Genomic DNA, 288,358 nt, shown 5'->3' with positions numbered 1-288,358 from the left:
AGCAAGCAATAGGCTCAACAGAGCGAATGCGGAATTCGAGTATGGAGAAACTAGCAAATATCCAAAATAACCAAGCTCAAAATATTCAATTCATGTGTAAAGTCTACTCTGTTGTAGGGAAGTGAAACCTGGCCAATATCGACCAGAATCATGCAAATATTACAGGAATTCATCAATAAGTGCATCAGAATCACATGCAATATATTCTGGCCCAACATCATTAGCAACACGGATCTCTGGAACCAATACTGAAACAAATCAAATGCAGACAATTTAGGAGGATCTGGAAGATGCCCGATAGAGTGGAATCCTCGAGGCCCAAGAACACTTGGAAACGCACGACAGTCCAAGAACTGGGAAGACGCGAAAACAGCAGCAGCAAACCGAGTAAGATGAAGATGCATTGTGGAATCTATATGCTCATAGCAGGGGTAATGGGGACAAAAAATATGCCGATACTTAGTCGAAATAGTTATGTTATTGGATGTATGACTTAAAAATGCGTGATTTTTTCAAATTTTTAGCTTTTATTTTGAAATATTTGTACAATATAAATTTATTTAAAATATTGCCGATTGTTAGCTATGACCTTTTCCCATTTTTCCGACCCAAGAGAACTGCTCATCTTTTGAAATCTAGAAAGGTTCAGGTCAAATTCGGATACTTTGTTCCAAAGTGAAGCATACCACAGAGAGAGTGTTCTGCTTCGATCGAAACAAATAGTAGTCGGACTAGGCACGGTGTGGACTATAAAGCGGTGAGTTAAAACTTTCAAACCACTTAATTTTAAATAGTTTTTGCATAATGTGGCCGAGCATTGTCATAATGGAATATTGTCCGACCGCATACTCTGGGCATTTATCGGCCAATGCTTGCTTCAAATGAATCAGTTGCGTTCGGTACAGGTTTCCTGTGATGGTCTAGCCAGATTTCTGCAGCTCATAGGACCCTTTTGATCCCACCAAATACAGTGAATTACTTTCGCGTCATGGATATTTATTTTTGGTGTCGATTCGTGGGTTGGCCGGGCTTCACATACGATCTCTTACGCTTCGGGTTATTGTAATGGATCCATTTCTCATCGCAAGTAATGATTCAAAATCGTATTTCAAGGTTTCTCGGCTTCAATTCGTACAAAATTTCCTTACTTTTGTATGAATCCTGTTGCTCACAAACGTTTTGAAATTTCTGCTCCCAATGATTTTGCAAGCTCTTGCTGAGTTTGACAACAATCTTCATGGAGTAATGTCTCCAATTCTTGCTTGGTTTTCAAACTTTTTTGGCTGTTCTGGACGATCTTTGTCTTCCGTGTCAAAATCTCGCGTGTTGAAAGCGATGAAACAGATTCACCATAAGCTGTGGTGAGCTTCACTTAAAGAAGTAAAGCAAAAATTATGCTTTGTTGACACTTTTGAAGCAAAGAAGGTTTCGTTGTTTACACTATAATTTTCAATAACTAAGTGAGAATAAATGGCAGATATGTACCCTTCAAAATGACATATACATACGTTATTAAAAACAAAAACCGAGTTTAAGAGATACTCCATCTATTTTGTGTATAACAGTATTTTCTTTATACAGATTTGCTTTCATTCATTCCACTGTAAGTTATTTTGGGTGTTTATTATAAAATGTTAAATAAAATATTATCAAATTTTAAGACATTGTCATTTGGAACAACAAATACAATACAATACAATTGTGTAAATGTTTTTGTGCCGGTGTAGTATTGTTGAGGAAAATAATCAACAAATGAAAAATGTAAAAATTCATAATTTCTGAATTTCTGATTTTGAAATGTAACATTTTTCCCGCTCCATATGCACGCAAACTAACCAAAAAAGCAAACCAATCGAAATAGACAGCAAATAAAGAACGCCCACGTTTTTTAAACAAAACTTAAAAAATAATAATAAAATTTTACAAAAAAAAAAGTGAAAAATGGAGCAGTAGTGCATAAATGTACAAGTACTTAGAAATCAAATAAACCACCACAAAAATTTCAAATAATAAAAAATAAAGAAAACATTAACAAGTTTTATTTTTGGAAAATGTTTGAATTCTTTTTTTTTTCTACAATTGCAAAATGAATAATGAAATAAAAACTACAATAAAATGCAGTTTTGTTTTTTGCTCTCTCTTCTATTCCTAAAGCTGTCACTTGTGATTTGAACATACATACGTCGCACTCGTAGTATTCGTCGTTTACGGGTACTATTTGTATATTTTTGTATCATACAAAACTACAAAATTATTGTATAATAAAACAAATAATAAAAGTGAACATGGAAATTAAAAATGTGGAACACGTTCCTTTCATGCTGTAGCGCAAAAAAAACACAGACACAATTTATTTATTTTGCAGTCCTCATGCGTCTACACATTGGCAGCGCAACGGAACGAGCGGGCGAACACTTAAAATTTTATGAATCATCATATTAAATTCATCTGTTCACTAAGAAATAAAACATGATAAAGTGAAAAATAAAATGGGAAAGATAAACTAGGTTGGAAGAGATTTTGCCATACTAACTAAAATGTATTTCCTGCCTTCCCGAGATTACTGTGAGCTGTTGTGTTGGTTTTTTTTTAAATTTTGATTAAAATATAAGTCATGCACCCAGTAAAATGCATTTTATATGACTTAGAAAAGCGGGATTTAACTTATATGTCATTTTGAAGGGTACATATTCGTCATTTCTTCTCAATTTTAGTTATTGAATATCATAGTGTAAACAAAAAGATTTTTTTTGCTTCGAAATTGCCGAATTCTGAATGTGTTCTATCAGTTTCAAAGTTCGAGAGATGGTTTGGGCGGTTTAGAAGTGGTCATTTTGACACGGAAGACAATATTCGCCTAGGCCAGCAAAATAGTTTGAACATCACGAATTTGAGGCAATACTCCATGAAGATTGTTGTCAAACTCAACAAGAGCTTGCAAAATTATTGGGAGCTATTGAATCAAAAATTTCAAAACGTTTGCAAGCTGCAGAATTCATTCAAAACCAGGTAAATTGGTTACCGTACAAATTGAAGCTGAGAGACCTTGAAAGACGTTTTTGTATATCTGAAATGTAGCTTGAAAGTAAAATATTCATGGCGCTAAGGTGATGCCAAAACGGTACTATCTGTTATGAGCTGCAGCAATCTGGGCAGACCATCACATTGATCCTATAACGAACGTAACTGATTCGTTTGAAGCGAGTATTTGCCGAAAAACACCCCATTACGGCCAGGCATGAAACCATAATATTGCATCATGACGACGCTAGGCCACATGTTGCAATACCTATTAAAAACTATTTAGAATGAAGTGGTTTTGAAGTTTTGCCTTACCCGCCTTAACTTCCAGACCTTGCTCCGTCCGACTACTATTTGTTTCGATCATTCTCTCTGGGATACGCTTCACTTTGAAACACAGTATCCGAAATTGGCTTGATTCGCTGTTGGCCTCAAAAGATGAGTTCTTTTGGCGTGCAGTCCATATGTTGCTAGAAAGTTGATAGCTAACAATAGCCAATACTTTGTATAAGCTAATAATAAGTCATACACCCAATAAAATGTTTCATTTTAAGAGTTTTATTTTCAAAAATGTGTCTATTAAATGCTGTTAGTACAAATATTCTCGCATTATATTTATCAATTTAATAGTCTTTAAAATCTGTTAAAATCATTCAAAACAATCTGTCATATTTATTTAGTGCAAGTGACGCAGTCTCCTAAAATGCCTATAAAACATAATCTAATGGCTTCGTTACTGCTAGATCATTTGAAAACAAATTAGATCGCTTAGCTTTTTACAATAAAACTAAATTAATTTCTTGTGATTTAAAACCATTTGTTCTTTTAAAACAGTTGTATTTGTTAAATACAACTTTAATAAAAGGTCAAATCAAAACCAGGGAGTTTAACACTCAAATATGCAAATTTTTATTTACGATCTATCATTAACTGTTTCAAATATTGAACAAAAAAAAAACTGAAAACGTTTTAATAAGTCATCAAATTGACTGAATAAAAGAATTTATGTATTTGAATGATGCTAATGAAATTTAATTTCAAAACAACAAAATAGAACCGCATGTGTATTCTAAGTTCTTTTTGTTTGACTCCAGTGAACCGTTAATCTTTGAAAAGAATTTTGTTTTTTTTGCAAATAAAATAAATGTATGTATGTATGTTTTTATTATTATTATTTAAAAACTATTGACATGAGAGGTTTTTGTTTAAGAAACTTTAAAAATAAAAATTAAGCAAAAAAAAAAATGTATGAATTAAATTAAGCGTATGGAATGAGATTTTTAACGGTCATTTGTTTAAAGAGAATGTAAATTGCCCAAAAATAAACAAAAAAATAAAAAATCACAACTTCGTTGATGTTGGTGCTAAAGTTGGAAAAGATTGCAAAATTTGTTCAAAGTAAATATTATATTTAAATACAAACATATTTTAATATGCCAGTGTGTTTATAAACAGTGACGCACAAAACAAATGGAAACAATTTCAGAAATATTATTTTGTCATTCTGTTTGTTACACATCAATATATTGGTCGTATACCCACAAAAGTATATATAATCTGGATTTCAAATATGCTTAGAATAGCAGTATCATCAGAAAATGGTCATCAGTACGATTGTTAGTTGGCATATCACGAATATATCAAATATAAAATGTGCCCCAGGATGCTGTTTTGGGAGACTCCAGCTTCAATGGGTTGCGGAGGACTTAAATCTCCTTTCCTTTCTTAAGCTTAAATGTTCGACCAGTTAAATAACATTCCAATAGCTTATACACATAAGCTATTGGAATGTTATTGTTTGCGGATACATTTTGACTCAATTTGTATATTAAATCACCATGCTATAGTTTATCAAACGCTTGAGAAATCTCGATGAAGAGAGCAGAACAATACACTGGTGCATATTCCTATAAACGCACACTACTTTTTTTTAAAAAAGATTGTAAAAATTAAACATGAACATTAGAGTGTCCCAAAAATTTTTTTCGGAACGCATACCCTCTAATTTTTTTATATTTATAAAACTATAGTTAAATATGAAATTTTGCCTTTCAATCATGATTGTAACCCGTGCCGACTTGCGATTTAGTTTTGTGGTGCATTTACAAATGCAATTTTTTCAGTTTTTGTAAAAATGTTGCCATTAAATAATTACTTTTGCAATTTAATTTAAAAGAATCGATATGTGTACGTAATTGTCGTTCTAATAAGATATAAAACACAAAAATTGGTTAAAAAATGTTAAAGTTATTGAAAAATAGCCAGGCCATTAACGTGTCTCAGGCCACTAGAACAAGAAATGTTGAAACAAAATAAACATATTTTGAGAAATATTAAAATAAGAGCTTATTTTTACTTAAAATATATAAAAATTTACTTGTATAAGAGTTTTATTCTTTGTAGGATACCCTAAGCTATTCGCAGGTATGACCAAAAAAAATTATTTTTTTTAACGGCAGTTTCAAAACTCCAATTTCAAATTTTTAAAAATTTTGTTAAACAAATTTCAGAATTTTTTGATCATCACTTGGGAATTTATCGTCAACATAATAGGGAATAAAAATGTGAAAAAATTATGTCAATACCTCCTATAGTTTTTGGCCATATTTTGGCGAATGAGCCGAATTTCCTTACTGTTATGATTTTTAAGTAAAAGCTATTCAGAATATTATAGTCCATGTAATTTTAAATATATTCTGAAAGTTTTACTAAAATCGGAAAACGTCAACCCTTAAATCGAGAAGGTCAAAGGTAAAATTTTTCAATATTTAGAATTTCTCATGGAAAAATAGCGAAATGTTCGAAATGTTGTATATTTTTGGGCCGATTTTGATGAAATTTAACAAAAATATAACATAAACTCTAGGGTTTATAATAACAGCACAAAAATGGAAATTAACCATTAGCAGCACTTGGGGTCCAAATTACCCTCAACTTTTAAAACCATGAAAAACACAGCCATTTTGACCCCATGTCCTCTTAAAGGTTAAAATCCATTTTTGCACTGTTGTTGTAAATGTTAGACCCCAATATATATTTTCCTCAAGTTTCATTAAAATCGGCCCAAAAATATATAACATTTCGCTATCTTTTCAGTAGGAATTCCAAATATTGAAAAATTTGACATTTGACCTTCACCATTTAAAGGTTATCGTTTTCCGATGTTAGTAAAACGTTCAGACCATATTTAAAATTACAAGAACTGTAATATTATGAAAAGATTTTACTTAAAATTTATAACAGTAAGAAAATTGGGCTCATTCGCCTAAATATGGATAAAAAATTTGTTTTTCTTGAAAATCGCAAAATTTAAATAGCAGGTACGGAGAAACTGTAAGAGATATTGACGTAATTTTTTCATATTTTTATTCCCTATTTTAATCTCAATAAATCCCTGTGATGATCGAAAAATTCTGAATTTTGTTTAACAAAATTTTTAAAAATTTTAAAATGGACATACCTGCGAATAGGTTAACGGTATCCTACGAAGACAAAAACTCATACAGAAGTAAATACGGATATATTTTAAATAAAAATTAGCTTTTATTTTAATTTTTCTTGAAATATGTTAATTTTTGTTCCTACATTTCTTGTTCAAGTGGCCTGAGACACGTTAATGGTCTGGCGAATTTGTAATAACTTTAAAATTTTTTAACCAAATTTTGTCATTTCTATCTCATTACAACGATAATTACGTACATATTTCGATTATTTTGCATTCAATTGCAAAAGTATTTATTTAGTAGCAAAATTTTTTCAAAAACTGAAAAATTTGCATTTTTCTCTATTTTGTCGATAATACAGTTTTTGGATCATTTTGACCCAAAGGAGATACAGGGTTAATTTTCAACAATTTTTTTTAATGTAATGTTCCTTAATTCATTAATATAAATAAATCTAGATATTTCTAGAAAACAATGCAGAAAGTTAACGAGTTTCACCTATTTATTCTATATAAATAGTGAAATTTTGCATATATCTGAACTTTGACCTCGATGCGCGTCCAGAAATCGTTGCCCGCTTTGGCTCAAATTTTCAGCACTTAACATTTAGGCCTAGTGTCACAATATTCCACTCGGCACTCTTTGAAATCTAAAATCGGCTGTCACTCTAATGTATATATACATAAATATATCGGGAATTCTCTCGGCTCGGTTGCTATTTAAAATCGAGCAATTAGGTCCAGATATAGGAAAAAACTAGTACAACCTCGATTGTTGTCCTATTTTTGATCTACATATATCTGGATTACTAAGCCATTAATATAGACAATATGGATAATAATAGATATTTCAAAGACCTTTGCAACGGATAAAGGCTAAAGAAAGTCGGAACTAAAATGCGTCAAAATCAGGAAAAAAAATTGAATCCGATATTTTTTTCATTAAACACATTTTTTGTTGTAAAGTTTTTAAAAAAAAATTAAAAAATTACGAAAGAAATTTAAAAAAGAAAATTTTGCCAAAAAAAGAAATTTTTTTCTAATAAATTAAAAAAAAAAAAAATTTTACCTAAAAATATTAAAAAAAATTATTTTAAAGTATAATTTGGTGAATATAGCTCTCTTACTTATTCAAATTAAAGAAGTAAAGCTAAACTTCCGCATTTGACGTTTTTTTTTGGCACAATATCTACATTTTCTGATATGTACCTTTCAAAATGACATACATATGTATAAGTAATAAAAAAATTGTAATAGGAATTGTAAATCCCGCATTTTTAAGTCATACACCTAATACATAGCCTATAGTTTTAATTTCTTATTGTGCTCCGAGGACAGTACACTACATATTTTCCTCCCTTCTTTTTAGAAATTTTATTATTTTCATATTTTAGTATAGTGACCTTCATATTGACGTTGTCTTAATTGTTTTTTTTTATTTAAAAATAATCATAAATATTTAAGAAACCACCTTTATGAAAAACAACATAAACAGCAGCCTAAATACTTAATACGCCAATAAAAAACACTATATAACTATAATGTACATAAATAATTTTCTAAAGAAATCGCAATCTGTTTAGTGGAACACACAATGAACTAATATTTTTTTTTTTGGAGAAAAACGTAAAAGGGAAAAACAGGTACATGACCGAACACCGCAACGAAAGTTGTGTATAAAAACAATAATAAATAAATTTAGTATGTATGACTGACTGTAGAATGCAATATAATGTTGTACAGAGTGTGTGTTTGTTTTGTTGTTGGTGGTAAATGTGATGACCACCTTTGAACTCAATAAAAACAGATCAATTACTATTAGATGCAAAAACAAATGTACGAAATGAAAGGTACTAGTTCAAATATTTATATGTGAAAGGTATAATTTACAAAATTAATATAAATTAATCCTTAAATCAAACAGTTCAATCCAAAAAGTTTAATTTCTCTTTTCGTATTATTAGCACAATTCAAGGCGAATTTATACAAGGTAGAGTCAGTCAATCAGCTGATTACTCTTTTTTCACTTGTTTGGTTCTTACACCTGTCAAAGCTTGTGTTTATACTTCAATATCTACATATTCTAAGTTAATTAACAAAATATTTATATTTTGCATAAATAAGTAAAGCCCTCACTATTCAATTATCTACAATATATTTAGTTTTAATACATATTTGTTTAATTTTTAATTTCTGTTTTTTGACATTTGTTAAGACCATTTCTTGTTTTTGTAGAACTACCACCACCTTGTATGAATTCGCCTTGATTAGCACAATTGATACATTTTGTTCACTTTACTCCTGACAAGGGAAAATTAGTGGCAAAAAGGAAAAACCGTTAAAGAGAAAAACAAAAATCTCTTTGTTTAGAAAAGAGAGTGAGAGAAAATCCCCTAGCAACAGGTTGGCGCCGGTGAATACTAAAAAGTGCATTCGATTTAGACAACAACAAAAAAGTGAGCATAAAATGCATAATGCATTAAACACATTGAAGACAGCAGGCTTCCGACTTCAATCTGTCAAAAATAGAATACACACGTTTATATGAAGACGATTCTTTTGACGACAGCACAACTTCACGACGACACGACTTCGTTTGCTGCTGCTGCCCAATTAGGCTAATTTCTATTTTTGTCAACTTCAAAACAGAAATAGTGTTGCTAATATAATAAAAAATGTAAATCAAATTAGTGCTTAAAAAAATATATTTTTTTTTACTTAATTAAGAGAAGTTTCTGATAACCATATTGAAATGAATTAATAACAGGTACATAAATTATTACCACATATATATATTTACTCAAAATAATTGTTTAACGTTTAATTACTTTGGAATTTTGTACGGTTATTTTTTATTAAAGTAAAAAATTAAAGTGACATCACTGAATTATAAATCAGCTGTTTACTTTGAAGCTGTCGTCTTTAAAAGAATTCACCGGCTGCCGCACGGCTGCAACTTCAGCCAGCAGCATTTGTGTTCGTGAAGTCGTGAAGCCTGCTGTCTTCAATGTGTTTAATGCATAAGAATGCAGTAGATAAAAGCGAAGAGAATCATGCACAAAATGCACTAAATTATTAAGAGAAATTTGAGAGAGAAGAACTTGTTCTTTACGAATTTGCTGCTGGTAGAGTGTTTTTGTAGTGGAAATACCAGTTTTCCTTTCAAAAAATTTTCAAATTTCAGTTAAATTTTGTTGTTAATGTTTGTACATTTTGTATTGTACATCATGCCTTCTTCAGACTAACAAAACTAACTAACAATTCTGTTTTAATTTACACAATTATGACCACGACGATGATAATGATGATGACGATTAATAACGAAAATGAAAAGAAATAAAAGTAACCAACAAAAAAACCCTAAAAAAATTAAGCAAAACAAAATTAAATGACAAAGCAAAACAATGATCACAACAAATATAATAATAATAATAACAACAACAACAACAAAGCAATAATTATAACAATAACAAAAAAATATAAAAGAATAGTTTCTTCAGCATTATCAACTTCAACCTCTTTCAATCCGAATATCATCGCAAGAAGAAACAAAAAATCCATCCCCATTAAGGAGTAACCAATTGTATCTTAAAGATACAAAATAAACAAATAAATACACGCATTTTTAATAACAACAAGTAGCTTACATGAGTACTAGGGTGGTCATTACTTTGGACTTTTTAGATTTTTGAATGACCCGTTATCTAAAATTGTTCTGTGAATTAGAGGGGGTTAAAATATGACATTTTGGCAAAGCAGATGTTATTTCTCATCCATGTAACTTATTAGCTATTGTTCTTAGCGAAATGTATCCCAAATAGTTAGCTATTTCTTCAATCTTTTGAAAAAAAAATTTTAAAATATTTTTTTTGAATTTTTTTCCGAAATCAAAAAAAATTTTTACTTTTTTTCAAAATGGATTTTTCCTTGAAGACCTATTTGTCGCTTAGTGGGGTGCGAGTTGGATAGCTATCAAAATAAATGTTTTGTAACTCAAGACATACAATTTTAGTTTTGCAAAATCTAAAATTTTGAAACAAAAACATTGGTGCAAATTTCATCCCGATCGTTCACTTGACATGAAATCCCCCATATACATTAGAGTGACAATCAGTTGTATGGAAAAAAATATTTGTTAAAATTTAAAAGAGTGCCGGGTGGAATATTGTGACACTAGGCCTAAAAGTTAAGTGCTGAAAATTTGAGCCAAATCGGACAACGATTTCTGAACGCGCATCGAGTTCAAAGTTCAGATATATGCTGAATTTTACTATTTATATGGAATAAATAGGTGAAACTCGTTAACTTTCTGCATTATTTTCTAGAAATATGTAGATTTATTTATATTAATGAATATTACATTAAACATTTTTTTTTTGGAAATTAACCCTGTAATTCCTTTGGGTCAAAATTACCCAAAAACTGTATTATCGACCAAATTCGTGAAAAATGCAAATTTTTTCAGTTTTTGTAAAAATTTTGCCACTTAATAAATACTCTTGCAATTGAATCTAAAAGAATTGAAATGTGTACGTAATTATCGTTGTAATGAGATACAAATTATCAATTTGGGTTAAAAAATGTTAAAGTTATTACAAATTCGCCAGACCATTAACGTGTCTCAGGGCACTTGAAGAAGTAAAAATTTAAAAAATTAAAATAAAAGCTAATTTTTATTTAAAATATATCCGTATTAACTTGTGTATGAGTTTTTGTCTTCGTTGGATACTGTTAACCTATTCGCAGGTATGGCCAAAAAAATAAATGTTTTTCAACGGCAGTTTCAAAACTCCATTTTAAAATTTTTAAAAATTTTGTTAAATAAATTTCAGAATTTTTTGATCATCACATTGGGATTTATTGAGATCATAATAGGGAATAAAAATATGGAAAAATTATGTCAATACCTCTTACAGTTTTTCCGTACCTGCAATTTAAATTTGGCAATTTTCAAGAAAAACTAATTTTTTGACCATATTTTGGCGAATGAGCCCAATTTCCTTACTGTTATAAATTTTAAGTTAAACTTATGCATAGTATTATAATACTGGTTATTCTAAATATGGTCTGAAAGTTTTACTAAAATCGGAAAACGTTAACCTTTAAATCGTGAAAGTCAAAGGTCAAATTTTTCAATATTTGGAATTTCTTATGAAAAGATAGCGAAATGTTATATATTTTGGGCCGATTTTAATGAAACTTGAGAAAACTATACATTGGTGTCTAGAATTTACAACAACAGTGCAAACATGGATTTTAACCTTTAAGAGCACTTGGGGTCAAAATGGCTGTGTTTTTCGTGATTTTAAAAGTTGAGGGTCATTTGGACCCCAAGTGCGGCTAAGGGTTAATTTAAATTTTTGTGCTGTTATTTTAAATTCTGAACTTTATATTATATTTTCCTCAAGTTTCATTAAAATCTGCCCAAAATATATAACATTTTGCTATATTTTCATTAGAAATTCCAAATATTGAAAAATTTTACCTTTGACCTTCACGATTTAAAGGTTAACGTTTTCCGATTTTAATAAAACTTTCTGACCATATTTAGAATAACCAGTATTATAATACTATGCATAAGTTTTACTTAAAATTTATAACAGTAAGGAAATTGGGCTCATTCGCCAAAATATGGTCAAAAAATTAGTTTTTCTTGAAAATCGCAAAATTTAAATTGCAGGTACGGAAAAACTGTAAGAGGTATTGACATATTTTTATTCCCTATTTTGATCAAAAAATTCTGAAATTTATTTAACAAAATTATTAAAAATTTTAAAATGGAGTTTTGAAACTGCCGTTAAAAAACATTTATTTTTTTGGTCATACCTGCTAATAGGTTAACGGTATCCTACGAAGACAAAAACTCATATACAATTAAATATGGATATATTTTAAATAAAAATAAGTTTTTATTTTAATTTTTCTCGAAATATGTTAACTTTTTTCCCTAAATTTCTTGTTCAAGTGGCCTGAGGCACGTTAATGGTCTGGTGAATTTGTAATAACTTTAACATTTCTTAACCAAATTTTGTCATTTATATCTCATTACAACGATAATTACGTACGCATTTTGATTCGTTTGCATTCAATTGCATTTTTTCAAAAACTGAAAAATTTGCATTTTTCTCTAATTTTGTCGATAATACAGTTTTTGGGTCATTTTGACCCAAAGGAGATACAGGGTTAATTTTCAACAATTTTTTTTAATGTAATATTCATTAATATAAATAAATCTACATATTTCTAGAAAACAATGCAGAAAGTTAACGAGTTTCACCTATTTATTCCATATAAATAGTAAAATTTTGCACATATCTGAAATTTGACCTCGATGCGCGTCCTGAAATCGTTGCCCGATTTGGCTCAAATTTTCAGCACTTCACATTTAGGACTAGTGTCACAATATTTTACCCGGCACTCTTTGAAATCTAAAAAAAAAAACTGTCACTCTAATATACATATTGAGTGTATGACTTCCAAATTTTTAGGTTTTATTTTGAAACATTTGTACCAGAGCTGTAAATGAATCATTATTTTTTTAATTAATTCGCAAATCATTCACACAAAAAAAATGAATTGTGTGAAATTTGAGTCAATTCAAATGAATTTGTAGAATTCATTTCTAATTCAAATATTAATAGGCAAGTCGATTTCTTTAGACCCCTTTTAATCTCACATTATATATTCAATTTGGGCAAGAAATATACCATTTTAAAGGGATTTATTCACAGAAGTGCAGAATGTATGTTTTATTGAAATCCGTTCAGTTTTTTAGGAGTTATAGGCGTTTAAAGATGTTAGTAACACATATGCAAAAACGTGTACATGTGAACCTTAAGCTAAAAGGTAAACAAAGCAATGCGTGTTTGTCCAATTTGTTGTTGTAAATAAATAAGAGAAACAATTAAACAGTATTGATTTCGCTCTGTTTTAAGTGAGAGTTGTTATAGAAAACAAAGAAGAAGACTTTAGTAATTTAAATTCGCTTTAATAAATATATTTTGATAATTTGTTTTATAAACCTTTGACAAATTTAAAAAACTGTTTATGAATATGGGGGTAAATATGTAATTGTAGATAAGTAAATAGTTATTTTACAATATGTGCAGAACTATAATTGTGACGATTTTCAACGGTTTATCACTGCATGAAGTTTAATGAAAAATGGGACGGATCGGAAAAAACGGAAACTACAAAGTAAATAGTTATTTCTAAATATTTTGTGAACTATAATTGCAAAATTCTTCAAACTTAGTATAAATGGCTCTTTTATAAATTTGCATAGTTTCGCTCAAATTATTCGGGATTGGAATAGTGGGCGTAGCACACCCTATACAAAGTATATAATTAATTTCGAATATCTGTAGAACTATAATTGTAAAAGTGTTTAAACTTTTAGCGAATTAATTTCTTATTACTGTGCGGAGTTTAGCTGAATATATACGGAATTAGATTAGATGGCATAGCACTAAAAATGGGAGAGGTCGGAAAAGGATGTGAGTCACCTCCCATAGAAAGTAATAATTGCAAGGTTCTTCAAACTTACCATTTTACACACATTACATTACACACATTTTACTCTCTTACCATTTTACACAGATTGGCTGAAAATGGTCGGGATTGCATTAGTGGTTGTGGCACAAAGTAAATAATTAATTTTGAATATCTGGAGAACTATAATTCTAAAAGAATTTAAACTCGGTACTCGGTATTAATCAATTTATTACCATTATACGGAGGTTAGCTAAAAACGAATTTATTCCCTACCTTATAAAGGAAAGTTAAAGTAAAGCCTGATATTTACATAAAAGGTTTAAAAATAGGTGGGATTAGAGCACTGGAGTGGTATGTCCCATACAAAATTAGTTAGTTATTTTCGAATATCAAGTGAACTGTAATTGAGAGATTCTCAAATTTTGTATGTGTTATTTTCGTATTTCCATGCATATTTTTTTAATTTTCCTAGGGTAGGGGTAGCGAAGTGCACCGGGTTATGTTAGTTCAAATGAATTTGTCAAAGTGAATTGCAATTCATTTCCAATTCATTTGAATTGAATTGATTTTGAATTAATTCAAATGAATTAGAAAAATGAATTAGCAATGCATTTCCAACTCATTTGAATTGACGAAACAAATAGTTAACAATTTCTACTGTCAAAACAGCAATTATGGCATCTCTTCTTTGTCCACCAATTAAGTGTCTGTGGTTAAAAGCTTCGAAACCAAATTTTGATATTGGCACTGAAGCAGACATTATTCAAATGGCAAAGGATGCTGTGCAACAAATGTCACAAAATTTCAAAATTTATTAATTGATTCTTGAATATTAAATGTATTTTGTCGTTTAGCGTATTTAAAAATAAAAATTAGTTCTTCTTGAAGAAACAAACACCATGTTTCTTTGATCAGGCGCGAATCCAGGACAAGGCTTTTAAATTTTTGTATTGAATATTTTCATTTTGGTATGAGAAATTTCAATTTTTCATTCCCTCTAGAAATCTGCTCTTAAATTTGATTGATTGTAACTCATTTTTGATTTCATTCATTTGAATTGCAATTCATTGATCTAATTCAAAATCAATTCAATTCAAACACATTGGAAATGAATTGCAATTCACTTTGACAAATTCATTTGAATTGGAAACGAATTGCAACTCATTTTTCCAAATTCATTTGATTTTTTTTCACCAAAATAAATTGTAAAACATAATAAGTAGGAAATCAGGATTTTATTTGTATTTTTTGAACCAATATTTATTTAAAAATCTCTATAGTTAACAAATGATTGACACAATTAAATTTTTTGAAATTATTAAAAGAAATCTGCTTGATGTTTTTATTTTTTATTTCCGCCATTTTTTGGAGCATTACCATATGTTCGTGTTATCACAACAGTTTGGGTCTCTTTTATGCATGATTCCTGTTTAAGATTAGGTTTCGATCCATATGCAAGTGCTCCTGTAGTACATGTTTTCTGTACTGTGGTACAGGGTCTTGAAGCTCCTCCTAATAAATACAAATTAAGTTCATTTTTAATATTTTTATTAAAGAAATCACTATTGATTTGTATTTATTAAAAATCAATAAATCATATTTTTAAAACAAAACAAATTTATTAAGGAACTGGCTACTGAGAACTTCGTTCTTAAAATTCACCACTACTTTTAGAAATTCTTACCACATTTATTACCCTTGTTCATATTTTTTTAAGACTTTTCTCTAAACGAATATAACAAAAACACAAATTAAAATTTTAAGATTTTTGTACAATACAATTTCACACCAACTGATAATGGCTTATATGACATATTTAGAACATATTAGGATATATTTATAAAACAAAATGTTCGAAAGAATTATTGGACCGATCTTCACAATCCTTGGTAGATTGATTTAGGTTCATAGAAACTTGGCATCAATTGTTAGCGCCAACGTTATTGTAAACATTGAGTTTGTTACTTTGGATATTTGTTTTGAAATCAAAATCAAATAAAAACAAGTAAGAGAGCTACATTCGGCTGAGCTGAAACTTATATACCCTTCACTAAAATATACTTTAAAATAAAAATTTTAAATATTTTTAGGTAAACAAATTTTTTTTTTCCAGATTTGTTTTTTTAATTTTTTGTAAAACAAATTTTTTTGAATTGTTTTTTTAAATTATTTTTTTTGTTTTTTAAATTTTTTTAATATTTAGCGAAAAAAAACTTTTGGTGAAAAAAAACTTTTGGTGAAAAATTATATATGTACGTCGTTGCAAAGGTTTTTGAAATATTTATCATTAGATATCCATATTGTCTATATTAATGACTTAGTAATCCAGATATAGGTCAAAAATAGGTAAAAAATATAAATTAAGATGACGTTCTCGTAGCTTCAAACAAAATATGCCACTTCTAAATATTTTGTTTGAAGCTACGAGTTTTTGGTAAAAGTCATGATAATTTTCATTCATAATTTTCAAGTTTTTCAAAAAATAATATTTCGCTGATCTGATGACCTGAGTGATCTTTGTATTCCGTGTCAAATCCACCACTTCTGAACCGCTCAAATCATCTCTCGCACGTTGAAACCAATGGAACACATTCATAAGCTTTGTTGAGCAATCGGTGTGCTTCAGCGGCACTCTTTTGTTCAAATTAAAGAAGTAAAGCAAAACTTTCCACATATGACGCTTTGTTGGCAATTTGGAAGCAAAAACTCTTTGTTGTTTACACTATAACGTTCAATAAATAAGTGAGAATAAATGAGTTATATGTACCTTTCAAAATGACATAGAAGTTATTAAAAACAAAGACCGCTTTCAAAATAAACGCCATCTATATGTCAAAATTAAATTAAAAAAATAAAAATTTCGAATATTTAAGATATGGATTTGAAGTCGCCTTTCGAAGACCTTTCACATGATACTAATATATGTGAATGGCATTGGTTTCCTCTGATCCAGATCACCAAATAGGATAGAAGAGGGACTATACGCCACATTTTTTTGAGGCGTTCTCAAATTAAAACCACAATACATATTCTCAATTTTTTTTCTTATTTCGGATATTTAGATATGTTGGCTTTAAATTTAATCATTAAATTTCAATCTTGCCTATCTCATCTTAATATACATATCTTTTTAACATTTTAGACCGACCAAAAATCCGAAACCACCCCAGCCAAGGGGGGGGGGGTGGTTTCGTAATACACAAAACAAAGTATAATAAACTAGATATTTATTGTTTATTTCACATAACTTAGCAAAAAAAAAAAACTGACTGATTTTTTCTATATTTTATCAACATTTTGCTCTAAATCACAGGGATTCCTTGTATCTGGCGTATGTGCCCCAGGGGGAGTTTTGAGGTTAAATATAAATTATTTTCATACTTCAAATTAAATGACCGAAAAACTTATTTTCACTTATTGTTCACTACTATTGACAAATATTTTCACAGCTTGTTGAAAAACCATTAATCGCTTCTGGCTCACATCATATGTAAAATTAAACTTTCAAACTTTCAGGGATGATAAATAACACTATGCAACAAATGAAGACTTTTGGAAAAACACAAGATCATGACAGTATAGGTTCGACTCTACTACCAAAGGGTAGTAAAACCCTATACTCAGTTTGCCCATTTTGGTGACCAATTTTTTTTTATGGGCCCCCAAAGTTTCTGAAAATCAGTGGGACCTCTAAAAAAGGTGTCATCAGTTTTTGGTTAACAGCTAATTCAGACTTTGTGATACGGCTTAACTTTATATGACAATAATATAGCTAAGAGTCCGCCAAATAAATTTTGTTAAAATTTGTTTCCAAAAAATAGCTTTTTCGTGCACTTTTTTTGAAAAAATATAGGAAGAACAAAATTTTTTTTTACTTTTTTTAGAATAACTTCCAGGGATTCCTAATTTTTCAATAACAATATTTTGCAAAGTTGTAGCTACGGTAAATCTGAATAACTCTTGTGAACATATCTACGCATTCTAAATAGCTGTCAAAAATCACTTTGTAGCTTAAAAATTTTAGTTTTTTTTTACTATTTTTTGACTCTAAAACAAAATTTTTTTGTTAAAAATGTATGTTCGAGTGTATACTTCTCTATTGTGCTGGAATAACGAAGAATGGGCAAATCATTATCGGTATGATCCGGGCGCATCACTTTATCTAATCTTGATCACGCAAGACCGGCTTGATGCAAGATATGAAAAAACATCAAAATTTTTGAAAGTGGGCAGGGTTTGTGGAGCTTCTGAAGAGTAAATATAAGCTTTTTATATAAGTTTTTGATATCGGTGGAAACCTTATGACTTGTAGATTAACATTTTAGTGTAATGAATTAATTTTGTGTTTTTTCGGACGTATTTTACCTTAAAAACTAACTATATTATAAAATGGTGATTTTCCATCAAGAAAAATAAAAACTTTGAATTAATGTAAAATTTGAACAGTTACAGACATCACAATAAAATTTGGAAGTAATATAGATCTAAATGTTCTTAAGTCAATGGCATCACTAATGTTGCCATTCTTTGTTTTCAAACATCGAAATTCCTAAAACGGGAAAATGTGTTCCAAAAACTGAGTTTTTTTTAAGAAAATAGCCCACTTTGACGTTATTTACAGTATGATAGTAAAAACGTTTTGTACGTATATAAACAATATATAGGGCTATACAAATATGACGAGCTTTTGAGGTGCTTTGCTTTGCGTTTTTAGAATTTTTTACTCAAACCTAAAATTTTGTTTCAAAATTGCCCAAGTTTGGATAGGGCTGGGGGTATAATGTCCGCTTAAGTTAGTCAAATTTTACTTTATACGTTTTTGCATTAAGTTCCATTTGACTAGACACATGCAGAATGCATTGATATGTTCTCAAGAGTTGTTCAACTTTACCGTAGCTACAACTTTGCTAAATATTGTTAGTGAAAAATTAGGAGAACCTGGAAGTTATTCTAAAAAAATAAAAAAAAATTTGTCTTCCTATATTTTTTCAACAAAAGTGCACGAAAAAGCTATTTTTTGGAAAAAAAATTGTAACAAAATTTATTTGGCAGAATCTTAGCTATATTATTGCCATATAAAGTTAAACCGTATCACAAAGTCTGAATTAGCTGTTAACCAAAAACTGATGACACCTTTTTTAGAGGCCCAACTGATTTTCAGAAAATTTGGGGGCCCATAAAAAAAATCGGTCACCAAAATGGACAAACTGAGTATAGGGTTTTACTACCCTTTGGTAGTAGATTCGAACCTATATAGTCATGATCGTGTGTTTTTTTCACTGTTGCACTGTGTAATCGATAAAAGAATACTGAACTAGATAATGTAACAAAATCGATTACTCGGTTTTTAATTTATTCAGTGTTGGCAAATGTGCCCCTATGGCGAATGATCCCCCTTCTACCCTACCAGGAAAAACATTTGGTAGCAAACAAACTTTAATATTAGTTGGGAACATCGACACCTTATTTTGCTTTGTAACAAACGGGGGGCCAGCCTAATGTATAGGTATTCAAATCTACCATGACGATGACGAACTTTAGAAAAATGATGGTGGTGTGATTGGTTGGTTGGTTGGTGGTGAAGTCTTGAAGATCAATTTTGTTATTGTTTGCTTGATTTTGTTGTTGTTATTGTTGTTATTACGAGTGTGATTGTTATGTTTTCAATGTTGGGATTTAATTAAATTTAAGTTGCCTGCCTGCAACTTTGCCTGGTTGTTTGTTGTGCATACGAAATCAATATGTTTTACTATTTTTTTTTTTGCAATAATTACGAAAGAAATATAAAACAAAAACAAAATGTTAGTTAATTGATTGCACATTAAAAAAAAGTAACAAAAACAAAACAAAAGTATATATTTATGTAGATAATATTGTGTTTGTTTTGTTATCTTTTCGGTGGGTTTTTCAATGCACAATAAGTTTCAAAAGTGTTGCCAGGAGAGACTTATTTTCAGTTTCCTTATTACTAATGTCAGAAAGAGCAAAAAACTTTATATAATAAACCGAATTAATTACTTTATTCCTGACAACTTTAAAGATATGTATCAACACAAAGACATTTGTTAGTGCCGCACATGTCTAGTTAGTTGTAAAAGCAAGATACTTATTATATTTAATTTGTTTATTTTTAGCAGAATCCTATAACACCTAGATTATCCCTGAGATTTTCCTAACTTGGTAACACTACAGAACTATTGCTTACCTGTTACTCGTTTCCCATTCTAAGTCTGATAACAACCATAAACGGACACACGCACTACGTTTAACTAAATGAAGCTGAAGAAAAGAAACACAGAAACAACAAAACCAAGAGAATATTTGATTAATACAAACTCTTACAGGTAATATTAAGAGATACATATGTATAAAAAGAGCGAAATTACAGGTAAGAAAACAATTTAAAATTAAGCCAAAGCAAACAAAAATAAAATATATATAAACAAGTGTGACTGGCACTGGTTTTTTCAAAGAGACACTATGTGTTAGTACCTTTCCGGCATAATTGCCAGATCATATACATATAAATGCAATTGCGTTTAAATATTAGAAAAACAATTTCAAATAAAATAATATCGTTTTTAATTACTTAAAATCTAGTAAAGGATCTTTCATTAAGCGCACCTTATCTTTAAATTTAAGTAAAACAAAGTGTGTTTGATATATCTTCGTTTGAAAGACCTATCAATGTCATCGTGCAAATGTCCAATTTTCCATGACTCTGGGTTATTTTGGCTATCAGGGCCTCTGTGGTTTGTGGCTTAAGAAAACCCCACAAGAAAAAGTCTAACATTGTCAATTCGCACGATCTCGGTAGTCAGTTCACATCACCTCCACGTGAGATGAAGAACGCATACCCTCTAATTTTTTATATATATAAAACTATAAATATGAAATTTTGTCTTTCTATCATGATTGCAACCCGTGGCGACTTGCGATTTTAAATATAGTCTGAAAGTTTTACTAAAATCGGAAAATGTTAACCTTTAAATCGAGAAGGTCAAAGGTCAAATTTTTCAATATTTGGAATTTCTCATGGAAAAATAGCGAAATGTTATATATTTTTGGTCCGATTTTGATGAAATTGACTATTTTTTAATAGTTTTAGAAGTTTGGGGTAATTTTAACCCCAAGTGCTATTAAGGGTTAATTTTAATTTTTGTGCTGTTATTATAAATACTAGACTTCATGTTATATTTTTCTTAAGTTTCATCAAAATCGGCCCAAAAATATATAACATTTCGCTATTTTTCCATGAGAAATTCCATATATTGAAAAATTTTACTTTTCACCTTCACGATTTAAGGGTTGACGTTTTCCAATTTTAGTAAAACTTGCATGGAAAACATTGAACGATGTTGCTCCTCAGCTACTTGGGTAGCATTATAACAAAGACTGTTGGCTCTAAGGAGGATATTGAAAACCGCGTCACAAAAGCCAGACAAGCCTTTGCTATGCTGAAATCCGTTTAGAGCTTCGAACACTTTCAGCACAAACGTGAAGTCAATCCTACTCTATGGCTGTGAAACATGGAATACAGCTTCATATCCAACAGCTGCAAGTTTTATTCTGGCCAAATGTAATCACAAATTTCAGACCGTGGACCGAAACTAATCAACTGCCACTTGCAACCGAAATGAAGGAACATAAGTAGAACTGGATTTGTTGCATTCGACGTAGACCCACTAACGACATCACCAGAAATGCCATTGACTGAAATCCCCAGGATAACCGTAGAATTGGAAGACCAGCACACACATGGAGGTGACAAATTGACTTCGAAGCCATTTAGAATTCTGGTTGTCTTTGCATCCAACTTTGGCCAAATAACCCTGGACACCCTGTAGTGCGTCCTACTATACTAGGATTGGTTTGTAAAGTCCCGGAGTCTTTCGAAGATCAACTGTAGTAGTGACATAGAGGAGCTTTAACCTACCAGTCCCTTATTAATATAGTCCAGATCCGAACCCTATCTGGCCACATTTTCCTGTATGTTACAGTGCCCTGGTACCCAGCACAATCTGATTGTTTATAGTTCAATGAATGTTTTTAGAGCCCTCTTACAGTTCAACACTAAGCTCGAATGTACCATATGACAATTCAAAGCCCTCAGTGCTCCCTGACTATCTACATAAATTGTCACTACACCTCTGCGACGTGTGCCCTTATCGAATCCGTTGCTTTTCAGATCGCTAGGATCTATAACTGGAAGACACTGCATTCATCTGGGAGTCTGTATAACACTTTGATGTCCTAATCTACTATATAAACTCCGGCTCCACTGCCAGATTCCACCCTCTTCAAACAGCTGTCCACTCGTCCGTACTTATGAGTGAAATACCAAAGTCTAAAGTCGTTACCCCATGATCCGAAATCCCAGTAGGGTTATTAGCCTGACCTATTAGACCTACCTAAGTAGTCCCAAATATTTATGCGACCTACCCGTTTTGATCTTACCAGAGAAGACTCAAAGAGTCTAAGCAAGTTCCTAGCCGCCACACAGTCCTCAATTGGCAGTAAGTTAAGGATCATATCCTATCTTGCCTGAGGTGTGCTACAGTATTTTTCGAATGGATTCATGAGCGAATAATATTTTTGTATTTAACTCGTCAATCGATGGAATATTTTAAACATTTTTTGAAACCATTCTACACGAATTAGAAGTGTACCCTTACACAGCGTTTTGCTTGTCTGCAGATACACCGAGAGTCTCTGACGGGAATCGAACCCGCAACCCTCAGATTAATAGTCCAGCACACTATCGTATCCGGGGCGGTATATCTGACCATGTTGGAATATTTTTTTTGTCTCTTAGTTCTCAATAATTCTGATATATGGTTCCAGGAAGATGGAGCTACAGCTTATATGACGAGATACACAATGGCGATACAGTCAGTCGAAATTGTGAGGATATTGTCATTTGCCAAATTTCGTTATCATTATCTTCCAAATTTGAAACTAGTTTTATTACAAAGCCATCATGGACGAACGGAAATTAATATTCATCCAAAAATTGATTCAGAGTCGAGAAACATAGAAAGGAAACTAGAATGATACTGAAACAAAAAAATTACTCAATATAATTTGTTGTACGAGTGTTGTTTTTGTTTTCGCATAGTTTTTTCTGACAACTGAGTTAGGTCTTTGACAGGAGAGTTTCCGCTCTATGTATATTCTCTATGATTGGTATATTCTGGCTGGGTATTGGTGAAGTATTTTTGGACGTTATAAACATCAGTTCTATGGTGATGAAGGGTATAAAAATAATACTATCGGCTATGTCGAATATAGCTTGCTCTTGGCCAGGTATAGGAGTTTTAGTGGCAAACATGAGATCTTCGCTGAAACAAAGAAAGAGCAAAAGAGACAACTTTTATTCATATAATCTGGCAGCCTTGCTTACCATAGGTAGTGTGCTGATGTACTATCTGTGTATGTTAAGTATCTGTGTGTGTAGATGGTTAAAAGAAAAAAAGATTTGCAAAAGACTTTTATTGTATCTACTCGTACAATAATTATGAGTCAAAAAGATAGAAACACAAAAACACATGGTTTGTTGTATCTACAATAAAAGGTGAGCATAAGTAAGTTTATAACTTACCTTAAAAACAATTTTAAGAGTAAAGAGAGGAGACAGAGCACTTTTGAGATAGGCAGAAGAGAGCAACAAACAGACTTTACGAACACGTCAAGAAAGAAAAAGGTTTTTTCCTCAATGTCTGATATTTGTACGTTTAGTCTTAATAATGATCTTATGCAGTTTGGTTTGAAAAGCGTAAGAAAAGCGCGTTCTTAACGGATACAAAAAAATATAAAAAATAAAAACAACAACAAAAACAAACGTTGATTTTTTTTTGTTTTAAATACTAAGTGCGCGCGTGTGTATGTGTAAGAAATTCAGACAGTCGTCGTCAGTCTTATTATCATCTGCATTTTTTCATTATTATTCAATTTTCATTATTATTAAAACTTGACTTAACTGTTGGGTATTTTTTTATAATTAAATTATTCGGTATCTGCAAAAACACATGTGAAATTGCAATTTTTTAATAAAAAAAAAAACAAACAAATTCGGGTTTTTATTTTTGTTAACTTTCGTATCAAGCGCGGAAATTCGGTTGTAAATTGAATTAAGTTTTTTGAAAAACAAAAATCGCGTGTGTGGATCAACTTAAAAAAATAAGAAATATTTAATGCAAAAAATAAAGAAGCAACAAGAAATATACAAGAAAATTTCATATGCATGATAGATAAAGAATTGTGAAAGAAATTGTACAACAAAAAAATTGTTTTATAAAAAAAAAAAAACTTAAAACAAAACTGCAGCAGCAACAACAAAATGCATATGTATATAACAATTTTTTTATGAATAATCATTTATTATTAGAGTGAGTTTTTGTTGAAAAATAAAGAAAAAATTCAAAAATTTTAACAGCCATGATCATAATTAAGTATTACAATGATGATGTAAAAGATGAAAAAAATCTTTAAATAAAATTTCAAGATAATATTAATGGCATGTCATTACATATCAATAAAAAAAATTAAAAAAATTCAATAATTATTTTAAGTAAAAAAGTGTTTTTTAAAAAAGAATAAATAATACTCCTACAGGATTATAACCCTAAATTACATTACAAACGTAAAGTGTATTTAAACATATTTGAAAAAATTGAAGGTGGTTTTAAACTCAGTGTATTTCAAAACTGCATACAAATTGGATATTTCTTCTTAACTTCATATACAACAAGTAAGTACCTATTGTTTTTTTTATTATCTACTTATTCTTTTTTGGTGTACATATTTAAATTTATGTTTTCAAGTTGAAAAATTTAGCTAACGGGAAAAATGTCTTAATTAATGTTAATTATAAGGGCCGTTTTTAAACCTAACACTTCAGGTCATCATGCTTCACTTGGTATGAACTTGAAAAAATGTTCAGTAAAATGTAAATTTTTTAAAATGAATAATCTTAGTTTTTAATATATGTACATAGTTTTGAAGTTCATTGGAATTTAATTATGAAATATTCATCAAAACTTTATTAGAAAATGTTGCTGGCAACATGTTGTTAATAAAAAGTTTATAAAATTTCTATTACTGTTAACATAGATAGAATTTTGTCTATAAAATTTGTTAAAAACTTCGGAATAGGTTTCTGGGAATAATGTTGCTAGCAACATGTTGCTGATAAAAATTTTATAGCATTGAATTAATTTCTTATCTCTCTTTATTTAAAAGAAAAAAAAATATCTCTATAAAATTAGTTAAAAATTTCGGATTTTTAATAGGTTTTTAAGAATAATGTTGCTAGCAACATGTTGTCTTGTTAAGTCCATATAAATCCATATGAAAAAAACTATGAAAAAAATTGCTGTGAAAATTATTCATAAATTTTTAAGAATTGTTTTAAACCAACTGAAATTGTTTGTAAAATTTAAACATGTCTGAAAATAAATAAAAAAAAAATTTAAAATTTCAAAAATTAAAATATTTGTCTTGTTTTGGCTTTTTTTGTTGTTATTTATGTATATATTTTGAATTTTTCACACGTTGCTCTCAGAATTGAACTTTTTAGTTTTTAAACATTAACAAATATTTATGAAATATTGTCAGCATCATGTTGCAACAAAATTCAAATCCAAAAAAATAATTAGAAACTAAACTTATGCCAATGACAGCTTTAAATTTTGGGAATATCAATTAAATTTACAATTTTCGCTAAATTTAAATTGTTAGCAACATGTTGAATTTTCATTCAATGTTGCTAGCAACATGTTGTTTATAAACTTATTTGCTTAAACAAAAAAATATCCATAACATTTAATTATTGGCAACAATGTTGCTAAAAAATTTTAGGCGAAATGTTGCCTGCAACATGTTACTGAAAAATTTTAATTAAAAACAAAACATATGCTAAATATATATTTGAATTGCGAATCTCAATTAAATTTTAAATTTTCGCTAAATTAAAGTTGTTAGAAACATGTTGAGTTACTATTAAATATTGCTGGCAGCATATTGTTTGTAAACATTTACTCAAAAAATATCCATAAAATCTGGATATTAGCTACAATATTGTATTTAAAGTTTATTATCCATGATTTTAATGATTGTTTACAGCTAACGAATAGCCGTGAAATGTTGCCAGCAACATGTATCTGCAGAATTCTAATCCAAAATTAAACTAATGCCAATGATAGCTTTAAATTGAGAATCTCAATTAAATTTAAAATTTTCGCTAAATTTATATTGTTAGCAACATGTTGATTTACCATGAAATGATGCTGGCAACATGTTGTTTATAAACATTTGTTTTCTACTTTTATTAGCTTAAAAACAAACAAAAAATATCCATAAAATTTAGTTATTGGCAACAATGTTGCTAACAAAATGTTGCCAAAGCAAATATATCAGAACAAGTTTAGAAGTTGTATTCAAAGTATATTTGTCATTGTTTTAAATATTGTGAAATCGTGAAATGTTGACAGCATCATGTTGCTACAGAATTCTAATAAAAAATTAATCTTGTATCAAATAACAGCAATAAATTGAGAATCCCAATTAAATTTAAAATGTTCGTAAAATTTTAATTGATAACAACAGGTTGGTTGCTGGCAATAATGTTGCTAGCAACATTTTGACATTAAAACTGTTGACACATTAAACAACAAATTAAAAAAAATTGTGTTTTTAAAATTCTGTATATGAATGTTGCTAGAAAAGTCAAATCCGAAACATTAAATTTAAAATGTGACGTAATAAAAGTCTTAGCAACATGTTCTGTGAACTTTATTTTTATAAATTATTTTTATTTTCTTTTTAAATGTTTAGCAAATGTTGCTAGGAACATTTTGTCAACACAAAATTCAAATTCAACTTAGTTAACAAATTTCCTTAAATTTATCATATTCATTAAAATGTTTGCCAGCAACATGTTGTCAAATAAAACATATTGGACTAAATTTAAATCTAATATTACTAATTTGATTTTCAGTCCGTTTTAGTTGAAAGCACAAACAAATGTTTCATAAAATGTTGCTGGCAACATTTCAAATATTAAGTCAAAATAATTTGCCAAAACCTTTATTGCCTATATAAGATTTGTTGGCCTTTATTTCCTTCTCTATATGTCACATTTAAAATCTGTATTCAATATTGTCTAATCAAATGTTGATAGAAACATGTGGCCAAATTGAATATATTATTGCTTTTTGACGCCTTTTAAAAATAAAGAAAATTTAAGTAAAATGGTAAAATAATTCAAAATTATTGTAAATTAACATATATATATGTATCGCAACTTGTTGCTGACAATAAATGTGGATATAAATGTTATTGCTTAATGTTTAATTAAAATATGCAAGAAAAATTACAATAAATTTGTAAAAATAATTCCAAAATTATGTGAAATAATATATATATGTTTCGCAACATGTTGCCAACAATAAAGTTTTGTTTAAATTTGTAAAATAATTCCAAAATAATTTTGGAAAAAAAATTCCGTTCTAAAAGCAAAATTATAAAGTATTTTTAGGCAATAAAACATTTTAAAATTACTAGGATTATTTTTAAAAATAATTTAAAATAGTTAAAAAATTTGTATCCAGCAACATGTTGATAACCCTACTTATTTACGATTCAAATATTTACAATTTTTAATCAAAATACAATATCTCTAAAGCCATCTGTATTCTATTTTCATTATGATTTCACTTTCATAGACCGCATTGGCAAGACATGCATGCTGATTTAGTTGAAAGGCTAAAATCAAAATTTTTTGTTTGTTTTTGTAATAAAAAAAATCAACAAATTATTTCGTCAATCATCTCTAAAAATAAAATGTACAATTTGCATTGTTGCTGCAGTTAGTTTATTTATAAACATTTGCAAATCCACCATATGTGCAACAAACAGTAGCATGTACAGACATGATCACACGGGCAGATGGATCGGGGATATAGACATGTCAATAGTTAAAAAACGAAAATATTTATATGGTTTTTGTTAAATCTAAAAAAATTAATTGAGGCAGTGAGTGCTTGACTTTAAAGTCTTCTAGAGACGTAATAATTTTGGCAACTCTTACTAGGGCTAGGTTTATTTGGATTTAATTTCTGAATTTTAAAATTCACTTGACGCTTGTTAATTTGTTTTAATTTTCTGTTGTTTTATAGCTATTTTTTTATTTAAAATGAAAACCATTTGTGGCTTTATTTTGGTTAAACATTTCTCTTGTCACGTCTTTAGGTAATTGCAATATCATTTATTTATCAGCACACTGTCACTGATCTTTTTTTCATTTGCTAATTAGTTTCTTATAAGGTGTTTTGTGGCTTTTCTGGTTCATCTGGTCATTTGAATGAATGAATGAATGCATGACATTTGCAGCTATTTTCTGCTATTGTTGCCGGTTTGATATCTCTATCAAACCAAAAACGTTTTCAATTATATAACAACAGCATTAAAAACTGACGGACATTTGGGATAAACTATTTAAGATAAATGTTTTCCGTACAGATTTAATAAAGTAATATTTTAAAGATACGAGTGCTTGTTGTTTGGACAAAGAGTTGTAATTTGTTTTAATTAAAAAAACAAAAAACCAATTCAGGAAATAACAACAATTTGATTAGATTTTAAATAAACTAATTAATAATGAAAGAAAAAAAATCAATTCAATTTAATTGAAATTTTAAGCTTGATAACATCGTTAACATTTTTGCTTTAATAATTTCAGATAATTGCTAAAGCATTATAAACAATAGCAATGTGTAGGTGGGTTTAAAGTTTAAAAAAGAGTTTAAGATTAAGTGGTTTCTTGTTTAGAAATTGAAATAAATATTGAGAATAGAATTAAATACTTTTAAATAAACATATTTAGAAATATCGGCAACATGTTGCTAAGCTGAATATATAGTTGTAAAATAAAAGAAATGAATTCTTAGCAACATGTTGTAGAAGCACTTTTTTGATAATCACAATAATAAACCTTTTATAAAATTCAAAATTGATTATGATTTTTGTTAAATACTTTAAAAACAAAGACATTTTATCTAAAACAAAAAACTTTACAACATTTTAATGTCATTAAGTTATATAAAAACATCTTCAACATTTCCCCAATAATGATTACTAAACTCTGATGTTACAAATCCCCAGAATAACATTCCTGTAATTATATGCTAAGATAGAATAATTTTGGAACAAGGCCAAAAATATATTATTTAAAAAGTTAAAAGAAACATTCTCAAAACTCTTTAAATATTTGCCAGCAACATGTTGCTAAAAGTCTATATTGCTTAAACAATTAAGCAAATTCCAATTATTTAAATATTGTAAACAAATACACAAAATTATGGCTGGCAACATGTTGCTAAGACAGCCAAACCATTTATAATCTTGAAAATGATTTCCTGACTAAATTAAACCATTAAATGAACTTAATTATAGCTATCAACATGTTGCAGAGACTCTAAATTGTTGAAAATGTTTAACAAGTTCCACATTTCTATTATTATGTTACAATATTTTTAAAACTAACACTAAATTATTGCCAGCAACATGTTGCTAAGGCAGCATAAGTTTCGAAAATCCTTGAGAAAAGCTTTAAGTTGATTTCTTAATTAAATAAAACCATCAAGTATACTTAATTATTTCTAGCAACATATATATTGACTAAACAATTAAGCCAATTCCAAATTCCGTTAACTACATTCAAATATTGTAACAAAATACACAAAATTATGGTTGGCAACATGTTGCTAAGATAGCCAAACCATTTAGTATCTTGAAAATGATTTCCTGACTAAATGAAACCATTAAATGAACTTAATTATAGCTAGCAACATGTTGCAGAGACTCTAAATTGTTGAAAATATTTAACAAATTCCACATTTCTATTATTATGTTACAATATTTTTAAAACTAACACTAAATTATTGCCAGCAACATGTTGCTAAGTTAGCATAAGTTTCGAAAACCCTTGAGAAAAACTTTAAGTTGATTTCTTAATTAAATAAAGCCATTAAGTAGACTTAATTAGTGCTATCAACATGTTGCTAAGGCAGCATAATTTTCGAAAACCATTTAAAAACTTCATTAGCTAGCAACATGTTGCTGAAACACTAAGTTCTTGAAAATACTTAACAAATTCCAAATTTCGATTATTATGTTCAAATATTTTCAAAACTAACACACTATGATTGCCAGCAACATGTTGCTAAGACAGTAAAAATATATTTCGGTTGTTATATTTTAGTATTTTAAAAAGTAACACATAATTATTGTTGTCAACATGTTGCTATGAGAGCCAAACCATTTAAAATCTTGAAAATGATCTCTTGACTAAATGCAACCATTAAATGGACTTAACTATAGCTAGCAACATGTTGCAGAGACTAAAAATTGTTGAAAATATTTAACAAATTCCTTATTTCTATTATTATTTTAAAATACTATAAAAACCAGATAAAAATTATTTCCAGCAACATGTTGCTAAGACAGTATAAGTTGTTATATTTAAATATTTTAAAAACTAACACAAAATTATTGCCAGCAAGATTTTTGAACAGCATTGAAAAACTTGGAAATTAGTTTTTGTTTAAGTAGACTTAACTTAATTGCTAGCAACATATTGCTAAAATAGATCGTCTAAACTATTTATATTATTATGTTAAAATACTTAAACCAGACACTAAATTATTGCCAGCAACATGTTGCTAAGGTAGCTTAAGTTCTGAAAACTATTGAAAATAATTTATTTATTAAATGAAACCTTTAACTAGACTTTAATGATTTTTAAAAATAACAAAATCCAAATGGATTTTGAAACACCATTTAAAAACTAGGAAATTATTGGATGATTATTAAATCATTTCTATTCAACAAATTCTAAATTTCTGTTATCTTAAAACAATTAAAAAACTAACAGAAAGTTATTGCCAGCAACATGTTGTTAATACAGCTTAATTTTCAAACACCTTTTAAAAACATTAAAAATATTTAGTGACTAAATGAAATCATTCAGTAGACTTAATTATTGCCAGCAACATATTGCTAAGACAATATAATTTATATTATTATGTTAAAACACTTAAAACCAACACTAAATTATTGCCAGCAACATGTTACTAGACAGCTTAAGTTTCGAAAACAAAAATTATTAGATTAAATCATTGCTAGAAACATGTTGCCAAGTCAATGAACTGTTCTAAACACTTAAAAAAACTAATACAAACTTATTGCCTGCAACATGTTGCTAAGCCAGCTTAATATTCAAACATCATAGAAAAACTTGAAAAGCATTTCATGATTAAAAAATTTAAACCTTTAAGTAGATGAGTTGAGGTCCTGCTTTTTAAAAGTTCAATTTATGGCAAAATTATATGTCTTCCTCTGTTGTTTTTTCTTCTTCACTCTTAAGATTTATTGACTTGTCTTGGCAGATAAAATAATTCCTAAACCAGAATATTAAAATCTCACATATTTTTTTTTTCAATGAGTAGACATGAAATGCTAAGAAAACCTCCTTTAAATTCTTCTGGTTGGCAAAAATTATAAAAAAAAGAAAGATATATATAATAAAAATAGAAAAAATGCTGGAAAAATTAACATACGTAGTGGCTTTTTAGTAAAAATTCTTTAGCTCATTAGGGTTCAATGATTACAACTCTGTTTACATTTACATACTCGTACAGGCATGCAACATTGAGGTATGAATAGTATGGTATATATGCAACATTTTTTTTCTGCTGCAGCTCCTTCCATAGCCAGCTCTTGCTGCTGCCAAGTCATGATCATCATCATCATCGTTGTCCTCATCTTTTACTCCATTAACATCTGCTCTGTACATAGTTAAATATTGTTGTTGTTGTTGCTGGTATTGCTATTTTCTACTCCTCCAATTTCTCAAGACTTAAATTGTACAACTTTGTAGTTGTTTGTGTTGCTGCCTTTAGTATCTATTTTCAACTCTAACAATGAGATGATGTTGTAGCAAAAAAATTTATTTAAACAAAAAAAAATATAAAAAATTGTATCTTACCACCACAACACTGGCAACAACAAAAAGTCATGCGAATCTATCTTTTAAGGAAAGAAAACAGCAAAATAACAGCAGCAACAACAACAAACTTACATTGGGTTCTTTTTCTTTATAACGAATAAAAGAAAGACACAGACAACAACAACGCAACAACAATGACTAGATACATGTTTATAAACTTAAAAACCGGATTGTTTCTACCAATAGACAAAAAGACGGACAGACAGACAGACAGACAGACAGACGGACGGACGGACGAACTGAAAGACAGACACACTCTCGTATCTGAAAACAACTTCAACTTGACAATCCCTGGGTAAACAAGTTTGCCTCAAGCTGCTTTTTAAACATTTCTGTTTCATCATGGTAGTGGTTGGTGTTGGTGAAGTGTTGTGATGTTGCTGGTTGGTATTAGTGGAGCTCGTACCCATAATATATTGTGGCTGTTTGTTGCATTAATAGACCAGTCAGTCAGTCCAACAGTGCCAAGCTGCAACACATACTTACAAACCGACTTCTTCCATTTACAAACATGTACAAGTCCAAATGGAAAACCAAACTTTAAAATTGCATACACTCTGCTGTTAAACTGTTGAATTTCTACAAAAATGAAATGAACAAAAAGAACTTTTTTTCTTCACTTTTTTCTGTTTTTTTTGAGAAAAACTTAAGACACCCATTTCTAGTTTTCTTCTTGAAAATGTTTCTTGCCACTTTTTTTTTGTGAGTGTCTCTCTGTATGGGTTTATTTTTGCTGCATTGAGAACAGATTGTGCCAGTCTATTTTTATGTTTGGAAACTTCTATTTTTTCATTTATTTTTTGCCTAGATGAGGTTGTCTTTAAGGTTTGGGTTAGAGTACAATGACATATTCATGCTGGCCAAGTTGTATCTATCTACACTTACTGGTAAAAAGAGCATTTTACTTTATATTGTACCTACTATCTATATACTTATGTATGTATAGGGGATTTACGTGGGGAGTTTTGTAAACTGAATATTATTAACACTTTTTATGTATAAATGAAATAATTAAAATCTTAGTTAATATTCTAAAGTAGAAAAAAAGTAATTCAATAACCTGGGAATTTAATAAATTCTTCATGATAATTGCAAAAACTACAATTATGTTTAGAATGTATTTTTGAAAAAACAAAAGCTAGCAACATGTTGCTAGCTTAATCTTATTTAAAAGGAAATTTTCATAACATTAATGAAATTAATTGCTAATTAACTAATATGCCTTATAATGGCAACAAAGATCATTTAATTTTGATTTTTTGGTATAAAAAAAACTTAAAAGATTGCAAGATTACAGCAAAATGTTGCTAAGAAAAATTATTTAAAAAGTCTAAAGAAACACTGATTGATGTAACAACTAAAAAATGTTAAAGACAAAATTATTGCTAGATAAATGTTGCTAAGATACTTTATTATTTAAAATAAAAATTCCAAAAATTTCCATTATTATCTTAAAACATTTTAAAAATTAACATATTATTGCTAGCAACATGTTGCCAATTAATTATCATTATCAACATAAATTAAATTAAATGTCAAAACTAGTAAGAGAGCTATATTCGGCTATAACCTTCAACTAATTATACTTTAAAATAAAAATTTTAAATATTTTTAGGTAAAAAAATTTTATTAATTTTTTGGAAAAAAAATTATTTTTAAATTTTTTTTTTATTTTTTTTTGTAATATTTTTTTATAATTTATTTATGAAACAAATTTTATAGAAAAATTTTTTTTAGTGAAACAAAATTCGGGTTAAAAAATATTTTTCCCGATTTTGACCCATAGTGGGTCCGACTTTCTTTGGTCTTATATAAGCCCTTGCAAAGGTCTTTGAAATATCTATTATTGGATATCTATATTATCTATATCATCATTAGTAATCCAGATATAAATCAAAAATCGAGGTTGTCCAGTTTTTTTCCTTTAAATCATAGCCATTTGTAGGCCGATTGTCTCGATTTTTAATAGCATAGGAACCGGGAGAATTTGCCATATATTGATGTATGAATCGTGTATGTATGTTATTTGGGGCCTACCGAAACCTGATTTCAACATACAGACGGACAGACCGTAAGACGGACATGGCTATATCGACTTCGCTATCTATAACGATCCAGAATATATATACTTTTTGGAGTCGCAAATGCAAAAAGATGTAGAAATTACAAACGGAATGACAAAGTTTTATATACTCTTGTCACTCATGGTGAAGGCTATAAAAATGTCTGCATTATGTTGCCAACATAGCTAATTTAATTTAGATATTTTGGAATATAAAAAATCTTGAAAGATAAGTTTACAGCAACATGTTGCTAAGAAAAATTATTAAAAAGTCAAAAGTAACACAGTTGTGACAACTAAAAAATACTAAAAACATAATTATTGTCTAGCAACATGTTGGTAAATTGATTATTTAAAAATTAATTTTTTGGAATAAAAAATCTTGAAAGATAAATTCACAGCAAAATGTTGCTAAGACACTATAATATTTAAACTTGATTTTTTGGAACAAAAAATTTTGAAAGATGAACACATTATTGCTAGCAACATGTTTCCAGTTAATTATTATCAATGAAATAAAATGTTAAAAAATGTCTGCAATATGTTGCCAACATAGCTCATTTAATTAATATATTTTGGAAGAAAAAATCTTGACAGAAGTTTAGAGCAAAATGTTGCTAAGAAAAATTAGTAAGAAGTCTAAAGAAATACTGTTGTGACAACTAAACAATATAAAATACAAAAAATATTGTCTAGCAACATGTTGCTAAGACACTATTATTTTTAAACTAGATTTTTTTGAATAAAAAAACTTGAAAGATGAGCGCATTATTGCTAGCAACTTGTTGCCAATTAATTTTCACTAACAACATCAATAAAATTAAGTGTTAAAAAATGTCTGCAATATGTTGCCAACAATGATGATTTTATTTAGATATTTGGGAATAAAATATCTTGAAAGATTAGTTTACAGCAAAATGTTGCTAAGAAAAATTAGTAAAGAAATACTGTTGTGACAACTAAACAATATAAAAGACAAAAAATATTGTCTAGCAACATGTTGCTAATACACTATAACATTTAACCTCGATTTTTTTATTAAAAAAACTTGAATATGAACACATTATTTCAAGCAAGATGATGTTAATTAATTAACATTAACAACATCATTTAATTTAGATATTATCGAATAAAAAACATTGAAAGATTATTTTACAGCAAAATGTTGCTAAGAAAAATTATTAAAAAGTCAAAATTAATACAAAATTATTGTCTAGCAACATGTTGCTAAGACACTATATTAATTGACTTTTTTTGTTTAGCAACATTTTGCTGTAAACTTATATTTCAAGTTTTTTTATTCTAAAAAATCAAGTTTGAATAATATATTGTCTTAGCAACATGTTGCTAGCATAAATAACAAAACGATTGCTAGCAGCATCTTCTACAGAAACATTGGCCGACTTCATAAACGCAGTAATGCAAAGCAGTTACAAGGCAAAGCAATACTTTTTCACATTCATGAACGCATAAATGTTTTGTAAAGAATCATAAATAAAAACAGTTCACAAATTTGACAGATGATGCGCATGGACAAGCATTGCCATACAATAATGAACTTGCGACATTGCCAAAACAAAATCTATTGCGTTTATGAACACTTTATATTGCAGTATTGCTTTGCAAAATGCGTTTATGAAGTCAGCCATTATTATGACTTTAAAATGCGTGATTTTTTAAAATTTTTAGCTTTTATTTTGAAACATTTGTACAATATAAATTTATTCAAAGTATAGGCCATTATTAGCTATGACCTTTTTCCCATATTTCTGGCAACATATGAATTCCGCGGCAAAAGAACTGCTCATCTTTAGAGGCCAATAACAAATCAAACCAATTTCGGATACTCTGTTCCACATTGAAATGTATCCCAGAGAGGGCATTCTACTTTGATCGAAACAAATAATAGTCGGATGGGGCAAGTTCTGAATTATAAAGCAGGTGATGCAAAACTTCCCAACCACTTCATTCTAAATACCTTTTAAGAGGTATAGCTAGTAGCTACATGTGGTCGATAATTTTCATGATGGAATATTACGATTTCTTGTCTCACCGCATATTCTGCTCGTTTTTCGGCCAATGCTCGCTTCAAACCAATCAGTTGCATTCGGTACAGGTTCCCTGTGATGGTCTGATCAGATTTCAGTAGCTCATAATAGATACGACCCTTTTTCTACCACCAAATTCAGAGCATTCTTAGCGCCATGTATATTTGGCTGTGGTGTCGATTCTGCTGGTTGGTCGGGCTTCAGATACGATCTCTTACGCTTCGGATTATCGTAATGGATTAATTATACCCTTCACCATGAGTTGCAAGGGTATATATAAGTTTGTCATTCCATTTGTAATTTCTACATTTTTCATTTGCGACCCCACAAAGTATATATATTCTGAATCGTTATAGATAGCGGAGTCGATATAGCCATGTCCGTCTGTCCGTCTGTGTGTTGAAATCAACTTTCTGAAGCCCCCAAATAACTTACATACACGAATGATATGTACATCAAAATCTCCGAAATTCTTCCGGCTCGGTTGCTATTTAAAATCGAGAAAATCGGTCCACAAATGGCTGAGATATAAGAAAAAAACCAGGACAACCTCGATTTTTGACCTATTTTTGACCCATATCTGGATTACTAAATCATTAATATAGACAATATGGATATCTAATGATAGATATTTCAAAGACCTGTGCACCGACGTAAATAAGACCATAATAAGTTGGACCTACAATGGGTCAAAATCAGAAAAAATATTTTTTAACCCGAATTTTTTTTTTTATCAAAATTTTTTTTCACTAAATATTGACCCGAATTTTTTTTTTTTATCAAAATTTTTTTTCACTAAATATTGAAAAAAAATTAAAAATTAAAAAAAAAAATTTTTAAATTTAAAAAAAAAATTTAAAAAAAATTTTAAAAAACAACTGGAAAAAATTAAATTTTGTTGACCTAAAAATATTTAGGTCGACAGCCGAATGTAGCTCTCTTACTTGTTTTTCATTTCAAGTAATGATTCAGTGCAAAAATTATTTTCTTCTACGACGTTCAAGCATTATTTCGGACACGCAAAATCCTCTTTTAAGGTCTCTCGGCACCAATTCGTACCCAATTTCCCTGCTTTCTGATGAATCCTGCTACTTGCAAACGTTACGAAATTGCTGCTTGAGTAGCTCCCAATGATTTTGCAAGCTCTGGTTGAGTTTGACAACAATCTTCATGGAGTAATGCCTTCAATTCTTGCCAACCAAAAATCAATCATTTTCTAAATTTATAAATTTTGTGACAAAATGTATATTTCAAATTTAATGCTAGCAACATGTTGCTAGCAGGTTGCTAGCTAATTAGCAATTTATTGAAGCCTCAAGATAACGAATTGAAGACACAGCCTTGATCATTTACCAAATATATTCTAAGAATCCAATGTCAAAGTTGTTCTAACTGAAAAAGCCATTAAAATTTATGATTTGGAGTTATGACAATCGTAATACAATCTTACCAATTTTGCAGAAAAAAAATCTTATAATTGTTGAAAAAATGTCATAAAAATCTGTGAACATGTTCACCAACAGCGTAATTAAACAATTATTTGTAGTTGAAAAAGCTAAACTTAGCTGCCCCCTCCCCCTAAATTGGCTATAATTATAGTTTCAATTTCTAACAAATAAGGAAGTTAAACCATAAATTGAGTCATGGACAAATAATTGTCATTTATAATTCATATTTTAATACCATAACTCTAAATTTCTGAACTATTTTAAAACAATTATTCATATTTTTTAACAAATAATAATTCAATAAATCACTACTTTAAGGCAGTTAGTTGGGCAAATACTTTATATGACAAAATAAAATTAAATGAAAAAAATGTCAAGCAAACAAATTTTAAGCGGTTATAGATAAATTTTTATAAAAAAAAAATTTAGTTTATTTTTAATATTTCATATTATTAAAGCAAAAAAGTATGCGTCATTTACTACAACATGGTCGGTTGGTTGGTTAAATAATTTTTTTTCTTGCTATGAATTACGGTTCCAGTACAATTTCTTAACATGTTTTCTTCATTATGTTTTTAATTTGTTAACGATCAATATTTATTTTTTGTATCTTTTTTTTATTATTACATTTTTTTTTGTTCGTATTTTATTTTGGTTCCAATGGTATTGAACTAAATTAATGGATGGTTAGCAGGCCAGTCAGTCGTTAGACCGTCTTTCACACAAACAGTCAGTCAGTCATTCAAGTCAGTTTGTATGTTTTTTTAAAGCTCTTTAAAACTTACGTTACCAAAGTCCAAAAGCTGCTCGCAACAAAAACAAAAATAGTATTTAATGTATTGATCGAGTCATGTAACTATGAGTGACTGACGATTTATGATTTTTTTTTTTATTTTCGTCGTTGAATTTTTTTATTATAATTTTTTTGCATTTGTCGTCATTGGGCGACTTGAATCATACAGCAGAATTAACAAAATGTATGTTTAATAAGAGTGCAACAATAAAAATGTTTATAAAATACACAGTTGTAACCGAGTTAAAATACACAATACATAGATACCTTAGCTATGTAAATAGCAACATAGATACCAACTTGTACCATGTACATTAGGGTGGTACTTATTTTGCAATTTTTAGATTTTCGTTTTTTCCAACATCTAAATTATTTACCGTCAATATATATATTCTTCACCATTATAGATGAAGAATATATTTATTGAATTATTGGTAAATAATTGAAATCCGTCTGTGTAGTGAATTCAAATTTCAGAATCCCACAAATATCTTACATACGTGATTGATGCTTTCGTATGTTTGTTTCAAATTGTTTGTTAAATTATTCTGAGTATAAAATCTAATTGATTTTTGTTTCGGCTGAGAGAGTTTGAACATCTTTTCCAATTTATCCAGCCTTTTCCCTCTTCAACCGGCTTGCAGCTAAACAACTTTAATTTATAATCCTTATTTAAATTTTCACATTGATTGGATTCTAATCTATTTTATAGTGTCAATAACAAGATTGTCCGATTTGATATGGCTACTCCGATATAGAAACGAATAGAACCAAATTGAGGTTGTCGTGGGCTTTTCAGCCATTTATTAATGGCTTCGGAAATTGAAGTAATGGAGATAATAATCTAAAACAATATTTTGTAAAAAATCATTTTTATTTTGAAATTTACATTTGTCCCCTTTTAAACAACATCTATTATTCTTGTTATATTTATACCATGTTTGAAAGGATTTTCCAATCGAATTGTGTATTTTATATACTTGCCCAATTCACAATCTTTAGTTTTTTTAAAGCCTTTTGGGAAAAGGTTTCCTGATGATCTGGCCTAAGCAACCAGTGAAATGCGCATAGGAACTAGCTTATCCCCCAACAATAAATGTCAGTGAATTTATCAAATTAAAAATTGGGAATTTAGCATAAAAACAATTTTACTAAAATACTAATTATGTATTCCCGAATAACCTTTTAACGTAATTTTTTTTATTATACCCTTCACCTTCGTGAGAAGGGTATATATAAGTTTGTCATTCCGTTTGTAATTTCTACATTTTCTGAAGACCCCAGATATCTTCGGGATCCAAATCTTCAATAATTCTGTCTGACATGCTTTCGAGAAGTTTGCTATTTAAAATCAGCAAAATCGGTCCATAAATAACGGAGATATGAGCAAAAAACCGGGACAACCTCGATTTTTGACCTATTTTTGATCTATATCTGGATTACTAAGTCATTAATATAGACAATATGGATATCTAATGACAGATATTTCAAAGTCCATTGCAACGATGTAGATAAGGCTACAGTAAGTTGGACCTACAATGGGTCAAAATCGGGAAAAATATTTTTTAATCCGAATTTTTTTTCATCAAAAAATTTTTTTTGTCATACATTTTTTTCCAAAAAAAAAAAAAATTTTAAAAAAAATTTGGAAAAAACTTTTTTTAAAAAAAATTAAAAAACAATTTTGAAAAACAATTAAAAAAAAAATTAAATTTTGTTTACCTAAAAGTATTAAAAAAAAATTATTTTAAAGTATAATTTGGTGAAGGGTATATAAGATTCGGCACAGCCGAATATAGCTCTCTTACTTGTTAATGTTTTGTTTTTGTTTCGAAAAATATTTATGACATACAACGCTACGATAGCAATTGTGAATTGGGCAACTATTTTTAATAATTTTTTTTTAAAGTTCTAATTGAATTTTTTGTAATTTCGTTGAAAAAATTTTGAAAGTGAGAAGATCCATGTCAAAGCGGACAGCAGTCGGATTTACCATCTACGATTTTAAAGAAATTTATAACTTACATAATATATTCAATATGTTTATCATAATATCAGTGACTTTTTCAATGGAAACTCATTCCGATGTAAAAATATCGCGATTTGAAAATTGAAAATTTTTTTAAAACTGTCTAAAATTATACATATACACATAATTGCCAATAACGTTGAAGCTACTCATAGTTCAAAATAATTTTTGATTCCATTTTAAAGGCAAAGATATTGTCCTTATAATGGTGTGAATAAAATTGTTTACTTCCAAAAGGTTAAAGGTCAATTTTCAGAGTATATATTTCAAATTTGGTGGGGGAATTCGTCCTTATAGAAAATCCATAGAAAATCCAAAAGTTATACAATAAGGTCCTCCCTAATTGAATATATATTAGATATAACTATATTAAAAACTACATAGATTCCAACTTGCACATACGAATGCTATTTAGCAGAGCTTTGAAGCACTGGTAGGTGAAAAAAGTATATATACTATGAAAATAATAGCAGTAGTAAGTAATAGCAAGAAAAATAGTAAATAAAATCCATGAAATAAACAATAATAGTGATATAAAATAGAAACATTAGTAGTTATGACAGTATAGAGCCAAATTAGCAGCAGTGTTCGCTGCTTATAAAAGAGTTATAGGGGTTAGTAGTAAAATTAGCACTAAAAGCTCAGCAAGAACTTGCAATGAAGCAACGAATGCTGGATCTATTTAAATGATGTCGAAACTAAACAGCAGATGACTATAGGGATCATTTAAGATGAACTTAAACCAACAAAAGCAATAGCAGAAGTATTTTACTACATAGTATTAACTATATTAGGAGTAATGGTATTAGCTAATATATTAAAGCCTTATTTTTTATTAGTAATGATCTCATTCTTTTAATTACTGTCTCAGATATTGGTTGTTTGGTTTGTCTGTCTGTCTGTCTGTCTGTCTTCATATTAATGTGGGCATATTGGGCGTGCTTTTTGATTACTTGGCTCTGGTAGTTGTGGTTAGTCGTCGTTGCTTTTGCTGTAGTCGTTGTTGTTTTTGTATCTTATATTATCGCTTTTTTTAAATCTATGGAATGCAGAAAGGTGGTAATTAATGCAGAGTTGTTTGCAGTTCCAGCCAACTTACAGCAATGTTGGGGATACAAAAATAAAACAACAAAACAAAACTATATTGTGGTTTAATTTTTCAATTTTGTTGTTTTGTTTTTGATTTGTGGTATTTTGAGTTTTATTTATCTTTTTTTTATATTTCAAAGTCTGGTTTTGTTTATTAACAACAATACAACACATTTTTTTCAAATCAATTTATTAGAGTGCGTAATGTTAACAAACTGTCAAGAGTTGCTTTAATTTTATTTTATTTCATTTTGTATTTATTTTTATATTTTATAAACTTTGAAAACTCGCAGCGCAGCACATTCTTCAACACCTTGTTTAATGGCAACAGCTGAAAACTAAAAGCCAAAGTACCCATAAACTCCAGCGGGCAGGCAGGCAAACTGGCCTGCAAGTTTGCCAGCAAGTGTGCGTAGTAGCAGTATGTGAGTTGGCTGTTTGTTATTTAGCCAGTTTGGTTTCATTAAATTTTTTTTTTACAAAATAAATTACGTTATTTACATAACATTGACCCTTTACAGTGAACGCACATATGGAAGTAATTAACGTCCATAAAAATATTTTATTTTAAAGAAACAAAATAAAAAAAGACTACCAGCACGACTTAAACAGCAAGAAAATGTAACAGGTTTTTTGTTTGAAAAATGAATTATTTATTTGAAAATATTTTCAATTTAAGCAAATGTGTAAATAAAGTTCTATTCAGGTTTTAGGAATAAAAATTCTAATGAATGCTGCTGACAACTCTACCAAATACAGCATACACATTCCCCGACTACTAATAACTCATTTGCTTAGAGTATTTTTGCGTTGTTGGCAAAATATTCTAGTATGTACTAATAATGTTTGTAGTTAAATGTATCTGTGATTCATTTAAACTAATTTAAATAAATAGTATACACACACTTTTTAAGGTGGCTAATTGAATTTAAAGTCGTTTTTGCATTAGAAACACATATTTTGTCTTAGCTGAGATTTAACGAAATGAATAAAGATGATTAAGTCAGGGTAATAAAAATAATTAAAATGTCATAGTAGTAAAATTGATAGTTTATTGCTACAGTATCTCTTTGCGAATAACTTAAGTAGTAGAATAAACTAATTATAATAAAAATAGCATTTATCAGGCCTCTCACACATTTTATTCGGAATGGTTTCAATTCCCATCGATTACTTTCCAAAAATATTTAATAATTCTGTATTTTTGATAATAATTTGACAGCGTTTTTTAAGTTAAAACAAAAGTAAAATATTGGTACAGAAATTAAAAATTTAAGTGGTATGATAATATTATGCATTAAACGCATTCACGACCGCAGGCTACCGACTGCAAATGCCGCTAGCAACAATTGTCGCCGTGTAGTCAGCTACTTAATTGCTTTAAAAAACAACAGCAACATCGTAACCAGCTGACATTGTTGTTCAAATACATATTTGAATATTCCATTCTTATAAAAGTTCAAAATCTTATTTATATACCCTTCACCAAAGTATGTATACTAGGCCGGGTCGATTTGTATGTAGGATCAAAAAGTAAAAAATCGTATAGCAGATACGCAATCTACGGAAAATTCTAAGAAAGTTTCCTCAAGAAACCATAGGTCTAAAATCAAATCCTATCTTGCACATTTCGTATTTTTCGTGAAAAAAAATCGACCCACCCTAATGTAAACTCTAAGATAAAGATTGAGAACAATTTTAGTTGAAAAACATTTTTGGTGAAAAGAAATTATTAGCGGAAAAATATAGGAGTGAAAAAAGTCGGGTAAACAATTTTTTTTCAATTTTGACCTATTGTCGGTTATAGTCCCAATGTCTATCGTAAGACATGCATATTGTCCAAGTTAATGACTTAGTATTCAAGATATAGATCAAATTGGTCAAAAATTTCCCAAATTTAAATAGCTATCGAACCAGGACTAACTATAACGGATATACATATTGATGTATCAATCATATATGTATAATTGCAACAGACAGATCCAGATTATAAATATTTTATGGGGTCTCATGTGAATAATGTAGAAATTACAATGGTGAAGCGTATAATAAATGTTGACAAAAATATTAGGTGGATTTAAAAATCCGGGATTTATAAAAGATGTATCTTTTGAACGCGGTTTTTGTTTTTAATAACTTATACGTCATTTTGAAGGGTACAAATCTGTCATTTATTCTCACTTAGTTATTGAACATTGTAGTGTAAAAAACAAAGTTTTTTTTGTTTCGAAAATCTCGAGAGAAGTTTTGCTTTACTCTTTAATTTGAAAATGACACTGAAGCTAACCAATTGCTCACCGAAGCTTATGGTGAATGTGTTTCATCGGCCAGAGATGGTATGTGCTGTTCAGAAGTGGTGATTTTGACACGGAAGACAAAGATCGCCCAGGTCTGCCAAAAAAGTTTGAAGACAAAGAATTATCGGCATTACTCCATGATGATTGTTGACAAACTCAACGAGAGCTTGCAAAATCATTGAGAGCTAATCGAGCAGCAATTTCAAAACTTTTGTGAACAGCTGGATTCATCCAAAAGCAGGGAAATTTGGGTACCATACGTATTGAAGCCGAGAGACTTTGAAAGACGATTTTTCATGTCCGAATTGATGCTTGAACGCTATAATCATTTTTCTGCAATGAAAAATGGATCTATTGCAATAAATCGAAGCATAAGAGATCGTCACCCGGCAAAAATCCATTCTCTGTATTTGGTAGGAGCAAAAGGCTGCTGAAATCTGGCCAGATCATCACAGGGAACATGTAGCGAACGCAACTGATTCATTTTGGCCAAAAAATGCCTAGAATATGCGGACAGACATGAAACCGTAATATGACATCATGACAACGCTCGGCCACATGCTCCAATACCTGTTAAAAAGGATTTAGAATGAAGTGGTTGGGAAGTTTAGCCTCATCCGCTTTATAGTCCAGACCGTACCCTGTCCGACTACTATTTGTTTCGATCGATGCAAAACGCTCTCTCTGGGATACGCTTCACTTCAGAACAGAGTATCCGAAATTGGCTTAATTCGTTCTTGACCTCAAAAGACAAGCAGTTCCTTTGGTTCGGAATCAATATGTTTCCAGAAAGATGGGAAAAGTTTATAGCTAACAATGGCCAATACTACACAAAAAAAAAACTATTTCTTAAACCGTTTCAATTCAAATATTTGTCACATATTGAACTTGTTTCAATTATTTCGTAATTAAATCAAGTAAACAAAATTTCTTGATATTTTCTATTGAATTTTGAGTTTTGAATTTGATTATTTTGACAATTGAATATACAATTTTCGTTATTGGTTGAATTTCAAATACAAAAATTATTGAATAGATAATTTTCGTAATTGAAAACACATTTTTGTTATTTTTTGTGTTTCAATTACAAAAATTATCTATTCAATAATTTTTGTATTTAAAGTTCAACCAATAACGAAAATTTTATATTCAATTGTCAAAATTATCAAATTCAATAGAAAATATCAGAAAATTTTGTTTTTAAGCACATGAATACTTGATTCAATTATAAAATAATTGAAACCCGTTTAATATGTGATATATTGAATTGAAACGGTTTAAGAAATAGTTTTTCCTGTGTATGAATAAATTTATATTATACAAATGTTTCAAAATAAAAACTAAACATTTGAAAAAAATTCTTCATTTTTAAATCATGCACCCAATAATAAAACAATTTTTCTCTTTTTCAGAAAAACTTTTTTTTATGAAATGTTTTTCATAAGGTCACAAATGACAGTTGACAAACTTAAACATTTTAAATTAAAAAAGCGTATTAAAAATAACTTCATTAAATACTATAGTAAGTATTTTTTTTGTTCATTTTGCTAAAATGATAAAATTATTTGTTTTAGAGTATAAAATAAAATCAGGGAAATTGATAAGATACGAGTACGAACGACTAAAACACATTTTTATTACTCTTATAATCTTTCTTTTTTTGTTTAATAAGATTCTTTTTTTGTTTCATAGTTTTTGTTTTATTTAACTTGTATCTTATTAAGTATTTATTGTTTTTGCTTTTCAAAACTTTATTAAGGAATTTTTCTTATTTATTTGAGATGAAACACTACACATAGAAAATAGAAAAACAAAATATGATAGAAAAAAGTAAAGTAAAGCAAAATACAACACAACTGTTTAAATAATAAAATGACAAGGTCGTCGTCATATGAAACAGAAAAAATTAAATGAAATATAAAAAAAAATAATGGCACATTAGTTTGAAAATAAATAAATATGTATCGTAGTTAAGTAAAGCAGGGGTTCCCAATTTTGTTGACTGGGTGTTTCAAAGTTAATTTATTTTAATAAATTTTTTATAAAATGTAACTATCATGCCAATTGATTTAGTGACTAACTGTTATGATAATATTCAAGTCTATTGAGGCCTTGATTATAAATGCAATTTTAATGTTTAGAATATATTATTAGCATGACATGACAATATTTATGAGGCATATTTATGTTAACTTTGGTAGGTAGGTGTAACTTATATTATAGGAGTAGAAGATTTATGATGGCATGATTAGGATATAATGAATGCAATGCAGTATACGAGGGGTAATAATAATTTATTGTGCTGAAAGTTGTCATAGCCACAGCGAATTAATAAATTAATAGTTAAGCTTTTTCACTAAAAATATTTAAAATTATAAAGGAAATTTGTTGAGCCTTAAAGAAAACACAATTTGAAAATGATTATCAAAGTATTAACTCCAATACTAGAGCAATGGGGGGATCTTGCGCCACTCTATACGCTGGGCCACAATCCCAGAATGTACTACTATTTCCATGCGACTAAAAAGCGAAGTTGGCGTAACCAATATGGCGTCCAAAATTAAAAAAATATAATTCAATTACGTTTTTTTTTAATTCAGTTCACATTTGTAAAAATAATTGTGGCCTGGCTGTATATTTGTGTAATAAAAATATTAATTTTATTGTGATTTATGTTCATCAAACATAATTGTAATAAGTTTGTTTTAATAAATGTTTAAAAGGTGCACAAATTATAGTTGTTTGTGAATACTAGCACCTGAGGAACATTCGCCACACTTTGTGTTTATGTTATAATTACGGCATTAATTATAGCTTTGCTATTTATTTATTTAATGAATTATTAAATTGTTTAGTTTAGTTTATAAAATCTTAATGAATTTAATATTTTGTATCACAAGCGGACAATAAGGGCTCCATTTATAGTTTGAATGTTAAAACTATTTATTCAAAGTATTGGCCATTATGGATTCACAGCCAAAGAACTGCTTATCTTTTGAGGCCAAGAACTCTGTTCTAAGGTGAAGCGTATCCCAGAGAGAGAGTTCTGCATGAATCGAAACAAATAGTAGTCGGACGGCGCACAGTGGTATGACGAGGTTTTATGTAGAGCTCGACGAGAAGATTCCATATACGTAATTTTTTTGAAATCGGAACACAAACGAAGAAATAGGATCATTTTTAAAATTGAACATACCCGAAGTGTCCTACTTTGGGGACCCCTGGCCCAGCTCCTAGTGGGCCCATGAGGTGCAAATTCAAGTTAGAAGTTACAGATTTATTTCCCTCTTTTTTTTCTCATACCACTATGCGGCGCATGGTATGGTCTATAAAGCGGGTAAGGTAAAACTTCCCAAACACTTCATTCTAAATACTATTTAACAGGTATTAAGGAGTGAGATCGAAAAATTCTTAACATACATATATGTTTATAAAAAAGAAACCACTAAACTTACAGCTTTAATTTTTTTTTTATTTGATTGAAATTATTATTACAATTTACAAAAAAAATTATTTTTATAGTTTTAATCACTAGTGATGAAATTTTGAACCTTTTTCGGAAACCCTTCCATTAACGTTTTTATAGTGCTTTCTGTCACTTTGCTCGAACATGTAGTCCATCTCCGTTTAAAATCTACCACACTTTTGGACACCTTTTTTGTACTCTTCAATTCTCTTTTAACAAGAGCCCAATATCTCTCCACTGGCCTTAGCTCCGGGCAGTTTGGAGGATTTGCCTCTCTTGGTACAAATACCACATTATTGTTCTTGTACCACTCAAGGGCTTGTTTGCCATAGTGACAGGATGCCAAGTCAGGCCAAAAATAAGTGGACACATTATGAAGTCTTATGAATGGAAGCAGCCTTTTTTGTAAACATTCCTTGATGTAAATTTCGGTATTTATAGAGCCCGTTGTAACAAATGAGTGGCTTCTTTTGCCGCAACTGCATATTGCTTGCCATACCAAGAACTTTCTGGGAAATTTTGTCTGCTTTTGGGTCCTAAACTTTTCTTCAACATTCCCTCGAGCATCAGCAACATAAAATTTTTGACCTGGAAGTTGCGAAAAATCTGCCAGAACATACGTTTCGTCATCCATTATGCAGCAAGAATATTTTTTTATAAAACTTGACTTCAATTTCCGTGCTCTGTTTTTGGCCTCTAAATTTTTAGTAGCGTTCCTGTCAGGAACTTTTTGAGCCTTGTATGTTTTTAAACCTGCATTAGCTTTAACTTTTCGTACCAAATAGTCCGAGCACTGAGCTAACCGGGCTGCTTTCCTACCGGATGTGTTGGGAGCTCTTTTGAAAATGCGTTCTATTTTTTTGGCTTTAGAAACATCATGTGGACCATTCCTTCTACCTGAACCAGGTTTTCTATCAACTGACAAGTTCTCCCGGTACTGTTTAATAACATTGGAAACAGTTTGACGGCAGACCTTTGTATGCTTGGCCAACTTTTTGTAAGACCAAGTTGGGTTTTGTTGAAAATATTTAATAATTTCAGTACGCACTTTTTTCTGGTCACTCATTTTAATCAGATTAACAAAAAAATTAATATAATTGACATTACACATAATAACTGACATGTTTTTCAAAGGTAACTTGATCAAAAAAAAATTCAAATAATACTTGGGTTAAAAAATGTAATGAAAAACGTGTGTTAAGAATTTTTCGATCTCACTCCTTATAACATGTGGCCTAAAGTTGTCATGCTCGAATATTACGGTTTCATGTCTGGCCGCATATTCTAGCCGTTTTTCGGCAAATGCTCGCTTCAAACGAATCAGTTGCGTTCGGTGCAGGTTCTCTGTGATGGTCTGGCCAGATTTCAACACCTAATTATAGATTTTTTCTCCCACCAAATACAGAGAATTACCTTAACCCCATGAATATTTGGCTTTGGTGTCGATTCGGCTGTTTGGCCAAGCTCCACATACGATCTCTTACACTTCGGGTTATTGTAATGGATCCATTTTTCATCGCAAGCAATTAGTCGGTGCAAGAATGATTTTCTTTTATAGCGTTCTAGCATCATTTCGGACATGCAAAATCGTCGTTCAAGGTATCTCAGCTTCAATTCGTATGGTAACCAATTTCCCTGCACGCAGAGAAAAAACATGGTTGGACATGGTTACGACAACTATACTATGTTCTCTGTAACAATATATTGTTGTCGTAAACATATAATTATTGTTTTAATTTAATTTCAACAATATTATAGTTACTGTAAACGTTTATATTTTCATCGCAATTATAAATATGAATATGGTTTTCGAACAACTAAATAATGATAATTAGGTAAACATATTATTTTTATATACAACCATTAAATGTTAGGTTTATATACGCGTAGTCATAATATGTTTAAGATGCAAACAAAATATGTTTACAACAACTATATAATGATAAATAGGTAAACATATTATATTATGTAGTCATAATATGTTTATGATGCAAACAAAATATGTTTACTTTTAATAGTCTTTTTTCCAACCATTTATGAGTGCTGGTGTTTGTCTAAGCTGTGTTGTTTTTACAAGTAAATTTTGAGTGTCTGTAATTCCCATTCGCTCTATAGTTTTATTTATATATTATCTTTAACTTTCCTAGAGCGAATAACAATAAATTTGATTTTATCAATAATATTTTAATTGTGAATTTAGTACTTTAAAACTAAATCCTATTAAAATTTTGTATTTCCAAAAATAAATTTTAATAATAATATGATTATTTTGGATCATAATATGATTGTTTTGGATCATAATATGATTTAATTGGGTCAAAAATATGATGACTCTGGGTCATATTATGATTGTTTTTTATCATAATATGATTATTTCAAAACATATTATGATTGATTTTTATCATAATTTGATTATTTCAGAACATATTATGATATTTTATGATACCAATAATGATCATAATATGTTTTGGACTACAAGCAAAAATCTGATCATAATATGTTGCTCTTAGTTTATGGTTACCACAACCATGTTTTTTCTCTGCGTGTGCTATTAGATGAATCCTGCTGCTAGCAAACGTTTTGAAATTGCTGTTTGAATAGCTCCCAATGATTTAGCAAGCTCTTGTTAAATCTTCAGGGAGTAAGTCTTGGCCTTTAAACTTTTTTGGTTGGCCTGGGCGATTTTGTCTTCCGTGTCAAAAAACACCTATTCTGGACCGCTCAAACCATCTCTCGCACATTGAAACCGATGGAAAACATTCACCATAAGCTTTGGTGAGCAATCGGTGTGCTTCAGATGCACTTTTTTTAAATTAAAGATGTAAAGTAAAACTTCCCTCATATGACTCATTGTTGACGGGTTTGACTCCGGTCAGAGTAGCAAAGAGTGTTTGATATTTTAAAGAAATGTATATTATTGAAGAAAAGGGTTTCAATTCGAAAAAAACCGAAGACTAATTGTCACAAAAATTCAAACTTTGAAACTAAAACTAAGTTTCTATCATTTTATAAAGTATTTTTCAAAAATTATAAGCGAATTATAACAATCTTCAGGTTTGGAAACAAGAAATAGTCACTCGGGGCTACATCCGGAGAGGGAGCCTAATTCATGGATTTTTGTCATGGAAACTGCACATGTGTGTACCCTTATGTGCAACCGATTGTGAGGAAATGTAGCAGCCATCTTGCTGAAAACTTTCTCATACCCCAGCGATCATACAAAATTTAAACCACAGAGTCGTGTGAGATGCCTATGGCTTCCACAATCTCTCGCACGTTCAATCCCCTTTCAATTGTTTCGGGTGTAGAGACCAGAACGTTCGGCATCTTACGTGCTTGTACGACCACAACGAAATTCAGTAAACCACTATTTTACCATTGAAATGGATGGTGCAGAGTTCCCATAGTATTTATAAAGCTTAGCCTTTATTCGAGTGATGTTTTTTCCCCAAAAAAATTGCTTAATGAGCAGACGAAATCCATTTGTTTCCAATTTCTCCTCAAGTCACAAGGTAGTCTGCTATCAATGGCTGTCAAACACAAATTAAATGACGCAGCTTGTTCAAATTTTGACAGGAGTCAACTGATAGATGTCTGTTGACAAGAGCGGGACCCGGCCTCGTATAACCACCAGAGACCTGCGCCGAACGTATGTAAGCCGGCTGAGCCGAGCCGCCGATAAATTTTCAAAGCCGTCGTATTTTTTTCGGCTTAAGTCGGTTTGAAAATAGCCACCGTTTTTGATAAAAGTTCCTTAGTAATTTCATAAAATTTTCAGAATTTCACTTTTTTCAATTTTTTAATTATTTAGAATTTGAGTAGTTATTCTTTAGTCGGCTGACATGTCAGCTGGCTAGACGCAGCCGCCGTTTTGGAGTCAGCCGCTGCCGCCGTGAAATTTAGTCAGCGCAGGTCTCTGATAACCATTATTATATTATTCAAAATAGAACAAGTTCGCTTGGTTTAGTTTATAATTTTACCCTCTCCATGGGGACCAATACACTGTTCTCTTTCATATAAAGTACAGGGAACTAAACCCCTAAGGAACTTACCATGTAACCAGTACTGTGTCACTATTTATTTCAACAGATTTAAAATCGCTTAAATAATTTAATTTTCCAACATAATTAAATATCGACCTTACATTATTTCCACGGATAAACATTTTATAATTATTTCTTGAAAGTAACACTAAAATTGTTTATGGCTCAAGTGAATTCCAATAAAATTAAAAGTAAAACCAAACTAAGTACTACATAATTCAAATGAAAAACAAGACAGGTAGTCAAGACTCAAGAAAGAGAGACAGACAGACATATTAGGTGGTGGTCTGTAAAGTACAATAATTGAAGTTAACTTTTGTTACAAACACTCTAAACCACTCAATGACAGATTTATGACACTTAATAATTTTTGAAGAAAACAAAGACAGCAGTAACCATACCTAACATTGAAACGGAAAAGAAGAACCTGAAAAGACAAGCGGAAATTTACTTGATTTCTATATACTTACGTTTCATTACTCTACTGCTACTGAAAGGTCTTCAAAACCAACCAAGTTCAAGTATGTTTTTTATATTTTATCTTTTTCTTTTTTTCTCTTTTTTTGTTGTTAAATATTAATAAATGTTTGTAACTTCCCAACCACAACAACAATTGTTAGAAATTCATGATAAATTGTAAAAAAGAATGAAGAAAAAATATGAACAAAATGATAACATTTCCTTAGAACTAATTGTTTGTGCCGATTTCAACAAAAAAAAATTTAAAAAAAAGAGTAAAGTTTTCTAGCAAATGCGGATACAAACAAGTGTTTTTTTAAACCATTTATTTTTCTTATAGTTTATTGTCAAATGAATTCGCATAATTCTCACGTGACAGTCGAGTGAAGCATAAAAACTCAAAGTAAAGTAAAATAAATAATGAATCTTCTTATATTCATACTTATATATTAATACATACTTGTGCTCGTAACTCTTTTTACAATGTGGGCTGCGGAAATTTGAAAAATAAAAAAAAATATTGTTAAATTAAATATCAAATAACAATGTTGTTGAGTTTTTTTTTTTTTGCCAAACGACCTACCTACCTAGCAAAACCAAACCAAAGTCTAAGTGCAGAGGAAAAAAGCTGGTAACATGTTGCCATTCATTACATACAAAAATATTCATATGGCAACATGTTGATGAATGTTTGCATATTCACACCAAAACAAATCAAAATGAGCTGAATAATAAAATTAAACTAAATTATGTTGTTGTAACTTGAAAATGACAAAAACAATAATTCATTTAGTTGTTCAAAAAAAAAGAAAAAATATAACAGACAACAGAAAAACAAACCTACCGAATTATTTATTTACTTGGGCCTCAGTAATTTTGAGTACTTTGTTTTATTAATGAAAATAATAAGTACTTTGTTTTTGGTAGAGCCTAAACCAGGTTCGGATCCTGGGGGATGAAAAAAGGAAATCCTCCCAAAACCCAAAATTTTTGCGGATAACAATAAATAAATTCCTCCTCAAAACCGAAATTTGTATACCTTTCACCAAATTATACTTTAAAATAAAAATTTTAAATATTTTTAGATAAACAAAATTTAAAAAATGTTTTTTTTTTCAAAATTGTTTAAATTTGTTAGTAAAAACAAATTTATGACTAAAAAAAAAAATTTTGTAGAAAAAAATTCGAGTTAAAAAATATTTTTTCCGATTTTGAACCATTGTAGGTACAAATTACTATAGCCCTGTATACATCCGAAATATCTATCATTAGATTCCATATTATCTATATTAATGACTTAGTAATCCAGATATAGATCAAAAATAGGTCAATAATCGAGGTTGTCCTGGTCTTTTCCTTATATCTCAGCCATTTGTTGGCCGAGATACGGAAAGTTGATTTCAACAGACAGACGTACATGGTTATATCGACTACGCTATCTGTAACGATCCAGAAACGTTATAGACGGAATGACAAACTTATATTTAACCATGCCACTCATGGTGAAGGGTATAAAAAAAGATAAAATAAAAACAAGTAAGAGAGCTATATTCGGCTGTGCCGAATCTTATATACCCTTCACCAAATTATACTAAAAAATATATATTTTTTTAAATATTTTTATTTAAACAAAATTAAAATTTTTTTTTTAAAGTTTTAAAATTGTTTTAATGTTTTAAAATTTTTTAAAAAAAATTTTTTTTTTCCAAATTGTTTTTTAATTTTTTTAAACATTTTTTTTTTAAATTTCTTTAATTAATTTTTTTGAAAAAAAAATTTATGACAAAAAAAATGTTTGATGAAAAAAAAATTCGGGTTAAAAAATATTTTTTTCCGATTTTGACCCATTGTATGTCCAACTTATATACGTCTTATATACGTCGTTGCAAAGGTCTTTGAAATATCTATCATTAGATATCCATATTGTCTTGACTTAGTAATCCAGATATAGGTCAAAAATAGGTCAAAAATCGAGGTTGTCCTAGTTTTTCCTTATATCTCAGCTATTTGTGGACCGATTTTCTCGATTTTTTTCTCGACCGAGCAGGAATTGGGGGCTTCGGAAAGTTGATTTCAACACACAGACGGACAGACGGACATGGCTATATCGATTCCGCTATCTATAACGATCCAGAATATATATACTTTATGGGGTCGCAAATGAAAAATGTGGAAATTACAAACGGAATGACAAACTTATATATACCCTTGCCACTCATGGTGAAGGGTATAATAAATTGTAATATATTTCCCCCTTCCCCAAATGTTTGTGCTGGAAACCCTCGAAACCCCTCGCTAACACTGTAACAGTGCTTTTAAATCAATTCCATTATATTATTTCCTTGGCTATATTAACTTTATTTCGCAGTAAATTCGATTATGTTAGATTAAACCCGAAAGAATCCTTAGTACAGTCCTTTAGTTCACAATGACAAGATAAGTTCACGAATCAAGTCTAAAATCTAGTTCAGTGGGAGGTTAAAATTTCTAAGGACCTTTCGTTGCATTACCCAGAGAATATTGAAGGTATATACACGCAGGAAAAATGCATGGTTCGACATGGTTACGGCAACCATACTGTGTTCTTTGAAAAAATTTTATTTCAACAATATTTTAGTTACTGTAAACATTTCTATGATCATTGCAATTATAAATTAGCGGTATTTTTATTTTGAAACCATTGTTAGCTATGAACATGGATTCCTAGCCAAAAGAACTGCTCATCTTTTAAGGCCAAGAACGCATCAAGCCAATTCGGATACTCTGTTCTGAAGTGAAGCGTATCTCAGAGAGAGCGTTCTGCATTGATCGAAACCAATAGTAGTTGGACGAGGCAAACCACTTCTTTCTAAATACTTTTTAACAGGAATTGCAATATGTGGCCTAGCATTGTCATAATGGAATATTACGTTTTCATGTCTGGCCGCATATTCTGGAAGTTTTACATACGAATCAGTTCCCTGTGATGGTCTGGCCAGATTTCAACAGCTCATAATAGATAGAACCCTTTTCGTTTCACCAAATATAGAGCATTACCATAGCGCCATGGATATTTGGCTTTGGTATTGATTCGACTGGTTGGCCGAGCTTCACATACGATTTATTATGCTTCGGGTTTTTGTAATGGATCCATTTTTCATCAGAAGTAACTAATGATTAACTGAAAAATCATTTTCTTTTATAGAGTTCAAGCAGCATTTCAGACATACAAAATCGTCTTTCAAGGTCTCTCGGCTTCAATTCGTATGGTACCCAATTTCCCTGCTTTTGAATGAATCCTGCTGCTTGAAAATGTTTTGAAGTTGCTGATTGAGTAGCTGGCAATGATTTTGAAAGCTCTTGTTGAGTTTGACAACAATATTCATGGAGTAATGCCTTCAATTCTTGGTCTTCAGACTTGTTTGGCTGGCTTGGGGGATCTTTGTCATTTCCCGGGAAATCGGGATAATATATATTTTTTTTTAATTTTGAATTGCATTGTTTTGCTTATTAAACAAATAATTAAATAAATATGTTAATTAAAACTGGAAGAAAATCCAATAATATTAAACAAAATTTAATTCCACGGTTTGTGGTTTCATTCCAAAATTTTCGTTTTACTCTTTGTGAAATAGCAAAATACTAAAATAATTCCATTTTCAATCGGATAGAATTCTGTGACTGCCGTGAACATTCACGAGTTTTTGGAATATTTTGAATAATGAACTTGTTATTGGTCTATTTGGGTTTAATCTTTTTTCTTGTATGAATCTTCTACATTTGTTTTGGAGCTATAAGCATCTTTTAGAGAAAATCAAGTTCAAAAAAATCACATAAAACTAAGAAAAATAATTCCCGGGAATTCTCGAACAATTGCCCTGGTTTTCGGGATTGAAAATTTTGCGGGATTTCTCGTCCCGGGAATTCCAATGAAAAACTCTACTTCCGTGTCAAAATCTCCACTTCTGAACCTCCAAACCATCTCTCGCACGTTGAAACCAATGAAATACATTTACAATAAGCTTCGGTGTGCTTCAAATTAAAGAAGTAAAGCGAAACTTCCCGCATATGACGCTCTGTTGGTACAAAATTAAAAATTTTTGAAGCAAAAAAACTTGTTATTTACACTATTTATAATGTTCAATAACTAAGTAAGAATAAATCTCGCATTTTTAAGCCATACACCAATAAAATTATAAAGAGTTTTTTAGATATTTTCTAGTACATTCCATGTGTATTAAAATCATTCGTTTCCATTTTTCATTTAACCAAGGTATCCCACTTTTGGTCCTTTAGACTCGGCCCCCACTTGGTCTTTTAAATCCAAATATAAAACTTAAACTCAACTACACCGCTTCTATAGCCATGATATTATTTATTTAAATCGGATTATCCGATTTAAATGATCCCCTGATCCCCATTGATCAGTACTAATAATGACCATACAATATTGGAGCATTCTAATGATATATCAATATGTCGGGTACAATCCTGATATTGGATATCGTTCGATAAAATGTCTGAGTTATGAGAAAAAAACAGATCTGTTAGCTAAATCGGTCCATAATAATTTTCAAAATAAGAACTAGTATAATTGATCGTCATTTTCTTATTTCAGATTATGGCATTCGATATCGAGTCAGATATCTATAATACATTTTATTATAATTTCGAAATCGAACACTAACGATTTAATCCGGCCCCTAATTCTATGTTTAAGGTTCAATCAAAGTGTTATGAAAACTAGTTTAAATTCATTCGATAGTTAATACTATCGTTAAAATCAAAGTCTTTGAGTTTATTTATTATATTTTCTCCAAAAATAGTAGCCAGTGTATTTCCAAAATTGTTTCCTTCATAGTTTAAATATGTTCCGGAACTTTAAGGAAACAAAAATTATTTATTTTAAATGCAATAAAACCGAATTTTAAACCGAATACATTTTCAATTATTCACATGGCTCTTAATTTAAATCAGGTATTATATTTGCTGTTAATTCACATGCAAGTTTACGTTTTTTTTTTTGATATTATTTTTTTGAACTGCAGTTGTTGCTCATAACGATTTATTAGCAAATTTATGCGATATTTTTTTTTTTTGGTTCCCAAAAGGTGTGTACGAATACAATTTAGTTTTAATAATAATTTTTTTTGTCTGGCTGGCTGGCTGGCATGCATTTCATTGGCATTCGTCTTCTTGTCTTGAGAGTGGTATCAAATTGAAGTCTTCATTCATATTGCAAAAAAGCAAAAAGAGTATTTAGGCGTATTCAAACCCCAAAAAAAGCAGGTACTTTTTTGTGTACCAGAAGAAGAAAAAATAAACTAAAAACAGAAGTCAATGTAAAACCCTCATAGTTAGTTACAACAGCAAAGACTTTATTATTATTATTTTAATATATTGTACAATGTTGATATGAAAATTATGTGGAACTTGTTGCAACAAGTTGCTGCTTGCTTGCTACAAGCTCAGCGACACTCACACATAAAATTATTAAACAAAATTGTGACAGGTTTCTTAGTTTTTGGAGGCTATTTCCTGTATTTAATGGTTGTTAATTTTTTCTTAACAAAATTTCAATTGGCTGGGAATTTAGAATAGTGTGTCAGAGCAGACTGACTACAAGAAGAAAAAAATTGTTGAAGAGGAAATGTGTGCAAGTTTAAAAGTATTCGTAGTTGCCTGCGATATTTAACTACAACAGCAGTAAGTAAATATTATGAGACATGTAACCTGACCTTTGTCTATGGTTTGTTTTTTGTCATAAACTTTAAAGATACATAAATATTAAACATGACATAATAATACTACGGCTATTAAGAAAATGTGACTTTTATAAATTCTTGTTTAACTCAAACAAGGTCTATTTTATAATATTTTAAGGAATTTTCATAAGCTACCATTACAAAATCTGGGCTCTCATCTTAAAAGAGAAACTAAGACTGATTCAGGGCGTATAAATGTTCATGGGTTGGTGAATACAAAATTTCTTAGATGTTTAGTAAACATTAATCTGTCAAATTCAATTATTTCTTACATTTCAACTCATTGGGAACTTTTCTAATTTCAAATTCTTAATGGGCTCTCAAAATAATTCCCTTTTAAATAATTAACCGAAATCACATTTAAGAACCTCTGCTTGGGTTTTTTTCTTTCTTCTAAAGCCATTTATTGTTTTATTTGCTATCCAAACAAAAACGCAATCCCAACTACCCACCGCAATGTCGTCCACGAGTACCTGTCACATATACGAATTATTTAATTTCCTTTTCTTAATATTTCACAACAAAACAATTTCTCATTATCTCTAGAACAAAACAAAAAAAAGTACCTACAATATTTTTGTTCATAAATTTAAAGTATTTTTAGTATATTTCTTAAGTAAACAAAAGAAATCTATTACAGAAATAAGGAAAAATGAAAAGAACACAAATATGTTTCTATTGTTTTAGTCGTTATTTAACTTCTTTGTTGAACAAGAGGCCTAAACATTTTAGCTAAACATGGAAGAGACGTAAAATAAATATATAGACATGGTTTTAATTAGATAAAACCATTAGCAATTAAATAGTTTTGATTTAAGGAAATATTTGGGAGCGAAAATTGAAATTAACAAATATTTAGACAAAACTAACAAATTTTAATTTAAGAATAAAGGAAATTTAACATAAATTCTAAATTATTTCAGGAATATTTTTAAAACGATTCAAAAGAAATCATTTATTTATTTAATTAAGCAAATGTTTTTAATTAAATTTTAATAATAAATACGTGTTCTAAAATTAAAAACAAATATTTATCATTGCAAATTGCTATACTGCACAGTGCAGCAGAATCAATATATTTTGCAAATAAATTCGATATTTATAACTGTCTAATCCCATTGGCATAAAATCTCACATAGGCGTAGCACACGTTCTCAGGAGCGATACTTTGGGGTCTCAAAGTAAGGGACCCCTGGAGGTTTGTCTAAAATCAAGGATATTATCCTGAAATCCCGAAAATCCCGGGATTTTTCGGGATCGGGATTTCCCGAATCCCGGGATTTGTGAAAAAGAATCCCGGGATTTTTCGGGATTAACAAATCCCGAAATATTATGAGATTTTTGATATTTTAGGAAGATTTTTGAAGCATATTTATAATACTAATTTCGCTTCAAATCCAAACGCAGCCAGATTTTTTCATTTGAATCAGGGAGCAGCACGTCTCCCTTGCATTGACAGGCTTTTACACAATTTACAAGTTATTTTCTGAAGGGGACTAGGGGCAAATGTAGTCCGATTTCCGCAGTACTCTACAGTATAATTTCAGAGTACTTACAACTTATTTTGTGCAAAATTTTATAAGGATTGCCGTATTATAATCAAGATATTTATGACTGCTCAAACAGTACTCCGGGGGACAATTGTATGGAGCTAGGGGAAATCATGGACCATTTATTTTAATTTAATGCATTAGTTTTTGATTTGTTATATTTTTACTTAAATATATTAATGAAATCAATAGTTTTTATTGTTGAATTTAATGTTTTTGACGTTTAACTAAAATCCCGAAGTCCCGAAAAATCCCGAAATCCCGAAAAATCCCGGGATCCCGAAAAATCCCGGAATCCCGGGATTTACATTTCTAAAATCCCGAATCCCGGGATTTGTAAAACCCAGTCCCGTTTGGCATCCCTAATGACTTCACAATGTGGGATTTTTTAAAATTTTCAGATTTTACTTTGAAAAATTTGTATGGGGTATTCACACGGTAGTCATAAAGTCGTATGACATAAAATAAAAACACGAAAAATATGACTGATATGAGCATTTCAAATTTCAGCTGAAAAAAGAAAAGTTTTTTTTTTAATTTTCAAACTTATTAAAATTTTTTTAGTGAATTTTTTTTAAATTTTTTTAGTTTAAAAAATTTTATGCCAAATTTTTTTTTTAAATTTACATTTTTAAATTATGAATGTAAATTTATTCAAAGTATTGGCCATTGTTAGCTATGACCTTTTCCCATATTTCTGGCAGCATATGGATTCCGAACCAAAAGAACTACTTATATTTTGAGACATCGATCGAAACAATCAGTAGTCGGACGGGGCATGGTATTGACTATAAAGCGGGTGAGGCAAAACTTCCCAACCACTTCATTCTAATTACTTCTTAACAGGTATTGCAACTTGTAGCCGTGCGTATACATGATTGAATATTACGGTTTAATGTCTGGCCGCATATTCAGATAGGACACTTTTGGTCCCACCAAATACGGAGCATTACCTTAGCGCCATGGATATTTGGCTTTAGTGGCGATCGCAAGTAAAGATTCGATTCAAAAATTATTTTCTTTTATAGCGCTCAATCATCATTTCGGACATACAAACTCGTCTTTCATGATCTATTAGCTTCAATTCGTATGGTTAAATCCCGCTTTTGGATGAATCCTGCTGCTCGCAAACGTTTTGAAATTACTGCTTTAGTAGCTCCTATTATTTTTCAAGCTCTTGTTGAGTTTTACAACAATGTAATGCCTCCAATTCTTGGTCTTCAATCTTTTTTGGCTGGCCTGGGCGATCTTTGTAATCCGTGTTAAAATCGAATAAACCATTTCTTGGTTATTAAAACCGATGGAACACATTCACCATAAGCTTTGGTGAGCAATCGGTGCGATTCAGCGGCCTTTTTTTCAAATTAAAGTAGTAAAGCAATACTTCCCGCATATGATGCTTTGTTGGTACAAAATTCGACATTTTCGAAGCAAAAAAAACATTGTTAATTACACTTTAATGTTCAATAACAAAGTGAGAATAATGACATATAAGTACCCTTCAAAATGACATACAAGTTGTTAAAAACAAAAACCTCTTTGAAAAGATACACCATCTTTTCTAAATCCCAATTAAGTCATACACCCAATATTTTATGTTGAAATGTACCTGTGACTAATTTAATAGTATTAAACTAGAGAAAAATTTGTGTCTAACGGTTTTTTTATAGTTTAAAAGTTTTTTTTATAGAAAAATTTTGGTATAACAGTTTTTTCTTTACAAATATTTGTGTATAACAGTTTTTTCTATAGAAAAATTTAAGTATAACAGTTTTTTTTCCATAAAAAATGTGTGTATAGCTGATTTTTTTATAGAAAAATGTGTGTATAACAATTTTGTCTAAACATTTGTATATACAAACTGTAATATATATTACAGTTTTTTCCATAAAAAATTTGTGTAAAACAGTTTTATCTATGACATATTTTGTTTGTAACAGATTTTCTATAGAAAAATTTGTGTATTTCAGTTGTTTTCTATAGAAAATTTTGTGTATATTATTTTTTTTTATAAAAATATTTGTGTATAACAGTTTTTTCTGTAGAACAATTTGTGTATTACAGTTTTTTCTATATAAAAAATTATGTATAACAGTTGTTTTCTATAGAAAAGTTTCTGTATAACAGTTTATAACAGATTTTTCTCAATTAATTTAGTTTTTCTATACACAAATTTGTGTATAACAGATTTTCTATAGAAAAATTTGTGTACAACAGTTGTTTTCTATAGAAAATTTTGTGTATATTAGTTTTTCTCTATAAAAATATTTGTGTATAACAGTTTTTTCTATAGAACAATTTGTGTATTACCGTTTTTTTCTATAGAAAAAATATTTGTGTATAACAGTTTTTTCTGTAGACAAATTTTATAAAACGGTTTTTTTCTATAGAAAATCTTGAGTATAACTGTTTTTTCTATAGAAAATTTTGTATAACTGTTTTTTTATATACAAATTTGTTTATAACAGTTTTTTTTTTCGGTGGTATAACAGTTTTATCTATAGAAATATTTGTGTATAACAGTTTTTTTCCATAAAAAAATTTGTGTGTAACAGATTTGTCTATGAAAAATGTGTTAAGTTTCTGTATAACAGTTTTTTCGTTAAAAAATGATGTGTATAACAGATTTTTCGGAATTAATTTTATGTATAACAGTTTTTTCTGTAGAAAAATTTTATAAAATGGGTTTTTTCTATAGAAAATTTTGTATAACAGTTTTTTTATATACAAATTTGTGTATAACAGTTTTTTTCGATGGTATAACAGTTTTCTCTATAGAAATATTTGTGTATAACAGTTTTTTCCATAAAAAAAGTTAGTGTATAATAGATTTGTCTTTGAAAAAATGTGTATATAATTTTTTCTGTAGAAAAATGTGTGTATAACAGTTATTCTAAGCACAAATTTGTATACAGTTGTTCTTTCTATAGAACATTTTGTGTATGACAGTTTTTTCCACAGTATTTTTTCTATAGTAAAATTTGTGTATAACAGTTGTTTTCTATAGAAAAATATGTGTATAGCAGTTCTTTCTATAGAAAATTTTGTGTATAATATAACAATTTTGTATGTATAAAAAATTAAAACATTTCAGTTTAGTACTATTAATATTATACTATTTTGGTACTAAACAAATACTTTACTTTCCATCCCTGATGTTAACCCATTTTGGTTGTGATGTTCTGAATGCTTCTATTTATTCGATAAAACAGTTATTGAGCAAATAATGTAATTAGAAATAAAGAAACTCTATCTATCTATTTTGGTATTCTGGAAACTGTTAAAAGTATAACCACCAGCCAACTCTTCCTCTGATTTCAATTCAAACTGTAATTTTAAAGTCTCCCGTAAAGCTAGCTATTTATGTATGTGAGCTTTTGAAAGTTTTATTAACTAGATCTTCATTCATTATTTGTTAAATGAATAAATTGCTGTATATTAGAGCAAAACTGCTGATATTTTAAACGTGTTTTTTGCAATTATACTGAACAAAAAAACAAATTGTTAACTTACGCAAATAACCATCACATTTGATTAATTAATCTTTTAACCTTAAAACTTGCAAAAAAAAAAACGAAAAAAATACTACATTCTTGTAAACATTAATTCATTCATAAATTGAACTAATTTCAAAAACATTTTCTTCTTTCATTGCAGGTATTTTACTCCAGCACAATTAATCATACTGATGGCAAAAAAAATTATTTAGATCACGTACAAATTCTGGATAAAATGTAAAAAAAAACTCGACATTAAATTGTATTCAAAAAAGTTCGCAAAAGCATAAAAAAGAAAACAGAAATTTGGAAAAATAATTCACGTAATCTTGGGTTTTAAGAAGAATTATCAACCAACCAGTGTTAAGAAGAAACAAGGTAAATAAATGTTTAATAAAATTACTAAACAAAATTTACAAAAAATAAGAAAAAACCTTTAAAATGTCACTACATTTTATTAAACGAAACATAAAAAAAAGATTTTAACATAAAAATTTCATAAAATTTACGAAAAAAACGTGAAAATTTTAAATAAATGAGGCAAATGGGAAAGAAATAAATAAAAAAAAATTATATAAAAACAACTATAACAACAAACATGCGAAATCATCATCAGCATAAAGAAAATAATATTAACAACAACAACAATAACAACAATAACAACACCAACTCTACTAATCGTTATCAATATTGCCTGCATCCGGTCATGTCAGCCACTGTCACAGCCCAACACAGTGGTGCAACGCCAACAATTATGAACAATCATACCTCTACAACTACCACAACTACAGCTGCCACAACAACAACAGATATTAACGCTAATACTGGCAACAATAACAACAACAACTCGACTTTGTCGCCGTCTGCCAACAGCAACATAAATGACACTTTAAATTCACAACAAAAACAAATAACCACAACAAAAATATCAACAACTTTGTTTAACGCCACAAAAACAAATTTGTCACCATCATCAGCATCATCATCATCATCGTCGTCACCATCCACTACATCAGCAGCAACAACAACAACTGCAACATCATCATCTGGATCAACAACTGCAACCTCATCCTCATCGGTTTCAGTATCATTGTCGCCAGCATCAGCAAAGGCCGTCTCATCATCAGCATCATCATTAACATCATCCTCATTGGTAGCGATGCCCCAAACTGTTGCACAACAATTAACAAAACTAAACAATAACAATAATAATGATGATCATGATCAGCATCATCATAATCATCATATACATGATCAAATAATTAATAATACTACTAGTAGTAGCTGTTTAAGTGATTCGAGAAAATCTATAAATTCTACAACAAAATCATTTAAGGAAATCCATCATAACATGAACAACAATAACAATATTAATAACAACAACAACAGCAACAGCAGCAACAATAACAACAACAACAATTGTAACAATAATCATTTTACAGAATTAATGCAACGCAGCAACAATAAACGTTTGTCGCCAACCCAAGAATCCAGCAACATGAGTTTTTCCTCAGCCTCAGTGGCCGGTTCAATACAGGTAAGTTTTGGGAAAATGGCAACATTTACAAAAAGAAACTTTTTATTTATTTAAAAACTTAAAGAATAGTTTTAATACAAAATTGAGCTTAAGAAAATATAAAAGTATTTAGGTCAAATTTTTATTAGAATTTGAAATCTCACACCAGAACTTTTTTGTCACGAAATTTCGTAATTGAAACTGCGAAAGTAAAAGCTATATAGCCCAATTATAAAAAAACTCCCCGGAAGTTTTTTCCATTTCCATTTTTAACATAGAATTTGAATAATAAAAATGAGAAAAGGGAAAAAACTCCTGCAGAATTGTTTTTCATAATTGGGCTAATAGTAATTTGTTTAACCCAAGCATGATTTGATTGTCTTTCTTATTATATTTCTGTAAAAATAAGGATTCTAATTTTCAAAGCAGTGCTCGACACCCATTTCCACTAGGGGCCGAACGTAAATGATTAACAAGTAAGAGATCTATATTCGGATGTGCCGAATCTTATATACCCTTCACGAAATTATACTTTAAAATAAATTTTTTTAAATATTTTTAGGTAAACAAAAATAATTTTTTTTTTAATTGTTTTTCAAAATTGTTTTTTAATTTTTTTTTTTAGTTTTCAATTTTTTTTTTTTTAAATTTATGACAAAAAAAATTTTTTGATGAAAAAAAATTCGGATTAAAACATATTTTTCCCGATTTTGACCCATTGTAGGTCCAACTTACTAGCCTTATCTACATCGTTGCAATGGACTTTGAAATATTTATCATTAGATATCCATATTGTCTATATTAATAACTTAGTAATCCATATATAGATCAAAAATAGGTCAAAAATCGAGGTTGTCCCGGTTTTTTGCTCATATCTCCGTTATTTATGGACCGATTTTGCTGATTTTAAATAGCAAACTTCTCGAAAGCATGTCTGACAGAATTATTGAATTATTGGATCCCGAAGATATCTGGGGTCTTCAGAAAATTGATTTCAACAGACAGACAGACAGACGGACATGGCTTAATTGACTTCGCTATCTATAAGGATCCAGAATATATATACTTTATAGGGTCGGAAATGAAAAACGTAGAAATTACAAACGGAATGACAATCTTATATATACCCTTCTCACGAAGGTGAAGGGTATAATAACATGCACTCATCACGAATGTCAATGAAGCTGATAAAGTCAATCAAGAGGGAAAAATTCAAATTGAAATAAAAGGCTTATGAGCTAAGCAAGTTTAAATATGCACAAAAAAAATTAAAATAAGCAAGAAAAAATGGTAAAATATGCACACATATGCAGAAATGCATAAATATGCTCAGAGAAAATAACAGTTTAAATTAATATGATTGTATTGTATGTACGACTTAAAATACAGTATTTATTTTTAAAATTTTTAGATTTTATTTTGAAATATTTGTACAATATAAATTTATTCAAAGTATTGGCCATTGTTAGCTATGAACTTTTCCCATCTTTCTGGCAACATATAGATTCCGAGCAAAAAGAACTGCTCACCTTTTGAGGCCAATTACAAATCAAGCCAATATTGGATACTCTGTTCTGAAGTGATATGCTAGATAGAGCGTTCTGCAACAATCGAAACAAAAAATAGTCGGACGGAGCACGGTCTGGACTATAAAGCAAAACTTCCCAACCACTTTATTCTAAATACTTTTTAACAGGTATTGCAACATGTGGTCGAGCGTTGCCATAATGGAATATTACAGTTTCATGTCTGGCCGCATATTCTCGGCGTTTTTCGGTCAATGCTGGTTTTAAACAAATCAGTTGTGTTTGGTACAGGTTCCCTATAATCTTCTGGCCAGATTTCATAATAGATACGACTATTTTGCTCCCATGGATATTTGGCTTTGGTATCGATTTGGCTGGCCTTCACATATGATCTCTTACGCTTCGGGCTATTGTAATGTATCAATTTTTCATCTTAAGTAATTATTAGTTCTCAGCTTCAATTCTTATGGTACCCAATTTCCCTCCTTTTGGATGAATCCTGCTGCTTGCAGACGTTTTAAATTACTGATTGACTAGCTCCCAATAATTTAGCAAGATCTTGTTGAGTTTGACAACAATATTCACGGAGTAATACCTCCAATTGAATGATGGAATATTACGGTTTAATGTCTTGCCACATATTCTGGGCGTTTTTCGCTTCAAATGCTCACTTCAAACGAATCAGTTGCGTTCGATACAGGTTCCCTGTAATGGTCTGGTCAGATTTCAGAAGCTCATAATAGATAGGACCCTCTTGGTCCTAACAAATATAGATCATTGCTATAGCGTCATGGATATTTTGCTTTGGTGTCGATTCGGCTGGATGGCCGGGCCTCACATACGATTTCTTACGCATCGGGTTATGGTAATGGATCCATTTTTTATGCAAGCAATGATTCGGCGTAAAAATTATTTTCTTTTATAGCGTTCAAGACATGCAAATTTCGGACATGCAAAATCGTATTTCAATGTTTCTCGGCTTCAATTCGTATGGATGAATCCTGCTACTTGCAAACGTTTTGAAATTGCTGATTGAGTAGCTCCTAATGATTTTGCGAAATCTTGTTGAGTTTGACAACAATATTCATGGAGTAATGCCTCCTATTCTTGGTTTTCAAACTTTGTTGGCTGGACTGGGCGATCTTTGTCTTCCGTGTCAAAATCACCACTTCTGAACCTAACAAACCATTTCTCGCACATTGAAACCGATGGAACACATTCACCATAAGCTGGTGAGCATTCGGTATGCTTCAGTAGCACTTTTTTCAAATTAAAGAATTGAAAAATTCCCGCATTGATACAAAATTGGACATTTTCGAAGCAAAAAAACTTTGTTGTTTCCACTATAATGTTCAATAACTAAGTTTTTTAAAAAAAAAAACCAAACACAAACTGCGAAGCGCTTTGCTTGTCTGCAGATACACTCAAAGTCTCTGGCGAGAATCGAACCCGCAACCCTCAAATTAATAGTCCAGCACACTATCGACTAGTCTATCGGGGCACCCTAAGTGAAAATAAAGGACAGATATGTACCCTTGATAATGACATATATGTTATTAAAAACAAAAACCGAGTTCAAATGATACGCATGATATTGTAAATCCCCCATTTTTCAGTTATACACCCACTCTTTTTTCGAAATTTTCTATGACAATTTTGCATAAATGTCAGCAATTTTGGCAGAAAGAACTCTGTTATCACATTGCGATATCAAGGACATGTGGTCTTCATCAATGTCATCCAATTTTTGCAGAAAAAACCTCCCTTATCATGTCGCGATATCGGTTAACCATTAACGTTATATGCTTGACAAGCCTCATTTTCAAAGAAGTATGATCCAGCCCAAATCCGCAAAAAAATAGTGAAACGCTGCAGATTGGTTTGGCTTTCGTTACATGAAAATGAGAATGATCAAGATCGGCACTTAAACTTTCATTATTTTTTAAATATTGTTCAACAATGAAAACGCCTTGTTCTCTCGTGTAATGCTCAATTTTTACTAACCCTAAAATGTCAGCTATCAAACAGCTTTTTTGGTTGGCACGTGTTGGTTGAATTAGGTTTTTCGAAGCCCACCAAGATATACTACGCTAACCTATGTGGTATCAATATGGTATTAAAAATCAATAAAATCTCCATATAAATTGCTTAGATATAAGCAAAAACCTATGGCTTCCTCAATTTTTTTAACCAAAATTTATATATAAAAATAAACTTTGAAAATTAGTTTTCAATCTTTGCCTTTATACGTTAATGAAGGGAATATAAGATTCGGCACAGCCTTCTCTTGAAATGTACTGTTCTTTTCTTTTAAATTGAAGGCTGCATATGATTCGTTTATATCATTCTGACTTATTTTCAATTCTTATTTACTAAATTCTCATCGATTTGTGAGGTTTTTTATACAAATAATTTTCACTGCTACATGTTAATAAAAACTTAGACAGTTTGTTTTCGAATGTTAATTTGAGTCTATGTATTTTTATCATTGTAAATATATATTTTTTGGGTCAACATTGTAACATCATACTCTGTTGTTGGTTGTTTGCTGTAGAGCGAGTATACAAAACTGACAGCAGTTCACAGGGCAGGGACTAAGGGGAGACTCTAATTGTGGGTGAAATATATCTAATAAGAATTTGTTTAAGAGGCTTTAACTCGGCATAAAATATGCCAAACATAAAATTGTGATATAAAACCAACAAAAAAAAAATTTATATTTCACATAATATTAAAGGTCAAAGCTTCTTATTTATTAAAGGTCAAAGTTTGTAAAAAACTTTATAAATTTTCCATATTTAGGTTTTGGATAGGAAAAGTCTGAGGTCTTTAGTAGGAGTGATAAGCGGTCAGTGCTTCATTGGTAAATGGAATATGGGCGCATCGGACTTTTGTATGATGTGCGAGGATATTTAGGAACTAGAGACAGTGGCACATATTCTGTGTAACTATCCTAGATTACAGGATCTCAGGCCAAAATGGCTAGGAGAAAGATTCCATGAGGGTTATATCTATATATGATCTAGTTAATCTATTAGGATGTATCAAGGGAATAAGCTGGCTATTTTAGCTTTTTATTTTTTGTTTTAAATTTTTTCTTATCCTAAACTTTGAACGATTTTCTCTTTAAAGCTTTATAAGGCTACAGTGTCCTCAATATTCCCTTGTTTTCTTTATTTGTATTTTATACATATTTTCATTATTTTTACCATATATATGAATGAATTTGTTGCATTCTTAAAAACAACAACAAACAGCATACAACAAGTATCAATTCAGGTTTACAAACCAACATTTTAAATTGTAGTTTTTTTGGCCTTTGCCCTTTTATAACCAACAAAAAAAAAGAAACGAAATAAAAAGGAAATTAAAGATAAAATTAAAAATTACAAAAAATGGCATCTTTAAAAATGTTGTTTTTCTCTTTACACTCATCTATAATGAATTTGAAGGGCAGTCACACTTTTACTTTTGTTTTCTTATGCTTTTGGTTAGAAACTCTCATTATTTTATGGGATTCTAGTTTTTTAAATTTCTTTCAACAACACAGAATTATGTTTGATTTTTGTATTAGACCGTAAACGTTTGTTAAAAATAAATTTTACTTTTTTTTGTTGATTCAAAAAAGAAAATCAATATTAAAATTTCTTAATATTTTCATGGTATATCATGGTGTTTACACCCTACACCACCATAGTGGGGATGGTATTATGCATTTGTGCAGATGTGTGTAACGCCCAAAAATATTAGTCTAGCACCCACCTTAAAGTATACCGATCGACTTAGAATCACTTTCTGAGTCGATTAAGCGATGTCCGTCCGTCCGTCTGGTCGGCTGGCTGTCCATGTAAACCTTGTGCGCAGAGTACAGGTCGCAATTTTGAAGATATTGCGATAAAATTTGGTACATATAATTTTTTTGGCCCAAGGACGAAGCCTATTGAAACTGGCTGAAATCGGTCCATTATTTCACCTAGCCCCCATACAAATGTCCTCTCGAAATTGGACTTTATCGGTCATAATTGTTTAATTTATATATGTATCTACACAAATTTCGCTCCAAATAAGTTTTACATATACAAAATTCATGTCACCAAATTTTGTTACGATCGGTCCATAATTAGTCATAGCTCCCATATAGACCCACTTCCGAAAATCACTTTAACGTGCTTAAATCACTTAAAAATTTTGGTATATACACAAAATTCAACATAAATAACTTTCATATAGACATAAATAACATGACCTAATTTTATGGTGATCAGTCCATAATTGGTCATAGCTCCCATATAAGGCCCACTTCCGAAAATCACTCACGAATATAAATTGTTGATATTTTAAAAGAAAAAGATTTTTACTCATTTACTTGGTGTAGGGTATTATATGGTCGGGCTTGACCAACCATACTTTCTTACTTGTTTTTTGTTGTTGCTATCTTTTGAGGTTAAACATTATTGTAAATGTTGGTTAATGAATTTCAAAAATAACAAAGAAAATAACGAACATAATATGTTCTGTATTTTTAGTTTTCTTTTTCATTAAAATGCTGTGAAGTGTAAAATTAAGATGTTTCTTTAAGTGGACAGATCTGTGTCTCTAGAATTATATACCGATTTCGCTGATTTGTAATAGCAGTTGCTGAGTTTGAAGTAAAGTAACACTGTGTGTAATTTTTGGAAATATGCACATTTTGTATGGGCCCCCAAAAATAAAGAAAAAACAAATGAAATGAACGTGTTCTAGAAAGTTGTTTATTGCAATCTTAGGTACATTTTTGTTGTTGATTCATTCCTTAAATTTTGAATGGTTTGCTACCTATATTCCTGACAAAGTAAAAAAAATCGAATTTTTTAAAGTTTTTTGCGATTTTGATCTTGAAGATGAAGTGGTTTCACCTTCGTGAGAAGGGTATATATAAGTTTGTCATTCCGTTTTTAATTTCCACAATATAATTTTCCGACCCTATAAAGTATATATATTCTGGATCATTATAGATAGCGGAGTCGATTAAGCCATGTCTGTCTGTTGAAATCAATTTTCTGAAGACCCCAGATATCTTCGGGATACAAATCTTCAATAATTCTGTCAGACATGCTTTCGAGAAGTTTCCTATTTAAAATCAGCAAAATTGGTCCACAAATGGCTGAGATATGAGGAAAAAACCTTTACAACCTTGAATTTTGACGTATTTTGAACCTACACACAGTTACTAAATTATACGTACGATTGACTTTTTGGGCTTTTTTTTAAAAATCTATATATGTATATAAAAATACAAGGCCTGACTTATTCATTCACTCACTCATGAATGATGAGTCAGTGAATCAGTAAGTGAGTGAATGAATTAGTCAGGCCTTGTATTTTTAAATATATAGATTTTTTAAAAAAGGTCCAAAAAGTCGATCGTACGTATACTTAGTAACTGTGTGTATATCTGGATTAATTCATTAATATAGACAATATGGATATCTGATGATAGATATTTCAAAGACCTTTGCAACGACGTATATAAGACCATAGTAAGTTGGACCTACAATCGGAAAAAATATTTTTTAACCCGAATATTTTTTTTTAACCAAAAAAAAATTCAAAAACAGAATAAATTCGAAAAAAAAAAATTTCCAAAAAATTAAAAAAAAAATTTTGTTTAACTAAAAATATTTAAAATTTTTATTTTGAAGTATAATTTGGTGAAGGGTATATAAGATCTGGATAGGCTCTCTTACTTGTTGATTTTGATATGTTCACAATTTTTGTTCTTTATGACAAGAACTACAACTTTGCCTCAGAGAATAAATCAAAATTCCGAACGGTTTGCAAGATATGAGCCTGAGAAAATTATCACTTTTATGCAAAAATTACACCGAGGAGCCAAATCTTTGGGGGCCCATAAAAAAACTGCATGACTTTGGGCAAAACTGGGAGACGTGGATCTTTTTTTTTTTGGTTATTTATCAAGTAGCGGTGTCCGTATATGGTTATATTTTTTTCGTGTAGCACTGTGTAAGCAGTTAAGCAAGTAGTCAATATATCCCTTTCATACAGTAATTGTCACTAATGTGTGATCACTTGGTTGATTCCAATTTATATATTTTGGGTCATTTGACACGTATGTGCTCTTTGTAGTACAGAGAAAAGACAGTTGGTTACTTTATATATCCCAGGTAATCAAGCTTGAAGTTAATTGTCACTGAAGTGTCTCTAAGTAATCAAGAGTGTATTCACTTTAAACGTTTGTGAGTAATTTGTACAAACAAAGAGTCAATTGACTCCCTGCTTAGCACATACACGTACTAAAGTAACTAGCCACTTTATTAGTTGTCGCCCTAAATGATAGGTAAAATCACTAGTTCAGGATAGACTCCTAGAACTGCTGGGTGGTTCGATCCATTCATAGAGTTAGGTTTTTTATGACAGCGTTTCACTTCTTTGTTGGGTGACCTTTGACCTCCAATATCTTCAGTAGTAGGCACATGATTTATAATATAAGGAATAAGGAACCAGATTACATATTAACATTGAAGAAAACCAAAAACTTATTAGCCTGTAATATTTTGTAAAAATTATTGAATCATTTCATAAGTCTTTAATAACATCAACCTTTTGATTTCATGGATATTAAACCGTTAAATTTCAAATTATTACAGTTATCAGAACTTTTGTCTGCTTGCTGGTTGGTCTGTCATTTGCTTTTGAAAATCTATTTTAAATTCACCTTTCAAAAACTGTATATATAAAAATAATTTATTGGCTAATAATTCTTTTTAAACTGAATTTGAATTGTATGTTGCGTGTTCAGTGACCATCATTGTAATTCTTATTTTAATTTGTATTTTTCTTTGATTTTTTTTATGCAAAATATGTTTTATTTTTGCGGTACAAAAGTATTTATTGTTGGTCTCTTGCTGAGTTTTTTAATAGAAGTTTTTTTTTGTTTTAAAATTCATGTCAATTAACGGTATTTATTTTGGGACAATTTTGTGTTTTTAAGTTGGCAGCATAAATACTACAAACACAATGACACAGTCTCCAAAATATTTTATATTGTCGTGATTTTCTGTAGATATTTTGGTTAAACAAATATTTTCATCTTCTTTTATTTTTCTGGGGGTTTGACAAAAAAAAAAGAGTCCTATAGAGGCTCATCGATGACTAATGTTTAATGTATCTGCAAAATTATTTGAAGTTGTGTGTTGGCTTTTTATTTTTATTTTTGGCATCTCCAGCAGAATCATGACTAATAAAAAAAATCTTTTTTGGTAGCAGTTTAAATAATTGAAGGGCTTAGTGTAAATACATGATAAGTCACAAAATCAAAATATTGATTAAATCGATTTTAAAGTTATGCAAATTTTTAATTTTTTTTCTTTTATACTGCTGGGACAGAAATATGTCAGAAATTAATGATATAGGCCATAGATAAATACACATAGATCCGAAACTCTCCTTTCAAAGACCTAACTCAGTTGTCAAAATCCTAAGTGGTGAGAATGTATTAGTAAGAAAAACTATATAAAAACAAAAACAACTCTAGTGATCATCTATGACCTTGTGTAAAATCACGCTATTTACATCTGCCATCATTGATCCTTTTACTTTTAACCTCTGCAACCAACATGAGATAAAGTGCTCAAGTTACCATAGCAAATTGGCTTACGTCATTTTATTAAAGATTTACAATTCGTTTAAATCGCTATTTAATTCATATTTGATGTTTTAGTTTAAGGCTAATTTATCAAATGAAACTTGTACAATTTTTTAATAATTCATTTTTGGATTTTGAAGGCTTTTTATTTTATTTTTTGCTAGACGCCATTAGTAAAACGTTCTAACTTTATATCAAAAAAAAAATAAAAAAACAAAACAAATTTTTAAATCGATCTTTAATATTTGGCTGCTATCATTAATTGTAAATCATAGAAAAAGATAAAAATAACAAAAAATCTAAGAAAACGTGCTCTGTTGTTTATAAAAGCCTCGCAGCTAAAAACGAAAAATTGAAATATATTCCGAATCATTTTGAATATTAAACTATTTATTTTTTTGTATTTTTGGAAGATATTGCTGTTTTGCTTTTGTTGTTTAGATTGGGTTAATGAACTAAAAACTGTTATCGACTTTTGCTTTGTTTTTTTTTTTTTGTTTCTAAAAAGTTCGTGTTTCTTTTTATTTATTTTGTTTTAAAATTTTCTAAACAAATACTCAAACATATAATATTTGAATAATTTATTAGCCATTTATGTAAGTTTGTATGAATATGTGGTTTCTTTAACATTTTTTTTGCACAAAAACAATATTATTTATGATTTATTTCAAACCTTTCTTTGCTTCATTATCCAAGTAATTCATTCTTTTTAAAACTTTAAAAATATATTTAGTTTCAAGCAACCGTTTTCAAATTTTTAATAGAATTGGAATTAAAACCAGAAGAACGAAAAAGTTCTCTGGCAAAGTGTTAAAGCCTCAGTCAAAATGGAGTGTAAAGTTAAAACTATAATGGGTTTTTTCCGACTTTAATTATTATATTTTATGCGGGTTAAGGTTTTTTTATATTTTGTTAATAACATTGCTTGAGTGTTAAAAACAAAACCGAAAAAATGCTAAATTATTTAAAAGAAGAATATAAAAAAAATAAATTAAAATTCTATATACACCAAAACATGCAATTAAGTGTGAAATGTGAATTAATGAGTTTAATAGCAGAATTATGGTAAGAAAAAAACAGAGTTAAAAAAAACATGGAAAAGAACTTATAAATAGTTTAGAGTAATAATGTATATTTAGATCATGTGTTGAAAATTAATGAATTGGAAATTTTGCTCAACAAAACCACCGAGCATTACCTTCGAGAATGATTCGATGACATTAAACCTAACCTAACATGGTGACAAGTGTCACACCAAACATTGTCAAGTCATGCCCTGCTCTTCAAACTTACTCTGCTCAATATAAGGAAGCAACTACGAACAAACACAACTCAAGTAAATTGCATTTTTTTTGACAATTACATATCGCAGCATAACAATTTGCATTACATGACAATGTGAACATCAATCATACAAAATACGCTTTAAGAAATGCGTAATTTAAAATATTCCTTTTTATACCCTTCACCTTCGTGCACACAGAGAAAAAATATAATTGGGCATGGTTACTGTAACCATTTAAATAGTGTTACACGGTTTTTAACAATATTATAGTCACAGTAACCATTTACATGATTATGGTAACCACAATATGGTTAATTTACGATTCACATGATTGTATCAACCATATATATGGTTACAGTAAACAAATATATGTTTGTGGCAACCATATTTATGATGAATAATTTTATCATAATATGTTGTTCTCAGATTATGATAAGCCTTAAGCCGAGAGCAACATAATATGATAAGTCCTTCATCATATGAATGGTTGTCACAAACATATATTTGTTTACTGTAACCATATATATGGTTGATACAATCATGTGAATCGTAAATTAACCATATTGTGGTTACCAAAATCATGTAAATGGTTACTGTGACTATAATATTGTTAAAAAACTTGTAACAATATTTAAATGGTTACAGTAACCATGCCCAACTATATTTTATCTCTGCGTGTGAGAAGGGTATATAATAAGTTTGTCATTCTGTTTATAATTTCCACAATATAATTTTCCGACCCTATAAAGTATATATATTCTGGATCCTTATAGATAGCGGAGTCGATTAAGTCTGCCCGTCTGTCTGTTGAAATCAATTTTCTGAAGACCCCAGATATCTTCGGGATCCAAATATTAACTAATTCTGTCAGACATGCTTTCGACAAGTTTCCTATTTAAAATCAGCAAAATCGGTCCACAAATGGCTGAGATATGAGGAAAAAACCAGGACGACCTCGATTTTTTACATATTTTTGACCTATATCTGGATTACTAAGTCATTAATATAGACAATATGGATATCTAATAATAGATATTTCAAAGACCTTTGCAACGAAAAATATTTTTTAACCCGAAATTTTTTTTCATCAAAAAATTAAAAAAATTTTGTAAAAAAAAATTTTAAATAATTCGAAACAAGTAAGAAAGTATGGTCGGTCAAGCCCGACCATATAATACCCTACACCAAGCAAATGAGCAAAAACATTTTTCTTTTAAAATATCAATAATTTATATTCGTGAGTGATTTTCGGAAGTGGGCCTTTATGGGAGCTATGACCAATTATGGACCGATCACCATGGAATTAGGTCGAGTGATTTATGTCTATATTAAAGTTAACTATGTTGAATTTTGTATGTATACCAACATTTTTAAGCGATTTATGCACGTTATAGTGATTTTCGGAAGCGGGTCTATATGGGGACTATGACTAATTATGGACCGATCGTAACAAAATTTGGTGACATGAATTTTGTGTATATAAAACTTATTTGGAGCGGAATTTGTATAAGATTTGGCACAGCCGAATATAGCTCTATTACTTGTTTTTAATATAGAAAATACTTCATTCAAAATAATGCTAATGATCAATTCAATTCGATTAAACGATGTCCGTCCGTCCGTCTGATCGGCTGGCTGTCCATGTAAACCTTGTGCGCAGAGTACAGGTCGCAATTTTGAAGATATTTCGATGAAATTTCGTACATATTATTTTTTCGTCTCAAGGACCAAGCCTATTGAAACTGGCTAAAATCGGTCAATTATTTCACCTAGCCCCCATACAAATGTCCTCCCGAAATTGGACTTTATCGGTCATAAATGGTTAAATCATATAGGTATCTACACAAATTCCGCTCCAAATAAGTTTTATGTACACAGAATTCATGTCACCAAATTTTGTTACGATCGGTCCATAATTAGTCATAGCTCTCATATAGACCCGCTTCCGAAAATCACTTTAACGTGCATAAATTGCTTAAAAATGTTGGTATACACACAAAAATCAACATAGTTAACTTTAATATAAACATAAACCACACGACCTAATTTCATATTGATCGGTCCATAATTGGTCATAGCCTCCATATAAGGCCCACTTCCGAAAATCACTCAAAAATATAAATTATTGAAATTTTAAAAGAAAAATGTTTTTGCTCTTTTACTTATATGGTCGGGCTTGACCGATCATACTTTCTTACTTGTTTTCGTTTACAATTGTGTCTCCATAAACATGTGAAGAATCATAAGACAAATTTCAGATCCAGAACAGTATTTGGAAGTCTTTTGAGAAACATTACTGTTGGTATCTCTGTATATGTAGCTGGATATTGATTGCCAAACTTTAAGTAGAAAAGGAGCTTGAATCCATTTCCCGTAACATTTAACTACAAAAGGTGACAGTTTGATCCAATTTCGCCTACGAAAAATGGGGGACTTGGTCCTTTAATTAAATGTTAATGATTTCATAATCGACATTGTTGTCCATTTTGTCGTCATCGATTATATGGGCAACAATGTCGTCAACAATATCTTTCAGTTGAACGAACGATTTCAATGGCGACAATGTTGTTCATTTTATCGCCTACGATTATATGAGCGACAATGTTGTATACTTTTATATGGTTAACAATATACTTCAGATGAATGTCACCGATTTAATATGCCTTACATTTTATCGCCAATAATTATATGGGCGACATTAACATTCAGTTGGCTGTCAATGATTATATGGACGTTAAAGTCGTTTACTATTATGTAGGCGACAATATCTTTAATTCGAAAGTCATTCGATTTAATCACTGTCCATTACACAAACCCCTCATTTAATCTCAATTGAATTTATGCTAAAACTCCTGTCCTTTTATAATATTTATCGCCACCTGTCATCATTAATTAACTTTGGCGTTAAAATACAACTTTTAACTCTTCCTCTAAGAAATAGCTAATCAAATATTTTACTTTTTAATTAATTTCCTTCTCTCATTTTTAAATATTTTTAAACAAAATAACTTTAACTAATTAAATAAAATTACGCCAAGTATTTATATAAATGATATTTATAAAAAAACGGTGGTTTTTGCTAATTTGCTATAAATTTAATACCAGTTTACAAAACAACGATAACATAACCTCACTTGCCCCCAACCAAACATAACCTCCAAGAAATTTAAGCGTCATTAGAAATATAAAGATGCCACCTTTGTAATTCGCACCACTAGAGCTAAAATAATGAAAAAGCGGCTTTCAAAACTTTGATCCAAGGAAATAAAAGTAAAGAAGAAAAAAAAGTAATACTGATAAATTGAACAAAAAAAAAAACAAAATGTTAAAAAGAATTCCCATTTAAAAATAAAATATTTGCCAAAGAATTTTCTGTGAGTTTTTTAATCATTCTGAAATTGTTTTTTTGTTTGTGTTTCACAAAAATAAAAAAACAGAGAAACGGATATAAAAATTCTAGTTACTCTAAGTACGGGTAAGAGTTTGAGTATTGAGAAAGATTTAGAGTCATCATATAGTGAAGAAGAACAAAAACAAACAAACATCATTATGAAATTAAATGATGTGAAATAGAAACTAGATTGCATTTGCAATGCTGCACAGTGGAGTCATTAAATCTCGAAAACTAAATAAAAAAATCTGTGATATAATAGGAATTATTTACAAAATTCAATATTTTTAAAATTAAATGACTTATTAGAAACTGAATTCCATTAATGGTCCATGAACATATGGGCGATAATACTTTATTGCTCAACTTTTCGTTAACATAGTTTTACAAATGACAACATTTAAGATTTCGTCACTTGACGAGAAGACAATTTACATGACTAAACACCATTTACTCACTATCTGGTTATCGTTTTTCAAAACGATATACTTCCAATTAATATAAGTTTTGCATGAAAAACCAATATATCGTCACGATAAAGATATAACCAGAGATTGAGAAAATGGGACTTAATCGCTCACATTGTTCTAGAGTTTGAGAAAAGACCAACTTTAAAGTCATAAATAGTTCATCAATGGGTTTGGGATTAAGGGCGACAATGTTTTTAGTTTGTTGTCAAGCTACACCATTTTGAGGCCAACGATAATAGGGGCTATAATGTCCTTTACTAATATATAGGCGATAATATCTTTCATTTGGATGTTAACGATTTAATAGGCGAAAATGTTGTCCATTTTATCATCAACGATATAAGCGATAATATCGTCTGCTAATTTTTTTGGTCAATACCATTCATTTGCATGTCAACGAATTTATAATCCACAACCCAGTTGGAAAAATCGTCGTAAATGACGTTGTCTTTGACGATTTATGTAAGACATGTTTTGTATCAAACACAATTGATGACAATATGAGCGACAATGACTTTAATGTTGGCGACAAAATGAGTGACATTCTATTGAATGTGGTCTTCTTTAAACTTTTCATTGTTATTGTGTAAACGACAAACTGATCGACATTATCTCTCTTTTAGTCGTCCACGATTTTCGCGACATTTGTTCGAAAAAGGAGAATGACTTGAAGACGTGGCCCATTTTAATAATAAGAATGTTAGGGCAATTATGTCCTCTACTTTTACAATATCCCTTATTTGAATGTCAATGATTTTATAGACGGCAATTTCGTCCATTTTGTCGTCAACGATTATATGGGCGACAATATTGTTTATCATATGAATTTTGTTCGTCAACGATAATATGGGCGACAATTTCGTCTACATTATCCTTCATTTGAATGTCAACGATTACATGGCCGACGTTCATTTTGTCATCAATGATATAAGCGATAATGTCGTCTGCTATTTTTTGTTTTCAATATCCTTCATTTGGATGTCAAGGAAGGACGATTATGTCGTCTACTATTATATTGGCGACAATATACCTTATTTGAATGTCAATGATTTCATAGGCGGAAATGTAGTCCTTTTTGTCGTCAACGATTATATGGGCGACAATATCGTATATGGGAAACAATTTCGTCTACATTATCCTTCATTTGAATTTCAACTATTACATGGGCGACGTCCATTTTGTCGTCAACGATATGAGTGACAATGTCGTCTGCTATTTTTTTTTGTCAATGTCCATCATTTGGATGTCAACGAATTTATGATTATAAGGGCGATTATATCGTCTACTATTATATTGTTGACAGGAAATTCAAATAAGTTTGTATGTCAATGATTTCATAGGCGAAAATGTCGTTCATTTTGTCGTCAACGATTATTTGGTCGCCAATAACGTAAACTACTTATTATATTGGAGACAATAACTATTATTTGAATAACAACTATTGCATATATGACAACGTCGTGCATTTTTTCGTCAACAATTATATGGGCGATAATGTCTAAATAGCTTAAAAGTTTAAACATTTAGTTTTTCCATACAACCCCACTGTGTGGCGGCGGCATTAAGTCATGTTGTAGTTGAAATTATTGTAAAAGAAAAGTTCAAAGGAAATTTTTATTACAACTTAAGTCAGTAGTTGCAAGATGAGAACATTCCCGCCATTTAGATAAAGTTTTTAACGCAAGAATTTCTCAATTGTCTGTCCGTCTGTCTGGAATACATGCCGAGTTATTTCAAAACTACATAGAGGTGCTGATAATAGTTGTTTGAGGTTAGCTTGTTGCTGTTTATTATTATTGTATTATTTTTCTAAGTTTAAATTCTTCAACAATTTCTTGCAGAGTTTTCACGCTTTGTTGTTTTGCCAAGCGTAACGCTAACAGTTTTTAATTAATTACCAAGAATGAGTACGCGATCGGCTGCTTTACAGGCCGGTTCTCAAGTGATCTTTGAAGCTGCACTCACTGTAAAATCAGGCTTATGAATGCAGTTTGCTATGTAAGAGAGTCATGTTGAATGACCACTGTGCTGTTTGCACTATTACTTTATAGTTTTTATAAGTCATAGAACATAAAATAATTACTGGGATGTGTTAATAGTTGGTGGTGGAACAATTAACCCTTATTATGTTGCAATGCAGATGTTCAGGTGTTCCTGAGTGTTTTCTTTCCTAGTAAATTTATTATCTTGGGAGATTCCTTGCCATGGTTTTAACTGCCATTTATAAAAGCAGCTTATAATTACAATTTGAATAAGTAGTATTAAAGAAATTTAGCATATTAAGTCAGTTGTTTTGTAGGTCTTAGCATGCCATTCCATTTAGAAAAATTATGCAGATACAGGGGTACTAAGAAAAACAAAAATACCTTATCTAAGTTATTACTATGTATTATTTTTAGTATTTAGATTCCTAATAACAGGGATTTTAAGATTTCCCAGTATGCCCTGTCTTGTAAGACATCCTCAACGACAGATATAAGGCAAGAACAGGATAGAAAATATAAGTGATCAAATCGTTAAGGATATTCTGGAACACAAGCCTTCCAAAAGATATGTCAATATCTCTGTCGCCTATTAAGTCAACGATTACATAGGCGACAATATCGTCAATTTTTTCTCAAACGAAAAATGGGGGCTATATCCTTCAGTTAAATGTTTACGTTTTCATAAGCGACATTGTTGCCCATTTTGTCGTCAACGATTCTATGGACAACAAATTCGTCAACTTTTTAAGGGCGACAATATCTTTCAATTGAATGTCAACGATTTCAAAGGCGATAATGTTGACCACTTTGTCGCCTATGATTATATGAGAGACTATGTTGTATACTTTTATGTAGGTATGCCAACGATGTCAATATTTTGTCACCAACGAATATATAGGCGACATTATCAAAAAATTACAACTATGTATATTGAACATCAACATTTTGTCGTCAATTTGACAATAGTTTCCATTTTGTTGTTCAGCTACCATATTCTGCATTTGATATCAATGATTACATGAACGACAATATCAACTATTATACGGACGAAAAAGTTATTCATATATCTTTTATTTTGTCATCAAATAATTCCTTTGGCGAAATTTATTCCTTGGCGTCAATAATTTAAAACTTGGCTGAAGTCTTTGCCGATGTTTTTGTAAATAACTCTAAAATCTAGCAAGAATTAAAAAGCGATAATGTCGCTTATGTTTGCTCTGATACTTTAACAATTTATTATTCGTCGACAATATTGTCAAAGCATAATTCCACTATATAAAATTTCAATGGTTATATGAGCCATAAAATCATAAATGTTTCGCTCATGGATTTGGGATTATGGGCGACAATGGTTTTATATTATTGTCAGGCTACATTATTTTGATGTCAACGATTAAATGGCGCGGCAATTTAATTTCATCTCGTCGTCAACTATTATAAGGTCGAAACTGATTTTCATATTGTCGCCAATGATTATATGGTCGTCAATATCATACATTTTTGGTCAACGATTATATGGTTTAACAGGTCTTTCATTCCTTCAGATGTTTTGCTATTATGGATTTTCAAGAAAATCCTGGGATACTATCTGAATATTGACGACAAAGTTTTTAGTTGGCCACGTCTTCAATACATCCTCAATGATAGGTGCACGACAATGTATATTCGTCGATGACTTATAAGGGACAGCCAGAACAAATCGTCAAAGACTCTTTCGAACAAATGTCGCGAAAATCGTGGACATCTAAAAGAGAGACAATGTCGCTCAGTTTGTCGTTTACACAATAACAATGACAAGTTCAGCTATAAGTTTACAGAACACCACATTCAAGACAATTTCGCTCAACTTTTCGTCAATATTCAAGACATTGTCGCTCATCTTGTCATCAATTGTGTTTGATATAAGACATGTCTTACATAAATCATCAAAGACAATATCGTCTACAACGATTTTTCTAACTGAGAGTTTGAATAAAAAATCAGTCTAAATTGTAAATTTCTATTAGTCTCTCCGTACCTTAATTTACATTTTATGCTGCTCTAGAATTTCTGGAGTCACCGTTGTCTGCTTATATGTATTTATCCATGTGCTTTCCTGACATATGCATATTAGTTTTAACTATTTAAGTTCTGCTGTTGTTTGTTTTTTTATTCCAGCTAAAAATAGTTTAATAACATTTGCGTGTTATGCATTCTTTTTTTAATTTAATAGCAACTTTGTTAAAGAATTTTCATTAAAAAGAATTCCTGCAAGAAAAGAACTACTACACAATTTCCAATTGTATTTCAGAATTTTATAATTACATTCGAATTTTGTGAAATACAAATGCAAATTTCTAAAATCCAATTGGAAATGTCTGATATAAAAATGGAAGCTTTTGAAATATAATGGGAATATTCTGAAATACCTCCAATTAATTACATAAGCATGTATTGAATTATTATTGGCATGTGTCACATCTTCAATTAGAATGTCATACCTAAATAAGGAAACAATGCTGAAATTCGGTTTAACTGAATTAAATATTATGTCATTCATGTCAAGCATATTTGAGGAGCATGGCATGACATGACAATGTTTGGTGTGACAACGAACTTTCTCGCCTTTAAGACTATGGCGCCAATGAAACTATTTTAAGAATTTTAATTCCATTTTACAAATTGAGCTGTAAGTAGCGAAAACGGAATTGAATTAGTAATTAAATATTCATGTATTGAATTTTTTTCAACTTGTACTTGCAAGTGCAGCCTCTAGTTGGCCAAATTGTCGTTGACGAAATTGTCTTCTACAATTTTTGTAATATATTTGTTCATTTCACGCTTAAATTTAAATACAATTGGAAATGGTGTAGTTGTATTCTATGTGTTCACTTTTATGAATTCAATTCAGCTAAATATCGAATCTACTTAAAGTCACAATAATGTATGCAAAACAATAGGAAATTGTATATGAAATCAGAAACTAAAACTCAAAGAGAAGTCAGGGCGAGTAATAACTAGTAACATTTAAGCTGGGAATTTAAATAAAAGTCAAACTAAATAGCTGAACACATACAGTTTAGAAGATGTCCAGTAATATATAATTTAACATAATTTCTGTAATTGATTGTTTTGCATTTAATAAACAAAATGTTTAAATAATATTTAAAGTACATATTGACAGTAGCAGGCCATATAATTATTGCTATTTTCTTTTTATATGTTTGAAAGCACCAAGAAAGCAACAAGTACTTTTGCCAAAGCCAATTATACAAAAACAAAATAATCAACCGTGACATGTCATCTGCAAAAATCCAAAAACTACATACATTAAATTCACAGCAAAATATTACAAAAGATGGTAGGAAATACCCCAGAATTTTGTCAAAATATTTGGCAAACAGCTGTTTTTAGTAGTTAGAATTTCTAGCTAATGACACACAAATAATCATTAATTTTCTGGCCAATTAGTTTTGGTAAAAGTATTTAGAAAAGCGTGACCTCCTCAAAAAATAAAGTGAATTATTCACTTTCTTAAATTGCAAGTATTGTACTTTAGACGGAAGTTCCATACAATACAAGACTCATATTAAATCCAAACTAAGAAAAAAAAAATAAAAAATATCATTTTAATTTTAATTATATTCATTAAAGTTTTCTTAATTTGTTCTTTTCTTTATTGGTTTTTAACTTAATTTCAAGCATTTCTTTGTGGTCAAGAAAACAAAATACAGACAAGACAAACCTTTTAAACTGGGTCAAATTTTTCCAAGTGCCGGTTTGAAATTTCAAAAATATAAAGAAAAAATGGTTACATATTGGTAAGAGCGGTTACTTGTACTCATACTTGTATGCAGATGTATGTGTATTAGGGTGGCCCCTTTTGTATGGAGGAAAAAAAGCCAGCAGTTAAGCAAGTACTCATGTATCCCTTATAGACAGTAATTGTCACTAATGTTCTATCACTTGGCTGACTTCAATTTATATATTTTGGTGATTTTGGTAATTTGCCACGTACATATGTGAGAGAAGACAATAAGTTACTTTATACATTCCCGGTAATCTAGCGCGAAAAAATTAATGAAATAAATTTGTATGTTAGTTGGGAACATCCGCAGCCGTTTTTTTTGGGGCCAACCCAATGTGTTTTGTAAGCGTTTAAGTATTTTAAAATGCATAAAGAATTTTAAATGCATTCATGTTTACAGCTTTAGAGCGCTTCATCGATTAATGGTTCAGGTAAAATGTACATAAAACAGTTAGGCTTAGAATAATAGCGGTATATCTTTTATGGATAATGAAAAGTAGGAAGGTATAAAGAGCAAGACGTTTCACACCAACTATAAACATAATGAATAAAAATAGGGATTACACAGAGCCATCTTCAAATATTATGCTATTTCTTTAGCCCTCTCTGTACTTATAAAAATACACTCATTCAATCATTACCGTGTTTGCAGCAGTGTCGGTATGTTACACCACAATAATGACGATGATGATGATGAATATTATGCTGATGTTATAACTCTATTGGACTGTCTGTCTGTCCCACCTTCCGTCCGTCCGTCCTTCCATCACACATTGCATTCATTCATTTAAGTTTTCACAGTATAAATACAATCTTGCTGTCGCTGCAGCTACATACACCACGCTGTTTGAATCTTAAAAATTAAAACTTGCTGAGTGTTCAAATTTTAAATTTGTAGAGTTATTAACAAATGACAGATATAATCAAAATGATAACGGTTACATGACAACACACAAAACATTATAAATGCTACAAACATATTTTGAAAAAAGGAAAAATAACATTTGTTAACCTAAATTCTTTTTAATTACAAGAACAAAAGAACTACTTCAAAGTTCTAAATTGTGGAGGAGAGTTTAATTATGGAACTGTGTTAGAGGCACTTGATAAATTTTTAAATTTGACACACATTTTTAGGAATATATAATTCACACGCAGGTTTGATTTCAAATTGAGAATTATTTTAAAACAAACTTCTTCTCAAATGTCAAACGTTTGATAATGATTTGAAAAAAGTTTGTGAACAGTACCTTTCTCAAATATTAGGGGAATTTATTCTCAATCTTAACAAGTAAGGGTTATATGTAGGGTAAGTTCACTTATGGACCGATCCTCACAAAAGTAGTTTAAAAGATTTAGGTTCATATAAAACTTTGTTTTGTGCAGTTCAGAAGTGGTTATTTTTCTATAGAAAATTTTGTGTAAAAAAACACAATTTTCCATAGAAAATTTTGTGTAAAAAACACAATTTCCATAGACAATTTTGTGTAAAAAACACAATTTTCCATAGAAAATTTTCTCTATAGAAAATTTTGTGTAAAAAAATACACAATTTTTCTATAGAAAATTTTGTGTTAAAAATACACAATTTTTCTATAGAAAATTTTGTGTTAAAAATACACAATTTTTCTATAGAAAATTTTGTGTTAAAAATACACAATTTTTCTATAGAAAATTTTGTGTTAAAAATACACAATTTTTCTATAGAAAATTTTGTGTTAAAAATACACAATTTTTCTATAGAAAATTTTGTGTTAAAAATACACAATTTTTCTATAGAAAATTTTGTGTTAAAAATACACAATTTTTCTATAGAAAATTTTGTGTTAAAAATACACAATTTTTCTATAGAAAATTTTGTGTTAAAAATACACAATTTTTCTATAGAAAATTTTGTGTTAAAAATACACAATTTTTCTATAGAAAATTTTGTGTTAAAAATACACAATTTTTCTATAGAAAATTTTGTGTTAAAAATACACAATTTTTCTATAGAAAATTTTGTGTTAAAAATACACAATTTTTCTATAGAAAATTTTGTGTTAAAAATACACAATTTTTCTATAGAAAATTTTGTGTTAAAAATACACAATTTTTTCTATAGAAAATTTTGTGTTAAAAATACACAATTTTTTCTATAGAAAATTTTGTGTTAAAAATACACAATTTTTTCTATAGAAAATTTTGTGTTAAAAATACACAATTTTTTCTATAGAAAATTTTGTGTTAAAAATACACAATTTTTTCTATAGAAAATTTTGTGTTAAAAATACACAATTTTTTCTATAGAAAATTTTGTGTTAAAAATACACAATTTTTTCTATAGAAAATTTTGTGTTAAAAATACACAATTTTTTCTATAGAAAATTTTGTGTTAAAAATACACAATTTTTTCTATAGAAAATTTTGTGTTAAAAATACACAATTTTTTCTATAGAAAATTTTGTGTTAAAAATACACAATTTTTTCTATAGAAAATTTTGTGTTAAAAATACACAATTTTTTCTATAGAAAATTTTGTGTTAAAAATACACAATTTTTTCTATAGAAAATTTTGTGTTAAAAATACACAATTTTTTCTATAGAAAATTTTGTGTTAAAAATACACAATTTTTTCTATAGAAAATTTTGTGTTAAAAATACACAATTTTTTCTATAGAAAATTTTGTGTTAAAAATACACAATTTTTTCTATAGAAAATTTTGTGTTAAAAATTCACACTTTTTTCTATAGAAAATTTTGTGTTAAAAATACACAATTTTTCTATAGAAAATTTTGTGTTAAAAATACACAATTTTTCTATAGAAAATTTTGTGTTAAAAATACACAATTTTTCTATAGAAAATTTTGTGTTAAAAATACACAATTTTTCTATAGAAAATTTTGTGTTAAAAATACACAATTTTTCTACAGAAAATTTTGTGTAAAAAATACACAATTTTTCTACAGAAAATTTTGTGTAAAAAATACACAATTTTTCTACAGAAAATTTTGTGTAAAAAATACACAATTTTTCTACAGAAAATTTTGTGTAAAAAATACACAATTTTTCTACAGAAAATTTTGTGTAAAAAATACACAATTTTTCTACAGAAAATTTTGTGTAAAAAATACACAATTTTTCTACAGAAAATTTTGTGTAAAAAATACACAATTTTTCTACAGAAAATTTTGTGTAAAAAATACACAATTTTTCTACAGAAAATTTTGTGTAAAAAATACACAATTTTTCTACAGAAAATTTTGTGTAAAAAATACACAATTTTTCTACAGAAAATTTTGTGTAAAAAATACACAATTTTTCTACAGAAAATTTTGTGTAAAAAATACACAATTTTTCTACAGAAAATTTTGTGTAAAAAATACACAATTTTTCTACAGAAAATTTTGTGTAAAAAATACACAATTTTTCTACAGAAAATTTTGTGTAAAAAATACACAATTTTTCTACAGAAAATTTTGTGTAAAAAATACACAATTTTTCTACAGAAAATTTTGTGTAAAAAATACACAATTTTTCTACAGAAAATTTTGTGTAAAAAATACACAATTTTTCTACAGAAAATTTTGTGTAAAAAATACACAATTTTTCTATAGAAAATTATATGTAAAAAAAGACTATTTTTCTATAGATAATTATCTGTAAAAGAAAACTATTTTTCTATAGAAAATTATCTGTAAAAGAAAACTATTTTTCTATAGAAAATTATCTGTAAAAGAAAACAATTATTCTATAGAAAATTTTGTGTAAAAGAAAACAATTATTCTATAGAAAATTTTGTGTAAAAAAACACAATTTTTCTATAGAAAATTTTGTGTATAACTCTGTTTTTTTATAGAATATATGTATGTATTGTGTAAAACACAAACTCAAATAATGTAATGTAAAGGTAGCTTCAACATTTGTCTGTAAAAATCCCCACTCATTTGACCCTGATTGCTGTTTGGTATTCTTTTGTTACTGTTCAATTTATGTTTCATTCTTATTATTGTAAAACTTCATTAAGTTGCATGATCTTGTCGATTGCATCATTTTCGCCGAAGATTATTTATAACAAAAGAAGAATAAAAAAGATCTGATTTTTGTTAACTTTTAAACTAAAATCCCACTGTAATTTTAGTTTGTTTAAAGCGGCTTTAAAGACCTTGATTGCAGTTTGAAAAGGGTTTTTTGTTCTTCAAAATGCTGTTATGTTTTTCGTAATGAAGTGTTGAACTTTTCAAAATATTGTTTCGATTTTTTTTGTAATGAAAGTGAAAATATTTATTAATGTTTTATTTGGCATTCATTAACCATAAAATATCGATATTTATGGTTTGCTATGGTTTAAATTAAGTAAAATCAACAGAAGGCCATAAAATTATGATTTTATGGTAACGTCATTCGTTTTTTACTTTTTTTTAAATTTATTTGGGTGTAAGATTAAGCAGGAAATGTGTTAAAATGTTTACATGATCTCAACATAATTGGGTTAAATGTTGTAAATTTAAATTTATTGATGGCAAGAAAGTAAAGTTTGAAGTAAAGGCTAAATTATATTGTAAAATAAATTCCGTTAAATCTTTTTATAGTTGTAGAGTTGAACCATTAAAATCCAGCATCTTCTAAAATAACTAATGAACAAATTCATTGATAGAATGAAACTCAGTTTTTCATCTTTCATAAATTCTTATTATTAACCTCAAACACTTGTAGCATTTTAACAATTTCTAATAACGATCCTTATAATTTTCTTATTTATTTTCTTTGATTTATTTCTCTAGGATTTTGGCATAAAATTGTCATCATTAATAATAAAACCCAAAGTCCCATTACTATTACTAACACAGCATTAAAGAATAGGATTGTGAGCAAATAAATAAATAAAGATTTAAAAACAAATAACCACCATATTGGAGTGAAAGGTTTTGATTTTAATATTTGTTATAGTTTGCTTTAAGAAATAAACTTAAAAAATATGACTTTAACACCCTCACTTTAGATGTGTTTTTATTTTTTTGCTCTATAACGATCATAAATCACCTTGTTTTTAACTGCTATTTAAAGCAGCAAATATATTTGAACGAAAAATAAAAAAAAAATTAAAAGCTCTAGGATATTTTTTACATATTTAAATTTGAAAACTGTTTCTTTTTTTTGTAACTATGGGGACTTGAAGTTGTAACAGTTTGAAATATATTTTGTGGTGAACTGACATTTAAAACATGGCCGTTTAAAATAGAATCAAATCCAACTACTTGCCACATACTACTACATGCTGTTGTGTTCGGTAGTGGTCTGCAAATAAGGAAATTCTACAAGTACGAGTAGAAATAAATGTAAAGAGAGTGCACGAAAAAAATGGTAATTTTTAAAAAATTTTGTAAAAAATACGAAATTATATTTAAATATATTATTGAAAACTCTGAAAATATTTTGAAAATTGCGAACTACAGTCATTTTACAAAAAAGTACTTTTTTGGTACTTTTTAATTTTCATTAAAAATGAAGCTAAAAATAATAAAAAAGGCTTTATAAATGGAAAAAATATAATTTAGTAAAAGTACTTTTTTTGGTACTTTACATAAAAATCTTTTAATATTTAAATATTATTTAAAATGCTGAAAACATCTTGAAAATTGTAAACTAAAGTAATTTTAGAAAAAAGTACTATTTTGGTACTTTTCGAAAACAGTATTTTCTTTTAATTTTCATTAAAAATTAAGCTCAAAATAATAAAAACGCTTTATAAATGGAAACATATTTAAGTAGAAAAAGTACATTTCATAAAAATCGTTTAATCTTTAAATAATAAAAACGATAAAAATGCTTTAAAGTTGGAAGAAAAAGTAGTTTTTGTACTTTTAATAAAAATGTTTAAAAACTTTAAATATTATTCAAAATCTTGAAAATTCAAACTAAAGTCATTTTTAAAAAAGTACTTTTTTGCTACTTTTTTCAACATGTTATTTTCCTTTAATTTTCACTAAAAATAATAAAAAACAGTTTAAAAATTAATAAAACTTGAATTTAGAAAAAGTACTTCTTTGGTACTTTTCATTAAAATTTTTAAACCTTTAAATTTTAGTCAAATCTCTGAAAATATCTCGAAAATTGAGAACTAAAGTCATTTTAAAAAAAGTATTCTTTTGGTACTTTTCTGAAAACTGTATTTTCCTTTATATTTCATTAAAAATTGAGCTAAAAACAATAAAAAACACTTTAAAAATGAATAAATATTTAATTTAGAAAAAGTACTTTTTTTGGTACTTTTCATAAAAATGTTTGAATCTTTAAATATTCTTTAAATTGCTGAAAATATCTTGAAAAATATAATGTTATGTCGTTTTAGAAAAAGTACTTTTTGGTACTTTTTTGAAAACGATATATTTTTTTAAAATTTAGCTAAAAATAAAAAAAAAAATTAAAAATGGATAAAACTTGAATATAAAATTTGGAATAAATACTCTTTTGGTACTTTTCATACAAATTTTTAAATCTTTAAATATTATTTTTAAATCTTTAAATATTATTCAAGAACTGGAGTCATTTCATAAAAAAATTAAGCTAAAAAAGTACTTTCTTGCTACTTTTACCAAAATGGTATTTTCCTTTAATTTCCACTAAAAAATAATAAAAAACTATTTAAAAATGGATAAAACTTAAATTTAGAAAAAGTACTTTTTTGGTACTTTTCATAAAAATTTTTAAATCTTTAAAATTAGTCATATCTCTGAAAACATCTGGAAATTGTGATTTTAGAAAAAAGTACTTTTCCTTTAATTTTCATTAAAAATTAAGCTAAAAAACGCATTAAAAGTGGAAAAAACTTGAATTTAGAAAAAGTATCTTTTTGATAATTTTCAGCAAAATATTTAAATCATTAAAAATTATTCAAAACTCTGAAAATATGCCGAAAAATGAGAACAAAAGTCATTTTAAAAAAAGGTATTTTTTTGGTACATTTTTCTAAAACAGCACCTACTTTCACAAACATTTCAAATCATTATATATCATTGAAAACTCTCGAAAATTGAAAAATTAAAGTCATTTTAAAGAAGTACTTTTTTGGTCCTTTTTTGAAAACGGTTTTTTTTTTCTTTAATTTTCATTAAAACTTAAGCTAAAAATAATAAAAATGGAAACAACTTGAATTTAGAAAAAGTACTTTTTTGGTACTTTCCATAAAAGTACCTTTGTACTATCTTAAAAAGTTTAGTAATTTAATATTGGCAAAATCTTGACTTTGGTACTTCTGTGAACACATTCAATTGAAAATTTAAATGCTCAAACTGTTTGTTCTCTAATTTGAATTTATTTGGAAATATTTGAACCAATTCATTCTAAAAATTAAAAAAAAAAAATTTTTAAATAGTTCAAAACTCTGACAATTTCTAATTTTAAATACAAAATTAAAACAATTGAAAAAGTTTTTGTTTAATCAGTATTTCAAACTGTTCAGAAATGAATTTATTTGGAAATATTTGATCAGATTATATAGTCTGAATGATCAAATTGCTAAATTTTGATAATAAATGTCCCCTACAGTATCATCACTAACCTATTTAGAGTCATTGGTCTTGATCAGTTATTTCTGTAAGCAATTAAAATAAAAGCACAATCTAATGAATTTAGAGGCCAAATATTGAAAAATAATTTCAAAATTATTTTGATTCAGACTGGACTTCCTATATTAAAAGTATTGTAAAGTATTTCCAAAAAATATTGTGCTTAAATACAATCCGTATAAATTCTTACAAACACTTTAACTTTGAAAGTAACCCATAAAAACAAAACCTAAAAAAACAAAATAAATTGTTAAAGTTTTGGAGATTTTTAGTTTTTTTGTATTTCTTTCAAGATGAATCCCTAAGGCAACGAACGATAAATAATGATAATTTAGCACGATCAGAATTTTTAGCTTTTTGTTTTGATGACCGAATTACGTTAACACAAGTTAACACAAAGAGACAGAAAGACAGACCGACAGACAGATAAATAACCCAACAACACAATAACCACCTTCTTTACAACAACATTTTAACTATTGACTGACTGACTGGCTAAAATTATCAAGCAATTGACCCAGTCTCTGGCCAAAATTGTTTATAATAAGAAAAATATATTTAAAAAAAATACGAAAAATTAAATAAAACAAATCCTAAGGCGAAAGCTCAAGTTGTGGTTTTCATACTTAGTTTTAAGTTTAAGTAATTTATCTATAAATTATTTTGAGTTTTTTTATTGTTATAAAATTGTTCTAACTTGAAATCACCCAACAACTCAGAGATAATCGTTTTAGATTTATAGAAATCTAACTAGATCTATTTGTATCTATGTTATGCTTTTAAAAAGGGTTAAACAAAATAATTATCATGATTATTTTTTTTACGTTTTCCAATTGACATTTTGTTGTTATATAGATTGGTTTCCATCTATTTGGTTCATTTTATAGAGAACCCGTATCTAGTTTATTTTTGGTTTTTCTCTATCTTTCTGTTTTGACTTTTTAAACAAATTTATGTCTTGCCACAATTATCGCTGCGGGTCGGCTGGTAAATTGTTTTAAGTTGTCAGACCATTCACTTATTTAATATTTCTTTGGGTTGTTTATTGTTAGAATTTTGCTGCTAAATTTGTGATTGTTTGGCTACAATAAATATAGCAACATATTTTTGACAATAATATTTAGTTTTGACCAAAGTGATTTATTTCATTTCATTTGAAAATTCTTTACGGTCCATATTTTTGTCAAGTTGTTATACTGCACAGTGGGACAGTTTTCCTATAGAAAACTGACTTTGTAAGACAGTTATCTTATAGAAAACTTAATTTGTAAGACAGTTTTCCTATAGAAACAGTCCTTTAAAGACAGTTTTCCTATAGAAACAGTCTTTTAAAGACAGTTTTCCTATAGAAAACAGTCTATAAAAGACAGTTTTCCTATAGAAAACAGTCTATAAAAGACAGTTTTCCTATAGAAACAGTCTATAAAAGACAGTTTTCCTATAGAAACAGTCTATAAAAGACAGTTTTCCTATAGAAAACAGTCTATAAAAGACAGTTTTCCTATAGAAAATAGTCTGTAAAAGACAGTTTTCCTATAGAAAATAGTCTGTAAAAGACAGTTTTCCTATAGAAAATAGTCTGTAAAAGACAGTTTTCCTATAGAAAATAGTCTGTAAAAGACAGTTTTCCTATAGAAAATAGTCTGTAAAAGACAGTTTTCCTATAGAAAATAGTCTGTAAAAGACAGTTTTCCTATAGAAAATAGTCTGTAAAAGACAGTTTTCCTATAGAAAATAGTCTGTAAAAGACAGTTTTCCTATAGAAAATAGTCTGTAAAAGACAGTTTTCCTATAGAAAATAGTCTGTAAAAGACAGTTTTCCTATAGAAAATAGTCTGTAAAAGACAGTTTTCCTATAGAAAACTGTCTTTTATAGACTGTCTGTGGAAGACTGTTTTCCTTATAGAAAAAAGTCTGTTCAAGACAGTTTTCTTGTAGAAAACATTCAGTGGAAGACAGTTTTCTTATAGAAAACATTTTGTCGAAGACAGCTTCTTATAGAAAACATTCTGTGGAAGTCAGTTTTCTTATAGAAAACAGTCTGTGGAAGACAGTTTTCTTATAGACAACAGTCTGTGGAAGACAGTTTTCTTATAGACAACAGTCTGTGGAAGACAGTTTTCTTATAGACAACAGTCTGTGGAAGACAGTTTTCTTATAGACAACAGTCTGTGGAAGACAGTTTTCTTATAGACAACAGTCTGTGGAAGACAGTTTTCTTATAGACAACAGTCTGTGGAAGACAGTTTTCATATAGACAACAGTCTGTGGAAGACAGTTTTCATATAGACAACAGTCTGTGGAAGACAGTTTTCATATAGACAACAGTCTGTGGAAGACAGTTTTCATATAGACAACAGTCTGTGGAAGACAGTTTTCATATAGACAACAGTCTGTGGAAGACAGTTTTCTTATAGAAAACAGTCTGTGGAAGACAGTTTTCTTATAGAAAACAGTCTGTGGAAGACAGTTTTCTTATAGAAAACAGTCTGTGGAAGACAGTTTTCTTATAGAAAATCGTCTGTGGAAGACAGTTTTCTTATAGAAAACCGTCTGTGGAAGACAGTTTTCTTATAGAAAACCGTCTGTGGAAGACAGTTTTCTTATAGAAAACCGTCTGTGGAAGACAGTTTTCTTATAGAAAACAGTCTGTTTTCTTATAGAAACAAGATCGTTTTTATGGATATTTTTAACAAACCTTTTAAGGATGTTTAGTAGACTGAAAAACAGTATCTTTCCTTTAAAAAAAAACGAACAAAGAAACCTTATATCCTTTTAAATATTTTTAATAAAATAAAATGCATTCCTTTAAAAGCTTAAAAAAAGTCTTCGGTAAGCTTTATGCCAGCTTGCCAGTTAATTCTTAAGAATCGATTTAGTTTGATTGAAGCATTACAAGCCATACACTATATCAATTTCATGCTAATTTAAAGTTACACGAAATATAAAAGAAATAACATGAAAATATTGTACTTATGCTGGCTTCGAATGGTTGGTTGGTTGGCTGGCTGGCTGGCATCTTTCAAGAATAGTTGACATTCATATGTTTACAATAAATAAATAACAGAAAAGCGAAAAACTAAATAAATATAATTCCTTAAAATACTATCATGTAATCTGTCACTTGTATGTATTTCAATGAAAACAAAACAACACTACACGTACGTTTGCAATTCAAAAGATTTGAACAATAACCTTAAACTCGACTTATAATATTGGAAAAAAGAAACAAACAAAAAACATACAATATTTATATACTTGCCACATACCTTTAGTTGTTGCAGGCTTAAGATAGATGATGTTGCATTTAAATCACCTTGACTAGTTATCTGCAAATAAATAAGAACAACAAAAACAAAAAATCTACTAGGTATTATAGGTAAAATAAGGTATCTAGCAGGGCAATGTACAACACATCAAGTATTTATACATGAGTAGGGACGGACACACATTATCCTTGACCTCGTAATAACGCACGTTGAGCCAAAATGAATTTTTTCAACAAAAGTGTAAAAATTCCTACTTCTTTATCATGTTCTTTTAATGTTATTTCTTTTATGCTTTCAATTTAAACATAAAAGTAATTTGCGTAAACAAAGTGATTTGTCTCCTTTTAAACCACAACAAGAGCTATAAAACATTCCCCCCTCCCCTATATATAGGTTCCATAATACCCCATTGTACAATAGAGGCCACTTAAATTAATACAATTACTTGCTAGGGTTTAATTTAACAACAGATTTAAGTATCCACAGACAGGATTCATGTACTGTAGTTGTAGTTGACTTAAGTTAGAGCTAGTGTCAGCCGTGAAATGAGGGACATGTTCGTACATGCTAATAAAGTACAAAGCGTACAAACAAAAAAAAGAATCGTATGTACGTGTTTTTATGAAATTCAACATTTAAAATAAATAAGACCAACTTAAAGATTTAATGTCAGTGATAGGGCAAATAGTATGAGTTTAATAAGAAAAATAAAAATAAACTAAATAAAACGATTGACTCAGAATAAAACAAAAGGTGTTGGGGACAACAAAAAAAGTAAAATTTTGACTAAAATCCGCTAGTCATAGCAAGGCAGTACTAAACCAATTTCGCTTAAATTAAATAGCCAATATAAAATTATTATGCAGCTAATATTTCCAACAAATTATGTCAAAACTACGTTTTTGTATAAAATTAAGTTTTAGTGTAAAAACTGAGTTTTTGTGTAAAAACTTAGTTTTTGTGTAAAAACGTAGTTTTTGTGTAAAAACGTAGTTTTTGTGTAAAAACGTAGTTTTTGTGTAAAAACGTAGTTTTTGTGTAAAAACGTAGTTTTTGTGTAAAAACGTAGTTTTTGTGTAAAAACGTAGTTTTTGTGTAAAAACGTAGTTTTTGTGTAAAAACGTAGTTTTTGTGTAAAAACGTAGTTTTTGTGTAAAAACTGAGTTTTTGTGTAAAAACTGAGTTTTTGTGTAAAAACTGAGTTTTTGTGTAAAAACTTAGTTTTTGTGTAAAAACTGAGTTTTTGTGTAAAAACTTAGTTTTTGTGTAAAAACGTAGTTTTTGTGTAAAAACGTAGTTTTGGTGTAAAAACTGAGTTTTTGTGTAAAAACTGAGTTTTTGTGTAAAAACTGAGTTTTTGTGTAAAAACTGAGTTTTTGTGTAAAAACGTAGTTTTTGTGTAAAAACCGAGTTTTTGTGTAAAAACGTAGTTTTTGTGTAAAAACGTCGTTTTTGTGTAAAAACCGAGTTTTTGTGTAAAAACGTAGTTTTTGTGTAAAAACTGAGTTTTTGTGTAAAAACTGAGTTTTTGTGTAAAAACGTAGTTTTTGTGTAAAAACGTAGTTTTTGTGTAAAAACGTATTTTTTGTGTAAAAATGTAGTTTTTGTGTAAAAATGTAGTTTTCGTGTAAAAATGTAGTTTTTGTGTAAAAACGTAAGTTTTGTGTAAAAACGTAGATTTTGTGTAAAATCGTAGTTTTTGTGTAAAAACCGAGTTTTTGTGTAAAAACCGAGTTTTTGTGTAAAAACCGAGTTTTTGTGTAAAAACCGAGTTTTTGTGTAAAAACTGAGTTTAGTGTAAAAACTGAGTTTTTGTGTAAAACTAAAAATGCGAGATTTTTTTAAGTTTTTAGTATTGGCCATTGTTAGCTATGACCTTTTCCCATCTTTCTGTCAACAATGGATTCCGAGCCAAAAGAACTGCTCATATTTTGAGGCCAAGAACCAATCAAGCCAATTTCGGATGCTCTGTTCGAAAGTCGGACGGGCTACTATTTTAACTGAGGGTTCTCATGATAGAATATTACGGTTTCATGTCTGGCTTCATGTGTGCTTCAGCGGCACTTTTTTTCAAATTAAATAAGTAAAGCAAAACTTCCCGCTAATGACGCTTTGTTGGCACAAAATTCGACATTTGCGAAGCAAAAAAAAACTTTGTTGTTTACACTATAATGTTCAATAACTAAGTGAGAATGAATGAGGGATATGTACTCTTCAAAATTACATATAAGTTATTAAAAACAAAAACAGCGTTCAAAAAATACGCCATCTATTGTAAGTCCCGCATATATTTTGTAAAAAACTGTTTATATTTCAACCACAATCCAGGTCAACCAAATTTAAATTTGTTTTACATTTTTCTATTTACTTGTTCCTTTTTTTATATGAAAACTATTCGGTTTTGGTGGGAATTTCCTATTTCACCCCCTCTGGATCCGCTCCTGATCGAGTGTAAAGAGTTTTCAGTGTACACACAGCTTGAAAAGTGAGTAAACACCACAAATTATTTGATTTTGTTTTAAGATAAAGAAAATCCTAAAATCTATTCATCGATTAAAATTTCAAAGTTTCGGTTTGTGGGAGATTGGGCTGAATAATAGATTTAAGACGGACTATAGTGATTTGCATAATCTTTAAAAAAATCAAAAAATTCACTGGTGTTTACTCACTTTTAAGGCTGTGTGTATATTTAAATTTTAAAGCTGTACAAATGAAATAACAATTCTATATTTATCCTTCACTAACTTTAAACTTATTTAAACAGACTTAAAGAAAACCTTCAAGATAAACTTAAGTTAATCTTAAGTTTAGGAAAACTCAAATTGACATAAAACACAAAATAAAACTTAACTTAGGCATACATACAGTGAATGTCACTTAAAATCGTACACCATCGTAGTCAAATTTTATTCATTACCTAGCGTTTACACATGCAAGTAACAGTTCGAAAAACACAATACATTCACACTTTTGCACTAACACAAGCACACATGCAGCCACTTACAGCTCACTGCCTAGTGAATTTCGATGGACAGTGATTTTTTGACACTTACTGCAATAAAGTGTCAAAAACACAAACAGAGTTGCCTAACTAAAAAAATTTAAAAAAAATTACTGGATTGTGGTAAAATAATTATTATATTTTTAACTTTTTTATGTATATTTGTAAAAAAAATTGTTTTTTCTCTTCAAATATGAATAAAGAACGCTATTAAATTAATTTAAGAGCACTAATCTCATTAAAGTAATAATAATAATTATTTATAACAATTATTTCCCTACAAATATATGTATGTGGTATCCTAGGCAACTCTTAATAATAATGTGTTTACGTTTTGACGACATTTTTAAAATGAACTTTTACTTGCATGTATAAACGCTCAAGCAACTTGTAGACATTTCGATGTATTTTCGACATTTTCGATAATAATACGTATTCTCAACATTCCTCAATCTACTTGCATGTGTAAACGCACCGTTAGTTTTAGAAAGTTGATGTTTTGGAAATATTTTAAAATGCTATTATTATATTGTCTGTGTTATTACCTATCAGAAAATTGGGTATAATTTTAATTGCCCTTATCCACAAATAAAAAAATTGGGTAAGACTGTCAGTGCCCAGAATATCAACGCTTCATTTAAAATCGTAAAGGCACTAAAAATAGCAAATGATAGCCTACAAAGTATTAGGATTATTTTATATTAACATTTTTTTTTTAATTTTTAAAGTTTTAATTATAATTTAATATAATTGTACGAATTTAAGTGAAATATGAATTTTGTGATGTTCTTTAATTTTTATCAATATTTTTTTTAACGAAATGAGGTTTTGTTAACTTTTTTGTTGAAATACATATTTTTTGTTCCAATTAATAAAATGACTTTTAATTTTTTATATAATCACCTATTATTGCCTGTATAATTTCATAATATTTAAAAAAAAAATATGTTGTACGATTTTGAGTGACACTCACTGTACATCATCATCATGTAGGATTTATATTTGTACTTATTTCCAGGCAATGCAGCATGCAACATGCGGCAATAACCGTCTTAATACAATACAAATGCCAATATAAACTGTAAAATACTTAAGATCCACATTGAAACCGCAACAAATGTTTTAGTTGGGGTTTTATTCTAAAGCACATTTTTATCTTGTTTCTGTTCAGTTTTATTTATTTTTTTTTTTCATTCTTTTTCAATGACGATAAACTCTATCAAAGGCCGGTATAGTAGACAATTATAAACCACAAAATGCTGGTAACAGGCAGCTGAAAAGAAAAACGTCAAAAGAACAGAAAACGATTGGAAAGAAAACAAAAGATGCAAGGAATACCAGAATGATAACTAACTAACTAAAGCTAAAACTTAAAACTGAAAAATAAAAATAAAAGTATTTCAAGAATCAGCAGAAGAATTAAAATAACAAAACTTTAAAACAAATAAGAATGATCAAGCAGATGCTGTATGTGAGTGAGCAAAGGTTCTGAACAAGAGGGCAGTAAAAAAAAAAGAGAAACACAGAAAAGCCATGATGGAAAGCAAATGAAAGAATCAAAAATATTTAAGCATTATAGAAATTATTTACTTTATTGGTTGTACGGTCAGTCGGTCGGTCGGTTGGTCGATCAGTTGGTTGGTTTGTCTTGCTGCTGTCTTTTCGTTCAATTGTTTGTCTGATTGCACGTCAGTTTGGGTTTTCTTTTTATTGTGCGAGAGTGCAACCTAGTGTTTATAAACCGGTTAACCGGTTAACCGAAAAACCGGTTTTTCTTCGAAATCTCGGTTTTTTGCGAACCGGTTAATTTAAAATGTTGATTTTCGGTTAACCGGTTTATCCGGTTTTTATCACTCGGTTAACCGGTTTTTAAAATTTAGGACTAAAATTAATAAATCTCATGTTTTTGCGCATTTTTAATATTCATTGTATACACATTATTGGTCTGGTTTGAAACCTAAACTGCTGATTTACAATACAAACCTCTTTAGATTAATATTTTTAAGAATTACAATGATTCTAAATAGTATAGGACGATGATTTTTCTTAAAAACTTTTTTGCACTTAATATAACCATTAAAAATTAAAATAAAATTCCGCATAATTCTATAAGTTTATGCTAAATCTTACTACTGATTCATTAAAAACTTTGTGATGATTTTACCAAACGTTATTAAATTTGACTTTTTAGTGTGTTTTGTTCTTAAAATTTTAATTTATTATTCATTTCGGTAGCTTTTCAGAAATACTACAGGAGAGACAAAAAACGTTCTAAAATCCATTATTAGAAATATTTTTGAAATCTGATAATGGAGTTTTATTAATTATTTGGTATGATTTATAATGACAAATAATCATAGCTAAGAAGAAGTGCGTTTGCATCTTATAAGTCCTTTTTTGGGACTTGTAACATTTTCTGTTTCATATCATAAAGTCGAGGTGATAATAAATTTCAGAATGATCAACTATTTAATTAAAAAATTGATTTACATTTTTAATTTAGTGAATAAACCAATAATTAAAACAAGTATTATATATTTAGTATCATATTTAATAAATAAAGTCAAATGGAATTGAGTATAAATAATATTTATTTTCAATTTGACTGAGATAATAATTTTAAAATGTTTACAAAATAAAATGCACTTAGCACTTTTGCATATTTATAGTTATTTAATATTAACTAACCATTCCTGACTACTAAAAACTAAAAATATTAAAGCTGTGTATTATTTATTGGACATTTTATGTTTTCGACACATATATGACGGTTAACCGGTTTAACCGGTTTTTTCGATGTCGGTTAACCGAAAAACCGGTTTTTTTTAAAAGGCCAATTTTCGGTTAACCGACAAACCGGTTTTTTTAAAAGTCGGTTTTTTATAAACACTAGTGCAACCCCATGGTTCTTGGATTGCAACTAGTTCTTTTTGGCCACAAAGTTTTTTTATTATTATTATTGCTACTTACGAATACGAATGCTGGCATTTTAAACTTTCCAAGGAATACTTAAGATCTAGTGTGTGTCGGTGTGCTAAGTTTTTAGGTGATTGTTATGATGAACGCAATCATTTCTCATTTGCTGAGAGCAGTGATTCTGAAACTGTTTCTTAAGGCCTTGAAAAATTTACTGAAATTGTTACAAAATTTATAATATCAAAAGAAATTGTTAAACTTTAAAAAAATATAGAATTTTTACCGCTTAAGAACCTCTGCTTGTAACGCATTAAATGCCAAACAGGTCCATTCATTGTATTATTGTTTTTATGAAGCCGTATGGAACGGCAGCAACATCCACTTAAACCACTTCTTTTGTATGTTGTAGGCTGCTATAAAACTTTTGTTTCAGTTTCTTCTCAAACAACAGCAACATTTTGTTTTGGTTCTGTTTCTGTTTCTGAGTTGCTTCTTTTTTTTTGTGATTTCTGTGTTTCCAGATTAAACTCTAATCAAGTTGGCTTTTTGTGAAGGTCATTGCGAAGAAACAGAGCTACAGCTAAAAGACCATAAAAAATCAACCACAATTATTGGAATTCTTGTGCAACATTGTTTTTGTTTTGAACATTTTTTTTATTTCCACTGTAAAGACCGGGCTCCCTCCCCATTGTTTCTCTCTCCTAGTGACTCAACACTGTAGTCTGTTGATTTTGTGCTGTGCTGCTGTTGGTTGATAAAAATCTTGTTGGTTTTTGTTAGAATTCCTTTTGGGTTTTTGAATGCAAAAGCAAAAAAAAAGTCCTGGTTTATGGTTGCAATTTCTTTAAGTTAAATGTTGCAGAGAAATCACGAGGCTTCTTTATGTGTTGAGTTTTTTTTTATTGTTTTCGTATAAAATTAAACAATTACCGAGGGTTTCTTGAAGAAAGAACAAACAAAAAAAAACATAAGATAGAGTGCTATATCCGGCTGTAACGCGTTTTATTTACCCTTCATTTCAATAAATATTTATAATGAAATGTTTATGTTTTATCAAAATATTCCAACACAGAGAAAATCATTTCTAAGACACCAATCGAAACCGGTTATTTTCCGACCGAAATTAAACCGAATATTCGGGCAAAAAATCTAGACATAAACTTATTCCCGAAACAAACCAAAACTTTTGAAAAGTTCAGTTAATCTTTAAAATATTGGGTGAATGACTTAAAAATGTGGGAAGTTTTAAAATGTGTAGCTTTGATCTTTTCCCATCTTTCTGGCAAAATAAGGATTCCGAGCATGAAGGAGTGGATTCGTCTTAGATTCATCAAAACTAATCCCATTATGATACCCAAGGGGTAAACAGCAGGGTATTTATAATACGCACGTTGTCTCCGAGGTGAACCAACCAGATTCTCTGAAGAAGGAGTGGATAGGAATGAAATTCCGTTCCCTATCCTCGGAATCACATTCCTATCGAGTTTGGATGAATCTTCATCAGAGAATCTGGTTGTTTCACCTCGGAGACAACGGACGTATTATAAATTGTCTACTTGTTACCCCTTGGGTATCACAATGGGATCAGTTTTGATGAATCTAAGACGAATCCACTCCTTCATCAGAGAATCTGGTTGGTTCCACTCCATCATCAGAGAATCTGGTTGTTTCACCTCGGAGACAACGGACGTATTATAAATTCCCTGCTGTTTACGTCTTGGGTATCACAATGGGATCAGTTTTGATGAATCTAATGGGTCGATTATGAATGGCAACCGTCAGTTGCCTAAATGGTATTACAGATGTCAACTGTCAGCTATCATTTCTGTTGTCAAATTGGCAACCAGAAATTTGTGGTTGCCCTCTGGCAATGCAACTGAAGTTCGGTTGCCATTCATAATCGACCCATAAGACGAATCCACTCCTTCATCTGAGAATCTAGTTGGTTCACACTTAGGAGACAATGCCAAAATAGGTGAGACACAGTCTCCTGCTCTTCTTAGTTATGACAGCTTCAACATTAGTCGTTGTACCGTAGGCCCAGTCTTCTAGCATGTGTCCCAATTATACAGTGTCCTGTAATAAAGGAAACAATTAACCTTATTTGCTCACGACGGAATTTTACAAGGAGATTCGTCCTGCCTGCATTATATACGGGCCAAGTCGACCTCGTCATTGGTCCACCTGTTTTGTGCATTCTCATATAGTTTCTGCTGTACAACCATCTTGCAGTTAGCAAGGGAAATACCAGAAAAAGGATTGATCGCCTCCTCATCCGTCCCCTTTTGGCCAATTCATCTGCTATACAATTACCCTGATTTCCATCATGTTCAGGGACACATATAAGCGTTATCCTAGAATGTCTCGCTATCTCATTTTGGAATACCCGGAATTCCTCGGTTAACCTAGATGAACCTAGATTCCGTTAACGGCTGCTTTGCTATCAGTAAATATGCATATATCACCAGATATTCGATAATACTTCAGCCAATTCGATTCACGTTTAATGGCAGTAACTTCCGCCTGAAGAACAGTACAGAAGTTAGGTAGCCTAAAGTAGGATTTTGTCCCAAAGTAGGATATTCTATTCCAAAGTGAAGCATATCCCAGAGAGAGAGTTCTGCATCGATAGAAACAAACAGTAGACGAACGGGTCATGGTCTGGACTATAAAGAGGATGAGGCAAAACTTCCCAACCATTTCATTCTAAATACTTTTTAACATGTATAGCAACATGTGGTCGAGTGTTGTCATGATGGAATATTACGGTTTCATGTCTGGACGCATTTTAAGGGCGTTTTTCGGACAATGCTCTCTTCAATGCTCGAATCAGTTGCGTTCAGTACAGGTTCCCTGTGATGGTCTGGTTAGATTTCAGTCCCACCAAATGCAGAGCATTAGCTTAGCGCCTTGGATATTTGGCTTTGTTGTTGATTCGGCTGGTTGGTCGGATTTCACATATGACTTCTGGTTATCGTAATGGATTCATTTCTCATCGTATTTCTCTGATTCGGTGCAAATTAATTTTCTTTTATTGCATTCAAGCATAATTTCGGACATGCAAAATCGTTTTTCAAGGTTTCTCGGCTTCAATTCGAATGGTACTCAATTTCCCTGCTTTTGCATGAACCGCAACCGTTTTGAAATAGCTTGAGTAGCTCCAAATGATGATTTTTCAACCTCTTGTTGAGTTTACAACAATCTTCATGGAATAATGCCACCAATTCTTGGTCTTCAAACTTTTTTGGCTGACCAGGACGATCTTTGTATACCGTGTCACTTCTGAACCGCACAAACCTTTTCTCGCACGTTGAAACCGATGGAACACATTCACCCTAAGCTATGGTGAGCAATAGGTTTGCTTCAGCTGCACTTTTTTCAAATTAAAAAAGTAAAGCAAAACTTCCTGCATATGACGCTTTGTTGATAGAAAATTCGAAAAATACAACTTTTTTGTTCAATAACTAAGTGAGAATAACTAAGAGAGAATAAAGTTATTAAAGACAAAAACCTGTTTCAAAAAATACACCATCTTGTTTGTTTATTTATTTGTTAATCTGTGTCTTATGGGAGCTTATACCACCGAACCGATCGTATTGAAATGTTTACTATATGTTCCTTCATATCTGAAAGGAACAATTAGATACTTTTTATTTTAAAATTTCAAGTGGGCGTGTCACTTCCTATAATAAATAGTTATTACGGAATATCTGGTGATCTATAATTGTGAAAGCCGCAAAACTTCTCGGAATTTACTTCTGTACCATTGTGTGCTTCTTGTCTGAAAATGGGCGTGGCACCAGCATTCCAAGAAATAGGTATTTTCTAGTATTTGTAGAACTTTACAGTCTTAAAACTGTATGCAAATCCATTTCTTATCAGTGCATGAAGTTTAACTAAAAACGGGACGGATATAAACAGGGGGTATAGACCCTCCAAACAAAGTAAATAGTTATTTTCGAATATCTGGAGAACTATAGTTGTGGAAGTCTTAAAATTTCGACCGAAGGGAGATCCCTTATTATTGTATGTAGTTTCGCTGAAAACGGGTGATATTTTATTAGTGGGCGTGGACCTCCCATACAATGTTAATCCTTAATTTCGAAAATCTAATGAACTATAATTGTAAAAGAATTTAAACTTAATTTCTTATCACTATACGGAGTTTGGCTGAAAATGTGCGGGATTGTATTAGTGGGCGTGGCACCTATTATACAAAGTAAATAGTTATTTTCCCATATCTCAGGAACTATAATTGTGAAAGTCTTCAAACGTTATATGAATCAATTTCGTATCACTACATAAAGTTTCACAACAACAAAAAATGGGAGGGATCGGTACAGGAGGTGAGAAGTTCAAATTTATTACTTTTTCATAAATTTTAAAAATTTTTTGGAAAATTCTTTTTGAGTTTGTCTTGAAGGAAGAGTTTTTTTTTTTTAAATCTTATTTAAATGTCTGACATAGTTTTTAAACTACACTTTTCCTATAACAATTGTTTACTTATAATTTTGTATTTTTAATTTATAATAAACATGAACATGTAGCAACAGACAACATGATATTTATTGTAACATTATGATCGTGACATTCATTTGGCAACAACTCAGTTTTTCCTATAAGTAACGGTCAAATACAGTTCAAACATGAAAAAGAAACGAACAAATAAAATAAACAATATAAAATGCAAATAAAGAAAGAAATTCATGATAAATATTAATGCAAAATGTTGCAATAACTAAGAAACTGGGGGGAAACAATATAAAAACAAAACTTTAAAATTCAATGCAAATGGAAACTCGAGCAAACGTGTCAAAGTAAATTATAATAAAAAAAAAAGAAAATAAAATGAAATGAAACCATAACAGACAATTCAATGCCATTAGTGGTAAATGTATATAGTAGATATTTTGATATATAAATATGTATATTTTGCCTGCCTTTAAATTCAAAATTAAAAGCCAATGAGGCCTGATGATCCTTTCAAAACAGCAAATAAAAACAATGCATGACTCACGCCACATTTCGTTACGGCGAAATTTCAAATCAAATCAAACTGTATGTCAACATGTTTGAGCCAAAATCAAAATATACAACCTCATGGTTTAGCAGCAGAAGCAGCAGCAGCAGTACAATTCAACAAACCAGTCAACATTCAACATTTGCGTGCCATATTATACATTTTATTGTCAAATTAAGTCGTGTAAATGGAAATTTAAATTGACTTAAATCACACTCTAGCCTTTTTATGTATAAAAAGCTATCAAATGAAAAACTGTAAATGTGTTTTTAAGCCTGTCTGGTCTGTAATACTCAAACGTTTTTTACTTTGCTTTAGTTTTTCCAGTGAAACTTCTTGCTGGGGATCACATCTCCAAAAATGTTTAAGAAAAAAATATGTCGTGTTTTATACAAAAATTATTTTTTATTTTTGGCTTCTGGCTGACTGGTAAATCAAATTTGGTTGCATGAATATTTTACATTCAATATTTGTTCAGCCCTTTATATCGGGCAATAAGTTTATCAGGCCGTTTGTAACAAACCACAAGTAAGAGCGCTATAATCAGCAGTGCCAAATCTAATATTCATTTAATAATATATATCCAAGAGAGTAGAAAATAGAGTGCTAAAAGAGCCTATTAGAGAGCTTAGTATTCGAGATATATCCACAAATATTTCAACAAATCAAGGTTGTCCTGGTTTTTTTGCTAATATCTCAGCCATTTATAGACCATATTTGCTATTAATAACTTTTATAATCGAAAACTATTTAAGAATTTTAAAATTCATTCTAATTTCAACAAACTATAGCCTGCATCCAGATTCATCTTTGCTGCATAAAAAGCACTTTTACTCGATTTTATTCAAAGTAGAGTTTAAATTTAAGCTTTTGTCTTCCAGATTGTCAGAGCACAATCATCATCATCATGATCATCAACGTCAGCAACATCATGAATCGAGTTGCAAAACCACATCACGGCCGCCAGCAGCAGATGTTGCAACCACCACTGGCTATTGTGCGATATTTTTATTTCTTTATTTTTTTTTTTTATTTGTTAGTAATGTTGAGCTTCATCTTTAAATTTAGAACAAAAATAACAAAAGAAAATAAAATTAAGAAAAACTTTCTCCTCTATTGAACTGTTTTGTTGCCTCAAGATCGACATCTCGCTTAGAGACATGTCAGAGAGCTATCCAGTCGGAGTCAGTGAAAACAAAAACTAAAGAGGACTTGAGTAAACTATCAACAACAACAGCTACAACAATACAATCGTTTATTCTGGTCATGTTCAATGAACGTTTTGCTTTTTTTTTTCTTTGTTCCTCTTCTGCTCCGAGTTCCATATGAATTTGCAGTTTGTCAAAATTGAAATTTCTTTCAGCCTCAATATGTTATAATTTTTAAACAGTTCTGCTGTCTGCAGAAAATCGGTGAAAAAAAAATTAAAATGTTAATAAGAACCAGCTGATTAAATTTTAATTATGTGCTGTTGGGTTTTTTGGTGTGGAAAAGAAAGCACCTGCTTTAGTTTTTTGAATTAATAAGGGACATAATGACAGCAAGCTAAGAATATTCAATATTCTTCTGAGAAAAATTAATATGAATTTTGTCCTGAATTCCTGTTGAGTTGTTTATTTGCCTCTTAAAAGCAAGAAATTCGCCCTGAATTTTTTGATATTAGGAAATTTTACAATATTTGAACATTTTACAAAAATTCAACGATATTTGAATAATTTTTCAAATTTTGAATAATTTTTCAAATTTTGAAAATTTTAAGAATTTTTAAAACTTTACGATATTTAAAAAAGTTTGCATTATTTGAAAATTTTTCAATATTTTATAAATTTTTGAAAATTTTAACGATAGTCCAAAATTTTTGGAATTTTTACAGTATTTCAAACCATTAATTTATTTGAAAATAATTCAAAGAAATTTGAAAAATTTTGCCAAATTTTAGAATATTTAGATATTTGAAAAATTTTCAATATTTGAAATTTTCTGATATTGACAATTTTGAAAATTTGCACAATTTTTTTAACGATAAAAAATTTTGCATATTTGAACATTTTAAAATATTTTATAATTTTATGATTTTTTACGATAATTGAAAATTTTGCAATATTTTTACAATATTCAAAAAAAGTTTGAAATTTAAGAAAATTTTAAATTTTACGATATTTCAAATCTTAAGATATTCGAACATTTTTTACGATATTTGAAAATTTTAAAATAATTCAACAATATTTGAACAATTCTGTCAAATTTTATAATATTTGAAAACTTTTGAAAACTTTACAATACATATATAGTAGATATTTGTAAAATTTAAAGTATTTCAAAACTTTACGATGTATTTAGAATATTTGAAACATTTATGATATTTGTCAAATATTGAAATATTAGGAAAATTTTACGTTATTTGAAAATTTTGCAATATTTTAAAAGTTTGCAATATTGTAACAAACATTCAATAATGTTTGAACATTTCACGATCGTTATGATGTTTTTTTTTTTAAATTTTATTTTTATTTATTGTATCTTCATTACTTAATGAACTAACAACAAGTATTTCAAATCTTATATCTAATTAATAATTACTATTTAATTAGTCCAGCCAGTGCTGCATATTTGAAATTTTACCAACATTAAAATTTTAGGATATATAAATATTTTACGATATTTAAAAATCTAATAACAATTCAACGATATTTGAAAAATTTAGCAATATTTCAAAAATTTACCGTATTAAAATTGTTTACAATATTTAATAACCTTAAGATCATTTGAAAACTTTACGATATTACACAGAGAAACCAGATTCGTGATAGCAACCGAATTTGTTGCCAATCGAATGAATTTTACAGTTGTGGCTACAGAATTTTGGAAAGGGTAACAAAAGTTTGGTTGCTTCAACCGAAATTCTTCATTATCAACTGACTTTCTGCTGGTAGGACTGAAAAATTCGATGTGTGCAACCGACTCATTCAATTGGCAACAAATTCGGTTGCTATCACGAATCTGTTTTTTTTTCTGTGTAGAATTTTCACAATATTTCGGTATTTGAAAAATTTGCAATATTTGAAATTTTATGATATTTACAATTTTGAAATAACTGAAAATTTTGCATAACGATATTTGAAAAAATATTCAATATTGAAAATTTTACGATATTTAAAAAATATTGCATTATTTGAACTTTTAAAATATTTTATAATTTTTTGTTTTTTGAAACTTTTACGATAATTGAAATTTGTAAGTTATTGAAAATTTTCCAATATTTTTACGATATTCCAAAAAAAAGTTAAAATTTTACAAAAATATATTTCAAAATATTCGAAATTTTTTTACGATATTTGAAAATTTAAAAACAATTGAACGATATTTGAACAATTTTGTCAAATTAAAAATTTGTATAATATTTGAAAAATATTTGACAAATTTTAAATATTAGAAACATTTTACGATATTTGAAAATTTTGGAATATTTGAAAATTTTGCAATATTGTAACAAACATTCAAAAATGTTTAAACATTTCGATATTAACGTATTTCAAATTTTAAAAAAATTTAAAATTTTACAATACAGTAGTTTTGACTTACCTGCCTTTTACTTAAGAGCATTTAGCATATAAGTGCACAAAACTTGTGTTTTGTATATTTATTTACCAAACTCCATATAAATTCGTTAATTTAAGTGCATTGTTCATACCTGCACATTTAAGATAAGTGCATAATACTTTTAGAAGCTTTAACCTTCGCTTTACCAATACCCACCCACACCGTTTTTATTGGTTTAATATTTTTTTTTAATTTTGTTTCGATTTAAATGAAATTTATACTCACTGAACAAATTTTAAGGTTCTATAGAATTTAATAGAAACATTTTAAACTTTTTATAAGGTTTTTTAAATTTTTTAAAATTTCATTCGTCGCATATATTTATAAAAGTGTAGTGTCACCCGGGTGGGTATTGGTAAACCATGTACATAAAAAACCTTTGGTAATGCGAAGGTTAACTGGTTTTCATGAAAAAATTTAATTTAGCTGCCTAATACAAAATTAAATCAAAACAAATAAGAAAAATACGATTTTGAATGAAAAAATATGTTGTAAACTTCTTAATAATTTTAAAAGTAGCTAAAATATCAATTTGACGTTATTTTTAGACGGAAAAATCACAAAGCTTCATGTAAATTATTTGCCGTTAGCTGCTTTTTTTTTGGCAGTAAACTGTAAATGCACTTACCAGCATCAATGAGCAGGTAAGTGCATTGAGGTTAACTGCATTTTTAACTTACCTGCACAAAATATCGTGCGAAGTTGATTGTGCAGGTAAGTCAAAATTACTGTATATGAATTTTCTTACAATATTTAAAAATTTAAATATTTGAAGAATTTTGCAATATTTGATAACTTTAAGAAGTTTGAATTTGTACAATATTTTGATATTTGAAAAATTTCCTATATTTGAAATTTTATGATATTGACAATTTTGAAATATTTGAAAATTTTGCAATACTTCAATGATATTTGAAAAATTTGGAAATTTTACGATATTAATAAATTAATTTTATTTAGTTAGTTCAGCTTGAGCTCAACTTTAAACATTTTACGATACAATTTTTAATTTGAAAGTTTTACGAATTAGAAATATTTTTTTAAAATTTTAATGGTATTCAAAAAATTTTGCAACATAAAAATATTCAACGATATTTGAATTTTTTACAATATTTGAAAACTTAACGATAGTTTAAAAATTTACAATTTTTAAATTGAAAATTTTAAGATATTGCATAAATTTTTCAGTATTTTACAATATTCCAAAAATGTTGCCACATAAAAAATTCAACCATATGTATTTGAAAATTTTACAAAATTAGCATATTTGACGATATTTTAAAATTTTACAATATTTCAATGATTTTGCAAAACATACAATACATATTTCAAAAATTTACAATACTGAATAATTCTCTATAATTGTTGAAAATGTTTATAATCCGAATATTCATCAAAACTCGATCGATATTTCTTATGATTCTTAATTAATATTATTCTCGAATGAAGGTTTTGCTACCACAAACTGACTGACAGATGGTCAAATTGCGAATCGTCTGAAATGGTTGTTCTCAAAGGTGTGTATGAAAATTATTAGAATAAAGTTTGACAGTGATGGTCTGAAACTAAATAACCTGAAATTCAAAGCATATAAAGGTTCTCCAAAGTGAAGATAATTGAGTGCGAAATATTTGAAAATTTTTAAATATTAACATTCACATTATCGAGTGCAAAAATGCTCATTAACATTAAACAAAATTCAAACCCATCTTTCTCGAAATATAACAAATGGTTTTAACTGTTCACAATATATCCACATAATATTTTTCGATAGTGTTTAAGCTATCATATACGAACTCCTCAGTCACACCGTGAAAATATCTAGATCGAATTCCAAAAGAATTCTCAATTGAAATTGCTTAAGAATCGGTATTGATATCATCAGTAAATATTCGAAATCGAAAGATTTGCGAAAGTGAGCAACAGATGAACTCTAGGAACTCTTTCTTTAGTCGTTCTCGAATATTTTATCTATGAAATGTGGGAGAAATGTTTGATGTTGATTTCATTAGCGAAAGTTTGGGTCAAGCATCATACGTTTCCTGTCGTGTTCTATTACACATATTTCCGACATTTATGAACCGATATTGCTGATTTACAATACCAAAATTCTGAAACAAATATCTGATAAATTGTTGACATTTTTGGATGCGTAAGACATTTAGGGTTTGTGAAAACTTAATTATAACATGATTACCAACTATTATTAAGGATTTAATTCGAATATTTCATAATTGGAGATAATTTGTTAAAAAGAAGAACCCATACATTTAATATATAATTGCGTGATAATATTCTGCAAATTTTATATATAAATTCTTTAATAAAGAAAAAAGAGCTGCAGTGTATTATTTTCAAAATTTCAATTATTATTCAAAAAAAGTCTTACTTAATAATACTTTACAAAGATTCGTTTGTTTTTATTTCATATTTTGTGCTGCCATAATCAGATTAATAATAATTATATTCGTAAAAAAAAAACTTCTTAACTTGTACCAAACGACAAAACATGACATCAGTGAGTCAGTCATTCAGTCACTGAAGCATACTTCCCGAAAGTGTTTTGTGGCGCCAAGCATTTTAATCAAAAGCGTCAAAGTTGTGACTACATGTTCCTAAGGCAAATTCAAGAAAAAAAAACAAACAAGCTACAAGAAGTAAAAACAAATGAAATAAATTCCAAGCCAACAATCAAGCGACAACCAACGCATCTGGTTAAATTGCAAAACATTTGTTTAATTTTTTATTTATTTTTTTTTGCATTTAGCCAAGTCTAGTCTTTGCTGAAACAAAAATAAAAAAACGCCAGGCTGCCACACTTCATTTAAATACCAAAAGAAGCAACCATGTAAACAACAGAGTTGTATGTACTTAAATACATATATGTAAAATGTATAAATACATTTCGCCGTAAAGTATTTAACAATTTTAGCATTTAGTTTGGCTAGTTACTATACTAAGCCTTAACAGCTAAAAGCTGGGGTAACTTTTGCATTGGAGGGGGTTTAAAATTTAGCCGCCAACTTATTTATTTTTTTCCATTTATAATGTTATAATAATCATACATATGTATAAACTAAACAACAGTAACATTAAATCAACTTAAGAGTTGCTTTGTTTTTTTTTTTTGTTTTCTTTTGTTGTATTGAACTGCTGGCTGGCTATGGCTGGCTCTGGCTGGTATGCCCAAAGGGGGCTTGGTTTCTTCTTACCCATAAATCGCTTCGTCCATAACCATAGTTTGAAAAAAAATAATAATAATAATAAAAAAAACTACTTAAGATTTAGATTTGAAATCGTATTACAAATAAAAGACAACAACAATAATAGTAGCTAAACAAAAAATCAGATATTAAAATTATTGGCATACGAACCCAGCGGCGAAATTTTTGAGGCCTTCAGCTATAAGGCCTTCTGTAAGACCTTCCTGGACCTTTTTTTAGATCCAGTACTCATGCTCGCTTGCCTTCTCAGGAAGACCTTATGGAAGGCCTACCTGCTCCCTTCTTTTTGTTGCTACAAACGTAGTACAAGCAGAAAATACCGTTAAAAACTCACATTCCAAAGACAAAACTACAAATACAAAAAAATGCAAAAAGTGAAGAGAAAAAAATAAATAAACTTAAAATAGTTTTGCTTTAATTCTTGGTCAAAGCGGTTGTGAGAATTTTTTACTTGGTCATTATTGGATTTTATTATAAAACAATTAAAATAAATAAGATATCGTTTAGGCCGGGTAAGTTATTAAATTTTAAACATAGTTTAGGCTTAATCAAAGATACAATTTATTTAACAAAATTTATTTACAAAAGGCCTGAAAACAAGCCTGTGAAGAAGACCTGCTACCAGGCCTGTTGAAGAAGGCCTTCTATCAGGCCTGTTAAAGAAGGCCTTGGCTGGCTAGGACATCGTGTGTAAAAAATGTATGAGTATGGAATGGGTCAATAAGTCCTTGTGTCTGCTAAATAAGGCCTTCCAGAAGGCCTGCTTACTACTTCTTTTCGCCGCTGGGAATGTATATAGAAATAATAAATACATACATATAAACATAAACAAATACCTAAAATATAAAATGAAATAATCATAAGTTTTGTATTGACTACCAAAATACAGTCAATGACAAAAAATAGTTTCTTTAAAAAAAAAATTATTGAGAATTATGTTTGCAAATATCTCAGTAAGACAATAGCTTGGTAACTTTTCATAATCTTTAAAAAAATATAGAAATAAAATTTAAAGTAAAATTTACAAAAAAGTCAATCAGAAATTCGAACATTTTATGATATATTTTTTGTGGTACTTTTCCTATTGACATTTTTTTCCGATATAAATTTTTTTGGATATATGAATTTCTTACCATAAGCTTCTAATATGAAATAGTTATTTATTTAACATTTTAGTTATTTACTTCAAGGGGACCTGAAAAGGTACCAGCATAGGGAAAACGGGAATTCGAATTTTATTTTAAATTTATAAGGCAAACAAGTAAGAGGGCCATATTCGGCTGTGCCGAATCTTATATACCCTTCACCAAATTATATTTCAAAATAAAAATTTTAAAAATTTTTTCAAATTTTTTTTTTAATTTTTTTAAAAAATATTTTTTCCATATTGTCTAAATTAATGACTTCGTAATCCAGATATATGTATATAAAAAATCGAGGTTGTCATGGTCTTTTCCTTATAACAGCCTTTTGTTTGCCGATTTTCTCGATTTTAAATAGCAACCGAACCGGGTCTACAGTTGATATTGATGAATAAATCATGTTGGGGTCTACGGAAAGTTGATTTCAACATACAGTCGGCCAATGGCAATATCGACTCCGCTATCTATAACGATCAAAAATATATATAATTTGTGGGATCGCAAATGAAAAATGTAGAAATTACAAACAGAATGACAAACTTATTTAAACCCTTGCCGCTTATGGTGAATGGTATAAACATTTTTTAAAAAAATTTGGTTTGAGTCCCAAAAAATTTGATATTTTAAAAGTTCCAGCCTCAAGACCGTTCAAGGACCTAAAACCGAATCTGTAAATGTACTTTTTTTAATATTTAAGATTAATGACAAAGTGGAAAGCGGGACTTAATTGTACTTTTACTGGCAATTTTCTAAAATATTGCAGCTAGAATTAATGACTGAAGTAAGAATCCGGAAATGAGGCAATGTTTCGAAAAATTAATTCCTAATTCAATTTTAAAAATCAAATTAAATTTTATTTCTTTATCATTCCCTTAATACATTCAATACGAATTAATTCTTTGTTACTTCCTTAATACTTCGAATTCATTCTTTGTAGAATTAATTCCTTATTGAATCTTTCAGATTTTCTGTAATTATAAAATAGCCAAGGCGAATTTCTATACCAAGTGGTGGCAGTGGCGAATTCAGGCAAATACGAGCGAATTCATTAATTTTTTTTTATATGGAGTTTGACATTCTCAACAATGAGAGAGTTGTTTCGAATATCAAACTCCATATCAAGGCGAATTCATACAAGGTGGTGTCAGTTCTACAAAAACAACGTTTGGTCTTAACAAATGTCAAAAAACCAAAATGAAAAATTAAACAAATAAGTATTTAAACTTAATATAGTGTAGATAATTGAATAGTGAGGGCTTAACTTATTTATGTAAACAATAAATATTTTGTTAATAAGCTTAGAATATGTAGATATTTAAATATAAAAACAAGCTTTGACAGTTGTTAGAACCAAAAAGCGAAAAAAAAATGATCAGCTGTTTGACTGACTCCACCTTGTATAAATTCACCTTGCTCCATATCAAGGCGAATCAGACGACAGAAGAACAGCTGATTATCACTTGTGTTTGTTGTGGCGAAAAATACAACAAATCCAAAACCACAGGCAACTTTGACAGTTCACTTACCTTTTTACAAAAACAAGGTACCTGTTTGTTTTTGTATATGTTGTATTTGTTGTAGTTCTGTCCTTTTATAAATTCGCCTTGCTCCATATATAAAAAATTTATGAATTCGCTCATATTTTCCTGAATTCGCCACTGCCACCAACTGCTATATAAATTCGCCTTGAAAATAGCTTAATAAAATTGTTTCAATGATTAAATTTTTTGTTCAAAGGTGCCATCGGCAGCACAGCTGATTATAGAAATAGCACGCACAAATGTCAAACTACATATATAAAAAATATCCGCCCGTATGTCAAACTCTATATATAAAAAATAAGTGAATTCGCCTGTATTTATTTCAATTCGCCACTGCTGTCACCTTGTTAAATACGCCTTGAACAAAACTGAATGAAAGAAAATATTCAAATTCAATTTGGATTAGATTTAAATTAACAAAAATTCAAAGGATGATTGAATTCTGTTATGAATTAATTCCAATATGTATTGATTCAACAATAAATGAATTATATTAAAATAACAGACTTTGAATGAAGCTAAAGAATTTGTTTTTGTGGATTCTGAATTAAGCTCAAATTGAATTAATTCGAAAGTCTGAATTAATACCCAGAAAGAAGGAATTAGGCGCCCATGTTAACGGGTGCAGTATAAACCCATAAAGGGGGATTTTATGGTACTTTTTGTGCTTGATGGTACTTTTTTATGGTTTTAAACAGATCAACTTAGAAGCAGCAGTTTAGTTTTATATCTTTTTTTAATATTTATAGTTAAAAAAGAAAAATTTTTATTATCAAAATGTACATTTTTATTATTACTAATTTCATGAAACCAGAAATTCGTCACATATTCTCCAAATGGTACTTTTTGATTCTTTTTTTGACTCACATGAAATGGGCCACATATCTTCCTAAATGGGGCCAAAATTCGTAAAGGGGGACATAGTGGTAATTTTTATTTCATATTGTCGTTTTTTTTTAATATTTGTTTTGATTAAAGAACAGAAAAAAATGAAATTATGTTCCTGATTATATTAATAAGTCACATTAGAGGATATTTATGGTACTTTTTATGTCTTCTAATGGTAATTTTTAAATTTTCCTAGCAAAATAATTCTGCAGAATTAATTAATGATCTTTTCGAGCTAGTAACGTGACTGATTTTGTAATAGTTCTCTTCCCAGAAGAGATAATTTGGCATATATGTGAGTGAGGTATACATTAAGCAAAGACAATCTCTGTGGTACCTTTTTTTCAAAGAATGCTACTTTTTTGTTTTTTCTAAATAAATTAATGTAAGGAACCAGTAACGAAATTAGTTTTGTAAGAGTTATCTTCCCAGTAAGGAAATGTTATCATATATGAAGCTATCATTAGGCAAATAGAGTCTGTGTGGTACTTTTTCTTTATTTTAAAGGTACTTTTTGGAGTTTTCCTAAATAATTAAACCCAAGGCAGGATAAGACCTCAGTTTAAGCTAATAGAAATGCGTCACTAAAGCTAGTTAATTTATAATTCATAACACAAAAACAACTGCAATTTCTACTTCTTTTGTGCTTTTTGGGAAGTTGTTTTTTGTTGGTAGTAATTTAAATTTATTAAGTTTAACCACCTATTATCCAAAGTTTAGAAAACGCATTTTTATGGACATTTTGTTTTATTAACTTTTAAAAGCATACAAATTTCATTATGAATTAAAAAATTAAAATTTGTGTTAAACCAAACTTATCTTATCCCCTTTGTCGCTGGCTGTATTTACCATTTCAAATTATTAGATACTTATTTTCGAAAATATTTGCTCATTTAATTAAAGAAAACCACAAATATTTATTGTTATTCAATTGAAATGTTTAAAATGTTTCAATTGAAAACTAAAAAAAAAACTACATGTTATTACGCAAAACCTTTTTCTGTTTAAAGGTTTACTGATTTTGCTGCTGTTTCCACTCATTATATTACTTGGAAAGATAAGTTTGAAGTGGCTAAAGATTGTCTGCATCTTCAAACAAAATCCAGTAACCATGAAATGTTAACAACATTATTATGGAGGCAGCCAAACTGAATGAATTTGAAATTAAAAGTCCAAGTATATAGACTATGATTGACTTTCGCTGACAATTCCTTTAAATAAGAGCTATTTTTTTGTAAAAAAAAAATAAAGCTACTTTATTTGTTAGGGTATGGTAAATAGCTATTGGATTTTGTAACTGGTTTCTTATCTAGAAAGTCTGTAATAGGTGAGAAATTGGCTTAAATTTATTTACCAAGGTTGGCTACAGTTCTTACTATAAATGAGTTATTAAAGTCATTACTTGTAAGTAGTTTGGTAATATCAAAGTAATAACTTATTTGTAAGCGATTGTGATAAGTGGGAAGTGTCAGCATATTAGCATTTGATCACAGTACTTGCTAATGAAAGTTGTTGCCGGTTTGTTAGCACTTTCAGTTCGAATTTAATTTTCTATAAATATTTTTTTGTTTGTTTTTAATTTCAAACTTTAAAGTCTATAATTTGCCCTGTTGTGATTATGCATGATGATGACTCTATTGTTGTTTTTATTGTCTTTTGAAAATCTTCCATTTTTGTATTTTATTGTTGTGTTTTTTTTCTAAAGCTTTCTTTGCTAATTTTCGGTTAATGACCATTTGTAAGCTGCTCTAGCTCTAGTATTAACCATCAAGCGCATTACAAAGAGTACTTGGTTATTTTAGCTTAACTGGCCCCAAAAAATATTTGTTTTTTATTTACGTTAAAAAAGGCAAAACAAATTCAACAAAGAAAGGTTAATAAAAAAATTGGATGAAATGAATTGATAAATAAAAGTTTTTTTTTTGCGTTTCTTGTTGTCGTACATGATTTTTTGGCGGGCATGTTTTATATTTTTTTCAAGATGCTCTTGAATTGTTACATGATAAAAAAAACTAAATAAAACAATAATAATGTAAAAAAGTTTCTTTTGTTTAATTGAAAACCTATAGTTTGTAGAGTTTTTGTGTTAACTGGCAATTAAAAACATTGTAAGAGAAAATTATAGTGATTTAAAGGGGGAAGTTGTAAAAAATTCAAAAAAAATAATATAAATTTATGAACTGATTTTTTAATAACAACCCAATGTGAGCCACAAAAAAGACTCAAGATATTTGAAAAAAATATGCATAATTTTTCACGTTGAAAACAGTAAGGAGGCTCATAAATGTTATATAAATAAAATTGGATATATTTTGTTGAAACTGAAAGTAAGTGATCATTTTAAACTTACGGATTTGGGGAAGAAGTTTGATCTTTAGTTTAGTCTAGTCCCTAGTTTCGTCTCTAGTCTAGTGTCTAGTCTAGTCTCTAGTCTAGTCTCTAATCTAGTCTCTAGTCTAGTCTCTAATCTAGTCTCTAGTCTAGTCTCTAGTCTAGTCTCAAGTCTAGTCTAGTCTCCAGTCTAGTCTCTAGTCTAGTCTCTAGTCTAGTCTCTAGTCTAGTCTCTAGTCTAGTCTCTAGTCTAGTCTAGTCTAGTCTCTAGTCTAGTCTAGTCTAGTCTCTAGTCTAGTCTCTAGTCTAGTCTCTAGTCTAGTCTCTAGTCTAGTCTCTAGTCTAGTCTCTAGTCTAGTCTCTAGTCTAGTCTCTAGTCTAGTCTCTAGTCTAGTCTCTAGTCTAGTCTCTAGTCTAGTCTCTAGTCTAGTCTCTAGTCTAGTCTCTAGTCTAGTCTCTAGTCTAGTCTCTAGTCTAGTCTCTAGTCTAGTCTCTAGTCTAGTCTCTAGTCTAGTCTCTAGTCTAGTCTCTAGTCTAGTCTCTAGTCTAGTCTCTAGTCTAGTCTCTAGTTCTAGTCTCTAGTCTAGTCTCTAGTCTAGTCTCTAGTCTAGTCTCTAGTCTAGTCTGTACCAATCAGAAATCAGTTATATGACTGATTTTGTATTAATTCCTTTTCTTCTTGGTCTCAGTAGTACTTTTTCCTTCATGAAATGGTACTTTTTTTGTTAACAAACCATTATAAATATTGCTCTGACCTCAATAATAAAAACCACTACCACCCTGGGTCAAACAAACATAATGAAACCATTTGAAAATCCCATTTATTTTCCTATAAAAATCTGCCGTTAAAGAAATGTAATTAATTTAGTTTAAGTTAAGAATCTTTTTAGAGTTTTTGTGTCTCAATTATCATTAGATCTAATATGTGGCAGGTATTCGAGGTATACTGCCACAATATTTATACAATATAAAACAATATTTCAACAATGATATCATTGTCTCTTAATCTAACACACAAAAATTTCTCTAAATATTTATAAGACAGACTTTCCCATTTTAATCTGTGGCTGCAACATTTTACTACATGTTGTTTTGTTGCTTGCTACACTATAAAATTTATAGAAGACACTAAATATAACAAAAAAAAATAAACACAAGACAACACAACATAAAAAACATGACTCTATTTTATCAAATGTTCAAAATGTTATCGAAACAATGAGATCGTTAGAAAAAATACCACAAATAGAAAAAGAAAACAGAAAATTTACGCATTTTGTTGCAAAGAATCTGCAATAATTTATTTTCTAACGGCAGCATGCAACCAACAACTTTATGTTGCAGTATGTATTTCTTTTTCGCTTTTTATTTAATGTTGTTTGTTGCAACACACTCGCGCACCACAAACAGTTAATTGTTTTGCTGCAAAATGCCACAAAAATTAGAACACGCAGTTTTTTTACTTCACGTTCGAACGTGTAAGAGGCTATTTACCAACTTGCAACACTTTACTAAGAACATCAATAACAACAAAATAGAGATAGAGCAAAAGAGCAGCCAAAGCCATTAGAGTCAGTTGCACCTCAAATTCAGTTTAGTTTGTTGTTTTTTTTTTCAATGCGTAATTTATTTTTTTCTTATTTAAAACTGTTTATCTTACACAAACTTCCAAAGTTATGCGTACTTTCCTGTAGTTCTGGGAATTAAAAGTGGACTGGCGAATAGTGTTCAATATTGTTTATTTAACTGGTGATGTAACTAGTCCCTTTTAACATGTGGTTGTCCAAGGAGTAGAAAATTCATTCCTCCCTTAGTCCCAGTTAAGAGGTGAATTTTCTTTTATATTCCCAATTCTATTTCTCCAACGAACTCAGGCTTTCGCCAATAAAACACGCTTAGATATATTAGTTAGAGTCTTAGAAAGTTACAATTAACCCCAACATACATAACTCAGGCACAGAAATGCGCCAATTGACCTAACAATACATGACTCCTGCTTGGTCTCTTGTGTAATAGATAAAGTGCTACATTGCCACCACAAGAACTAGCGGATTATATATATATATTGTATGTAAATATTTATATTAAGTTTAAATGTTAATTTATCAATTTTGTTTGTTTTTCTTTACAGGATGATATTGGCGATCAATGCGGTTTAACTAAAGCTGGTTTAGAGGAATACACCATGAGATCAAATTCATTTTACGATAATCCCGTCTTGTATCATCATCAGAAACAATCATCGTATGCCCAATCGGAAGGCTATCACAGTTATGTCTCCAGTTCGGATTCAACATCAGCAACGCCAATGTTAGATCGGTAGGTTTTTATGTAATTTAATGTATAAAATGTATTAATTAACCAAAAGTTTAATTATTTAATAAAATTAGTTTAGTTTTAAACAGAGAGTCTAAAGTCTAGTCTCTAGTCTAGTTTCTAGTCTAGTTTCTAGTCTAGTTTCTAGTCTAGTCTGTAGTCTAGTTTTTTTTTCTTTTTATTGAAGATGGAAACCTTACATAGGTCCCAGATGGGTATGTCGGATTCATACCGACTAAAACCACCTCCATCGTCAACACCATAGTCCGCGGGACTGCCATCAAGTAATACTTTGCGGCGCGGTCAGCTATTTTTGGTGCTTTCATTTTCCAATTGCGATTGCACTGCTGCTGTCGAAGCTGTTTCTCTTTTCTTAGTGATTCCATTACGTTTCTTATAAACTCTTTTACACGATCCCAGTTTTCCTCTGAAGCCAACATAGTATCTATGATATTCTGCGGTGTTAAACTGCTAATAATCTGTCTTTCAAGCCTTCCTCTTTCCTCTCTAAATCGTTGGCATACGAATATGACATGATCCTCGTTTTCATCAGTCTCGATGCAGACTGGATAGCTTGGTGAGTCATCATGTTTAATACGGTATAGATAACTCCAGAATCCCCCATGTCCTGTTAAGAACTGTGTCAGGTGGTAGCTGATCTCTCCATGTCTGAGATTTACATATCTCTCGATATTTGGGATCAATTTTTATGTCCATCGGCCTGCGGTAGAATTATCCCACCTTCTCTGCCAGTTTTGCATAGACACTCTCCTTTCTGTTTGTCGAATATATCTGTACTGCGTCTCTGGATTCTTTGATTTCACGTAGTGTATTTTTAAAAATTATCGTCATGTCTATTGGGATTATGCCCGCCACTACACATGATGCATCGAGAGATATAGTGCGATATCCGCAGCAGACTTTAGGACAATTTCTGCGGAAAATTGACATCATGTCTTTCCTGGAAGTACACCTGAGAACTCTCTCCCATATGGGTGAACCATATAGGAGGATTGAGTTTACAACACGCGAAAGTAGTATTTTGCGACTTTGCCATGGGCCTCCTATATTTGGCACTATCCTGACCAATGTATTCTGTAGTCTAGTCTCGTCTTTAGTCTCGTCTGTAGTCTAGTAACTAGTATCAAGACTGTAGTCTAGTCTAGTCTCTAGTCTAGTCTCTAGTCTAGTATCTAGTCTAGTATCTAGTCTAGTCTCTAGTCTAGTCTCTAGTCTAGTCTCTAGTCTAGTCTCTAGTCTAGTCTCTAGTCTAGTCTCTAGTCTAGTCTCTAGTCTAGTCTCTAGTCTAGTCTCTAGTCTAGTCTCTAGTCTAGTCTCTAGTCTAGTCTCTAGTCTAGTCTCTAGTCTAGTCTCTAGTCTAGTCTCTAGTCTAGTCTCTAGTCTAGTCTCTAGTCTAGTCTCTAGTCTACTACCTTTTAAAAAGGTACTTTTTTGAAAATTGACTTTTGACCCAGCTGAAAAAAACCTCTTCATTACAACCCTTTTAAATGCAGATCCCAAAACTTCTTACACCTTTTAGCAATATGTTTTTATATCAACCGGTAATTAGTTTAATATTGTCTTCCATAAAGTCATCTCTAATTAGTTACATGCATACAAAAATACACAAATTCCTAATAACACATCTAGTCTTCTTTCTTCCCAACCAGAGCAGGCACTCACTCACTCACATTTCATACAATTTATTCAAACAATTCCAGTATTGTCACTTTAGGAAAACTTGTATCACGATCTATTTTAAGTTTCATCTTACAAAGCATCTTGCACAGCAAAGCTAATAGTAAATGAAATAAAATAGCAAAAAAACTCAATCATCTAAGATATTCGTTGTCTTGATATACAACACGTATTATAAATATAGAATAGACTATAAATATTAACACTAAAAATACCGCAGCATTTGGTTACTTAGTTCCAGAATCTGTAACTAGTTGAGGTACTAAATACTGCAAGCAATAGATGCAATTTTGTTGTTGTCATTCAGCTTAAATGGTATAAATTAAAATGTAAAACACATGCTATTTATGACATCAAAAAGAAGCAGAAGCAGAAGCAAAACAAAAACAAACAGAATAAAATTGTAGTAAAAATATGCAACCATGCAAGTACTAGTTGCATCTAAGTATCTATCTATCTCTCTACGTACATAGATATAGTAATAAATAGTTGTGGCAGTAGTAACATTAATGTTGTTTCGATGTTTGTTCGTTTGCTGTGGTTGGTGGTAAGTAGCTGGTGGTTTGCTATGCTGCTGGTGACATGGAATTGTACGAGTTCATATTTATGGCAAAACATGAAATCAGTTATGAATGTCACCGACATTGCCACTTTTATATTATTTTTACAATTTTAGCAATGCTACACACAAACACCTTAACTACAACGACAACAACAACAACAATACGAACGAGTACTAGAGTAAATATGTTGCCAAAGAATGCGCAGAACTAGTTTCGTTTTTCTTTTCTTTTAGTCGCTTCTATTAATTCCTAAAGCATTAAACACATTCTAGACAGCAGGCTACCAACTTCAATCTGTCAAAAATAAAATGCACACGTTTATATGGAGACGATTATTTTAACGACAGCACAGCTACACGGCCACAGGACTACTCATGCCGATGTAGCCGAATTAGGCTAATTTCTATTTTTGTCAGCTACAAAACAGAAATAGTGTTGCTAATATAATAAACAAATGTAAATCAAATTAGTGCTTAAAAAAAATATATTTTTTTACTTAATTAAGAGAAGTTTCTGATAACCATATTGAAATAAATTAATAACAGGTACATAATTAATTATAACCATATATATTTTTACTCAAAATAATTGTTTCAATCTTAATTATTTTGGAATTTTGTACGATCATTTTTTATTAAAGTGGCAACACTGAATTATAAATCAGCTGTTTACTTTGTAGCTGTCGTCTTTAAAATAATTCAGTAGCTGCCACACGACTACAACTGTAACCAGCAGAATTTGTGTTCGTGTAGTCGTGTAGCCTGCTGTCTTGAATGTGTTTAATGCATAATGCAACCAACGACTATCGACTATAGCACAAAACCTTATAACTAAACAAGTAGTTTAGCAGGATTGTAATACAACGTCTAATATGACTATAACGTCAGTAACAAGAAATGACTGGCATGTATTTGATAACATGTGATTACATGTGAAAATTTCTACAGGAAAATACAGAATTATTTCAATACTGAGAGAAGATCAAGAAAGTAATATGTTGGCCCTAAAAGAAAATGTTAATTAAAGCAGTTAATGCAAGAAAACAATTTAGATATTTTGACATATTTCTGGAATAAAGCATTGGCTTTAGACAAAACTGTAGCCTTGGCTATAGACAAGACTGCAGATTAGACTACAAGTTAGATTATAGACAAGACTATATACAAAACTTTAGATAAGACTGGAGACTAAACTAGACTAGAGACTAGACTAGAGTCTGGACTAGAGACTAGACTAGAGACTTGACTAGAGACTGGACTAGAGACGATACTAGATACTAGACTAGAGACTAGACTAGAGACTAGACTAGAGACTAGACTAGATACTAGACTAGAGACTAGACTAGAGACTAGACTAGAGACTAGACTAGAGACTAGACTGGAGACTAGACTAGAGACTAGACTAGAGACTAGACTAGAGACTAGACTAGAGACTAGACTAGAGACTAGACTAGAGACTAGACTAGAGACTAGACTAGACTAGAGACTAGACTAGAGACTAGACTAGAGACTAGACTAGAGACTAGACTAGAGACTAGACTAGACTAGACTAGACTAGACTAGACTAGACTAGAGACTAGACTAGACTAGAGACTAGACTAGACTAGAGACTAGACTAGACTAGAGACTAGACTAGAGACTAGACTAGAGACTAGACTAGAGACTAGACTAGAGACTAGACTAGAGACTAGACTAGAGACTAGACTAGAGACTAGACTAGAGACTAGACTAGAGACTAGACTAGAGACTAGACTAGAGACTAGACTAGAGACTAGACTAGAGACTAGACTAGAGACTAGACTAGAGACTAGACTAGAGACTAGACTAGAGACTAGACTAGAGACTAGACTAGAGACTAGACTAGAGACTAGACTAGAGACTAGACTAGAGACTAGACTAGAGACTAGACTAGAGACTAGACTAGAGACTAGACTAGAGACTAGACTAGAGACTAGACTAGAGACTAGACTAGAGACTAGACTAGAGACTAGACTAGAGACTAGACTAGAGACTAGACTAGAGACTAGACTAGAGACTAGACTAGAGACTAGACTAGAGACTAGACTAGAGACTAGACTAGAGACTAGACTAGAGACTAGACTAGAGACTAGACTAGAGACTAGACTAGAGACTAGACTAGAGACTAGACTAGAGACTAGACTAGAGACTAGACTAGAGACTAGACTAGAGACTAGACTAGAGACTAGACTAGAGACTAGACTAGAGACTTGACTAGAGACTTGACTAGAGACTCTAGAGAGTCTAGACTAGGCCCCACGTGTTCGTTAAAATCTTTACAAAATGTTTAAAAAATGGAACTTTCAACAGTAGATGGAAAATGAAGAAACTGATATTAATCCCAAATCCAGGAAAAACACTAGGCGAACCTCAATCCTACAGGCCAATGTCTCTCTTGGACACAATAGGAAATTCCTAGAGATTTAAAAAGATTTATGGATATTGTGAACTACTCGTTAAGGTTAACAGAAAGTAACCGATAAGCGGAAACAGATAGACTGCCCCGAATTTTGGATTAATACAATGAGATCACCATTTTTCTGAACCCCACGTCAAGTAATACCGAATGGCAGTTCGACGGGGATAAGGGTCTGAAGAATGGGGGTGTGGTTTAGTACGTAGGCGTTTGTGAATCATGCATGAGACTAGAGACTAGACTAGAGACAACACTAGTGACTAGATTAGAGACTAGACTAGAGACAAAACTGTAGACTAGGCTATAGGCAAGACTTATTGTAGGCAATCAGCTAAGTAGATTGCTGATCACATCTTCTTCACTATTTTATTTATAAATTCTTCACACAATTTCCATGCATTTGCAGAATGTAACATTTAGGTTATTTTGCAAAGTTTCTCTCTGCTTCAGCCAGACTAGACTAGAGACAAAACTATAGACAAGACTATAGACAAGTCTATAGACAATACTGTACACTAGGGTACAGACAAAACTAAAAGCAAGACTATAGAAAAAACTATGGACAAGACTATAGACTAACTGTAAACAAAACTGCAGGCAAGACAATATTCAAGACTATAGACAAGACTATAGACAAGACTATGGATAAGACTATGAACAAGACTATGGACAAGAGTGTAGACTAGGATATAGACAAGAATATACTGCACAAAACTATAATTAAGACTATAGACAGTACTATAGATAAGACTAAACACAATAATATATACAGGGCAATAGACAAGACTATAGTTAAGACCACTGACAAGGCTATGTAATCAAGACTTTAATCACGTATAGACAAAACTATAGTCAATACTACTGATAGGACTTTCCACAAGACTATTGTGAACACTATCGACTTTAAGCCAGACTAAAGACATAGTCAATTCTTGAATATTTATATCAACTCACTCCTTCCATGTCATAAACTAAATGTGTGATCACTTTTAGAACTACTCCAGCATACAACTACAATTAACTTAACCAGTTCCTTTGCTCCACAATCTAACCCTTATATACTGGCAATAATAATAACACATAAATCTCATTATAAATTCTTAATCGAATTCTATATGTACGAGTACGAGTAGATTAAGTATCCAACTTTTTTAATGATACAAATGCCCGCAAACTCCATCAAAACCGTAAATACTTGAACGAACACATTTGATAGAGTTGACCTTCAACGAAAAAGAAAAAGCACTTAAATTATTGTTCATATTCCAAGCAGTATACAAAGTAAAAAAAACAATAAAAACAAAATCAAACACTTTGGCATGGTGGAGTAGTTAGAAGTAGTGGTGGTGCCGCTGGCTACAATAAAAAAAACAACAATCAAAAACTTAAATTCAATTTGAAAAGAGTAACAACAACTAAATCTAGCTACAACAAACAAATCACAGTTTTTAGTTGTATGTTCGATTCAAGCGAGGAGTCAGTGTTTAAGTGCAGTTTAAACTTTAGTCTCCTTAACAATGGTTGTGTGAGATAGTCTGTCAGTCAGTTCATACAAATTTTAGCAACATTAGAAGAGTGGCAAAGAAAATTAAGAGTTCCGCTTTCATTTTTCAAAACATGTCATGTTAATCTTTATTTTTGTTTTGTTTCTTTAATAGATTACGTCAGGAAAGTGAATTGTTATCACGTCAGACATCATCGCATCACTGGTCACAAAATGATTTGTCTTCGTTGGCTTCAACATCAGTGGCGGCATCGCCTACATCCCTACTTTCAAGCGGCCGTGATTTAAGTGAGCTGGGCAGCTGTACACAACTGCAGCAACAACAACAGCAGCAGCAGCAACAGCAGCAAATACAACAACATAACAATAGCTCTGAAAGTACATCATCAACGGAAACTCTTAAGTGGCTGGGTTCTATGAGTGATGTATCCGAAGTCAGTCATGCTACCGGCTTCTCTGCCATTTCCGAATCAGGTGAGTTAAAAAAAAAAAAACAAATCTGTTAATGTTATAACCAAAATCTCTTTTTCAGTTTCTACTTCACAATTAATTGTACACAGTTCCCGGGTCATGACGCCCAAGCGTCATCAAAGTGAGAGTGTTTTATATACAACAGAAGAACAAGCTCCTCAGCAACAGCACACGCGTAGTAGCAACATCCAACACTCTCCCCAACATAGTCCTGCCAGTTTACAGCCTCATATGTCTGCTCCTGTCCACAACAACACTTTGACACCCAGTCACAGGCATAGTCCTAGTTATCCGCCCATACACCAAACATCTCACACTTTGTATCGTCATCAACACAATCATCACAACACTTCGCCCGAGCTATCGAAATCAATGACAGAGAAAACTTCCTCCGAGAGCACACTCTCCAACTGTGATGTATTAGCTCAAAAATCCAATATATCGGTTACAATTTCAAACAGTGAGGCTGTGGTAACCATTTCACCACATCCTCCACCGGTGCCAGCACCCAAACCCAACTCAAATCTAAATGGCTGTAATGATACTATAAAGAACATCAACAACCTCGCTGAGTCACAATCCCAAACTAATATTTCTGCCCGATCTCATGGGTTACCCCGACAAAGCAGTTCCTTGGGCATGGTAGGTCACAAATCGGTTTCGGCTTCTATGGATTCTTTGTCTGATATCAAACATCCATACCGTAACAATCATCGCCTGTTTCCGGTCAGCACTTATACCGAACCTGTACACAGCAATACCTCGCATTTTGTTCATCATCCAAAGCCTCAGTACAGTACGGGATTGCAAAAACCACAAAAATCTCAACAGCCACCAACATCATCCTCGGCTTCCTCTACTTCATCATCCTCGGCCTCCAGTCCTTCGATGAGCGGTAGCCACAGCAATTTGCATCAACCCAAATTGGGTTCGCCCAACTATCCCCAGCCCAGTTGGCAATCGGTGGCTGCCCTAATTAATGATTTTGAAAGATCGAATGATCAACAACAACCACAAAAGTATACCTACTTGGATCCCAACAAAACACATCGTGTGCCAAATCCAGCTTTAAAAGCCTTTCAAAAAAATGCGGTACAATCCTATTTTGAGAGACAGCAACATCAGCAGCAGCAGCAACAACAACAGCAGCACAATCAAAATCATGCCCATTCCTTGGACAATCTGTCGCCCAAGTCGTATCAACAGCAACAACAAGCTACCATGAGACCTAGTTCCTTGCAAAATCCCACCAATGAGGGAGTACAAACAGTTTTACTCAGGAATTCTCTGCCCAACAATTACAGTACGACAACAGGACAAAGACCTTTATCGGAGGATAAAAACACCTACAGTTCACGCAATATAAATAGTTTAAACAATAAACCGCCTTCTCCGGCACCACCACCGCCACCTCCCAGATCACGTTCCATGATGCCCACTCTCTTAAGAAGATCCTCATCGGCCTCCGATTATGCGGAATTAAGAGATCAGTTTATTTCGGCTCCTCAAGAGAAATTGCAATCACAATCCATTAAAAATATTTCCAATTCGGAGAAATTCTCTTTTAATGACTGTGGCATGCCACCACCACCTCCGCCACCCAGAGGCAGATCATCAATGCCGCCACGTAGAACTTCCTCGGCAGCTGAGTATGCTGCTATACGAGACAAGGTGTTGTTACAGCAGGCAGCTGCTCTAACACATCAACAATTGCATCCACATCAGCATCAAAATGTGCCACCAACACCACCACACCAACACTTGGGTATTATGAGCAGCAGCTATCATCATCCCACACATCACGGCCATCATCATCCTTATCAACAACAACAATCACCACAATCTTATCAAAGCGGCTTGCCACCCATGGTGCCACCACCCTTACAAGATGGCTGGGTACCAGAGCGACCTCCTAAAAATCCCAACTTGAGAGTGCCTTCACCAGACCTACCACCCCCTCCTCCTGGCCTAGAAACCGAAACCACAATACCCGATGAACCTTTGCCCCCACCACCACCAGAAATCTTGCAACGTCAACCCATGGTAGATACCACAACGGATATGGTGCCCAAACCTCCTTCACCCAATAGACGCAACAGCTTTGCGGGAGCTTCTTTAAGAAAAACCAACTTCTTTACTAGATCACCCTCAAATGACAGTGTTAATGTATCGCCCAAAGGTCCGCCACCACTGATACCTCGTAAGCCAGCCAGTATTGAATTATTACATGTCTCCAGACCTTCGGCAGCCTCTCTCAATCAGCTGAACAGCACAAAAATTCAACCAGAACTCACCAGAGCCACCATTATATCGTCATCCACCCGTAAAAGGCCTCACAATTTGGCCGCCTCGTCTGCATCGTCGATACCAGCCATACAGGAAAATGTCACCATGATCAGCAATCACAATGTCAGACATTCGCCAACTGGTCTCAGTTCTCCATTGCACACACAAAATTCCAAATCTTCACCTCCACCGCCACCACTAATGCCAAGAATGACAAATGTGCAGCAGACATTGCTGACGCAACAGCCAGGTATTGGCAACAACAACAACGTCAACTCCAATCTAACTAATCAGAAATCAAGGTAAGTGCTTAATTAAATTTTACATTTAATTAATTGTGGCTAATATTATTTATGTATTGCATAGTGTCTACGAATATTTTATAAGTTTCATGTAGGATATTTGCTACTTTTTTTTGTGTCCGTTGTAAGAATAATAGAGTCATTAGTTTGCTGAAATTTGTGGTAATCTAATACGCCAGTATTTCATCATGGCAGAAAGCAAACAACTTACAAGTCTTTTTTTTTTTTGTTTAAATAAGTAAATAATAAGTTGGTGGTTGTGGCTGATAAACCTGGCTGCAAGCTATTTTATTATTTTTTTGTTAGTTGAGAGTGAGTGAAATGAAATTGACTTTAAGGCTTGCTGTCGTTTTGTCATGTTGTCAATTGCTGTCAATGTTGATGTATAGCGACTAGTCCACTCCCACTTAATTGATCTTATTTATTTTATTTCCATTTATTTTTTCTCTCCAGTAGTTGTAAAAACCTATGTTCAACTTGAGTTGGCAATTAAAAGTAATGGCAAAATATTATAATCAAATAAATCTTGACGTGTTGCTTTAACTTTGGCGGAGAAGTTTTGCTCAGTGAAAGGATAATTTTTACTCTTGCCATTAGATAATTTTGTTACATCAGAATAAGTGAAAAGTTGTTTGGAAGAGAACCATTTTCTCCTCTACTCTATAATCCTTGTGATTTTCAAATTCCATTATTGATTTTAATTGAATACATCATTGTAAAATCTAGGAGCTTAAATAATTAAGGACCAATAAAAAAAGAACGCCAACCATTAATTTGATCAACTTAGTGAGATGCCAACCAAATCGCTATTGTTTTCAAGACAAACTTTAGTGAGTTAAGGCATTTGTTTTCAGTTTATTAAGGAGAAAATGGTCACAATTCATTAATCGTGATTGGTTTGGCCTGTGTTTGGAAGTATTAAGTTGTTATATTCCAGATTCTGTAAAAAAAACTGTAGCATCTAAAAGACCATACATCTTTGAACACAATTTGCTTTTAAGAATGAATTTTAATTTTAAGTAGGAATTCTGATATGTGAAGGCAATATAGATATTTTAAATTATAATTGAAATTGTCTAATGATTAATGTTGCCTTTGAAATGTGGAAGATTTTGGATTTTAACTCCAATCATCTCATATGAAATCATTTGAAACTAATCAAATCGTGATTGATCTCAACAGAGACTTCAGCTAATTTAGGATTCTGTTTTCAGTTTATTAGGGAGTTAGGAGAAAATTGTCAAATTTCATCGATCGAGACTAATGCTGACGAATAAATAAGTATATTCCAGATCGTCTAAATTGTAACACCAGATTTTGACTGATCGTAACGAATGTCTAATTTATAATGATGCCTTTAAAATGTGAAAGACTTTGGATTTTAAATCCAAACCAATCATCTCATATCATATACAGCTAATCAAATCAGGATTGATCTCAACAGAGGCTTCTGCGAATTAAAGATTCTAATTTCAGTTTATTAAGGAGATAGGAGGAAATTGTAAAATTTCATCGATCGAGACTCATGCTGACGACTTATGGTAGTTTTAAATAAATATATTCCGGATAGTTTAAATAAATTGTAACACCAGATTTTCACTAATCGTAAAGAATGTCTAATTTTTGAAGATACCTTTGAAATCTGAAAGATGTTGGAGTTACATCCCAGCATCAATCAATCCTGATCTCAACACAAGTTTCAGCGATTTAAAACTTCTGTTTTCAGTTTATTGAGGAGATATGAGGAAATTCATAGATCCAGACTGGATGCGAATTAAGACTTCCACGTTCATATTCATTGCTGAAGTAGGCCTATTGCCTACGATCACGACAGCATCGGGATTTTTTTTAATTTTTTAGCATTTGTACAATTTAAATTTATTCAAAGTATTGGCCATTGTTAGCTATGACATTTTCCCATGTTTCTGGCAACATATGAATTCCGAGACAAAATAACTGCTCAGCTTTTGAGACCAAGAACGAATCAAGCCAAATTTCGGATACTTTGTTCCAAAGACTGCGTTATGCTTTGATCGAAACAAATAGAAGTCGGCTGGGAAAAGGTATGGACTATAAGGCAGGTGAGGCAAAACATCACAACCTCTTCTTTCTCAATAGTTTTTAACAGGTATTGCAACATGTGGACGAGTGTTCATGTCTGGCAGCATATTATGGGCGTTTTTCGGCAAATGCTCGCTTCAAAGAAAGCAGTTGCGTTCGGTACAGGTTCCATGTGATGGTCAGCAGCTCATAATAGATAGGACTCTTTTTCTCCCACCTAATACAGAACATTACCTTAGCGCCTTGGATATTTGGCTTTAATGTCGATTCGGCTGGTTGGCCGGGCTTCACATACGAACTCTTACTCTTTGGGTTATCGCAATGGATCCATTTTTCATCGCAAGTAATGATTCGATGCAAAAATGATTTTCTTTCATAGCATTCAAGCATCATTTCGGCCTTGCTAAATTGTCTTTTAAGGTCTCTCGTCTCCAATTCGTATAGTAAACAATTTCCCTGCTTTTGGAAAAATCCTGCTACTCGTAAACGTTTAGAAATTGCTGCTTGAGTAGCTTTCAATGATTTTGCAACCTCTTGTTGTGTGACAACAATATTCATGGATTAATGCCTCCAATTCTTGTTCTTCAAACGTTTTTGGCTGGCCTGGGCGATCATTGTCTTCCGTGTCAAACTTACCACTTCTAAACCGAACAAACCATCTCTGTGATGTTGAAACCAATGGAACACATTCACCATAAACTTTGAATATTTAGTTAGGAAGTATTTAATGTTCATGGCTGGATTAATATTCCAAAGGCAAACGATGTTGGAAATTTTAATTAGACTTGACTCCAACCGAATTTTAATCGTAAAGGTTTTATAAATCTTAATGTTGCCTATTTTGCTATTTTGTTGTGGATCATTCCAATGTTGGACTTTATTTGGATCTATGTCAACAAATGATTTTATGTTTCTGTTTAGTGCCTCTAATATCCTTAACACTGTTTTTGGGATTCGTATCTGGCGGAAGTAGAGCTTTGAGTATGTCTCTCCTTACCTTAATTAATTAAGCTTTTATGAGATTTTCTTTTCTTAATCCCAAGACATTGGCCTTTAAATTTAATATTGAATCTTCTTTTTTGAATCCATTTGCCGATCAAACGAGACAAGTGAAAATTGTGTAACATCAAGCTCTTAGACGTTGAAAGATTTCACATCTAGTTAACAAGTCAAGTTGCAGCTAGATATTTGAAATGTTTAGATCAAGATGTTGATTAATATCATGGATATAAGATGGACCACTTGTGATTGACATTTTAGTTTTATATGGATTTTGGAGCCATCGGGCTAGGAGAAAGGAATGTTGTGAAGAGTGCGAAGAATGCTTACTTGCATCTTTGTTGGTCTCAAAGCAAGATTTTTCATATTTTAGAGAACTACATGCTTGCAATTTTTTATGCAATTCGCACAATTCCTTATCGTGCTATTCCTTCCTCATCTTCCAAAGAGATAATTTCCTAAAACTTTTTATATTCCCCAAAAGTTGGATATTGCTGCTTTGAATATCTCTATCCTTCTGTTGTTAGTGGATCCCTCTAATTTATAAGAGGTAATTTTGCAGAAGAATCTTTGGTGGATCCAAATCAAAGTGTTTCCCAATACGGATAGAGAGACAAAGCGTTTTTAAAGAACGAAAACGGCGATGGATACTTGATAAAAAGTTTAAAGGTTAACTTGCAGCTAGATATTAGGTTGTTATCTTAAGGATAGATAGAGGAATTCTAAAGAATTTCTAATTAAGATCCTTGCCAAGTAATAAAGTGACGGAATGAAATGACTGTTTCGAGAACGGTGACAGTTTAAGGGTTAACTTGCTGTTAGATATTTGATGGTTCGATATTTTTTGTAATGTTATGGATAGTTATAGCGATTTTAAAGAGCTGCTTATCTAATTTGGATTCTTGGCAATGGATTGGGGAATTTGTACTATAAATTATCTTAAAGGTTGCTTGTCATAAGATATCTTGACTTAAATTAATATTTGCAAATTGTGAATTTGTAACCTTACGACACGGAGAAGCTACTATTGAATATTGGAAGTTCTTTTCTGATACTAAACTTAACTCTCAATGATTTCCATTGAACTCTCCTTTCCAAAATCTAAAACTCCTAGAAGCCACCACACACATTCACAAACATTTGACCTCATTTACTAGGCAGACTTAATGAACGGAATTTCAATTTTTTTTTGCCAGCAGTAGTTATTTCGTTTTAATTTTGTCAAATGCATATTTGGAAACTTTCAAAATTAGTAATGGCCATAAACACTTAACAAAAGTAAAACGAAACACACTCAGTCTGTCTGTCTGTCAGCCAGACACGTTTTCTGCAACATTTTTTGCCTTTGATTTCAGAGCGTATCACAAACAAACAAAACAAAAAAGAGAAGTGACTGTTTTTCTAAAACTTAGCAAACATGATTTTTTCGGTTTTGTTTGCATGTAATATAAGAAAATTGCAAAAGTGACACCCGCAAACGACCTTTGTGGCACGATTTATGATGCAACTTCTACTCATACTCAAACTGCCAGCATTAAAAATTGCTTCTTAAATCAACAGCCTTAAAGACAGAAAACGGCAAAATAGCGTCACCAACTTTATTTTCAAATCTCAAATAAGCTTTAACCGAAAAAACACTATAATTTTGTTTTATGGTTTTCTTCCTATTTTTTTTTACATTGTATTGGGAAAATAAAGAAAAATTGTCAGAAAATTAAATTAAACACAAGACTTGTCGCATTAAAGACTCCACTTTTATAAACGAATTTGTGCCACCAAATGGTAAATCTGCCTGCTAGCCAGCCAACCAGCCTGCCTGCCAATAGACGACAGTTTCAATATACGAAACCACCAAAAATATTGGCAGACAAACTCAGGCGATTACTTTTATTTTTTTTTGGTTGTTGGTTTCAATTCAATGTATCAAATGGGTGAATTGGGTGAAATATTTAGAGCTGTATAGAGCTTTTAGAGACAAGATATATTGGCCAAGATTGTTTGTTGAGCGTGTTTAGGCAGGCCAAGTCAAAGCTAAATTGTACATAAGCTTAAGCGGCAACAGCAGGCAACAGGCTTCAAACCAAACAGCAGTAGTAACTTGCAACACATCAGGCGTGTGCCGTTTAAGTCTATATATTTTTTGTCGATATTTCATCGTTTATTTGACGCTGTATCTGTCTGTATGTCCGTCTTTCTTTCTGTCTATCTATCCCGGGATTGCTTCTACCTTAGTGTGTAAGTGTGTTTGTTGGCAACTCACATCCATTTATACCTGATCGCTGTGCTCATGCACGTGGGTCAAAGTGTTGCCACTTCTAATTGTTTACACTCGAATGCTTTTTTAAACATACAATAATTTTTATTTTGGTTTATCCTAAGAGGTTTCTATAACAAAGTCAAACTTCACAAAATAATAGCTTAACAAAATGGCCATAAATTATCGACAACTTTTAAGTAGTGAGTAAAAATATAGCACAATTATATTTCATAATATTTTAGTTAAGAGTGTTTAAAGGTTTTATAGTGAGCTTAATAAGTATTAATGGTACTTGTTATATTTATATTTGCAACTCTGAAAATTTGAGTCAAATTGAAAAATGTTAACCCATTCTACTTTGGTTCCGAAATGCTTCTGATTTCCTTAACACTATTTGTGAAATTTCTATCAGGCTGAATTGATGCTTTGAGTTGTCTCTCCATATCTTAATTAAGCTTCTTTTAGAAAATTTCCATTTCTTGATCCCAAGACATTGGCCTTTAAATTTAATGTTGAATCTTCATTTTCGAATTACATTTGCCCAACAAACGAGAGCAGTGGAGATTTTGTAATATCAAGCTCAAAAACATTGAATGATTTCAGATCTAGTAAAGAAGTCAAGTTGCAGCTAGATCTCCGACGTGTCCAGATCAAGATGTATCATGTATATAAGATGGATCACTTGTTATTTAGAGTTGATATTTTAGTTTTATATGTATTTTGGATCCATCGAGCAAGAGAAAGGAATGTTGTGGGAACACGATGAATGCTTACTAAAAAGTTTATATCTTAGTTGGTCTGAAATCAAGATTTTTCATATTTTAAAGAACTTAATCCCTGGCAATTGCTCATGCAATTTGAACAATTCCTTATCATTCCTCAAAAGTTGGATAGTGCTGCTTTGAATAGGTCTACCCTTCTGTTGTTATTGGGTCCATCTAATTTATAAGAGGTAATTTTGCAGTAGAATCTTTGGTGGATCCAAATCAAAAGTTTTCCTAATATCATGGATAGTGAAACAAAGAGTTTTTAAAGAACGAAATGATTTTGATTTTATAGTTAAAGATGTTGGGTCTTTCTGACAAGGAGTTACGAAAACGGCTATGGATATTAGATAAAAAGTTTAGAGGTTAAAGGTTACCTTGCAGCTAGATATTAGATTGTAATGTTATGGATAGATGGAGCGATTTTAAAGAATTTCTTATCTAATTTGGACATTTTCCAAGTGATAAAGTGATGAAATGAAATGACTGTTTCGTGAACGGTAACTGTTTAAGGGTTAGCTTGCAGTTAGATATTTGGAGCTTCAGTTCAATATTTTTTGGATCCTTATTGTTTGCAGAACCTACACAGAGAAAACAGATTCGTGATAGCAACCGAATTTGTTACCAATCGAATGATTCGGTTGCAGACATAGAATTTTTCGGTTCTATCAAGAGAAAGTCAGTTGATAAAGAAGATTTTCAGTTGAAGCAACCAAACTTTTGTTACCCCTTCTAAAATTTTGTAGTCACAACTGTAAAATTCGGTTGCCAAGGTAGAATCATTCGATTGACACAAATTCGGTTGCTATCACGAATATGTTTTCTTTGTGTATTATTGACTATTGGATAATGTTTTCTGAAACTAAATTTCACTACTTCCATTTAATTCTGAATGATTTCCATTGAACTCTCCTTTCCAAATGTGTTTCTTGTTATCTTACTTAAGCTGCTTTTTGGAAATTTCATTTTCTTGATCCCAAGACATTGTTCTTGGATTTTTGATCCCACGGGCAAGGAAAAATTAATGTTGTGAGAACAGCGACGTTGTTGGTCTCAAATCAATTTTTCACATTTTAGAGAATGCGATCCTTGGCCATTATTTATATACTTTGTACAATTGCTTATAATGAAAATGCTTGTGGTAACGTGATGTAATTGAGCGAACGTTGGGTTTACAATTTGTGAATTTGGATTATTCTTATATGAAGAATCTTTTCCAATGAGAAAACTTCCTAAAACTTTTTATATTCCTCAAAAGTTGGATGATGGTGCTTTGAATGAGTGTATCCTTCAGTTGATAGTGGATCGTTGACGAATCCAAATCCTAAGCGTTTTTAAATTACGCAGAACAGTTTGAGAATTTGGAAACTTATCGTTTGTATAATCTACTATTCAATATTGGATGATCTTTTCTGAACCTACATTTCACTACTTCCATTTAGTTCTGAATGATTTCCATTGAATTCTCCTTTCCAAAAGTATCTCTCCTTATCTTAATCAAGCTGCTTTTAGGAAATATCCTTTTTTTAATTACTGGGGCAAAGGAAAAGTAATGTTGTGGGAATAGCGACGATCAAAAAGTAAAAAATCGTATAATAGAAACGCAATCTACGGAAAATTCTAAGAAAGTTTCCTCAAGAAACCATAGGTCTTAAATCAAATCTTATCTTGAGCATTTCGTCTTTTATCCAATAAAAAAACTATTAAAAAAAATATGTATTGAAATATCATTGGATAAAAGACGAAATGCGCAAGATTTTGATTTGATATGGTTTCTTTGGGAAAATTTCTTAGAATTTTCCGTATAAAAAAATCTACCCGCCCTAGTTTAGAGGCTATTCTGCAGTTAAATCTTTGTTGAATTTTCACATTTTAGAGAACGCAATCCTTGGCAATTGTTTATCGTGTAATTCCTTGTGAATTTGGATTATTCTTGAATTAGAATTATTCTCTTTCAATGAGAAAATTTCCTACAACTTAATTATAATTCTTTAAAAGGTGGATAGTGGTGCTTTGAATGAATCTATCCATCTGTTGTAAGTAGGAATTCAACAAAAAATTGAGCTTTTTCCCGAAATGCTTTAAGTTCAAATCGTAGGTACGGCCAACTTATGAGAGATAATGAACTAATTCTTTTTGGGTTTTATTTTTGAATAAAATCTTAAAGAGAAATTCTTAAATACTTAGAATTTGTTTAGAAGAAGTTTAAAATTGGAGTTTTGAAAATGATGTGAAAATTTGAAAGTTGAGTTTTAAAAATTATGTACTTTTTGGCCGCAGAGGAGAAAGACACAAATTCTTTACAGAGCTTTTATGGAACTTAGGAAAATTGAAAATGTTAAATGAAAGTTCCAAAAACAATCACCCTTATCGTGGTTGGCGTAAACGTCATACGCCTACGACAGTTTCGTACTAGATTAAAGAAACAATTTGCATTTCATCTTTAATCTAGTACGAAACAGTCGTAGGCGTAAGACGTTTACGCCAACCACGATAAGGGTGAATAATTTTTTTTTAATTTTCCTTTACATTCAATTAGGAATCAATTCAAAAAAGAATGAACTCTTAAAGTAATGAATTCGATACTTTTGGATTATTAATGAATTAAGTGAACTAATTAATTCCTGTTGAATAGTTTGAATTTGATTCTGTTCTGAATTAAGAATAAATTCTTTCAAAACATTGTTTTCAACTAACTTTTTCTTCTCCACTGCATTTGTCTAATATTAATATTTATGTTCATAGAAACATTTTTCATTTTACAACCATTGAAATTTAAAAAAATAATATATATTATCAAACGACGTTTTAATTCCTAATTAGGTTAAGTTGAGATTTTTTTCAGTTGGCCCCATACTAGCAAACTCAAAACCTAAGCGAATGAAAATTGAAAAGAAAATCTTTTATATTGTAAAAACCAAGCCTAAATTGAAAATTGTCCTTTTTTTTCGTCTTAATTTTAAATTGAAATGACAAAAACACACCCACAAAGTGTTTAACCTCTTTTTGGCGGTTAACAAAATAAATCATTACGATATACAAAGCAGCAAGCAACAGTTAAATAAACTTAAAAACTTTAATTTCAATTGACCATTGTTTTCATCTTACACAGTCTAAAACAGTCAGTCAGTCTATTGTTTTTTTATATTTTTTGTATTAAAGTACGAGGAGAGTATTTCGTTTCATTTCATTTGCCTGCTGATGTAATTCATTCCATTCCTACATTTGGCATGTCTCGTAAATTACTTTATTTTTGTTTTTTGTTTAGAAAAAAAAGATCAAAAATTTAAACTCGATATTTTAACAAAAGGGGCAACAGTATAACAATAACAAAAGAATGCACAATTTTGAAAAATAAGCTCTATAAAAATAGTTGTGGAAATAATACAAACGTCAACATAATGTTTAAAACTGTCAGTTACACAAATTATACAAATTATCGGCGGTAATATTAGATGGTCTTTATTAAGATATACATAAGTACAACAACAGTTACAACAAGTCAGAGTGTGCCGAATCTCGTATACCCCCAATAAATATGTGACAAGAAAATATTTTTCTGATATAGGGGTTATATGGAGGCTAGGGTCAATTAAAGACCGATCCTCAGTTGGTAGAAAGAGTTAGGTTCATGTATATGTCCAATTATATCACGATATTAATTATTATAAGACAATTATGAATGTTCAAGTAATTTTGTGAAGGGGGACCTTGTGTGGGGACTAGGTACAAATGTTGCCCGATTTTCGCCATAATTTACAGTTTAATTTCAGAGTTCTTAGAACTAATTTGGGCAAAATTGTATCAGGATTACATCAGGACAACTGCTCAAACAGTATTCCGGGGGGACATTTGTATGGAGTCTAGGTGAAATAATGGGCACTATCGTATTTTCAACATACAGACAGACAGACAGACGGAAGGATATAGCTAGATCATCTTAGAATCTTACGAGAACTCAGAATAGATATACTAATGTGAGTCTGCAACAAATACTTTGATGTGTTACAAACGGAATGACAAAATCATTATACCCCCGTCTATTTTGGTGGAGGGTATAAAAACTCTAAAAGCAAAAAGTTTTAGCTGAAATACAAAATCCTCAATGTCACTTAAAGATCATTATTACAAACAAATTGTTACAGAATGTTTCAGAATGTTAAAAAAACACAAAATTACTACAACTAACTACAATTTTTAAACAATTTAAAGTTCTTATTTTGCAATCAACTCAATTTCAAAAAACTCTAGAAACATTATTTTAAGTTTAAGTCAGAGGTCATTCATTCATTCATTTATCTATATGCCACAAATCTAAGTGTTAGTTAGAAGCAGTTAATAACAAACAAAAAAAGTGTTATTTAGTTGTGGCCACAAATTCAGTCTATTATTCATTTGTATCATTTAAACCTTTTTTACTTGTCTACACAATAATGCCACTTAACACCATGCGTTCGTTCGGTTACATTTGTCTAAACTAAAGTTTAATTCTATTGCATTTCAAACAAACACACATTTAAACAGATAACTGAAATATAAAAAATAAAGATAAATAATGTTTTATTTTTCTATTCATTAAACTTTGTTGCAAATGCTGGTCTTGTTATCGACCATTTAACACCAAAAACGTATTGTGTATGGAAAAAAAAGGTGTGAAATATTTTGTTTAATATGAGGAGAGTATAACTACATATTTAAATAAATCCGTACAACTGTTTTAATGATCGCAAGAATTTTTCCCAATGCTTAGGTGCAACATGTGACCCGTTGGGAAATTAATGATTAGTTTAGTTAGTTAATATGTAGATACTTTAGAAACGGCCTATAATTGCTATTAACTCTACTACTAGTTCAATTAATTGATATGATACCCAGCAGTTCTAGAGATACTGTCCCGAACTAGTGATCATTCACTAGCTACGCGACATGTCATCAGCAGGGGATCAATTGATATTTTTTATATTACAATGAGACTGTCTGATAGCTGGTTCCAAGTAGTCAGCGCATTGGATTCACTTACCGGTTACATAGAGTCAGTTATCTTACTAGCTACCTAACTGGTTACTACATAACAGTCCAATAATCGATTGCTTGAAACAAACCTTTCCCCGACTCTTCAATAGAGAACTTTTGGTGGGTAAAATAACTTTAAACTAAACGTTTAAAGTTATTACTATAGGCTACTATAGGTTACTTAGAGTCACTAAAGTGACAATTCTGACACCGACCACATGTAAAGAAAAATGCTGGAAATAAGCTCTGATATGAATTTTTGTCTAACTAAAATAACGTTTACTCCATCTGATTTGTAGCCAAAATATATAAATTTAACCTATACCTGTCTAGGTTTTGAACTAATATTGAAGGTAAACAAGTAAGAGTGCCGAATCTTATATACCCTTCACCAAATTATACTTCAAAATTTTAAATATTTTTAGGTAAACAAAATTTAATTTTTTTTCCAGTTGTTTTTTTCATTTTTTAGAAAAAAAATTTTTCGATTGTTATTTTAAAATTTAAATTTTTTTTTTTTAAATTTTAAAAAAATTTTTTTTTTGTTTTTTAAATTTTTTTGTGAAAAAAAAAATTCGGGTTAAAATTTTTTTTTCCGATTTTGACCCATTGTAGGTCGAACTTACTATGGTCTTATATACGTCGTTGCAAATTTCTTTGAAATATCTATCATTAGATATCCATATTGTCTATATTAATGTCTTAGTAATCCAGATATAGGTCAAAAATCGAGGTTGTGTTGGTAATTTCCTCATATCTCAGCCATTTGTGGACCGATTTTGCTGATTTTAAATAGCAAAATTCTCGAAAGCATGTCTGACAGAATTATTGAAGATTTGGATCCCGAAGATATCTGGGGTCTTGAGAAAATTGATTTCAACAGACAGACAGATAGACAGACATGGCTTAATCGACTCCGTTATCTATAAGGATCCAGAATATATATACTTTATAGGGTCGGAAATGAAAAATGTAGAAATTAAAAACGGAAGGGTATAATTAAGAGGAAATTAACGTTATATGCCTTTGGGACGAAAATGATTCGAAAGAAATGGTGGTCAATTTGGATCCCATAAGATCTAATTATATTTTTAAAAATATCTGCTAAAATAATCTAATGTTCACTTTTTAAACATTTGCAATATGAGCTTATTTTGACCTCAAGGATCAATTTGAACTAAAATTTAATCCTTAGAGCTCATGATGATCAAAATCTGCTAATAAATACTAAATAATACGTAAACTTTTTTTGAAAAATTCCAAATATTAAAACATTTGCCCTTTGACCCCTGTTTCTAAACGGTTAACGTTAGCAGATTTCAGTAAACTCTTCATTATATATTTTCTATGGATTGAGCAATAATATTTTGCATTTGTTTTATGAAAACAAAGCAATAGTATAATAATAGTTTTCCCGAAATTCATAAAGCTCAAATGGCAGGTACGGCAAAATTATATTTTTGGATTTTATTCTTAATAAAATCTTAAAAATAAATTCTTTCATTTTTAGGATTTCTTTAACAAAAATTTGAAAAAGTTTGAAATTGAAGTTTCGAATGATGAAAATAGTCTTGCGTCTAGGCGAGACGTTATAGAAATATTCAGTATTGTTCATGTGGAACAAATACAATAAAAACAATTAAGAGAGCTACATTCATCTGTGCCGAATCTTATACCAAATTATACTTTAAAATAAAAAATTTAAAAAAAAAATATTTTAATCTTTATTTAAATTTTTTAGTGGAAAAATGTTATGCCAAAAAAGTTTTTTCTAAATTTATTTGCTTTAATTTTTAAAAAAAAATTTCAAACTTAAAAAAAATTATTTTTATTTAAATTTTTTTTTTAATTTTTTTGTGAAAAAAATGTTGTGCCAAAAAACTTTTTTTTTAATTTTATAAAAACTTTAAAAATTATATTATTTTGAAAAAAAAATTCGGGTTAAAAAATATTTTTCCCGATTTTGATCCAGTATATTTCCGACTTACTATCGTTACAAATGTCTTTGAAATATTTATCATTAGATTTCCATATTGTCTATATTATGACTTAGTAATCCAGATATACATAGATTAAAAATAGGTCAAAAGTCGTGGTTGTTCTGGTTTTTTCCATATATCTCACTCAGCCATTTGTGGGCAGATTTTCTCGATTTTAAAAGCAACCGAACCGGGTATATATCAGATATATTGATGTATGAATCATTTTTTTAAGTTATTTGGGGGCTATGGAAAGTTAATATCAACGTACAGACGGACAGATGGACATGGCTATATGGACTCCACTATCTATAACGATCCAGAATATATTACTTTGTGGGGTCACAAATAAAAAATATAGAAATTACAAATGACAAAAGGAATGACAAAAGGAATGACAAACTCATGGTCAAGGGTATAAAAACGCAAGAAAACTTCTTATCCGGCATTCCTTTTCGTATGACATCATTAATAATGAGAGTGATTAGCAGAGAGCAGCCATTTTGTATTGTTATCAGGGCTGGAAAAGATATGAAAACAGGAGAGTCATGCAAACACATGAACTCACTCATTACAGTGAAGCTGAACCCAATAGAGTGTTATCAAGATGCAATGGTGTGATAATTCCAATCATGTTCTTGTAGTAGAATTTTAAAAAAATCAATTTTTTTATTGAAAATTCTGTGTGTGTTTTGTATTTTTGTGGTTGGATTTTAAGAAAATTTAATATTTTTATAGAAAATTGTGTGTGTGTTTTTTGTATTGTGGTTTTCATAGAAAAGTTTGAACATTTTGTGTATAACAGTATTTCCTATAGAAAATTTGATTAGCAGAATTTTTCTATAAAAATGTTCATGTATAACAGTATGATCTGTAAAAAATTGTCTTGTATAACAGTTTTTTTTTCAAATTTCATCTATAACAGTTTTTTTTTAAAATAAATTAATGTTAATAATATTTTATGTATAACAGAATTTTCTATAATAATGCTTATGTATAACAGTATGATCTATAAATAATTTCATGTATAACAGTTTTTTTTATAAAAAATTTTATGTTGACAGTATTTTCTATAGAAAATTGTCTGCATAACAATTTTCTATAGAAAATTTAATTTATGAAAGTTTTTATTATAAAAAAAAGTTATGTATAACAGTTTTTTAAAGTTTTTTTTATAAAAATTTCATGCTTACAAAATTTCCATTTGCTCAACCTCTGGTTATTTTTTATCGTGACGATATACTGACAGTTCTCATACAAAAATTATATTAATTGCAAGTACAGTTTACTCTCTCTTAAGCGGACGCGTCACATAAAGGGACACTTTTTTCAGTCCCAAAAAATTCTTTGGGATTAGTACACTGTATATCGTTACAAAAAACCATTGAGAAAATTTGAATTAATTTTTCATAACGATCATAAATTTAATTTCATCCCAGATTTCAAACAAAAGATTATAACAATTTTAAAACAATTAACAGCTATATTAAAAAATAGTATAAAATACAATAGCATAACTTTAGGGTCTCAATAATAATACTCAGATAAATTACCTTTTATCTAAATTTTAAAAAAAAATATTAAATAATTTGAACATCTATTATTTGGCATTGCCAACCACTTAGCAAAGATTACAACCTTAATAAAGAAACAAGCCAAGACAATAACCCCATAACTAGAAATAAATTTGTATCTCAGGGATTTGTTTATACTTATAAAAGTATCTGCTAGTTTATAACAAAAATATCTATTAGTTCAATATAAGAGAAAGGAGAGAATACATGTATAGATACTCTCGCGCTCTTTTGCTCTCTTTGTATCTTCTTTAGGGTCATATTTACTTAATGTAAACAATAAATATACACAAAAACTACTGCTGCTACTGCTAACAGCCAGCAAACACAACAACAACAAGCATATGCCAAAGTCCCATAGCCAAACGGGGCATATGGATTTCTTTAACGAACAACTGGTTTTCATACGAGTAATAACTAACGAACGGTTAAGACGCTTGATGCAAATAGAAGCGCCGTGAAAACCAAAAACACAACAAAAAAATTCATTTTAAATACTTTGGCTTTGTGGAATTAATAAAAAAAATATTTATGCCTACTTACTACTACTATAATTAAACAAAAAGAAAATTTACAAAACAGAAAGTAAAAAAAGTAGTTTTTTAAATAAATAATATATTGTTTAACAAAAGTGTTAAAAAGCTAAAGAAAATTTTTGTTAACATTTATCAACTAACTTTCCTTTGTTAAATTAGAAAATGTAAACTTTATTTTGAGTTGAAACAATTGTGAAATTCGGGTTTTTTAAACAAAAATTGCATTGTTAAAAAAGTGTGTTAATTTTAAAACAGTCACAAATTGATGGTAACGATAGCAACAGCTACAACAAAAACACAAATTAAAATAAAACCTCTAACACGAGTGTTAAACAATTTTGCGTGTCAATTGATTATATTCAAATATATTTAAAAAAAGTTAACAAAGTGTGTAAAGAAACTGTGAAAAAACCAGACAAAAAATAATTGATAATAATTTGTCATTAAATGTTACAAATCTACAATTGTTTAACAATATTTAGGTCAAACCCCGGCTTGTTAGTTGCTTTTTATTAAAAAAAGTGATGAAAAATAAAGAAAAACCTAAATAAAAACAGCTTAAACTGAGAAAAAAAACGCGGAAATTTTTATTTTAATACGAAAAGAAAAGCCAAACGTCATAATAATAAACAACAATAATAAAAATAAGTTGACAACTTAAATTGCATTTAAAGCAGCGAAATCACAATACAAAAAATAATAAGAAGCAGCAGCATCTTTCTTTATAAAAACAAAAACCTAAACAACACCAACAACAAAAAGAGCAATGTTCGTTATGTTTTCTTTACGATTAAAGTGAAATTGTTGTTGATTTCTTTAAACGGTCGGTTCCAAACTTGTTTTTCTCTTTAAGTTTGTTGTTGGTCTCAAATTTTAACTACTGCAAAAACAACAATTGTTATTACTAAGTGAAAAATAATAAAAACAAAACAGAAACAAAAACAACATAATACCAGCAAAACATTAACAGCATTTATTGTTGTTGTTGTTTTGTGTGTGAGCAAGTGCAAAGTAGTAGTGCGAGTGTTTGTGCACTCTTGTGTCAAGTTGGATTACTCTATTGTGGATACCGTACATCAATTAAAAATGGTGTTCGGTGGGAAATTTCGTATCAGAAGGTAAATAAATACTTACATCCATACCTAGTTAATACAATAAATAACTAAATAAATAAGAAACATGATTAAACTACATATAATTTTCACATGTTATCATTTAATGGCAGTCACTAAAATCCTAATAATAATAATGGTTAACGAGTAAACACAATCAGTGAGAAAGAGCCAGTGTTTGAAAGGTATCAATCAATCCTTTTGTACTAGAATTTGAAATGTCACCAAATAGGGCTATGAATGATTAACAAGAATCCCATAGATTTAAAAACTATGTCATATAAAAAATCAGTTGTTGTCTAAAACTATTCTAACTAGAGGTAGGAAATTGTAGTCTTTCATCAACAATAGAGTATAATTTATTAATCTTTACATCTATAGATTATTAATTTAATATTTTTATTCATTATTAACAAACAAATTATTAAACATTTTCTGGTTTTTAATATATTTTATTAAATTATTCGTTTAATATTTTATATGTTGTCTTTTTCGGTCGATTAATTGAAACTTATGAACTTTTATTCGATTAAAATACAACTGTAATAATTAACAACCCTAGTACAAACCATTTTTCGATTAATTAAGTATAATAGAATAGTTTATTTCAAAAACCAGACAAGCAACAAATTATTGATTTTGTGTAAATCAAAGAAAACTTCCTAGCTCCCTAACAAAATACTTTTACAATATTGATTTTTTTCTTTATATAAAAACTTTTTTATATATAAGTATTGCACTTGACTGGTTTACGAAAAATTATAATTTTATTAGGAACTTCAAAAGTATTAAAATGGACAAATAAAGGTAAATGCATCGTTTAATGCAAAATTAAACACGCATTTACCTTTACAAAACAGTAATCGCCCAATAATTCAATTTTGAATTGTTTGTTGCTTGACTGGTTTTTGAAATAAACTATTCAATTGTAGTTTAGTACTATTTAAAATTTAACTATTACTAAATAAAGATAATAAATTTCCAATATCTCTGTTAATTAAAGATAAGTGTTTGTTCCTAATCGATAAACTGAAGAACTACTGCAAAAATTCACATATAAGTTCTATGTCAGATTAGACTAGTCAATTATCTTGACATATGTATGTATGTGTTCAGGAAATATAGCTTGATTTACAAAATATATCTTGACAAATTCAAAGTAGCAAATGTTTAAATTTATTTAAATGCTAAGAGCATGAATACTTTGCGGTAGATTCGTTCTACGTAATATTTTTTCGCTTATTAGGTTTATACCCAATTCTTACAAATAAATGCGTCGTTTATAGTTCTTATTCCCACTCCAGACAGGATTAATCTTTAGAAAAATTACGTAAGAGTATATAAGAGTATATACAAAAAAGTAAAATCTAGATCAGATAAATAGGGTATCTGATCTAGATTTTAATTTTTTGTATATACTCTTATTATAGGGTATGATCGGATACTCTCTTCCAAAGTGAAGCGTTTCCAAGAGAGAGTTTTCAGCACCGATCGAAACAAATAGTAGTCTGACGTTACATGGCCTGGAATATAAGGTTGGTAAGGCAAAACTTACCAACCACTTCATTCTAAATACTATTTAACAGGTATTGCAACATGTGGCCGAGCCTTTACAGATTTCAGCAGCTCATAATAAATAGGATACATACTTTTGCTTCCACCAAATACAGAGAATCACCTTAGCGCCATGGATATTTGGCTTTGATGTCGATTCGGCTAGTTGGCCGGGCTTCACATGCGATCTCTTACACTTCGGATTATTTTAATAATCCATTTTTCATCTCATGTAATGATTCGGTGCAAAATAATTTCCTTTCATAGCGTTCAAGCATCATTACGGACATGCTAAATTGTCCTCCAAGGTTTTTTGGCTTCAATTCGTATGGTTTCCAATTTCCCTGCCTGCAAACCTTTTTAAAATTGCTGCTTGAGTAGCTCTCAATGATTTTGCAAGCTCTTGTTGAGTTTTATAACAATCTTCTTGGAGTAATGCCTCCAATTCTTGGTCTTCAACAATTTTTGGCTGGCCTGGGCGATCTTAGTCTTCTGTGTCAAAATCACCACTTCTGAACCGCACAAATCATCATTCGCACCTCGATTCAGATGCAACACATTCCCCCTAAGCTTTGGTGAGCAATCGGAATTTCTACAACAAAAAAAAGAAGTATGTAAATCTTGCCGATTAAGAACCCTTCAGGAAGAAATGAAGAATACAGAAAATTATGGTAGACATAGCAAAATTAGAAATAGGAAATAGATAAATAGATAACAATCCCAGGAGATTCCATGAATGAACTGTTCTCCCAAAATCAAAACACGATTATCTACCATAGGGCCATCCCAATCCCTTAATTAAGCCGAAGATTTGGTTTTTGAAATCACTCGAATCACTCGGATTTTAAAAACAACAATACCTTACTCATATATAACTGATTTCTACCTAAATTTCCATAAGTTTAATGAGTGAACCAAACATGTAATGGAAGCAAGATTTTACTAAGTCTTACATTATCTAATTAGCTGATAGCTCCAGAGATTAATTTTAATCTAAGTAACTGAGAGAAACAGGTACAAATTATTGAAATCTAAAATGATTTAACTCCTTTAAATGCCCTGCATTGAAAAGATAACATGCATACATATTTATTTATGCTCAAAAACAGAACTTAATGTGTCATTTAATGGCAACAACTGCAACGTAAATAGATACAAAATTTACGAACAGTATTTAGGTTGACATAGGACTTTTGCTATAGGGGTAGTATGTTGTCATAAGGGTAGCAATATGTAGGGAAAATTAAAATAAATAAAGGTGGTATGTACTTACACTCACCTTTTAAGACCAAAGAAGAAAGTGAACATCCTGCTGTGTGTCAAAATTTACCTGAAAAAAAGCATAAGGAATGAAAAATAAATTTCATTTTCAAGGAGGTTTTCTATTAAGGTAAAAGTCTACTTAAAAACTATAGGCACCCTGCTGGGTGTTGACAAATGTTGCAAGATGCAAATAAGATTAAACTAGTAATGCGGGGATATTTTACTATATTTAGATTAGTATTTGGATAAACCAGGTGTTAAATTTAAAAATAAAATGATAAAAAATTAATTAACTTATCAAAGTTATATATTAAATAAAAATAAATTTTTTAAGATTAAAATGTTTTAATATTTTATGTGTTTTTAAGTTAATGTGCCATCAAGTACCAACACAAAGGTTATCAAATATCTCTAGCCAGTCTATTTACTGTTTTTTCAAGAATCAGGGATTTTTATTGAATTATGACTATGATAGAAGTACACACAACATACATATTATCAATTAATTGATAATTGTATTTTTCTTTGGAACGGCTTTGTTTTATTACATTTTCATTTTCAGTTTTTTGCTTTTTTTTTGCCACATTAAGGAAGTTAATAATTAATTAAATTGTTTAATTTATAACAATACCCTCAATATAACAAAAACCAACAACAGCAACAACAAACTAAGTACGTAGTAATAATTATGAATAAGGCAAAAAAAAATATATTTTTTTTTGTAAAAAAAAATAAATGATTAAAATATAAAACAAAAAGAAAAATAAACTGATAAAGACAGACTGAATACACAATATAACAAAAAAATGCATTGTGAAGGAAATTATATGATTTTTTTTTTGAAATAAATGCTTCAATATTACAATATATTATAAAATAATCTATTCTATAACATACTATATATGGCATAAAGACATACAGACTGCTGGGATTGTGATATGTACTCTTATTCATATTATTAATTAAATAAAATTTAAATAATATTATGGTTTAGTTTTTTAGATAATTAAATTAACAAACTGGTTGTATACATTTAAGGCTTAAAAGTGTAAGATTTAAGCATAATTGACAAGATTAAACATGTTTTGATTTTGTAATACAAACTTATATCCTTCAAAATGAATGACAGGTATTATAAGATGCAATGTTGAGAGCAATTAAAAGTCGCCTTTTAAGTTTGTTTAATTTTTTATGGAAAAAAGCTTTTATTAAAGCTTTATTTTTACTAAAACCCAGTTAATTATTGCTAGATTAATTGTTATATTTCATATTTTATCCCAAATTTAATAAGAAAACCAGTAATATATGCTAAATTAAACATTTCTCCCTTCTATCTTTCTAAACGCCTAAGTTTATGCAGCGAATATGCATCATTGTTTTGTTACGTTGCATTTTAACGGTTTATTGCTGTTTGCGTATAACGTAGCTTATCGAAAGCATCCTTTGCGTGCGTAGAGAAATGTAAACAAACCACAGTGATGTCAACAAATGTTGAGCGTTTTCTGGCGTCTTTTTCGCTAAAAGCTTACATTTCAAGTAATGGAAGTTGAACCTCGTTATATGAGGTATCAAATTAAAGGTATTTTCAAGATCTATCACAGTAAATACCGGATAACTCAATAAATAAAGAAAAATATGCTAAAATTTTAAAATTAATAGAAAATATTTCCATATTTCATAAAATATGGGTATATTTTCACAAATTTAGCATTCGACATTGGATAATTAATGATGAGACGATACATATACAGATAATTACCTTAGCGCTATGGATATTTGGCTTTAGTGTCGATTCGGCTGGTTGGCCGGGCTTCACATACGATCTCTTAGACTTCATGTTATCGTAATGGATCCAATTTCCCCGCTTTTGCATGAATCCTGCTGCTCGCTAACGTTTTGAAATTGCTGCTCTTGTTGAGTTTGAAAACAATCTTCATGGAGTAATGCCTCCAATTCTTGGGCTTCAAACTTTGTTGGCTGGCCTGGACGACCTTTGTCTTCCGTGTCGAAATTATCACTACTCAACAGCACAAACGACCTCTCGCACATTGAAACCGATGGCACACATTCATCATAAGCTTTGGTGAGCTATCAGTGTGCTTTAGCAGCACTTTTGTTTTTCAAATTAATGAAGTAAAGCAAAACTTCCAGCATATGACGCTTTGTTGGTACAAAATTCGACATTTTCGAAGCAAAAAAAACTTTGTTGTTTACATTATAATATTCAATAAATAATTGAGAATAAATGACAGACATGTACCCTTCAAAATGACATATAAGTTATTAAAAACAAAAACTGCGTTCAAAAGATATGTCATCTGTTGTAAATCCCGCATTTTCAAACAAATTAACTTAAAAATATTTAAATTTACTCGTTTAAATCCAATTAAAATATTAGGTTAAAATATATTTTGAGATGCGTTCCCTTAATAGTAATTTTAGCCTAATGTAGTACTTAGGCATAAATACTTGAAATTAATTTTGTAAATATGTATTTCTTTTAAAAAATTTTAACAAAATTGAACTTGACCTATCAGGGGTTATCAATTTAAAAAGTATTTCCCACAGTGAGAAAAATATGCTTAATAAAGTAATAAACACTTAATATAAATGTTTATTTACTTAAACATTTTGATGACTAATAATTAAATTTGTAATAAAATCAATTAATAAAAAAAATTCCCAACTATTAACACACATGTTACAGTTTTGAACAATTATCTACAAACTTTTACATGGCAAACATTTATACAGCTTTTGAATTAATTATAAAATAAGTCTCATTCTTAATATATGTATAGTTATTTTGATGTTCATCAAATTTATTTTTAAATACATGGATGGATTATGTTCTTTAACCATTAAATTTAAATGACCCACTTAAACACCTCTTCTATACAAAACTGGCATAAATAAAAGAAACTTTTTCTTTTTATTTTCAATTTGTTAAATAAATTTGTTCGTTATTTTTTTTTTGGGGGTTTTTTATCTTAATCTTGACACAAACATTAAACACAACATAATTATGTAGTTATTGGTGTTAAGCTGGGTACTGTTTTTAAAGGTACATTATTAAAAAAAATAAACTCATTTTTAGAGATTGTACATACAACAATAGAGTTTAATAACCCCCCTAGTTTAGTAATGTAAAGTACATATACGAAAAATCTCTAACCCCAAAGGTAAATTACTGTAAGACATGAATTACCGTTGCTACGAGTTTAAAATTACCAACTGACTTCTGTGAGCCCGGTTACTTAGCCACAAAGAATCTAAATGGTAACAATTGTGATAAGAAATTGTTAGAAACTGTTTCAATTTAAAACCAAATTATGCAGGCTGTGTTTAAGTTGTTTAATTTTATTTAAATTAAAACATTTTGCTTTAGCTTTTTATAAATTGAAAATTTCAAACACGTAAATACCCACTGTTTGTTTTGCTTTGTTTTAAAATTAAATTGTTTAGAACTTGTAACACGAATATAAGGGCTAACAACTCAATAATGAAAATATTTCTTCACTTTGTTGTGTATTGATTGCACATTCTTTCAGGTTTATAACAATTTAAAAGTTATAAATAAATAAAGTAAAATACAATAATAATAAAAATAAAATCAAACAAAATGTTTATAATTTAATTAAAATCAAGGTTAAATACAATAATTTTCAAATACTTTCTATAAGGAGGTCTAATTGTTGTAGTAAAAATAAAAAAAAAAGAAACAAACTTTATAGAGTGTTTAATGTTTAATAAATTTTCATTTAATTACATTTTTACAGTTTACAATTTATAACGTAATAAAAATAAAAAAATAAGAAATAAATTTAGCTAAATAAAAATACTTAGAGAAATTGTTAAAGAATTGTTAGAAAATTATGTAAAATTGGTTTAAATTTTGAAAAATTTTCAATATTTTAAACATGATTTCTGTAAAATTTACCTTTCAATTTAGCTGTTTACTTATAAACTAGCTTCCTTTACAGCCGTCTTGACAAGCCATCAATTTGTTTACTCAGCAAACAATTTCTTGTCCGCACATGAATTTGTCTCGTTTGGACACCTCTTGTTAACATAATATTCCTGTCCACACGAGACAAATTTATGTGTTGACAAGAAATTGTCAAATTTTTAAATACCTTAAGAAAATTATGGGCCTTTTCGGAAATGCATCACTGCACTGCATTTGATGCGCATCTGTGATTAGTTTGCGATGCTGATGCAAACCAGCTGATGCATGATGCGCAGACGATGCATCAGCCATTTTGGTGATGCTTGTTTGATGGGTTTTTGCGCATTATCTATTTCACTGTTGCTTTTTAGAACTCAAGATATTTGCAGTGTTGGCAACTTTTGCATTTTAGAATGTACTGCGCATCAGATGCAGCGCAGTGATGCATTTCCGAAAAGGCCCTATGTAAATATTGGTTTAAATTTTGAAAATTTTCAATATTTCTGCAAAATTTGCATTTCTTTTTAGCTGCTAGTTGCTATTTACTTATAAAGTAGCTTATGGGAAGTTTAATTTAGCCCCCATCCTGACAAGCCATACATTTTCTTACTCAGCTAACAATTTCTTGTCCGCATAAGAATTTGTCTCGTTTGGACACCTCTTGTTAATGTTAGGTTCCTGTCCACATGAGACAAATTCATGTCCGAACAAGAAATTTCCGTTCCTTAGCAAATTGTCGCACATTAAAGCATAAAAACTCTGAAATTGACTATATTTTAATATAAAACTTAGTAAATTTGAATTTATCTTAGAAATATATAATTGGTAAAAAGAATTGTTGTATTTGGAAACAATGAGTAAAACTATGGAAAATTCCAAATTATTTTATTTCTCTTAGTGTATTTAAAGAAACAATTTTTATTTTAATTTAACAACTAAAATTCTTGCAAAATCCAAACGAAAGAAAAGCACGAGCCAAACAAACAACCACTGGTAATAAAATTGCTCTAGAAAACCACTTAAAGTGTTAATTGATGCCAATATCATAATTTTCAATCAATGATCGTGATTTATAATTTATTTTTATAACCAACACAGAGCAGCATGGTGGTGGTGGTATTTGTTTATAGAAATGTTTATTTAAGAAAGGTCTTTGAGTTTTCAAAATATTGAAAACAAAACAAAGTAAATTAAAACTTAAATGTTATTGAAAAATTAATTATAAAAATTTCTTAAGGGAATCTAAAAATATTTTAAAGGTCACAAAAAATCAGGGCTAATAATTGTTTATTTACAAAAAAAATCAATTTCAAATAAAAATGTTGTTATCTTTGATTTGAAATTTATTAATTTCTAGTGCCAACAATTAAATTTATTGTTATTTTCTAATACATATCTTAAAATGCCAAACGCTTTAAAGTGACAATAATTTTTTTTATGGTTTTATTAATGTTGTTGTCTTAATATAAATTTCTTTGGAAAAAAACACATGTTATTTTTTTGTAGCTTAAAGCAATTAAGCTTTAAACCATTAATAAAATTTTTATTTAGAATGGCTAATTTAATTGAAGAAATATATATATTTTTCATTTATAACATAAGAGAAATTGTTGGCGGCTAAAAATTTAAAAACAATTAACAAAATTTCTTAAAAATCATCAATAAAATTTTAAATCCATTATTTACAAAACACAAATAAAAATAATTTAAAAACTTTTATTTATTCTATTCGAATTGTTGCAAAATGTTGTTTTCCTTGGTTTAAATTTGAAAGTTTTAAAACTTTACAGAATTCTATTAGATTTGTTTTTATTTGTATGTATTTCTTTTGTCATTTACTAGTTTTAATCACTTAACTCTGTCAGTACTAAACCAGATGGCTATTTTTAGTTTACAATAAGAATTATATAAATAAATATGGAGAAAAAAAGTTCTAACAAATATAAAAAACTAAAATTACTCATAAATGTGGTCAGCAGCGAAAAATAACAAACAAAAAAATATTACAGCAAGTTTTAACAGGCAATTTAAAAAAAAATACTTATTAAATAAATACAATACACAATCATGACAGCATATAGTCATAAAATTATTAAAAAAAATATAAAAACTTAACGGAACTCTGTTTAATTACAATATTAAATCATTTTGCAACAGAAAAAACCCCTGACAAAAGAATTTACAACTAATTAAATTTAAAATTAATGCTAAAGTGCCAGCTCTGTGCTTAAAAATACAGCCCTGTGTTATATCTACTCAGAATAATAACAACAACAACACACATGTATTTCCTTTAAGGCTTCTTCTTCTTACATATTAAGTACTTGCTCACGCACTCTTGTGGTGCTCTTCTTTAGGCTCTTGTCTTATATTGATGTTATTGCTTTTATTTATGTTTTGTTTACATATATTTTAAGGTTCTTCTTCTTCTTGTTTGGTTATTTTGGTAGTTGTTGTTGTTATTTGTTAATTTCATTGGAAAAGTATGTCACTTGTATCATTAACCGTTATATGCAGCAAAATACTACTTTTTTTCATGTACACTCATTTTCATAACCATACATACTTGGAAGAACAACAAAATTGATCATGTTTATGTTGTTATCGTTTAAAGAATATCAATTATTTCTGCTGGGCATTGACTATAAATTTCGTTTTTTTTTTCTTTTTGTATTTAAAAATTGAAACGTTGAAAAAAAAGCAGAACAAAAAGAACATTTCTCCAAGAAATTCCATAACACCCAAAAATTCCAAAAAAAGTGTTCGTGAAAGGAAAATAAACGAATGTTTTGTGATTTTAAAATGCAGATCACAAATTATTTATGAATTTTTTTTGTCAGTTTTTGGCCATACCACAATTTTTTTTGCAATTAATTTCCAGTTTATTGTGTTTAAAAAATATTTTAAGTCCACCATATGATTATATAAAAAAGTATATACCGTTACATTTTTTTACACTATAATTATTGTTATTTTTTTATTTAATTTCAAAATTACATTTATTACGTGAAATTGTTGTTTGGTTTTAATCACAAATAAATTCGAAATTATTCAAAATAGGTTGAAACTGTTTTTTTAGTCATCAATTCAATTGTTTTGAATTCTTTTATTTGTTTTTTTGAATATGGTTAAAAAAATGGTAGACAATCTACTGCTGTATAGACTATAATAAGAACGTTTTTTTTTTTAAATATTAGTGAAGCGTGGGAATTTGAAAAAAACTTAATTAGCATAAATGCAAATTTCCATAAAACACTGAATATGAATCAACAAATAATCAAGCACCACATGTGACACTGATGTTTATCAATAAAGAAGTAAAATAAATAAAGAATTTTATTATTTTTAACAGATTAAAGTAGAATTTTAATTGATTATATTTAAAGCCACACAAACCTGCAAAATTAAAACTTTAAATATCTTTAAGTAAATATGGTTTCAGTAGCGCCCTTTAAAATAATTGATTCTTAAACAATTTTGTCCAAAACGTTATAAATACTTAAAAATAAACTAACAACTATTTTTGTTTAATATTGTGACTAATCTTTAAAATAAGAAAATGAGATCATTCTTTAATAAAGAAAATGAAATTTTTTTAATAATACTTTTTTCAAATTAGTTGGTTTTTATAAATATAAATAATAAATTAATTTATTTTTAAACTTGGGTCATTTCAAATGTTTATTTATTTATAAATATTTTTAATTTTATCTATACAAAAGATTTATCTGGCTGTTCAAGAGTTTAAAATGATTAGCATCATTGGTTGCTTAACAACAGAGTTGTATTATGTAGGCACTTGAATGCTTAGTTGCATTTTTAGGGCAGAAAGCCTTGAATTTGTTTCGTGTGGACAGGAACTTAACATTGACAAAAGGTTTCCAAATAAGACAAATTTAAGTGCGATTTTTTAAATTTCAAACAATTCATGTGTCAACTAGGGACAACAGTAACCCCCTGACTATACTTGACAAATATGTATCATAACAATTATTGATGTTTGTTTTCAAGACAAAGTTGTCTGAGCAAAAACACTAACAATTTTGTCATAACAAAGCAATAAAACTAATAAATGGAGACTAATCTCATAATTTTTAAACTTGACAACCATTTTGATTTGTATTATGATAAAAATGTATCAGGTATAGACAGGGGCTAATGAAGAAAAGGAAGTTTTACTTTAAAAGAGTAGCCATATCTGTATGTACCTCAACATAATTAAAATTATGTTAATGTATTAAATTTAATTTCCTCACTTTTCTTTAAAGAAAATCTTTTGATTATTTCAAGTTTCTTAACATTTTCCCTGTTTTCTTTTTTCCTGTCATAAATTAATGTAAATTATTTGATTTAATACAAAATAATTTCAGTCAAAGTCATTATAAATAATCTTTTTTTTTAACTTAAATTTAAAACAAAAGCAAAACAGGTTACTAAAAACAAAAAAATAAAGATTTGTAATTTCGTTGTTATTAGATTCACATTTAAAAGAAAACAAAAGTTTAAAACAATAAAATTTTGTTTAAAACTAATTTTTTTAACACAAAACTGACTGATTTTCTGGGTCACAAAAAGTCATTCATTCGAAATAATTTGGTTTTAAACACAGAAAATAAAAGATAATGATCGCGTGAGCAAATTTAAACATACATACATACTTATACTCCAAATAAACTGAAATAAACTTAAACGCAAAACAAAAAGAAGTTTAAATTTAGAAAATGAAATACAAAAATAAATAAATAAAACAAAATATAGTGCGTTCCCATCAACCCACAATAATAAATGATCGTGCTACTAATTGTCTAGAGTTTAGAGAATATCTTAAGGTTTCTTAAACAAAAATTAGCTGTAGTTATTTTAAGGTGTTAATGTTTGTTATTGGGGGTTGGGAACTTCCGTAGTGTTATTATTAATAGATTAAAACAAATATATTTCATTCTATTTACTTATATAGCTGTTGAAAACCTTTAACAAATATAACACACATCCGCATATAATTTGGAACAAATTTATTTCATACCATTCAGAGACAATGGTGGTTTACACATATGTACGATTAGTTTTCGGCCTTAACAGAGACAAAACTAAACATGTTTGATTGTTTGAAAAATGATGCATACTGGTGTGTTTAAGGTTATGAGCATACGATTTTATATGTTTTACAAATTTCCTGTTTTGTAACCGTTAAGAGAGATGTTCACATATCTGCAATTATGACTATTTTTTTTTTTTTTAATTTTCCATAAGAAAATGACTTCCGAATTTTATTTACTTGCGGCATGGGAATCATTAGTCTATTTTGATACATACAGTGAGTGACAATACAATGTCATGAATAACACGAACAATATTGGCCTCCAAGGCGTAAATTATTGCTGGTTTATCTGCATAAACCATTGACTTCACTTGGCCCCACAGCAAATTATCGAGAGGTGTCAAATCGCACGATCTTGGAGAATCATTTCTCGAAATCAAGTTATCGCCAAATTTTGACACGTAGCGACACAACATCTCTCCCGGATCAATTTCATATATATTTTCAAACAAAAAATCAATGATCATGCGGCTGCAACGATCTCCATTGATAGCTCCGGTTTCTTTTTTGAAGAAATAAGGTCAAACTATGCATTTTCGAGGTAATTTAGTCAGTAGGATCTGCTGTAGATTTGTCTCCCTCCATATGCAGTAATTTTGTTTATTGACAAACCCTTTAGCCAAAAACGAGCCTTATCGCTGAACACAATTGCTCATCTTTTGAGTCTAATAACGAATCAAGCCAATTTCGGATACTGTATTTCAAAGTGAAGTGTATCCTAGAGAGAAAGTTCTACATCGATCGAAACTAAAAGTAGTCGGACGGGGCATGGTCTGAATTATAAAGCGGGTCAGGCAAAACATCCCAACCACTTTATTCTAAATAGTTTTTACCAGTTATTGCAACATGTGTCCGAGCGTTGCCATGATGGAATATTACGGTATCATGTCTGGCCGCATATTCTGGTCGTTTTTTGCCAATGCTCGCTTTAAACGAATCAGTTGCATTCGTTACAGTTTCCCTGTGATGGTCTGGTCAGATTTCAACAGCTCATAATAGAAAGGAACCTTTTGGTTCCATTAAATACAGAGAATTACCTTATCGCCATGGATATTTGGCTTTGGTGTCGATTCAGCTGGTTAGACGGACTTAACATACGAACTCTTATGCTTCGGATTATGGATCCATTTTTCATCGCAAACATGATTTTCTTTTATAGCGTTCAAGCATTTTTCGGACATGCAAAATTCCGAGCCAAAAGAACTGCTCATCTTTTGAGAACAAGAACGAATCAAGTCAGTTTCGGATACTCTGTTATGCAGTGAAGCATATCTCAGAAAGAGCGTTCTATATCGATCGAAACAAAATGTAGTCGGACGGGCGAAACTTCCCAACCACTTCATTCTAAATGTGGCAGAGAGTTGTCAGGATGGAATATTATGGTTTCATGTCTGGTTCGCTTGATGGTCTGGCCAGATTTCAACAGCTCATAATAGGTAGGACCCTTTTGGTCCTACCAAATACAGAGAATTTCCTTTGCGACTTTGGTTTCGATTCGGCTGGTTGGCCGGGCTTCTCATAAGATCTCTTATGTTTAGGATATCGCAATGGATGCATTTTTCATGCCAAGTAATGATTCGGTGCAAAAATGATTTTCTTTTATAGCGTTCAAGCATCATTTCAGACATGCAAAATCCTATTTTTAGGTCTCTCGACTCTAATTCGTATGGTACCCAATTTCCCGGCTTTTCGATGAATTCTGCTGCTTGCAAACATTTTGAAATTACTGCTTGAGTAGCTCCTAATAATTTTGAATGCTCTTTTTGAGTTTGACAACAATCTTCATGGAGTAATGCTTCCAATTCTCTGTCTTCAAACATCTTTGGCTAACCTGGCGATGTTTGTCTTCCATGTCAAAATCACAACTTCTCAAGCCCTGATCCCAAACACACCTATCATCTCATTAATATAGAAAACCTATGGGAAATTGTAGATCTCAAAGTATGGACTCCAAATTATACCTCGAAGGAAGCTTTATCAAATGCGGTTAGAAGAGAATTTAAAAATGCTTCAATGGAGGCGACTGATTCTTTAGTTTATTGTATTGCCAACCATTGTATGGATATATAAATTTCTAGTTGGTATCTCTTTTACTTAAGGTCAACAACCTTTTCCTTTTTTTGTATTCGCAAAAGGTGGGGAACTCTTTATACATAAAATAAGATAAAGAATAAAAGGGATTAGAATTTAATTTCTTCTATCAATTTTCTTGCAATAATGGCTGCAACAAATTATAGATCTTGGGCCCAAAAAAAACAAAACACAAACATAAGAAAAATGCACCAAAAATTACAATTTAGGTAGGAAACAAAAAGATAGAAAGAAGAAAAACAATTGTTTGCAATTCAAACTATTGTTCAGGCTGGGAACAAAGAGCAAAAACATTTAAATCGATTCCCGTAGGAAATGACGCATAAGTTTGGCTGGGCTACATGGTTGCAATGTATTTTATTGTGTTGGGTTTGGCAACAAAACTTTGTAGCTCTGGGTAGAGTGAAAGAAACAAGTAGAAGGAAAGCATTGTATTGTATTGTATTGTAGTAAAGTGTGTATCCAGGCATAAAATTATTTTTGTGTCTTTTATTTACAACTTCTTAGAGTATGTATGGAATGGGGTGTGCGTGCATAAGAGTCTTCACTTAAACCACTAATGATGACTTCCATGTTAGCAGAAAAAACACTGGCTGGCTTTCTGGCAGTCTGTCCATCAACCAACCATCCATTCATACACATTGTTGTTGATTTGTTTGCAAGGCAAAAACTGTGGCTCTGAAACCCTCCAAAGATGGTAATGACACCAGGCATTCAAGACACAAAGCCACAATGCAAGAAAATGCAGCTCAAAAGAAAACCCATGACGATCATCATGAGGATCTTTAGTTATAAGTATTCACCATCATCATCATTGTTATCATTATCATCAACACCATCCCAACAAACTCACTCTATCTAAGTTTTCGTCTTGATAATCATGATGTTGCTGATGTTGTTTATTGGTTTGTAAAAGCTGCCGCATTTTTTTTCATTTACCTTTGTTTCTTAACTTCGTTTGCCTTTGCCTACGTCTATGTTTTAGTGCAATGAATTTCCATTACATTTTGCTGGTACGAGAGTGTATTACCATGGCCAACAGTGGCTATAAATTGCAATAAATAAATTTTACATTCACAACACACAAACACACACACACACATCCCCAATTGGAACGATATTAAAATGACCTTGAATATATTGAAGAATGATTGAAAGCTAAAATACACACACGCAGCCAGCAACAAATATAAACGTCGTCCACTTTACAGTAGAAACATCTAAAGAACAGTCAGATCAATCAGCTAGGTACTAAAAATATTCCTTGATTTGGTACTTTTGTGCTGTTATGCCAAGGGAGAAGCAAAAAAGTACTTAATTTTAAAAGTTTTTTATATTAAAATGGTTATAAAATGTTACTTTAATTATAAAATTGTAGTACCAGTTTTCCAAAAAGTATTAAATATTTAAAAGTATTAAATTTATTGAAAAAGTACTTTCTTAATGTATATTTGAATACACAACCAATTGTAATTATTTCCTTAGCTTAAAACTATTTTAAAAAAAGTTTCACTTACAATTACATTTTATTTATAAAATTGCATGTTAAAAAAGTACCAATATGTTTAAAAAATATATTAAAATACTTCTTTAAAATACACAAGTAAGAGAGCTATATTCGGAATCTTATATACCCTTCACCAAAGTATATTGTTACGTTTTTACCTTTTAAAAATGGTGGTTTATTTCCTTTAAATAAGCCGTATTCTTTTGAATTGCAAATAAAAGCCATCAGCAGTTTAAAATTTGTAACAACTCTTTATTTATTTAAATGTACACAACAATTTAATACACACACTTTAAAAACACACTGGTAGATAATACAGTTGATATTAAGTCTAACAGCGCCTAAAATACACTGACTGGTCTGCAACTTGCTGTTACTATTTATATACACAGTGACATCTTCTAGTAGTTTTATGAATTATCTAACGGACAAAACTAGAATGTTCTATTTGTAGAGCTTTTAGTAGCTTCAATGTTGATGTTAGCAGCTTTAACAGTTTATAATATATTAACTGTTAAAGCTGCTCTGCTTGCGGCATGGGAATCATTAGTCTATTTTGATTTTGATACATACAATGAGTGACAACACAGTGTCATGAATAACACGAACAATATTGGCTTCCAAGGCGTCAATTGTTGCTGGTTTATCAGCATAAACCAGTGACTTCACTTGGCGCCACAGGAAATTATCACACGATTTTGGAAGTCCATTTCTCGAAATCAAGTTATCGCCAAATTTTATCACGTAGCGCCATCCTGTTGACACCACATCTAGCCCGGATCAATATCATCTATATTTTCAAACAAAAAATCAATGATCATGCGGCTGTAACGATCTCCATTGACCGTAACGCAAGCTCCGGCTTCTTTTTTTGATGAAATAAGGTCAAACGTTGTATTTTCGAGGTAATCGAGTCTGTAGGATCTGTTGTAGATTTGTCTTCCTCCATATGCAGCAATTTTGTTTATTGACAAATTCGTTAAGCCAAAAATTAGTCTCATCGCTGAACACAATTTTGCGATAAAACAGTCGGCCGGCCCATCGATGAATTGCTCATCATTTGAGTCCAATAACGAATCAAGCCAATTTCCAAAGTGAAGTGTATCCTAGAGAGAACGTTCTACATCGATCGAAACAAAAAGTAGTTGGACGGGGCATGGTCTGGATTATAAAGAGAGCCAGGCAAAACTTCACAACCATTTCGTTCTAAATACTTATTAAGCGGTTTTTCGGCAAATGCTAGCTTTAAATGAAACAGTTGCATTCGGTACAGGTGCCCTGTGATGATCTGGTCCTTTTGCTCCTACCAAATATAGAGAATTACCTTAGCGCCATGGATATTTGGCTTTGGTGTCGATTCGGCTGGTTTTCCGGGCATCACTTACGATCTCTTACGCTTCAGGTTATCGTAATGGGTCCATTTTTCATCGCAAGTAATGATTCAGTGCAAACTTTTTTTTTTATAGCGTTCAATCATTATCCCGAACATGCAAAATCGTATTTCAAGGTCTCTCGGCTTCAATTCGTATGGTACTCAATTTCCCTGCTTTTGGATGATTCCGGCTGCTTTCAAACGTTTTGAAATTGCTGCTTGAATAGCTCCCAATGATTTTGCAAGCTCTTGTTGAGTTTTACAACAATCTTCAGGAATAATGCCTTAAATTTTTGGTCTTCAAACTTTTTTGGCTGGCTTGGCGATCTTTGCCTTCCGTGTCACCACTTCTGAACCGAACAAACCATATCTCGCACTTTGAAACAGATGGAACACATTCAACATAAGCTTTGGTGAGAAATCGGTGTGCTTCAGTGACAGTTCAAAATTAAAGAAGTATAGCTAAACTCCCGCATATGACGATTCGTTGGTAATAAAGTCCACATTTTCGCAGCTAATGTCAATAACTAAGTGAGAATAAATGACAGATATTTACCCTTCAAAATGACATATAAGTTATTAAAAACAAAAACCGCGTTCAAAAGCTACGCGATCTATTGTAAATCCCGCATTTTGAAGTTATACAACTAATATAATTCTGAATTAAGCTAAAATTGAATTCATTAATTCAAAATGCTAACGAATGCGCATCAAACGGATTGTACGAAACTGTGACTCATTCATATCCCATAAAATGGGAGTAAAGTGAGTCGCAACTACGATTCAAAATAGTCTGGTACGTGAAAGAAGCAAGACTTTCCAGGATCTTGGTATGAATTCGATTAGATTTTTTTATAGGTATACATACTTACTGGGCTTTGTACGAGTGGACACACTCATGTTAGAATGGACTCATGTTTGTTTGGACGAAGCATTATCAGCATCGCGGACTAAGATATCTTGGTACAGGCATCTTTCAAGATCTGGATCTATCAAATTATTGCTATTAGAATATTTTTGTAAAAAGTACCACAAAAAAGTACATTTGTAATAATTTTATTTTCAATTTATATTTCTAACCCCCTGTCTATACTTGACAAATATTTATCATAACAATTAATGACGTTTGTTGTCTAAGCAAAAGCACTAACAATTTTGTCATAACGAAGCAATAATACTAATAAATGGAGACTATACCTGATAATTTTTTATCTTGACAAAGATTTTGACATTTATCATGATAAAAATTTATCAGGTATAGATAGGGGGTAAGTCTTAATAACAAAAAATACTGTACCTTTGGGAAAAAGGTACTAAAATATCAAAATAGTAGTACTATTTCAATATTATAACAGAGTTTTAAACACACAAATTGTTATTAAAAGTACTAAAATCTCAACATTTTAAACCATCTCTATATATATTCCACTGACAATAGAATCACGTTTCCTTTTATATGTAAAGTATGAAAAAAATGCAATTTCAGAATTCTACATTATGTACTATAAATGTATACTGACTGACTGTTGTTGCCTAGCTATGGTTTGGCCGGTGCTTTGCTCTTTTTGCGTTGTAGTTTTTAAAAGTTCTTTCTTATATCTGTGTTTTTTTCTTCTTTTGTGTTTAATAAATTTGCATTTTATACGCTTTTGCATTAAATATTGTAAATATGCAATTGTTTTTTGTTTTGTTTATTGTATTGTATGAGTGAGTGTCCAAAGAAGTCATTGATTGATGACCACAGAGAGAGAGAGACGAGTGTTGATTTGGTAAACATGGTGCTGCTGTCAGTCAGTCTGTTAGTTATTCAGTCACCCAACTAAAGTAACGCCTATTGAGAAGAGTCCCACCGAAACCGGTTTTTTTTTCAGGGCGACACCATATCTAACCTAATATTCGGCATAATCCGAAATAAACCGAAAATGTTCGAAAGTTGTTTGAAATTCCTAAAAAACTTAGAAACTTTTTTCCAGGCAACAGTTTTTTTCAGACTTCTTATATATTTTACAATAAAATATATGTAAGTTTTTGTATTCTATTAATTATATTCAAAACTTAACATTACAAAATCTATGGTTTTCCTTTATAAAAGTTTCGGTTTTGGAACGAATACCATGTTTGGCCGAATACTGGTATTATGCCGATTTCTAGCCTAATCTGAATATTCGTTCGGACTCTGCTATTGAGTGTTGCTGGCAAATTCAACATCACAATAATTGATATTACATTTTTTGATTTTTTTAATTTTTTTTTTTGTATGAAAACAAAACCATTTTTGTGTTTTAACCTTAGCTTGTCTAGACTAGCAACCAGATAAATAAAACTAAAAACAAAACAAAATTTTAAGTTTTTTTCCTTTAAGATTTCAAATACATACATATGTAGTTTGATATGAATATTTGTAAATGTACTCCACCCATTATTATAATTTTGTTTGAATTTTTCGTTGAAAAGTCCATTGACTTGTTTAAGAAGCTGCACAACAGCACACAATAAAAGGTGAAATTAAAGTCAAGGTACTTTTTTTCGTTCATTTTTGAAAAATATTTTCCTTTTATAGCATTTTAAAAGATTTTTCATATAAATTGTATTTTTTTTAGAGTATTTTAAACATGTATTTAAGTAGAGCATAAATCAAAATGATCTTGATGATTTTTGTCTCGTGTGGCTGGGGCCCACAACATGTTTTGCTGTTGCCATGTGTTGTTTATTACAAGTATGTCTGTCCTACAAGTTGTACAATATATTGACATTAAGAAAAATGATCTCTATTGCCACATATGAGCTGAATTCCACAACAGAATAAAAAAAAACTGCCAAAGCTGTGTTTGTGTTATGAAAACAATTAAATTCGAGGTGTTGTTAAATGATATTTAATATTTTGAAAGTTTAGTTAATAAAAAATGTTAAAAAAAAAATTACATCGCCCAACGTGGGGCTCGAACCCACGACCCTGAGATTAAGAGTCTCATGCTCTACCGACTGAGCTAGCCGGGCAGTTGTCCACTTTATACATAAACTATAATTTGTTTTAAATAGTGAAACTAATGCTATTTTAAACACATTTGTTTAAATTGTTTTAATTTATTTTTAAATTTTAAGGAAAAACTAAATTTAAAAAATAAATATATAATAAACAGTGTCTTTTTGTGCCCTACCAATTTATTTACTTGTCATAATGAAGTTCTAACTTAAAGTTTTGGAATTAACTCTGGTTCTTGGGATAAATCGTTATTATATTATTATAGATAACGTATCTTTGTACGCTGTATTAGTTTTTAATAAACTTATATGTAATTTTGAAGGTAACATATCTGTCATTTATTCTCACTTAGTTATTTAACATTAGAGTGTAAACAACAAAGTTTTTTTTGCTTCGAACATGTCGAATTTTGTGCGGGAAGTTTTGCTTTACTTCTTTAATTTGAAAAAAAGTACCAATGAAGCACAGCAATTGCTCACCGAAGATTATGATGAATGTATTTCATCGGCTTCAACGGGAGAGACATGGTTTGAGCGGTTCAGAAGTGGTGATTTTGACACGCAAGACAAAAAAAATTTAAGTCGAAAAATTGGAATCATTACTCCATGAAGATTGTTGTCAAACTCAACAAGAGCTTTCAAAATAATTGGGAGCTACTCAAGCAGTAATTTCAAAACGTTTGCGAGCAGCAGAATTCATTCAAAAGCTGGGAACTTGGTTACCATACGAATTGAAGCCGAGAGACCTTGAAAGACGAGTTTGCATATCCGAAATGATGCTTGAACGCTATAAAAGAAAATAATTTTTGCACCGAAACATTTCACTATATGAAGAATGGAAACATTAACAGATCGTATGTGAAGACTGGCCAACCAGCCCAATCGATACCAAAGCGAAATATGCATTGCTCTAAGGTAATTCTTTGTATTTGGTGGGAGCAAAAAGGCAATATCTATTATGAGGTGTTGAAATCTGGCAAGACCTTCGCAGGGAACCTGTACCGAATGCAACTGATTCGTTTGAAGCGAGCATTTGCAGAAAAACGCCCAGAATATGCGGCCAGACATGAAACCGTAATTAATATTCCATCATGACAATGCTCGGTAACATGTTGCAATACCTGTTAAAAAATATTTAGAATGAAGTGGTGGTGAAGTTTTGCCTCACCCGTTTTATCGTCTAGACCATGCCCCGTCCGACTACTATTTATTTCGATCGGTGCAGAACGCTCTCTCTGGGATACTCTTCTCATTGGAACAGAGTATCCGATATTGGCTTGATTCGTTCAAAAGATGAGCAGTTCTTTTGGTTCGGAATCCATATGTTGCCAGAAAGATTGAAAAAGGTCAGAGCTAACAATGGCCAATACTTTGAATACATTTTTGTTGTACAAATGATTCAAATTAAAAGTAAAAAATTTAAAAAAAATTCCACATATTTAAGTCACACAACCAATAGATCCAGAAGTTTCCTAAAAGTTATTTCTGCTTGGTAGCCTTTCATTTATGTATATCCGGTTACTAACTATCAATAACCAATTCAATTGCTTGCTTAAACTGTCAACTCAATTATTAAGTACATATTTCAATTAAGATTGATGTCATGACTCTTATTTATTCTTAAAACTATTTTAATAAAAACTATTCCTTAAGATTTAAATACAACAATTATTGAAAGTTTTAAAACACAAACAGTTTAATAAATTTATTATTTTATTTTGAGAAAGTGAAAATTAAGATTGATTACATTTTGGCGCCTTTAAATCAAATAATTTTTGAAGAATTTCTTTATTAACAAGTTTATATTTGCAACAAATTTTCCTTAATTAAAATGTTTATTTTATGTGTCTTTTCAATGAGTTTTGAGCAGAAACTGAAAAAAAACTAAATTTTGCGTGTTTGAGTTTTAATGGAATTGTGGTTTAAATAGCATAAACCACATAAATTATTAATATTTTTAAAGTTTAAAACTATTAAATTGATATAAATTGTTAGTAATAATAAAAAGTTTAATAACTTTTAAAATAAGAAAACTAAACTATTAAAATTATTTTACAAATTAAATAGAGAATAAATTAAGAGTTTAATAGTAAATGTTAAGAAAAATAAGAACTAATTTATTTTAAAGTAGCACTTGCATTAAGAATATTTTAATTTGCTTTAAATTCCAAAGAAAATTTTGTTAAATTTGTAAATTATTGCTTAAATACTTAAGCCGCCATTTTGTTTACATTGAGAACTCACAGAAACACACACACACTCTGGCATCATCATGCAAATTACTCACATTTTAAAATACCGTTAATAATTGTTATTTTATTACATGATGTTTGTTGTTGTCATTCATTGTAATGAGAGCAATTGTGTGGTGTTGCCAAATTTGTAGAACTAAATACGCTAAGAAATAAACGAAGATGCTAAGAAAGTCGCTAAATTTTAGTAAAACGATATAGAGCCGCTTTGATTATTATAAATAAGCTGTTAAAAAGGGAAAATTAGTTGCTAAAACTATTTCAAGTACATTTTTTAATAAGAAACTAAAGAAATTTAAAATTAATTTCAACAAATGTTTAAATTATTTTAAATATTAAGGGACAACGAAAGTTCTCATCATTTCTTTTTTATTTAAATATTTAGTATTATAAAATTGTATGTATTGTTGTTGAATTCTTAGTATAGAATTTCAACGCGGCACTTCAATTTATAAATATTTTCATAAAGCGTCAAAAAACAATAACATGTCTGCCTAATAAATCTTAAACGAAATAATAATTGTCATAAATAAATTAGCCATTAAAACTGTAAGCAAGAGTATTATTCATTTAATCTCTAATTTTCTTTAAATAATACATAAAATTGTCTAAAAAAAATAAAACAAAAACTCAACAACAAATATTAACATTGACCACCAACCACAGCAGCAGCGCCAAATAAATTTTAAACGAGACAAAACCAAAAAAAACAACACATCAATCGCATCACCCCCAGAGAGCAAAAGACGCAAAAATTTATAAAAATGATGAAAATAAAAGGCATGCCAAAAAAAATATATTCGATTTTCACGCAAATTATTTTAGTGCTTTTTTTTATTTAGATTTTATTTTGTTTTTTTTTCATAAATCTTCAACAGTTGTTTGCAATATCGTGTATTGGTGGTGGCGTTGATCGCGTGTAAATTATCAAAATTCGTTGATCAGTTCAAGCGGTGTTGTGTGTTTGCGTTATTAATAAACAACGTTTTTTGTATTGTATATAATTTCTATAAATATTGGGGGAAAAAAAAACTTTTATTGTAAACTAAACACAACAATCATAATAATTGATAATAATAATTATATTAAAAGAAAAATACAAAAAAAAAATAATAGAAAAAAAGCGCCAAGTGGCGTAGAAAATCTAAGGAAAAATATATAAATACTTATTATAAACACAATAAAATAATAACAATTAAAATTTTGCTATTAAAATAAAGAGAGTGGAGTGTTTTGTGTCTAATGATCTAAAAATGAAGACACGCTAAAATAATACAAACAGAAAATCGCCAAAATATATGAAACACATGTTGTTAATGCCATAGAAATTGGAATTATTTTCAAAATAACTAAAAACATGCCTAAAATTTTTGATTGTTTCAATCAATTAAGGTAATTTTGGGTTTTAATAAAAATTTCAAATAAATTAAAATTTAAAAATAAAACGGTTTTAACGAATTTTGTTTACACTAAAGTATATGCCATATTTAATGATTATTTATAAAATTTGTATTGTTAGGAAAATTTAATAAACAGTTTTATAGAATTGAAAAACAGATTAGTGCACCTATAAATATAGATATTAACAAATTAGTTTACATAACTAATTCATAAAAATATCGTAATAATTTTCGAAATTTAAACAGATTATTATGTCTTTAATGAATAATGGAAGAAATTGAATATAAGGAAAAAACCACAACAACCTCGATTTTTTACCTATTTTTAATATATATCTGGATTACTAAGTCAATATAGACAATGTGGATATCTAATGATAGATAATTCAAAGAACTTTACAACTATTTTTGAAGGACTTCGTTTTAAAGTGGCATATTTTTTTAATCTAATTGAGATATTGACTTGAAAATTTGTTTGTAAAACCAAAAATTAACATATCTCAACAAAAAAAATTAGTTCGGAATAAATGTGGATCAAATTTTTCCTTATATTTGCAATCCTATTAAAATTTTGATATAAATTTTAGAAACTGAAATTTTCAACGTTATTTCAATTAGTCATTCTAAAGGGAATCCCGATCAGAGGGAATCCCGCGAATTCCTAAAGATTTGAGCGAAAATCCCAAAAATGGAATTTTTTACAATTTTGCTCATAGGGTCCACATTTCCTCTGAGGCTGGGAAAATACTTTGGGGATAAATAGGCAACACATCAAGGTCTCTAAAGCAGCTTTCCGTTTTCTGATCCCAGCTTTGGGATTTTAGAACATGTGTCCTAAAGTTGAAATTTTGATAAAAAATAGGTCAAATTCCGAAAAGCGTAGGGGCGACATATTTGAAAAATAGGACATATTTTTTATACCAAAATGTTCTACATAAAGATGCCTTACAGAAAAACATAAAATTGTTATATGTTGTTAAAGAAGATTTTTTGTTATTAAAAAAAGAGTTAAGTCACCTTTTTGACCAAAAAACAGCAAAAATCTGTTATTTTTTGAATTTTTAAATTGAAAATCGTTTATTTTTGGATCCATAATTGATATAGCTCTGAAATCTTTTGTATATTATTAATAATTTAGTTGTCTAACTAACAGAAATGATTCGAGTCTATTCGTTGCAAAAGAACGACCTATATTTTTAGAAAAGCGGACTAAGGTATGGCAATATTTTAAAATGACTATAAGACCTAGCCGAGCGCTTTCTAATAATAAAAAATCTTTGAAAACGGATGGGAAACAAAAAAATGTTTAAAAATTTTACATGTACCCTGCTTTGAGCCTCCCCCTGTAGCCAGATTTGTTTCCAAAAAATGTTGATTCTGCCCCACTGTGCCATGTGAAATGACTATGGCTTCCACAATCTCTCGCAATTTCAATCTGAGATCGGCTAACACAAAATCGTTTCAATTGTTTCGGCTGTAGGAACCTCAACTGGGCGCAACAAAATTCAATAAACCACCTTTTTTACCATTGAAATTTGATGGTGCATATTCCACTGAAAAGAGAACACTATTACATTATTTCAGTTTTTTAAGAAATAAAAGGTTTGTCAACGGACAAATATCGCTTCAAAAGTTCGATTATAAGTTGACAGAACACCACATTCAAGACAATGTCGCTCATCTTGTAATCAATTGTGTTTGATATCAGAAATGTCATAAATTAATCATTAAAGACAATGTCGTCTGAAACAGTTCTTGCACTAATTTCCAATTCTGGATTATATTAAACTCTCTTGCTATTAAATTATCTTGTTTTGGAGTAGTAAAATAGTTTTTGGCTTCAATAAAGCTCTTAAATCATTTATTATTTCCGTATTCATATGTTCGCAATTCTTAAACATACCAGATATTATCGGCTGGTTTGTCTTTCCCAAAAAAGGTGTTTTTTCAAAAACTGAATATGATGTAAGTTACATACCACCTAACAAAAACAAAATCACCCTCTATTTATGCTGTAGGGTATAGCAAAAATAAATGCCATCATTTTTATAAATAGACAGACTGAACATTTTCCTCATTAGAATTAAAAATTCAGTAACAAGAACATCAACAAAATAAAATATTATTTATTTGTGAAAAACGTCATCTTTAAGATATATTGCGAAATATGTATTTCAGTTTATTCTGGCTACTTGATAAAAAGTTATTTTTTATTGTTTGTTTTGAAATACATCAAGACAATTTCTTATGCTTAACAGGTGTTAAGTTCCCCTCTTGATGGCAGTTTCAATTTCAGATATTCAATTTCCTTTGTTTCCCTTTCAAAATTATAAAGTATTTTTTTTCATATTTTATTTTATCTTTTTTGATGTCTTTCTTTTATGATAATGCATTTTTGCATTCCAAAGTGTAGTATGTACCTATGGATATGTTTTTCATTTTGAGTAACAACAATCAACCATCATCAGCAGCAGCAGCAACAAATGCAAAACCCCAAAGCCACGAAGTTCAAGTTTACGTAAAAATTCCAAAACGTTACACATGAGTGATTTCTGCATGGACCGCAACGAATGTTTTTTTTTATGGAAAAAAAATAAATTTAATAATATTATTTTGCATTTATATGAAGTAGCAAAAAACAATAACAACAAATTCTTTAACTGGCTGTCAGTTGAAATGTCATTGTTCTAACAGGTATTGAAAAGTAAAAGAAACCCACCAAAAATACTCAATCAATATTAATGTGTGACAGAATTTTACACATGATTTTTAGTTTGTTTAAATACAAATCAGGTCATTCATTAATTTTTCTTATTCTTTTTTATAGTTTTTTTTGTTTATTCCATGTCCCCATTTTGTTTCGTTTAATGTTTCAATGATGTCATCTCATTTCATGTTGTTTTGTTTAAAAAACAACCCCAGGACCAGAGCCAAAATAACAACAAACCTCTATTTAGTTTTAGCTAATTGAGGTTTCCATTTAATTTCAGCCAAACATTACCACATGTTTGCCTGTTCTCATTTTAGCACGAAATGTTTAAATATTTATAAGAGTATAATAAATATACTTGATACTTTTTTCTTTTTATTACTTTTTATCACATGTTATTTGTAAGTACATTCCTATGTAATACAAACTAACAACTTATTTGGGTCATTTAGAGTTGTGTGTCTAAGGGAATTTTAGCAAATGGCATTTAGTTAAATTAAAAATAAAACAAATGACCCACAAGAAATGTTATAAATTTGTGAAATAATTGTTTGAATTCTAATTTAATGTGAATGTCATACAATCTAGAAGAAGACTATCTTTCTTAGTGAATGACAGGAAATTGCTTTTAGAATGTCATTCTCAGTGAATGACAAAAGGTGTTGCCAAATATTATTTACAAAAAACCGTTGGGTTTTCTTTGTGGTTTTTTGTTAAAAGATTTTGTAAACGATAATTCAACAGGTGTTTAGTGTCATTGTTATGAATTTCACTTCAATATTTGTTTTATATATTACAGAATTTTACGAGGAAACATTGATTTCCAGACAGCCAAAAGGGACTTCTCATGCATAACATCTTTTTTATTTAATTTTCGGAACGCTGCATACAAATATGGAAACAATTTTAAAATCGTATGCTCAATTTTCGAGATATTTTTAAATTTTTACGAAAAAAAACAATTTTTTTACAATAGATGGCGTATCTTATAAATTATATGTCATTTTGAAGGGTGGTACATATCCGTAATTTATTCTCACTTAGTTTTTGAACATTAATGTGAAAATAACAAAGTTTTTTTGCTTCGAAAATGTCGAATTTTGTGCCAACACAGCGTCATATGCGGGATGTTTTGCTTTACTTTTTTAATTTGAAAAAAAAGTGTCGCTGAAGCACACCGATAGCTCACCAAAGCTTATGGTGAATGTGTTTCATCGATTTCAACGTGCGAGAGATGGATTGTGATGTGGAGATTTTGACACGAAAGACAAAGATCGTACAGGTCAGTCAAAAAAAGTTTGAAGACCAATAATTGGAAGTATTACTCCATGAAGATTGTTGTAAAACTCAACAAGAGCTTTCAAAATCATTGGGAGCTACTCAAGCAGCAAATTTCAAAACCTTTGCGAGCAGCACTATTCATCCAAAAGCAAGGAAAATGGGTACAATACGAATTGAAGTTGAGAGACCTTGATAGACGATTTTACATGTCTGAAATACTGCTTGAACGCCATTAAAGAAAATCATGGTTGCGCCGAATCATTACTTGCGATGAAAAATGGATCCATTACGATAACCCAAAGCGTAAGAGATCGTACATGAAGCCCAATCAACCAGCCGAATCGACACCAAAGCCAAATATCCATGGCGGTAAGGTAATGCCCTGTTTTTGGTGGTAGCAAAAGGGTCCTATCTATTATGAGCTGCTAAAATCTGTCCAGACCATCACAGGGAACCTGTACCGAACTCAACTGATTCATTTGGGACAGCGCTAGGCCATATGATGCAATACCTGTTAAAAAGTATTTAAAATGAAGTGGTTGGGAAGTTTTGACTCATCCGCTTTATAGTCCAGACTTTGCACTGTCCGACTACTATTTGTTTTAATCGATGCAGGACGCTCTCTCTGGGATTCGCTTCACTTTGGAACAGAGTATCCGATATTGGCTTTATTCGTTCTTGCCTTCTAAAAATGAGCAGTTCTTTTGATTCGGAATCCATATGTTGCCAGAAAGATGGGAAAAGTTCATAGCTAACAGTGGCCAAGACTTTGAATAAATTTATATTGCATAAATGTTTAAAAATAAAAGCTAAGAGTTTAAAAAATATCCCGCATTTTTAAAACATACGCCCAATAATAGAAACCCTAGTGAATTTTAATTCAATTGTTTTGTTTTGACGAAATATAGTTTTCAAAAAAGTTTCCATTGTATTGTTTACTGTATACTGATCTTACCACTCATGGTGAAGGATCTAAAAAGAGAATTTATCATGTAGATTAAAAAAATTGTTAAATATAATTTTTGATGTTTTTTATGTTTGATGTCCTCTTTTAGGGCCCGTTAAAATAACACTAACAAATTATATAATTTGAAAACAATATTCAATATTTTTAGCGCTTTCTACTTTTGGCCATAAATTATTGGCATCTCTGTTATCCGCCATCATTACTACAAAATCATACTCTCACATTTACTCTCACAAATAATCATTTCGTTTTTCTACAGTAGTCTCTTTTAGTACTCCTTAAACTTGATGATCTCTTAAATGTCACATTATTATTGCTGTGCTATCAAAAGGGTGTGTAAATTTTGACATTTAACTGTTATAATATAAACCATAATTTTATTTAGCTATTAAAAATGATGATTTGAAAGAAAGTTTTAAGTAAAATTTGTAAAATAAAAAAAAACACACATAAAACAATTGTTTTACATTAATTTTGAAAGTACAAACATACTTATAGACGACAACATAGACAGACGGACGGACAGTCAAACACACAGGAATCTGATATGAAAACATCAAATGATTTTTAAATGTTTTGATCGTGCTTTGGCTTTAAGTGATTTGATTTGAAATGAAAGTCTCGATGTTTTAAACCAAAAAAAAAACACAGAGAAAATATTAAAAAATAAAAATAAAAAACAGCATAAAATGTAATAGTAGTGAAATTTTTGTTAGTATTCATTCTGTTAAACTGTTTTAACAATGTTAAAGGCCTTTAAGCCATAATTTGCATTTAATTGCTGCTGGTCAGGTTGTTACAATTTCAGTTTACACTACATTGTATGTAGTTTTTTTTTGTTATCAGTTTTTTGTAAATCATATTATTTTGAAGGTAAAACACAAAATCAACACTATAATATTGTGTTTTTTAAAATAATTTCATAATACGGGTTTCATTAAAACATGTTAACAAGAACCTCAGTACAACCTAAACATGATGGCTTCCAAAAAAAACATCAGTTTTCATGTAAAATTATCATAGCATAACATTTTTCAAAAAAAAAAAAACGAGGGCTTTACTTTACAAAAATGTTAAGAAATCCTTTTAAAAATCATTAATTGCAATTTCTGGTTTCGTTTTAATTAATATTGAAGTAAAAAACGTGCCTTAATGGTAAAATGCATTTACCCCATTTACATTATCCGTGGTAATCAGTACAAAAGAGTGGAGTACTCGTACTCGTACTTACAGTTATAGTTGATGTTCCATCAAATCCCGCCATCTGTTTTGTTGTCTGCTTTTTAAGTGAAGTGAAGTAAAGTATTTAATGTATTCTATCTATACTCTTTTGTACTTTTGTTAGAAAATATTTATGAGATTTTGCTTTGTCTTTAAAGTTTAAACACACATACATCAGATTACGACAAGGCCTTTAGAAAGCGAATTAATAGATCAATTGTTTTGTGACCCACATAAAATTAATTACTGCTGCTTGCTGCATTCTTATTTTTCTCAAATAAATTTTAAAGCAAAATACTTTTCATTCAGGCACGTACGTCCATCATCATTTTTGGAAGGAAAATAATGTTGAAAAAACATCTGTCTTGGGTTCAGAACGATTATGAACGATAATTCTGTTTAAGTGGCAGATGGTATTCTAATATTACATTCTTAGCAGTGCATTCATATCTTCAAACATATGTTTTCAAAGACCTGCTGATGCACATGCCATTTCTTATATTTGTTTGATTTCTTTTATTGACATCTTACAGCAACAAATATAAACATAAAACCAAAGAAATGTTTTTTTTTTGTTAAATTTTTTATATTGTGATGTTTTTAAGCACTTTAAAAAAGTCGGGCCCCTGCTGTTTTGTATTGTTTTTAAATTTACAGGTTCGAAATGCTGCACTAAACTTCTTTAACAACCTCAAAATTTTATGAACAAAAGAGGGGAAATATGAGTTTTTCTGCAGTGTAGCCAACCCTTTTTTCAATGAAAACATAAACAGGCACAGTGGGGAAGTTAAATACTTAATAACGAAAAGTTAGCCACTGTGAGTTAGCAAAGAGTTTATTTATAACTAGATGACCGCCCCGGCTTCGCCCGGTCGCTATTTACTAATGTTAGTTCCTCAAGTTTCTCCAAAAAATGCAATTTATTAAAAATTAAAATTTCTGAATTTTTTTTCTTTACAAACCATCTCCTGAAAATTTCGAATTGAATAAAAAACAAGTAAGAGATCTATATTCGGCTGTGCCGAATCTTATATACCCTTAACCAAATTATACTTCAAAATACAAATTTTAAATATTTTTAGGTAAACAATTTTTTTTTTCTAGTCTTTTTTTTTAATTTTTTATTTTAATTTAAAAATTTTTTTTTTAAAATTTTTTTTGGTGAAAAAAAAAATTTTTCGAATTATTTTAATTTTGTTTGTTTTTTAAATTCGGGTTAAAAAATATTTTTTCCGATTTTGACCCATTGTAGGTCCAACTTACTTTGGTCTTATATACGTCGTAGCAAAGTTCTTTGAAATATCTATCATTAGATACCCGTATTGTCTATATTAATGACTTAGTAATCCAGATATAGGTCAAAAATCGAGGTTGTCCTGGTTTTTCCTCATATCTCAGCCATTTGTGACCGATTTTGCTGATTTAAAATAGCAAACTTCTCGAAAGTATGTCTGACAGCATTATTGAATATTTGGATCCCGAAGATATCTGGGGTCTTCAGAAAATTGATTTCAACAGACGGACATGGCTCAATCGACTCCGCTATCTACATATAAGGATCCAGAATATACATATATACTTTATAGGATCGGAAAATTATATTGCGGAAATTACAAACGGAATGACAAACTTATATATATCCTTCTCACGAAGGTGAAGACAGGTTCGAACCACTAACCTCCCGTTTTCCAGTCAAACACACTAGATAGCTGTGCTAAATGCAAAAGTTCATTACCAACCTGTATAAAAATAAGTACTTATTCTAGTAAATAAAATAATGTGCAGGGTAACCACCACTCATTACAAAATAATGCATGAAATAGCTAGTTGTCATTACAAAAAATCACACAATTTTTGCTGGGTATATAGAAGATGTACATATTTATTTATAAGCAAATAAAATATCTAAATTTGTACGGCATACCTTAAGGGGCTTTTTTATTACAGTTGACTGGACTCAAAAAAGCCGGTTTAGCCGGAATTTTAAAACTTTTTTTCTTTACAAACCATCTGCTGAAAATTTTGAATCGAATAGAAAAAAAACTGCCAAATCGCTCCAGCCGTTCTCACGTGATGCCATTACATACATGGACCATTTCATGTTTATATATGTATATAGATTCACTTTTGTCTGTCAATAAATTATATGAAAATCAACTCTGAAAAGTGTGATGCATTGCCAACTATTTAAAAAATAATCAACTCTGAAGTTGTCAAACGATTGCGTTTGTCGTCGATTGTGAGCAAACGCTGCACCCATCTTGCGGAAAGCTTTCTCATACTCAAGTGATCATTCAAAATTGAGACCATTGAGACATGTGCGATGCCTATGGCTTCGACAATCTCTCGCTCTTTCAATCTCCGATCGGCCAACACCATATCGTGAATTTTTTCAATTGTTTCGGGTGTAGAGACTTCAACTGGGCGTCCAGAACGTTCGGCATCTTCCATGATTGTAGGGCTACATTGAAATTCAGTTAACCACATCTTTACCATTGAAATTGATGGTGCAGAGTTCCCATAGCATAAACTTGTTTTGAGTGATGTTTTTTCCGCAAAAAAAAATGACTAATGAGCACACGAAATTCACTTTTTTCATTTATCCTCAAGTCCCGCGGTAGTCTCCGATCAATGGCTGTCAAACACTAACGAAATGACGCAGCTTATTCAAATTTTGACAGGAATCAACTGACAGATGTCTGTTGACAGGAGGAGTGTTACACTTTAAGTTACAAGGCGGAAAATTGAAAAAATCACGGACTTATTGAAAGATTTTAAACTGTTTTAAAATTAGCTTTATTCTGTATGAAACTTTAAAATTATGACTGGTTGAAGTTAAATTTACGAAATGCGAAAAATCTAAATACAGCTATTTAGATTGAATAAAACTGTTAGTAAACCAGTTTTGGACAGCTTGTCTATAGTTTATTAAAGCAACATAAAGCGGCCAATTCGGAATGATCATAACATCATTTAGTGGCCAGAATTCCTAGATTTTTTACGCTTCTGATTTATTAAAAATTCCTTAAAGATCATTTGAATATCCATTTCTAACTCACTAACAAATTTCTTCCAAGTTTTCTGAAAAAAAAACAACACTTGTTAAACAAGTTTTATTTTCTTTACAGTTTTTTATTTATATTTTATGTTAAAAAAAGTTTTATTTTATAATTTGTTTATGTTGGCTGGTGTTTTGAAATAATGATTTAAATACTTTTACTATCGTTTAGACGGTATTATTATAGTATTTTTTTTTTCAAATTTCGTAGCTGTCGCATCGGTTATGCATTCGGGGCTAAATGCGTGAATAAAGTAACAACAAAATAAATTTAAAAAACATCATGATCATTATAATGATCATCATAAAACTGGCATGGCCTATGAATTTAGCTGATTTTATTAACATTTGTTGGATATCAGGCGCATCAGCGTTGAAATCATCATTATGAAAAGAATGCAAGTGATTAGCTGCAGCCAGTTGAACAGCATGCCATTTGCTGGCTTAGCTGTTAGCTGCTGGCTGGCTGGTCAAACTGCTACTGTATAAACTATGGTAGCATACGAATATATTATTATATTTACAAAAATTTAATTTGTTATTTTTATGCATGCCTGTATGTACATATGTATGTATCTATGTTGTAGTTTTGTTTGGCGTCTTAATGGCGTTAGCGATTTGTTTGTAATTGAACAAACAACCATGCCAATGGCAAATTTTTTTTTATTACATTTTTTCAAATTTGTTTTATACAGTAAATTTTGCAATATTACTTGTATATGAACAACACAACACTAACTAATTCATACACACTTTTATAAAAATATGTAACATGCAAAATTCCATCATAATCAAATGCTAAAATGGGGGGTATAAACAAAAAAAAACTCGCATTTATTTAAAAAAAAACCTATTACGCACTGTTTCACCATTGTTTTGGGGTATTAAATCATATGAATATAATAATTTTTTTAGTTATTAACTTTACATTTTTTAATAAAAAATAAAATATATTTTTGACACTACACTGTTTTATGATAAATCAAGTTGAATTAAATGCTGGAGGGGGAATATAAAACTAGGGTTGGTTAAACTTTACAATTTAAACCATGGTTAAATTGTAATTATGTTGAGTCTTCTGTAACTCATGGTCTAAACCGGCAATAAATTCATTAACATATATTGCAGCAAATGTTAAAATTATGTTATCTCCAGTGAAGACGTATCTTTTTCGTAGCTGGCAATAATAGACAACAGTTTTTCATTGGCAATTATTGCCAACATAAAATGTAAAATTTGGTTGTCAATTTGTGTTTGACATTTCAAAGAACACACAACAAATACACGCCATTAAAAACATCAAAAGAAAATTATTTGCAGAAGTTTTACAAAAAGATAAAATAAAGTAAATCGTGTTTTACATCTTTTAACATATGTATATACGTTTTCCCTTAACCCCTGTCTATATTTGACAAATATTCATCATAACAATAAATGACATTTGTTGTCAAGACAAAGTTGTCTAAGCAAAGCACTAACAATTTTATCATAACGAAGCAATAATACTAATAAATGGAGACTATACCTGATATTTTTTACCTAGACAACCATTCTGAAGTTTATCATGATAAAAATTTATCAGGTATAACCAGGGGATAGCTTAATTGCCAACATATTTATTGCTAGTCTAGTCGGGTGGTAAATTCAAAATAATTCATTAAAAAAAATTTAATAAATCTGGATATTCTAAACTATTAGTCCGATTGCAAAATGATGTATAACATAATGATAGAGCAGGACATAGGCTTTAAGAAAATTAAATCTGTGAGCACCCTGCTAGAATACAAAGTGAGATACAGGGTGTCAAAATGAGCCCCCTCTGTTTAAGAAAACTTTGTACAGCTTGTAACTTGTACAAATATGGACGGATTTCAATGAATGGAACTTTGTTATAAAACAAGTAGGAAGGTAAAGAAATTCTGAATGATTTCAATAAGTTATCTCTTATAATTTAAAAGATATTTCACTTTAAAGTTTGAAACTTTCGTTTTTAACTAGGGTGGGCCGAAAGCGATATTTTTAATGTCCAGGCTCTTAACACCGCTCCTGTCAACAGACATCTGTCAGTTGACTTCTGTTAAAATTTGAACAGGCTGCGTCATTTAGTTTGTGTTTAATAGCAGACTACCTCGTGACCTGAGAAGAAATCGAATAAAGGCTAAGCTTGATAAATACTTTGCACCACCAATTTCAATGGTAAAAAAGTGATTTACTGAATTTCGTTGCGGTCGTACAAGCACGGAAGATACCGAAACTTCTGGAAGCCCAGTTGATGTCTCTACACCCGAAACAATTGAAAACAAATCTTGATATGGTGTTGGCCGATCGGATATTAAAAGTGCGAGAGATTGTGGGAGCCATAGGCATCTCACATGAATCAGTGTTTTCAATTTTGAATGATCCATTGGTTATGAGAAAGCTTTCCGCAAAATGGCTGGGGCGTTTGCTCACAATCGGGTACACAAAAGGCTGTACACATGTACCTTTAATTGTCCATGTTATGAGCACACATAAACAAGGACAGGGGAACAGATTTTGTACAAAATAGTCTAATTTTCATTGGCAATTTATTCAACTGCATTGATCTTACACAACTGCTTCTAAGAAGTGAAATTTTCGAAGTGATCGAAGATATGATTTTAAAGTTTGGTGTTATATTTTAGTAAAACAATATGTATTTAGTTAACTTTAAAGTTGAGCATATGTATTAAACTCGAGGCTTGATATTAAACCAAAAGTTTATAATTTTTAAAATAAAACATCTCAATCATATAAATATAATCCATATCTAACACAATTTCCATTAAAAAGTTTTTAAAGTGCGCCAAAACCATTAACGTAAGAACGATTGTTTGATTCTTCCTTAAATGGAATCCCACCTCATAAATTCTTTCAGTGTACACACATTTACAGCGGAAGTTACTATATGAGTACAATACCTGTATGTTAGTGTAAATGTAAAATTATATTGTTGATTTTTGTTAACAAAAATCACAAATTGTAAAAAAAAAAATTAAAAAGAAATGTGTATTTTTATACTTTTGTATAAATCTACCGGCTTTGTGCACCTTTATTTTTTATTTTTTTTTTTTGTAAACATCATCCGTTTCGGAAAACATAAATTAACTTCATTATCATCAGCATTGTTTACAAAGTACCCCTGCGACCATGTGGGCATTTTATTTCTAAATACTGGCAATAATCGTAATGATCATTAAATACATATTAATGTTTTTTTTGCTCCAAAAAAATATAAACACAACAGACTTATCTATACATCCATACATGATGTAATAATTATAATAGAGCAGCCAGTAAAAAAAAAATAAAATTATGTTAAATTGATTTTATGCAAATTATTTATCTTATAGTATTTTTTTATTTGGGTTTTGTTTTGTTTTGAGTCTATTGTTTATAAAATCATGATTATGTATTAATGATTTTGTTGAAATAATACCGTTATTCTTCTCTTCTCTAATTTATTCATATACATTTTTTACTACGTATTTCCTTTGATGTTTTTCGTCATAAAAACCAAAAAAAAAAAAATCAAGTTCAGAGTTTTAAATTGGTCATTATAATTTGTGTCATTTAATTTGTTTTTGTTGTTTTTGTTATAATGAGATGCTAACTAAAAATGCTCCTCTCTTTAAACTGGTTTACTATCAATCAGGGATGGACAAAGAACATCCTATTGATTTGCTGCACTTAACATTATTATATAAAACTAAGTTCGTTATAGTTAATATAAAGTGGTAACTAGGGTTGTCAATTATTCGATTTTTATTTTTATTAAATAAAAGTTTAAATATTTTAAATCGATTCATTTTTAAAATTTCCTCGATTATTCGAATGACTAACTGTAAAAAATATTGTTCGAATAATTTAATAAAATCTATTTAAAACCAGAAAATTTTCAATATTTGTACGTTAACACTGAATAAAAATACAAAATTAATAATATGTGTATCTATATATTTAAGGAAAAGACATAAGCTTTCATTTGAGAGGGAAAAAATAGCTCATTTTGAAAAAAGTCTAAAAGTTTTTTATTTTGCAAAAAAAATTAAAAAAAAAATTTTTTTCAAAAGATTGAACAAATAGCTATATATACTATTTGAGACAAATTTTGCTAAGAACAATAGGTAATAAGTTACATGGATGAGAACAAACACCTGTTTCGTAAAATTTTTACCTCAGAGAGTTCTTGACCGATCTTGTTAAACAATTGTATCTAAATTACTATCCGATCGGAAGACATCGGTTTCAATCCGATCGGAAGACATCGGTTCAAATTTCCTTTAAATAAACCGGATACTTTTTATTGCAAATAAAAGCCGTTTAGTAGTTTAAAAATTGTAACAACTCTTTATTTATTTATAATGTTCAACAACAACAGAATTAAATAGTCACTCAATGTTTTTTTTATACACGTTTATAAATTCTCAGAAATACAGACACTTTATAATGTATATGAATTCACTTGAAAAATACAACACACTTTAAGGCACGCAGATGATGTTTATTCAAATAGCGTCTCTGATAAACTCACTAACGACTGCAACCTCTGCCACTATTTATAACACTGCATTACCATCTAGAAAGCTCTATTTCTACAATGTTCCTTAACTGAATATTCGAATTCAAACAGCGTTGCCAACTTACGATCAATGGTCAACTGAAAGCTTTTATTTAATAATGCCCACAGATATGTTACAGTTTGCTATTACAGCACTGTTATTTGAAAGCATTATGCTACCCTTAAATCAGCCCCTAAAATCGTTATATTTGAATTCAAGTACAATTTCGTAACAATATGGTTTCATGTCTGGCCGCAAATTCTGGGCGTTTTTCGGTCTATGCTCGCTTCAAACGAATCAGTTGTGTTTGGTACAGTTTCCCTGTGATGGTCTGGTCAGATTTCAGCAGCTCATAATATATGGGACCCTTTTGCTCCCAGCAATTACCTTAGCACTTTTGATATTTGGCTTTGGTGTTGATTCGGTTAGTTGGCCGGGCTTCACATACGATCTCTCATGCTTATGTAATGGATCCATTTTACATCGCAAGTAATGATTCGGTGCTTAAATAATTTCGTTCAAGCAGCATTTCAGACATAAAAAATCGTCTTTCAAGGTCTCTCAGCATCAATTCGTATGGTAGCCTATTTTCCTGCTTCACAGCTGCTCGCAAACATTTTTAAATTCCTGCTTTAGTAGCTCCCAATGATTTTACAAGCTCTTGTTGAGTTTGACAACAATCTTCATGGAGTAATGCCTCCAATTCTTGGTCTTCAAACTGTTTGAATTCCGTGTAAAAATCACCACTTTTGAAACTCACAAACCATCTCTCTCACGTTGAAATCGGTGGGCAATCGGTGTGCTTCAGCGGCACTTTGGTTTAATTTAGTATTAAAAAATTCCCGGGAATGTTTTTTACTTTCCTCCCGGGAAGGGAGGAAAGTTAAGAGCTATTAATAGCCCAAAAAGTGTGGAATGCAGCAATACAATCCTTAGTTAACTTTAAAATTCTAAATATTAAATAAAATCGAGGTTTGTTAAGTGTTTTCATGCACAATATATCAAAAACTATTAACGAATTTAAAAAAAGAACACTTCAATCATATCCATTTGTATCAAAAATTTAAAAAAAATAATAAAATAAACTTAAAACCACGTTAGGTTACCAATTTTCCATCTCTGATGAATATAAATATTTATGTTATACAGATGTTGTTGTTAAATGTCAGATACGCCCTCAAATATAACGGTTAAGTGTTTTAAACTGTATGTATGCATATGTTGCTAAGAGCGTGAGTTGTTAATATATTAAGGAGAGATCAAGAATCCTTTGAAGAGAACCAAGTAAACAAAAATGGGTGTGTTTAGCAAAGGAAATGGCTGCTAAAGAAATAGTTAAAATCATAAGTTTTTGCATGTGTGTAGAATAAATATACAAATATAATAAATTTAACAAAAAAGCTAAATATTTTCTGAGAAAAATTGACAAATTTAAAGAAAGTAATTGCAATTTTTATTATTATTAAAAATTTAATTTTTTAAAAAAAAAAAAAATTAACAAAACTTTCTTTAAATCCTGCCATAAACAATAACTGAGTTTTAAAACTTAAAAAAACGGTTTAATTTTATTTACAAATACATAAATTTAATATTATTTAAACATTTTGTTTTTAATATGTTCGATCACACCTTAAACATGTCTACCGCATTAAATTTTTTTGCAATAATTTTATTTATTTAGCAAAGGCTTTTGTTTAACTTTGATTATGAGGGTTTTTTTGTGGGTAAAAGTTTACGGATTTTTTTTGATTGCATTATTATTATTTTTTATTAAGTATTGTATTTATTGTTAGTATTATTTAATGCGTATTACGTTAAATATTTAACAACAACTCGGTTACCATAATACAACAGTGATTAATTGTAGCATAATAATATTTATTTAAGAGCATAACAAAAGAGCCACTCTGTATGACGAACGTGAAATAAACAACAATAGTTAACAAACCAAGAAAATAATAACATGTGTAGTAAATATGTAGTAGTATGGTTAACTCATATTTTTTGTTGTGCTAAATAAATATTAACTATGGCTATATGTTTAATTTTAAATATTATGCATTATGCAAATATGTATGTTGTTTGAATATTTGGGGGAGTTTTGTTATGAATGGGGAATAAACCATAGTTGTGTTTATGTTTTCAAGTGGAATAAATGCTCAAAAAAATAAAAGAAATTGGAGAATTATTTACATAAGTATGTGGGGTACTGATATTTTTAAACGATGTTTTTATTTTTGAATTTCAATAGGTTTAAACTGCATTATGTTTCATTAAATGTAAACAGATTATGCAAATTTAAAAAAAATATTGTTTTATTTTATAAAACAATTTGAAATTTTAGCTAAATTTCTATTTATGCGAGTCTTACAAATTTGTATGCAAATCATTCGAAAATATTTTGTAATTTCCATACAAATATTTGCGTCTCTTAATAATTTCTCCATTTTGTTTTAAATCCTTACTAATGGTGCACAATAAATTGTGAATGCCTTTAATTTTGTTCTAATTTATGTTCATTGTACATTCTATTTGTAAATGAGACCGCATAACTTTTGATTTTAGCTCAAATGTGCCACCTAAATACATATGTCATGCAAAAATTATTACATATTTCATTATACATACCTACAAAAACATGAACATAAAACACAGGCATTTGCCTAATTCCTTAAAATAGACGACCAACATATAAAAAATACAGGGTATGTTCAAATGATTTTAAATTCCAATTTCATTTCAAACACGGTTATCCCCTATTTCATTCCTGAAGTTTGTTTTCTATTAAAAATATTTACTTCATAATTCGACTTAAGCATTCTCTTTATGTTTCTAATACATACTGCGTTCTATAAGTTTCCTTTATTTCACTCATTGTTCCATAATGTATCCATAATATCCTATCCAAGGATGTGCCTTATTCACCGAAACGTTCAGCTTTCCTCTCTGAATCTCGCTTTTAGATACAAGCTGTTTTTATTATGAGTTTACTTGGGATCATTAATTTTTAAGGGCTTGATTTTCCGACCTGTTTTTCAATTTGTCAGAGACTCTAGGTTTTAAATAATCCTACAGAAAATAGTTATTGATGTCAAAAACAAATGAAGTGACTGGAAAACAATTTACACACAAAGCTGCCATCTAGTCGGAACTCACCACACACAAGAGAGGGGTGCGGAAGAGAGAATCATCCCTTACAGAAGGCATGATACAAACAAAGTTTTAAATAAATGAAATCATTAAGCTGCATCATCCTATAAACAACTCCCTATAAACCCTGTAGCACCCTGTAATTCCTCTCATTAGTACGAGAGGGTTCAATAAGTCCCTGACTTTTGTAATATCCCGCACCTTAACGAAAAGCCAACACTGTTCGTGTCAACAGTCATCTGTCAGTCGACTCCTATCAAAATTTGAACAAGCTGCGTCATTTAGTTTGCAGTTGACAGCCATTGATAGCAGACTACCGCGAGGAGAAGATGGAATAAAGTGAATTTCGTTATTATTTTTTGCGGAAAAAAACTATCACTCACACCAAGGCTAAGCTTGATTAATACTAAGGGAAATCTCCACCATCTATTTCCATGGTAAATGGGTGAATTTCGTTGTGTCCGAACGTTGAGGTCAACGCCCAGTTGAGGTCTCTACATCCGCAAATTCTGGATATGGTGTTGGCCGATCGGAGATTTAAAATGTTAGAGATTGTGGAAGACTTAGACATCTCACATGCCTCTTGGGTATGAGGAAGATTTCCGGAAGATGGCTGCCGCGTTTGCAGTTTCCATGCAAAAAAATCCATGAATTAGGCTACGAATTGCGATGTCTCGGTGGAAAGATATTTGACTCCAACGATGAAATCATCTCACAAAAAATACCTATGACCTCGACAAATCTTATTTTTCGGAAGGGTTAAAAAAATTTAAGCAACATTGGACAAAGAGTATAGAGCTCAATGGAAAAATAAAATGATTTTTTATCCCAAAACTTCTGTTTTATTCAAAAAGACGTATTTCCTTGAACTTAGGATTGGTGTACCCGACTAGTCCCCCAAAAAAATGTTATTTCAGCATCAATCCGTCTATTGAAACCCAAAAGTTTCGCCTGTTCCTTGAACTTTGGTATGCTGAGAGATCTATATTTAGTGATCAGCTGTAGCATATGATCGCATCCCAAAACAAATGTATTTAAGATGTAATTATCCATATTATCAGGATTTACCTTATTCAGCATCTTTCAATCTAGTGAATGCCAGAATTTTTGCTGCTCCTTAATCTCTAATGTGCTGGTAGCTCGTACGAATTTCAGTTCAACGTCACCAAACTGAAATTTGTCTTATTATTGCGTATGTGATATATTGCTACCAGAAATTCTTCAGAAAGTTCCCAATAGATTTTCTAAATGAAAAATATAACAATTCGTTATTCATCTCTATTGCACATCCTGAATATAATGTTGAATCCAGCTTTTATTTTAATGATTGGCTTCAATTGGTGTCAATCTGTCACAATCTGGGTTTAATTTATTCAGCATCATTTCGTAGGCTTCTCCTTGGAATCTAATTCCATGGATCCATATTTAATCCTCAATTGCGGTTTTAAGGGTGCATTAAAAAAAAAAGGTATCTATGATCTAGTTATACGAAAGACACTTCAGGATTGGCAATATTCGTCGTAATTCCGCTAGGTGGCTGTTACTTGCTGGTGGATCTAAATTTTATACAGAGTCATAGTTTACTTCGAAATTGTCATATGATTGAGTATATTGAGTATGACATTGAATATAGTATTAAGTCTTTCCTCATGACTATTATAACTCTCCCAAAAAGAGCTCAACAATGATAGTGATGAATTGTGGTTCTTCGATACAGGGGTATCTATTAAATTTGGTTCTTCAATGATTGTTTCCAAGTTATTCATGGGTTTTTTAAGATCTAAAGAAAACTGGGTCATATATTTTTAATAACTTGAAGTCGTAGTGAACGTGTGAACGTGACGAATATTCGTCTTGGCTATATTCGTCTTTATTTCGCTAGGTGGCTGTTATTTGATATCTTAAGTGGTGGTGGATCCATATTTTATCCAGGGTTAAAGCCGAATTCCAGTTGCGGTTTTATGTGCTACTGATCGTTTTACAAAATTCCAAAAAAAAAATTCTATAAATGAGCTCAATAAGCGGCAACACCCTGTAAACAACTCGCAGCATCATCAGGTTTATGCTATAATATTAATTTTTTTTAGCATGCACTAAATTTTTGTCATATGAATGAATGATGTACAGATTCCCAGAGTGTGTTGTAGTATACACAAAACTACTTTAAAAACCATAGACGAGACAGTTGTTTCATTTAGTAATCAACATAAATTCAACAGTTTCACTTTCGTTTTTGTCATTTGTACAATATTTTCTTTTCTCAACAAAAAATTAAACAAAAATTTAATTTAATTCGCATAATTTTTTTCGTTTTCTGTAAAATAAATAAGAGTGTGCACAGAATATAAACGAAATTGTATGTTAGTAGAGCAGGCAGACTACTACTGGCAAACACTGTAATTATTTACAGTGTTTTTAAAACAAAAATTAAAACTAAAATAAAAAAAATACAATGAAACAATAAAATAATTTAAATGCATTCGAAATACATTATTATTATTATTATTTGTATAACGGCTTAAAATTTAAATACCAACATATGTTGTATGCTTTTGAGAGAGAAAAAGAGAGAGAGGCCAAAAAAAAAATAGCAGTAAAATAATGAACAGACAGACAATCGATCAAACTATTTGATAATACTTGTATGGTTGTTCATATGATGTTGATAATATTACAAAACTAGTGAAACTAGTTGAGAAAAAATTACAAAAAAAAAAAAATCAAATAATTCACATCAGACAGACAGTAGCGATAGTAGCCGTCGTCGCAGTAGTTCAAGTAGTGAAGTGAATTTTATTTATTTTTTGTTTGATACATGTTCGCGTCAATTGAACTTTACTTTCGTTTTCAATATTTGAAATACTCGTGGTGCATACAACACTCACAGTCATTCAATACAACTCTGAAAGAAAAAAAATAAAACAAATTTGCTTGTAAGACAGGTGCAGGCAGGTGCGTGATAAAGTGTGGCCCATGATAATGAAGATGGTGATGGAAAAAGTTCAAACACCATTGTAACCGAAAGCATTAAACAACAAATAACAGCAGCAGTAAATAATAGTTGCTGTAACAATGATGTCTACAACTGCTAATAATTTGTATGTAATCCGTAAATTAATTTCAATTATTCATTCATTCATTGAAGACGAAAGAAAGTTTCTGGGTTTTTGCGAAATATCTACAATATTTTTGAAATAATTTTATGTATATTTGAAATTTTTGCCATTTTATTATATTATTAGCTACGTGAGCTAGCTCTTTTTTTAAAACATTAATTTTTCCCTCCCATTTTTTACAACTTTGACATATTAAATGTATTAAAAAAAAAAACAACAAACCAAAAGAGGAGTGCCTTGGCAAAAAAAACTCTTGCCTAAGTTTAGTAATACAGATAATACCTACATTTTTTGTCAATCATTTAATACAACATTCAACGTTGTATGTAGTTTATTGTCTCAGTCAAGTTGTCGTTGTTTCAAACAAAATAAAACCAAAACATTGTAAAATGTAATCATAATAACTGTGTTTTTGCTGTCTTGTCTGACATTGTTAACCTCACGTTGCTCAAAAACATCGTAACTGTAACACACACATACCAAATACTTACATATGTATGTTTGTATTAGTAGTATTTACTCATTATTATTATTGTTTTTATTGTTATGTAGGTTTATTCCAAATATTTGTTGTCTGTCATTTACTGTTTGTTTTGTTATTTTCGCAAGCATCATATACTCACGTACAATTTGAGCTAATGAACCTTAACCTCTCGCTAAGTGTGCTCTCGCAAAAATAAATAAACTAAGGAATTTATCATTATGACAGTTCGGTAATATTTAAGTACTGCTTAAATAAGTAGACTATTTATTTGGAAATTTTCAAAGTCATTGAGTAAATGATTAACTTGATTTGAAATACATCTTTATTATCCCCTGGATATACCTGATAAATTTGTATCATGATAAACGTCAAAATGGTTGTCAATTGCTCCTTTATGACAAAATTGTTAGTCCTTTTGCATAGACAACTTTGTGTTGACAACAAAAGTCATTATTTGTCAGGTATAGACAGGGAGTTAGGGTTCTATAAGGCTATTATTCATACAAACGATTATGCAAATAATTTTCTTCAACTATTGAACCCTTATCTTAATGTGGCTTTTCTAGATCATTGAAAAGTACTTTATCAAGAGGGAAAACTTATTTTTTTGTTGGACATACTACCCACGAAGTTAATTTATTCTTTATGGTTGAACACCAGAACCAACACCACAGCTCATTTTAGAATCGTCTGTATATATCCTTGAGTCATATTCGTACACTAGTTTACAACTACCCTACTCACTCCTGGAGGGAATTAAGACCTTGAACATCCTATCAAAATCTGAGTATAGAGTAATATAGGCAGAAGATTGGTATCAGAATCGCCGTTTGGCCATATCTTCTCGATCTCCAACATCCAGATGCGTCAAGCCTCGATGCAGGCATTATGTGAAGGTTTATTTGCACAAGGTGCAGTATAGTGTTCAGTGCTTCTGAATCGCTAGTTCTTAGTGCGCCAGTTATACCAATGCAGGTAGATCTCTGGACTTTATATAGTTGGTCTACGACATAATTTCTTCTAGTTGCAATCCATCATACAAGAGATCCATAAATAAGAATTGGATGTACATTTTTTTCCAAACATCTTACGACAGGTGTATTAGGCCACCGTTGCCCTCTTAATCCTATATTGAATATTCAGTTTCCATGATAATTTAAAGTCCAGGATAATACCTAGATATTTTGCATTATCTGAAAGTGGGATTTCACAGTTTTTCAACCGCGGAAGTCTGAAGTTTGGAATCTTGGTGTTTGTCGTGAAAAGTACAAGTTCTGTTAGGATTCACCCCAAAATCACTTTCCGTGGCCAAGTTGTAGAGCAACACTAATCACACCCGGAAACAATCCTGATACTTGTATTTGCTGTAATTATTCTTGTTACTAACCAGTTGCTGATATATTCTTCAACATCTAGGTTAGTAAGAGCTTGCTGAATTGCAAGAGTAGTTACAGTATTGAAAGCTCCTCTCTATATCCAGGAAGGCTGACATTGTGTATGGTATAAATACGAGGGATCTCCCTATAACTCTTACGACTTCATGCAGAGCTGTACAGCGACCCTTTAGGTGGCGTTCTGACTGTTAGAAAGCCGTGTTGTTCCCTCCTTATGTGAATGTCGATGTGTCTTTCCAACGTTTTAAGACGTAAAGATGAAATACTAATTGGACGAAAGTCCTTCGCATTCTCATGACTTCTTTTGCCAATCTTGAGAATAAAAACAACCTTAACCCTTCTACAGTTAACCGGAACATGGTTGAGGGAGTGACACAGCGCTAGGGGATATGCCTTTTTGCGCTTTATTTTAAGCCAAAACTCATCATGTAGGCATTTCTTATGTGGATAAATATTTCACCAAGAGCTTTTGCGTACGTTTGGACAATAATTTTCGTCAGTGATTAATTGTTACTTGTTAATGCATCATCAATCATTATTGGTCTTATTCAGCTAATGGTAAAAGCCGGTAGTTTCCGATGTTACTTGCTAAAAACGCTATTAAGATCTGGATTTACCTTATTCGGCATCATACCCTCTAGTAAAATTCAGCAGTTGAATATTTTCCTTGAACTGTACTTATGGATCCATATTTCGTCCGCAGTTGCGACAAACCGGATCCCTAAAACACTATTTATGATCTAGTTTCTTACTCTTCATCAGTTCACTAAGAAGCTGTTATTTGATGGATCCAGGGTTAAAGCAAAAAACTCTTCCCAATTTTAGTTAAACATTGTCAAACTCCACTTCATAGTTGTCACATGATTTCGTATGTGATCTATTGTAATCAGAACTTCAGCAGATTATTCGCGATACGTTTCCTGGATGGAAAATGTTCCAATTCGGTAGTGATTTCTATTGCACACCCCCAACAATCAAACCATGATTTGCATCAAATAAAGTTTTCATGATTGATTTTATTTGATGTCAATCGTGATTTTTGCTGTTACATGACCTCAGATGTGCTGATAGATCCATATTTTGTCCAAGGTTAAAGCAAAACAACTCTATGTATAGCGTCCTCTACGTTTTCTAGAAAACCATCTCAATTCGGTCGTCTCTATTGCTCATCCTGAACAATTTGCAATCCAGAAGTGCTTTGATCTCTGGTATACTGCTGGATCCATAGAAAGAACTCTTCCAAATTACATTTAAGCATGACCGTATTCAAATTCAAAGTTTTCACATGATTGCCTATGTATTGTGGATTTTAATGAGTTTTTTTCAATGATTTCTTTGGTAGTCGTTTCTATCAACATATCTTTGAAAATTGAGCTCATTCGGTATCTGACGTTTCATCTACCTGGTTTTGAATGTTTCCTGATTCGGCTACAAAAAATTGTTGTCCTAAATTCAACTAAACATTGACAAACTTTGTTTTAAAGTTGTCACGAGATTGTGTGTTTGATGTACAATATTATGACCAAAACTTTTCTTGTCATCTATAAACTGTAGCTTTCAAACATTACTGGCATAGGAAATTAAGTTTAAACTTAACAAGACAATCTCCGAGTCAATCTTAGTAACTATTTCCAAGCTAATTGGAACACATTATATTCTTATATATTAACTTATTATTATTATATTATAATTAGTCCTAATGTTATCAAAACTTAAACTAATCCTCTCACATTTTCTTCCATTTCCAGATGTAATTCCAAAGCATCATATTTACCACGACAGAGTCTGGAAAAACATACAAATTCGGATCCCGATCATGGCAGCTATAAAATGACACTACACTCAAATGAAGATTTGGTGACAACAACCAAATCCTCATACGATATCTTGGCACAGACAGCAAAATTGCCCAACAATTTGCCCGATGTCTTACCGTTGGGCGCTAAACTACAGCCCTCATCCAATAGCAGTTTGAACTCAACACCCTCGCTACGTTATGGCTCCAACAATAATATTTCATCGAATTCACCAACATCACAACAGAGTTACACCCCATATGCCGCCCAACAACAACAGCAGCAGCAACAACGTTATTCAACGCCGGTACTTAACACTTTCAATTTGTCCACAAATTTTACACGATCTCAATCATTTGATACCAATGTTCACAATACTATGACTCAAAGTCCCACAAAATATATGACCCAGTCTTCGTTAGAACTTAAGAAACCCATGAATAACTTGGAAACAACCATTGAAGAACCAAATTTCATAGATACTCCTCTAATGAAGGACAACAACAATTCATCACTATCGTCGTTGAGCTCGTTGGCGGAGAGTTGTAATAGTCATGAGGAAAGACTTAATGCCAGTAATGTGAGTAGTGCAAACAATGCCGAAGCGGTTAATAGCAATTCAATATTTAGAGCCGAATTAGTGAATACTACATTTGCCAACAATGCCAGTAGCAATAGCAGCAATAATAAAAAGTCGGTTACCAGACAAGAATCTTTGAGGGAGAATATCGAAAAGATAACACAATTACAATCTCAGCTAATGTCGGCCCATATAACAGATAATGCCTTTATGGGTAGTTATGCCTCTCAAATGTCACCCACATGTAACTCTAATAAAACCTCACAGGCCAATGTGATTGATATACCAAAAAGTCTGGAAACAGAGAAAATCGATGAAGAAAAACCATGTTCGAATACAGAAGGAGAATGTCTACCACTAGCTCCCTTAACACCACCACCACCAGTAGAGGAAGATTTATTGGTAAAATCTTCCACAAACAACACAAATACCTGCAATTTAAAATCACCAACGATTTTAGAAGATGAACACTCGGCAGACTGTAGCAGTATACTCTCCCAATTAGACTCGAGTACCGACAGTTTAAAACTGGTGCAGCGTAGCGAACTTGTATTGAGAGTTAATGCCAGTACTGTAGAAACTGCCTCACAAACCGATGACATCACCGACAGTGAACTAAAGAGCCTAGCCGAAGTCACAAATACCAAGGAAATGGATACACCAACTCGCACAACACTACAACCTCGCCAGCGTCTAACCATAGAAGATGATTGTGAGAAAATGTCGCAGGAATTGGCCAATATGTTGGCGCCCAACGATGCCCTCATTAATATTTTATGTCCTCCTGGCTCTAAAACCGTTGCCGACTATGTTACTAATCTCTATAATCCCAATGTACCTTTAAGGCCCAGCAAACGTGATGTGGGCACTTCAACGCTGACCAGAAGTAGTAAAAACAAGGAAGATCCTGAATCTAATGAAAAGATAACGGTGGAATTGAAACTAAGTGAACTAGAACAAACGCCAGAAAATTGTGATATTTTAAAGAATAAAGTGGTAAGTTTAAATTGTGTTATTTAGGAACTTAAAAAGGACGATTTATAATTTTGTTTAATTTTTTTTTTGCAGGATGACTTAATTAAACATTTAAATAATAAAGTACGCATCTTAACTAAGGAACAATCGTGCATAGATGAAGAATCTGCCATCAACGATGAGCTGGGTAATTGTTTATTGAATAAACTAAGCGATAAGGTTAGACCGATCGAAGCCTCTAAATGTCGCACATATATCTCAGACATTGGCCATATAACCGGTTTGCTGTTATCGCTGTCAGAACGTCTTGCCAGAGCAGAGAATAATTTAACAACAATCGAGGAAAATAACTCAGAAAAGGTAAGTGGGCAATGATGGTTTAAACTTTAGTTGATTAGTGAAGTCAAGAGCATTATTTGTTTTCAGTGAGAACGTAGATTAAAATGATTTTTATAACAACTGATCTTTGTCTTACGAATGTTAGGATTCTTAAAATTGTTTAATTCACTTCCATGCAACATCTCCTTTAAGCTGTAGCTAATTTTCCAAACAATTCTTGAGATTGGTTTTTGAAGGTTTGATCGATAGATCAGGATCCTTTGTTATGGAATTCTGCATATTTTTTAATAGTTTGATCGTCACCAAAAGCTTTTAATAACTTCCTTAGATTTGCTTTTTTAATGATCTAAAGATTAGGATCCAATGTTATGGAGTTAAGGATATTTTTTTAAAAAAATTATCATCCATTTATATGTGTAGCCTTCTGTCTTTTGTGGAAAACTCATGTAGAATAGAATTTCTCAGCTTTCTCTTACTAATTCAGCTCCAATGTTATTTGCCTGTAATTCAAAATATTTGTTAAGCATTGCTTTGATCTCCAGTTGATTCTCTATTAGATCACTAATCTAAGAGATTAGTGATCTTAGGTTGTAATAGCTTGAACTGGGTTGTAATAGCTTGAACTGGGCGTTTTGCAAGTAGATCGATTCAAGCAATTGGGACTTTTTCTTGTGGATTTTCCTGAAGTCGCAGATCTATACCGGATCTATCTATGAACATTTATACTCTTGGATCCGTGTCAAGCCGCGCTGGTCACTTGAACGATGTCATATTCCATGCATAATGGTACCCAGCTAATTTGTAAAATTCTTTAGATACATTTAGAAACCTTTACTAGAGGCCAAAAACCAATCTTCCTCAAATACCCTGAAATGAGAGATGGATCTGGAACAAAATCAAATTTTCCACAGATTTTCTCAAGGCGAATTTATATACAAGGTTTTTATTTATGGAGTTTGACATTCGAAACAATGAGAGAGTTGTTTCAAATGTCAAACTCCATACATAAAACCAAGACGAATTTATATACAAGGTGGTGTCGGTGGCGAATTCAGGAAAATACGAGCGAATTCACGCATTTTTTATATATGGAGTTTGACATTCGAAACAATGAGAGAGTGGTTTTGAATGTCAAACTCCATATATAAAAAATTAATGAATTCGCTTGTATTTTCCTGAATTCGCCACCGACACCACCTTGTATATAAATTCGCCTTGCATAAAACATTAATGAATTCGCTCTTATTTGCCTTAATTCGCCCCGACACCACCTTCTATATAAATTCGCTTTGGATTTTCTATTAAAAAAAAAATCAAAATTATTAATTCTCTTTTCTCTTGCATCTCTTTACAGAAATCTCTTGAAAAAAAACGTGATCGTTTATTGGAACAACTAACAGAAGCTAAACGTCTTAAGGCTGATATCGATCGTCGTGGCATTAGTGTGGTCAGCTTGCTGGAGAAGAACTTAAACTCAGACGAGTTTGCCGATTTTGAATATTTCATCAATATGAAAGCCAAACTAATAACCGATGCTCGTGATATTGCTGATAAAATCAAGATGGGAGATGAAATCATAAGCGCTCTCAGTGATACATTAATACAAAGTGATTGTTGATTTGCCTGCATTAAAAAGAGACAAGAAAGCAGGAAAGAGAGAGAAAAATACTTAATAAAAATGAAGATAAACAAGTGTGATACAACATACGAAAAAATAATTACTTAAACATTAAAAAATAAAACTAAGAACAGAGTTAGTTATTGACCTTTTGAATCTGTGGAATAATTTCCTTACTTTCATTACCAAAGCTGAGAGTATCAAGAGAGATTAATATAGAGAGACAGAGAGTTATAGTAAAAAAGGTTAATAAACTTGGAAAAACGCACAGATTTTTTTTTAAAATTCACATACATACTTATTATTCTACTTTGTAAAATATGGTGCTTTTTTTAGTTTAATTCCTTGAAAATTAAAAAATAACTAAACAAAGCACTTGTGTATTAAAAAAATCCTTTTTAAAAAAAAGAGCGCTTGAGAACAAATCAAAAAAATGTTTTTATTTCTAGAAAAACAAAAATTTCATAACTAAAATTGCGTGTGCTTTTTTTAAATTTTGTTTAATTGTTTGTTTTTTTCCTTTGCAATGCTTTGTGATTTAAAATATGATTTTATTTAATTATTACTATCCTTCTTCTATTTAAATTGTCCTTAATATTAATTTGAGTCTAACTTTTCTGTTCTATGTACTATTGTTTTCTTTTGGAATTTATAGCCTGTTTCATAATATCGAATAAAAGATTTCGTTTGCATTCTCAGCGAAAGAAAACTGATTTGAGTTTTCCTAACTTCATATTTATATGTACGAATCTGTTTTCTTTCACTTAGAATGAAAACGAAATCTTTCATTCGATATTTTTAAACCCGCTATTTATTAATTTTATTTTAATTATATCCATAATTTTCAGCAATGATTGAATTGAGAAATATGTATTTCTTTTTGCATGTGTTATATAGTACGAGTACGTTATAATTTTAAAAAAAAACTTTATTGTAAGTCAGTTAAATTTTTTTTAGTTTATATTTCTTATTATAATAATCAGTTTATTTTCAAAAAATATTTGTATTTTTATTTGTATGTGTATTTAAATTTAGTTTTAATGCTAATTTTTAACAAACTATAAACGTTTGTGAATATAATTTAATCAATATAATTAAACAAAACATCAAAATATATATTACTTATTAAATTAGATTTTATAAAAATAAAAATGAAGTTAACAAATTAAATGAAAATGTTGGTATGGTTTTTAATTAAAAGAATATAATTTTGGAGTTAAACATCCTTTCCACCAAACTAGAATGCAGAGGCCAAGAACGTTTAGAATTTGAAAAGTAAACAGACTGCTAAATGTGCCTAATTACAAAAGCAACAAGTCTTTCCAAGTTTACCATTTTACTTTATTTTCGTATAAAAATTAAATTTTTGGTTGCAAATATAAGTGATCACAGATGATCGTCCTTTTTCCATTTGGACCACTATTAGCCACTTTTATGGTTTACTTCATTTTCATATAAAAAAATATATTTTTGGTAGAAAATATAAGGAAGGACCAATATTTACCGACTTATAGCCACTTTTATGTTTTACTTCACTTTCATATAAAAAAACGATTTTTGACTGAAAATATAAGTGATCACAGATGATCGTCTTTTTTCCATTTGGACCAATATTTACCGACTTATATGTTTTAATTAATTTTCATATAAAAAATCGATTTTTGACTGAAAATATAAGTGATCACAGATGATCGTCCTTTTTCCATTTGGACCAATATTTACCGACTTATAGCCACTTTTATGTTTTACTTCATTTTCATATAAAAAATCGATTTTTGACTGAAAATATAAGTGATCACAGATGATCGTCCTTTTTCCATTTGGACCAATATTTACCGACTTATAGCCAATTTTATGTTTTACTAAATTTTCATATAAAAAATCGATTTTTGGTTGAAAATATAAGTGATCACAGATGATCGTCCTTTTGCCATTTGGACCAATATTTACCGACTTATAGCCACTTTTATGTTTTACTTCATTTTCATATAAAAAATCGGTTTTTGGTTGAAAATATAAGTGATCACAGATGATCGTCCTTTTTTCATTTGGACCAATATTTACCGACTTATAGCCACTTTTATGTTTTACTTCATTTTCATATAAAAAATCGATTTTTGGTTGAAAATATAAGTGATCACAGATGATCGTCCTTTTTCCATTTGGACCAATATTTACCGACTTATAGCCAATTTTATGTTTTACTAAATTTTCATATAAAAAATCGATTTTTGGTTGAAAATATAAGTGATCACAGATGATCGTCCTTTTGCCATTTGGACCAATATTTACCGACTTATAGCCACTTTTTACTTCATTTTCATATAAAAAATCGGTTTTTGGTTGAAAATATAAGTGATCACAGATGATCGTCCTTTTTTCATTTGGACCAATATTTACCGACTTATAGCCACTTTTATGTTTTACTTCATTTTCATATAAAAAATCGATTTTTGGTTGAAAATATAAGTGATCACAGATGATCGTCCTTTTTCCATTTGGACCAATATTTACCGACTTATAGCCAATTTTATGTTTTACTAAATTTTCATATAAAAAATCGATTTTTGGTTGAAAATATAAGTGATCACAGATGATCGTCCTTTTGCCATTTGGACCAATATTTACCGACTTATAGCCACTTTTATGTTTTACTTCATTTTCATATAAAAAATCGGTTTTTGGTTGAAAATATAAGTGATCACAGATGATCGTCCTTTTTTCATTTGGACCAATATTTACCGACTTATAGCCACTTTTATGTTTTACTTCATTTTCATATAAAAAATCGATTTTTGGTTGAAAATATAAGTGATCACAGATGATCGTCCTTTTTCCATTTGGACCAATATTTACCGACTTATGTTTTACTTGATTTTCATATAAAAAATCGATTTTCGACTGAAAATATAAGTGATCACAGATGATCGTCCTTTTTCCATTTGGACCAATATTTACCGACTTATGTTTTACTTGATTTTCATATAAAAAATCGATTTTCGACTGAAAATATAAGTGATCACAGATGATCGTCCTTTTTCCATTTGGACCAATATTTACCGACTTATAGCCACTTTTATGTTTTACTTCATTTTCATATAAAAAATCAATTTTCGACTGAAAATATAAGTGATAACAGATGATCGTCCTTTTTCCATTTGGAGCAATATTTACCGACTTATAGCCACTTTTATGTTTTACTTAATTTTCATATAAAAAAACGATTTTTGGCTAAAAATATAAGTGATAACAGATGATCGTCCTTTTTTCATTTGGACCAATATTTACCGACTTATAGCCACTTTTATGTTTTACTTCATTTTCATTAAAAAAATCGATGTTTGACTGAAAATATAAGTGAGCACAGATGATCGTCCTTTTTCCATTTGGACCAATATTTACCGACTTATAGCCACTTTTATGTTTTACTTCATTTTCATATAAAAAATCGAGTTTGACTGAAAATATAAGTGATCACAGATGATCGTCCTTTTTCCATTTGGACCAATATTTACCGACTTATAGCCACTTTTATGTTTTACTAAATTTTCATATAAAAAATCGATTTTTGGTTGAAAATATAAGTGATCACAGATGATCGTCCTTTTTCCATTTGGACCAATATTTACCGACTTATAGCCAATTTTATGTTTTACTAAATTTTCATATAAAAAATCGATTTTTGGTTGAAAATATAAGTGATCACAGATGATCGTCCTTTTTTCATTTGGACCAATATTTACCGACTTATACCCACTTTTTTGTTTTACTTCATTTTCATATAAAAAATAGAGTTTGACTGAAAATATAAGTGATCACAGATGATCGTCCTTTTTCCATTTGGACCAATATTTACCGACTTATAGCCACTTTTATGTTTTACTAAATTTTCATATAAAAAATCGATTTTTGGTTGAAAATATAAGTGATCACAGATGATCGTCCTTTTTCCATTTGGACCAATATTTACCGACTTATAGCCACTTTTATGTTTTACTTCATTTTCATATAAAAAATCAATTTTTGGTTGAAAATATAAGTGATCACAGATGATCGTCCTTTTTCCATTTGGGCCAATATTTACCGACTTATAGCCAATTTTATGTTTTACTTCATTTTCATATAAAATATAAGTGATCACAGATGATCTTCCTTTTTCCATTTGGACCAATATTTACCGATTAGCCACTTTTATGTTTTACTTCATTTTCATATAAAATATAAGTGATCACAGATGATCTTCCTTTTTCCATTTGGACCAATATTTACCGACTTATAGCCACTTTTATGTTTTACTAAATTTTCATAGAAAACATCGATTTTTGACTGAAAATATAAGTGATCACAGATGATCGTCCTTTTTCCATTTGGACCAATATTTACCGACTTATAGCCACTTTTATGTTTTACTGCATTTTCATATAAAAAATCAATTTTCGACTGAAAATATAAGTGATCACAGATGATCGTCCTTTTTCCATTTGTACCAATATTTACCGACTTATAGCCACTTTTATGTTTTACTTAATTTTCATATAAAAAATCGATTTTTGGCTAAAAATTTAAGTGAACACAGATGATCGTCCTTTTTCCATTTTTACCAATATTTACCGACTTATAGCCACTTTTATGTTTTACTAAATTTTCATATAAAAAATCGATTTTTGGTTGAAAATATAAGTGATCACAGATGATCGTCCTTTTTCCATTTGGACCAATATTTACCGACTTATAGCCACTTTTATGTTTTACTAAATTTTCATATAAAAAATCGATTTTTGGTTGAAAATATAAGTGATCACAGATGATCGTCCTTTTACCATTTGGACCAATATTTACCGACTTATAGCCACTTTTATGTTTTACTTCATTTTCATATAAAAAATCGATTTTTGACTGAAAATATAAGTGATCACAGATGATCGTCCTTTTTCCATTTGGACCAATATTTACCGACTTATAGCCACTTTTATGTTTTACTTAATTTTCATATAAAAAAACGATTTTTGGCTAAAAATATAAGTGATCACAGATGATCGTCCTTTTTCCATTTGGACCAATATTTACCGACTTATAGCCACTTTTATGTTTTACTTAATTTTCATATAAAAAAACGATTTTTGGCTAAAAATATAAGTGATCACAGATGATCGTCCTTTTTCCATTTGGACCAATATTTACCAACTTATAGCCACTTTTATGTTTTACTTCATTTTCATGTAAAAAATCGATTTTCGACCGAAAATATAAGTGATCACAGATGATCGTCCTTTTTCCATTTGGACCAATATTTACCGACTTATAGCCACTTTTATGTTTTACTTAATTTTCATATAAAAAAACGATTTTTGGTTGAAAATATAAGTGATCACAGATGATCGTCCTTTTTCCATTTGGACCAATATTTACCGACTTATAGCCAATTTTATGTTTTACTTCATTTTCATTAAAAAAATCGATGTTTGACTGAAAATATAAGTGAGCAAGATGATCGTGCTTTTTCCATTTGGACCAATATTTACCGACTTATAGCCACTTTTATGTTTTACTTCATTTTCATATAAAAAATCGAGTTTGACTGAAAATATAAGTGATCACAGATGAACGTCCTTTTTCCATTTGGACCAATATTTACCGACTTATAGCCACTTTTATGTTTTACTAAATTTTCATATAAAAAATCGATTTTTGGTTGAAAATATAAGTGATCACAGATGATCGTCCTTTTTCCATTTGGACCAATATTTACCGACTTATGTTTTACTTGATTTTCATATAAAAAATCGATTTTCGACTGAAAATATAAGTGATCACAGATGATCGTCATTTTTCCATTTGGACCAATATTTACCGACTTATAGCCACTTTTATGTTTTACTTCATTTTCATATAAAATATAAGTGATCACAGATGATCTTCCTTTTTCCATTTGGACCAATATTTACCGATTAGCCACTTTTATGTTTTACTTCATTTTCATATAAAATATAAGTGATCACAGATGATCTTCCTTTTTCCATTTGGACCAATATTTACCGACTTATAGCCACTTTTATGTTTTACTAAATTTTCATAGAAAACATCGATTTTTGACTGAAAATATAAGTGATCACAGATGATCGTCCTTTTTCCATTTGGACCAATATTTACCGACTTATAGCCACTTTTATGTTTTACTGCATTTTCATATAAAAAATCAATTTTCGACTGAAAATATAAGTGATCACAGATGATCGTCCTTTTTCCATTTGTACCAATATTTACCGACTTATAGCCACTTTTATGTTTTACTTAATTTTCATATAAAAAATCGATTTTTGGCTAAAAATTTAAGTGAACACAGATGATCGTCCTTTTTCCATTTTTACCAATATTTACCGACTTATAGCCACTTTTATGTTTTACTAAATTTTCATATAAAAAATCGATTTTTGGTTGAAAATATAAGTGATCACAGATGATCGTCCTTTTTCCATTTGGACCAATATTTACCGACTTATAGCCACTTTTATGTTTTACTAAATTTTCATATAAAAAATCGATTTTTGGTTGAAAATATAAGTGATCACAGATGATCGTCCTTTTACCATTTGGACCAATATTTACCGACTTATAGCCACTTTTATGTTTTACTTCATTTTCATATAAAAAATCGATTTTTGACTGAAAATATAAGTGATCACAGATGATCGTCCTTTTTCCATTTGGACCAATATTTACCGACTTATAGCCACTTTTATGTTTTACTTAATTTTCATATAAAAAAACGATTTTTGGCTAAAAATATAAGTGATCACAGATGATCGTCCTTTTTCCATTTGGACCAATATTTACCGACTTATAGCCACTTTTATGTTTTACTTAATTTTCATATAAAAAAACGATTTTTGGCTAAAAATATAAGTGATCACAGATGATCGTCCTTTTTCCATTTGGACCAATATTTACCAACTTATAGCCACTTTTATGTTTTACTTCATTTTTATGTAAAAAATCGATTTTCGACCGAAAATATAAGTGATCACAGATGATCGTCCTTTTTCCATTTGGACCAATATTTACCGACTTATAGCCACTTTTATGTTTTACTTCATTTTGATATAAAAAAATCGATTTTGACTGAAAATATAAGTGATCACAGATGATCGTCCTTTTTCCATTTGGACCAATATTTACCGACTTATAGCCAATTTTATGTTTTACTAAATTTTCATATAAAAAATCTATTTTTGGTTGAAAATATAAGTGATCACAGATGATCGTCCTTTTTCCATTTGGACCAATATTTACCGACTTATAGCCAATTTTATGTTTTACTAAATTTTCATATAAAAAATCGATTTTTGGCTAAAAATATAAGTGAACACAGATGATCGTCCTTTTTCCATTTGGACCAATATTTACCGACTTATAGCCACTTTTATGTTTTACTTAATTTTCATATAAAAAATCGATTTTCGACTGAAAATATAAGTGATCACAGATTATCGTCCTTTTTCCATTTGGACCAATATTTACCGACTTATAGCCACTTTTATGTTTTACTTCATTTTCATATAAAAAATCGATTTTTGACTGAAAATATAAGTGAACACAGATGATCGTCCTTTTTTCATTTGGACCAATATTTACCGACTTATAGCCACTTTTATGTTTTATTTTACTTCACTTTCATATAAAAAATCGATTTTTGGCTAAAAATATAAGTGATCACAGATGATCGTCCTTTTTCCATTTGGACCAATATTTACCGACTTATAGCCACTTTTATGTTTTACTTCATTTTCATATAAAAAATCGATTTTCGACTGAAAATATAAGTGATCACAGATGGTCGTCCTTTTTCCATTTGGACCACTATTTACCGACTTATAGCCGCTTTTATGGTTTACTTCATTTTCATAAAAAAAATCGAATTTTGGTTGAAAATATAAGTGATCACAAATGATCTTCCTCTTTCCATTTGGACCAACCACATTTACTTATTTATTTAATAAATTTTGTGAAACAGAGTGTTAGTAACTAATAACAACTCTGTGTTAAGCACATTTAAAAACATTTCAGTTTGCTGGGTTTCTTTACCGTATGACATTTACGTTATGACGTAATAAATGCACAAAGAAGAATCGTTTAGAAAACATTCATTCCCTCACACACATGACGAACAAAATACTAAAAGAGAAACCAGCAAAATAAAGAAGACCAGCGAAACAACCAGCAATAACATTTCAATAGTCAATGAGTGAGATACGAAAAAAATAATAAAGTTGAAGAGACATTCAAGTTTTTTGTGTTATCGAATTCAATAAATCGTGTAATTAACAAAAAATATAATAAGAAGAAAACGAAATTAATTTGTTTAAACTTCCATACACATTTGGCATTAATTAAAAAATTCTAAGTGAGATAAAGCATAAAGTGTTTTGAAGCAAATAAATCAAATTGGATTCTAATTAACGAAAGAAAATAATAGACGAATGAAAAGTGTGCGTTATTAGTTTTGATGTAATAGAAAAAGCAAACAAGAATAGCAATAACAACAAGTACCACAACAATACTACTAATAATAACAACAACAAACAGACTAAGACAATATTTGTGTAATTATCTAAGGGTGGTGGACATACAGGTGGTATTTGCACCTAGAGGGGATAGATGGCTGAAATTAAAACGTAATAATCGTTTGAATTATTAAAGCTTTTATTTCCCCAACTTCCTCACCAAACCTTCGGGTGGTCCACCTTCCTAAAAAGAGAGATAGAGTTCTCTTTTCAAAAGAGGTCTCCGTACAAGCTTTGATATGTTTAAAAATATTTGTCGATCTACTAATTTAGTACGTCAAACAACTCAGAATACGGCCACTAAGGGAGTCACCACAACTAGTGCTCAGAACTTAAGCAGCAGTAGCAATCTATTATTAATAACAGCTCAACAGCAAGGTACAACGAGCTCAACAGCACGTTGTCTTTTACATACTTCAGCCACAGCGTCTACAACAACCACATCAGCAACAGCAGCATACACACCAAACGTTGTAACGCTAAAACGCAGCAAGTCACAGACCCAATTTACGTAAGCACCACCAACTAAACGACTAAACATCTGCATCTTCTACCATTTATTTTATCTTAATTTAAACAAAATTATGCATAACATTTATTTTAACAAAAGTCACATTGTTTTGTTTGGTATCTTCTTGTTTGACACTTTCTTTTCGTTGTCTTTTCTGTTTTCTGTAGTCTACTACCACGTCTTTCACGTCTACGCACCATGTCTACTGGCAGCGCTGGTTCTACCGGTACCTCTCCACCTAAACCTGTTTCGCCCAAATTTACCAATCGTTTGGCCCAAGAGAGATCACCTTATCTGCTGCAACATGCTCATAATCCGGTCGATTGGTATCCCTGGGGTGATGAAGCCATCGCAAAGGCTAGAAATGAAAATAAATTGATTTTCCTATCGGTGGGCTATTCCACTTGTCATTGGTGTCATGTTATGGAACATGAATCGTTTGAAAATGAGGAGGTTGCTGCCATTATGAATGAAAATTTTGTCAACATTAAGGTGGATCGTGAAGAGCGGCCCGATATTGATCGCATTTATATGCAGTTTGTATTGATGATGAACGGCAGTGGTGGTTGGCCCATGAGTGTCTGGTTGACACCCGATTTGGCACCCATAACGGCGGGTACATATTTTCCACCACATGATCGGTAAGTTGTTGTGCTATGTTTGTTTGTGAGAAGTGTGTGTGTTGACAAATTTATATTGTAATTCTGTTAGCTGGGGTATGCCCTCCTTCAAAACGGTACTTCGAGCTATAGCCTCCAAGTGGATAGCCAATGAAGAGCAATTAAAGTCAACCGGCCTAGAGGTCATTAGTGCTATACAAAAATCGCTTAGCGAAAAATCTACTGAAACAGTATTTGCACCCGGAAGTGCTGATGCAAAACTACAAGAAGCCCTTAAGATATTCACACAACGTTTTGATAACGAATACGGTGGCTTTGGTAATCATCCTAAATTCCCCGAAGTAGCAAGGCTTAATTTTCTATTCCATGCTTATATTGTAACTAAAAAGGTGGATATTTTAGACATGGCTGTAGAGACTCTACATCACATTGGGCGGGGTGGCATACATGATCATGTATTTGGAGGTTTTGCCCGTTATTCAGTGGATCGTAAGTGGCATGTACCACATTTCGAGAAGATGCTGTATGATCAGGGTCAATTGTTGGCCGCCTATGCTAATGCCTATAAATTGACTAGAGACGAAACGTTCCGGGAATATGCTGATGGTATATTTCGCTACATAACCACTGATTTACAACATCCAGCAGGTGGTTTCTATGCCGGCGAAGATGCAGATTCTTTAGCAAAAGCTGAGGATACCAAGAAAGTGGAGGGTGCTTTTTATGCTTGGACTTATAAAGAGATCAAAAAAGCCATCGAAGATAATGTAGACAAATATAGCGGGGTCAAAATGGATGTAAATAAAATATTTGAAATATATAGCCATCATTATGATGTCAAGCCCTTGGGTAATGTGGACCCGGCCAGTGATCCTCATGGTCATTTGAATGCAAAAAATATTTTAATTGTCAGAGAATCAGTTGAAGAAACCTGCGGCAAATTTTCTGTAGAAGAAAATCAACTCAAGGAAATTCTACAAATTACTAATGGTATTTTAAATGATATAAGAAAATTGCGTCCCAGACCTCATTTGGATACGAAAATCATATGCTCGTGGAATGGTCTAGTGCTCACCGGTCTCTGTAAGTTGGCCAATTGTGGTGGTCCCAAAAGGCCTGAGTATATGGCTGTTTGTGCAAAATTAGTTAAATTTATGCACGAGCATTTGTTTGACAAGGAAAAGAAACTATTGAAAAGGTCTTGTTATGGTGTGGCCACAAATGACAGTACTTTGCAGGAAAATTTGGAGTGAGTTAATTGCTTATTTTAGTTATGCAAATGAAATGATGGTGATTGATTATTTGGTACTTTTTTTTAGGGCCGAACGTATTGATGGTTTCTTAGATGATTATGCCTTTTTGATTAAAGGTTTGTTGGACTATTATAAGGCCTCTTTGGATCCCTTCGCTTTGCAGTGGGCCAAAGAATTGCAAGAAATTCAGGATACATTGTTCTGGGATACAGAACATGGAGCTTATTTCTATTCGAAAGCCAATTCTCCCAATGTGGTGATGCGTTTAAAGGATGGTAAGTTGTTGTTTTTTAATTATATATAATGCTAATAAGAAAGTTTATATTGCTTTTTATGATTTACGATTAGTTTTTAAAATAAACCAATAAAGGTCACTAATTTAAACAGTGATAAGAATAGGCTCTGCTCAAAGTACATTATATTAACGATGTAATATATGTATGCCATTTTATTTATTATTCACTATCAGTAAAATTGTTTCTGTAATGTAATTTTTATTATAGGGTTCAATTGTGTGAGATATTTAAATGCATTTTCGATAATCTAGCTGTTGAAAATCAACTAAATTGTTCCTTAAATGGCAGAGATATTTATTTACTTTATTTTGAATTCAAAATTTCTTCACAAAATTTAACTTTTCGAAAGCACTATGAAGATAAATCATAAAAACACAAAATTAAACTGAAGGGTATACATATGTATAAGATTCGGTACAGGCGAGTATTGCAATCTTTCTGTTTTTTTTTCAAAGTCGCCAATTTCGGTTTTTAACCAAAAATTTTTTCAACATTTTTGAAGGAAAAAGGCCAAATATAGCACTTAATGCCCTTTTTTAGTCCCCATATATAATAACATCAATTACAATTACATACATTCTCTTCTCTTCCAGATCACGATGGCGCTGAACCGTGTGGCAACAGTGTGGCTGCACGAAATCTCATTCTACTTTCACATTATTTTGATGATGACAGCTATGCTAAACGTGCCTCCAAACTATTCGAATTCTTCTCCGATCAACAACCATTTGGTTATGCTCTTCCCGAAATGTTATCGGCTTTAATGTTGCATGAAAATGGTCTGGATTTAGTAGCTGTCGTGGGACCTGATACGGAAACCACTAAACAGTTTGTGGAAATTTGTCGTAAATACTATATACCCGGCATGATTATAGTCCATGTCAATCCTCACGAGCCCGAACAGGCCTACAATCAGCGCGTGCAAGAGAAATTCAAAATGATTAATGGCAAACCTACGGTTTATATATGTCATGATAAGGTATGTCGTATGCCTGTCACCGATCCGGTTAAATTGGAGGAAAATTTAACCGAGAATTTCTTCAAGGGCAGGCTTTAAACAAAATGTAAGCTGTTGAGATTAAATGTGACTAAAAATATTAGCTTATAGTTTATTTTTATTAATGTTTTGACTTTAAATCGCTTTAAAATATAGTGCCTAGGTTTAGCTAGTCTCGAAATAGTTTTGGTTATAGAGTTGTTCTATTTTTTTATGGTGTAATTAACTAAACACAAATTGTATTATTTAATAATTTGACCTTAGACTTGTTTGTTACGTTTTGTTAAAAGAAGAAAAACAACTATAGAAAGTTGTAAAAAAAAATACTTCTTTTAGACATTTTATCTAAAATTGTGTTATTTATATACATGTATGTAGTAATGTTGAAAATATTATATAGTATATGTTACAGTAAATAAATAAAATATTAAAAATAAAAGAATAATTGTGTTTGTTTTATGAGCAATTATAGATTAAAAGTTAATTGCTTTTGATAAAGTTATGGCGTAGTGATTTTTAGCCATTTCTTACTAAAATTTGAAGAAAATCAAGTCTATAGATTGGGAGTAAATAAAATGTTTTTTAAATCCTTTTCTAGCCAGCAAATAAATACTTAACAAAAAAGTAGATCAAACAGGATTGATTAATTTCAACATAACATGATGAAGTATTTCGATTTAGGTTTATCTCGCCATCTTCACCCAAGTACTTTAAAATAAATATTGAAAAGAAAATTTATTGGTTGAAAAAAATTGGTGGTGAAAAACAACGAATAATTGGTGTATCAATCATGTTTGTTATGAATGATATACAGTTATTTGGCAGCTTCGGAAAGTTGATTTTAACAGACGGACGGAAAGACGAACATGGCTATATCGACTCCGCTATCTATAACGATTCAAAACATATATAGTATACTTTATAGAGTCGCAAATGAAAACAAACTTATGTATACCCTTACCACCAACAATGCATGACTAATGAATCGACTATGTTTTTTCATTGAATGAAATTTTTATTGATTTCCGAAAAAAAAATTAAGTACACCACAATTCTGAATAATAAAATTGTAATAAACACTTTAATCTAACAAAATTTTAGTGAAATATTAAAATTCGCAGATCCGGGGGCTAATTCTCACATTAGTATACGAGTGAATACTTATTTCGATATTGAATAACATTTTTCGAAATATGTATAAAATTATTGCATTCGATAAGGAGCGAGTGTTTACTTTTTATCTCAGCTTTTTCGGTTACAAATGCTAGCAATATTGTTTTATGGATTAATGCTTCTCAACGGAAGGACGTTAACGTGTTTTAAGAACTACTGAAATTCTGTTAACAGGTGAGGTAAGGTCTACTTCATCATAAGCTATACTTAACTGTAGCTATCATCGGTTGACTTGATGGTGATACAAATGGCTCTCAACTCTGCTGTGAGGCTGAACGCTGGAGGAACGTGGTATGAACCGTTTGACATGCAATTTCACACAATCATTCCGAATAGGGATATGTGGCTGAGCAGGCTCTATTCTTGTGACCCCTGGCGGCTCCAAGAAGCGTATTAGGGTCGGTGGTGGATTAGCATTGGATAAAATCCTTCTTTAGGCTAAATAACTCTTGCACTGTTATTCAGTCGGAAATTACTGCCATAAAACATGCATAGGAATTATCGAATATCCGAGGATATTTTTATATTTACTAATACCAACGCTGCCGGTGTCTTTACGATATCTAGGTTATGAATGATGTATGAAAAGCCGATTGATCCCTTTTCTAGTATTTCATTCGTAAATTGCAAGGCAATTGTACAGTATAATCCACCAATGAATCCACTTGTGTTATTCAAATGACGGCCGAACGAATCAATTTATAGGATTACACCGTGAACAGATTAGGCTAATGGTTTCAATTATTACTGGACACTACATAATTGGAACACAATTACTGTAGAAGCTGTCAAAACGAAGAAAAAGAGGAGACTGTGTCCCAACTATTCTGTCATTGCCTGGCTCTGGCCAATATGATTGAGCATAAATTTGAAAACCCTTTCGTCTCATGTTTATAATCTAATTATAGGATTCCAACCCCTTTCCTCTCATGTTTAGAAAAGTTATCGAAGATGAATATGAAATCCATTACTTCATCAAAGAATCTGATTGATTCAATATGGAACAACGAGTGTCGAGAAAAAGGCCTGGTGTATATTTATTTGGTATCATAACGGGAGCTTATTGAAATGGACCCAAGTGAGCTGTTTGAATATTGGCTGCCCACTGAATCTACTTCATTCAAAACTATACAAATTTTAAATCCACTGGTTCTCAATCGTGGTCAGGTTCAAGAAATTGTACTATTTTAGCTGGGTTAGTACATAAATCTCTTGGACGAAGTGAAGAAGAATTGGCTGGACAGTTAAATATATTGGGGTCTCATGAGGCTCCTTAACACAAAATGGAAACGGTTTGCTGGATTGAAGGCATCTCCATATATATCGTTTAATGTCATGTTGACAGAGCATTCTGGGATGATATCGGAAGAGTTATCTAAACTACATCATACAATTGGAGTCTTCGTATGCACGAGGAGATAAATGCAAATACATTGGATGAGGGACTGAATTACCACATTCGTATCGATAGAAAATTTCGATATTGAAGCTGGTTCCAGTAATATGGCAATAAAAACAAACAGAAGAAAATGTCAAAGCGGTTCTTTGCTCTCGCTCTACTACTTTTTTGAGCTGTCATTTGTTTCACATCTGTAATAATCTGTGATGTAGTAGTTTGGATGAGTACTCCTTTGACATTCTAATAGGAAATGCTATGTCAACATGATATTCCATGCTCCGAAGAACATTCCTTACCTCGTGTATAACACCATCTATGGCAGTTCTTAAAGCAGCACTTTGGTAGCTTTCAATATTTCTCCACTGGCGACCACTGTGGAGCTGCGTAATTGCCTGATCAATCGTAGGTAGGCAACAAAGTTTCATTATGCATGACTAGTGTTGCCGGCTATATCTATACCCTTCAGTTATAAGGTTATATACAAGTTTGTCATTCTATTTGTAATTTCAACACTTGCGTTATAGCGTCTGTATGTTGAAATCAACTCTTCTAAGCTCCCAAATAATGTACAGACATTATTGATACATCAATATATCCGCTATAGTCCCGGTTCGGTTGCTAATTGAATTCGGGAAAATCGTCTAACAAATGGCTGAGATATAACAAAAAAACAACGACTAACACGATTTTTGAACTATTTTTGATATAAATATATCTGGATTATTTATTCATTAACATAGACAATGTGGATATCTAATGATAGACATATCAAAGACCTATCCAACGCCATAGAAATTTGGACCGACAATGGGTCAAAAACGGGAAAAAAAATTTTTGCGGTGAATTTTGTTCACCAAAAACTTTTTCCAACAAAAATTATTTTCTTAAAGTATACTTTGGTAAAAGGTATATAAGATACGGCATAGCCGAATACATATACATACAGCCCAATTATGAATAAAAATTCCGCAGGAGTTTTTCCCCTTTTCTCATTTTTCCTATTCAAATTCAATGGGTAAAAACTCCCGGGGAACAAACTCCCGCGGAATTTTTTATTCAGAATTGGGCTGATAGTTTTCTTAATTGTTTTATGAAATAATAGCAACATTTTTTTTAAATTTTTTTGAGATAATGTTTTTTTTTATTTTAATTTTTATTACATTATACAATACATTCAAAGAGTTGGAACTTTTTTTTAAAAAAAGAATTTTTTGAACGTACGACGTTCTTTCGATTTGTTTATAAACTAAAAAAAATATGAACATAATATCGTTAATATAATGGAATACTATATAAGAGTTTAATTTTAATATTTTTGTGTGTGTTTAATTAAGTTGTACAAACAAAAAAACATATTTTTTTTACTAAATTCATAAGTATTTTTATTCAGAACTTAAACAACAAAACCAAAAATTAAATAAGAAAAGAGTTTTAAAAACTTAAATAAAACAAGTACAAAGATGCAACAACTCTTTCTTAAAAACATGAAAATAAAACTTGAAAATTTCATGAGACAATTAAAGTGGTCTGGGATAGGAATCAAGAGAGGAGGCATCATGGTAAAAAGGTACTTTTTTACACTACATACTTATTTACTGTTGTTTTTTTTAAGTTAAATAAATCTTTTCATTAAGTCTGAGGTTTTTTAAAACAATTATTTTTTTCTTTGCTTGCGAATGATTATTTTTAATACACATTGTAGTACAAAATTATAAAAAAAAAGGAAAAATAAAACTTAATTCATTAGGAAATTACTAAATATTATATAATAAACTGAAATAATAAAAAAAAATAATAATTTAAAATTACACAGAAATTCATTCTTCATCACATTGAGACCCATTTTTAAAAGTTTAACGCTTAGGGCATTATTTTTTATGTTTTTAATAGTTTTATATTTTAATAATATAATTATTCATATCTTATTTCATTTTCTCAAAGATTATGGAGTTTTCAAAGTGATTTTAGAAAGGATATTTTGTATCAAGAAAATATTAAAAGCGAACATTAAATATACTATTTCGAAAACCAAACAACAGTTAATTTATTTGCAAAATACGTTTTAAAAGAATAGAAAAACTATTTTTAACATGATTTCCAGTGTAATCAAGAGTTTAAATTTTACTCACTTCTAATCAGACTTAGAATGTTGCACAGTTTATCTCACCTTATGTTTTCCTAGACCTAATATTATAAATACTTATTTTATGTTTAGTGAGATAAAAAATAATAATTTTAAAGATTAGTTAATTTCAGTACAAGTTTTTGAGATCTAAATGATTTGTTTTAATCACAATCCATAGTAATCCTAACAAAATAGAAAGGTTAAACTTTAGTTTAAAGTCATTTCTATTTCTTTCGATATTGTGCTCAACCATTAGTTTTGATTTTTAATTAAAATTTTCACAAAGTTAGATAAAATTCGAAATCCGCCAAATTGTGTAGTCAAGTTTTATTAAAATATTCTTTGAAATATTAAATATTTCCGAAATTTCTAGTTTCGCTTTTAACTCTTTCAAAAATACAAAAATCTCTTAATGCAAATACATACTCTCTTTACTTGGCAAAAGTAAAAGGGAAATCATATTTGTATTGTTTACCTTTGCTAACCACTGCCAAAACAAAAAAAGAGAGAAACTCCAAGTCCACAACAAAGAAACGTTCTAATAAGACATTAATAAATTGAATGATACCTTTTAGGTTTCATTAAAATTCATGGCTTCATCAAAAATATCAACCATTGCCTCCATACGTTCGGCATGTTCAAAGCGGGCAAAACGTCGTTGCCGCTTTGTTAGCGACAACCGTTGAGAGGGCTTTATGCGGCCCAAACGATGAAAGCGGGTATCTTCTTCTTCGGTATCGTATTCGGGCGCCGAAACGGAATCTTCTTCATCGCGTTCCCGAAACGATTCCTTTAGGTTGCGGTGAACCTTAAAGATTTTCATAGATTTCACATCGTGTTTGCGTATAGAGCGCGATGTTGAGGAGACACCGCGCTCTGGCTGGAATTTAGTTTTCGAAGAGGACGACGATGATGTACCATTTGTGGCGGTTATGGAGACAACATTAAAAAGTTCTGCTAATTCAGCATCAGTGCGTTGCTGTTCCTTCAATTTCTTTTTGTACTTGGGTGCATAATCGAGAATGTAGAGTAGACTATCGAGACGTTGTTGCTCTTCTTCGGTAACAACGCCTCCGACGCCTGAATTCGGTAGCGACGATGAGAGGCTTGTATTAGTGGGTGTTAGTGAAGTGGGCGTGGAAGGAGGAGCCGGTGGCAATCCGCCACTACCACCGCCTCCTAGATTGCAAACATTAGCATTATGACCATTAACACTATTTCCTCCGCCGCTACCACCACCTCCTCCACCATGAGATACAGTGTAACGGCGGCGGGGTCGTCTGCGTTTTACTAACTTCCACGAATATATGGACTCTAAGTCGTTGTCCATCAATGCCAATTCTAATTCTGTGTGCGATGGTGGCGTGGAACACAACTCCACATTGAATTCCTCATCTGATTTGGCCATTTCGATTGTCTATTATTTACATCGTATGTATTTTTTTGTTGTTTTTCCAATTCCACATTTAAGTAAACAGACAATTTTTGTATCGGACACAAAAAGATAAACACACACACATACAAGAGAATGGGAAACACAAAAAAGAATAAGAGAATTAATAAAAAGTTATACACAAATTTTAAGCTAATTTTACCAACAAAACTTTATTAAATTTCATTTACATCACTGAACAGCGAACTCACCTGGAAGAGATATTCAGCTTCCGAATATTTTTGATCCGTCAAACGGTGATACTCAGACATTTTTATAACATGGGCCAAAAGCTCTGACTTGCCCTCACTAGCTCAAATTCAAGTAAAATACAAGAAACAATCCAACAAAAATAATGATTACTACTACACGGCTTTGACTAACTGACTGACTGGCTGCTGATGATGATGTTGATTGTGTATTTTGTGTTGGGCCCTCTTATGTTTTTTCTTATTTTTCTTATATTTTTATTATTAATATTTTGTAGAATAGAAAAATAATAAACAAACACACACTATTATTTTGATTCTTGTTTCTTTTTACATGAACTGCTGCTGCTGGTGGCTGATACTACTCGTGTTGTTTTTGTTGCCTTTTTCAGCTGGGTAGTGAAAAATGCCGTACGGAAATCAGTGAAAATTATTCTTCAATACACGACGAAAAAAATATGGAAGAAAAATCGTAGAAAAAACATATACGAGAAAAATATATACACATGTACATACATATGTATGTAGGAATATATTTTTGTACAATTCCTCTTTGCTTAAGTATATTATTGTGAAGTGTTTCTTATGGTGTTTTTGTTTTTGCCAAGTGTATTTACCTTTTAATTTTTATTTCTTTTTCTGTTTTTTCCGTTCTCTTCGCAACACATTCACACACACTTTGACACATACAGCATGCCAAAAACGAAGGCAGGGAAGTAAACTGCTTCTTTTTAACAGTAACAATGGCTAAAGAAATGATATCTCTTAGAATAAAAACCATAAGAAATGCAAATATTAACAAATAAATGTATTATAACATACAAAAATAACAAAATATGCAATCAAAATTTAAATATCATAATAAATTTTAAGAATTATCTTCCAGATTTCATTAATTGCTCATGATTTTTTGCATAATCCATTTTTAATAACAACATTGCCATTCATTTTTTGCTATAAAAAAGGGTCAAAAACATAGGGCTGCCATACTTAAGCTAAACATTTCATCATTTTGTTCTAGAATAAACAATGAATCACCAAAATTTGTTAGCATGAAAATTAAGCCATAGTAAATTAAATAAAACAAAAACAAGAAATACAGCGATATGATTTATATGAAAAGAATTTTCAATGTTTATGAAATAGTTATTAAAAAAGATACATACATAATTGAATAGTAAACAATGTTGGTGGTAATCTGCAAGTTTAAAAAAAGTTGTTAGAAATTTGAAATTTAAAAATTCCATTAATAGATTAGACAAGTAGAACAATCGATATGTTATTCCAAAAAAGTCGATTAACTAAAAAAAGCCGAATAGTCGAAAAAAATTCCATTTAAATAGAGATGTCGAAAAATGTTGTTTAAATTTTTTTAAAATAGAAAATCTGCTTTGTAATTTAAATTCTTTTGTTCATTTTTTGTTCCTTTGTAAATAAATGTGAGATTGTCAAAATTTTTTGAATTTTCATTTGAAAATATTAATAGAAAAAATTAATTAATATACTTTGCTCCCTCATACATACGGTATGAAAAAAAACTTTTTTTTTATTAATAAACAAATATAATTTAAACAAATTCAAATTTTAAACAAGTTTATGAAACTCTGTAGACGTCTTTTTGTTACTAACTATTATTTAGAGAAAAATATAAAATATATTTTACTTTATTCACCGTGCTTGCAAAAATCGAACAGTATTTACTATAGAAAATCTTACTTTCTATAGAAATTTTGTGTATAACTTTGTGTGTATTTTCTTTAGAAAATCTTGTGTATAACAGTATTTCCTATAGAAAATCTTGTGTATAACAGTATTTCCTATAGAAAATCTTGTGTATAACAGTATTTCCTATAGAAAATCTTGTGTATAACAGTATTTCCTATAGAAAATCTTGTGTATAACAGTATTTCCTATAGAAAATCTTGTGTATAACAGTATTTCCTATAGAAAATCTTGTGTATAACAATATTTTCTATAGAAAGTCTTGTGTATAACAATATTTTCTATAGAAAGTCTTGTGTATAACAATATTTTCTATAGAAAGTCTTGTGTATAACAATATTTTCTATAGAAAGTCTTGTGTATAACAATATTTTCTATAGAAAGTCTTGTGTATAACAATATTTTCTATAGAAAGTCTTGTGTATAACAATATTTTCTATAGAAAGTCTTGTGTATAACAATATTTTCTATAGAAAGTCTTGTGTATAACAATATTTTCTATAGAAAGTCTTGTGTATAACAATATTTTCTATAGAAAGTCTGGTGTATAACAATATTTTCTATAGAAAGTCTTGTGCATAACAGTATTTTCTATAGAAAGTCTTGTGCATAACTGTATTTTCTATAGAAAGTCTTGTATATAACAGTATTTCGTGTCTTTAAACAAATATTTAATTGTCTAATAAAAAATATCATAACGGTCTTTACATATTGCCACACTGTTTAGTTTTACCATAACAGCATTGCCATTACAAAATTATCTCTTTCTTTGTTTTCTTGTGTCACGAGAAATTTTTCCCTCTTCCATTTTTGTTTTCTGTTTTTGACAATTCATTGACCGGGTGTTTTCGTCAAATCTCTTTTACATAGATTTTCGTACGGTCTGCAAATAGTAGCAAGAAAATTTATTTCTACGTTGAATTGTTAAATAAATCCGAAGGAATCCGTGTGAATAAAATAAATAACTAAATCAAGATGATGAGCGGATTTCCGGGATCCATCGCCTTTGATGAATATGGCAGACCTTTCATCATTTTGCGCGATCAAGATAAACAAAAACGTATCACAGGCACAGATGCCATAAAGGTACAAAAAGTTTGCAAAAAAATTCCAAAAAAATATATTAAAAAGGACTAAAAACATTTAAAAAATCTATAAAGAAGTGAATATTTATAAACAATTTGTTATAATATAAAAAAAATGTGGATAGAATAGTGAATTTCAACCGGCTTTTTGCTACGGAATATTCCAGATGTTCTAAGTAGTAGCTTGTTTTCAAAGACAATTTATTGAAATCTTTTTAAAGTTGTTTGCAATTTATTCTAAATTGTTTAAATTATTTGTATGTTTAAGAAAAAATAACTTTAAAAGTCCTTTGATGGTATTAATTAATTTTTATATCCATGACGTCACGGTTGGTGAACATTTTCGCTAGTGCTTCAAATAAAAGTGAAAAATAATTTGAGGTTAAAGACGCTATTTGTGCGAATGAGTCAGTAAATTGGTTGTGTGTGCATGCATTTCTTATTACAAATCATATGAGACATGCCGTGAAAAAACAGCAGATGGTGTTTCAAATGTGAAGTAATGAATGTCTTGAAATAAGGGAGTGGGCAGAAGATTCAAAATTTGTTACTAATATGAAACTTATTAAAGTTTTGAAAAAACACATACAGATGGCTTATGTTTAAAACAACTGAATTTTTCGGAAAATGCCCATCGGTTTTTTTTTTACAAATCTTTGCAAAATGATTCCATTAGGTTGCAAATTATCTCCTATGAGTGCTTATAGGTAATCGATGTTATTATTTGCATTAAATCCGAGAAAAAGCTGTTCAACACAGGCTTCTATTTCTATAAATTTGAAATGTTCGGCTTAAACATATTCAATATTTCCATTGTCCAGAAATGAAAACTCATTTACACCCCTAAATCACTAAAATATTAAATATCTCCTAAAGTAATTTTTGAAATAAAATACATTTTAAAGAATCTTCCGATCCTAAATCCGGAATTAGTTCCAAAAGAGCTCATAATTTGGTGTTCTTTATAAAAGTTTTCTAACGAAATAAAAAAATGTTCGTTTCGAAAGAACTACAATGGAAATTTCTGAAATACAAATAGAAAATTCTGAAAAACAATTGGAAATTTCTGAAATACAATTGGAAAATTCTGAAACTTAATTGGATATTTCTGAAATACAATTGGAAATGCTGTGGATTTGTTCCCAAACTTATTAATACAATAAATAATAAAAACTTGTATAATTTACTAGAGAAAAATATTTATTTAATTTTTAAATTCTTTTCACCACTTCCAGAGTCACATTTTGGCTGCCCGCCAAATTGCATCCATCATTAAGACCTCTTTGGGTCCCAAGGGTTTGGATAAGATTATGGTCAGTCCTGATGGTGATGTTACCGTTACCAATGACGGTGCTACTATTATGAAACTGATGGATGTCGATCATGAAATTGGCAAATTGATGGTTCAATTGTCACAATCACAGGATGATGAAATTGGTGATGGTACCACTGGTGTTGTAGTCTTGGCCGGAGCATTGCTCGAACAAGCCGAGGGTCTCATCGATCGTGGCATCCATCCCATACGTATTGCCGATGGTTTCGAATTGGCTGCCCAGTGTGCCGTCAAGCAATTGGAAGCCATTGCTGAACCCTTCCCCATTGATCCCAACAATAAGGAACCCCTTATTCAAATCGCTATGACCACTTTGGGCTCAAAGATTGTCAACAAGTGCCATCGTCAAATGGCCGAGATGGCTGTTGATGCTGTCTTGAATGTGGCTGATATCGAGAAGAAAGATGTCAATTTTGAATTGATCAAGATCGAAACTAAAGTTGGCGGTCGTATGGAAGATTCTATGTTGGTTAAGGGTGTCGTTGTCGACAAAACCATGAGTCATGCTCAGATGCCCAAGACATTGCGCAATGTAAAATTGGCTATACTCACCTGTCCCTTTGAACCACCAAAGCCCAAGACCAAGCATAAGTTGGATGTTACCTCGGCCGAGGACTACAAGTTATTGCGTGAATATGAACAAGAGAAATTCATTGAGATGGTTAAGAAGGTCAAGGATGCCGGTGCCACTTTAGCCATTTGCCAGTGGGGCTTTGATGATGAAGCCAATCATATGTTGTTGCAGCAAAACTTGCCTGCTGTACGTTGGGTAGGTGGTCCTGAGATTGAATTGATTGCCATTGCTACTGGCGGCAGAATTGTACCACGTTTTGAGGAATTGACCCCAGAGAAATTGGGTACCGCTGGTCTAGTTAGAGAAGTTTGTAAGTATTTTGGTTATTTTGTTATGTTTATTAGGTCTTATTATTAAAATTTGTGTTTGTTTTCAGCCTTTGGCACCTCTAAGGACAAGATGCTGGTCATCGAAGAATGCAAAAACTCTAAGGCTGTCACAATTTTCTTGCGCGGTGGCAATCAAATGATTACTGCTGAGGCTAAGCGTTCCATTCATGATGCTTTATGTGTTGTTCGTTCTTTGGTTAAGGTAGGTTTTCATGTTTTTAATTCAAGCAATGATTTTTCACCGAAAATTGTTACCTTAAAAATTATTTCCCCAAATAAATTCTTAAGGGAAAAGTCAATAATAAAAATGTATCAAAATTACTCACTTCTTACCAAAGTATAACCTTCTTACCCTATGGTAGATTTGTGGTGGATTTATTTTCGGTGTCTGTTTTTAATAATGAATAATATATTAATTTTTCCCTTTTCTTTCAACTTTTCAGGACTCCCGCATTGTTTATGGTGGCGGTGCTGCTGAAATCAGCTGCTCTGTAGCCGTTGCCAAGGAAGCCGATCAACTCTCCACCTTGGAACAGTATGCCTTCCGCTCATTCGCCGTCGCCTTGGAAAATATTCCCTTGGCTTTGGCCGAAAACAGTGGTTTGCATCCCATTGAAACCTTGTCTGAATTGAAGGCTCGTCAAGTTGCTGAAAACTGCCCCAGCCTAGGTGTTGACTGCATGTTGACCGGAGATTCAAACATGAAGACACACAATGTTGTTGAATCTCTCAATTCCAAGAAACAACAAATTTTGTTGGCCACCCAATTGGTTAAGATGATTTTGAAAATTGATGATGTACGTTCCAAGAATGAAGGTGGTGATTATTACTAATGTAATCCTCAATTCAACAAAAAAAAAAGTACATTAAACTATTACTATTCTTAATTTCATATTCAAAAATACATTTACAACTATAGATTGTTTTAACACACCCGCATACAGCACTAATTTTGTTCAAGTTTCCTTTATCATTCATTTTCTTTCTATCTAGTTTCCTTTTATTTTGTTTATTACACCTTTAAAATGTAAACCACCATCATTTAACAATATTAAAAAAAAACTTTGTATTATTTGTTTGTTCTCGCTCGGCTTTTTGAAAGAGGAGCATTATAGAGCTTAAAATAAAAAATTGAAAAACAAGATCAAATAAAATTTGTTTAAAAACATGATTTCGTATATTTATACATTAAAAATTAAAATGCTTAAAACATAATAATAAAAAAAACTCATAAAACAAAATACACTAATTTATTATTTCTTTTATTTACAATTTTAAAAAGATTTTTTACTAAATTGCACTTTTGGGGAAAAAACTGTATAAGGTTTAAAACTTTTTTCTAGAATAGATCTAAAACAAATCAAATTAAAACAATTGGCTATAAATATTTTTAAAAATTGTTGGGACCTTATTGAAGTATTAGGAATATTCTTAGGAGCATTTAGAAACACTTAAACCTTTTTACCATTGATCTTTGTCAGTTGTTTCTTATTGATTTTGTCGAAAAATAAAAGGCCAGCCGCTCTCTCAACCGATTCTGGTGGTACTTGGAATACTTGCAAAGGTGTCTCATCACTAATCACCTGATTGGGCATAACATAAGCTTCCATTTCCAAATGGCTATCCGAGGTCTCGCCAACAATCACTTTATAGAAATGTGTGGGCACAGCCACATTATTATTACCAATTACTTGATATTTAACATACTTTTTGCCATCATCCTCTTGTCGTGGCAAATACAAGGGACCTGTACACACATAAACATTGCTGTAGGTTTTTGTCAATTTGCGGACATAACTTTCCAAACGTTCCCAAGAGTCGCGGTTGAAACCTTGGCCCACTTGAGGTGCCATATTTGTCAAATAGAAAGTGTCATCACAATGTTTTTGATGTCTTTTGTGATTGCCGGCAGCAGCCATATGACCACGATCAAAGCCCGAACGGCGATAATCGGAATTTTGGGATTGGAAGTAGGGGTGAATGCTTTCGTCCGGTTTGAAATCACATTTGGCTCTATCGACTGCTTCGTTTTTGGCAATAGAGTCGGCGGTTAAGTGTTCAAACACCCAGGAGGCCACACGATTGCGGCGATCGTAGCTTAACACATAATCTGAATAAGAACGCACCGAATCCAAACTGGGAAAACCATATTTCATTATTTGCGATACACGCATAGGTGTAGCAGCTACATTGATGTCATCAGCAGGTGCGGGTACAGCAGCCGAAACGGAGGCAAATAAGGGAAAGCCGGGTTTTTGGGAATGCTGCAAGTTATTGTAATTATTAAATAAAACTCTCATGTAATTCATCTATCTGTAATGAACCAACCTTATGCAAGAGTTCCATTTGTTGCTGCTCATAGACAGGTATATTTTGTAAAATTCTTTGCCTTTCCGTATAGCTGCCATAGTGGTAAGCACCCAGACCGGCAGCGCCCACCGTCAAAATAGTAGTTACAAATTTCTTATTCATAATGTTAAATAATTTAACTAAAGAAATTAATAATAACAAGCAGCCTCCCAAAAATACTGGCCCTTTTTGTAATAAACGTGAATGAAATAACTCTGTTCTTAAATTTCATTCACAATAGTCAATGAAAACAGCTGTTTTTATAACATGTCTGTTTTTGTTAACAAAATATTTTAGTTTCCGCGCAATTTTCTTTACAAACGGTTGTAGGTCAATAATATTTCCGTTTTATGGTGGTTAAATATAAAGAAATTTTAATAAAAATAGTGTAAATATATAAAATAATTAGTGCTTGTTTAGGGTAACATGAAGTTTTATTGAGATACCATGGTTTTAACAAAGAAAAAGTCGATTAAAGAAATGATGAAGTAAAGAGGAGACTAAGTGTAAAAAAATAAAAAGCTTTGAGTGTTTATATGTGTGTGTTGGGTAATATAAAATGGAGTTGTGAATTTATGGTGAATGAGATTATAAGGAAATGAAAAGGTGATTATTTAGTTTAGCAGGAAATTAAAAAATATCAATGAAAGCTGGTAAATTAAATTATTTTAAATTAAAAAAATGTGGACTTAAATAAGAATATAAAAATAAAAGAAAGTATTTGAATAAATAAAAATTAAATATCAGCAATTGTGAAAAGAATTAAAAATTTAATACATATAAAAAATATGCAATTAAAAAATAGTGATATTTTTCAAAATTTATTTCAATTAAAAATATAAATTAAAAAATATTAAATGAAAATAAAAAAAAATATAAAAAAATTGTAAAAAATATGTATAAAATAAATGAAAATAATATCGATGAGCTTTTTAAAAATTAAAAAAAAAATTCTAAAATAATAATAAAAAGAAAAATTAAATGTAATATTAAAAATAGTGTAGAATATTAAAAATGTAAGAAATCAAATAAATATTATTTACCTAAATAAATGTAAAATATCGATAAATTAAATAATGAATACATTGAAATATCATGTTTCAAATAAAATAAAATAATAAAAAATCTCTTTTTACATAAGCGAACAAAAAACTCAACAAAACAGGTTAGTTATTTTCATAATATTTTTCATATTTCTTTTAAACAATGGACCTAAAGAACTAATACTTAAATAAATTTTCAAAATCAAATCAAATATATTATCTTAATAATTCCATTAAATGCGCGAATTAATTCATTACTTTAACAATTCATTTTTATAGAATTAATTCAAATCAATTACAATATATCTTTAAAAAGGCATGGAATGATTAATGATTGTCTTAAATTAAAATCTATTTCTTTAAATTCATTATATAAATGATTAGATAGATGGATTTGCAGGGGTGTGTACTATAAGAAATACACTTCCACTCGTAGATCCATTGTGATACCCTTTAGAAATATAACTAGGTGAGTACTATGTGGCTCTGTGAAACCCTTTCTACATAGTACTCACCTAGTTATATTTCTAAAGGGTATCACAATGGATCTACGAGTGGAACTAGGTGAGTACTATATTCCTCTGATAAGGCCTAAATGATTAACTTGATCATATCTAGGTATATCCCTCAGTTATTTCTCCTAGCCATTTTTGCCTGAGACAGTTACACAGAATACATCCTGTGCGTCCATATCCCATTTACCAATGAAAGCTCCAGGCTTTTCCAATTAGTATTCTGGTTGTTTTTCCATATAAATTTGGTCAAATAACACAGGGCAACCTGTAATACGTCCTACTACACCAGGAGTGGCATATATGAGGTTTAAAATCCCAGTCCCTATTAATATAGTCCAGTACCGAACCCCTGTATGTTACAGTGCCCTTGTGTACCATTTGACATTTGAAAGCCCTTAGTGTTGCCTGACTATTTGCATAAAGTGTCACTACAGACCCCTCCGTGAAGTGTGCCTTTATCAAATCCGTGGCTTACCAGATCGCTAGGATCTCTGCCTGGAAGACGCTGCATTCGCTTTGATTAAATGATTAAGAGCATAATAAAACAAACGTGAATGAAGAACAACTATTTATGGAACAAATGTATGAAATGTTTAAATTCAAAGTTCTACTTTTAAATTCAATTTTTGTTAAATACTATACGATTCGACGCTGAGTTGTTTGTTCGGTTTTTGGCTTTCAAGATCATTATTCTATTGTGATGAGGCACATTTCTGAATACTTCAAGATTTCAGCCTAGTATTTGTTTTGCAACTGTACAAAAAAAGGTTTCAAAACATGTATTTATTCGGTCTAATATATGAATTTGTTAGCTGATTGTTTAAATATTGTTACGTTTTTAAAAACTGTGGTTTAGTTCCATTAAATAAACCGGATACTTTTGATTGCAAATAAAAGCGTTTAGTAGCTTAAACAGTGGTAAAACAGTTAATGTTTCTTCTAACAGCGTCTATTATAAATCTCTGCCACTATTTATACACAGCGCTATCTTCCTTTCAGTAGCTTCATGAACAATATTTTGTAAGTTCTAGGTTATCGAATATGAGGAGCTGCACACCACCATTTGAACTACGTCTGGCAAATCAACTCACAAACTACTCAGCTCAGACTGTGTAAAATTTCGTTAAGATATTTTCTGTTGTCCACGATTTATTGAATTATACTATAATTATAAACCACAGTGCAGTGGTACAATGAGGCCTATTGTTACTTTTTTTTTTAAGATCATAACATAATTGAGTTTAGTTTTTCTCATTCTGTTGCTAAAGTCCTTAAGAAATTTGTTCAAATCATCCATTTGATTAATTTTATATTTGTTTTTCTTGATTTTTTCTAACAGGCAGCTCTGTTTTAGTTTCATTCACAATAACATGTACTTTAAATTCACAATAACAGTGACAGTAAATTATTGCTAGAGCAACTAGTCTTTTCAACAACCTTGTTTATTGTTTAGAATATGGTTTGTGAACATGATAAATGAAAAACTCCCCTTAATATTTTTATTTTACATACATTTTTTATTACTCGTTTAATCATTACATTATAGCCATTTTATTATTTATATTATTAATTTTATATTAATTACTTAATCTAAAGTTAGCATTATATATTTTTATTACAAAAAAATTTAAGAAAAGTATTTTCCAGAAATTTTCTTTTTCATTAATTTCCTTTTGACAAAACCAAACCAATTAAAATCTCTTTATGTTTATTTTTAAGTTTTTTGATTTTTTTGTTTTTAATCACAATTCTGTTAGAGCCTACGAAAAACAGTACAATCTACTTATTACAGCTTATAAAAAAATACTACACTTTTATAAAAAAAAATTACAATATAAAAATTATTTAAATCTTGCTCTAGCATGTTTCCTTATTACAATCGACGAAATTACTAAATTCTGTTGAGTTGGGCGGTCCTTCACTATACAAATAGGTCACAGGCCATAGACGGGCGGCAGTAAAATCACTTAAACTTTGCAGACCACCCGGTCTTGGTGGTTTTTGATATTCATCTGAGGTCGAAGCTGATGTAAAACTATCGGTTGGTTTACGTTTGTCAGAGGGTTTTAAGGGTTTTACACTTAGGCCAGAATGAGTTAGTGTATGATTGCCGGGATAATAACGATCGCTGCATTTGCGCCATTGATCGGGTTCATCGCCTACGAAGCACCTGTGGAGAGGAAAACGAAAATGGAATGATAAGAAAATTTGTTTCTTGTGGGGTAAAGTGTTCTTTATTGATACGATTTAATTTTGAATTAACATGAGTTTCGCTACGGGGAGAAAATGGAAGTTTTCGATCATAACCGTTTCAAATTTGTTAAATTTTGTCTTGTATAAAGCAACTTTTACTGTTGCTCCTGAAACTATTTCCAGCACCAGTGGCTTTCTTTGCCACTTTATTGATCTTTAATTTACTTTAAAACATACTTACCAGGGATAATCGAAACCTTGTGAATAACCACAAGGATGATCCACTTTACAGCAATAGTCCCAAGACCCAATTTCGCCACCCTCAATCTCGCAGGAATAGAAACCCGTTATAAGATTCTTTTCACAGGGACTGGTGCGGCGACAGGGTTTGCCCGACACAGAATAATGACGCCACGAGGACACATCACCTAATTTAAACAAAAAAGGATTTAAATAATAATAACACAATAATAGCATTTCCCAAAACCAATTCTTTTACTTAAAAATAAAAATAAATTACCCGGTTCTTTAAATATATCCATGCGGCGATTATTATTAACCCTTGAACCACCTATAGTGTTAACCTTGTCCCGACATGTATAATCAAATGGATTCCAAGCAAAAAGCCAATAATCCCTATCATCTGTATGGGTATAATGTAAATTTAATTTCAATTCGGTTTGATCACAATCAGACATCTCGCAGTTGAAAGTGGCCTTGCGGGAACTAAATTTAAATTAAAAAAAATTTCAGAATTTTCTGGTTTCTCTATTTTTTATTTTTACCGCTTACCCATAACTGAAGGCGTAACATTTAAATGCTGTAGTATCTCTCAGACGTATACACTCCTTTTTACACTCCAACTCGGAGGGCACAGTTATTACCTTTTTAATGGCCAGTGGCAAAAGTTTGGCTGGAGAGCCATAACCCAAATAACACACGGCTGAAAGTTTAAAAATATTATTTCCAAATGCTTCCTGTAACCCCCATAAAAATCTCTTACATTTCTTATGTTTTTCATCCACAATGGGTTGTATCTCACAGCCATGTCCATAGCTGGCTCTTTCAAAGATATCAAAAGTATTGTCCAGCACTAAATGTCTCTCCTTGTCCATGTCCCTGACGGGCCAATCACTTAACTGGCAATTGTCTATAACACTGGCATGACGTTGTTGGCCATAACGGAAGGCAAAAGCTCGGCACGTGAATTTGGTTGATTTAATACACTCCATTTCACATTCACCCACGGATCTAACAGTTAACGAGTCTCGCACAATAGATTTATAAAATCTGGTAGCATCAATGGCACGGAAAAAACATTCTGAGAACAGTAAACAACACATCAAATTACATGGAATTTCAATTTATAACTTAAAGACTCCTCCCACAAACTTACGAGTACTTCTGGGATCAGCTAACGCTGTAGAACTACCACCTCCTCCTCCTCTAGCAGGACCATCACTGCGTGAGGGTTTCCTACATACATTTAAATCATCTGCCATGGAGTAAATATCATAATCTCGATCTGGCTCAATGTCCACATAATAATCCAAACGATTTATGGGACGATCACACAGCATACAGTTGTCGTGACTGCCCGAAGAATAACGATAGCTATAGGTATGACATATAAAAGCATCCTGGCCCGAACAAAGACGCTCGCACTCGGTTAGCGTTGGTGTGGAATACATGTGTTTAACAATCTTTTTGTGCAGACGAAAACCTTCGGAAGTTTTGGCCGAGCATTCTTAAATTTGAAGCATAAAATTAGCAAATGTTAGAGATTAGCAAAAACAAACTATGTACAAAATATTTATACCATCTGGTCCTGGTCGGCGAGTCCATTGATGACGATAATCATGTCGGTCGCGGAAACCATCATATTTTCCAGAGGAACCATAACTAGAGCCGGAGTAGGGTATTACTGCATTACTTTCATGTGGAGGCTCTCCTCTATAACCTCCTGCCTTACTAGGTGCTGGATGCAAGTTGGAATAATCAAAATTAACCGGATCTCTGGGTTTATAATGACTGTCGGCCAAACCCCAATAAGCAGTTTGTTTATTATGACTGCCGCCATAGGAGCCACCATAAGAACCCCATTCATTGTCGGTGCCTATCAAGTACGGAACAAATTTTCCGCTATTCTTTTTATAGGGAGACGTAGGCGGTTGATCTCTATCCAAATAGTTGTGTGAGGGTGGCGGAGGTCCGGGGCGATAAGAATCGGGACCACTTACAGCATGCGAGTCGGATGGTCTGTAGGGAGTATACTCTGGTCCTGGTCGATAAGGAGGACGATAACGATCATGTTTCGAACTGTCATAACCAGAACTACTGGGTATGCTTTCCCATCTAGAAGGATGACTAGGTCTGTAACGGTCAGCATGCGAGACATCATAACGATCGATAGGCTCCAGAGCTGAACCACTGCTACCGTAACTACTAGGTGGCGAATGTTCATAATAACTTGAGCCATGTGATGAAAATTCATAAGAACCACTGTGATGATCATAGGAATGGGGAGGTCTACCATGGGATTCATATGACGAAGAGGTCAATGGAGGCGGTGGTGGTGGTCCCGAAGGACCCGAAGGATAATGCTCTAAAGATGAACTGCTTGAGGGTGGTCTGCCATAATAGCCACTACCACTGCTACTGGGTGGTGAGGGTAGATGAGGATAACGCTCATCTCTATAGGGCTTCTCACTCCAACCCTGACTGGGTTTATTGTAATGAGGTGGTGGCGGTGGCAGTGGCAACTTAGTGCTGCATTCTTTACACATATTGTACCTACAACTAGGCGGAGCATTACGATCTCTCTCATAGTAATCATAGTCCGGATGTCTCAACAGATTTGAATCTCTTCTATTCGGACTGGAGTATAAATCAATTTGTGCCAACGGTATCTCTATCAACTCACAATCACCCTGGCCATGACCGGAAGGATCCAAACGATAGTTAAAACCTTCACAGGTAAAACGTTTTTCGCGACCACATTCGCGCATACACTCTTCAACGCGTTCACACGCTATGGTCCGTCGCACCCAGTGCGGGGCAACACGTTTGCCCGCCAACACACGTCGAAAACAAGCTGAAGCGTCAAAAGATTTGCCAAAAATAAAAGAATAAAACGAAAAAAACATAACAAATTTAATTTCTTTAAATAATTAAGAGTTTATCATTAATTATGCACGCATACGAGCATACGAGAATACGAATGGTAGGTATATGTGAAGTCATAGTACAAAAAAAATATATGAGCCCAATTTCAGCTATTTTAGCCGCTTGAAGTACGAATATTAGTAACCATTTTTTGCGTTGTTTCATTTGATGCTTTAATGTTTATTGTTGATTTATTTAAATGTGGTTTTTATGGAAATCCAAACGCTTTGTTTTGTTTTAATTTGAAAATAATCATTTAAATACTTGAAAGAAAATTTTAGTTATTTTTAGACTTGAAGGTTCAAGGTTGTGTTTCTTCGTGTTGATGAGATTTAAGATTTATTAGTTGAGGGACAATTACATGGTTTTTGCCAGGTGTAGGTTATAAAATCTTTTAAATTTGCAAATGATTGAAATTTAAAATTTAAATAGCGCCTTATATGTGAATATTAAACCTAAACATTTTGATATTAAGATGTAATTACATTCACATATACATTTTACTAAAAATATCGAAATCTGTTTGTTTGTAATTATATGATTGTGTGAGTTTCAGATTCTGATCTTCTGAGAGACTCTGTTCTGTTTTAGTACAATACTTTTTTGTCGTTATTCAGTTCGCCAAATAAAGTTAATAAATTTCAATATCAAGAATTTGCGTGCAATAAATCAATTATTGTTTAAATATATTCTGTCAAATTCAAAACTCGTATACATAGTCCTAAATAATAACTTTCATCATTTACAGTTTAAATTAGCTTAATAAATAAGAAAAACACCAAGAAATGGGGTTTCACAAAAATTAATTAGGGTTTGTACAGTTTGGACTAAAATTTCATTGCAGACTTTGTTCTGAGCAGTAGCTTAGTATAAAAGGTAGTCGAAGAAATTTTACAAATTAGAATAAACCAAAAAACACGATCACAATTAAATGTGATGTCTGAAATGGGATCACTTGAGTACTAGGCTCAATAAACTCCTTTTACAATGCAGAAATTGAAAGGCAGATATTTTTCTCATTCCTTTTTGAACTTGCCTAAACCCAAGGTGGTGTCGGTGGCGAATTCAAGCGAATACGAGCGAATTCATTAATTTTTTATATATGGAGTTTGACATTCGAAACAATGAGAGAGTTGTTTCAAATGTCAAACTCCATACAAAGGCGAATTTATACAAGGTGGAGTCAGTCAAACAGTTTATAATTTTTTTCGCTTTTTGGTTCTAACAACTGTCAAAGCTTGTTTTTATATTTAAATATCTAAATATTCTAAGCTTATTAACAAAATATTTATTGTTTACATAAATAAGTAAAGCCCTCACTATTCAATTATCTACACTACATTAAGTTTAAATGCTTATTTGTTTAAATATTCATTTTGGTTTTTTGACATTTGTTAAGACCAATCATTGTTTTTGTAGAACTGACTCCACCTTGTATGAATTCGCCTTGTTCCATACATAAAAAAATAATGAATTCTCTCGTATTTTTCTGAATTCGCCACCGACACCACCTTGTATTTAAATTCGCCTTGCCTAAACCTTTTACAATCGCGAAATTAATAGACAGACTGAAATTTGTCATTTCCTTTTTTCGTTCTATTTTCCAGCGTGAATATTTATATTATCAAATGCATTTAAATATTGATGTGAGAAAAATTATAAAAACTGCGAAAAGTGGAAAAGAGAATCAAAAAATGTCAAGTACTGACATTTATCCTTGTCTACAAACTTCGTCTGTCTGTCTTTCAATTTCTGCATTGTAAAAGGGGTCTAACGGATGTAACAATTTTGTTTTGTTGGAATCCATAGAGTAAAGTTACAACTTCTAGACATCTTAGGAATGTTCTTTTAAAACTGATTTCAAAATTGTTTATTTTCTTTTAAAAGATATGAGTTTTACATCTTAAACAGAAAAAGATTTCTGAAAGTCGGTTGGAAAGTGGCTGCTTGTCCCTCATTGAAGTTTAAAAATCTGGCTCCGTTAATTTGAGGAGCGATTTGTAATATGAGTATGATGAATTTTACATCCAAATATATAAAAAGTACCTTTAGATTTGTATTTTGGGTTTGGTATATTTAATTAGCACCTTCAAAGTAAAATTTGGAACCATGTCATCGACAAAGATCGCTTAGGCCAGCCAAAATTAGCAAAAGAATGAAGACCAAGATTTGGAGGCATTACTCCTGGAATATTGTTGTAAAACTCGACAAGAGCTTGCAAAATCATTGGGAGCTACTCAAGCATCATTTTCAAAACGTTTGCGAGCAGCACGATTCAAAAGCAGGGAAATTGGGTACTATACGAACTAAAGCCGAGAGACCTTGAAAGACGATTTTGCACGTCCGAAATGATGTTTGAACGCTATAAAAGAAAACAAGTAAGAGAGAATATTCGACTGTGACGAATCTTAAATACCTTTCATCAAATTATACTTTAAAATAAAATTTTCGAAATTTTTTAAAAAATTTCTTATTTTTTTTTCAAAATTTAATTTAATTATTTTTTTTAATTTTTAGTGAAAAAAAATTTAAATTAAATTTTGAGAAAAAAATCAATAAGAAATTTTTTAAAAAATTTGGAAAATTTCATTTTAAAGTATAACTTTTTTTAATTTATTAGTGAAACAATTTTATGATACAATTTTTTATTTGTTTAAAAAAAAATTCTGATTAAAATAATTTTTTCTCGATTTTGAGCCATTGTAAGTCCGACTTACTATGGCGTTATATACGTCATTGTAAAGGACTTTGAAATATCTGTCATTAGATATCAATATTGTCCATATTAATGACTTAGTAATCCAGATATAAAAAAATATGTAAAAAAATCTCATCCAATTTTCTCGATTTTAAATAGCAATCGAACCGGGTCTATATTTAGGACCTACGGACAGATGGACATGACTATATCGACTCCGCTATCTATAACGATCCAGAATGAAAAATGTAAAAATTACAAACGGAATGGTGAAGGGTATAAACATTTTTGCAGCGAATCATTACTTGCGATGAAAAATTTATACATTTCGATAACCCGAAGCATAAGAGATCGTATGTGAAGCCCTAACAGCAAGCCAAATCGACGCAAAAGACAATTATCCATGGCGCTAATGTAGTTCTATGTATTTGGTGTTAGCAAAAGGCTCTTATATATTATGAGCTGCTGAAAGCTGACCAGACCATCACATGCAACCTATACCGAACACAACTGATTAGTTTGAAGCGAGTATTGACCGAATGGCTACATGTTACAATTCCTTTTCAAAAGTATTTAGAAAGAAGTGGTTGGAAATTTTCCCGCCTTGTAGTCTAGACCTTGCTCCGTCCGACTACTATTTATTTCGATCGATGCAGAACGGTCTCTCTGGGATACGCTTCACTTCAGAACAGAGTATCCGAAATTGGCATGATTCGTTCTTGGCCTCAAAAGATGAGCACTTTTTTGGCTAGGAATATGTAGCCAGAAAGATTTCCCATCTTTCTGGCTACATATGGTGCTCATCTTTTGAGGCCAAGAACGAATCATGGCAATTTCGGATATTCTGTTCTGAAGTGAAGCGTGTCCCAGAGAGACCGTTCTGCATCGTTCGAAATAAATCTTTCAAAGCTAAAAATTTTAAAAAATCCTGCAATTGTAAATAATTCAAACTTGCGAACTGTAATATAATATCCGAAATTGAATAAATTCCACATGCTAAAGTGACAGGTTATTTTTATTTAAAGTGAGAGATAGCACCGACCTCTACCTCTGAAGATTCAATCACATAACTACTTCTGTGTTAGTTTCCTTCCTTTCCCTAGGATAGTTCCAATATATACAAGTTTCCTTTAGAATCACAATATTGTAGCATTGATCGGGTTCTGGAAATGATTTCGAAATCAGACCATATTCGTTCTTGAAACAACTTCGTTAAATGTTGCTGATATAGATTTTTTATAAATTGTGAAAAAAGAGTAGCATATCTTAAGGTGTTTATGAAAATATTAAATGCATGTGATATTGCCTGATAAATGAGAAATTGTTTTATTTTGTTGCCATTGTCTTTATATTTTTAAATAGCAACTTACAAATTATTGGTTCATTTTTATAACCTACAATTTTGGAAACACGTCCTGTTTAATTTGAACTTGTTTTTTTATTCTATTTAGTTCCTAAGGCTACTAACACATTTAAAAGGTGAAACCAGATCATTATTAATAATGATCATATATTTTACTTAAGACCTCTATATCTGTGAACTTTTGACAAAACAACTTAAGTCGAATTTTCAAATTTTTCAGGAGAGCGCAAAAGCTGTTGAATTTATCGGTCAATATTTTATTGTTTGTTCTTGAAGAACTTTATTATTTGTCTCAAAGAATTATACAAACGATAAATAATAATATAATTGTCGATAAATTCAACAGTTTTTGCGAATTAAGTTGTTTTGTTAAAAACAAATTAACAACAGCTCCAAATAAGTTGATTTGTTTTTTTTACGATATCTCAGAATCTAATATTCGTAAGAAGAAGCAGATTAGTGTAAATGGAGCGTTTTGAAAAGTTAGTTTTATTATAAAAAAATTAAGATATTTTCTTATTTCGACTTAAGATGTTTTGTCCAAACTCCACAGATATATTGTTATAATATTCTTTCAAAATAAATTTGTTTACTATTTATTTTAAAACACAATTTTTGATTGTTACCTTTAGCATCCTCGACAATTATTATCGTACTGCTAATGTCATGTGCTGAATAAGTGGCAGTCACCAAAATGTGAATGTTGCAAATACTTAATAAAGCCGAAAGCAGAATCACTTCTAAACACAACCACATCGTATTGAAATCAACTTAAAACTAACTAAACAAAAACACTAGACCACGCACAACAATGTTTACGTTTTTAAAACCGAAAATTTACAATATTTTTTTTAAAATATTAATTGACATTAAAATGGCAAAACATTTGAAACTAATTTAAATAGCCACTAAGTAAATAGCTTAATAAAAGTGAACAAATAATATTTTGCGAGTTTGTTTTACAATCTATTTCCAACAACTAAAGGAAGATTCAGCAAAATGAAAATGAAAACAATTTAAATGTTAGTTTGTGTAGCTTTATTAAAACATTTGTGGTTTATGATGACGATTTTCATAGAATCACATACATAATTTGTTTATGGATTTTTCACAATTACGTAAGCACGCGTACACTTGGTGGGATTTAAGCAGCCAAACAAAACGAAACAAAAAATTAAGTTTAATATGAATTCTTTTGTTTGGCAAAACAAAATTTTTAATTTGAATGTCAAATAAATTAAACACTTGATGTCACACGCGGTCAATAGTAACAGAAAAACACGCAAAGCTTTAACTGACTGCTGTTTTGGGATTTAAATTTGGTTTATCTTTTTTGAAATTAATTTTTATTTGAGAGATTTTTTCCTATTTGTAGAACATCACACATAATTCATCACAAAATCACTGAATTGTTTAAATAGATGACATCAAATATGTTGTGTTTGTTTTAATAATTATGCTCATTTCTTTTGTTTTAAAAAAAATTGTTAATTTGTAACAACACTGCTGACTACTAAATAGGGTTATTAGAACATCACTTTATTTTTTATTTTATTTTGTTTTTTTATATTTATTTATAATGAAATTGCATTTTTTGCTGATATTGTTAAAAACAAGTTAAATTTTTGTTGTAGATCGAAATGATCATGTTTTCATTTTCACTAATTAGAGTTGATGATGCTGTTCTTATCCTTGTTATTTATTTCTTATAGCATTTATCACAATTTATAGAAAATTCACAGTTGAATTCTTAAGCGTAATACTCGTATAATGATTCTAATTTGTTATCCATACAACGCGCTACTGAACGTTTTAACTGATCGCCCACATGGTTTTATATTTTCACAAAACAAAAAGCTTTGTTTTGGCGTGCTGTTGGTGGAAAATAAGAATAATCATGTTTCAAACTCATCATCATGATCATCAACTCTTTAATGATCTTCATTATTATTGTTAGATTGTTAAACAGCTCATCTCTGTTTTTATTTTCCAAAAAAAAGCTTTTATTTCCATTGTTATTGTTCTTGTAAAAAACAGCAGCATAAAAACAATAAGAAAATTATAAACTAAAACCTTCAAAATCCTTGTTTCCAAAGAGATCTCAAACTCATGCGTAGTAAATATTAACATGAGAAAATGTAATAAGTATGTGTTTTAAATCTTTTGTTTTTTCCTTCATTGACCGACCAACCATCTCGTTGCTGTTTAACATCTTAGAAAATGTTAAAGCTTTAATAAACAAAAACATTAAACAATTTTTGTTTAAATATCTTTGATTGTTTGTTTCTTATTATTGTGTCTGATTTGTTTGTTTCTCTATTAATTTCCACCGCCAAATTGTTGTATTTTTTTGTTGTTTTCATCTTCTAAAAACATCATCTTTTTTCGAATTTTGCATTCAAAACTGAATACTTTACTTTGTTTTTCTGTTTGATGTCTTAACGCAATACAGGAAATTTATAACAGTTAATGAGGCTTACTACTACTTCATAGTATGTATTTATATAGTAATACTGCTACTAAACACTTTAAATATTTTTTTTAGATTTTTTTGTTTGTTGAATATTATTATTCAAATTCAAAATTTATACAAAACTGAATTGCTGTGTTATTATTAAGCGTAAATGATAAATGTTAATATGATTTAAAAGTTTTATTTTAAATTAGTTGTTAATTAAGGGTTATTATCACATATTTATTATATATATTATTAAATAAAACTGTCAATTAAAGCATGTTAAAAAAAAGTAATGACAATTATTTGATTATAAACTTTCATAGATTATGTTTGAAAATATCGAAAATATGTTTTTAATGTAATTTCAAGAGGACAATCTATTTACTGGCCTACTGATCCTCAAAAACAGAAATACCGATAGCATGGTTTTTGCATGATCAAAACAATCCGAGAGAAATTATTCAAGATGAATCTTACCTAGAATAAATGTTACGAAATTACAGACATAAGAATTAATGGTTTAAAAAATACTAGAATATAAGAGTTTTCATTCGAATAATCGAGGAAGAAATATATTTTTTTTCAAATGAATAACATTTTTCAATTTAGAATAAAAAATAATTCGATCAATCGAATATTCATATAAATTTCAAGTTACAATTAAAAAATATGGATTTTTCAAATTTTTAGCTTTTATTTTGCAACATTTCAAAGTATGGAGGCAAAATATGGATTCCAAGCCAAAAAAAATGCTCATCTTTTGAGGCTAAGAACGAATCAAGCCAATATCGGATACTCTGTTCCAAAGTGAAATGTATCCCAGAGAGAGCAATTTATTAACACGTTTGCAAGCAGCTGGATTCATCCAAAAGCAGGGAAATTGGATACCATACGAATTGAAGCCAAGATACCTTGAAACACGATTCTGCATGTCCAAAATAATACTAAATAAATAATAATAATAATAATAATAATAATAATAATAATAATAATAATAATAATAATAATAATAATAATAATAATAATAATAATAATAATAATAATAATAATAATAATAATAATAAATAAAACGATATAAAATACATGAAAATGGATCTATTACGAAAACCCGAAGCGTATGAAATCTTATGTGAAATCCAGCCAACCAGCCGTGGAAACAAAAGGGTCCTATCTGTTATGAGCTGCTGAAATCTGACCAGATCATCACAGCGAACCTGTACATGCAAATGATTCATACGAGTATTGGCCGAAAAACGATCAGAATGCGGCTAGACATCAAACCGAAATACATGTTAAAAAATATTTACAATAAAGTGCTTGGGAAGTTTAGCTTCATCTGCTTTATAGTCCATAACATGCTCCGTCCGACTACTATTTGTTTCGATCGATGCAAAACGCTCTCTCTGGGATACGCTTCACTTTGGAAGAGATTATCCGATATTGAGTTGATTCGTTTTTGGTCTCAAAAGATGGGCAGTTCTTTTGGCTTGAAATCCATATGATGCCAGAAAGATGGGAAAAAGTCATGGTTAACAATGGCCAGTGCTTTGAATAAATTTATATTGTAAAAATGTTTCAAAATAAAAGCTAAACATTTTAAAAAATCCCGATAAAAACCTGAAACTGGGTGCTTAATATACTACCCAAATCCAAAAAAGTAGATGCTGAAAGGGGGAATTCCATAGCCCTGTGAAGATTTACGAATAATTGTTCTCTGACAACTGACTTTCTGCTGATAAAATCAATTAAATACTATATTACGCCTTGCATATTATCCTCCAAAATTTAAAGTTTCAGGCGGCCCCAAAAAGTTTATCTCCCTTTCTGATACTGTGAAGCCACATGTTGTATACGTTTTTTAACTGTATTCTGGACCAGGTAAGGTGAAGAAAATAGAATGCATAAAAGAGACATAACTTGAGAGTTTCAGACCAAAAATAGCCCCCACTAACAAATGACAATATGTGTAGTCCTGCAGATAAACATCAAAAAGAAAAAAAAAACAAGTAAGAAAGTATGGTCGGTCAAGCCCGACCATATAATACCCTACACTAAGTAAAAGAGCAAAACCATTTTTCTTTTAAAATTTCAATAATTTATATCTTTGAGAGATTTTCGGAAGTGGGCTTTATATGAGGGCTATGACCAATTATGGACCGATGACCATGAAATTAGGTCGTGTGATTTATGTCTATATGAAAGTTTACTATGTTGAATACCAAAATTTTTAAGCGATTTAATGCATATTAAAGTGATTTTCGGAAGCGGGTCTATATGGGAGCTATGACTAATTATGGACCGATCGTAACAAAATTTGGTGACATGAATTTTGTATATATAAAACTTATTTGGAGTGCAATTTGTGTAGATACATTTATAAAATAAACATTTATGACCGATAAAGTCCAATTTCGGAAGGACATTTGTATGGGGGCTAGGTGAAATAATGGACCGATTTCAGCCAGTTTCAATAGGCTTAGTCCTTGGGCCGAAAAAATAATATGTACAAAATTTTATCGAAATATCTTCAAAATTGCGACCTGTACTCTGCGCACAAGGTTTACATGGTCAGCCAGCCGACCAGACGGACGGACGGACATCGTTTAATCGACTCAGAAAGTGATTCTAAGTCGATCGGTATACTTTAAGGTGGGTGTTAGACTATGATGGTGTAGGGTATAACTATGCGCCAAAGGTGGACTTTGACTCGCCCAGAAAAAAACGGAATAATAAAGACAGTCGTCAGGCATTTGGCCTATTAAATCCTGTATAGAAAAATAGCTTGATATTACATTCTGACCAAAAACCATATCCAACCCCTGCTGGCCAGTATAACAAAACAAACCGATTTCTGTTGAAATCTGAAGACTTAAATTATATTGGATAGGAAATCTTTACACGACATTACAACACAAGCCACAGATTTTCCTGGTATGATTTTAAGCTATCAGTATTAATACATTCCTAATATAATCTAGCATTTTTAATTTGAATTTGCCTATGTGTAATTTTCTAAGTCATGGAAATATAACCATATACGGACACCAGTATGTGACAAAAGACCACAAAAAAAGAACTGTTATGTATTTTTGCAAAAAAGTTATAATTTTCTCAGGCTCATATTTTGCAAACAGTTTGGAATTTTGATTTACTATCTGAGGCAAAGTTGTAGCCCTTGTCATAAAGAACAAAAATTGTAAACATATAAAATGAAATAAGTAAGAAGCTATATTCGGCTGTGCCGAAACTTATATACGCTTCACCAAATTATACTTCAAAATAAAAATTTTAAATAAACAAAATTTATTTTTTTTTCCAAAGTTGTTTTTGAATTTTTTTTTCCAATTGTTTTTTTATTTTTTAATTTTTGTTTTTTTTTTTTTTAATATTTAGCGAAAAAAAACTTTTGGTGAAAAAAAAAATCTGGTTAAAAAATATTTTTTCCTATTTTGACCCATTGTAGGTCCAACTTACTATGGTCTTATATACGTCGTTGCAAAGGACTTTGTTCAGGTCCATAGGTAGCAATCCGTTCAAAATTCAAGGAAACAATCAACTACAAAAATGTACCTAAGATCTAAATAAAGAACTTTCTAGAACATATTAACTTACTAGGAATAATCCTTAGCACCGTTTAGGCAGATCAATATAAGTTAGTAAGAAAAAACTAAAGGAATTAAGTGTTTTGGGCCATAAACTATTAAATTATTATAAACTAAAGCATACTTTTAGGCAGCTTAAAAAATTTATTTCGAATTTTTTAAAGATTTTTTGCGATTTTGATCTTGAAGATAAAGTTTTTTTAATTTTATATGTTCACAATTTTTGTTGTTTATGACAAGGGCTACAACTTTGCCTCAAAGAGTAAATCAAAATTCCGAACTGCTTGCAAGATATGAGCCTGAGAAAATAATCACTTTTTTGCAAAAAATATACCGAGGCCCCAAATCTTTGGGGGCCAATAAAAAAAATTGCATGACTTTGGGCTAAACTGGGAGACAAGGGTCTTTTTTTTTGGTCTTTTCTTTAAAATAACTTTCCGTATATGGTTATTTTTTCGTGTTGCACTGTCAAATTCTGCATGTTGCTTGTGGTATACATATAAAATATCTACAGTGATAGCGATATCAGTATCTGGAAAATGAATTGAACTAACACCATTTTATTTCGCTGATATTAAGCTAAGACACAATGAATAGGTAATCGAAGACACCATACAGTGTTGCATGGAACTTTTTCGAGAATTTTTGTAACAAAGTGTTTGCAAAACACTTTCTAGATTATTTCATATTTTCAATGACAAAAATAACAAAAACAAATTAATTTTTATACCTTTCATCACACAGAGAAAACAGATTCGTAATAGCAACCGAATTTGTTGCCAATCGAATGATTCGGTTGCACAGATAGAATTTTTCGGTTCTAGCAACAGAAAATCAATGGATAAAGAAGAATTTCGGTTAAAGCAACCAAACTTTTGTTACCACTTCTAAAATTTTGTAGCCATAACTGTAAAATTCGATCACTAATGCAGAATCATTCGATTGGCAACAAATTCGGTTGCTATTACGAATCAGTTTTCTCTGTGTATGAATGGTAAATATAAGTTTGTCATATTGTTTTCAATCTCCACACTTTTCATTTACGACCCCATAACCTATACATATATATTCTGGATCGTTATAGATCGCAGAGTGGATATAGCCATATGTATGTTCCCGTTGATCCTATATGGAGCATAGGGCCTCAATGTATGTTAAAATCAACTTTCCTAAGCCCCCAAATAACTTAATTACATGACTGATACATCAATATAACCGCAATAGTCCAACTTAGATTGCTATTAAAAATCGAGAAAATCGGCAAACAAATTTTACCAAAATTATTTTTAAACCAAAATTTTTTTTGTACCAAAAATAGTTTTTAATATTTTTCTTAATTTATACTAAAGTGAAGAGTATATAAGATTCGGCACAACCGAATATAACATTCTTACTGGTTTAAACTAAAAAAGCATTTAAAAATATTTTCATTCAATTTATTCAACCCTTTTTAGCCGCTTTTTAAGGCTTGATTGAATTTCCATTAAAACATTTCTAATACTGACTGTGTGTGTGTAAATATTTATTTATTTAATTCAAAATAAAGTACAGACTCTCATGTGCCAGTACAATTGCAATTGTTTATTAGTTTGGTTTTTATTTAATAATTCTGTGAATGGTTAGCATTCTTTGAGTATTCAATAGGTGCAGACAGAACGACCGACAGATGTAGAACATACAAATTCGCATGACACGATGACAAATAGAGCGAAAATATAGGTTCATTTGATGTATATACTTATACAAATAATGTATGTATGCTACTACTATTTGGTTATTGTAGGTTTTGTAATTTAAAATTATTTTAAATCAAATAAAAATATCAACAATTAAACATAATACGAGTACATATTGTATAAACATTGTGTGGACCACAAAAATACCAAAAAAAATTAACAAAATAACGATGCAAATGAAATTTTTTTTAAAATAACTCTATGACCCAAATTACAGTTTTGGACATTTAACAAAATAATTAACTGCTTTTAATTATTTTTCTCATTTGGGGATTTATTTTAATTTTGTGTAAAAGAAAATTTATAGCTGACAAATATTAAATAAATGAAATAGTCTTGTTGATAGAATTATAACAAAAATGAAAATAATTAAATTTAATTAAACTACAGGTGTTAAATAGCGATGACTACTTTAATTTAGCTTAAACAGAATTTATGCTGAAAACAGCATAACATAAGCTAAAAATAAAACAAATGATGAACTGAAACATAGCTAGGAATAACCAGGAACTCAAGTGTAACGTTCAAAACCCTATAATTATAATAATATAAACTAATAATAATAAAAAAAAAGAATGACATAATCTTTAGAATTCACAACATGCACATTTGTGTATTATTAATATATCTACTAACCAAAACCCCAAGAACTAAAACACATGACTACAACTATTAAAAACTCATCAAAATCAGTTCAGCTTAAAGTTGAGAAGAACTTCTTCAAATTAGTTCCAGTAAACTTAATTAAATCTAAACAAAAGTAAACAAGTTGGAAAAAACACATTTATTATGTTTTTCTAGTTGGAAGTGTTTAATTTGTGTAGAATTTTAGGCGTAAAAACACTCTGACTACAACAAAGTATTTCCGTTTTCTCAAAAAGGTCAATGGTCTCCATGGCTCCATGGAGGTTTATTTAAAAACTATTTTTAATGACATGTTTATTAGAAAAATAAATACAAACACCAGAAAACAAAAGAATTCTTTTGAAAATGTGATGATTTTAATTGAATTCTTTAAATTTTAGCACTATAGCAGGGATGACACATCAGGTTATGTTTTTTTTTAAGTTATTAAATTATTATGAAAAGTATTTTCATTTTAAAATTAATGAGAGCAATTTATGAAATTCTTGTTTAATAGAAATAATTGTTGGTGGTGGAACTAATTTATAAGAAACGTTTTCAAGAAAAATGACACATGCCATACCTAATTTGACACTTGGCAGGTATAGTACGTTCACACTATGATCGAAGCAGTTATTTTGAGCAAATCATGTCGAAATATTTCTGTTATTCGAATTTTTGAAATCAATCTGATTTTTTTATTTCCTTATTTGATATCACCTTGTAAAATAGGCATTGACATTTAACAAGTAAGAAAAGACGCACAATAATGTTGCTTTGAAAATGATTGAAATAATTTTCAGCAAATCAAGTAGAGTAAAGTGTTTTGCTTATGTAGAAATGTATGAGGAATTCTGTAGAAAATTTCATGATTTGACAAATTAATATTACGTTTCCACTATGATCAAAAATGCCAAATATATTGAAGTTGTTCGAAATTGGAGAGCTTAATTTTATGTTGTAAAAAATATGCTGAACTGTCAAATTAAGCATGTTGTTTTTACGAGAGTTTCGTGTTCGGTATTGGCAATTGTTAGTTATGACGTTTCCCCATCTTTCTGGCAACATATGGAGTCCGAGCCAAAAGAACTGCTCATCTTTTGAGGCCAAGGACGAACCAAACCAATTTCGGATACTCTGTTCTGAAGTGCAGCGTATTGTGCATCGATCGAAATAAATAGCAGTTGGATGGGGAATGTTTGGATTATAAGTCGGGTTTTATGTCTGGCCGCATATGATGGGCGTGTTTCGGCCAATGCTCGCTTCAAACGGAACAGTTGCGTTCGGTACAGGTTCCATGTGATGGTCTGGCCAGATTTCAGAGTGACACTACATTTTGTCAAACAAAAACAAGTAAGAAAGTATAGTCGGTCAAGCCCGGCCATATAATACCTAAATATTTATTGTGTGTATTACATAAAAATGCGATATTTCTTTCAAATTTGTGGCTTTTATTTTATAACATTTATACAATATAAATTTATTCAATGTATTAGCCATTATTAGCAATGACCTTTAGCCATATTTCTGGTTACATATGGATTCCGAGCCAAAAGAACTGCTCATCTTTTGAGGCCAAGAACGATATCCAACCAATATCCGATACAATGTTTCAACGTGACGCATATCCCAGAGATATCGTTCTGCATCGATCGAAACAAATAGTAGTCTGACGGAGCACGGTCTTGACAATAAAGCTGGTAAGACAAAACTTCCCCACCATTTCATTCTAAATACTTTTTAACAGATATTGCAACATGTGGCCGAGCGTTGTCATGATGGAAGATTTCGTTTTCATGTCTGACCGTTGCTTTTGGTCAATTTCAAGGTCTCTTGGCTTCAATTCAATCCAATTTCCCTGCTTTTGGATGAATCCTGCTGCTCGAAAACATTTTCAAAATGCTGCCCAATGATTTTGCAAGCTCTTGTTGAGTTTTGCAACAATCTTCATGGAGTAATCCCTCCAATTCGTGGTCTTCAAACTTTTCTGAATCAGACAAACCATCTTTCACACGTTGCAACACATTCACCATAAACTTTGGTGTGCTTCAGCGAGACTTTTTTATTCAAATTAAAGAAGTGAAGCAGAACTTTCCTCATATGACACGTTTTTGGAATAAAATTCGGCATTTTCGAAGCAACAAACTAAGTTTTTGTTAACACTGTAATCTTTAATAACTAAGTGGGAATAAATGATAGATATGTACCCTTCAAAATCACAAAAACCGCGTTCAAAATATATGCCTATATATTTCGCATTTTTAAGTCGTATACCCAATAAAACATTTCTGATCGAGATATAAAAGAGACAAAAATGCATAAAAATTTAATTTATTTTATTATAAATTGATTAGCGGAAAAAACTAAATGTTTTTAACATTTTTAGTACCAGTAATGCATAAATAAAATAACAGGGTGGTATATGGTACGTTAACATAAAGAAGTAGAATAGGGAAAACTCGGGAAAACAGTTCGGTACTTTTATTTAACATTATGTTTCTTTGAGTCATATCTTTCTGAAGCTAACTTTTGCCTAACATGACTTTTTAAAAGTGTCAAAGGCGTGGGAAAAAATCACAAATTTGGTACTATTATCACTTAATGGTACTTTTTTTTAACCCTTCAATGCATATTGTTGCCAATTTTCTACATTCCAGTTCCACTTAATTTTAGACGAATATAAGCTTGATACTAATTCAGATTCGAATTCCGAAAAATCAAATGGAGTACGAAAAGCTAAAGGAAATATAATAAATAAAAATCAACTAAATATTTGATACTTTATAGAAAAATAAAAGTAAAAATCATGCATTAATAGAGAAACTTGATATATATCTAATGGTACTTTTGTTTATTTATTTATTTTTTTTTTTTAAATTTGTACTTTTTATATATTGATGGTTCCAAGGTGGAACAAAGGGCCACAACAAAAATTTTCCATTGTGATTTATCCTTAGCAATCAGCTTCACTTCGGCCCACGACTTTCCAGTTGAAATTGTTTCAGTTTCGACTTGTCTCCTACAGGTGTTACTGGGCCTGCCCAGGGGCTTTCATTAAATTGCCATCTTGGCTACGTTGTCGTTGGTGAGTCTGAGAACATGGCCAATCCAACTCCATTTACAATTGATTATCTGAATACGTATTGGTGTTGCAGTTGCTCTTTCCCACAGGTCTCGGACAAAATATCTTGAGCGGTTTTCTTAACGAGAGATTAATGAATACCTGCAAGTCGCTATCTGTGGTGTTCCAGGATTCACAGCCTGATGCTGATAAGACACTACACAGATATATTAAAGAGTGGACATCTTCAAGATCTACATTGTCAATTTCAAAACTTTCCGGAGTTGGTGGTATTTAATAGAATGACCTTGGTATTTGTTATGTTAAAATGTAAACCACCATCCCTTGTCGTGGTCTGTATTTCTCCTAGTTTGGCTGACATATCGTTGAATGTGTGGTCTAGGAGACATACATATGTATGTTGTGGGTACTTTTTAATTCTTTCTAATCATAAATCTAGCTAGCAAAATAAAAGTTATTTATGTTCTTGAAATTAGTTAAGTAATGGCGCTTTTTGTTTTAAAAGTATTATTTTAATATTTCCAAATTCTGGAAACTAAAAATATTAAAGTACCCGCAAATGGGAAGCTAAGAATTATTTGGTCAAATCTTCTAATTTTTGGTTTCGAAATTATTTATACATGCACAGAAAAAATTATATTTCAATTTAAACATTTATCACATTTTGAACTGGTTTTAATTATTTCATAATTGAATCAAGTATTCATGTGCTCAAAAACAAAATTTTCTGATAATTTCTATTGAATTTGATAATTGAATATACAATTTTCGTTATTGGTTGAACTTTAAATACAAAAATTATTGAATAGATAATTTTTGTATTTAAATTTCAACCAATAACGAAAATTGTATATTCAATTGTCAAATATGTGATATATATTTGAATTGGAACGGTTTAAGAAATAGTTTTTTCTGTGTGTCAAGAGTATTTGTGGATAAGACTAGAAAAAGTGAAAGTACTTTTTCTTTTTTCGGATGTTACCTTATACATATTTCAGCTACTTTCATTAACTAGAAAATAAAGGTTGGGAAAGTGGTACTTTTTGCAACTTCTGAGTACTATCTTTAATATTATTTAATTTTCAAAGGAGGGGGATAAATGCTAATATTAACATTTTGATTAATGGAATCTCTAGGCTCCTTAGGCTTAACAAAATTAGTTGCTCTCTAACAAGAGCCTTGATGGACAAATGGGCCTCATCTTAGCGGTAGATCGGTTCTATGAAGTTTTTATCGCATTTGGTTCTGTGCGAAATGTCGTTCATGCGGGTTCGGTTGGGTTTTGGGTTAAAACTTAATTTTGAAGGATAACTGATTAACCTGTGAAGGCTAGATTATTTTAACTGAGATATATTACCATTGTGAAGAGTAAACTGATAAGAAAATTTATTTTTCTTTTTTGAAGATCGAGTTTGCAAAAAGTACCTTTTTATATTTATTTGCTTAACACATGTGTATCTGGGTTATAAATTTTAGACGTTTTAAAACTTTTTATTATATTTAAAAAATTTACAATGAGAAAAACTTCACAGTTCTTAACTTACGCAATAAGATTTTTTTAAACAGTTTTTTTTTTGCAAATAAAAAACAAACGTTGCCTTGTTAATTGTTGTTATGTTAATTTAATATTTCTTTTTCTGCAACTACAAAACTTCTTTTGTAACGGCCAAAGCCATCATTACCAAGAGTATGAGTTTGAGGCAGCTTTTGATTCAATGTTGTTTATATTGTTGCGGCGTCTTTAAAACATAACCTTTACATGGACGTTGGTTGTATATATTTTTAAAACGGAAATGCTAAACAAAACATCAACAGTTGAGGATGACGATGATGATGATGTAGCAGCTGCAGTGTTGTTAATGCCACCTTGATGTATGATTCTTGTTAGATTGTTTATCTCTTTTTGGCTTGTTTTTATTTTCGTATTTCATTCTTTTTGTTAAAATCTTAAGTTTTTGTGGTGGTTGTTGCAAAAATAAAACGATAATTTAATCCATATTTAAATTGTTAATAAATCAAAATAATGTAGTGTGTGTTTAGGTTGCATCTCCGCTTAGATGTTGCACAATTATTAATTACTTTTTGAGTGGTAGTCAAAAATTTGATGTATGTTTGGCATTAAATATTGATGGTTTGTGTGTGTATTCTATTGATGCGGATATTCGCATATTTCAAAATGTTGCTTATGATTTAAAGTTTCTTTTTTTTTTGTAATTCTCAATGTCTAGTGGTGGTGGAAATAACAAAAAAAAATTTTAAACTCAAGTCAATTCCGAATTTTAATAAATTTCATTAGACTTTAACTAAACTTTCTTAAAGTTTTACAAATTTTAACACAATTCCTCAGGCAACAATGTTCCCAATATGAAATATTATTTTTAGACATAATAATGCGATATTCGATGTAAATCACACTCCTTTTGAAAATCTAATATTTAGAGGGTAGAAAGGGGTAATGTGGTACCTTTTACTAATACGAACTTTTAAGGGTCAAAATTGTATACCTTTTTGGACTTATCTAATTAAGAGCTCCTACTACGATATGATTTTTATTCGAATGAAATTTTTGTTACTTAAATTAGCGTCAAAAAGGGTAAATACGGGAAATTGTATTCTAAAATAAATGATCAAAACGGATGAAATTTATAACAAATGTGCCACCATTGACATAATAGGAATCGGAAAACTAAAATAAACAGCTTGGTACTTTTTTTAAGGCAAATTTTTTCCCAAGAAATTAATGTAATTCACGAAGTTTAAGTCACAGCCTTATGATAAAACATTCGCCAAAATGATTTTTGAAAAATCAATACAAATGGGACAAAAACTGGTAATTAGTACTTTTTATTCTTATGGTACTTTTTCACTATTCTAAATTAATCAATGAAAAATTAAATTGAGCACTATGATTATAGTAACAATTTACAAAGGGATGTCCATGGGTAGTTTTCCTATTTTCTGGTACTTTTTGATTTTTTTTTAAATTAAAAAAAGTTAAGTTATTGAAATTAAGATTCCGTTGAATGAAATGTATGGCACCTTCTTCTAATGATAGTTTTTATTACTTCAAAATTTAATTGGTTTTCATTTTATGCCGACGAATGGGAAATTATTGATACTTTTTCAGGGCACAAATGTCTACATTAACTTTCTTCTGATGGTACTTTTTTTGCTATTCAAAATTAATGAATCTAGTAACTTTAGTGACTTGATTCAGTAAAACGTTTGCTTATATAAAATTTTTAGGAAAATCTCTCAGTTTTTAAATATTTTTTCAGTGATTTTCACAAAAATTTCCTAAGTTAACGTTACATTACAGTGTTAAAATTTCCTGTATGTTGGAAGGTTGCTAATGTAACGCCAATTCCTAAAAAAGGGAGATGTTAACCACTCGAAAAATTATAGATCAATAGCAATTTGTTATCCACTATCCAAAGTTGTGGAGAGGTTAACTACCATCTTGTTAATTATTTAGAGACCAAAAATTTACTCAGCGACCGACAGTATGGGAGTCTTACAAGCGTTCCTATCGGAAGAATGATATCATTCCATTGACCGTTTTGGTGAAAGTAAAGTGTAGGCTCTAGATATTTCTAATTCGTTCAATAGAGTGTGACAGAGTGCGCTTTTATCAAAACTTATTGCTTCCGACGATTTATATCGAGCTTTCTCAGATTTGTTATAGATGGAATCTCATCAAACGAGTTCAAGATCAATTCAGGCGTACCGCAAAGCTACGTCCTTTCTTCTACTATATTTCTTTAAAACTTCCAACCCTAACTATTCTTTTGCAGATGACAGCAACATTTGCCATTTATAGTCATTCAATTATATACCATGCCTTTCGGAGATTAGGGCAGTGAGGAAAAACATGAAAAATAAGATCTTGTGACAATCTCTGAATGGAATTCTGCGAATTAATTCGATATAATGCTCTCAAGACTCAATGTTGTATGTTAACTCACAAACGCACAAGAAATCATGTTGTTCCATCTGTTTTTATGGGTAGTAAATACTAAAAAATCAGAAGCTCATGATATTCTAGGCATTAGTATTCAGTGCGATGTCCGCTGGACAAAACACATGTTTTAAGTGTCGAAAGAAGCATTCAAGTGCCTTGGTTTTCTAAAACGGTGTAGGAAATACTTGACTCCATCTGATCTCCATACTATTTACACCAACTGTCATGTGCTTCGTATTCCATTTTGGAGTTACTCGACCGCGTACAGGAGAAGGCGAAGGTGCTTATCGGTGGCAGTAGGGTATCCAGCTCTATTGACTCACTGAAACATCGTCGCAATGTGGGTTGTGTTTCAGTGATCTACCGATACTACAACGGCATTTGCTCTGCCGAAATTAGGGAACTTGTTTCCGAAACCCGTAGTTATCTACACGCAGAGAAAAAATATAATTGGGCATGGTTACTGTAACCATTTATATAGTGTTACAAGATTTTTAACAATATTATAGTCACAGTAACCATTTACATGATTGTGGTAACCATAATATGGTTAACTTACGATTCACATGATTGTATCAACCATATATATGGTTACAGTAAACAAATATATGCGGGTCTTTTTTTGTTTGGTCATTTATCACGTAGTGGTGTCCGTATATGGTTATATTTCCATGACTGAGATATATAAAATTCCACATTGCCTTCAGAATTTTTTCTTTTGGTTTTGTTTATGGATATTAAGTAAATGTGGGACACCAAAATATTTCAAAAGATTGAGTAGACAAGTAAGTAATTTTATCAATGGTAATAATTTATATCAAAACTAACGAGATATAATTTTGTTTAAATCGTAGTTTCCATTAAGTAGCTTTATTTAATATTTGCATTTTATATTGAGTAACTGCAGTAAGCTCCTTAATTGTATCTATATATATAAAAATGAAATGGTCCATGTATGTAATGTCATCACGTGAGAACGGCTGGAGCGACTTGGCTGATTTTTTTTTATTCGATTCGAAATTTTCAGGAGATGGTTTGTAAAGAAAAAAAAAATTCAAAAATTCCGGGTAAAAATCGGAAATTCTTTTTTTTGTGAGTCCAGTCAACTGTAATAAAAAAGCTCCCTAAAGTATGCAGTACAAATTTAGATATTTTATTTGCAAATAAATAAGAACAGCCTGGTGTGAGTGGGTTGGAGAAACTTGAGGAACTAACATTAGTAAATGCTACAGGGCGAAGCCGGGGCGATCAACTAGTTTTTCATAAATAAAATATGTAGCAAGTACTTGATATTTCTTTTGGTCAACATTATTAAAGCAAGTATTACTGTAATTAATTTTTATATTTAAAAATAATTAATGCTTGATTTTACCAACTACCACAGGCAAATATTTATACAGCTTAAAGCTCTTTAATAGTTTTTATACTCTGAAACCATATTACTTATAATTGCTAACAAACTTACCCTTCATTGGTGCTCGATTATAATCTGGACGTTCACTGTCTTCATAAGAACCAGGGCGTTCTAAAAGTTTAAATAGTTAATAAAATACAAACTATATTGCAAAACTTAATTATTTTAAAATTACAACACTTACTTTTATTGCCCATTAAATAATCATCTGGATTAAAGTAGGTATTTATGTGTTTATCATCATTGTAACCACCACCAGGTCGCGACGCAGCAGTACCATTTCGTCGCATATAGTTATTATCGAAATTATTATTACCGCCACTAGGACCATACGTGGAAGGTCTAGCCGTACCATCGGGTGCATCTGGTCTATTTGTAAAGTCCATAAAATCACCAGGTCGCTGTGATGAAGGTCTAGGCGGCCCATAAGGTGCTGGAGAGCTGTGAGAGTTTTCGGGTCTGGGCTCGTAGGGAGCTGGACTGCTGTGGTCATTATTAGGTCTTACGCCATAAGGTGGTGGGCCATTGTGCTCATCATTATTAGGTCTGGGCCCATAGGGTGCCTGGTCATTACTAGGCCTTGTGTTATAAGAAGGTGCAGCACCTTGACCATTATCTGGCCTGGGATAGTTAGGTGAGGCAGGTGAAGTACTATCATAACCAGAGGGCCTTAAGGGGTCTCTATCTCTGTTGTCATTGTCATAACTAGAAAGCCGATTGGGATCCCTGTGATTACTATCATAACCCGGGGGTCTGGCAGGATCTCTATTTATATTGGTGGGCCTTTGGGAATTAGAAGAATAACCGGAATCCTGAGGTCTCATGGTGGCAGGATTATATGACTCTGGTTGGCCATAACTATAACCGTTGCCATAACCCAAACCAAAGATGGGTTTAGGTGGACCATTGTAATTGGGCGGAGCTGAAGGTCTCACACTGCTGTCATACGAAGTAGGCCTATAACGATCTTCCACCTCTTGAGCATTGGCAGCATAACCACCCGGAATATATACATCCTGATTAGGTGCTGGATAATTGGGTTCATATAGGGTGGGATATTTATACAAAGGATAAATATCCTGTGAAAAATACAAACGATCACCATGGCTGGCTGTGGTAGAGGGTAAATTTTGTGTGCTGGGCTCATATGTAGTGGGTGGACCTTGTGTAAAAATAGTAGTTGGATCATCATAACTAGCAGTGGGAGAAGCATAGCGCGTATGATCCTCTTGCAGCGTTGTCATTACTGAAGGACTAGGCTCCACCAACAAGATAGGTGTACCCTCTGAAGGTCTACTTGGCAGTAGTACAGGAGCGGTGGGCGCCAAGCTTGAGCCATAACCATTAGTTTGCTCCAAGTGATCAGATTGTTCTTGCAGACTGTTGTCCGTCAAATCAAAGCAATTTGTTTTTCTAGCATATAAATCGAAATCTGGATCAAATATTACACCATTAGGTCGTGAGCCAAGTTTATATTTCTCCTTAGACAACTGACAAGTGCCATTTCCACGTCGGTGCACTCTATTTTAATAAGTAGTTGTTAAGTAAAAGTATTAGATAAGCATTCAATTTGTTAAATATTTAAATAACAACAGACTTACCCAAATGATATCGATTGACATCTGTCACCCTCTTGCAAACACCTCTCTTTGCACATGCGCAACGAATTGGTGTCTTCGGTTTTAAACGTCTTCTCAAACGGTATCATGGCCTCCAATGCAACACGCTCAAAACAATCTGCAATGAAGAAGAAAAAATAACGATAAATGGCGAAATGTTGTTACTTATTAAAGAAATTAAAAGTGTTTAAATAGTTTCTTTTAGTTTAGGTTTTTGCCATAATAAAGGAAATTATGCAATGCTAAAGAGGTCATTCATTTAAGAAAATTACTTCACTTAAATAAATTTTTTAATAAAATGAAATTGTTTATTATGCAATTTAGGGCTAGTTAGTTTGAGTGACAGATCGTTTGTAATGGCAAATAAAATATGTTAAAAAGATTCATGCTTTTCAGAGTAGTTAAATCACAATAATTATATTATTTTCTCAGGTTATGTTTAAATTAATTTAAACACCAAAGACAATCTGGATTTTTTACTTGCTTCTGCAACCCTACTCCATGAGGAGTACAACATTTAATTCCGAACTCATAAATTACATTTATTCGGAAACGAAATCCGTCAGTGCGTCCAAATAGAGAAAAAAATTCAATACTAAAATTATTGAAGAGTTTGTATTTGTTAGAAGTTTCTATTGAAACCATGATCTCTGTATAGTACAGATTCTGATGTTGGATACACATATCACTATTGGATGTAATAGGTTTCATAAGATTATTTTTGTAGGAATTACAGGTATTTCGAAATGGCTTTATAGCTTTATTTAATTCGATAGTGACTGATTTATATGATAAACATGCTCCACTTAGCAGGACAACATTACGAAAGAGCAGAAACTGGTTCTGTAATCGTTCGATAAAAGGGAGACTTGAAAGTGGAATATGTTAAGAAGAGGATATGAAAGACGAGAGTTGCAGAACGTTTTGCATGTCTATAATCGAAAATGTAAGGATTATTAGAATGATTTGCATCGGGCTATAGACGAATTGTATGGCGTTTTTGTGCTGTCCTCTGATGACACAATTCTGGGACATTACAAAGTAGAAGAAAATGTTTCGGTTGTCGTGAGTAATTTTTTGGATACGACTTTCAATAGTTATGAGAATGATATGAATGATGTATGTTGTTAAATTTTTTACTATATTATCAGAAAATGAAGTACTTAAGTTGACTGGCATTATTTATATGATTTGATTCGGGATCTAGACAAATTGGATGGAGTTTTTCTGCTGTCTTTGATGATACAATTCTGGGATATTTTAAATGAGAAGGATCGAGTTCTTTTGTTTTATAAGGGAGACTAGAAAGTTTCGGGACACGTCTGCCAGAAGTTATGAGGAGGATATGAATCATGAGAATTGCAGAACGTTTTTTCGTCCATTATCACAATAGTTAGGAAACCGGAATATGACCAATACTCAGGGAATTATAATGATGGGATATTGACGAATTGGATGGAGTTGCTGTCCTCTAATGACACAGCTCTGGTTACAAAGCTGAAGAATATGATTCTGGTGTCGTGAGATAAGGGAAATCTAGAAAACTTCGGAACACGACTTTCAGAACTTTTGAGGAGTATATGAGTTGCAGAAAGTTTTAAACATCTATGTATTAGATATCAGAAAAGTTAGGAAAGAGTACTAGAACGATACGTTGGTACTGGAAAATATATGGGATTAGCTTAGGTTGACTGGTATTATTCCAAAGATTTATTTGGGATCTAGACGAATTGAATGAATATTATGTGCTGCCCTCTAATAATACAATTTCGGGATATTACGAAGGAAAATGTTTCTGTTGTCGTCCGATAAAAAGGAGACTAGAACGATTCTGGATTCAGAACGTGAACGATTATTCAGTAATGAATTACAGGGGAATATTTGGGACAAGCTTAGGTTGTCTGGCATTATAAGAATAATTTGGTTCGGAATGTAGACAAATTGGATGTACTTAGTTATTTTGCTGTTCTCTGATAACACAATTCTGGGACATTACGAAGGAGAAGAAAATGATTATGTTGTCGTGAGAAGGCTAGAAAGTTTCGGGATACGACTTTCAGAATTTATGAGGAGCTTCTGAGTTGCAGTACGTTTTTCACGTCTATTATCGAAAAAGTAAGGAAAGATTACTGTGCACGATACGTTGGTAATGAGGTACTAAAGAATATATGAACTTCGCTTAGGATGACTTCATCCGATAAAAAGGAGACTAGAATGATTCTGGACACTGATAAGCTTAGGTTGACTGGTATTATAAGAATGATTTGGTTCTGAATCTAGATGAATTCGATGGAGTTATATTGCCGTCATCTAATAACACAATTCTGGTACATTTGGGAGGAGACGAAAATGGTTATGTTGTCGTAAGAAGGGTAGAACGTTTCGGGATACGGATTTCCGAAGGTATGAGGAGGTTAAGAATGATGTGAGTTCCCGAACGTTTTGCATGTCAATTATCAGAAAAGATAGTAAACTGTGAACGATACTTTGGTAATGAATTATAGTTAAAAATATGGGATAAGCTTAGGTTGACTAACATTATTAGAAATACTTGGTTCGGAATGTAAACAAATTGGATGGAGTTTTTTTCTGCTCTCATCTGATGACACAATTCTGTGATACTACGAAGGAAAAGAAACTGGTTCTGTTGTCGTGATATAAGGGAGACTTTACAGGGGAATATGAATGATGGGAGTTGCAGAACGTTTTGCACGTCTAAGAAAAGTAAGGAAAACGGAGTGTAAACCAACTTTGGTAATAAAGTACCGGTGAGTCAACCTAAACTGGTATTATTGGTATTAGAATGATTTTGTTTGGGATCTAGACAAATTGGATGTTCTCTGAAGACACAATTATGAATACTTTTCAACTTGAACTTTGGTTTGAAACAAAGCTTTCATTTTGGAAGAGTTGAGGAAGCCGATATAACTAGATCATTTGCTTGAAATACGCAAACTGTAAGTTCGGTCACAATCTGATCATAATCATCGTAAGCGATTATGGCTTTGTTAATCGTTAAACTGTCGAATTTTGGATTCAGAGAAACGTGTATCTGTTTGGTGCGGATTGTGTGGTGGAGACACATTATAGTTTTCCATAAATGAGGCTGGTCAAATAGTGACTGTTGCTGGTGCTCGATTAATATAACATTAAATTGTTTGATATTGACATGAAAGACAAGGCAACAACAAGACCACACTCGAAGATGTGGAAAAAATTAGGAGAATTGCTGATGAAGGAAAAGATGCCAAACTATTGGGTGTATGACTTAAACATGCTGGATTTACAATAGATATCGTATCTTTAGAGCGCGGTTTTTGTTTTTAACAACTTATATGTCATTTTGAAGGGTACATATCTGTCATTTATTCTCACTTAGTTATTGAACATTATAGGGTAAACAACAACGGTTTTTTTGGTTTGAAAATGTTGAATTTTGAGCCAACAAGCGTCATATGCGGGGAGTTTTGCTTTACTTATGATGAATAAGCTCCATCGGTTTCAACGTGCGAGAGATGGTTTGTTTGGTTTAGAAGTGGATATTTTGACATGGAAGACAAAGATCGCTCAGACCAGCCAAACATATTTGAAGACCAAGAATTGGAGGCATTACTCCATGAAGTTTATTGTAAAACTCAACAAGAGCTTGCAAAATCAAGCAGCAATTTCTAAAGGTTTGTGAGCGGCAGGATTCATCCAAAAGCAGGGAAATTATGTACGATACGAATTGAAGCCGAGAGACCTTGAAAGACGATTTCGTATGTCTGAAATGCTGCTTGAACGCTGCTTGAACACAGAATCATTACTTGCGATGAAAAATGGATTCATTATGATAACCCAGGCAATCTGCCGAATCGACACCAAAGCCAAATATCCATAATAATAAGCTGCTGAAATCTGGCCAGACCCTCTTTCGTTTTGAAGCGAGCATTTGTCAAAAAACGCTCAGAATATGCGGCCTTAATTCATTTGCGGTTTGGGGACTTTGTTCATTGGGGACTTTTTTCGTAGCGCCTAATATTCCATCATGACAACGCTTGGTCATATGTTGCAACACATGTTAAAAATTATTTAGAATTAAGTGGTTGGGAAGTTTTGCTTCACCCGCCTTATAGTCAATATCTTGCCCCGTCCGACTACTATTTCTTTTGATAGATGCACCTTAGAACTCTTAGATCAGAGTATCCGAAATAGGCTTGATTCGTTCTTGGCCTCAAAAGATGGACAGTTCTTTTGGCTCGGAATCCATATGTTGCCAGAAAGATGGGAAAAGGTCATAGCTAACAATCGCCAATACTTGGAATAAATTTATATTTTACAAATGTTTCAAAATAAAAGCTAAAAATTTAAAAAAATCCCGCATTTGTCATGATAGAACATCAGTACAATCAATGTCCCCTAATCAAACTACCATATAATTAAATTTACAACAACCTTCACCCAAGTTTTATTGAAAACTTACATAGAAATTTTAAAGTACTATTTTACACAGTGGGTACTCATTTCAAATTATTCAAATGTAGACCTTGTTAATCAAAGTAAGTAACATCACATTTAAAACAATTATTTGTTAACTGTTTTGGTAAATATGTGTTAAATCTTAATATGTATTTTCAACTCAAACGAAACTAACTCATTTAAATTTACATATAATTAACTTTTTAGGCTACGTTATGAGTCTAAGTATCTTAATATCTGTATAAAGGTGTAAAAATAGTTACCATCATGTAAACAGAAATAAATGCAAGTTAAGAAGTCATGTCATTAACATAAAAACAATATTTACCCACATACTAAATATGTAGTGAAGAAACAATGATAAAAAGTTCGTGAAAATCAGGAATGGATAATTTAGAATTTTCAGTAACTTTTAAGATTTGCAAAAACTTGTGGTACTTGAGCAATATAATTGGTATTCATTTTGAGTGAATACGATTTTTAGTAAAATCTCACCATAAAATTTCCATCCCTGATGAACAACAACATCAAAAATTCTGCCACAAATAAAACAAAAACATACAACAATTTCTGGTGCATGACGGTTAGAAAAAAAGTTGGTATTTAAAAATACAAACTCCAACTAAAGCACATGAATACAAACTGACGTTTTTTTTCATTTCAAAACTCATTTGAAAGTCAAAAATAAAATTTTGTTGTTAATACATATTATTATTAATAACAATTAAAAATCTCAAATGCCAATTACCATTAAATTTTTAAAAAAACCAAAAACTATGAAGAAAAATATAAATTTGTTTGCAATAACTTGATGGCAGTTGACAAATGTCCTTTAATTCTGTGATGAAATATTAATTGTATTAGCAACTATGTAAATAAATTTTATTAAATTTTAATTAACATAACAATAAATAAAATAGTATTTGTTCTTTTGTTTAATTCAGCTGTTTTAATTAATAACAATTGTTATGATTTTGTCATAATTTAAAATACATAAATTATTTAAATTTCTTTCCTTTTTAAATTGTAAACAATAGGGATTTTTATATGGATGAACTTTTGCAAAGGTCGTGTCATAGAATTATTTGTTTGAATTTTAATTAATTTTTACTTTTTTTCCAACAATTATTTGTTTATTATAAAATTTAGCTAATTAATGCGTAAATTTGTCATATGAATAATAAATAGTATGTGGTGTGGCATCATGAAGGTCATACGCAATTTATTGTATTATTGTTTAAATGAAATTATTAAATTGTTAATGCTTTCTTTTTAAATAGCTGGGGTGTTCATTTGGGGGGATCTTTTATTTTGTACTTTTCCGTTTTGAATGTCCCAAGGTTTGCAATTGCCTTGAACAACTTTGACCCCAGATATAAAAGGGTTAATAATGTCCTAAAAATTTTTAAATTACAAAATTGAAAATAAGCAGCCCAAGGAAATAATCTGTAATTAAATATTAGAAAATAGACCACGACATAAAATTTGTGACCAAACCTCGAAATCCGACTATTACAAATTGGTAACTATTAAAATTTGCGTTTGTTTATCCTCATTTTGTGTTTTTTTTTTTAGTTTTTTGAAAATTCGTTTAAAATGTACAATTTGGCATTTGAAATATGCATGGTATTTTTGTCAAATCAAATTATAATTATTTATAGATGACAAAACTTTTTTATAATTTGTATTGAAATACAAAAACTATAGATTGCGTATCTTTAGCATGCGGTTTTTATTTTTAATAAATTATATGTCACATATCTGTCATTTATTCTAACGTATTTAGACTGTGTGTAATATTTTGAGTCATGGAAATATAACCATATAAGGACACCACTACGTGTTAAAAGACCAAAAAAGACCCATATCTCCCAGATTTGCCTAAAGTCATGAACTTTTTTTATGGGCCCCCAAAGATTTGGGGCTTCGGTGTCATTTTTACAAAAAAGTGATAATTTTCTCAGGCTCATTCATATCATGCAAACAGTTCGGAATTTAGATTTACTCTCTGAGGCAAAGTTGTAGCCCTTGTCATAAAGAACAATTTTAAAGCTGCCTAAAAGTATGCCTTAATTTATAATAATTTAACAGTTATAATTTAACTAACTTATATTGACCTACTCAAACGGTGTTAAGAATCATTCCTAGGAAGTTCATATGTTCTAGAAAGTTGTTTATTGCGATCTCAGGTACATTTTTGTAGTTGATTGTTTCCTTGAGTTTTGAACGGTTTGGAACTGAACAGGGGAAAAAGGTAAAAAAAATTTAATTTTTTTAAAGTTTTTTGCGAGTTTGATCTTGAAGATGAAGTTTCGCTGATTTTATATGTTCTTTATGACAAGGCCTACAACTTTGCCTCAGAGAGTAAATTAAAATTCCGAACTGTTTGCAAGACATGAGCCTGAGAAAATGATCACTTTTTTGCAAAAATTACACCGAGGCCACAAATCTTTGGAGGCCCATAAACAAAGTGCATGACTTTGGCGGGTCTTTTTTTTGGTCTTTTATCACGTAGTGGTGTCCGTATATGGTTATTTTTGTTCGTGTTGCACTGTGTTATTGAAGATTATAGTGCAAGCAACAATTTTTTTTTGCTTTGAAAATGTCGAATTTTGTATCAATAAAGCGTCATATGCGGGAAGTTTTGCTTTACTTCTTTAATTTCAAAACAAGTGCCGTTGAAGCATACCGAAGCTTATCGTGAATGACATCCATCGGTTTCAACGTGCGAGATATAGTTTGATCGGTTCAGAAGAGATGATTTTGACACGGAAAACAAAGATCGCCCGGGCCAGCCAAAAAAGTTTGAGGACCAAGAATTTGAAGCATTACTCCATGAAGTTTGTTTTAAAACTCAACAAGAGTTTGTAAAATCAGCAATTTCAAAACGATTGCAAGCAGGAGGATTCATCCAAAAGCAGGGGAATTGGGTATCATACAAATTAAAGCCGAGAGGCTTTAAAAGAAGATTTTGCATGTCCGAAATGATGCTTGAACGCTATAAAAGGAACTAATTTTTGCATCGAATCATTACTTGAGATGAAAAATGGATCCATTACGATAACCCGAAACGTAAAAGATCGTATGTGAAGGCCGGCCGACAAGCTATCCATGACACCAAAGCCAAATGTCCATTTGGTGGGACCAAAAGGGTCCTATCTATTATGAGCGGCTGAAATCTGACCACACCATCATTGGGAACCTGAACTGAATGCAACTGATTGGCCGAAAAAAAGCGTCCGGAATATGCGGCCAGACATGAAGTCTTAATATTCCATTATGACAACGCTCGGCCACATGTTGCAATACGAGTTGAAAAGAAATGGTTGTGAAGTTTTGCTATATCCGGCTCTTAACTGAGAGAGCGACACTGCTGTCAGTTGACTCCTGTCAAAATTTGAACAAGCTGCTTCAATTAGTTTGTGTTTGGCATTATATTTTGCGGAAAATAACCATTACTCAAACCAAGCCTAAGCTTGATAAATACTATGGGAACACTGCACAATCAATTTCAGTGGTAAAAAATTGGCTCAAGAAAGCTTTCCACAAGATGGCTACCACTTTTGCTCATGTGCATTTTCTATGGCAAAAATCCATTAATTAGGCTACGAAATGGTGGAACGATTCTCCGCATTTAGCCCCGAGTGATGTTTCCAAAATGTTGGACAAATTGTATAGAGCTCAAAGGATCCAAAAATCTGTGTTTCATTCAAAAAGTCACGGACTTATTGAGCCATCCTCGTGTGCATATACATACGAGTATATTGTTAATTGTTCCCTGAATATGCTATAAAATGGAGTAGCGAAATATCGCAAATAAATAACAAATTAACAAACTTTGTAAATCTGAGGTCAGAGGTCAATAAATTAGAATTTAAATTGACAAAAAAAAAGCTCGAATAAATTAAGCGGACAAAATTTTGAGGAATTGTCATGAGGATTCTTAAAAAAAATAAATTTAGTGTTATTTGACGTCAATTTCTTATATTTTTCAGCTAAGAAACTAATGATAATAGAGACCGACAGTCATACAAACTGAGCACGCTTTCTGCCAGAAAAGCTCCTGCTTCTTTTTGATCAATTTATTATATATGATGATTTATGCTCAACATAAATATTTCATTTTCTATTTCATTGTAATCCATATTTAAAATACAGTAGAAAATAAGGTTTGAGAAGAGTTTTAGAATAAAATTAATTTTATTGAAAAGACAATAATTCTCAAATGTTTCGCAAATCATAATTAAAAGTTAGACATTTCTATGCACGCCCAAGTTTATTTCAAACCTGAATAATGAAATGGTTTTTAATTTAATTTAAAATTTTTAGCTGGCAGAAATCTCAAACCAGCAGTAGTCGAAGTTCAAATGAGGTTCGAAGGACCAATTTTATGATTTTTCAATAAATTATTTAAATTCTTAAAATTTTTAAGTTTTTTTTTAAACAAAATTCCATCAATTTTAAGATAATTAAATAATTATAAACTAATTTAAGTATTAACAAAAAAAAAACTTACCATTTCTAGCTGATACCAATTGATTATCCACGGTTAAGCTACATGTCCTTTGTATAAAACAGCATAAACTTATTAAAGTCCATAATTGATGGTAACAATTAAACAATTTCCAACGTATCATAATTTTATATTTATTTTTATTATTTAATTTTATAATGGTTTTTTATTTTATTATTTTTGTTAACTATTGATAAAAAGATTATTTTTTTTGTTATAATTGTATTTGAAAGTGTGAAAAGCTTTCAGTTCTTAATAAATTTTTTATAGTTTTGAACAAATAAAAATCTACAACCGTTGCTTATGAAATGCAAGTTAAAAGTGATATAATTTTTTTATATAAAAATTAACAAACTGTTATTTTTGTTGGTTTTTGTTAGAATCTTTTCTTTTTTCTAATTTACTGAGATTTTATTTTGGCAAATCCGTTTACACACTTCCGTCAGCTTACACTAATATTTAAAAGTAACTTCTAACAACTTTTCACCTTAAAGTTGTTCAACAAAAGTAAATTTTTAAACAAATAGAGACAGAAAACAAATAATTACTGAGGAAACAAAATAACAATTTCACTGCTTAAAACAATTTCCAACCATAATGGCGTTGGAGTCAGTGTTTAAGAACCAACCAAACTTTAAAAGAAAACAAATTTCAAGAGAAAGAACTTTAAAATAAAAATAAAAACCGAACAATGACTCTTGGAAAAATATAAAAAAAATCTAAAGAAATGCTCGAGTGATTTTGGCTTTAAATTTCAAAAAAACTCAAATTCTATACAAATAAACATTTTTTGGAAACATAGGTTCTGCTTTAAAATCTTGTAAATTGTTGTTTAAATCTTAGACTAACAATTAAAAAAAGCAGACCTTTTTCGCAGAGTTTTTGTTTAAAACCCAAGAACCCACGAAATAAAAAAAACAGTCAATAACCTATTCAGTCAAGCAGATAAATTTGCAAAAACAATGTATCTAAACATACAAGATTAAGATACAAAACGAAACGTTTACACAAACTTACATATTTGGCCATTTCAAACACACATTAAAACCCAGTTTAAACCCTAAACAAAATAAACAAAAAGATTTCAAATGATTCATATGTCATGTCAAGTTTTAAACAGCTTCTGTGTTTGATATTTTATCACGGGGTTATGGCTGAGGTTAAATATGATTTATAGTTTTAAATTATATCATAATAATAGGTTGTGTTTAGCTTTAAAATGACAATATTGTTGCTACTTGTGGCAAATATTTAACAAAAAACCAAATTTTAATTAAAATATTTTGTTGCCAAAAAGTACACAACTTTAGCCTAAACCCTCAAAATACTTGCTCATCAATCCGTAAATTTCGATTTAAAACAATTGTGATTACTAACTTTAGATATTCATTCTTCAAAAACCAAACAACAAATTTCGATGATGTTACGAGTTAAGAATCTGTTTTGAAATGTTTATACATTTTTTAGCTGTTTTTAAATTATTTAAATAGAGTTTTAATTAATTATTTTGTTGAATTCTTTATTATTACTGCTAAACTGATGTCATGAATTATATTATTTTAACTCTTTTTGTAAGTTTAACTAGAGATTGTATGACTTAATTTGTTGGCAAGATTATAACTGAAATTATTGTAGAACTAGCTGACCCGACAGACGTTGTACTGTCCAAGCAAAAAAATGCTTGTGTTATTCCATGTCCTATATGAATAAAAATCGATTTTTGTTAAGAAATATGAGTGATCACAGAATGAGCTCCTTTTCTTGATTCAACGCTTATTGGCCAAGTTATTAGAGAATTTAGAAATTTTGGTCAGAAATATGAGTGATCACAGATCGAGATCTTTTTCTTGATTAAACGCTTATTGGCCAAGTTATTAGCGAATTTAGATATTTTGAGTTTGAGTGATCACAGATCCAGCTCCATTTCTTGATTCAACGCTTATTGGCCAAGTTATTAGCGAATTTAGATATTTTGAGTTTTTATATAAAAAATCTACTTTTGGTCTGAAATATGATTGATCAAAGACGATGAATTTTGCAGATGTATTTAATAAGTGGGCGTATTAGTGGACAATTTTTATATATGTAAAAACTTTTGCGGACTATGTATTGCGAACATTAAAAAAAAATTAGTTAAATCGGTCCAAGCGTCCTGCGATTTTAGATATATCGAAACAAAATTGGCGTGATCAATTTTTCTTTCAGTAAAAACTTAAATTGGATTGCTATGATAATTTAAACAAAAAATTTGCCAAATCGATGTAGCCGTTTTCCGATTTTAGATAAATCGAAAAAGTGGGCGTGGTCAATTTTTAATTCCGTAAAGACCTAAGTTGGGCTATGACCAACATTTTAAAAAAAAATTTGTCTAAAAAAATTTGGCCGTTCTCTACTGATGCAATTACCAACGAACGACATTTGATTTTTATTTATATAGATTTAAGAAAATTTTTTTTAAATGCCAAAATTTGTCATTAATTTAGCCAAGATTTGTTAACAATATCATATTGTTGGATTCATCGCTCTATAACTAGAACGAAGGGAATTGAGAGCACTGGCCGAAAAATGCCCAGAATATAAGGCCAGACATGAAATCGTAATATTCCACAAATGTCTCAAAATAAAAGCTAAACATTTTAAAATAATCATGCATTTTTAAGTTATATTCAAGTTAAAGTGATTTTCGAATGTGGACTTTCTATAGGCGCTTTTTTATAAAATTGTGTAGTGTCGTTGTTACGTAAAGCTAGGTACTCTGTTCAAAATTTCGTGCGAAATGCTGTCAAACTACATATAAAATATTTGGAATGAAATATATGCGAAATAATTTCGCAAAAGCAGTACTCTGTTTTTATTGTGGAAAACATGTGAAATAAATCTGTCAACCTTATTTTTCCACACGAAATAACATACGCAGCACTTCTTTCGCACGAAATTAAAACCAACAGCTAGCTGTCAAACAGCATGTAAAATTTTTCGAATGAAAAAACCATAATTTTTCGCAAATATGAACAGAGTACTAGGCTTTACTCGGAATTTTATATGAACAGCTACTCAGGGCTAAGCTCTTATCCCGGGAGGAGATTTGTATGATGGCTTTTTCTATAGAAATGTTGCTCTGAATGTTAACTTTTTTATATAGAAAATGTTGTTCAGAATTTATATAATTTTGGACATAATATGAAAACTTTTCAATAAATAATTTTGCCCGGAATAAGAAACGTTTACTATAGAAAATGTTAACAGAAGGTAAAGAATTTTCTATAGAAAATGACGAACATAATGTTAACACTTTCTATAGGAAATCTGGCATAGACTCTGAACTAATTTCTATAGAAAATGTTGCATACAAGGTGAACATTTTTATAAGAAAACATTGTTGACATACGCAGTACAAATGGGCCCCCAAAGATTTGGGTCCTCGGAGGCATTTTTGCAAAAAAGTGATCATTTTCTCAAGCTCATATCTTGCAAAGAGTTCAGAACTTTGATTTACTCTCTGAGGCAAAGTTGTAGCCCTTGTCACAAAGAACAAAAACTGTGAACACATAAAATCAAAAAAACTTTATCTTCAAGACCAAAATCGCAAAAAAAAACTTTAAAAAAATTCAAAATAAATTTGTTTTAAATCTGCCTAAAAGTATGCTTTATTTTATAATAATTTAATAGTTTATGGCACAAAACACTTAATTCCTTTAGTTTTTTCTTACTAACTTATATTGACCTACCTAAACGATGTTAAGAATCATTCCTAGGAAGTTTATATGTTTTAGAAAGTTGTTTATTGAAATCTTAGGTACATTTTTGTAGTTGATTGTTTACTTTTTACTGACATTAGTACTATTGACTAGGTACTTCTTTTGGGGCCATATGTAGATATTCTCTAGTATATTTTATTAATTCAAGTCTATAATGAAACTGCATATTTTGTTAACATTTGACGTTTTATTAAACAAATTCAAAGTCATAAAGTTACGAATTCATAACATTCATTCTGCAGCAGCTCATTTGTTGTTGCCATTTTTTTTCTTATGAAAAGCAAATCATAATATTAATAGGCAAGTCGATTTCTTTAGACCCCTTTTACGCTCACATTTTAAAGGGATTTATTCACCGAACTGCAGAAATCGGTTCAGTTTTTTAGGAGTTATAATCGTTTAAAGATGTTACTAACCCATATGCAAAAACGTGTACATGTGAACCTTAAGCTAAAATATAAACAAAGCAATGTGTGTTTGTCCAATTTGTTGTTGTAAATAAATAAGAGAAACAATTAAACAGTATTGATTTCGCTCTTAAAAGCGAGAGTTGTTATAGAAAACAAAGAAGAAGACTTTAGTAATTCAAAGTCACTTAAAAAACTATATTTTGAAGGTGTTTTTTGTTTGTTTTCTAACTCCCATATGCATAAACAATTTTCAAATTTATCAAAGGTTTATAAAACAAAATTTCCATTCAAAATGTGTTTTATAAACCTTTGTCAAATTTAAAAACTGTTTATGCATATGGGGGTAAATACTTCATACGAATCAATTTCTTATCACGGCATGAAGTTTAATAAAAAAATGGGACGGGTCGGAACAAATGGTGAGTCACCTCCCATATAAATTAAATAGTTATTTCTAACTATTTCGTGAACTATAATTGCAAGATTCTTCAAACTTAGTCTAAATGGCTCATTTATTATTTTGCATAGTTTCGCTGAAATTGTTCGGGATTTGAATAGTGGGCGTGGCCCTATACAAAGTAAATAATTAATTTAGAATATCTGTAGAGCTATAATTGTAAAAGTGTTTAAACTTTTTACGAATTAATTTATTATTACTGTGCGGAGTTTAGCTGAATATAGACGGAATTAGATTAGAAGGCGTAGCACCTCCCATACAGAGTAAATATTGATTTCGAATATCTGACGAACCAAAATGGGAGGGTCACCTTCCATACAAAGTAATGACTGCAAGGTTATACAAACTTTATCCGCATAGCTCTCTTACCATTTTACAGAGATTGTCTGAAAATGGTCAATTTATTACCATTCTACGGAGGTTAACTAAAAACTAATTTATTTCTGATCCCTGTGCGAAGTTTAGCAAAGCGTGATCGGCGTATTCCCTTATAAATGAAAGTTAAAGTAAAGCTTGATATGAGTTATTTTTTTACACAAAATATTTAAAAATGGGTGGATCAGAACAGTGGAGTGGTATCTCCCATACCAAATTAGTTAGTTATATTTTGCATGTGTTATTTTCGTACCATTGTACGTAGTTAGGTTGTATCAGAAATCATTCATATTTTTTAATTTTACTAGGGTAGGGGTAGCGAAGTGCACCGTGATATGCTAGTATGTATAAAAATGTAAAAGGATAAAAGGACTAAATTTTTTGTCTAAGATATAAGTTTCTGAATGAAATAAAATTTTACACGAAGTTTAGTTTTAGTTATTCTAAATTTATAAAGCTCGAATAATGAAAATTGGCACACATGTTCCGGAAGTACAAAACCAGAAGAGAGATTGAAAGTGGTACTTTTTTTATAATTCAGTGTATCTATTTGTTTGTGAAAAAGGTACCTCCTGAACAAAATAAAAATTCAGTTTTTAGTTTTTTCTAAATTGATGAACCAAGAGTAATTAAATTTTGCAAATGTATTACCAAATCTAGAAATTTTGTACATAAGTTTCTGGGTGCAATATAAATTTAGATGAAGGTACTTTTAGTTTCTCTTAATTAATGAAATTTTAAACATTTCTTTTTCTGTACTTATTTGTACTTTTTAATTTTTTAAAAATTAATACCTAATTATTACATTTGTCAATTGTTATTTTTCCAAATTAATGAACCTCGAACATGACAATTGGCACATTAATAATTAACTCTTTGCGGTTTAGTGGTCGCTTTTCTAACCACCTTTTGTATAGTCTTTAAAACATATTGTCATTTTGCTAAACAATTAAATTTTTTTAAGTCATTGTTTATGTTTTTTTTGCAAAACTTTGCCATTTTAACATATTGTAAACCGCAGTTTTTCTAAGAGACTTTCACGCATTCAATAAAAAAAGCACAGAGTGTTTATGGTTCATCGAATTCAGTGTTACTTTGCTATTTGTATGATAATTATTTTTAATGCCAACCTCCATGGTGGTTAATAAACTAACCACCATCCCATTCCATAAAAACCTTGGAATGGTTTTTATTTTTTCTTATTTTTCATAATAAACTAACCTTAATTAAAGTAAAAATTAATTTTTTTGGGTCCTACGTGATTTCAACAAACGGACGGATATAGCTAGATCGTCTTAGAATCTTATGAGGATCCAGAATATTTCGATATGTTATGGTGATTATAAAAAGTAATAAAACATAATTGGCGTATGCACATGGTCTTCTATTAGTCATATTGTCATGATGTCCTAATATATTATAATAGTTGTTGTTGTGTTTTAAACAAAAAAAGTATTATTTTATAACAAAACAATAAACATAGTTCAAATAGTGTTATTAGATTAGAATTTTTTTTTTAACCCCCAAAATCTGTTTCTTGTGTGAACGAATTTTACCAAATATTTAAATTATAAATAAATAATTTTATAATTGTTCTAAAGATTTATTTCAATTTACAGTTCTCTTTTTTAAAATAAAACATAAATCTTTTTTTTATATGAAAATTTTCACTTTATATTTTATTTAGTTTTTAACACCAAGAAAACCAAAAAACACACGCACATCAATTATAATAAATTTTTGCTTCGTTAATTCTTTGAAAGCTAAAAAAAACACATAAATTGAGGCCAACGATCTTTAAGATGGCTCTACAAGTACAAGTGATTTTACGCTAAATATTTTGATTTTCTGGCCAAAAACAATGTAAAATTTGAATTGTTTTGTGACAAATAGTAACGGAAATTTTGATTAATGAATTTGTTGGTTTTTTTTTTGTTATTATTGTTTTAGTTGTTGTTTATTTGCAATTAACAAACTTCCGCCTGAATTCATGTGTTCTATATTTTATTTTGTTTTTACTTTGTTGTTGTTAGAACTATATTTTATAATGAACTTATTATTATTATTTTTTTGGATGGTTTATTTATTCTGTGTTTAAATTAAGTTAAAAATTCACATTTCTTTTATTTTCTGTTTTATTACAAACAACTTGAAAGATGAGACTTTCTTTTTTTATTTTCTATTTTGGTTCGAAATTATTATTACTTTGTTAGAAGCAGAAGCTGTTTTAATTTATTTCTTTTTTTCTGTAGTATATTTTGCTCTTAAATTTTGCGTGCGAACTAAAAATCGTTTCGTATGTTCACACTCAACCGTTTAAATTGTGAATAACTTTGGTGAAATAACAATAATAATAATAATAGAAAAATAGAAATAAAAAAGATTCTGAATAATGATTTAGTTGTTGTGAGTGTGTGCTCCCTTTTGAGTTAAAAAATCGAATGAAATTATTCTTCTTGCTTTTTCTATATATTTTTATTTTTGTACATCATCATCATGATCAGCAGCAGCAACATCATCGACAACGACTGTATAGAGATTGAGTCGATTTTTTTGTTTGCCATAGTCTATAACTCCACATTACAGTGTTACGATTTAGATTTAAAATAAACAATTTATTTGTATTTTTGAAAATTTCACAAAATAAAAATGTAATTATCTATAGGAATATGTTGCCCACAATAAAAATGTCTATACAAAATGTTACCCCGAATGCAATCAATTTTCTATACAAAATGTTACCCCGAATGCAAACAATTTTCTATAGAAAATGTTACCCCGAATGCAAACAATTTTCTATAGAAAATGTTACCCCGAATGCAAACAATTTTCTATAGAAAATGTTACCCCGAATGCAAACAATTTTCTATAGAAAATGTTACCCCGAATGCAAACAATTTTCCATAGAAAATGTTACCCCGAATGCAAACAATTTTCTATAGAAAATGTTACCCCGAATGCAAACAATTTTCTATAGAAAATGTTACCCCGAATGCAAACAATTTTCTATAGAAAATGTTACCCCGAATGCAAACAATTTTCTATAGAAAATGTTACCCCGAATGCAAACAATTTTCTATAGAAAATGTTACCCCGAATGCAAACAATTTTCTATAGAAAATGTTACCCCGAATGCAAACAATTTTCTATAGAAAATGTTACCCCGAATGCAAACAATTTTCTATAGAAAATGTTACCCCGAATGCAAACAATTTTCTATAGAAAATGTTACCCCGAATGCAAACAATTTTCTATAGAAAATGTTACCCCGAATGCAAACAATTTTCTATAGAAAATGTTACCCCGAATGCAAACAATTTTCTATAGAAAATGTTACCCCGAATGCAAACAATTTTCTATAGAAAATGTTACCCCGAATGCAAACAATTTTCTATAGAAAATGTTACCTCGAATGCAAACAATTTTCTATAGAAAATGTTACCCCGAATGCAAACAATTTTCTATAGAAAATGTTACCCCGAATGCAAACAATTTTCTATAGAAAATGTTAACCCGAATGCAAACAATTTTCTATAGAAAATGTTACCCCGAATGCAAACAATTTTCTATAGAAAATGTTACCCCGAATGCAAACAATTTTCTATAGAAAATGATACCCCGAATGCAAACAATTTTCTATAGAAAATGTTACCCCGAATGCAAACAATTTTCTATAGAAAATGTTACCCCGAATGCAAACAATTTTCTATAGCAAATGTTGCTGAGAATGCAAACAATTTTCTATAGCAAATGTTGCTGAGAATGCAAACAATTTTCTATAGAAAATGTTGCTGAGAATGCAAACAGTTTTCTATAGAAAATGTTGCTGAGAATGCAAACAGTTTTCTATAGAAAATGTTGCTGAGAATGCCAACAATTTTCTATAGAAAATGTTACAGAGAATGCCAACAATTTTCTATAGAAAATGTTACAGAGAATGCAAACAATTTTCTATAGAAAATGTTACAGAGAATGCAAACAATTTTCTATAGAAAATGTTACAGAGAATGCCAACAATTTTCTATAGAAAATGTTACAGAGAATGCCAACAATTTTCTATAGAAAATGTTACAGAGAATGCCAACAATTTTCTATAGAAAATGTTGCAGAGAATGCAAACAATTTTCTATAGAAAATGTTGCAGAGAATGCAAACAATTTTCTATAGAAAATGTTGCAGAGAATGCAAACAATTTTCTATAGAAAATGTTGCAGAGAATGCAAACAATTTTCTATAGAAAATGTTGCAGAGAATGCAAACAATTTTCTATAGAAAATGTTGCAGAGAATGCAAACAATTTTCTATAGAAAATGTTGCAGAGAATGCAAACAATTTTCTATAGAAAATGTTGCAGAGAATGCAAACAATTTTCTATAGAAAATGTTGCAGAGAATGCAAACAATTTTCTATAGAAAATGTTGCAGAGAATGCAAACAATTTTCTATAGAAAATGTTGCAGAGAATGCAAACAATTTTCTATAGAAAATGTTGCAGAGAATGCAAACAATTTTCTATAGAAAATGTTGCAGAGAATGCAAACAATTTTCTATAGAAAATGTTGCAGAGAATGCAAACAATTTTCTATAGAAAATGTTGCAGAGAATGCAAACAATTTTCTATAGAAAATGTTGCAGAGAATGCAAACAATTTTCTATAGAAAATGTTGCAGAGAATGCAAACAATTTTCTATAGAAAATGTTGCAGAGAATGCAAACAATTTTCTATAGAAAATGTTGCAGAGAATGCAAACAATTTTCTATAGAAAATGTTGCAGAGAATGCAAACAATTTTCTATAGAAAATGTTGCAGAGAATGCAAACAATTTTCTATAGAAAATGTTGCAGAGAATGCAAACAATTTTCTATAGAAAATGTTGCAGAGAATGCAAACAATTTTCTATAGAAAATGTTGCAGAGAATGCAAACAATTTTCTATAGAAAATGTTGCTGAGAATGCAAACAGTTTTCTATAGAAAATATTGCCTAGAATGCTAACAATTTTCTATAGAAAATATTGCCTAGAATGCTAACAATTTTCTATAGAAAATATTGCCTAGAATGCTAACAATTTTCTATAGAAGATGTCTCTCACAATGTGAACACTTTTCAGTAGAACATTTTTCCAAAATTTGCACTCTTTTGTATAAAAAATGTTGCTTTCCTAAAATAAAACCAAATCAAAACACTGTTTTTATTTAATTTGCTAAATAGAAGTATGGGGGAAAATATTTTTTTCACTATGTCTGTTTGGATTTTCCACTATTTAGATTTTTACTCAGGTGAGACAATAGTAACAGCAAACAACTGCAATAACAATGATTATCTAGGTACAACAAATTATTTCACTAACAAACTCTAACGAATCTCGAACATCACAAATAAAAATAATAGAAATAAAAAATTGACAATAGACAAACACCATGATCATTGTCATCATCAGCATGAAAGAGTGAGTTAAAGGCTGAAGCAGCAAATATCAGCAATAGACCAACACCAACAACAAAAAAGTTCCGAAAATCCAACAACACCAACTCTGTAATTCATTCACTCACTCAACCATCCAATGAAATTTTATTCATTAGATTTTTGTATTTCTATGCAATTGTTTTTATTTTATTTTTCATTTTGGATAGTACATACATATAGTTAATTTTGTTTAGTTGTTTTATTGTCTAAAAAGTTTTTTTGGTTGAATGTCTTTTTGTTTTTGTACTCGAATAGTTCGAGTAACTATTACAATGTACTTTGTTTAGGTACTTTTTTGTTTTGTTTAATTTTTGTTTGATAATTATAACCTAGCAAGTAGTACATGAATTGTTAAACATACTTACTAAACCTACATACCTATTTTGTTATAAATAAAAAACAAAAATGTTACAAACTTATTGAAATTGTAATGACAAAGTTCAAATATGTAGTGGGGAAACAAAAAGTACATTTTTACTCATTTCACTGGATTGAGTGCTTTTTGTTCAGGGCACTTTTTAACACCATCTGCAACAAACAACAAACACCTGAAAAACTCTCACTCTCCCAGTTTAAAATACTTGTAAAAACCATGAGTTTGCAATAATTTTTTTATAATTGTTACTGTTTATTTTTCTCTGTCTGTCATTTTTGTTTTTCCAGAAGTGTTAAATTTAACAGAAATTTAAATTAATGCTTTTTTATAGTCCAATGGAGTCTAGGAGATATACAGTCTCATTACAGTACATTATCAACCAATACCTTCGATAGCTCAGTTGGTAGATCGGAGGAATGTAGAGTGTAAACAACGAGTAGAAATCCATAGGTCGTTGGTTCAAATCCGGGTTTGTTGAAATCCGGATGAAGAGGAAAAGTACTGGATAATTGGAAGATATGTACAAACTCTCTGAGCCGAATCAAAACAATTAATTCATTTAATTCTCTGATTGTTTATTGTTTGTGTAACGTTCTTTTATTATTATGATAGTGTTGTTTTTGTTTTTCTAATATTGTCTTTATTTCTTGTTTACATGCAATTAATGTTCATTAAATAATTATTGCATTTTTCTTACATGTAAGATGTCTTTTACTGATATAAGATTTTTGAGAGTGTATTTCGTAAAAGCACATTCACACATGAACAATAATGCATATTAGAGTATCTAAACCCAAAAACCGGTCAACCGGTTTTTTCATCTTTTTTTTAAGTGATCACAGATGATCGTTCTTTTTCCATTTGGACCACTATTTACCGACTTATAGCCACTTTTAAGTTTTACTTGATTTTCATATTATAAATCGATTTTTGGTTGAAAATATAAGTGATCACAGATGGTCGCCCTTTTTCCATATGGACCACTATTTACCGACTTATAGCCATTTTTATGTTTTACTTAATTTTCATATAAAAAATCGATTTTTGGTTGAAAATATAAGTGATCACAGATAAGTGACCTCTATTTACCGACTTATAGCCACATTTAAGTTTTAGTTGATTTTCATATAAAAAATCGATTTTTGGCCCTTTTTCCATTTGGACCACTATTTACCGACTTATAGCCACATTTAAGTTTTAGTTGATTTTCACATTAAAAAATAGATTTTGGGTTGAAAATATAAGTGATCACAGATGATCGTTCTTTTTCCATTTGGACCACTATTTACCGACTTATAGGGACTTTTATGTTTTACTTCATTTTCATATAAAAAATCGATTTTCGACTGAAAATATAAGTGATCACAGATGATCGTCCTTTTTCCATTTGGACCAATATTTACCGACTTATAGCCAATTTTATGTTCTACTTCATTTTCATATAAAAAAATCGATTTTTGACTGAAAATATAAGTGATCACAGATGATCGTCCTTTTTCCATTTGGACCAATATTTACCGACTTATAGCCACTTTTATGTTTTACTTAATTTTCATATAAAAAATCTATTTTCGACTGAAAATATAAGTGATCACAGATGATCGTCCTTTTTCCCTTTGGACCAATATTTACCGACTTTTAGCCCATTTTATGTTTTACTAAATTTTCATATAAAAAATCGATTTTTGGTTGAAAATATAAGTGATCACAGATGATCGTCCTTTTTCCATTTGGACCAATATTTACCGACTTATAGCCACTTTTATGTTTTACTTCATTTTGTTATAAAAAATCGATTTTGGGTTGAAAATACAAGTGATCACAGATGATCGTCCTTTTTCCATTTGGACCACTACTTACCGACTTATAGCCACTTTTATGTTTTGCTTGATTTTCACATAAAAAATCGATTTTTGGTTGAAAATATAAGTGATCACAGATCATCGCGCTTTTTCCATTTGGACCTCTATTTACCAACTTATAGCCACATTTAAGTTTCAGTTGACTTTCATATAAAAAATCGATTTTTCGTTGAAAATATAAGTGATCACATATGATCGCCCTTTTTCCATTTGGACCAATATTTACCGACTTATAGCCATTTTTATGTTTTACTTGATTTTCATATAAAAAATCGATTTTTGGTTGAAAATATAAGTGATCACAGATCATCGCCCTTTTTCCATTTGGACCAATATTTACCGACTTATAGCAATTTTTATGTTTTACTTGATTTTCATATAAAAAATCGATTTTTGGTTGAAAATATAAATGATCACAGATGATCGCCCTTTTTCCATTTGGACCTATATTTACCGACTTATAGCCATTTTTATGTTTTACTTGATTTTCTCATAAAAAATCGATTTTGGGTTGAAAATATAAGTGATCACAGATGATCGCCCTTTTTCCATTTGAACCACGATTTGCCGAATTATAGCCACTTTTATGTTTTGCTTGATCGATTTTATTTTGAAAATATAAGTGATCACAGATGATCGCCCTTTTTCCATTTGGACCATTATTTACCGACTTATAGCCACATTTAAGTTTTACTTGATTTTCATATAAAAAATCGATTTTGGGTTGAAAATATAAGTGATCACAGATGATCGCCCTTTTTCCATTTGAACCACGATTTGCCGAATTATAGCCACTTTTATGTTTTGCTTGATCGATTTTATTTTGAAAATATAAGTGATCACAGACGATCGCCCTTTTCCATTTGGACCAATATTTACCGACTTATAGCCATTTTTATGTTTTACTTGATTTTTATATAAAAAATCGATTTTGGGTTGAAAATATAAGTGATCACAGATGATCGCCCTTTTTCCATTTGGACCAATATTTACCGTCTTATAGCCATTTTTATGTTTTACTTGATTTTCATATAAAAAATCGATTTTGGGTTGAAAATATAAATGATCACAGATGATCGTCCTTTTTCCATTTGGACCAATATTTACCGACTTATAGCCATTTTTATGTTTTTCTTGATTTTCATATAAAAAATCGATTTTTGGTTGAAAATATAAGTAATCACAGATGATCGCCCTTTTTCCATTTGGACCTCTATTTACCAACTTATATCAACTTTTATGTTTTACTTGATTTTCGTATAAAAAATCGATTTTTGGTTGAAAATATAAGTAATCATAGATGATCGCCCTTTTTCCATTTGGACCTCTATTTACCAACTTATAGCCGCTTTTATGTTTTGCTTGATTTTCCAATAAAAAATCGAATTTTGGTTGATAATATAAGTGATCACAGATGATAGCCCTTTTTCCATTTGGACCTCTATTTACCGACTTATAGCCACATTTAAGTTTTAGTTGATTTTCAAATAAAAAATCGATTTTGGGTTGAAAATATAAGTGATCACAGATGATCGTCCTTTTCCTATTTGGACCTCTATTTACCGACTTATAGCCACATTTAAGTTTTAGTTGGTTTTCATATAAAAAATCGATTTTGGGTTGAAAATATAAGTGATCACAGATTATCGCCCCTTTTCCATATGGACAACTATTTACCGACTTATAGCCACTTTTCAGTTTTACTTAATTTTCAAATAAAAAATCGATTTTTGATTGAAAATATAAGTGATCACAGATGATCGCCTTTTTCCATTTGGACCTCTATTTACCTACTTATAGCCACATTTAAGTTTTAGTTGATTTTCATATAAAAAATCGATTTTTGATTGAAAATATAAGTGATCACAGATGATTGCCCTTTTTCCATTTGGACCACTATTTATCGACTTATAGCCACATTTAAGTTTTAGTTCGTTTTCATAAAAAATCGATTTTTGGTTGAAAATATAAGTGATCACAGATGATCGCCCTTTTTCCATTTGGACCACTATTTACCGACTTATAGCCACATTTAAGTTTTATTTGATTTTCATATTATAAATCGATTTTCCTTTTGGAGCACTATTTACCGACTTATAGCCACATTTAAGTTTTAGTTGATTTTCACATTAAAAAATAGATTTTGGGTTGAAAATATAAGTGATCACAGATGATCGTCCTTTTTCCATTTGGACCACTATTTACCGACTTATAGCCATTTTTATATTTTACTTAATTTTCATATAAAAAATCGATTTTGGGTAGAAAATATAACTGATCACAGATGATCGCCATTTTTCCATTTGAACTTCTATTTACCGACTTATAGCCTCTTTTATGTTTTACTTGATTTTCAAATAAAAAATCGATTTTTGGTTGATAATATAAGTGATCACAGATGATCGCCCTTTTTCCAATTGGACCAATATTTAACGACTTATAGCCGTTTTTATGTTTTACTTAATTTTCATATAAAAATTCGATTTTTGGTCGAAAATATAAGTGGTCACAGATGATCCCCTTTTTCCATTTGGACCTCTATTTACCAACTTATAGCCGCTTTTATGTTTTGCTTGATTTTCCAATAAAAAATCGAATTTTGGTTGATAATATAAGTGATCACAGATGATAACCCTTTTACCATTTGGACCTCTATTTACCGACTTATAGCCACATTTAAGTTTTAGTTGATTTTCATATAAAAAATCGATTTTGGATTAAAAATATAAGTGATCACAGATGATCGTCCTTTTCCTATTTGGACCTCTATTTACCGACTTATAGCCACATTTAAGTTTTAGTTGATTTTCATATAAAAAATCGATTTTGGGTTGAAAATATAAGTGATCACAGATAATCGCCCTTTTTCCATTTGGAGCACGATTTGCCGAATTATAGCCACTTTTATGTTTTGCTTGATTTTCAAATAAAAAATCGATTTTGGGTTGAAAATATAAGTGATCACAGATGATCGCCCTTTTTCCATTTGGACCATTATTTACCGACTTATAGCCACATTTAAGTTTTAGTTGATTTTCATATAAAAAATCGATTTTCGGTTGAAAATATAAGTGATCACAGATGATCGCACTTTTTTCATTTGGACCACTATTTACCGACTTATAGCCACATTTAAGTTTTACTTGATTTTCATATAAAAAATCTATTTTGGGTTGAAAATATAAGTGATCACAGATGATCGGCCTTTTTCCATTTGGACCAATATTTACCGACTTATAGCCATTTTTATGTTTTACTTGATTTTTATATAAAAAATCGATTTTTGGTTGAAAATATAAGTGATCACAGATCATCGCACTTTTTCCATTTGGCCCACTATTTACCGACTTATAGCCACTTTTATGTTTTGCTTGATTTTCAAATAAAAAATCGATTTTGGGTTGAAAATATAAGTGATCACAAATGATCGCCCTTTTTCCATTTGGACCATTATTTACCGACTTATAGCCACATTTAAGTTTTACTTGATTTTCATATAAAAAAATCGATTTTTGGTTGAAAATATAAGTGATCACAGATGATCGCCCTTTTTCCATTTAGACCACTATTTACTGACTTATACCCACTTTTATGTTTTACTTAATTTTTATATAAAAAATCTATTTTGGGTTTAATATAAAAGTTATCACTGGTGATCGTATTTTTTCATGTTGTATAAAAATTGTATACAAAATTGGTTAACCGGTTTTTTTTAATGACAAAAACCGATACCGGTTTTTTGAATTCACCTGTTTTTTGGACACACTAATTTATATGTATCTATAACCAGCAGTTCTGGTGAACTAGTTCGGGGATATTCAGTAGAATACTACTTCTACTAAAGTGTCAATTGAATCTAAACTAGAGTACCTGGAATGTGTAAAGTAACTAAAGAAAAAATGGAATCAACCAAGTAATTAGACATTAGTGAAGACAACTGTCTGGAAATCCTACATTGTCACTATCAAAACTGAAGGGTTCTTAAAAACTGCAACTACCAGTTACATACATATGTGCCAGTAATTGGATACATTTTAATTTAATGTAGTCAAGGCATGCACTATATAAATATTATTTTAGCTATTTTCTCACATGTACATTAGGTTGGATCTTATTTTGGACATTGTTCTCTGATATCTAAAAAATAAATCGGATAAAGTTTAGATTTTTCAGATTTTATTTGAAGTTACAAGTTTTGCGACATTTGTATTCAATTTTTTTTCAATATTTAAAATTTTTTTAAACTTTGACCCAAAACTCGTCACTTCAAATAAAATGTACAACCTCCAAACATTATCCGATTTTGCTTTAATTTAATACTTTGCATTTGGTTTTTTAGCTGCTACCCTAATGTACTTACATACTTAAAAGTTGAGTTCTCTAGATTTGATAACGGAATTAAATGAATTAATTTTGTTTTATATGAATTGTTACCAAGAAGAATTTGCTTTGTTTTTCTATTTTTCTTTGTTTTAATTAAATTACTTGCTGTTGTACACACTACAATGAGTTACATGAACTGTTGGAAAATAAATAACGAAATCTAAGCTTGAATAAAACAGATTGGTTGAGGGAAAAGATTCATATCCAACCAAGTAGGGTTTTAGAGCTTGTAAATCTTTTATTTTTGTCACAAAACAAAAGTATATTGGGGCTAGTAGGGCCAGTTAGGCGCTGTCACTTGACTTCTTTCTGCACTAAACACGAAATTCTCGACATTGCTTCACCATAATAGGTTGGCAGTATTTAATTTTTTTGCATTAAACGATGCATTTACCTTTACAAAACAGTAATAGCCCAATAACTCAATTTTAGATTTTTGGTTGCTTGACTGGTTTTTGAAATAATCGATTCCATTAAAAAATACTTACAAATTTAGATTTATTACATATGTACATGAGTATATTCCAATAACTATAGTATTTACCTTAAACGAAGAACTTTACCAAATCTCCAAACAGTCAAAGAAAAATTTCCATTTCGAAATTTTTAAAACCGTGGTCGGCACTCACTCAGCTGCCAGGGGACACGAACGTCAACGAAGTTCATAGAAATTATCAATTAAGAAAGAAAAATCAGAATCAATAGCTGGTCAGATTACAACAGAGAAATAATGGATTACAATGGGACTGACCTCAAATAGTCAGTTAATTTCAATTTCTTGTAAACAAACCTTCCTCCGACTACTCTCCAATAGATTATTTATGGTGTCTTAAATAACAGCTTACTATAGTGCAGTACAAAATAAACATAAACAAGTGACTACACTCTACTTGGAGACACTAAAGTGACAATTGACTTCATGCTAGATTATCGGGGATGTATAAAGTAACCAACTGACTTCACTCTGCTCTGTCAAATGACACAAAATATATCAATTGGAGTTAGTGAAGTGAACAGATATTAGTGACAATTATTGTTGACTAGTTGCATAAATGCTGTTGCTAATTTTAACAAAATTTCACTTTGATAAACTTCTTTATGTTTGAATAATGAAATTTCCTATTCCCCAATCTAATACAAACCGGAATTAATGTTTTTATAATTCTTTAACATTTCTTTCTTAGTATTTTTCTAACTTTTGTAAATACAAATGTTTATAAAAAAGCAGAATGATTCCATCATTTCTTTTGTTAATTTAAGTAATTTCACCATTATTATTGTTTACAAATTCAACTTCTTTATTAATTAATCATACTTTTTGTTAAGTCTGTAACTTATTAATATGTGTCCAATCTATTAGAGATTAATCTTCCATATTTTAATTAATAATTACTAAAAAGTTAATTTCTTACTGACTCCTTCTTTTTAATTTAAATTAATTTGATTTTTCGTTTATTAAATTTTAATTTATGATTATTAAATACTGTTTAATCGGAACTATTTTTATATGTATTTGAAACCCAAGTTTTATGATACCTACTTGAGTTTTATAGCAAATAAATCTATTGATATGAAATAAATTGCTTTTAAAACATGACTAACTAAATTTAACCTGCTTTATGTTCTTTTTACATGATTAATAATAAACAAAAGTTAAAACATAAATCATTTTTCTTATCTCTTGCAAATTTAACTTTAGACCATGGCAAACAAAAGACTTAAATCAGTTGGTGATTATAACAGCTTGATTACAATTGGGACCGCTGACGACAAGCTACTGCTTTAGGTCTAATTTGTTAAGGTTTCACTAAAAATATTAAAAAAATATTTAGTTTGTTACCTTTTCTACAATGCTGCATCAGTAAAATGGTGGGGTCTCCAAAGGGATCAGCAAAAATGTCAACAGCTTTAATGACACTGTATGTAATTTTTTCAGTCGTGGAAATATAACCATATACGGACACCACTAGGTGACAAAAGACCAAACAAAAAGTCGAGTGTCTACCAGTTTTACCCAACGTCATGCACATTTTTTTTATGGGCCCCCAAAGATTTGGGGCTTTGCTGTCATTTTTGCAAACAAAAGTGATAATTTTCTCATATCTTGCAAACACTTCGGAATTTTGATTTACTCTCTGAGGCAAAGTTGTAGCCCATGTCATAAAGAATAGAAATTGTAAACATATAAAATCAAAAAAACTTCATCTTCCAGATCAAAATCGCAAAAAAACGAAATAAATTTAGAAATAATTTTTTTTAAAGTCGCCTAAAAGAATGCTATGGTTTACAATTATTTAATAGTTTATGGCCCAAACACTTGAAGATGAATTTTTAACTTTGCCTCAGATAGTACCGTTTTTCAAAGGTAAAAACGTAACAAACACTTTATAACATGAAATGTACTATCAGCAAATATCAAACACACCACATGCTCGTGACTGCATGTCTCGTTCGACGTTCCTGTTCGGCTCCATCGACCTCAGATAATCTGAAATGAAATTAAGAATATTCGTCATGACATATCACGTATCATAAACTTATTACGCTAAATTCGCAGCCTTTCAGAAACATAATACTTGAAATAAAACTATAAATGTTTTATCTATCAGTAATCTTTATGTTTATATTAATAACTAGTTGACCGCCCCGGCTTCGCATTTACTAATGTTAGTTCTTCAACCCACATACACCTGCCTGTTCTTATTTATTTGCAAATAAAATATCTAAATTTGTACTGCATACTTTAGGGAGCTTTTTTATTACAATTGACTGGACTCAAAAAAAATTCCGAGTTTTACCCGGAATTTTTGAATTTTTTTTCTTTACAAACCATCTCCTGAAAATTTCGAATAGAATAAAAAAAACCAGCCAAATCGCTCCAGCCGTTCTCACGTGATGTCATTACGTACATGGACCATTTCATTTTTATACCCTTCGTGAGAAGAGTATATATAAGTTTGTCATTCTGTTTGTAATTTCTACATTTTTCATTTCCGACCCTATAAAGTATATATATTCTGGATCCTTATAGATAGCGGAGTCGATTAAGCTATGTCCGTTGTCTGTCCCTCTGTCTGTTGAAATAAATTTTCTGAAGACCCCAGATATCTTCGGGATCCAAATCTTCAATAATTCTGTCAGACGTGCTTTCGAGAACTTTGCTATTTAAAATCAGCAAAATCGGTCCACAAATGGCTGAGATATGAGGAAAAAACCAAGGCAACCTCGATTTTTTACCTATATCTGGATTACTAAGACATTAATATGGACAATATGGATATCTAATGATAGATATTTCAAAGACATTTGCAACGACGTATATAAGACCATAGTAAGTTGAACCTACAATGGGTTAAAATCGGAAAAAAAATTTAAAAAACAAAAAAAAAAATTTAAAATTTAAAAAAAAAATTTAAAATTTAAATTTAAAAAAAAATTTAAAATAAAAATCGAAAAAAAAAAATTTCCAAAAAATGAAAAAAACAACTGGAAAAAAGGGTATATAAGATTCGGCACAGCCGAATATAGCACTCTTACTTGTTATATATATAGATAGATATCTATAGAAGATAATGTATTTAAAACAAGATTGGCTATCGATTCGTAACGTTAAAAGGAAACTACCGTTATTTTGTGAATATTTGAAAAGCTTTTTTGAAGTAATTGCTATTAATTCGCTAACGGTAGCTTAGCGGCAACGGTAGTTGATCTGAAAAGGTATTTTGGAGGCAAGGCACACTTCATGATTAAATTTCTGGAAATTCTGTTAAATTTACTTCCTATATACAATTCATTCTTTCTTCTCATTTTTCATTTTTAGAAGATACCAACAATTTGTTCTCATCCTTATTCCGATTCATGGAACACTCCCAGTAGCAAATAATTAAAAACAATATTTGAATAATCCCCCATTAATAATATAAATTCATACGAATTTGAAGAAACACAGGTAGCCAGCCACCTTTTCATAGTTACTCTCAAGGTAAACAAAATTAGCAAATTATTGCCCCAAAATATTAATTAATTTATTTCATTTTAAATACGACATTATATGAAAAAAACATAAAAATTTCGTACTATTTACCTAAAAACGTTTGTTTATCTAATAAACACACAAATAAACAAAACAAACAATTGAAACAATAATTTTAGCGCTTTGAGGTACTAGTTTGAAAACAAAATCATATAAACAAGTCTTTAAATTAACGTATTTATTGTCACTTGGACTCACGCACTTCTTGTCTTTATTTTTTATTTCAAGTTTTTTTTTTTTGTTGGCCACTGACACTGCATTTATGTAGTTTACGGCTGAGTGAAATTGCATAAGAAGATCAATCTATATTTGATATTCATCAGCTGAATTCAATCAAACATTTTTTTTGAGCACAATGTTTAATGAATACAAAATTAATGCAGGCCAAAAAAACGTGTGCAAAAACACAAACTAAAACAGAAGTTCATAAAAAATTAAAAAAATTTAATTAAACAAAAAATAATCAAAAGTACGAACTAAAAAAAAGATTTACTCAATAACTATAACAGACATGTAAACTAAAGAAAATCGATCAAAATATATTGATATGTTGATTTGCATGACAGTGGCAGCACTCAGTTATAAAATGTCCAGTTTACACTTTTGTGTTGTTTATTTAGAAATATGTTTTTTAGTTTGTTACACAAATATTAAAATATAAACATGTTGTTTAACGCTTCAGGGAAAAATTAAATACAACAAACCATTGCAATGGAGGTGGTCTAAATATCATAAGTTTTTATTAATAGTCAACATTTTTATAGACATTTTTTTATCTGTACCCTACAGTTAATATTTAATATAAAGTGATGGCGAAGACTCTACTGACCTTTTCGGTTGTATCATATACATATTGCACATTTCAAATTTTATAAAAATTTTAAAAACTTTTTATTATATCTAGACTACTTTACAAATACCAAATATTTGTTGTTTATAAATACCTAATTTTTAAAATAATTTCAGAAATATTAAGGACTTTTAAAAACTACACTAAAAATTAGTTTTACAAATAGTAGTAAATATACTACCTTTTAGAGAACATTGTAAAAGTGTTGTTATAAAAATAGAAACATGTTATGTGAATTATATTTCATATATTTGGCTTGAACTTCATAATTTTCAAATAGTAGTAAAATATACTACGTTTTCAAAAAACCATAACAACAAAGTTTTTAGGTTAAAATTCTATTATTTTTATAAATTTGTTTAATCTAAATTAATCTAGAACATTTTAAATAGAATTTATTGTATATTGCGTTATTTAAAAATAGTAGTAAATCTACTACTATCTATAAAACGTGTTTTTAAGAGCAAATCGGTTTATGTAAATGAGATTAAGTAAATCTTCATCAAATTCTAATAATTGGAAATAGTAGTAAAAATACTACTTTTTCAAAAAAAGTATAAAATTCAAAAATATTAAAATTTTTTTATGTTGTAGTAAAGTAATACTACTATGTACTACTTTTAGAAAACGTTGCAAAAAGGCTATTTTAAGATGAAAATTATTTCACTTCAACTAAATATCAAATTTTGCTAAAATATTGTTTATTTAAAAATAGTAGTAAAAATACTACGTTTTCAAAAACAATAATTTTAAGCATAATAATAAGGTATTTTTTAAAATATTTGTTCAATCTACATTAACATAAGAAATTTAAAGCTGAATTTACTATAAATTATGAAATTTAAAAATAGTAGTAAATATATTACTTTTTAGAAAACATTGCAAAAATGCTATTTTAAGAAGAAATTTATTATACATGAACTAAATATCATAAATTTGCCTAAAAAAAATGATTTAAAAATAGTAGTAAAAATACTACTTTCTCAAAAACCAATAAAAACACTATTTTGAGTTTAAAAATCTTGTATTTTTTAATAAATTTGTTAAATGTACTTCTATTTCAAAAAATTTACTAAAACTATTGTAATTTCCAAATAGTAGTAAATCTACTACTTTTTTTAAAAACATTGTAAAGATGTATTTTAAGACAAAAAACATTTAATGAGAATTAAATTTCATAAAATTGCTTTATATAAAAATAGTAGCAGAAATACTACCTTTTCAAAAAACCTTAAAAACATAATTCAAGCTTAAATAAAAGGTATTTTTAAAAAATTTATTTGATCCACATTAACATAAGAAATTTTAAGGTGAATTTACTATAAATTATGAATTTAAAATTAGTAGTAAATATATTACTTTTTCGAGAACATTGAAAAAATGATATTTTAAAAAGAAATTAATTTTACATGAACTAAACATCATAAATTTGCTAAAAATAAAATTATTTAAAAATAGTAGTAAAAATACTATTTTTTTCAAAAACCATAAAAACGTAATTTTAAGCATAAAAATCAGGTATTCTTTTTAAAATATTTGTTAAATCTACATTAGGTTAAGAAATTTTAAACAGAATTTATTATAAATTGTTATTTGCAAATAGTAGTAAATATAATACTTTTTAGAAAACATTGCAAAAATGCTATTTTAAGAAGAACATTATTTTACATGAAAAAAACATCATAAATTTGCTAAAAAAAATTATTAAAAAATAGTAGTAAAAATACTACATTTTCAAAAACCAATAAAAACACAATTTTGAGTTTAAATTTTGTTGTAATTTGCAAATAGTAGTAAATCTACTACATTTTAGAAAACATTGCAAAATGGTATTTTAAGGCAAAGAACATTTTATGAGAGTTAAATTTCAAGAAATTATTTAATTTAAAAATAGTAGTAACTACTTTTTCAAAAACAAATAAAAACACAATTTCGAGTTAAATACCTAGATTTTTTTAAAATTTGATTAATCCACTTTAATTTAAAAAATTTTAAACAGAATTTACTATAAATTGTGTAATTTGCAAATAGTAGTAAATCTACTACTTTTTAAGAAAACATTGTAAAAATTGTCCTTTTCCTGCTCTATGAGCTGTCATGCCAATATTAAGACATATAAAGCTTTGTATAGTCTAGATAAACACAATATTAAACAATTATTCATGTCTAAGGGTTTATCGTTTGTTAAAGTTCAACCAAAAGTTGAAACTATTTCGGTTTATTTTTTTGTTTTTGCATTATTTACTTGTATCTACATTATTTATATTAATGCACTGGGTGTGAGTTTATTTCTTAGATTTTAAAATTATTTCTAACATTAACCATAATTTTTCTATGACAATTTACGGTTAGATCGTGTTATGGCGATAAAAACTTAAAACTCTATTGAAATTGTAAAGTATAAGAAAAAAAAAATAAATAAAAATAAAAGCAATAACTAAAAACTAAATAAAAAGTGTAGGTGAAATTTATGCAACTTTCAAAATATTTATTTATATTAAATACTAAAATTTATGTAGATACTACGAGTATGGAAATATTAAAAGCGTGTTGGAATACTAAAGTGCAAATACATTCGTAATATTTTTCTTTAATACTGTAATGGTTTTACTTGCAAGTGATATAAGTTTTGTATAAAACTTCATGTTTAACTAGTGAATTAAGTTGTAATACTTTAATGTACACTGTTTTTTCATTTTTAAAATACATTAAGATGTTTATAAAATTGTCTAGTTTAGTTAGATTTATGTGCACGAATCATGTTTTGTTTGAAAATCCTTCAATCATACATCTGATCGATACAGAGTATTTTATGCATGAGTTATTGATATTTTTAAGTGTAAGACATAATATTTTTGGGAGAAAATTTATGTTTTCATTAAATATTTAAATGACACAGTTGCTGGTAATATTTAAAACGTGTTTGTTTTCAATAATATTTGAAATGAAAGGAAATGTAATATTTCCTATTTTAATTCTAACAGAATGTTTGACATAAATATAGATTTTGCATTTGTGATGTTCACAAAAGAATGAATGCAAATACATTACGTTATTTTGCCATTAGACTTAAAAATATTGATTGCTGCACTCTCTGTTAGAGGCGTTCCGTGTTGCAGTATTTTACAGGGATTTTGTCCACCATGAGGGCCGTGAAATGGTTATGGTTTTATTGGATATACGGGGTTGACATTCGGATCTATACCAATAGATAATCAGCCCTGAAATCTATTAAATTGGTCTACAATACCTAGACATTCCTCACTGGGACTCCACTGGATAATGAATCACTAAGGTGTGAATTAAATTTCATAAAATTGCTTTAAACTTTTTTTTATTTAAAAATAGTAGTAAAAATACTGGTTTCGTTAAACAGAATTTAATATAAATTGTAATTGAAATTAGTAGTATTAATTCAAAAAAATTTAATTTAAAAAAATAAATAATTTTACTTGAACATAATATCATAAATTTGTTTTATTTCAAAATAGTAGTAAAAATACTACTTTTTCAAAAACCATAAAAACGTAAATCTACATTAATTTAAGAAATTTTAAACAGAATTTACTATAAATTACATACTATGCAAATAGTAGTAAAAATACTACTTTCTTAAAAACTTTGCAAAAATGGTATTTTAAGAGAAGTAACATTTTATTTGAATTAGATATTATTAATTTGTTTCATTTCAAAATAGTAGTAGAAATACTACTTTTTTCAAAAGCCTTAAAACTTAATTTGTATTTTTAATACATTTCTGAAATATACATTAATTTAATCGATTTAAAACAGAATTTTCTATAAATTGTATAATTTGCAAATAGTAGTAGAAATACTACTTTCTTAAAAACTTTGGTAAAATGGTATTTTAAGAGAATTAACATTTTATTTGAGTTAAATATCATAAATTTGCTTAAATTTATTTCATTTCAAAATAGTAGTAGAAATAGTACTTTTTTTCAAAAGCAGAAAAATCTTGTATTTTTAATACATTTTTGAAATATACATTAATTTAAGCGATTTAAAACATAATTTTCTATAAATTGTATAATTTCAAATAGTAGTAGAAATACTACTTTCTTAAAAACTTTGCAAAAATTATATTTTAAGAGAAGTAACATTTGTTTTGAATTAACTATCATAAATTTGCTTAAATTTGTTTCATTTTAAAATAGTATTAAAAATACTACTATTTTCAAAAACCATGAAAATAAATTTCAAGCAGAAAAATATTATTATGAATGCAAGGTAACATTAATTTAAAAAAAATAAACAAAATTTACTATAAATTGTATAATTTGCAAACAGTACTAAAAATACTAGTTTCTTAAAAACTTGTTTACAAAGAAGTTGTTTAAGAGAAGTTGAATTAAATATCACAAATTTTTTTCATTTCAAAATTGTAGTAAATTAATTTCAAGCAGAAAAAAAGTGTATTTTTATTAAATTTTTGAAATCTGCATTAATATTTTATAATTTCAAATAGTAGTAAATATACTACTTTCATAAAAACTTTGCAAACATGGTATTTTAATATAAATAACATTTTACTTGTATTAAATATCATGAATTTGTTTTATTTCAAAATAGTAGTAGAAATACTACTTTTTTCAAAAGCTTTAAAACTTAATTTCAAGATTAGAAATCTTCAGCTTTTAAATAAATTTGTTAAACCTACAGTAATGAAAAAAAAATTAAACAGAATTTCCAATAAATATTATGATTTAAAAATAGTAGT

General features: G+C 30.3%; 6 protein-coding genes and 1 non-coding gene across 9 annotated transcripts; 3 read left to right on the top strand and 4 right to left on the bottom strand.

The window, feature by feature from the left end:
- The first annotated feature begins 62,709 nt into the window (after window positions 1-62,709).
- Window positions 62,710-198,415, top strand: Shrm (Shroom). 3 transcript variants are annotated; one of them, XM_065513369.1, is made up of 7 exons: window positions 62,710-64,086; window positions 120,766-120,953; window positions 127,303-127,622; window positions 127,681-130,207; window positions 193,680-195,303; window positions 195,376-195,642; window positions 196,976-198,415. In XM_065513369.1, exons 1-7 carry the CDS (start codon window positions 63,148-63,150, stop codon window positions 197,237-197,239), a joined length of 6,129 nt encoding a protein of 2,042 aa, XP_065369441.1. In that variant the 5' UTR covers window positions 62,710-63,147; the 3' UTR covers window positions 197,240-198,415. The 3 variants fall into 3 exon arrangements, with proteins under 3 accessions (XP_065369441.1, XP_065369443.1, XP_065369442.1); XM_065513371.1 differs by lacking the exons at window positions 62,710-64,086; window positions 120,766-120,953; window positions 127,303-127,622; window positions 127,681-130,207 and adding an exon at window positions 146,356-146,508; XM_065513370.1 differs by lacking the exons at window positions 62,710-64,086; window positions 120,766-120,953; window positions 127,303-127,622; window positions 127,681-130,207 and adding an exon at window positions 169,791-169,962.
- On the bottom strand, window positions 166,261-166,333 carry TRNAK-CUU (transfer RNA lysine (anticodon CUU)). Its single transcript has one exon. It is a non-coding gene; the product is annotated as a tRNA-Lys (tRNA).
- Window positions 198,416-205,486: 7,071 nt separating the features above from the next.
- On the top strand, window positions 205,487-209,922 carry LOC135960292 (spermatogenesis-associated protein 20). Its single transcript, XM_065511541.1, has 5 exons — window positions 205,487-206,311; window positions 206,479-206,952; window positions 207,023-208,180; window positions 208,251-208,459; window positions 209,074-209,922. Exons 1-5 carry the CDS (start codon window positions 206,040-206,042, stop codon window positions 209,535-209,537), a joined length of 2,577 nt encoding a protein of 858 aa, XP_065367613.1. The 5' UTR covers window positions 205,487-206,039; the 3' UTR covers window positions 209,538-209,922.
- Window positions 209,923-213,404: 3,482 nt separating this feature from the next.
- On the bottom strand, window positions 213,405-216,334 carry LOC135961068 (uncharacterized). The gene is made up of 2 exons (XM_065512537.1): window positions 215,819-216,334; window positions 213,405-215,591 (listed from the first exon to the last, which is right to left on the bottom strand). The coding sequence occupies exons 1-2, from the start codon at window positions 215,876-215,878 to the stop codon at window positions 214,746-214,748; spliced, it is 906 nt and encodes a 301-aa protein (XP_065368609.1). The 5' UTR covers window positions 215,879-216,334; the 3' UTR covers window positions 213,405-214,745.
- A 2,054-nt stretch (window positions 216,335-218,388) lies between these two features.
- CCT5 (chaperonin containing TCP1 subunit 5) lies at window positions 218,389-222,012 on the top strand. Its single transcript, XM_065514344.1, has 4 exons — window positions 218,389-218,623; window positions 219,858-220,839; window positions 220,906-221,060; window positions 221,302-222,012. The coding sequence occupies exons 1-4, from the start codon at window positions 218,513-218,515 to the stop codon at window positions 221,689-221,691; spliced, it is 1,638 nt and encodes a 545-aa protein (XP_065370416.1). The 5' UTR covers window positions 218,389-218,512; the 3' UTR covers window positions 221,692-222,012.
- On the bottom strand, window positions 221,852-223,369 carry EndoG (Endonuclease G). Its single transcript, XM_065514345.1, has 2 exons — window positions 223,187-223,369; window positions 221,852-223,122 (listed from the first exon to the last, which is right to left on the bottom strand). The coding sequence occupies exons 1-2, from the start codon at window positions 223,328-223,330 to the stop codon at window positions 222,310-222,312; spliced, it is 957 nt and encodes a 318-aa protein (XP_065370417.1). The 5' UTR covers window positions 223,331-223,369; the 3' UTR covers window positions 221,852-222,309.
- Window positions 223,370-226,607: 3,238 nt separating this feature from the next.
- On the bottom strand, window positions 226,608-261,775 carry LOC135961608 (uncharacterized). Its single transcript, XM_065513135.1, has 11 exons — window positions 261,655-261,775; window positions 252,663-252,798; window positions 251,246-252,582; window positions 251,113-251,172; window positions 228,778-230,052; window positions 228,355-228,705; window positions 227,962-228,279; window positions 227,751-227,901; window positions 227,479-227,684; window positions 227,200-227,386; window positions 226,608-226,935 (listed from the first exon to the last, which is right to left on the bottom strand). The coding sequence occupies exons 1-11, from the start codon at window positions 261,773-261,775 to the stop codon at window positions 226,623-226,625; spliced, it is 4,455 nt and encodes a 1,484-aa protein (XP_065369207.1). The 3' UTR covers window positions 226,608-226,622.
- Window positions 261,776-288,358: the final 26,583 nt, after the last annotated feature.

Source organism: Calliphora vicina, chromosome 5 (genome assembly GCF_958450345.1).
Source record: "Calliphora vicina chromosome 5, idCalVici1.1, whole genome shotgun sequence".
NCBI lineage: Eukaryota > Metazoa > Arthropoda > Insecta > Diptera > Calliphoridae > Calliphora > Calliphora vicina.
This window is presented reverse-complemented; position numbering and strand designations above follow the sequence as displayed.

Coding starts and splice junctions, on each gene's coding strand:
- Shrm (XM_065513369.1), top strand. CDS start 63,148: ATGCGAAATCATCATCAGCATAAAGAAAATAATATTAACAACAACAAC. Junction 127,623..127,680: donor CTCTGCCATTTCCGAATCAG/GTGAGTTAAAAA, acceptor TCTCTTTTTCAG/TTTCTACTTCACAATTAATT. Junction 130,208..193,679: donor CTAACTAATCAGAAATCAAG/GTAAGTGCTTAA, acceptor TTCCATTTCCAG/ATGTAATTCCAAAGCATCAT.
- LOC135960292 (XM_065511541.1), top strand. CDS start 206,040: ATGTTTAAAAATATTTGTCGATCTACTAATTTAGTACGTCAAACAACT. Junction 208,181..208,250: donor ACTTTGCAGGAAAATTTGGA/GTGAGTTAATTG, acceptor ACTTTTTTTTAG/GGCCGAACGTATTGATGGTT. Junction 208,460..209,073: donor GGTGATGCGTTTAAAGGATG/GTAAGTTGTTGT, acceptor CTTCTCTTCCAG/ATCACGATGGCGCTGAACCG.
- LOC135961068 (XM_065512537.1), bottom strand. CDS start 215,878: ATGTCTGAGTATCACCGTTTGACGGATCAAAAATATTCGGAAGCTGAA. Junction 215,592..215,818: donor AAGCTGAATATCTCTTCCAG/GTGAGTTCGCTG, acceptor TGTAAATAATAG/ACAATCGAAATGGCCAAATC.
- CCT5 (XM_065514344.1), top strand. CDS start 218,513: ATGATGAGCGGATTTCCGGGATCCATCGCCTTTGATGAATATGGCAGA. Junction 218,624..219,857: donor CAGGCACAGATGCCATAAAG/GTACAAAAAGTT, acceptor CACCACTTCCAG/AGTCACATTTTGGCTGCCCG. Junction 220,840..220,905: donor TGGTCTAGTTAGAGAAGTTT/GTAAGTATTTTG, acceptor GTTTGTTTTCAG/CCTTTGGCACCTCTAAGGAC.
- EndoG (XM_065514345.1), bottom strand. CDS start 223,330: ATGAATAAGAAATTTGTAACTACTATTTTGACGGTGGGCGCTGCCGGT. Junction 223,123..223,186: donor AAATGGAACTCTTGCATAAG/GTTGGTTCATTA, acceptor AATAACTTGCAG/CATTCCCAAAAACCCGGCTT.
- LOC135961608 (XM_065513135.1), bottom strand. CDS start 261,775: ATGATACGTTGGAAATTGTTTAATTGTTACCATCAATTATGGACTTTA. Junction 252,583..252,662: donor TGTCAATCGATATCATTTGG/GTAAGTCTGTTG, acceptor TTATTAAAATAG/AGTGCACCGACGTGGAAATG. Junction 227,685..227,750: donor TGTTACGCCTTCAGTTATGG/GTAAGCGGTAAA, acceptor ATTTAAATTTAG/TTCCCGCAAGGCCACTTTCA.